The sequence below is a fragment of the Peromyscus eremicus genome, chromosome 8b (genome assembly GCF_949786415.1).
Source record: "Peromyscus eremicus chromosome 8b, PerEre_H2_v1, whole genome shotgun sequence".
Taxonomy (NCBI): domain Eukaryota; kingdom Metazoa; phylum Chordata; class Mammalia; order Rodentia; family Cricetidae; genus Peromyscus; species Peromyscus eremicus.
In genome coordinates this window covers 61045858-61334215 of record NC_081424.1, presented here as the reverse complement: position 1 = coordinate 61334215, position 288358 = coordinate 61045858, and the positions used below count along the sequence as shown (strand labels likewise).

General features: G+C 43.8%; 5 protein-coding genes, 2 long non-coding RNA genes and 1 pseudogene across 10 annotated transcripts; 5 read left to right on the top strand and 3 right to left on the bottom strand.

Moving 5' to 3' along the window:
* Positions 1–83775: 83775 nt before the first annotated feature.
* On the bottom strand, positions 83776–105516 carry Ermard (ER membrane associated RNA degradation). Its single transcript, XM_059272918.1, has 18 exons — positions 105331–105516; positions 104744–104912; positions 104016–104155; positions 102757–102858; positions 102096–102185; positions 100357–100454; positions 99457–99593; positions 98735–98849; positions 97692–97794; positions 97312–97341; positions 96418–96486; positions 95192–95365; positions 91822–91905; positions 89839–89915; positions 89249–89374; positions 88725–88943; positions 87503–87616; positions 83776–85235 (listed from the first exon to the last, which is right to left on the bottom strand). The coding sequence occupies exons 1-18, from the start codon at positions 105511–105513 to the stop codon at positions 85049–85051; spliced, it is 2217 nt and encodes a 738-aa protein (XP_059128901.1). The 5' UTR covers positions 105514–105516; the 3' UTR covers positions 83776–85048.
* A 69-nt stretch (positions 105517–105585) lies between these two features.
* On the top strand, positions 105586–117844 carry Dynlt2 (dynein light chain Tctex-type 2). Of its 2 annotated transcripts, XM_059272915.1 has the most exons (4): positions 105586–105811; positions 112413–112619; positions 115772–115930; positions 117677–117844. In XM_059272915.1, the coding sequence occupies exons 1-4, from the start codon at positions 105704–105706 to the stop codon at positions 117785–117787; spliced, it is 585 nt and encodes a 194-aa protein (XP_059128898.1). In that variant the 5' UTR covers positions 105586–105703; the 3' UTR covers positions 117788–117844. The 2 variants fall into 2 exon arrangements, with proteins under 2 accessions (XP_059128898.1, XP_059128899.1); XM_059272916.1 differs by lacking the exon at positions 115772–115930.
* A 5392-nt stretch (positions 117845–123236) lies between these two features.
* Phf10 (PHD finger protein 10) lies at positions 123237–139805 on the top strand. 3 transcript variants are annotated; one of them, XM_059272910.1, is made up of 12 exons: positions 123237–123358; positions 125046–125152; positions 127559–127689; positions 128291–128368; positions 129188–129321; positions 129417–129566; positions 130221–130330; positions 131636–131789; positions 133950–134105; positions 138054–138162; positions 138430–138618; positions 139622–139805. In XM_059272910.1, the coding sequence occupies exons 1-12, from the start codon at positions 123275–123277 to the stop codon at positions 139705–139707; spliced, it is 1488 nt and encodes a 495-aa protein (XP_059128893.1). In that variant the 5' UTR covers positions 123237–123274; the 3' UTR covers positions 139708–139805. The 3 variants fall into 3 exon arrangements, with proteins under 3 accessions (XP_059128893.1, XP_059128892.1, XP_059128895.1); XM_059272909.1 differs by having other exon boundaries at positions 128285–128368; XM_059272912.1 differs by lacking the exon at positions 138430–138618 and having other exon boundaries at positions 128285–128368.
* Positions 138890–141859, bottom strand: C8BH6orf120 (chromosome 8b C6orf120 homolog). Its single transcript, XM_059272913.1, has 2 exons — positions 141409–141859; positions 138890–141229 (listed from the first exon to the last, which is right to left on the bottom strand). The coding sequence occupies exons 1-2, from the start codon at positions 141442–141444 to the stop codon at positions 140570–140572; spliced, it is 696 nt and encodes a 231-aa protein (XP_059128896.1). The 5' UTR covers positions 141445–141859; the 3' UTR covers positions 138890–140569.
* Positions 141568–210738, top strand: Wdr27 (WD repeat domain 27). The gene is made up of 24 exons (XM_059272914.1): positions 141568–141682; positions 151854–152046; positions 154929–155070; positions 161306–161430; positions 165370–165483; positions 166847–166898; positions 168600–168670; positions 169414–169534; positions 170544–170661; positions 176130–176233; positions 176935–177002; positions 177252–177373; positions 177790–177872; positions 179391–179469; positions 181461–181538; positions 183526–183623; positions 185106–185195; positions 191063–191184; positions 192557–192690; positions 195837–195934; positions 196816–196937; positions 206125–206222; positions 207517–207619; positions 210634–210738. The coding sequence occupies exons 2-24, from the start codon at positions 151861–151863 to the stop codon at positions 210736–210738; spliced, it is 2433 nt and encodes an 810-aa protein (XP_059128897.1). The 5' UTR covers positions 141568–141682; positions 151854–151860.
* Positions 155173–159878, bottom strand: LOC131918689 (uncharacterized). Its single transcript, XR_009381056.1, has 3 exons — positions 159766–159878; positions 155815–155987; positions 155173–155340 (listed from the first exon to the last, which is right to left on the bottom strand). It is a non-coding gene; the product is annotated as an uncharacterized LOC131918689 (long non-coding RNA).
* LOC131918687 (complex I assembly factor TMEM126B, mitochondrial-like) lies at positions 207630–210627 on the top strand (annotated as a pseudogene).
* A 10815-nt stretch (positions 210739–221553) lies between the features above and the next one.
* Positions 221554–241599, top strand: LOC131918690 (uncharacterized). The gene is made up of 2 exons (XR_009381057.1): positions 221554–222760; positions 241323–241599. It is a non-coding gene; the product is annotated as an uncharacterized LOC131918690 (long non-coding RNA).
* Positions 241600–288358: the final 46759 nt, after the last annotated feature.

Here is a 288358-nt window from a genome sequence, read left to right as displayed (position 1 = left end):
GACTAGGAGTCACAGAGGCCATCTCAGTGCTTGGAATGGCTAAACAGCCCATGTATGTATGCTCATGATTAACTAGGCTTTCACTCTGGAGTTTACTGGCTGAGAGACTAGATAGACATTGTCTCAGGCTGTGGTTACAGAATCTTCCAGAATCTTCTGGTCAGCCTGGTCAGGTTAATGTCACCTTGCAAAAGAGAGCTAAGTCTCTGTAACACATCAGATCACCCATCTCAGATCCCTTTAAAAGCCCATGTGTCTCCCTATGGTCCTCAGGGTCACATTAGTAGTCCAGCCCCCTGCTTGGCTAAGCTACCTCCCCATGTTGTTAAGCAGAGGAAGGCAAAGTCTTTCATAAAAGGCAAACCAGAACTCAATTCTGCAGATTAGTTTTTATTATCAGACACAGAACATTTATTTCCATTACCTCTGATAATTCAGGCTTTTATTTATATACTACACTGTCATGATGCCAAGCCCAGACTGAGCACAGACTGGCAATGTGAATCCCACGATTCACCAGGTAGTGCAAAGTTGGAGGGGTGGTTGAAGGGACATGGACACTGCAGGTATTCACAGCCCACACGTGGTGAATACTGTTAGCCAGGCCTGTCAGTCAGGGTGACAATGCCATTTTCTCCAGGAGAGAACCGGATACAGTCTGCCTTCAGGAAAATACATACACATGAGCGTGCTCAGGCATGTTCATGTAGCCTGTCTCTCAGAATACACACAGGCACCCTCATACTTGTGCACATACGCATGCTTCCATGCACACTGTACTGACACATAGATATCTCCATTGTTTCTTCCCTGTATTGACTTTTGCCTCTTTCCTCTCTAATTTCACCTTAATGGTACCCTCAATGTTTTATTTCTGATTGTGACCTGGCCTTTCTCAATGGATTTTATAGCGACATGTTATAGTTTTCTAAGACTGGGGGTATGCCATGGAGACATTGGCCACCCTGGGAGGACAGGTACCTCTCACTTCATTCTCTGCATATTCCGGTCTCAGAAGGAATATTGGACTCTGCTTGTAATGAGTGTTTTGAATATTTCTTTCCTCTTCATTTTAAAGAGTAGGTAAGAAGGAGGTGGTTTTCTTGACTGAAAACTGGTTCACATTACAATTCCAAATAGTTCACCCTGAGCTTCAAAGAGCAATAGTGAGCAATGAAGGCCGTTGCCCAAACTGGGGATCCTTCTGGCCTTCTGGGGCCCAGTACCAGATGGATTTTTAGCTCTGCATGGTTCTGTAGACTTTATCTGGAGCTCACAGACTGACCTGGGCTAATCCTCATGGAATATACTACTAAATTCTGAGAGTGGACATGAATATGCACAAATAAAGCAAGGAAGGAAAGCGTGGCCGTGCCAGAGCCAAGAGGTACTCTATGACGCGAGCCACGCAGAGACACCACACTCTCAGCCAGGGCTGTGAGACACTGTGTGCATGAGCCCATGTGGAGATTCTGACTGTGACAGACTTCAGGTGAGAGCTGGTGTGGAAACAGGGCCAGGTTGATCAGAAACTCAGAGGGGCAAGACACACCTAATTGCTGCACTTTCTGCTGTGGTTTCTTTCTAGATCTTGCTCACAAGACAGGCTGTTTCTTCTTGTTATTGGTTGGTTTGTTGTTGTTGTTGGTTTTTTTTGTTTGTTTTTTTTTGCTGACATTTGAGAACTGAACAGGGCTGGAAGTGAGGCCTTCTGAATTACATACACCCACTCTCCTTAAAGTCTACCGTATACAGACTAAGATAAGCGTGAGTCAAAGCCTGTTGTTAGTTGCATTAAACACAGTATCCTATGGAGGGAACATGGGTTCTTCCCTAGAACAGCTGTGTGAGTCCAGATCTAGTCCTTAGGCATCTTCAGAGTGTATTTAATGTCTCAGAACTGCTTGCTTGGGTGTCAGTGGAATCTAGATGTATTTCAACTGTTTAGTCAGTAGTTTTGTTGAGGACACCAAATGCGATCTTGCACAAAGCTGGGGCAAATGTGTTTACGTGGAAAATTGCCTGGAAGATGATCCTGCACACGACTCATCACAGCAGCATTGACAGCCTCTCTGGTTTTGTATTTCTACAAAGTAACAACATCTCAAAATGACTAATTATTTTTCCTTATTCCATTGAGTCCATTGATGATGAAATAAATAAACTAGCATCTTCTTTGGTCAACTACATTAAAAGATCCTTAAGTTTTTTTAAGTTCTCACTGGTTGCCTTCAACACTAAAAAGGTCATCATCTAAAGAAAATGAGATTTAAGAAAAAATTGGAATACCTCGAGAGCCTCAGCGATGCAGCAGCAGCTTCACCTTGTGAGAGCTACATACAACAGCTAATCTCTGGAGAGGCTGGGGTGTACAGCCCTAGCCCATGGCTAAATGGAGCCTGGAGCCATTTTCCTAGAAGAGTGATTTGTCTTTATTTTTTCAGAAGAGCTTTGTCCCTCTTTCTAAGCCAGAAACTATGGAACAGAGGTGACATTCTGAAAGAAGTGACCACTTAATGAAAGCCACACAACCCCAGACTCACCTAGTTACCCTCGTTCCTAAATGATTGGAAACAGAGCTGGGAAGGGTTTTGGTTCAGTCCTGGTAACTGCATGCACGCTGTACATATTTGCCCCAGCATTCTGAACATTCCTGAGTCCTGCCCAAAGGTGCTGAGCCTGCCAGCCTGGCCACCTCATCAGCATCCTACCTGCCCATTATTCCCATCAAAGATGTAGGACATGCTGGGCCAAGCACCTCATGAACTCCCCCTGCATGTGTTTATTTTTCCTAATAAGTAATTATGAAAAATTCTTTTCATGTAAGAATAAAAGCCATGTTTTAACATTGGGAAGTCAGGCTGGGGCTGGGACTTAGTGGTTGAGTGTTTGTGTTTCATGCTTAGTGTCCTTGATTCAATCCCAGTCCTGCCGTCCCACCCCCACCCCCCGCCCAAAAAAGAAAGAAAATCCACAGGCACTGCAGCCCTGCAGGACCCACAGCTGATGTGCTGGTGACTATCGTCATATCCATCTGTGTACACAGACTGTTTACACAGACAGAGCATCAAACTTCAGTATCTGGGCAATACAGTCTTTTTCTAAAAGGGCTTTTGCCTTTGGGGGGAGGCTTCTATCTGTCCCCCCCCCCCCGACCTCCCTGCTCCCACCTCACTTCATCAATATACTCTACGCGGCACAGTTTTTCAAGCTCTTCCCTATTTCAACAAACTCACAGATGCTTGTGTGTATGCACGTATAGGAAAACCATATAACTGTGAGAGACTCCACTACCACGCCTCTGTTAACTCTAATCTTTTCCACTTCCTTTCATTACCTCTCAGTGAAGAAGGTGTCCATGTCAACTGCCTTGGATCACACTATGTTTGTGATGCCTACAAAACAGCCAAGTGTGAACCATGACCCACCCACCCTTCTCTAGGGTTCTGGTAGGTGTTCCAGAGCACTGTGAACATCCAGACTTGTCTCTCTGTAAGTCTGCTGGTGCCTGTGCATACTTACTGTTCAAGTACCCATACATGCCCCCAGGGCATCGCACATAAGTTCCTGGGGGAGCTGCTGAGGCAAAGGTAGCACATTTTACACTTCAGTAGCCAGTGACCACTTTTCTCCCAAATGTTATGACTACTCACATGGCACCAAGGTGACAACCTCTTTAGAGACTTTACAGCACAGTGACCCCCCACTTAGACTACAGCATAGGGCTGGAAACACATGGAAAAAAACACCTCACGTGATGTAGACATAAAATGTTCCCCACCCAGTTCCCAGTCAGTGACTCTAGGGGGTAGATCTAAGAGGGCTACATAATTGAACTGACACAGCGTCAGGTATCTATGTTCATATCCACAAAGGCTACTACTCTCAGCTTTACACACGGAGGCCTCTCCTTACAGTGAACAGAGATAAAGGCAAAGACCCATGGCTGCCCAAGAAGCTAGAATAAAGGACTGCTGAGGGCACCACCATCGTGTGTGTCTTTGGAAACACTGGGGAAGAGGGGGTGAAAAGAATGTAAGAGCTGCAGGACACAGGAAAGACACTGTGAAATACCATCTTCCAAGCAGGAGATGGATATGCCTTGGGTCCCATAAATGCAAAGCAGCTGTGCATACTAGAAATGGGTCTGCAGAATCCAGGCTCTTCTAATAGTCAAATATGAAGGTGTAAGGAGACATGGGCTCCCTACCATACACTGATGATCTTTGGACAACCAACAGATTTGAGGAGAGGGAGAGGCATGGTATCCGACTGTGTAGACCCTGCTGAGCTCACCAGGCTCTCTGATGGTCAGTTCAGACTCAACACCATCACCACGTAGGTGGCTCAGATAAAACTCCATTGGACACTAAATTAAAGCCAAAACTTATAAATGGGAGAAAGAGATCTGGAGGTAAGAGGTACTCTTGGGGGAGGAGGGAAATGGGTGAGGTTAGATGGGATGACAGACCAAAATACACAATATACATGTATGAAAGTGGGAAGAAATAAAATTTATTAATAAATAAATAAATTTTTCATGAAGGCAGCCTGACTCAGAAGATTCCTGCTACTTCCTGCAAGTCCTTTTAAAAGACACTAATCCAGCCGGGCGGTGGTGGCGCACGCCTTTAATCCCAGCACTCGGGAGGCAGAGCCAGGCGGATCTCTGTGAGTTCAAGGCCAGCCTGGGCTACCAAGTGAGTCCCAGGAGAGGCGCAAAGCTACACAGAGAAACCCTGTCTCGAAAAACCAAAAAAAAAAAAAAAAAAAAAAAAAAAGACACTAATCCTAGCTAGGCAGTGGTGGCACACACCTTTAATTCCAGCACTCGGGAGGCAGAGCCAGGCGGATCTCTGTGAGTTCGAGGCCAGCCTGGGCTACCAAGTGAGTCCCAGGAGAGGCGCAAAGCTACACAGAGAAACCCTGTCTTGAAAAACCAAAAAAAAAAAAAAAAAAAAAAAGACACTAATCCTAGCTAGGCAGTGGTGGCACACACCTTTAATTCCAGCACTCGGGAGGCAGAGCCAGGTGGATCTCTGTGAGTTCAACGCCAGCCTGGTCTACAAAGCGAGTTCCAGGACAGGCACAAAGCTACACAGAGAAACCCTGTCTCGAAAAACAAACAAACAAACAAAAAAAAAAGAAAGAAAAAAGAAAAAGACACTAATCCTATGTGGATGAAGACACAAGAGCTAGTCTCCCCTCCAGAGTCCCACCTCTTAACGATATTGTGTTTGGGGATTGAGTTTCATATGGATTTTGAGAGGGTGCCATCATTCCAATCTCTACTTTGTATGTGCTTGAAGCTGTCCTAACTCAATGTCTAAGACACAAAGGAGGCCTGTAGGAAATGTTCTGAAGAGGTCCAGCACTTGGGAAATCCTAGGCCCCCTTTGAGAAATCTGGAATCTTCTCAAGTCAGGCCATCCTGATGTGAAATTTAAAAATATGCCATTTGGAGTCAGGTTAAAAAAATAAATAAATAAAACAATAAGCATATGATCGCTCATTGCCATCACTTTTATTAAAAATCAGTGAGAAACCCAGTCACTTTAAAATAAAATTCAAAAAGATAAGTATAGAAAGTTGGCTGTCATATGTGGAGCCTTGCTTTTAATGTTTACATATGTGTATATATGTGGGTGTGGGGTGGTGTATAGGCTATGAAACTAGAAAGGTAACCATGGGAAGGGGAAAAGAGGTGTTGAGGAAGGGGATGGGTACCATAACACATGACTTGAAAGCAGGAAGGAGGCTGCTGAGGTGGAGGGGCAGGGGGATGGGGAGAGGAGGGGAGGAGTTCCTGAAATGAATTGCATTTCAAAATGCCATAATGAAGCCTGGTGTTCTTTATGCTAATTTTTCAAAAGAAGAGAAAAATCTATTATTTGTAGATAATCCTGCATAGGAACAAAAACTGTGGGGAAGTTGTTAGAAATGTCTCTGGCCTAGTCAGTTGTTCACTGCAAGACTGATATAGAAAAGCAAACTTTCCGTCTAAGGGGTGGCCATGGTTAGAAATTCAACTTTTAAAAGACCTCATCTGCGAACTGGGTCTGGAAGCTGTAACCCCAGCTACTTGGGAGGCTGAGGTGGAAAGATTCACATTTGAGGCCTATGTGGAAAATTAGTGAGAGGTATTGTCTCAAAAATGACAAAAAGACAAAAGGGGGTGGAGTAGGAATACAGGTCAGTGGTTCAGTTCTTGGCTGGCTTGGCATGTGTGAGGCCCTAAGTTCAATTCCTAGTACTAGGGGGAATCATACTATTGACTATGTATCTAAAAGAAAAAAAAAACCTAGAATACACATAATTCTGTGTATATATATAGTTTAAGTGAAATTTTCTCATCTGGGCTGATAATGCTCCCTTCAAGAGCCAAAGACCATCTAACAAAAAAACCCCAAACCAAGCATGAGAAGCCCTTTTTTGAGTTGTTGGTCATAGTTGTCCAACAGACTCCAAAAACATCACAGGCTGTTGGTACTGCCCCTGGTTGCTCCCCACAGAGGTGGACAGTTAAGTCCCTATTGCTGAAGAAACCACACATTTCAGACACGAGGCCCAGAAACTTCTAGGCTGGAACTGATCTGAAAGCCTCCTCCCTGAGGACTGGTTCTCATGGAACCAGAAGCACTGTGCAAGCTTCCAAAGGAGGGAGCCAACCAACAGTCCTACCCAGCTACAATGCCTATGGACCACAGCAACGACAGGCATGGCATGATAACCACAAGGATGTAGTAGTGGTACACACACCTTGGTGATAACCAACGGCTCTCTAATGGGACTTAAGACCCACTCAGCCAGAGGTCAATCAAGCCTAGTACTGGAAACCTAGCCAGCATCACTACCCATGAATTCATGGATCTTGAAGGAGAACCTACAATCACCAATTTACTAAACCAGCATAATCTCTAACTACATTCTAAATGCTTGTCTTTATACCAACAGGTAAGTGTAGTGGTCCTCACCCCTCTTCAAAGAAATTTCTCTTTACAACAGATAGAGACCACTACAGAAAACCACAACCAATCAAAATGCAGAGTTGCTGAGCCCAGTCCCAATGGCTACATCCACGAGACACTCACCCAACTAAGGCTCAGGGGATGTTGCAGAAGAGGGAGTGGGAATACTGTAAGAGCCAGAGGATCTGGGAGTCTTCTGTGAGATTACGTCCCCTGATAACATCAGAAGCTATACCCACAAAGTCTCACCAACATGACCACCAAAATGTGAGCTGAGCAAGGACAACAACAGATATACCAAAGTGGATGGGGAAGACCCGGGAAGCCTCGGCCCTGCACAAAGAACTAGATAACTAAGGTTTTAATATATGATGCTGAGAGTGGGATAAACAGTCTTTCCCAGGGAAGAACACACTGATTGGTTACCCAATACCAAACAGTCAGCCCTGAAAACACACATACAAGTAACCTGATACAGACGGACTGAGCAGGTTACACTTAGAAATATTATGTATATACATATATGTGACAATTCATGAAAAAGAGGGCATGAATTTGAATGAGAGCGAGGGGGAGTATTTGGAGTGGGTATAAAGGCAAGGGAGAAATGATGCAATTGTATCATAATCTCAAAAGTAAAAGAAAAAAACAAAAAAGAAAAGATATATTTTTAATAGTGACAAGAACTATGTAACACAGAAGGGGGGCAGAATCTGAAAATGGCTGAGGTTCAGATTCAGGAATTGTAAAGTTCTGTTAAACTACGCAGAAGGACCCAAACAAACTGGGGGTTGGGGTGGTGGTGGGGGTAGTACTGGTATTTATAAAAGCAAACCTCAGTATTACAACAGCTCCCTTAAATCGGTCTATGGGTTACGAAGTTCTGAGAAAAGTTCCAGTGGGCTTTCTCATGGAAATCAGATACAGAGTCCTCCAGCTTGTGTGGAGGAGTGAAACGAGAGACATTTTTAAGGTTTCTGAAGGAAGACTGGCTGCATGGAGGCCCCACCACAGCAGAGGGACAGGGACAGATGCAGCCAGCGCTCAAGAGCTTGGCAGCTCGGCAGCTCCTCGGCGAGCCTCTACCTGTCATCACCTGTCCTAGTGTGCTGGCCACAGAGAGGTCCATTCTCTGAGTAAGGAAAAGTCGCAGAACGGAGGGCACAAGACAAATTCTGAATTCCACACACATTTTCATGAGCCCGTGGCTCAAGTGGCGAGAAGCCGCTCTGACCTGAGAGGGATGTTGAAGGAATTTGAGGACTGGGCTCCTATAGTCGGGTGGCTGTAACTATGGGTCCAAATGCCCACTGCTCAGAGAAGAAAACCGTCTGGGTGGGAAATGGTCACCCAATCTTCGCTGTTGAGAAAGGACCATTCGAGCCACAGTCCCGGGGGGCCCCAGCTCTGCAGCAGCCCCCTCACAATTCCCACCTGACAAGTGTCCACCACTCTCTCTTCTCAGTGTAGCACTGCAGGTGCAGCCAGCTTATGCACCCCAATGCCAGCCAGGAGCCTCCAGGCCTGCCCTCCTCCCTTCCCGGTCCTGGTACAGCTCACCTCCCTGCTGTTTCCTGCCTCACTCCTGTTAGGAATCCAGTCTCACCCAAAGGCAATGACCTCACTCTGTCCGGGCACCACCATCACCTTGGCAAAGCACCCTCTTCTTTGGCCTTGTCTTTATCACAGTAGTCAGGGGGGAGGGACCCTCAACTTCCCTTCCTTTCCCACCCCCACCCTGTCCTCCCAGCCACCTGCCAGCATGTAGATGGCAGCAGTAGCTCTGACTCACTCTCTAGGTCCCACCCTCCAGCCTCTTCTACCCTCACACCAGGCCCAGTGACCCCAGCACCTCTTACTCAGCTTCCATTTTTTTTTTAAAGTCATATCCCTTAGTCACCTCCAATCCTGATACAAGTAATCTGTCTGCCCTACATTTCACTACAACCTTGTTGCCCATACCCTATGCCCCACCCCACCCCGCACTCCACAGTTTATGGCCTCCACACAGATTCATTCAGCAGAGCATCTAAACATGTGAGTATCACAGAGGTCGCAGAGGAAGAACACGGAAAACAATGTCTCCTTTACTTTGAGTGTGTGTGATGTGCACCTTCATATGTGAATACGGGTATGTAAAGTGTGTATGTGTGTTTGTGTAGTTTGTCTGTGTGAGTTATTTGCATAAGTTTTCACATATGCCTGTGTGTGCAGGTATATACTCTGTACCTGCGTCTCTGTGTGTATGTAAGCCTGTATGTGCAAGTGATACACTTCTAAGCACCGAGCAGTGGCCATTTTCTCCCTCTTGGCAGTAGAAAGACTCACAGACCACCCACCAGTCCCTGAGGACTCCTTGGAAAGGCAGACATGCTCCAAGGAAAAATCATGCCTAAGGAAAGTTGCAAGCTGCCTGGATGAGCTGGGCTGTGAGCAGTATATTCTATTCTTAGACTTATCTTGGGCAAAGGCTGGGTCACTGCTGCATGTGATGAAAGACTTGGCAGCCATCTAAGCCACCAATGACAAGAGTATGTGTCTCTAGGGCCAGACTTCATTTCTAAGAGCCGAAAGAGAGAGCGCAAAGGAAGCTAAGTCCAGAGCTTGGCACATGATCAGAATTTAAAGTGGCAAAACCAAGTGTCCCAGCTTAGACTCCCCTGGCAATGCACATAATCCCATGAATGTGGGAGCATGGGGGTCCCCTCTCAGGCCAACTGGATCCCAAACTTAAGCTGGGCCCAGGAGGCTGCATCTGCCACATGTCTCTGGAGGCTTTCACAAGAGCTGACATTTGCAAACACAGCAACAAGGAAAACAAGCACACGTGACTCTGGTTACTGAAGCCTGAGGACCCACGGGACCCCAGAGGGGGAAATTCTGCCTTTGACTAGAACAAGCTTCCAGTGCCATTGGGGCATATCAGAGGCAGACCAGGCTCCGTGCCCACTGATCACTTTCTGTGATAGTATCCCGCCCCTTCACCTGGCTTGAGGTCTACACAGTACTGGCCAACTGAAGCTGTTGCTACAGCGGTGGTGAGGGCAGTCAGGGATCCCTGCATGAGCATGTCTGGGGACTTTGAGGACAGCCTGGCATTTTGTTTTCTTCAAGATGTCAATCAAGATACATCTACCATCTAGAAAAACAGCATTGCCTCTTTGGAATTAAGGATGCCCGTGGCTAAGAAAACCCTGTCCACTTACGAGAACTAACAGGGCACCTTTGTGGGCCCTAGGACTCTCTCCTCTGTCAGTTTCCTGTCTCTGCAGGACAGCTCATTGTCTCCAGCCTGGACCTGAGGAGCTTTTCTAAGCCTTTCTTCCTAACCCTAGATCTGCAGCAGGAAGATGCCTTGGAGCCAGAGACTAGCAGCTCTGCATCTTCCCAGGATGGCTTGTCAACAGACCTTCCCTGTAGGCATCTTTCATAAGGCCACCTTCCTTCAGACTGAAGGAACACTGAGGACCCAATGGATGGTGTGGAGGCCCACAAAGGTTTCCTAGTGAGATCTGAGCTTGCTTTACCCAGCAGGGCTGCATTAGGGGATTGCTTGACCAATAGAGGATTATGTGGTTACCAGGTGACTGGAAGGGTCTGCACTTGGCTGTGCTGGGGGAGATCTTTTGCTCCAGCCCTTGGCATTCTTATAAAAGGCCCTCTAGAAGAGACAAGAGGGGCTGGTGGATATTGATTCAGGCCCTCCCAAGGCTATCCTGTGTTTCTGTTTCTCTCCCCTTTATCTTTCTACCTAATATCTCTTATCCCTCTCTCCTCAAGCATACCCTGGGGGAAAAGTCGGGGTGGGTTCCTCTACAGGATGGGCCCTATCTTCTGGTCCAGAGAACCATCTTTCCAGAGATGCTGACTCTCAGTTTTGGCCTCATCAGCTCTGCAGTTTCTACCCAGAAACACTCTCAACACTCAGGCCAAGTCTAATCCTCACCTGCCTTCTTTGTGGGCCAGTGTATTGGCCATACAGAAGTGGCTGGGCATGACCCACACTTAGTCGCGTAGGATTAAAAGACACTAGATGCAAAATTTGCTGACCCATGGATGTCCTCACTCAGAGCTGAGGTGGGATACTTTCAAGTTCCCACATGTCCACATAGCAGACATGGATTCTGAGGGATGCTCCACCCGATCCTCACTGTTCAGTCACAAACACAGTTTTCCACGTAGAGCCTCTTACCTGCTCTTTAAAACACTAGCAACTAGTTAGTATTTGACCTTGCAGAGACTTTGCTTTGTAAAGCATATGCCTGCTGCACTGACTCCACCTAAGCCAGCAGCAGAGGTCCCATCCCAGCTAAAGATACAGAGCAAGTTCTTGGTGTTTACTTTGTTTCTTTATGAGACAGGGTTTTACTATGTTCCCCAAGCTAGTGTCAAACTCTTGAGTTCAAGCCATCCTCCTGCCCCAGCTTCTGGAGTAGCTGAGGCCATGGTCATCTGACACTTGGTCTAACACTTGCTTTTCTGTAGTCAGACTTTTTTATTTTTTCTGAACGAGGCAAATGGAAAACATTAATGTCTTATATATTCACTGCTATAACAAGCCCAACTGAATGTTTCCGGCCCCCTTAGGTTCCATGATCCCATATGCACTGGTTTCTTGTCCTCCTCTACTTACTCCTGGATACTACCTTAGGAAAGAGGTTGTCCCTGACTACACTTGTTCAATACCCAGGAAAGTGTCCAGCACATAGAAAGGGCCCAAAGGTGAGTCAGGAGTAGCTTAGTGTGCACCCAGGGTCCTGCCCTTCCTGCTTAGGCATTTTGCTCCATGGGTTGGGGAAACAACCACGTTTTTACCAAAATTTCCAGCAGGCACCGAGATGGTACCTGTTTCATGAAGCAACCCTTTTGTAGCATAAGGCCAGAGGGGAAGGGATTCTCATGCACATCACTAAAAAGGTTCTTCTGAAAGCTTCTGGGGATTAATACCGGGTCCCCAGATCCCAAGCACCAAGTAATCACTTGGTGACTTAGTCTCCAGACCAAAAGTAACATCCTCCTTGAGACGTGAGGCCAGAGCCCAGCCCAGTCCCATAAGGCTACAGGTCTGACATGTGAGACTGGAAGGTGGGCCAGGAGTGAGGCTGGTGCCCCTCAGGAATCTTCTGCCCTTACACTGGAAGGTGAATCAGGTGTGGCTGGGGAGCATCTTGTCACAAGTTGCTTAAACTTGAACCTTAAGTGTCTAAGCTGCAGATGCCAAAGGAGTGCTTAGTATTTCGCACTGGAAAAGCCACACACTCACCTTACCACAGGCATCCATGGGGAAAGGGGGAAGGAACCACAGACACCTGCAGTGCCAGATGCCCAGGCCACGGCTGCCGCTCCCACTGCTGCATGTACTATACTTTGCCACTGGACACTTACTGAGGTCTCTCCCTGCCCAACACAAGAAGGCCCGAGTCAGAGGCAGATCACATCAAAGAGTATTTGTCTTGGTTTGTGGCCTGTTTGGGTCAACACCAAGATAAACTGCTCTTTGGACTGAGCTGCTAACAAACAACCACTTCTTCGTCACTTCTGCTGAGGGATGCACAGTGTGTTCAGAACTGGGCTTGTCTGCCTTCCCTTTGTCAGTACCTCTTGGCTGGGGCCTTGATCCCACAGTAACTGTGCGATTGGAGCGTGTGGATAGGTGGTTCTCTTGTCATGTGCTCAGCACGGGCTAGGATTGGTTGTTTTTTTCTTTATAAGGTTTCTGCCTCCAATACAGTGTGTCAGGCCCTATGACTGTGACCCCATTATGCAGATGAGAACAATGAGGTACTAAGCGTTCATGTTGCATTCTCATGTCTGAGGCTGGTAAGTGGCAGAGCTTGGAACTCAAACAAGAGTCTAACCCCTCAGCTAGCCTGTCACAGTGTGGTCTGTGACAAGGATGGCTCCATGTCCACCAAATCCATACTCTGCCCTCACTGACAGGTGCCACCCAGCACTTATCACCCTCCTGCGGCATGGCTGACTTCAGTCTGGATCAGGGCCAGCCTCTCTGGCCCTCTGCAGCAAGCAGACGTCCCAAGGAACAAAGTGAAGCTTCCCCCCACAGAGGGAAAGTGTTCTGGGGAAAACAGCATTGGCAGAATGTGACTAGGGGAAGAGCGTCACTCTGCCCATTGAAAGAAATGAAAGGTAAACCTGCCAGCTGCTGAGGCAAGGCCACTGGCCAAAGCCACCTCAGTGTAACCTCTGACACAGGAAGCCAGACTCAGAACAGAGTGACCTGGAGTTCATGTGAAGGAAACTGATATAATGGATTCACATTGACATTACCAAGAGGCTGGCTTTTTCTCCTTTCACGCATGAACCAGCCTGGCCTGGAAGGGGAGAGGTCATAAGAACCCTTGTGCTCACACCTGAGGCTTGAGACAGTGTGTCCATCTGTTCCTCACCATCTTTGGTGTAGCACTCACAGTTTGTTTCAGTTTCCTGTTGCTGCATGTTTTGCCACAGGTGCCTCAGGAGCGCATGAAAGCTGCATGTTTTCATTGCCTGTATGCCTTCTGTTGGTGTTACAGTTTCCTCCCAGATTAGAACATTCCATCCTGCAAGAAGCTCCTTTAAGCAAGAAGGTGAACAACTCAGAATATCTTCAGGAAGTCCCTGAAACGGAACAGACTCACAAGGCTCCTCCCTGCCAGAGTAAGTAATAGAAGTTGACAGTCCCTCTCAGACAGAGGGAGACAAACTGCTGTGAAGACTCTCAGACCTGGACAGTTGCCTGGAAGAAGCAGGAACCAGCAGATCATCCTGGAAGAGATTTAGACCAACTGAGGCACATGGAAAGGACGCTCTCCAACCTGCTGGGCTGCCTGCAGGCTGTGCAGCATACCCTAGGTTCCCAGCTTTGGGGTGGGCTTTGGTGATGCAGCTGTCTTGGAGTCGTTCTGGAAGTAACCCCGTCACCCATATTCCTGTAAGTAACCCAATAAAGCTCACTGGGCCACAAAGTTGAACAAAGTTTGGTGGCATCTGTGCTTTGGTCTGTGGTAGGTTCTCTATCAGTGAGTAGATGGTTAGAATCAGGGTCAGTGGTCCTCAGGCTGCAGGCCTCTCTAACGCCACATTTACTAGCAGGACTGGAGGTCTGACTTCATTTCCTGCTCTCAGCCTCCAGAGGATTCCCACCCATCCATCTGTCTATATGAAGACTGCCTTCTTCACCAGTGGCCTCCCTTCAGCAGCCAGCTCAGAGAACTGCATCAGGAGCCCCAAAATATGTCTGTTCCCTGGCATGTCTCCCTATGGCAGGGTCACACTGTGGTAACCATTTTCATTTCTATTACATGGGAACCTCTTCCTACTTGCCCAAGAACAGTTGGAGGAAGTATTGTGCTGCCCAGGGTCCTGCAGTGGTAGCTGGCTCAGGTTTTCATCTTCTACTTTATTCCAGAAATGCCTTCACCTGCTAATGTAGCTGGATAGCTCCCACGTAATTTTCTGAGGTGCACTTGGGAGGCAGAGGTAGGTGGATCTCAGTGATTTTGAGGCCAGCCTGGGCTACAAAGAGAGTTCCAGGACAGCCAGGGCTGTTACATAGAGAAACCCTGCCTCAAAAAACCAAAAAAAAAAAGAAAGAAAAAAAAGAAAAAAAAAAGAAAAGAGAGAGAGAGAGAGAGAGAGAGAGAGAGAGAGAGAGAGAGAGAGAGAGAGAGAGGGAAACTAAGATGCAGAAAGCAGGAGTGATGGGGTCTTACATGCAGCCAAAGGAAGGTCTGCACAGCTCCGTGCCTCTGGATGCTATCGCGTTCAGCTCAGGATGTGTGTCCCTTCATGTATTCACCAGCTTACTCATTCGGTGATTATGTACTGAGCTCAGTACATGGCAGAGGCAGCTCTTGGCATAAGGAGAACTGGTTTAAGAATGGATGGGAATCCTCACCCTCATGGGGCTTTCTTCCTTGTGCAGATATATATCGTTGCACAAACAGAAGTATGCAAGATGAAGGTGTCCGAGCTCAGAAAGTCAAGAGAAAGGACGCTCACGCAGCTAGCCATGTGGACTGGGGCAGGTGGTTCTTGCTCTCCTGTGCTCAGGCATCTAGGCTGACGCTTACATTAGGGTCTTCCTGTGTGCTAGCGCTTGACACATTATTCTTTCGTCACTGTGGTGGGGTTCCGGTCCACTGAACCTGTTCTGATCAGAGGTCACGCAGCCCACTACGCCTGAGCCTTCCCTTCTACTACATGCCCGGGCACTCTGACACCACTGTCACTCTTTGTTTGCCCTGAGGGAGGGCTGGCCCGAAGCACAGGGCCAGCTCCTCAGCTGCTTTCCACCTTCATTTGCACCTTCCTCTCGTCCTTTCCCAGTCTCCTCCCACTCATCACTCTTGTTGCCTCCCACAGAGGACACTTATGGCCACAGACCAGCACAGCTGCACATCCACCTGGTGTGGGGGAGTGGAATTCAGAGCACCTGTGACCCTGGGTTGAGAGAGATGCAACCACCAAGCTAGATGGCTCTGAGAGCAGACCCAGACTGGAGAAAGCACTCAGAAAGGCAGGCAAGTGAAGTGAACTGAGCAGAGGACATGCCTGGCTCTGGGAATGATCAGGGACAGAGCCAGAGGTCTGCATCTGTTGGTTGCCAAGTTCCCCAGGCTATTTGCATATCAGCCAGGGCTTTAGGAGGCTGGCCAGACAGGAGAACAAAAGGTAAGATCTTCCTAGAACCCAAGAAACCATGCTCTCTACCCCCAATTTGGAGCTGAGTCTCCTGCCCACAGTGCTAGGCCTCTCAGCCATGGGAGGAGCCCCCACATGAAGCAATCTCATCACAGGCTTTCCTCCAAAGGTTCCAGGTCCTCTGAGCTGGGCCAGGGGCGGAGGCCAGATCCAAGTGTGTCCAGAAGAGCCAGCGTCCCCAGTCCTGCCTGGGTAGCAGCTTCCAGGGAGTTATTATTTTAGTGATAAGTAGGAAAGAAATCAGGTCAGTAGCGCTTCCCCCCATTGTTAGTGCATTTTATCAGAGCCTGGAAAACCACAGCAGTCCTCAAGGGCCTGGGGCAGAGTAGGGCTCAGGACAGGAAACACAGGAATGGTCTCAGCAGGTGAGAGAGCCCCACGTGTTGGGACCTGGAGCAGTGTGGACTTGACAATCACAGCATTGTCCTGACTTTTTGAAGTTCTCTTTCCTGAGAAGCTCAGAGCAATTCACAGGCAAAGCATTTCTCCCCTGCCCCCAGGGAGGGAGGCGTAAAAAAAAAGTTGCAAGAACTTCTACAAGTGCGGGGACAATGGCTTGGGGAGGCAGGATACCTCGCTAGGCACCCCAGCTTCAGGCACCACCATCAGGGCATCTCTTTACCACCTACAGCTTTTCTGTGCTCTGATCACCTTGTCTGAAAATTAAAACAACACCCCATTTCACTCTGGGGCCTGCTGGAAGCTTGGAAGTCCCTGTAGTTGGCCATCTGCAGACAGCACAGAAGAATGTCCTTCCTCTACATGACAACACTTTTGATATCAGAAACCAGTTGTCTGTTGATTGAGCACCAAGATGGACAGGCAGCTGAATCTCTGGTTGAAGAATGAACAGACTCGTCCCTCTGTCTCCAGGATGCCGGGGAAAGTGAGAACTTAGGTTTTCCAAGGGTGGCTGTGGTTGGATGCATGATGGATTCTCATAGATGTGTAATAATGATGGGTATAGAGACGATTGTGTTTAGATACATCGTATTGGCAATAGATAAGTGTTAGGTATGCAATAGATACAGGGATTCGGGTACATACATTAGTAATTGACATACATGATAATGATAAAGAATATGTAGATAAATTATAGGTACAAAGTTATATAACTAATGATAGATAAAATTAATGAGTACAAACACATAAATGATAGATAATAGATGATAGCTAGATAGATTATCTATAATAGATTGATACATAGGTAGATACATAGAAAGATAAATATTTTTGTTTCAACATTAAGCTAGTAGTATAGGGTATCCAGTGTAGTTGTGGAATGCAAAGGCCAATGAAGAATACTCTGAGCAGTGCATAACCTGCTCCTCTCAGAACCAAACCTGTTTTTTTCCCTTTAATATAGATTAAATTCCTTACCACCTGTCCTCTTATTCATTCATTTATTAGCTTAAATTCAAAATACTGATCACTTGGTGTATGCAACCCTCCAGGCACAGTTGCTGGGATACAAGAGCTGAGGAGACAGACCTACACACTGCCTAGAACCCTGCTGTCTGCAGAGTACAGACTACGCTATGGTTAGCATGACACCAGAGAACAATCCTCCGGTAGCAATCACCGTCAAGGGTCCTATGATTCCCACAACCCAAACTGGGAGCCACTAATGGTTCTGAGGAGGAAGTGGTTTCCAGAAAGAGACACAGATAAAGAATGACCGCCATGAACACCCAAGTCCTGGCAGTGGGGAGCAGTGTCAGAGGAGTGGGCAAGGAAGGAGGCTGAGAAGGACTGGGTATAGTTGCCAACCAAGGGTGAGTCGACATGGAGCAGAGACCACACCACACAGGGTCAGGAATTACGTTAGATTGTTTTGTGTTGCTATAGCAGGATCCCATAACACTGCTTTGTCTGTACAGAAAGGATTATTTCTCAATTGTGAAAGCTACAGCATCTAGGAGAAGAGGCTAGCATTAGTAAATTAGTAATAGCAAATACCTTATTGCTGCATTGTCCCACAGTTAGAGGACAGTAAGTAAGCCAAGGTCTTAGCACCACCTCCACGCGGCTAACCCGCCTTATAAAACAGAGTCCATTCATGAGAGTTGGACCTTCGTGGAATAGCCCCATTATTGAACTCTCTACCCCCAAACCACTGTTGCATTGAGGTTAAGTTTCCAGCATAAACTTTAAGGGACAGATTCAAACCATAGCAGAGATGTGATCAGATTTCTGGGGAATCAAGAAAGGAGGTCACTCTGAGATGAGAGACCTTGAACTGAGGTACAGGGTGCAGAGACCCGAAAAGTCTAGTAGCCTGGGATTTGTGGCCAACAAATACAGAGTCACCAAGAAGGTAGGTGGGAAGAAGTCCAGGCCTGAGACACACATTGGGGCATCTATCTGTTTTCACTCAGGACTATTTAGAAAAAAAATTGTTTATGTCTCGATGAAAACTCACAGTGACCAGTTCTCTCTGTGTAAGCACCATGGAGGAGGACATGGAGAAGGGCTTCCATGTTCTAGAAATGTCATATCAGCTGTCTCTGGTGATACCTAGCCCTTGTCTTCTTGGGACCCTTCATCTTCATGGTGTGCCTCCTCCAGGTCTGTACAGCCATTTGACCCGAGGCAAGTCAGGAGCTGCCACTCCTTAGACTTCTACCTGCTTTTCCTGTTCACCTTTCAGGACAACCACACTCAACCTCAGCCTCCAAAGCTGCTCTCAGCCCCTCTCAGGGGCACTGACTTCTGCCTCTTGTGCCCCTCCTTATGGAGATGTGCTGTGATTCACAGCCTCTGAAACCATGACTGCTGGCTCACTCTCTTAACCAGGCAATTCCCCTTCCAGTGGAGACTTGTTTTGCCCATCTCCAGGGCCAGCATACAGATGACCAGAAGTCCTGGTCTACCCTGGCTTTCTTCCTTCCTAGACATACTGTCCTTCCCTCTCCTCTTTCACGAGGAGTCCATCCACACATGGCCTAATACATCCCTACCACAGCAAGACCCAAGGGGCACGTCAGTGGGGTAGATTCCCAGGCAGCTGCCTGTGGGGGGTTGGTAAGCTTGTGAGAGGCAGAGAAGAGGGACATAGTCTTTTGTTCCCAGATTCACAAAGATCTTGCCTGCCTGCCTGCCTCCACGATGATAAACATCTGGTGGATGTAGACTATTGGGTGGTTACCAGATGTCTCTACATTTGCAGCTGTGTGTTGTCCTAAAGACCAAGTATCCAGCTGTTTGGCCCGTGCAGTCCTTTAAACATCCGGCATGTGATGAGCCTTGTACATAAAGAAAAGGTCTCTTACAAGCTTCTGTAGACATTTTCAGTGGCATCTCAGTCACTAACCCAACCTTAAAGTCTCTTGTTTGAAAATTTGGGAAGTTGTACATTTTCCCCCTCATTTTCCTGACACCAATTTGTGAGAATGTGTCCTATGAGGACAGGGATCCTTGTCCATCTGCAATATGAGTTTAGGGTAGAGGGTAAAAGGGGGGTATCTACAGACTTAAGAGAGGACCACAGGGAATGTCTGGGCCTCCATTCTGAAAACTGTAGCTGTGAATGAACCTTTGAGATGGAGCTTAAAGTCCCATTTACAGGGTATCAGAGGTAGGCCAAGACAGTTACTGGGATCTCCCACATGAGAAAAGGAACCTCACCAACTAGGTGTTCATCTCACTCTGCTTCTGTCTCTCCTGCTCCATTACATGGACATGTAAATGAAACTGTCAGAATTAGCATTTAATCATCAATGGCTTTAGAAATCTACCCAGGAACACTGCATGACCATGTCACTGTGCAGCTAAAGGCAAGAATGAAGGGTCTCTGAGTCCTGATACTGATTTTTTTTCCAGCACCACAGGCTAGAAAAACACTGGAGACATCTTCCCCTACTTCCCAGGTCAGTGAGGGGCAGATTCCAGCCAGCATGGGTATAGTGGTGATGCAGCTAATGTATAGAAGAGGACAAAAAGTTGTGGATGACACATACAGGAAAAATGGCAAAGCATCTAATGCAAGAGGCCTTTGAGTGTTCAAGCGAATAGTGGTCACCTCCAAGGATTTGACTTCAGACCACTACCCAAATCTGTCACCCCATCACTATACCTCCACTTTTGTGGGCACTGATGAGCATACATAAATACACATGGGCATTAATAAATAAATATTTCAAACATATTGAGAGGAAGAAGCAAAAACAAGGATGGTCCTCACAAAGACAAATTTGTAAACCTGTGCTTACACACCAAGACACCTGCATGAACCTTTACAAGTCTGTTGCATGTCCTCATCTAAATACCTCCTTCTCTCCTTCATGGTCCCACTCCTTCTCTAAATCTTCCTTCATGTCCCTCTTCCACATTTCATCCATGTCCCTTCCCTGAGTCTTCTGCTTCCTGTGTCATGCCCTTCCTCTAATTCTCCTATTTGTTCCTCGTACTTAGCCCTGCATGCCCTTCATATGGCTGGATCTCTCTTGTGAATCTGGTGCATTCCCTCTTCTGAATTTTGACTCAAGTTAAACTCTACATTAGATTTTCCATCTGTGCCCCAGATTCACCTCCAATCCTATCTTGTGTTTATGAATTTGTTTGTAGAAGGTTTAAGAAAAATAGAAAGGCTATAAGACACAAATTTCTCCTCTGATGAAGGCCTGTACCAAAATCTTGGAATTCTTACTTAGCCTCAAAGCAGAGACTGTCATTTTCTTATAGTTCTAAGAAATTGTCCCCCAACCACATGAAGGTGAACCAATTTGTTTATCATGTGTATCCCAATACTCTGGAAGGTAAAATTTCTAAACTGAGACACTGGGTAAAGAAGGAAACATAACGTATCTGCCACACAACAGAGACATAGACACTTAGTGATGAGCCTTATCCATGGTCCCAATGAAAACTGGCCATGGGAAGAGAAAAAGAACACTTTCAAAGAAGATCCTAGAAAGGAAAGTAGAATTTAAATAGGCAAGCAGGACTCAGATGAAACAGTTGATCAACAGATAGGCCAGTAAAGTTATCAACTAGGATAGCAGGACATCGGATAAGCAAGCAGGACAGCAGGTGGGAGAGCAAGACATTAGATATGCCATAATCAGACCAGGAGGACATCAGTTGGGCCAACAGTATATCTGATGTGTGAAAAAGTCATCAGATGGGGTCCGTAGGCTAGTCAGTGGGCCAATAATACAGCCAATGAGGAAGACTCACATGGGCCAAGAGGACATTAGATGGGCAGGTAAGATCTTGTGAACTCTGATTCTGAAGATGAAAGGGACAATTACTGACTGGTCATCAGGAACCTGCTTCTTCCATGTCCCCTTTGCCCATCTATTAGTCCCTCTTGCCCTGGTCATGATGATCCATCCCAGCTATGGTAGCCATGTGGGTCTGCTTGCCGGCCTTCCTGATAGATGTTTTAATCTATGCTTTGAAGAGTAGCTTCTGTGTACACTTTCTAGGCATCTGCTTCTGTTTGGAAACATGGAGGCCTTGCTTGTGGCTGCCACCCCCTCAGTAAGAAATGTGTGAAGGGTGTGTATCAACCTCTCCAGTGGAAGGGTTTACTACAGGCAGGCAGGCTTCTAAGCTCAGCATGTAAACACTTCGGCTTCCTGAATACTCATTTTGAAAGGAAGTATTTACTTTATGGACCATCAAAATCATCCAGGCAGCATGTTTCTAGGGACTACTCCATAACGCCATTCTTATCTTTACTCCATGTCTCCTAGGCTTCTCTCAGTCCACTGCCTCTTTCTGGTGTCAACTGTCTACTGTGCTTTAAACAACACATGAAACTCCACACAAGGAAGCCACATCGGGTGTTGGGAGACAGAATGGAGGGAAAGACTGTGAAGAACCCAAGCCAAAGCAGGAGCATCCAGGGCACAGGGAGAACTTACCTAGGACAAAGTGGTACTCTTTGCACTTCGAGTTTGAAGCAGGGCATTCATCCCTCATAGCATCTCAGAACTGCCTTGTTCATTGGATTCAGGCATTTGCTCAAATAAGCACAGGTTTGTCTTTGTTTCCTCAGCGTGGCACATACTGGCCGCATGATAAATGGCTTGTTGATGTGGTGAATGGAGACTTACTACATTCATCTCAACACGGGAAAACCAGGAGATACTGGAAGTTTATAGTAATCACTGGTAACAAGGATAGGGCTCTTTTCTCAGGTGTCAATAAACCAAACTAGAGGAAAAGGAAAAGCAGATTCCACCCTTGAAGCAAGCACTATTCAGGTGTCTGCCTATGGCCTCAAAGAAACGGACAGCCTCTGGTGTGTCACGGTCCTGTTCAGCACACATTTTCTCCCAGGCCTCTCTGCGGTAAGATGGTGTCTACTTCATGGGGAAAAAACAAAAAGGATCCAAAGAACCAAGTCTCTAGCTCAGAAAGCAACCAGTAGCAGTTAGTAGGTACTGAGGTCAAAGCCAGCTGACTGTAGCCATTACACCCTGACGTGTCTCTACAGATCTGCCTCTAATCTGCTCTGCAACCCTGGGACAAGCAAGAAATATGAGAAGGAAAGAAAGCTTATTCAATTTTCATAAAATACTTTCTCAAGACTGCATGCCTTCCTTTTCTACATCTTTCTTCATGCCCTTCTCCACATCATCCATGTCCTTCCATGATTTCCTTCATTTCCTCCTATATGTTCCCCTTCATGTCCTCATTCATGTGTTCTCCTCCATATTCCCCGCCATGTCCTCCTCTACATCCTCCATGTCCACCCCCCCGCCACCATCTTCTTCCCCATGCCCTGCCTCTGTCTTTCCTCTCCCATGTTCCTCCTCCATGTACTAGCCTTTTGGAAGGTGATGGACTCTAACAGACCGAAGTCTATTTACTTCTAGCAGGACATATTAGATTAGAACATGTAGTTGAAATTTGAGTCTCTATGGCAAGGTAGTTTGGGGATTTGTCTTCCTAGCCTTTCCATAATTAATAGGTAATGTATTTTAATCTTATAAGCTCCATTTTTCTTCTAGAATATACAAACAAATTCAGAAGTAAGGATAGAGACACATCTGTTTATTATTCTGTATTTGGCTGGTGACAGCATACTCTGGGATCCTTGGCCACACTCAAATCTAGCAGCTGGAGTCGAAAGGGGTCCAGGAGCCCTAATGTATCCAGAGCCCTGAGAGCAGCGAGGGACCAAGGGGAAGTCCCCAGCTACAGTCTCTAGTGGCTTCAGATGGAGAAAATTAGATGGAGAGCCCTGCCTTCTGGAATACAGCCCTCTTCCTTCAGTCTCTTTTTTAATTGAAAATTCTGATAATAATTAATTATAGTTTACTACAATCTACACCTTCTACTTTTCAATAGAGAGTGTGCTTAGCGGTACTTTAATGCTATGTTTTCTAGTGTTGGATGGAGTGAGCACTAAGTAAGTTTTGGAGACATCCTTGACAAGTCTTACCAGAGTCTAGTCAGACATTTTTCGTCCCCTGGAATCATTTATCCTAAGAGCCAAGCAGAAGAGCTTTCTTACTCTCCTAGCTAAGTCTATCATCTGTTAGCTGGGGAAGAAAGGGTTCCTTGGGCGATTGCCACCAAGAAGGACCAAATTAGGGAGAAGGAGTGTATCCTAAAGGAGAGGCAGCTGGTGGCCAGCAAGAGCTCCAGCAGAGGGAGTGAAGGCTCTGCCAAGGAGACATGGAAGACTCAGGAAATGACAGGCATGGTCATACAGGCCTCTCTCCTGCTTACCACTCTCAGAGCAGATAACCATCATCTTCCCAGAGCTCTTCAGACACAGGTGCTTCCTCCAGCCCCGGTTACTAAAAAGGACATTATCACTGCCATTTCTTTTTCTTTAGAAAGATCTCCTGTGGAGCAGATCTGCCTGGGCCTGGCTTTGAAACTAACAAGACAGTACAAAAGCCCTGTCACCTGAACTCCCAATGCCTGGAAACAGTAGGTGCTGGGGGGTGGGCAACTGTGAGGTATGAAGGTTAGGATGGGCAGGTCTACATGTTCCTCTGTTGTCTGAGTCCCAGACACAGCTCAAACCAAAAAGATGTGTTCCAGTTGGAAAGATGCTGAGGATACAATGGTTTCTGTGGGATGACACTAACTCTCCTCTCTCTTCCCTCTGGACAAAAAGCCTTGGAGATGGGAGTGATACAGAGAGACTAGCCTCCCTGAGGTTGGGACTGGAGCAGAGAAGGGACAGAACATGAGCCCTCTTGTGAGAACTGAAGGAGATACAGGGAGACATCATATCTCTGAAATGGCTTATACTCAGCTTATAGGCCAGCCTAGCTGTCACCCTCTTTACAGAGGCCTTGGTTCCCAAAGCCCACCCATTGGAGCCCCCAGATGAAGGGCACAACATTCACTAGTCTTTGCTGTTGTGGAAGCCAAGACCACAGCATGTTGTATATAAAAGCCTGATCTTTCGATCTTTGCCTTCAGATTTTAATCTACTATAATCAATAATTTGTTATACATAACGAAGACAAATGCTACATAATGGGCCTGTGTTTATTAAGTCAATATATGACTCCTAGGGAATTCCTTGGCATTGTTTGTATGCGGTATAAATATTTTAAGATTCTGCCGGTAACAGGAGTTTCTGTGTATATTATACAGAGTTCTCTTTTATCCAGTTTGAAGTAGCTTGAAGGAACGGATGCAAATTGTCCAAACAAATACTTGTTTCTCCCTCCAGCTGGGCAGATTGTCATTACTGCCTTCCGGGAGCCCTGGTGGTCCCAGCATTTACACATAGGTAGGTATCCCTGGTTTGAAGCCTAGTTGCAGAGAGTGGGAAACATTGTAAGTGATGTGTGATAGTATGGTATGGTATTTTGTGGTGGTGTTTGTGTGGTGTGGGATAGTATACTATGGCATATTTTGTCATGTTTTGTGATATGGTGTGTGGTATGATCTGTGCTGTGGTGTTTTATGAACTAGTGGGTATGGTGTGGTATTCTGACATTGTATTGTGTTATATAATGAGCTGTAACACATGTTATGTGGTTTGTCATTGTCTACTGCAGGTGGTGTTACTTGATAGTGTGTTTAAAGGTGTGGTATTTTGTGATGTGGCATGATATGTTATGTGGCATGATATGCTGTATTATAGGGTGTATTGTTTGGTGTTGTGGCATAGTATGTTTGTGGTCTGACGTAGGAGTATACTGTTGTGGTGATGTACTATGTGGTATGGTTTTTCACAGTGGTGTGTGGTATTGTGCTATTTGGTAGTGTATTATATAGTGTGTTGTATAATATGTGGTTGGGAATTTGGTATTCTTTTATATAGATTGGTACAGTGTTGTGTAGTGTATGATGTTATATGCTGTTTTGAAATATTGTGTGAGATAGTGTTTTGTGGTGTGGTGTATTGTGATGTTATATGGTATTTCAGTGTTGTATGATGTGTGTACTATAGTGATAGGTGGTAATATGTCATGTAGTATGGCATTGTATTGTGTAGTATGGTGTTATGTGATATCTTGTGAAGTGTTGCTATATAGTGTTGTATGGTATGGGGACATATGTTATACATGGTGTTATGTGGTGTAGTGATGTGGCATTGTGTTGTGTAGTATGATAGTATCTGATATGGTGGTGTACTCCACTGTCCCTGTCATTAGGTAACTGAAGGAATATAAATGACAGGTTGACATGGAAAAATCTAGAAAATAAAGTCACATGGTCACAAAGACTGGGAGGAGTAGAGAGGATGCAGGCATCACTGCATGCTGGTACTAGTGGCCAGTGTCCCCTCAGGCCCAAGAAACCTGATCTACAGTGCTGAGAACAAGCCTTCATCCATGGAAAAACTGGTCCTGTCTTTCTCCCCTTTGTGTCCCAATGACACAGAGGGTAACTCCTTCTCACCTTCTCAGTTCATGGTGTCGACTATCAATGGAGGGGAGGTGACAAGGAACGACAGTTGAGGCCCTGAGCTGTGGTGTCTTGTCAGATAGACCCCAGCATGACCCACATTTGGAAATGTTTTCTTCCCCATGGCTACTGATTGGATACACAACAAATTGAGTCTCCCTTTCCTCTTTACCCCTCAACAGACCCGTGCCAAGCATCTGCTTGATGCCAGGTTTCAGGATTTGACTAGAATATGAGACATGCTTAGTGAGGTCTAGAGCAGTGTCCTTGTCTAGGACAGACAGAGGACCGAGGAAAGAAGTACAGAATGGTGGAAGCATGAGAATGGACCGCAGAGCTGAAATGAACAGGCATCTGATACTTGGTTCTTAGGGCAGTGCCTATGTCTACAAAACACACAGCTCTGGTCAACATAGATTCACAGCCGTGGCCAACATCCATTATATCAAGGAGACGAGGAGACTGTCCATCGACCACATCCTTGCATGTGAGAGACGTTGAGATACTGAGTCTGCAGTGCAGCTCTGGGCCTTCCCTGGGTCACTGACATGTCAGTGGGTCAGAAGCCTGGGAGAGGAAGCACAGCCTGAGTCCTCTTGGCCTGGTAGGGTCTTCACAGGCCAGCAGTAGGGAAGGCCTGGAAGATGTGACCCTTTGAGCATTTTGCTAGTCTTGTATTTTGTTACTGTGTTAGTTGGCCTCTTGTTTGGTAAATAAAAGTAAAGGAGAAGCAGGAAATGCATTGTGGTCACCCCTGACTGAAAGATGGCACACATGCTGAGGTGCACTTTGTCAGCCATGCCAGGGCTTCATACAAGCACGGAATACTTCCACAAAGCTGGATGGCACAGTCTGCCACAAAGTCGGCTGGAGTGTAGTCCCCTGCTCCTGCTGTCATCCCACACAACCTGCCACACTAGACACCGTGGACAGCTATCACACAATGACATGTTTGAACGTCTACAGAAATCACAGTAAGAACACACAGTAAGAACACATTCTCAGGGACCACTGTCACATGTGCGCTCTGTGACTGATGGAAACACCATTATTCACCACACAGATAGATGCATTTACCAGTTTCTGGGACCTGATCTCAGATTTGCACAACTCCTACCCACCAGGTGAGTTAGATAAAGACTTGGAAGCCAGGATGGGTGACTGGCTCCCAGTAGCCTGATATCTTCACTCAGGCCTCATAGCCCTAGTCCTGGGGAGCCTTGAGGACTATAGCTTGGCCGAGCAGAGTTCCCACGACTACTTATAGCGAGTCTTCCCTGAACCTAAAGCCTTACTGGAAGCTAAGCTTGGACTAAAATTGTTTTTCTCTCTCAGAGCTGATCCCTGCATGCACAGCCTTGGCAAAGCATCCCGGGCTGTCCTTAGCCATAGAGGTACCCAGTCCAAGGTAATATGCTCTATGGATGCTCTGGTCCTGCCCTACGCACAGCAGCTAGAACCTCCATCCTCATGAGTTTAAATCTGAATAGATCCCAGCAACCATCTGCTAGGCTCCATCCTCACTCATTCTCTGCTTACACATCAGTATATCACTCGTTCATTAAGCATTGCCTCCTATGAACAGTTCTCAGGTTCTAAAAGTTAAACGGCTTTAAAAGTTTCTGTTTTACCACTAGAGAATTCTTTTCATTCTACCAAGAAAATATATCGTGTGGAATGGTCACCAGCACACTGATGGGCTTCTGTTCGGAAGACGTGCATAGGAGGGCGCAGGATGTGCAGGTTGGAGGACAGCGAGTCCACTACCATGTGGCATCTGGGTGGTGGCCCGGAAAGGTCCCCCTGTGCTTTGTTTCTCCATCTGTGAAATGGGAAGCAAAGCCACCTACTTGGTAGGGTTATGGCAAAGATTAACTGAATTAAAGCACACCATTTGGGAGCCTTTCTGAATGCACAGTGCAAGGGCCAGCTACTGTCTTAGCTCACATTAAGCAGCAAACCTGAATAACAGTCCCATGGCCTCACAGAACAGGTAGGTGATTATGACTAGGGTTTCAATTGACAATGATAATCATTGACCTTCTCCTTTAACACGAGGCTCTCGGCAGCTCATGTGCTGATGAAGGTGCGCGGCACCCCGTCTTGCAGAGCACCACTTCATTAGCTAAGAGGGGAGCCTGAGATTAAAGCTAAGCCCTCCAAACACAAAGACAGAGGATTTATTTTCCAAAGGAAAATTAAAAGGAAAGGTGATCTGTCCCTGGCAACAATATACTATTGTTCCCCATGCCCAGTCCCGGCCTCAGGCTGAGTTCCTCCAGGACTGCAAACCAGCCAGGCCTCACTGGCATGTCCAGCTGCTTGGGACCAGCCTCTGCTGCTGCTGGCCTCTCCAAGAAGTACCTGGAAAAGGCAGGACCATAAAGCAGAATGAAGCAGAATGCATTTGCCAAGAAACCCTAAGGCAGATACACATAGGTAGGGGAATAAAATATGACGCCCTTTGGGCAAATGTTAGTGACCTGCTTCTCGGGCCCTGGGGGGCTGCTACAGGGACCCCTGGTCAGGGCAAGGTCCCAAGGATGCAGGTTTGAAATCTTGACATGTTTGTTTTGGGTACTGTAATTTAATTGCAACATCTCTTCCATCCCTTGCCTCCCTTCAAGCACTCATACGTACTCTTTTTCATTAATTGTTACTGCTTGTGTATATGTATTTGCATATACATGTATATTCCTAAACATATATAACCTGTTGAGTCCATATAATGTTACCTGAATTTAGGTTTTCAGGGTTGACCATTTGATACTGGACAACCAGTTGGTATGCTCTTCCCTGAGGAGGACCACTTCTTTCATTCCCAACTTTACTCAGTTGTGTGTAGGTCTTTGTGTAGGGTTGAGGCCTTGTGGGCTTTCCCCCATCCACTTGGGCAAGTTTGTTGATACCATCCTGCCCAGCTCACAGTTGAACAGTCATGTTGAATCTCGAGATATTTATCTGCACAGAAATGATTCCTAGGGCTGGAACTAAGGAAACAGGAGGTGAGAGGGAATGGCCAGTCATCAGTCATCAGGAGTGAGTGGCTTGCAGGTAGAACTAGAGCTCAGAGATGAAAGATCATAGAGAGAAAAAAGCAACTACACATAGCCTACCAGAGTTCACAGAATTGATGGGCTCCTCCTTGCAGCCATGGAAGCCTTTGCCAGAGCTGGATGGCATTGTGCTCTTTAGACTTCCACCCTCTAGAACTGTGAGCTAAATCATCTTTTCTTTATAAAGTACCTGGGCTTATCTCACATTATAACAATAGGAACCTGACTAATGCTAGATGAAGACAGTCTATTTGGAGATGGCTCTAGAGGAACCTGGTGACCAAAGAGAGAACCACCAGGTATAGGTAAGTGTTGCTTGTAAAGGGGCCCTGGGTGCCACATCCAACTTCCACAAATGCATTCAGTTCTACATGAATGAATGCCCTACTTCCATCACTATTTGAGAAATGCTATGTGGTTTTGGAGGCACTGTCTTAAATCCACCAGTCTCACCTCTGGTCTCCACGATTTGGGATTAAGCCTAGAAAACAGCACACGATGATGCTAAGCAATAGCATTTGATGTTGGGAATGAACAAGGACTATAAAAGAAGCAATGGAACCCAGCATTGCCCACTGTGCATATACACCCATGGTAGATGTGGCTAATCAATGCCCAGCCCAGGTAGGGTTGACAGTTTGCAGAAGCTGGAATAGACAGGGTGTATTGATGCCTCTGAGGAAGAACTTAGAATACCCACATAAGTGAGACAGAGGAGATGGGCTGACAAAACATGCTTTGTACTCAGAGTTTCATTTATCCAAAAAAACTTAGCCCTCACAGATGATACAAACAAGACAAAAGGATTGTGCTTTCTATAGAATGAGGACTAGCACACCATGGTTAGAGGTACACCAACTGCTCCATCTCTAGCCAGACAGCTCCTCAGTGGACACAAGGTCATGGCTAGTTCATGGCAGCAGGACTGAGTGGTTGAATTAGTGATTTAGTGATTTAGTGACTTGGCTCACTCAAGTCCTAAAAAATTTCATACCTGCCTCTTTACAGAAAAATGTGTAAAATTTTATAGGCCATTTAGGAAAAGTCCCAACCTGCAATATCACCCTTAGGTCTTCATATGGGAATGACAGTTGTGAACACAAACATAATTCACTCCCAAATCGCTGATAGGTGAAATCAGAAGGCATCCCCCCAAAAAGGCAAAGTGGACGTTATCTGAGCCTCTGAGCTGACAGACATCTACAAGAACAGGGACATTGCAGGGTTCTACAAGTGACTTCAGTCGGCGGAAGATAGGTATAGCACTTACTTTCTGTGTGCATTGGTGTGAGGGTGTCAAGGGTGTTAGGGCCCCTGGAACTAGAATTATAGTTTTCAAGCTGCTTGTAGGTGCTAGGAATTGAACCCTGGTCCTCTGGAAGAGCAGCCCATGCTCTTAACTGCTGAACCATCTCTTCAGCCCTGACACTTACTTTCTAAAAGTCATTTAAAAGATTGAAAGTCTTCTTTAGGATAAGAGTCTAGCTTAACATAATGGGACTGAAATGATCTCCCAGCTCAAGCTCCAACCTCAATTCTTGCACATGCTAACCGTACGCATTACCATGTAACCAACCATCTTGGGGAACTTGCCATGTGCCAGGTTCCACCACCCTAAGCTCTTTGCAAGAAGTCTTTGGGCCTATGATGCAGGATCTGTAAAAAAAAAAAAAAATACAGATCCCAAGACCAGGTGCGGAGTAGGAATAGTGCCAGGCCCAAGTCTGAAGTTGGCTGTGGTATGCTGAGAATCCCAGGATGCCTTGTGAAAAGAGGTGATGTCACTGAGATAAAGGCCATAACCAAACTAACTGCAAAGCGAACATGAGTCCTAGAGGCTCACAGACTTAATGTAGGGGACTAGACATCACTTTCAGTCTCTGCCTTCATTGTTTCTGAACACGTCTTCTCATTAGCAGGTGTCTTTTCCACATGCTAATACTTTCTCCAGGAACCTCTTCCTCTGGCTCTGCTGTAGGCACAACATGTACCATTTCTATCCAGTGGCAAATCCCAACTGCATGCTCAAAGACCCTGCCCAGCTGAGGCAGTCAGAAGCCCCATGTTGGGGTGTCCAGATAGAGAAGTGCATAGTGAGTCTACACAGGGTCCTAAAGCTGTGCCCTGGGCTGGCAATGGAAAGGTGTAAGGAGCACCTGGCTTTTATGCACATTCTACCTTCACAATGGGGAACCCAGTGAGCACAGACATGGCTGGAACAGCAGTTGCCTGCATCCTACTCCATGATAAACACAAGCTGTGCTGTTCTCGTCTCTCTCCGATGATAGGCCTGTAGACCAGTCATTCCCACTTACAAGTACTTGGCTTGGGTCACTTTTCCAGTACTATCATTCTCAGAAGAGGCCAGATCAGATTTCAGAATTGAGTGGCTTGCTCAAGGCATAGGACTAGGACCCTGGAACCTATCAATTCAGGTTCTTCTGTCTAAGGTGCTTGTCCTGGGCTACCTACCTCCTGTCATCCTGCCACCACTGGAAGCTCTGTTGAGCTGGGACAGTGGCCCTATCCCTTCCATTACAAGTCCTCTTGCTAGCTACAGCCCCAACATGGATGCTTGCAAAATGTTCCTTTATGGAGTCCTTACAAGGCTGTATACATCAAATATCTATGAATGGTGGGAACAGCCAGCCGCTGCCTCTGTGAGTGTGTACATATACACAGTTTAATATGGAGTTTATGTGTATGAGTGTTTATATAGATTTGTGTGTGCATTATATAAACCTTTTATGAATGAGTTTGTAAATGAACATCATGTTCATGTGTGAATGTATGCATATGTACATGCATACCTGCATGTATGTGGTATGTGCAGGTGTGAATGAATAAAGTATGTGTGTGCATGTGTGGTCAGTGTGAGCATGTTCATGCATGAATGAGGGAGTGTACATGGGTGCTGCTGGTAGTGTTTTGGTAACACGGTCCACCCTGATGCAAACCACAGTGCTGTCCTAGAACCAGTATTAAGAAAAGGGAGTGAGGCCAGGTGAGGCTATTGTAGCCTACTGAGCAGCTAATAAAAGACCTGGTAACTAAAGTGACCTTAGACCCTTGCTCCAGGGTCTGGAGCAAGGGAAAGGGAAAAGGGAAAGGGAAAGCTTATACCACTACCACCCTCCAAATGGGCAGCCTACCCGCAGAAAAGCAGCCTGCTTGAGAGCAGGAATTTGAAAGTGGGAAGGGGAGGGAAGGAGCCCTCAGCTGGAAGCTGAGCAAGACCCAGGTTAGCCAAGTCAAATGCAAGTTTGTGCCTGGCTGTAAGAGGGGTTGCAGGAATGGGGGCACCAGACAGCTATGCCTGCAGCCCAAACCCTGACCAGCTCAACTCCCTCACACCCTACCCACCCCATCTTCAGCTACTCAGGCCCAAGTGCTAGGAACGCTGCTTACCAGAGCACACAGCCTGTGAGTACAGGTGCCTGCCTGCTTCAACTCATACTCCTCACACTCAGACACCTCGGACTCACACCCCATACTCACTCTAACACTCAAAGCCATGCTCTCCCCCAGACTTTTCTCAGATTTGTTCACTCATACCTACACTTGTTCCTCTCACACTTACGGGGCAAGCTCACACTCTTAGAACTCACTAACAGATTTATTTAGACTCACTCTGACAGTTCTGATACACTCAGATTCACACTCACTCTGATTTACTCATTCATACTAATAACCTGATACATAATCACACTTAGATGCCCACACTGACACATTCACATTTAGATCCTCATTCATCGTTAGACACATACTCTCCTACCCACACTCACTGATGCACTCACAAGCAGATTTGCATTCTGATGTTCTGACACACTTCTAAACTCACACCTCTCAGACCAAACAAAGACCAAGCACACAGGCTAAGACAGTATATGATTCTATTGATTCTTTGTTGGCGGTCATATCCATCCAGAGACAGGAATGTGGCCACTTCAGGTCTGTGCACTACTGGTAACAAATCTACTCTACAAAGACAGAGTCAACAGATACAGACACCCAAGTCATGGGTCTCTCATCCTTCGGGGGCTGCATTCTAGAACTCCCCACGGGGCTCACCCTTTCAGGCTGGCCAGATTGGCCTCTAGTTTGGAGACAGCTGAGTGAATAGCTTTCCTTCTGGGATGAGAGAATGCAGCCCTCAATAGACAGGCACACAGCATCTCCATGATGATGCCTTACCCAGGAAGTCACAGACAGGAAGGGCTCACAGCTCTGTGTGCTGTTGCTAAAAATAAAGCAGCTAAACATAAAGAGGCAACATCACTTCCTCGGGCCAACATGTCTAGATCTTAAGCTGCTTTTCCCATAACACTGTATTCTCTTTGTTAAATATTTAAAGCATAGACATGAGACAAATGCTGCTGAGTGTCCATGTGTCCATGAAGATGTGTGTGTATGTGTGAAGTGGCACAGCCATATATTAATGTGTGTAACGACAGTGGATTAATATTTATCCAAAGATAAACAGAACAGCTTACAGAAGCACCAACAGTCCATTCCCAATCATACCACGTGCTATGACAAGATCATCCCAATCATACAACATGCCATGGCAAGACCAAAAGAGCCCCAGTCTAGAAAAATGAGTTTCTGCAGGAAAAAAAAAATGTAAAGTGGCCTTCCTGGGCAACTGTAGACTGTATTTGTGAAGTTCTCCACACCCCACTGACTGGGCTCCCCAAGACAGAGAGCTATGCCCATTAGTTGGTTCATGAATCCATGCCCCGTCCAGAATCTGACATCTCATGTAGCCAGTCAACGTTGGTCACACTGGAGGTAAATGAACTACTTGATTGCTGGCTAGGCATGTGAATTTCCTATTCTGTTCTACTCAAGAGGCTTGGTTTCCGGGAAACCTTTGAATTCTGAGTATGCAGCACTGCAAGAAGGTCTGCTTGGGGTGCCTCAGTGTGACACTCTGCCTCCTTGTGCTGACCCAGCTGGGGCTAGAGGGTGGATTAACTGTCAAGAGTCCTCTACCCCTTTTTCCTCTATTGAGGATCTGAGATTCCTAACACTCAGAAGCCACCTGGCCTCTTGCACGGATAATGCAGAGCCCCAAGGCTACTCTGCAATGATAGAGCAGATCCTTCACTTCTCTAGAGACTCAGGAGCCAGCATACTTCCAGGGAAAGTGGTTGGCCAGGGGTCAAGCTGAAGACACTTCAGCCATCATCACCGATGCAGAGCCAGCACTCAGCTCTGCAGGGACCCTGGAGTCTGTGCTTTGAGAACCCTTGAAATCCTGCACAGTAAAGTGTGGTGACTACCAGGCTAGAGAGTACTATCAGCCAAAGAAGCAACGAGTGTGACAAGAGTTCAATGTCACAATGTCCTTTCAAGACAGCCACAAAAGCCACAGACTCTTTCCCCAGATCTTTATCCTGGAGCTCAGACTCTAATTGATACTTTAAAATATATCATCCACCATTAATTTTTTTGATTATATCTGTGTGTATATACCAGTGCAAGCTCATGCATGTACTCATATGTGTGTGTGTGTGTGTGTGTGTGCCTGTGTAGATGACAGAGGTCAATGTTCAATGTCTTCCTCTAGTTCTCTCCCCTAGTAAACATTTAATTACAGTTAATTTATTTATTTGTGGGCAGGAGGTGTGTGTGGAGGACAGAGGACAACTTTCAGGGGTTGGCTCTCTTCTCTCACCACATGGATCGGGAAACCAAACTCAAGTTATCACCTCTACCCAATGAGCCGTCTTACCAGCTCTCCATCTTCCTCTGAGACAGCCTCTTCCTGAACCTGGAGCTCACCGTTTTGTTTCAGCTAGACTGGCTGGCCATCAAGGCCCCAGGATCTACTTGTCCCTGCCCCCCAGTGCTGGGGTTACAAATGTACACGGCTACACAGATGCTGGAGATGCAAATTCGGGACCTCATGATTGTACGACCAATATTTTATCTACTGAGCTTTCTCAATGTAATTATATTTTGATATGTACAATATGAAATTTGACCTGAAAATTTTAGTGTCCCATAGAATTCAGAACCAGAGCCTGGTCTAAGAGAGGCAGCTTCCAGAGGATAAGGCTCTGAACCCTGAACTTGGGATAGTCTTCTTTCATATAGAAAACACTGGTGGCTTGTGATTCTAGCTGCTCTTTGTGGGCAAAAAGAGAAGGGACTGGCACTTTGGAGTCTGCTGCCAGCCACAGACAGGTGCTCTGGGAAGAGAGGGTGCTGGAATATGTCCCTCTGCCTTCCTGTGTGCTGAGATTCCATGTGTTCCGAGGCTTCGCACACAGGTAAGCAACTGGTAATTCCTACTTAGCTCACCTGTTTTGGCTGTTGCACAGTTGGGGTGATGGAAGTGTCAGTGACAGAACCTTTCCTCAGGTCTCTGCAGAGGAGTGACTCTCAACCTTCCTAATGCTGTGACCCTTTAATACAGCTCCTCATGTTGTGGTGACACCCCCCCCCAACCATAAAATTATTTTTATTGAACCTTCATAACTGTACTTTTGCTATTGTTATGAATTGTAATATAAATATCAGATAATCAGGATATCTGAGACGTGACCCCCAAAGGGGACTCGACGCACAGGTTGAGAACCATGGCTGTAGATGGTCCTGCTACCATGCAAGAGATTGCATTTTAGAAGTCTAGAAGGCTCTCCAAAGGCTGTGGCTCAGGCCTGAGCTTCTCCATGCCACAGCTCCCTGCTATGGTCAGAGAGCTGCAAGGTCAGGGAGAGGGAAGCGCATAGAACAGGCAGAGAGTGCTAGCCTCTTCATCTCTGGTCACAGCATTTGCTGCTTTTCCTGCTAGGGCAACTGAAATGCTACCGGCACTTTTCTACACGACAGGGGGACTTCCCTGTCATGTCCACATTCACTACCCTGACCTGTTCATATGGCCACACATGGCAGTGTGTGACAGGGGACCTGACTTAGGAACATTGCTTCTGTCCACAGGGATGAGGATACAGAGGCTCAGGTGTGCAGGGACTAGACTCAAGTGTCAGAACTTGCATTTGAGACTTCAAAGAATAACTCTTCACAGACCCCGAATACAAGGACATCCAGGAGGCCAAGGGATGTCTCAGACTAAAGAGGGGCCTGAACAAAACATGAGCTGTAAAGATGGTCAAGTGGCTAGAAGAGAAGGGGACTGGCAAAGGATGAGGAGGAAGCCTGTCTGGAGGCCCTGGCCAGGCAGACATGCAGGATGGTGGTAAGTATGCACAGACCAGGATGGCAGGAAAGCCAGAGCTTGTGGCTGGCCGGGAACTCTCTACACAGCCATCCCAAACTGGCTCGCTAGATCTGGCCTGCACTCTGTGTACTCTGAGGGCTCATAAAATAATAAAACTCTCGAAGTCCCTCAGTCGAAAAGCTGGGTAAATGCAAGCATTATGATCTTCCCGCAACAGATGGGAGCTGTTTGGGATCCTTTATTCCTTTTCCTCTCCCTCGCCCCCACCCCCTCCCCTCCAGCAGCTATGGGGAGAAGAATGCAGGCTGCAGCATCAGACGATCCATCAGCCTGGAGCGTGGCTGTGGGAGGAGGGTGGCTGCTCCCAGAAAGACCCCCACCCCAGACAGCAGCAAACAGCCCACCGAGGAAGCCGGGGGTCATGGGAAAGGTCCCCTCAGATGGGGAGAGGCACACACTAAACAAACGCAGCCACACGATGCACACATTCAAACGCCACCCCAGGGAATATGTGCACATATGTTCTGTGCGGGTGAGGAGGAGGCTCCCAGCCTCCAGAAAGCAACGCTTTAAAAAATTCCATCAATCAGACTGCGGTCTTGTGAAGTATGAAGATGAAAACCACAGAGGAGACACGTGCTCTGTTCTGTCACCAGCTGCCTGTCTGAGACGGCTTGGTCACTTCGCCTGGAGACACACTGCTGTCCTGTCTGGGCTGAGAGGAACTGGGAGAAACGTGAGGGTAAGAAGCAGTGAACACCCTTGCTCCTGCTCACACACCCTCTGAAGGTCCAGCATGGCCTCATGGCTTGCCTTCCTCTCTACAGTCCTGGACCCAGAAAGACACATGAATTCATACCCTGAAACTACTGGTGTGAGGAACTTGATGTGGGGCTCTATCATGGCAGTACTTCCTTCATGTATGTGGAAGCCACTGCACACCCAGTTCCCAAGTTCCTACCTGCACATGAACCAGCACCATCGGTCCACTGCTCTATATACACTAACTCCAGGAGTCTGCTGTTCTGTTCTGTTTTGTTTTGGTTTGGTTTGGTTTTGAGAGAGGATTTCAATATGTAACAGCCCTGGCTGTCCTAGAACTCACTTTGTAGACCAGGCTGACCTTGAACTCATAGAGATTCACCTGCTTCTGCCTGCTGAGTGCTGGATTAAAGGTGAACCACCACCTCCCCGCCAGGAATCTGATTTTGTGTTTGGATAAGGACATCTTGCTGATGAGACACTGGCCTGAGAAGCCTGGCCCTAACCCCCAGTGCCCGAGACACAGGCACATAGAAGAGGAGTTCAAACTTCTCAGTCCCTTGCAGTAGATCTCAGATGACATCCCCTAGTCCCAACCATCCCACTGCAGTAAGCTGATTGTTACCCATATCAACATCACTGGATGCCTGTGGGCAGGTGGGCACAGTGCAGCACAGCACACACAGGTGTACAGCTGTACCGTCAGCTAAGTCTATAGGAAAGGAAAAGCAGATCTCATCAGGACAGGAAAGCTGCATGGCTGCCAGCCTCTGTCTTCAGCACTACTAAATGGGGTGCATGGTCCATTGGCAGACACAACCCAGTGTCTGCTGTGACATGCCTGTGTGTGTTTTAAGAGTGAACTCCATGAGGCCACAACCAGGGTGCAGGGGAAGGTGAGCCCAGGGGCACAACCTGGAAGTGATGGATGAGCAAGCCAAGCTGAGCTGCCTCGGTGACACCGCCATACTCAGGTCACCAACAGCTACGTAAAGTCCAAACCCAGTCCTTGGCCAGCATCTTACACCGAAACCTGAAGCGTTTCCCAACCACCACGGCATTAGCCCACACCCCACCTAGATGCAGGGCTACTGTGGAGGGGATTTCCGACCCTGAAGATAAGGTCTGTGGAGACACAGGCTGGGCTGCATTTGTTTTCACTTACACAGCAAAACCACATGGAAGATGAGATAAGTGTTTGTGACCCCTCTGAAGCTCACTTCGCAGCCCAGGCTGGCCCCTGGGGTGTCCCTCCCTCCTGCAGCTCGCACCAACTGTCAGCCTCCCACCACAGCCACCCTGTGGTCACTCCTCAGATTTTGTCTCCTCTCCTGTAAAGTGCCAACCACCACCTCGGAACCAGGGCCCTGGCCTCTGTTTCCTAAAGCCAGACCACCTCCAATCTCTAGCCTAGCTGCCCACCCCCTAACCCTGTAACCACTGGGTATGGTGTCTCACATCTGTAATCCTAGGACTCAGGAGGAAGAATTGAGAGGATACCTGAAAGTTCCAGGCCAGCCTGGGCTACATAGCGAAACTTTGTCTCAAAAAGCTAAAGGAAACCAAAAAGCAAAACACACGCACACAAAAAACAAAACAAAACAAAAAACACTGGGTAGCACTATAGTTAGTGTGGTGGCAGGGACATTCCCTCTCCCAGCGTGCATGGCTCACAGACATACACTGAGGTGCAAAGCCCACCTGTCCTGAGACCTCTATGACTCTGAGAGAAAGAATTCTCAGTCTTGAAACTTTACAGTGCAGTTGGAATCTTGAGGAAGCATTGAATACAAAATACTAGGTACATCATCCGGCCCAGTAGCCATCAGTGGATAAAAGCTAGATGTCAAATATCTGCCTTTAATACACCATCATTTGGACAAAGAGCTGCCTACAGAATGGGAAAATAGTTTTACTAACTACACATCCAATAGAGTGCTAATATCCAAATATATATATTTAAAAAAAAAACTCAAAAAACTGGATATCAAGAAAACAAATAACCCAATTGAAAAACAGGTACAGATATAAATAATTATCAAAAGACAAAACTCAAATGCTGAGAAAGAAATGTTCAACATCCTTAGTCATCAGAGAAATGCAAATCAAAACTACTTGGAGATGCCATCTTACACTCTTCAGAACAGCTACTATCAATAAAACAAACAACAGCCCATTCTGGAGAGGATGTGGAGTAAAGAAACATTCATGCGTTGCTGGTAGGAGTGCAAACTTGTTCAGCCACTATGGAAATCAGTGTGGTAGGTCCTCAGGAAGCCGGTAATAGATCTTTTTCAAGATGCCACTATACTACTTTTGGGCATGTATACCCAAAGGATGCTCTATCCTACTACAGAGACACTTGTTCAGCCATCTTTATGGTTGCTGCTGTATTTGTAATAGCCAGAAATTGGAGACAACCTAGATGTGCCTCAACAGACTAATGGTTAAAGAAAATGTGGTACATTTACACAATGGAATATTATTCAGCATTTAAAAAAATTAAATCATGAAATTTGCAGACAAATGGATAGAATTAGAAAAAATATTATCCTGAGTAACCTCTGGGATACCCTAGACCAAGAAAGACAAATATGGTACGTATTTGCTAATATGTGAGTATTAACTGTTAAATCAACGATAACCAAACTACAACCTGTAGAACTGCAGAGGTTAGGTATTGAGTAAGGGAATGGGGTGGGGATGGATCTCCCTAGGAAAGGGAAATAGAAGAGATAGTTATGGATGAATGGGAGGATCAGGTGGAGAGGGTAAGTGAAGAAGGGGATGAGGTAGGGAATACGAGGAGAGGTGGTTAAAATTAAGGGCCATTTGAGGGGTAGCATGGAAACCTAATACAGTAGAAGCTTCCAAAAATATATACAGATATGAAGGTGATCTAAATGAAATTGCCAAGTAATGGGAGAGACAGAGTCCCAACTGGACATCTCTTGTCACCAAATGAAGCTTCCAGTACTGGGAATGGGTTATATTTAGTCGAACTGTTGGCCTAAGAGTTCTCATGGGAACCCCCAAACAACTCAGGCTGTTGCCAAGACTATACGTTGCTCTCCACAAACTGACAGCAAGGCCCTATTGCTAAAGACAACCCTACATAACTCATTGAACACGGAAGTTGAGCTGGGTCCTACATAGAACCTTTTTCTCTATGGCTAGAATCTTCGGTACAGGAAGGCATGCTATCAAAGGAGAAACATAAACACAAAGCCAACTGCAAACCCTTAGATCAACCATGGTGTCCTGCCTGCAAAATATGCTAGTACAATAGTGGTACAAAGTTTGTGGGAATAACCAACCAATATCTGATTTGACTTAAGGCACACACATTCCACAAGATGAAACTTACACCTGACGCTGCTTGGGTGACCAAGAACCTGAAACAAGATAGGCCAGGAACCTAGGGTAAAACCAAATACTACTTACTGTTCTATTAAAAGAACATAACAATAAAGTGACTCCTAATGACATTCTGCTATACTCATAGATCAGTGCCTTGTTTGGCCATCATCAGAGGAGCCTCCTCCTGCAGCAGATGGAAACAAATACAGAGACCACAGCCAAACAAGATGTAGAGAGTGAGAGACCCAAGAACACTCAGCCCTAAAGAAGATGCCTTCATCAAACCCCTCCCCTCAGGTTCAGGAAACCCTGTAGAAGAGGAAGTGGAAAGAATGTAAGAGTTGGAGGGGATGGAGGACACCAAGCAAACAGGGCCCTCTAAATCAACAGGACCTATGACACATGAACTCACAGAGACTGAGGCAGCATTCACAGGCCCTGGGCAGGTCTGTACCAGATGGGTCCTAGAGCTAAAAGGAGAGCGGACACAAGCCCCCATCCCTAATCTAGAAGCTATCTCCTGTGGATAACTATTTGCAAATGAAAATTTAGTTTTCTTTAAGGGAATCTCACAGAGGAAACACACTACTCTTGGGATAAGCCACATACACAGCAAACAGAAATCAAACTCAACGACATCCTTGGAGGTTCTTTGTCTCATAATATCATGTCAGGGCTTTTTAATTGTTTTATCTTTATTTTTACCCCCATTTTATTTATATATCCTCTCCCACCACATACACACACACACATACACACACACACACACACACACACACACACACACACACAGGTCCTTTCCATATATATATTATAGCTTCCAGTGTTGTGTTTTTTTGGGTTCCTGAGTATGTAACTGAGTGGGTCTCTGTTTCTTGTGCCTTTTCTTTGGCTCTTTTCCTTCTGTTCATTTGCATTGTCCTATTCCAATGTGTTAGTTCTTGATTTATCTTATTATATTTTATTTTACTATTATCCCTTAGAAATCTGTTTGTTTTCTAATGAGAGATAGAACGGGGGTGGATCTGGATGGGAGAGGAGTTGGGAAGAATTGGAAAGAGTAGAGGGAGAGGGAAACCATAATCAGAATATAGTATATAAGGAGGAAAAACTCACTTTTTTTCAATTAAGGGAAAAATGTCTGCATTTAAAATTGGAATCAAAATGAGATTTTTTTCAGTATCTTTTTTCTTTTTATTTATTCATCTCTCATATGACACATCCTGACAATAGTTTCCCCTCCCTCCACGCCTCCACCCTCGCCTCTCTCTCAGATCCAGTGCTTCTCCATTTCCCTTTGGAAAAGAGCAGGCCTCCCAGGGATACCAACCAAACATGGCATAACAAGATGCAATGAGACTAGGCACAAACCCTCATATCAAGGCAAGACAAGGCAATCCAGTAGGAAGGAAAGGTTCCCAAGAGCAGGCAAAAGAGTCAGAGACAGCCTCCACTCCCATTGTTAGGAGTCCAATAAAAACCCCAAGTTAACAACCACAGAATAGATGCTGAGGGCCTAGCACAGACCCATGCAGGCTCTGTGGTTGCCACTTCAGTCTCTGTGAGCACCTATGAACCCTGCTTAGTTGATTCTGTGGGCCGTGTTCTCCTGGTGTCCTCGAACCCTCTGGCTCCTACAATCCTTCCTCCTCCTCTTCCATGGGGTTCCCTAAGCTCCCCCCCTCCCCGGCCGATCAGCTGCTGGCAGAAGCCTCTCTAATCATGACTGAGCTAAGCACCACTATATGAGTATAGCAGAATATTATCAGGAATCATTTCATTGACTCTTTTTTATTTTTATTTTTTGGCCAGTCATGTTTGATTCTACCTGAGGTCTTTGGACAATCCAGCTTCTGGTTCTTGGCTGTCCAGACAGTGTCAGACATGGGAATTTTCTACTATCTTATAAAAGAGGTATCACTTCTAGGGTCTGTGAGTCATAAGAGATTGATTGCTTCTGTATAAGCAAATTTTAAAATAGCTAAGACTTAGCGAATTTACCCAAGAGGCATTACGTACACATACACATTTACTTACATACATATGCCTATACTTGCGCTCTCTCTCTCTCTCTCTCTCTCTATATATATATATATATGTGTGTGTGTGTGTGTGTGTGTGTGTGTGTGTGTGTGTGTGTGTGTGAGCCACATACATACGGACATACGGCTATACGGACTGCACAAACTATTCCCAATCATCTAAGCCAAACAGCCTCCTGTGATTTCCTACCAGGCAGCCTCTCACCTGTCACTGTGAAGGGGACTTCAGAGCCAGAGATAATTAGGAGGCTCCAAGCCTCTGTGGGCCCAGGAAAGAGTATCAGGGCCTGTGGGATCAGGGTCCCCAGGTGGTGATTTGGCTCTGAGAGTTGGAGGCCAGTGGCCCAGGAACTGCTGACAAAGCTGCTGCCGTCTTGCCTTCAGCTCTCTTGGTTGCACTGAGTAACAGATCTGGAAACTAAGAAGGAATAAGAGCAGGAATGGGGGTGGGGATCTGGGACCTTCAGAGTAGAAAGGAGACCCCTGGAGAAAGAAGCAGGGCTGTCCCCAACATCCTTACTGTGCAGAGACAACGGAGAGAGAGCCCACTTCCTGTGGGACTAGCAGAAAGAGGAGGAGCCCCAAAAGGCCCCCACAGCCCTCTTGTCCAGGGGCACTAAGCACGAATATAAAGTATATATAGTACTGAGTCATAGTAGCTTATCTTGGGCCCTGGGTCAGGTAAAGACCAGTTACCAGATAAGGTCACGGGACTTTTATGCAATCTAGCCCTTGAAAGACAAGATCAGGAATACAAGGTCATTCTCAACTATACAGCAAGTTGGAGACCAGCCTAAGTTCTGTGAGACCCTGCCTCAAAACAAAAAACAAAAATGAACAAAAAAACAACAAAATGTATCATTTTACTTGGTTTGACAATTGCAGTGTGCTGAAAAGTCAGCAAGCTCCTCCCTCCCCCATACAGCCACACTCTGACGCCTCAAACATTTGACTCGGCAAACTTACCTTGTACATGAGATTTTACAAATGAAGAGGTTGGGATCTGGGATCATGCTGGACTCTTCTGGGCCTGGTGTTAATGACAGGGACCAGGTAAGAGCTCAAGCGCAGTGGCCCAAAGAGCAAGCTGGTGACAGGTCAGCTGAGGCTGAAGTGGGGTGGCACTGGGGGAAGGAGGGGCCTTAGTCTGGGCTGTCAGGCACCTCAGGAGCTGGAGGCAGACAGGATTCTCACTGGAGCCCTCACGGAGATCCCAACCTACCGATGACTTGACTGCAGTTCTGTGGGACCCTTGTTGAACTTGCCCCCCCCCCTGCCCCTGCACCCCTCCCCAGAGCAGTCAGCCTCTGAAGCTGTGGTAATTTATTTCAGCATCCTCAGAAAACAAAGAGATACTTTATTCCTTATTATACTAAATGTATTTTATAATCTCAGATGTCTTCAGTTCCTATTCAGCCCCAGAACCATAACATGGCTTCTCCTGAAAGATTTATCCTTTCGTGGATGTTCTCAGTCCCTTACACATTCTTACAATAGTGTTCTTCCTCAAGAGAAAGATTACCATTTCCATTTATCCTCATTCTTTATCATAGAAAGGGGGAAAATATGGTTTAAAAAAAAAGCAAACTTTCATTGTGATATCATTCCAGGTCTCTTGAGAGACAGTGGCAAAGAGACTCCACTTGATACTGCCCACAGCAAACCCAGTCCAGGGACTATAGGACATCAGATGTTTCCCATCTTCACTCAGTGCTTTGGGAAGAACCCAGCTCAGCGAATGCTGTTCTTTCCAACATGCACTTATTCATATTGTTCTCGAGGGCTGTGAGGGAAGCTGGAGCATTCACACCCACACGTATCTCACCACTATCTTACCTCCCACCCAATGCTTGACTCGTGTCCAGCCACCCCTTCTCAAGCCTGTCCCTGCTGAGTTCCTACAGCCTCTATCCTAGAGGAGAAGCCCCTAGGTCAGGCTTCCTCAGTGTCTATGGGTACGTCTTTCTAGGCATTGAAAAGCTAGTTTTATCTCAAACACAGGAGGACCTAGGATACAGAGAAGGGGCAGGTTGCAAGGGAAGATACTCAGAGTTTTACCTAATATGCTTGAGATACTGTGAGTTATCCAAGTGGAAATGTCTAGTCTTCTCACATCTATCTTCTCTAAGGAAGAAGTGGAGTCATAAGAGAAGACAATCAAGGATGGATCTTGAGGGCTACTATCACCAAGACTCATGACATAGTGTTGCAAAAGCAATAAAGGAGTCTCAGAGCTGATAGCTGAGAGGACCCTGTTGGCTGTGATAAGAAGGTTGTTCTGGTTGCCAAGGAAAAGCAGAACTATGAGCAGCTAAACAGGGAAAGGTAAAAAAAAAACAAACAAACAAACAAAAAAAACAGAATGAGCAAGCCAAGAGAAGTGATCACACATCTCTACCAGAGGAGCCTGTAACCAGAGAGGGTCATCCTGCTAGAGAACACAGGCTGGGGGACTTTACATTGGTTAAGTTGGAGGAACATATTCAATGTACTTCCTGCTCAGAAAAGCATCCTTTTGTGGCATAGCTCTGTGGGTGCTCAGCCTCAGTCAGAAACTATTTAGACACCCCTGAGCTAAGTGTCCTCAGAAACTGAGTGCTGAGTCTTCAGCCTGGTTTCCTGTGCCTCTTACCCTGACTCCAGAGTAAGCAGGGAGCCTACCTCTTGGGGAGGGGGTGCATTTAAGAGGAGGCAAGAAGCAGAGCTCCCTATACTTGGCTTAGACACTGATTTGTGGGAAACACACACACACACACACACACACACACACACACACACACACACACGAGGAAAATCCCATGAGGATCTAACCAGCAGCATCCATAATATGAGACTTCCACAGGAAAAAGACTCTGCTTCTGCAGTAAAGATATGTTTTATAGGGTCAGGACTGCAGAGCATGTCATCAAAATCAGTCTGGTTGTACAGAATCTAATCACACACAACCATGTGGAAAGGCCTGTGTAGACAGACAGGGGAAGAAGCACTAAGAGGGAAGACACCACAGAACATCAAGGACTAGCAGCTGTGACGTTGTGGTAGTATAAAAAGGAGATCCAACCTGCTAGGGATAGGAAAGAAATGGTATATGTTTATCTGAGATTGGTTGTGAAGTGTGTAGAGAGACAGAGCAATCGTAAAGATGCTGAGAGTTCCTTGAGCCTTGGTGAGGGAAATCACTGACACGTCCCTCTTTACTTCTGGGAATGTTTAAAAAATGTTTTTATGAAACGTTTTAGTTGTACGAAATAACGGTTTCATAGGACATTTTCATACACCTATCCTTGCACCTTGGTCATATTCTCACCAGCCAATTACCTGCCACCATCTCTCCTGCCCCCTTCTCACTGGTCCACTTCCTCATTTAAAGTAGTCCCCCTCTTCTTCATACCTCTCATACACAAACAGAAGGATGCACACACACACACACAATATGTATATATATATATATATATATATATATACATATATATATCCTCATATATGTGGATATATATGAGGAAATATATAAAAATTTGCCCCCTTCCCCATCATCCTCCCTTGTTTGCCTCCTCCCATTCCTGGGTATGTCTAAACACAGATAAAGTTTGAATTATTGTTGAAGCTGTAACTGTATATGGTGCAGTTCCCACATTCTCTATTCCTCCTGTACCTCGCACAGCCTTCTCCCAGATGATGCTCCAGACAGTGCCTCTCTAGGGCCATACAAACAGCACCTGCAAGTATCTTCCCATCGCAGCCCTTCTACCAAGTCCTGATATCCACAAAATGACATCGGGGCTGCAGATCTAGAGGAGCATCCAGGCAACACGGAGAGAGAGAGATAGCCTGGACAGAAAGCCACTGCCATCTTTATAACTCAAAGGAGACAGGGTAACATTCTTCCAAAAGTTTGCAAATGAAATAGAGTAAGAAGGAATGTGGGAGAGGAGAAGAGGAAGAATGAACCCAGATCATAAAGGCTGAGAGAGAAAACAGCTCTGCCCAGGTAGCATGAAGGAGCTTAGCTGTGTCATGTGACAGTGCAGTCAGCAGGCAGCCATCAAGCAGCCTGTGAGGAGCAAAGGTAACAGCTGTCGAATGGGAGTCCCAAACAAGCTCAGGACTTTTGGCAAGTGGCTGGCTGCTGCTTGAGAGGTTTGTTACACGTGACAAAGTGACATCCAAGACTCTTAAAGGCAACAGTGTGCTCAACTTGGCACAGAACTGGGGCAGTCCCGGTCCTGATGCCAGGAGAAGTCATTAAATGGCAGCCATGGATACAGCCCTGTGGAGGAGCCAGTGCCCAGCTCTCAGTGCCCTCAGAGGTAGCCAAGGAAGGGGCTGCAGAGGCAGGAAGCCAGTGTATCAGTTCTAAAAACCCCAGGCCACGGTTCCATTTCCCAAGAAAAACTCCCTGAGAAATGTGAGGCAACTCAACTCCATCCATACATCTGCTCTGTATGAACCTCATTGGCCATTTTCAATGTGGCCCAGCCACAAGAACAGGCCTCCGTCTCTGAGGAGACAGGAAGAGGTGAGACCTGACATTTCTGGGATCTCCTGAGTTCAGTACAGTTCCAGAGGGATCAACAGGGTCAAGTCAACATGGCCTGTCTGCTGCAGAGCAAGTGTCAAGAGGGAATAGCTCAGGGAGACTTGGGATGCAGTTATTTTAGATATTCACTGGCCATCCTTATTCTACATGACGGGATACCCATACAATCTACACAATCCAGTATGTAGGGTATCAGTGGAGGCTGTGACCTACCTGGGCCAGTGACTTTGAGATGTCATTCAATTTTAATTGATACAAATTGAATCAGTCTCACGTGGTTCAGTATACCACATCAGATAACACTACCAGGCTCTGAAGTCATCATTTTACAGATTTTCAGGTCAACATGTGTATTTGTGGAACCTAAAGAAGGGAAATGGCTCTGTCATGTCAAGATGGCTTGAATGTCAGGAAGTGCTAACAAAAATGGAAGATCACGCACGCTACGAGTATGGACCACATTCAATTCGTTTTGCAACTCTCCTGACATCAGAGGATATACTTCTTGAGAATTTTGTCTATCCACTGATTGGCCGGAATTCAGAAACTTGAGAATTTCTGAGGTGTGCTAGTGTTGTCATTGTGGTAAGAGGTCTCTTGATGACCTGAGCTTACTGTCTGCTTCCTTCTTTCATAGCACCTCTTAGGTGATGGGAAGAGGGTCTTCTTCCAAGGTCAAACAAATGGCTCTGCATCCCAGGACACCAGGATCAGTGAGCTGAAGGGATGCAGCAAGTTTATCATTACATTATCATCAAAGTCTTCTGCTTTGAGCTAACGAAGGCTGAATGTTAGTCATATACTGCTCTGTAACGAACTTGCTAGATTTTAATAGTTTGGACAACAAATATTGACCATATCATGCAATTTCTGGAAGCCAAGAATCTTGGAGTAACTTTGCCAGATAGGTTCTGGTCCAAAGAGTTTCATGGGGCTGTAGAATCGAAGGCTTGCCAGGGGTAGGAGGAACCACTGCCAGATGGGCTCACTGCCATGCTGTCAGAAGGCTTTTCCCTAGGGATGAGAGAGCATCATCCAGACATGGAACTTGGCAAGAGACCCAAGTGTCAGAGAAAAGAGAAGCCATAATGTATCTGTAGCCTAACCTGGCAACTCCATAAACCCCTTCTGCCACGTTCAATGGCCACACAGACCAACCTTAACAGACTCTGATGGGAGGCAAACACTAGGTAGCAGGACCACCTGGGGTCACCTTGGGGATAAGGCTTTTCTCGTAAATCCATTCTGGTTGCTGAGCTTAACCTTTCTCCATTTCAAACGCAGTCCAAGTTTGGTATCACATCTCATTGGAACACGTGAATTCATGCCCGCAAGGGGAAATCCCTACCAGCCCGCTCTCTGGCCACTTCCTGGAACTGTGACTCTCTTGCTCAGCTTCTGCCCAAATTCAGTACCTGCCCGGCTGCTACATCTGGCAATTCCCCCTTTCAAGGTCTTGCTATGGGCGTTTGAAAACGGTGACCAAGAGTGAAGAACACTCTATTTACTGGTTCCTTGTCCCACAAGACAGGTGGCAGATGCTGTGAGATGATGTGTGCCACAAGGCACCAAGAGAACCAAGCCAGAGGATCCCATGTATGAGGCTTGTTCTTGTTGTCTAATTTGCCCCTGCAGGAAGGTCTCGTGGAATTATCCAACAAGCCCTAACTGAGCCCTCTCACATTCCAAACACTGCAGGAGGCCAGCAAGAGCAGCTCCCAAAGAGTCATGGTTCTACCTCCAGTTTTAATGAAGTTGAATTGTATTAAGGTAAAGGAGGCTGTCTCCCTTTTAAGTGACATTCCTGAAACCGGTGTCCTCTCACAGCCTTCTCATGCTTGGAAACATGAGTCAGCACTTTACCCCCGTTTGGGTCATTCACCCCAATAGTTCTTCAATAGACAGAAAAAAAGTGGACATTGAAGGGGCCAATGGTGGAAATATGAGTTTCCAGCATTAGCTGAAACTAAAATCAGAATTTCTCCTTGTTAATTCTCAGCCAGTATCACAAAGTCAAGGATTTGAGTTTTCCACTGCTCTGCAAATGTCTCCAATGTCCTCAAGAGCCCCAACGAGTTTAGGTTCTAGGTTTACAAATAAGTCTTGGTAAGGAGGTGTTTTTATAAATAAAGAATTAACATATAATGTGGTCAACTATTCTTATATACGATTTGGTGTCACTGAGGGAAAGTGGGTATTTGGAATAAGGTCGGTAGCTGGTGGGGCTAGGGTGCCACAGTCATGTGAAACAAAGAAGACTTGACTTTAGTCTGAAAACTCTGGGGATCCGACAGTAGCTTCATATGTGGCCTAGTGATCTGGATTATACAGGAAGCCCCACGGCACACTGCAAAGCAGGCTTGCAACTGGCTAGCATCATGCTGTCCACAGGCACAGAGCATTCGGAATGGCCCTTCGGCCCCTCAGGTTTGTAGATAGAATATGGTATCAAGTAGGAACAGCCAGCTTCCCACACACTGGAATCCATGAGAGACGTCACCAGAAACCCACAGAGCTATCTCCATTGCACTTCACAGGTTCACCACACAGCCAAGAGAGGAGCTCTCTTAGGGGATCAGGGCCTTTGCCTTCTCCTTCCCTCTTACCCTGTGGCACTTAGCAGTCCCCATGGAATTCACCAGGCAGCCTTGCCTGCCTGTTGGGTGTGGTCTCGCTGAAATGTATCTTCCCTCTGTGCTCCTTCAGTGAGGCACCCACATGGGCATGCTGCTGCCAGCTTCACACGATGGCACAGACAATGCGACAGATGCAGACACAGCAGATGAGACACATCAGAAGGCAGCCCTTCCCAAGCCCATAGCAGCAGGGACAATCCCCCCTCCTCCACAGCAAAGACAGCATTTGCCATAGAATGTCAAGTGATTGCCCAACACCACCCCCATGGGGCACCCCAGGACCAACAGCAGGTTTCCTGGCTGAGAATGACATCCACCAATACCATGTATCCAAGTCGAAGTGGATATGGTCTCTGTGGAGCATGGCCAAGAGCCCAGTGCTAACCCACCAGATGCACTGGAATGGAAGCGATATCATTCTGCCACAGGTTCTGGTGTCCTGGAATTCCAAGAAAATGCACACAGTTCTCCAGTTACAAAGCCCTACGTTGCATGTGCAGGTGAATTACTGCAGATGAAGCAGAGCAGGGAAGACTGGACCATTGGAAATGCTCAAAGAAAAGCGAATGTCTACATGGAAATGATAGACTAGAGAACTGAATGCTGTACTCCTGGACTGGCTGGTCCCAGGTGACACATGAACACTGACCTCAGAGGATGACACTTTCTAGCACACCACTAATGAAATGTGGGCTCCTGGTATTAAAATCTAGAGATTAAAAATAGAAGCCGGGCGGTGGTGGCGCACGCCTTTAATCCCAGCACTCGGGAGGCAGAGGCAGGCGGATCTCTGTGAGTTCAAGGCCAGCCTGGGCTACCAAGGGAGCTCCAGGAAAGGCGCAAAGCAACACAGAGAAACCCTGTCTCAAAAAACCAAAAAAAAAAAAAAAATAGAGCTAGCCAGCCAGTACTCTCTGGATACATACTTAAGGGAGATGAAGTCAGTCTGTGGGAGGGACACCTGCATTCCCATGTACAATGTGGCACTGCATAAGAGCCAAGATATGCAGTCAGCCTGAATGCCCTCCCTCCAATGGGTGAGCCAATAAAGACAAAGTAATGCATTTATACCATGTAGCATTATTGAGCCATAAAAAAGCAATCATGTCATCTGTAGTAGTATAGACAGAACTGGAGTTCATTTTAGTAAGTGAAATAGGGCAGGCATGGGAAAATCAGTGCTTCAAGTCTCACTCACTTGTGGAACATGGACACACACACACACACACACACACACACACAGAGAGAGAGAGAGAGAGAGAGAGAGAGAGAGAGAGAGAGAGAGAGAGAGAGAGAGAGAGAGAGAGACTATAACAGTGGTTACTGGGGGAATCACACAGCAGGGCCCCACAAGCGCTGGCAGCCATTATGTACATGGCAGTCTGCTTTCTCCCATCACCAGTTAACTGCCCATATGCATCCCATAATTCCATGCCATAAGCCTCAGTTGCATGAGATCAACCCCTTGTTTAAAGAGCAAGAATGAGTGCATTCTTGAGCACAAAGAGCTGTGGAAGAGGCCATGAAGATACACAGCATGCCAGGAAACCACAGAGCTCTTTGCAAGGGTGACCTTCACTGGAGGGAAGGCTGGCTGTGCCCTCCTACCTGACAAGAAAGCTACCTCAAAAGGAAAAAGGTTGTGCCAGCTCTGGAAGTTGCTGGAGCCTCCCTTCCTGTATCCCGTTACCTCATGGCCTCTTATCTCATACCCATTATGAAAGATTCCACAGCTCGTGCCAAACGAAGCACTGGCCAAGATGTGCACCCCTTCTGATGCAAGGATCCTCCTTGAAAGACCTGAACACCTCTTGGGGACTTTCCTGCTTGCCTCATGCCTTCCTGCTGCCTCCACATGCTTCTCAGATCTGTTTTCTGATCTCCTCGAGTTCACCGGTATAATGGTCACATGTCACAGGTCTGCAGATTACCTGAAGATGGGTATGTTTTCAACCATTCTAGAAATATCCTTAGTACCTAACATTGTGATAGTTACATTTTCTCAGCTTTATAGCTCACATACAGGCTTCTTGGTGTGGTGGGCATTTTGCTCAGTTTTGTTTCTTCTCAAAGATCCTACCTCACCAACTCCCTTTCTACAAAGAAAGACACCCAGAGCACAGACAGCGCCATGATGTCAAAGGGTCCATGCATATCCCACAAATTATGACTCTTCCTTTTGTCTGTCTTGCAGATTTTGTTTAATCCTGCTTGTATGGCTACGATTGCTTTTGGTGGAAAACATCAACCCAAATTAAAAACCAAAGCACAAAAAAGATTTTTCTTTTGACACTTTTAGGTTTTCTTACCACAGCTACAGAGAAGCCATCACCCAAGGGAAGCCAGCCTTATGTGAGGAAGGAAGGAAGGGACAGGAACTAGTGAACCTCACTCCCACCAGCCTGGACCCACCACAAAGTTTCTCTTGCCTGCACAGATTCTTCCGCACAGGTTCACTAGCAAAGCATGCCTTTTCTACACCATGGTGCCTGGACTGTTCATTACATTAACGTTGCTTCCTTTAGCTGTGCGGCTCTCCATTGAGTTGTTCATTACAAAAAAAAAAAAAAAGTTTTATAAGCCCTGCTGCATGCAGACATGACGCTAGATACCTTGATAGTACAGCCATAGAGAGACTGGCTGTGGCATTGTAGGGCCCTGCTGCTCACAGCACGCTGTACTTCATCTGCGGACTTCCATAAATCAGTCTTGGGCTTCCCCCTCGTCTCACGGAGCCAATCTTCACTTTAACAGGACACCAGGGAACTAGTTGCCATTAAAGTTTGAGAAAAGCTGCCTGAGGGAGGAGACCACAGATGCACACACATAAACAGATAATTTGCTGTAGATGCCACCGACAGAATTGCAATGAGTACAGCAGATGGCATTTACTAGACGCTCACTGTGCACTGACCTTCACCTCAGGCAGCCAGAAGTTTCATTATTCCCATTTCCAGGTGAGGAAAACTGAGACTCCAACAGCCCATGCGGTTGAAGGAAGAAGTGCAGGCTCAAGTAGGATTTGTTTGAAGCCGCTAAGCCGAAGCCTAGTGGGGTGTCACGGTCAACGCTGCCACAATCTGTGGGAAGGTCCGCCAGCCAAAGCCCCCACACCCTGACTTGGGGACCAACTATCTCTACGGCATTTTGCCAGTGTGGGTCCTGATCAATAGGGCAGCTCTCTACTCCCCCCACCATAGCCACCCTGATCACTTGGGTCCCCCAAGAACGCTGATCAAGCATGTCCACAGGAAAGCTACATGGGGGCCAAAGAGCCAGAGATATAGAAAAAACAAACCGAAGAACATACCCTAAAGAGACAGCTGTCAGTCTCGCCCTGCAATAGGAACTCTGTATTTTAACCTTACTGGTTCCTCTCAAACTTCTGTTTAGCAGGGTGAACAATTTTCAGCACAGTACTTACCATGCAAAGAAATGAACAGTTAGCCAATGAGGTGAGACCCCTGAAGATACAAAACTCCTTGGTAGAGAGAGGGGTGGAAGAGAGAGAAGGGCCTAGCAACAAGGCCTATCTCTAAAGAGAGCACCTGGGTACTGAGCCCCAGCAGAGCAGGTGTTCCCATGTGATGAGCAGGTGCAGCCAGATGGCCTAGGCCTGGCCAAGCCTCCAGCCAGATGGAGTGCTTGTTCAGGGGAAGGAGAGGGAGTGCCGAGCCCTCAGGGGATCCCTGCTGACCAGCCAGCCCCTCTTGCAGGCTCACATCTGCATGGGCTTTAATGACTTGTGAAAAGGAGGAGCGGCTCAGAGACCTAACTCTTGGCAAGCATGTCTGTGGGTACCACCAGCTCTGTAATTCAGCTGTTCAGCCGCGAGAAACTGTTAATCCAAGTGGCTTTGCAGGTACAAGCAAGTTCATTAGTTCACGTTTGCAATTACTGCACCCTGAACCGATGGGGTCTTATCACAAATGCAAATATTTTCCATGAAAGAAGTTTCTATTTACTATTAAACATTTATGTTTACACTCTGTTGATGAGAAATTCTAAAATATACGTTTTCACAATACACCATTCTGTGGTATTTTCTACATAGCTGGGGTACAGTAGCACCCACCTCGTTTGTACCATGGAGCACATGACACCATACACCTTTGTCTTTTTGTTTTTTAAAGATTTACTTACTCTTATTTTGTGTTTGGGTGTTTTGCCTGTGTATGTCTGTGAACCATGTGCGTGCCTGGTGTGAAACTGAGGGTGTTGCATCCCTTGGAACTAGAATTACAGAGGGCTATTAGCTGCTGTGTGGGTGCTGGGACTCGAACCTGGGTCCTCTGGAGAGCAGCCAGTGCTCTTAACCATTGAGCCATCTCTCCAGCCTTTCTTCCATTGCCCTTGTTGTTCATGTTTTGTTTTTTAGTAAATACAGATTTTGTTTAATCCTGCTTGTATGGCTATGATTGCTTTTGGTGGAAAACATCAACCCAAATTAAAAACCAAAGCACAAAAGATTTTTCTTTTGACACCTTTAGGTTTTCTTACCACAGCTACAGAGAAGCCATCACCCAAGGGAAGCCAGCCTTATGCGAGGAAGGAAGGAAGGGACAGGAACTAGTGAACCTCACTCCCCACCAGCCTGGACCCACCACAAAGTTTCTCTATGAAAACTCTCCCAAAAGTAAGATTTCCCCAGGCATTAACTACTTCACTTACACCAACATAGTTTTACTCTACTTCCTATGAACTGTACTTCTACCAATGAAATGGGGGACATAAAAAATAGAGAGTATCTGTGGCTCTTCTCGGAGAAACAGCATCCTACACATGATCCTTATCCTACCACATAGTCTAGTTCTATGAGAACATGCAAGTTGACACTAACATTAAAGACCATTTCTATAGCCAACTGTGATAACATGTGCCTTTAGTCCTAGCACTCAGGAGTCAGAGGCAAGCAGATCTCTGAGTTCAAGGCCAGCATAGTCTACATATCAAGTTCAGGCCAGCCAGGACTAAATAGTGAGACCCTCTCTCAAAACAAAACAAATAATCAAAAAGAGCATTGATGTAGTCTTATAATTTCTAAGCAGGAACTGAACCAGTCACTAAGTAAGGCCAGTTCTCTGTTCAGAAATAAGGTTATACACAGTAAGCCTTTATGTCATCGTATCTGTTTCCATAGTGACTGCTACATGTTAAGGTAGTTCACTGGACTACAAGTCTGATTTCTTTTACATCTAGACTTCCTTAGACTTGGAGAAAGGTCTTCAAAAGTGAGAAGCTAACTAGTCACTACTGTTAATTTACAGCTACTGAAATAGTCATTTGGTGAGTATGAATTATAGAAAGAGCCCAATTGTACATCCCATTTGACCTGAATGGAAATAGCCCACAAGTGTGACCCTCTATCCCATAAACAGGCAATCAATCACAGGTAACCCTAATCCAAAGGCAACCCAGCTGGGACCCTCAAGGTCTTTGTTTGCTGGAAGTGACATGAAGAAGCCCCAAAACACCTAGTAGTAACTTCTAAATAACCTGAGACTGGCTTGTGAGAAGAAGGTTAGGAAGAGACCTCAAAGATTCCCGGTACTCTGTGCTCTTTCCCTTCATGAGAAGGTACTCTAGTGTAGAAGAAAATACCCTGGGGACAAAGTGCTTCCTTGTGGAACCCAAGCACAATTGTAGCCTAACCAATACTGCCCTTAGGAAATGAGATAACTGGTCTACCCTTGGCTGAACCTAGACATGGACCTTGAGAATAGAAGAGAATACCTGAGTGTTGAATCATTAAAATAACCTCAATGTTAATTCCTTGATTAATTTACAAATGTTTATTGAGATTCTTGTGTTAGAAAAATTGACAAATTATCCATCTAAGTATAAGATTCAGTCTCTGTTCTCTGTAAGTGTTCTGTAAGTTCTTGAATGTAAGAGGGAGCTGTAAATATACAAATTCATTTTACACCTTACAGTAACATTCAAGTTACAAATGAGTGGGTTAAACCAGCCTGCAGAAACTGTTCAAAAGAGAAAAATCAACTGGGATCTCAGGTCAGCAATAGCTCTACAAGGACAACAAGGACAGTGAGTACAAGGGGTCTCAGGAGGAAGGAAAAGGGGCTGCCAAGATAGCTTCGTCAGCAAAGTATTTCCTTGCAGGCGTGAGGACTTGAGTTCAATCCCCAGAACCTAGGTAAAATTCTGACATGGTATCTTAGAGTTTCTATTACTCTGAAGAGACACCATAACCACAGCAACTCTTATAAAGGAACACATTTAATTGGGTGGCTTATAGTTCAAAGGTTCAGTCCATTATCATCATAGTGGGACATTCAGGAAGACACAGTGCTGGAGAAGAAGCTGAGAGTCCTCCACCTTGTTCCTTAGGTAACAAGAAGTGGTCTTATGTGCTGGGTGTGGCTTTAGTATATATGAGATCTCAAAGCCTGCCCCCACAGTGACACTTCCTCCCACAAGGCCACACCTACTCCAACAAAGCAACACCTCCTAATAGTGCCACTCCCTATGAACTTATAGGAGTCAATTACATTTGAACTACCCCACATGGTCACATACTTGTAATCTCAGCATGAGGGAGGCAAAGACAACACAGATCCCTGTGGGTCTTACTGGACAGCCAGCCTAACATAATCACAAAATCCCAAGCCAATAAAAGACCATGTCTCAAAAACAAGATGGGCAGCACCTGAGGAATGACACCTGAGGCTGGCCACACACACACACACAGAGAGAGAGAGAGAGAGAGAGAGAGAGAGAGAGAGAGAGAGAGAGGAAAAAAGAAGAGGGAGGGGGTAAATATGAGAGTAGAGCTCATTTCTCATGATTGTGGTCTCATCTGTCAAGAGTCCAGATTGGAAAAAAAAAGCTGGGCAGTGGTGGCGCATGCCTTTAATCCCAGCACTGGGGAGGCAGAGGCAAGAGGATCTCTGTGAGTTCGAGGCCAGCTTGGGCTACAGAGTGAATTCCAGGAAAGGTTTTAAAGCTACACAGAGAAACCCTGTCTCAAAAAACAAAAACAAACAAACAAACAAACAAACAAAAAAAGAGAGTCCAGAAGACAAAGGATTCACCCTTAGGTTTTACTTCAGGGCAATGTACATCTATTAATCATCACTTCCCAACCAGCCTCAAGAGACTCAATAGTCTACAATGAAATGAAATGAAGGATTGAACCTGTCCAGGTGTCCTGAGCCCCAAACTGTCACTCCTCCTCAATGCTGTCAGGAAGATAACAGGATAGAGAATAAACACCTTGGCTAAGCCTGATGCCCAGGCCTTTCTCTGGGTCCACTGACCACCCTGGTGGTATAGGGCCTCACAGACAGTAACCTGCTATTTATTTTGAAGATCCAGTGAACTTGAGTGATGAACTGATGCCACTCACAGCAGTTCATCATACATACAGGAGTATGTTTTGTAGACCCAGGAAGATACAGGTTCTTTTTATTAGCATGTACCAATAAAAACCCTTCAAGTTGAAATTTAAAAAATGGCTTATGGGGCATCTGAAGTAAAGAGACTGGCTGATGAGAGTGAAGAACCTGTTAGAGATCTAAGTCTGGGATTCAGGTAGAACCAGGGCCCAGGAGCTCCTCATGGTTTTCTTGGGGACTGAACTCACTGGATCCTATTACCATCAGCCTTTTATGAAGCTTCTGGCATCTTTGTCCTGGGGCAAATCATGTTCCTGACCCTAAGGCTTCACAAGCAGGAACTTCATTGTCAAGTTCCGGTTTGCAGCTTCAAGTCCCTTTAGAAAAGACAGCACCTTACGTTTAGAATCTGAGAGTAATACATGGCTCCCAGCACTTTTAAAACATTTCATTAATAAAATACATACTATAGTTAGGTAAGGATATTATTGTTTGCAATATTGTCATGTGATCAATCTGGAAAACTCTAGAGGAGTCACTAAAAACTGCTCCAATTTGGAGAACGCAGAAAAGGAGTGCCATGCCTGCCTTAAAGAGAACTAACACATGACAATAAGCAAGTGCTTGGCTCCTAATCTTGGGATAGTCAAGAGATAAAAGGAGCATAGGGAGCCAACAAGCAAAGAGCAGGCAGGCAGGGTGTGGGCTGAGAGGGATATAGGGCAGTCTGGAGCGCAAGCGTGCTCAGACCAATGGGGTCGCAAGGGATAGTCTCAGACAGGAACAGCATGGCCTGCCATGTTATCTCAAGATCTTGTGGGTCCTGAGGAGAAATGGGGTGAGTGGGGCAGAAGGGGTGGGTAAAGGCCACCTGCCTTACTGCTGCCCACTGAGAACTCTGGTGGAAACTCAGAGGGGACTTTTGAGTTAGAAGGAGCTGATAGGCTTCTGATGTACGGGAGATGGGGACCCGATGTGGTGGACCAGTCATGAAAGAAAGAGAGGCACGAATTCTGGGGAGATTTTATCAATGGGATCCGATAGATAAATTTAACACTCAGCAGTTTTGGAATAGGCAGAATCAGCATGGGTATCTGGGGTCATTTGGTGGTCTCCCTCTGGCCTAAGGTATGCTCACATGAAATCCCTTTTGTAAGGAGCTACACAACAGTGATTGGAGATTTTTAAATGTCCTCTGCCTTGTACCCACACAACTTCTCTCATGGTACAAAGCTTATTGGGACAACAGAGGGAGGGACCTCAGCAGACCTGGTCACAGCGGCTCTTCTCTTCGCATCGGCTCCTTCACCTCTCTCTGCCCCTCCCCCTCACTGGCTCCTCCCTTCATCCCGATCCTTCAGCAACTCTCCCTGGCCCACTGTCCTTCAGCTGGACTCTCCCTTGCTGGCTCTTCCAGGAGGCCACTTCCTCCCTGGTTTCTGCCTTACGCTCCTGCCTACTGTAGCCATGGCCCAGTGTCTGCAGATGCCTTGAGCCTTATGAATGCCTGTGAGTGTCTATCCTCTTTGTTTCAACAACCTCAGACATGAAATTGCCCACCTCGTCCGTCCTTCCTCTGCCTTCCAGTGACCTTTTATGGGGAAAGGCCCCACAGATTCCAGCATTTCCTGCTCCTGTTTGGAGCGGCCTGCATGGCAGCGACCCATGGGGCCATTCTGTCAGCCCAGGCGTTTAATTAACTAATTACAACCTGCTGACTTGCATGCCCAGATCGCTGTGCTCAGAGGGCAGCTTCTTCCAAATCATTATTACAAGCCCACATACATCTGATAGGTCTTCCCTGAGGGGATGGGGTGGTAATTGGTGCTTCCAACAGGAGGTTCTTGCAGATCATCAGAGCTGAGACCAAGTGTCACCATCTGCCAGTGTTTGTTTCTGGCCCCACCCCACATCTCACAGTGAGACAAGGCTACAGCTGTAGTGCAGGGGACTGAAGGACACGGAAGAGCTGCCCTGCCAGACCTGCCTGGAGTATAATTCTCTCCCGCTGTGCTCCACAACCAGGGCTGGGAAAACGAGCTGATGAGAATCAAAATAACCTCCCAAGGATGACCTGGCCAGAAGAAGGCTGGATTTCTAATTAGGGCGTAAGACAAAAACCTGCCCAGGTCACGGCTCTCTGTTCCCTGAGAGGCACAAGACTGGAAAACCCCTGGGCCTCACCCAGATGTGGGGCCCAGACATGCAGGTTTGCCATGGTGGTGCCTGCTAGGGAGTGATGGGGACAGGCTCTTCACACAGTAAGTCCCCAAGAAGTGCATGGGTCAGCCTCTGTCATCTGCACTGAGGGACACCAGCACAAACTGAAAGGCCTCCAAGGTATTCAGGAGGGCACCTGCCACAGCAAACTGATGCTTTCCATGCTCTGCAGCCTCAAAGTCCAAAAAGGTCTCCTGGGCTACAATTCAGGTGTCAACAGAGCTATGGGAAGAAGCAGCACTTTGGCTTTTGTTTGCCAGCTTCCAGAGGTTACCAGCACCACTGAGCCTGCTAGTAACCCTGTTCCTCTATTTCCTGAGCTATCAAAGGTTATCTAGTCTCTGTCATCCCCACTCCCCAATACTAAGGACAGAATCTAGGGCCTGGTAAATGCCAGGCAAGCTCTCTATACTGAGCTACAGGCTAGTCCAAGACCAAGTCTTCCTGACATGGAATCTCACTTAGTTAGGTATTTTTAAACCCCATGGTGAAGACGGGCTTGCCTCAGCAGGTCCTGAAACTAAGGACAGTTGATTGACCATATCAGTCCCATATGCTTGTGTCTCCTTTTTCAGATAAACTAACATACGCAAGATCTGACTGAAATGTGAATGTCTGGTGGACTGCTGTTCTTCCTAACACACACACACACACACACACACACACACACACACATACACACACACACACACACACACACACACACACACACACAGAGTCTTTCCTGTGGCTGGCCTAGGAACACAGGCAGTGCAGTGCCCAGGGATACCGATGCCAGGGATACTGACAGATTTTCTAACAGTTAATACAAGGAGGTGTGCATTTCTTAGGCTAACATATTGAGTGATAAGTCAAAACATATATTTTAGCTTTAAAGAGAAAGTTGTTGTTCTTTCTCAATTTGATTCTTGCTAATTTACAAACAGTGAAAGAAAATTTATTTTGGCGCAGTTTTATGAGTCCTAATGCGTGTCTGGACTCATGTAACCGCACCAGCCTCGCAGGAGAGTCTGAAGCACGCCCGCATTACCATGTGAATTACCTGCTGACTTACCAACCCACTGCCATTCTCCTTCTTAATAAACTGTCTCTAGTTCTAACCATGTGCCCCTGGTCCAGTTCATGAAGTATCTGAGGACTTGGATAAGCTCCCGGGACATCCCAGTAGGTTTCTTCTAGACTCAAATCTTGTGTGTGGATTTTAGTTGTGGCAAAGTCCAATTCACCAAACTCTTTATGGCTTGTGCTTCTCATGCTGAACCCTGATATTCTGCCCACCCCATGCACTCCCTGGTTCCCTTTATGCCCCATGTGCTGCATTCTGTCTGCAATGTACAGAGTGTCACACACTTTGCTCTCATGCATCCTGCACATTTTTAAAGAAATTAAAAGAAAGCAGCTTCTTTTGCTTACCATAATGTCACCATTCCCTTTGCTTTTCTGTCAGTCCTTCTGAAGAATTTCCACACTTCATAAAACACAAATCTACTGGAGATAAATTGCCTTTGCTTCTCTTAATCTGGGAACATATTTTGTCTTCCTTGGTAATGGATAGATACTTTTGCTGGACACAAAATGTAAGGCTGCCAGTGTGTGCCCCCCTCCTGTCGGAGAACTCCAATCCTGCTGCAGCACCTCCCAGGGAACCCTGACCCTGCTGCAGCACTTTCCAGGGAACCCCGACCCTGCTGCAGCACCTCCCAGGGAACCCCGACCCTGTGCAGCACCTCCCAGGGAACCCCGACCCTGCTGCAGCACCTCCCAGGGAACCCCGACCCTGTGCAGCACCTCCCAGGGAACCCCGACCCTGTGCAGCACCTCCCAGGGAACCCCGACCCTGTGCAGCACCTCCCAGGGAACCCCGACACTGTGCAGCACTTCCCAGGGAACCCCGACCCTGTGCAGCACCTCCCAGGGAACCCTGACCCTGTGCAGCACTTCCCAGGAAACCCTGGCCCTGTGCAGCACCTCCCAGGGAACCCCGACCTGTGCAGCACCTCCCAGAGAACTCTAAACCATGCTGCAACATAACTTAAAGTTTATCTTGTTTCAGAAAGAATGAGAAATGGGGGAGGAGGGAGGAAGAAAGGAAAGAAGGAAGGGAGGTTGGGAGGGAGGGAAGAAGGGAGAAAGGGAGGAAGGGAGGAAAGGAAAGATAGGTGGAGGGCAGAAGAGAAGCTGGAAAGGAGGGAGAGAAGAGGAAGCTGGAAGGAAGGAAGGAAGGAAAGGAGGAAGGAAGAAGTATATATAAGAAAGAGAGAGAAGGGAAGGGAGGAAGGAAAGAAAGAAGGAAAGATGGCTATGTATAAAATGCTTATGGAAAAGAGCCCTAGGGTCTAGGCACTGGGCTTGGCTCCTGAAAGTTTCCTTCTGATTAGTCAGGAGCCAGGGTCAGCGGGACCTTCTTCCCTGGAAAGTTGCTTAAGATGATCAGCGTTTGTTTCCTGAGTAGTTTCTCCCGGGGTTTCCAACATTCTGCTTGCCTTCAAGAATATCTACTTGTCCACCTGTCCTGGGAGATTTTGTCTAGCTCCATGAAAGGATGTTGCCCACAAGTGAGGCTCACAGACTGACCAGCCCTGGGGTCTCTCCTGCACCTCTGCTTCTGTACCCACTTGGATATGAGTGGACACTGTAGTAAGAGTAGCCACATGCCCTTTACTTTGCTTATAAAGAGCTCGAATGTCTGCACAATTTTCCAGGCCAAACCACCGAGTCACCCCTGAGGCTGCTTTTGCCTTACCTTTACCGTAACTTCTACCTCTGGTCCATCATCTTTAGTCCTAAAATACATCCTCAAAGTCCCTTCTCGGTTCATAGTCACTTCTGTCCTGCCTAGTCGTCCTCATCTGTGCCATCATCACCTTTGGTTGCAGTGGGCCATTAAAATATAAAGAGGTTGGATTGGCTTTGCATGTGTCAAGCCTGGGTCAATCCCCAGCACTGCCGAAACAAACAAAGAGCATATAGTTGCAGATAAATCTTCCATTCCTGGGCTTCCCTGGCTTCCCGGTTCCATGGAATAGCCATACCTGTCCAGCTAGAGCAACCCTTCCCTGTCACCTCCTACCTTGGAGGCTGAAACCCCCCATCCCTCAGGCTTATCCACTAAGAATGCCTGGAGCAACCTAGTGTCTGGTCCTCAGCCTCAGCCTGATGCTGGCACAGTTAGTGCTAAGTAAACAAATGAGAATGGGGGGTGATTGAAGGGAAGGGGGAAGTTGCAAGCTTGTGGCCAATGATGCTGATTGGCCTGCAGGCATTTTGCCACCCCTACACACACACACACACATCGTGCCACAATTTACATTCTCAGCCCTTGTCAGCACTTGGTTGGAAACACTTCTGTCCCTGCCTGGCATCTAAACATGGGTTCAGCTTATGTGGGATGTGAGCACACTGTGAAAGCCTGGGCAGGTCTCCTTCCTTGGGCTACAGCATCCGAGGAAGCAAGGAAGTGTGTTCATGAGCCTGTGGTTGCTGTGAAAGGATGTGGTTGCTGGGAAAGACATTAGTTAAGGAGGAACCCAGATCATGCCAGCTGTGGTGGTTTGAATAAAAGTGGCCTGCATAGGCTCATGTACTTGAATGCTTAGTCACCAGGAGTGACACTATTTGAAAGGATTAGAAGGTGTGGACTGGTTGGAGTAAATGTGTCACTGGGGCCCATGCCAGCCCCAGGCTCTATCTCTTAACCTACAGAAAAGGGTGTAGTTCTCAGCTATGGCTCCTAGGCTTGCCTGCATTCTGCCATGCTCCCTGTCAGGATGATAATAAGCTGCACCTCTGAAACTGTAAGTAAGACCCCAATCAAATGCTTCCTTTCATAACAGTTGCCTCAGCCTTGGTGTCTCTTCACATCAATAGCACAGTGGCTAAGACACTAGCCATCCATAAAGGCTCAGGATTCCTGCTACAGATGACTAGAATGTATGTGGCCCCTAGTAGTGGGACATCTCTCCCTCTAAGCCAGGACTGGGGCCAGATCCCTGGGCCCCAGGAAGCCCTGCAGGGCCAGGTGGTGACTAGGGAAAGCCAGAGTGCCTAGGATAGCCACTCATCCGCTATCCCAAAAGCTAAAACCCACAAGCTTCAATCTCTACTTTCATCAAGTCCTAACTCTGGCTTTATATTTGTCACTGGTATTTTTTAAGAACGTTATGTGTGGGGCTTGAGATAATCAAGAGAGACAAAGGGAAACATTGTGATTAGGCAAAACTGAGAAAAGCCACTGACTGGGAGATGTAGAATGAAGAGACTGAGACCTTAGTGTATCAACAGTTCACTGTGCTCTCCATACAACTACCTGATGTTCTGTTTCAGGAAGAAACCATAACTCTCGCCTTTAGAATAGGGAACAGTCCAGGTATGTACTCTGGGCATCCTGCACCTGCTTGGGCCCTTTGACACAAGGGAGAGCTCTCTCAGGGACTGTTTGAGAGGGCACCCATATGGACTGCCTTCTCTGTGGGAGTCTGTAGGAGTCCAGCTCTGACCTGTTCCCACCTTTTGCAGAGGAGAGTGGGATTAAGAAATGATAGATAGAAAGAGAGACCTAGCTGACAAGAAGAAAGACAGAAACACAGGATAGTTTCTAAAGGGTCTGGATCAATAACCAACAGCCTCATCCTTTATTGAAAAGGGCTTTTTATACCATGCCAAGGGGAGGAGCGAATGACCTCCCCCTTGCAAGATCAAAGCACACCATACAGCCAAGTATAGACCCTTCCAAACACCTGGTAACCACACCCATGGTCAAGTTATCCCATTATGCAGCCCTGCTGGGTAAAGCAAGCTCATATTCTCTGATCCTGAGTAATTTCTCACTAAGAAGCCTCTGTAGGCTCCCACAGGTCCCCCTTCTTAATAATATAAATCTCAAATGAGGGTACAGAACTTAACTCCATGCAGCTCTGAATCACCACAGCACCACTTCTGCTCCCTGTGACTGCCACACCTCCCTATAAAGGAGTAGAGGATGATAAAGATAGAATGGCCTTTTTGAATGTATCTAAGATGACTACAGCAGCCTTAGCTGCACCAAGCCCTTTTTTAAATCAATAAACTCCTGATGCAACTGCATCAAATCTAAGGACTCCTTAGCATCACCATACCATTATTCATTAACATTAACAAGTTAACATCATAATTCTAGCATGAATATTACTATACATAATTACAATTCTTACAAACTTACATTCAAAAGCAAACACTTAATAGAATTATTTACACTTTACAAACTTTAGCAAACGTCCAAAAGCAACCTCTTAATAGAACTATTTATATTTCCTAAACGTCAACAAACATTCAAAAGCAATCTCTTAATAGAAGTATACAAAACATAGGGTACATTAGCACAAGTTAATATTAATCCACTCATAGGACAAGAAATTTTTTAAAAAATTAAAGAGACTGAGGAATATTACCCCCCTTTCTTTATAATTCTTTAAGCTGAATGTTGAGCCTATGTAGAAAAATAAATTTCAACATTTTTACACAAAAAAGTTACATTTTTTTCACAAAATCAGTTCGTGAATCACTACAGTTAATAAAGCATGTATGCATATACAAAACAGTTCCATTACAATTAAACCATTCCTGTCCATCCCATTTCTTAAGTCTGAAATGTTCAAAAAGTCAGTTCTGATACCAGTCTTAATGTTCCACTGAAAGCTTTCTGATACCAGTCTTAAAGTTCCACTGAATGCAACAATTCAGTTCAAACCAGCTCTCTGAAGCCTCACTCTCAACTACAGGGGCACTTTCAGTTATCCTTCCCCTAGGCAATTTTGCTCCAGGGCAAAAGCTGTTAGCTCGCTGAGGACAACCTCTTTGTATAGCTAGTATGAACCACCGGCAAACAAACTGTACAGCTTTTGCTGCTGGCTCCATTCAGCTTCCACAGCTCCTACACTTCTCAAGATGGATACCTGTTAATATTCAGACCAGATCAGGAAGGCAATGGCTGATACACCACACCAGCTTCTCCATTCCTTCCTAGGGAGTATGTCTTCAGGGTGGTTTCATGGTGAAAAACTATGCTTTCTCCACACTGATATTCTGTTCTCCTCTAGGAAGCATCAGCTCAACAAGTATCACAATAAAGGAGACACTAGGTGGTTGACATTGTCTCTAGCTAATAGAGCCATCTGACTAACTGCAGGAGGTCATGACTATCTCAGCCCACAGAACCTTTCTATCAATACCAGCTACAAACCAGAAGTCTTTTTCCTAGCATTTCATTTCTTCTTACTCAAGTCTGAAAGTTTGTTTTCCTATTTTCAAGGTGGAACCAAAGGGATTCAATCTGGGTCAGTGTAGTGAGGGTACAGTAGAAGTTTGTTGGATACAAGGGCCTAGAACCTCCATGCTTTCTCCCAGCAGAAGCAGCTCACTTGAACCTCAGCCTAGGTGGGCTTGGGACTGGGATGGCACAACTTGGTCGTTCAGGACTCAGGCTCCCTAAGCTAGTAGAATACTCCCCGATTCCTTACCTGCATAACCAGGGGGCAAGGACCCTGAAAGGAAGGATGACCCTAGAACCTGCTACTGTTGGCTCAAGTGAAGAGTTTGTCTATCTGTGCAACAAAGAAAGGGAAGTGGAGTTTGGCCACACAATTACCTTTGACACACACAGTGGGAAGCCACTGTGGACAATGGGGAGCCCTATCCCCATAGTCCTGGCCTCTTTTCTTCTAGTATCAATCACAGCCCTTATCAACCACTTACACCTGTGACCATGCTGCAGCCTGCTCAGCCACTACCAGGTCCCACCATGCTGGAGGGAATTCTGGCAGACAGTGGGGAGCGTGTTCCCTGAACAGCTATGAAATGGAAATGGAGACTTGCCAAAAAACAAGGAGCAAACATCCTGGCAAGTTCTCAGGGACCCAGACTATCTCAGCCAAGCCAGTCCCTTCCTTCTCACATCCTTCCTTTCTCCACTGTTCATAGTTACCAGGTACTTGGTTGATGTGGAGAAGGAAGTCAGGGATGAAAGGCAAGGTCTATCAGCAAAAGCACTTGGGGAAGTCAGAGCTGCCAATCTCGACCAGGATTAGCATCCATGGCTTAAATGGTGCTGCATGGAAAATGAGACAAACACTAGCCAGATACACTTTTTTCTCTTCCCATGTTAAGGTCATTAATGAATCAACAATCTCCAAGTAAAATCAATTTCAGAAATTCAGTATCCATTGAATGTACACCATTCACTTGCTGTCATTAGGCCACATTTAGACTAAAAAGAGGAAAAAGTCAACAGAGAAGGAAGTGTCATACCTAGGGACCACGGAGAAAGATTGGGAAGTAATTTGTCCATGAAATATAGAGACACAGGGTCCAAAGATACACTATCCAATGTCATATCAGGGTGAGAAGGGGAGGGATGGGAACAGGAAGCAAGGGTGTACCTGTGAGGTTGGTTCAGGCTCCAGAAGAAAGTATCTCCCCATGCAAAGATGGGCTTGTTTGGCTGTGTGGTACAGGGGGGGACTGAGACTGAGAATGGAAGAAGTAAAAGGTGCCCTGGTAGCAGCTAACGTACCCCCAGATGTCAAAAGTGTCTGGAATATAAGAGCATTTGGACACTATGGAAGTGAGGTAGATGAATGAAGAGAACATCTGGCAGTGACAAGTGGGGAATGGAAGTGAGGCCCTTCTCATAGGCCAGAAGAGTCAGCCCTGGGCTGATCGGCAATGGCTTCAGCTATCCATAGTGAAGGATATCTCTTTATTCATTCAGTTGTCATCACCTGACTGTTCCCACCCAGGGCATTGCAATGACACAGCCACTGTACAGTCTCTTCCAGACCAGTGATGCAGGGACAGAAATGCCTGTCAAGACCACCATGCAAGGCACATTCCTATAGGGCAACTGCATCTGTCTTCACAGCCAGTGTGGGGACAGGCCCTGTAGAGAAGAGGGTCCCAGCAGTGTGACTTGTCCCCTGTCACCTTAATATTGAGAGGCAGTGATGATATTAGTAATGTCGAGGTCAGACTGTCCTCTGCTCTAAGGTACTCTATTGTGTTGTATAAAAACAGTGATTTTTCTGACTGTGCCTTGTTGTGGATGACTACATTTTAAGTGTAGGATGATTCTGCACCTTGGTGGACATGTAAAGAATGTAATCTCTCCTGTACCACCCACAAGGCAGAGACTGATGAATAACTTATTCCTAAAAGTAAAAGGGTACCACTCTATAAATTTATCAAAGTAGACTGGGGCCATATGAGTACATGAGCATATTAAAATCCTGTCAGAGAAACCAGGCCCAAGGACTTACTGAATATAACAGACTGAGGAAGGGTGTAATGCCTCACCTGGTCCCCATACAGAGGAGAAAATGGTGACAGCCCGGCAACCTGTCATCTGATTACCAGTGTGTGTCCAGTCACCCATAGGTAGAGAACCCCTAAAGGTCCCAAGAGCTTCCACATGGCTTGGCTCCCACTGTTGGGGTGGCCTACTCATGCTGCCAATGGTTTGTGAGAACCCAGTCCTGCATTCACCTTTACAGCCTCCACAGTCTTGCATCTCACTTTAAAATCTTGACTAAATCTTGAGGCTCAAACTTGTGACCCAGAGTCTCCAGCAGCATTCATTACCCAACCCAACATGAGCCTTCTGCCTCCACCTCCAAGAAAGCCCCTTTGAATTCCTTGAATTACGCTGTAGCCTTTCTAACCCTTTGTAGCCATTCTGTAACCCACAGATACATAGATATAGATGTAATTACTGTTTGTTATGTAACAACAAACATTCTGAAAGTTAGGAGTTAAGACCAGACAGAAAGAACCTGCGCTTGCTTGGACCAACTACCAAGGAATCAGAACTACTTGACAAATTTCAGCTGTAATCAACCTGGCAGGAACAAAGACATTCTAAGAAGAGAAACTTCTCTAGTGGAACAGAATTCATAGAATGAAATATATTTAAAGGGCATTTAGTAGACTGGCTTACACCATTCAGTCTGGGTAGTTCAAAAATAGCTGTTCACAATAAAGAGGCTAAGGGCCTAGTCTCTGCTCACTCAACAAGGCTTAATATCTCATCAGTTCCTGTCTGACACTGAAGGACTGAAGGGTTCCTGGAGAAGCATTGGTCTTCAATCCACACTAAAAGACTAAGGAATCTAGACTTTGATATTAGTGAAAGATGGCATCAATGGACCCAACAATTCCAACAATGTAGCCAAAGAAACCAACCCAGCTTGTGAACGTATTGTTATTCAATAAATTTGAACATTTTGAAAAACCACTAATATGTCTGTATTTCTATGCTGGGGCCTTGAAGCCTCTGGTCACCCCTGTGTCTGTGGTGAGACAGCTACCACAGGCTGTTGTCTACACACAAACAGAAACTATTCCTGACACTAGGTAGGGACAGCAATCAGAGAAGGCAATTCCCAGTCAACTTCAGTTGTTCTTGGGTGGTTCTGACTTTGAAGGGAAAGAGATTTCAGGTAGCATTTCCATGTCCAGTCTTCTCAGACCTAGGCTTGTGCCCAGCTGCCATTGTTTTCCACATAAATACCAGAGGCAGGGTGTCCACCCTTCCCTGCCTGAGCCCAAGATTTCATTTATTTGGCTCTTGACAAATCCCATTGTCTGAGGGTGGACGCCAACTCAGCTGGCAGAGCTTTGTGAGAACACCCCTAAAGCCCGTCAAAGGCTCTGAGGCACAAAGCCCACCCTCATCCCCCGCCCACCTCTAATAGTACCGCATGCCAGGGACAGCCCTGGACAATGCTGCCTAGTCCAGTGAGTCCCAAACCCTAACTACAGGCCTCGTGCTATTAAGATTAAGACGCTAATCCATGCTTCATCTCCGGTGCTTTGAGGCTACTTTTAAAGGTAATTCAGTGTGCCCATTTGAGGACTCAAGACACAAAACCTCGAGCAAGAGTGACCTTTGATTCCAGTGGAAGCCCTAACTAATGCTTCAACAGGTGAAGCCTTTAAAGTTAGCCTTTTTATTCCGTCCTGACAACACTGATTGATAACACGGAGCTAATCTCCTGCTTTTGTTCCCTGGGGGCAAAGGTTCCCGCAGCCCCTTTAGAATGTGGATCTTTTAACTATGAGGTGTGTAAATCATAAGCAGACTCAGCTTGGGATTAATTCCCCCCCCCCCCCCCCGCCAGGAAATGTTCCCCTAGGACCCCTAGTTACTGAGGCCCTCCCGGATTGCACACACTGTTCCTGTAACTTGGAAACTAAGATTCCTGTCTGGTTTGAAAGATTAGTATGGACAGTTTAATTATCTGCAAAATTTACATGAGTTGCTCTAAACAGAAGTCACTGGGAAGTCAGAGTATATGCACCAAGTGTTTAACTGTGTTTTTCAATGTGTTCTTTGGCAAATTCCCCCACCGGCCTAGTGGCCCTTAAGTCCCTGCAGATGGCATCACTCTGGGGCAGGTGGGCCAGGGAAAACTCCTCCACACAACAGGGGGTTAATAACTTCAGGCCCCACTTGGACCTTATATCTAGGTGTATTTTCTTAAGATAGTCTAGGCCCAACTCCCTGAAGCTCTACTCAGATGATGTATAAAAAGCCATAATGAAAAAATAAAAAGAAACAAGGAAATTAATTTTAATAATGTAAGTCAGTTAACTAATATCTGAGGTGTTTTGATATGAGCATGCACAATATGCTCTGAAACTGATCGAGCGGCGGAGGGAAAAGCAGAGAGAACGGGAGATAGCAAAACAAACAAACAAGAAAATGGCATGCACAAGTCAAAACTCTGATAGTGAGGGAGGTGGCCATGGGAATGAGGGAGGGGACACCAAAGCACAGACCACAAAGGAAACACCAGGTCATCCTTGTCAAGATTCCCCAAAAACCACCATCTCTACAAATCTAAAGACAATCTATAACAGATCACCAGGCGAGGAACGTGTTGATGCCACCTGAAGACTAAGATGAAGGAACGGGAAGGGAGCACACATACACCAACCAAATAAATCCAGCCACGACTTCCAAAATACCCCAGCGCCATCAAGCCACTGGGCTCTGTGGAGCAGAACAGATCCTGCTATAAACTGACTGGAGCTTACATTTCCAATTTTTCCCCAACATTTCTCACTCAGACTTCAACTTTACAGTTTTAAGATTAAGCCAGGGCATAAAATATTAAGTCTTTATTGGAAAAAAAACCCAAAAAACAAAACAGGGTGTGTTTGTGCTTCAGGGTGTATAGCATATTGATGTTTACAAGGGTTACATATTCACATTTGACATATTCAGAAAGCGAACCTCTGGGAACAGGACTCAAACTATACCTGGGATGCTTGTTTACTGAAGACAAGGCAACTGTGGCCAAATATGATTACTCAGGGCTCTTTGTTTTATGGCCCATACTTTTATGAGTCCTATATAAAGAAAAAAAAATCCAATTTTCTTAAATGGGTATCCACTCTTGGTCTTGAAGCATTGGTTTAGAGACATTAACCACACTGACCTTTGAAGACACAGAATTATTTTTCTAAAACAATAACAACAAAAGTACTTAATCTGGACATCAAAACCATTCTTCAATCATTTCATTGAATTAGATTATATTAAACAATTTTTTAAATAATGCAGATTAACTTTAAACCTTTGTAAAAAAACAAACTGGACTTAAAATTTAAACAGTTGATATTTTAATTCATGTTTGCTTCCATCAACACAACTATTGATCCAGAAACATTTTTAACTATTGCCTCTATGTTAAAACCTGCCTATGTCATACTCATACACTGTCTTGCTGCTCTCTTGCCAGAGAGCCCTTCTCCTGACACCCTATGGCTCTGTGTGAGATTGTGTCTAGCCGTGTCAAGAGCTTGAAGCCAGGTCCATGTGGGCTTTGAATATGGGCTTCCCTTTGGACCTGGCTCTTGGGGTTGCAGAATGGGCACCCAGAGCCACTAGTTTAACATCAAGGTAGGTAGCATGAGAAATCAGCATACCCAGAATTCGAGGAGGGTGTGCACTGGAACCAGTGCTCTCTAAAGCCTGCTGTATTTTCATGAGGACAACAGGGCAGGATGGAAGTTGTGCCATCTTTACATCCTAGAGCTAAGGGCTTAGGGCTCAGTGACTGGTAGACTCATGAAGGGATTCCAAGGGCTATTCCACCCTCCTCCTGATGCCACATTAAGTTGCTCCAAGTGGAAAAAATTTGGATCCTCTTAGAAATGGCCTGCAGAGGGCCCCAGCATTCATATTCCAGCCAGGAGCTTCTTAGCATTAGAGAGACATGCTGTGGTTGCCCAGGTCATACCCCTCATTAGTGGGAACAGCAGGACTTTGGCTCAGTCTGGGGAAAGTGTCGCAGCTTTGAGGTTAGATGGACCTCAAAGGTTCAAATTGTGATCCACCTAGCAGATGGGAGGACCTGAGAAACTGCTGGCTCATTTCCTCTACAATAAAATAAACAACATACAGTAGGAATGATTGGCTGCCCACCACAGACACACACTGCTCCCACCAGCCAGATGGCCTACCAGTCAAGGATGGCAGGCCCTCAAGCAGATTACAACTGTAACCCTAGGCAGCTTCAGCTAACATTTTTCCAGAACCAGACACACCCACCTGTTGGCACAGCCTCTAACTATGGTCTGATGGGCAGATGGAGCAGAGCCCACAGGCTCACAGAACTAAACTCCTTATTATCTGGCTGTTTGCTAACCCTGCACATGAGAGAGGGCAAAGGCTGCAGACAGGAGAACCTTCATTGTGATAACAGCAAAACTTAGGACAATTTTTTTTAAGTGAGTAAATGGCTTTACAGCAGGATGTCTGCTGCAAGGCTGCAACAGGATGCTGTCAGTGCTCATAGCCTATTAAAACATGTGATGTGGTTCATTCCTGGCCCTGAGCTACTCACTAGCTCCATGGAGAGGACAACAGACCTCAAAATAATCCCCTTATAGGGAAGGAGTCACTGTCAGGTGACCAGGGGAGCATTTGCTGTTGGGTAACCAGTGAGGGGAGGCATGACTCAGTAACTTCACAGAGGAATATATAACAGGAGTGATGGACCCACCTCACATGGGGCAGAGCATCAGAAAGGTCTGGGAGAAGATCACACAGAGGTTGTAAGCTGTAAGCATCCTGTGATGAGAGGCAGGGAGGCAGGGGGATATTTCGGGTATAGCAATATGGATAATAGCAGCCACCAGAAGGACACAGACCTTGGGGACTGCTGCTGGCAGGTTCAGACCCTGACCATTCCCCTAGAAGGCACTGCTGGGATTTCAGGAGACTAGATGGGGTGTGGCAGTGTTTAGATCTGCAGTGGCTGGAGTTCTGCCAACAGCAAGCCCAACCTTAAAGCCCATCTTTAGTCCCCTGCAGCCACACAGGTTTCTTGAGGACCAATGGGCCCATTGTCACCAGCATAGGATCCACACTCCGGGTCATAGAGCAATGGTTCCCATCCGGCTGAGTAGCCAGCTCAGAGGCTAGACAGTGAGAGAAGAAACAGGAAGAAGCTGAGTTGCTGGGATGCCAATTTCAAGGACAGGCTCTAGTGGCCCTGGGAGCTCCGCCCAGTCTTTAAGGATGAAAATCTGTTTAGAAGTCAACCACGGAGAAGCAGAGCAGGTGGGTCAGTGGCTAGCCTGCCATCCACAACCCAGACAGGCTTATGTGTGTATACAGCTGTGGTTCGGGGCTCACTTGGTATGAAGACAATATATTGAGCAAAGAACATGATCTTGTCCAGGACAACAACTATGCCCATTGTTCCAGCCACCCAGAGCACCCTTGGCTCTCTTTCTCTGGTGTCTGCCACAAAGAACAAGCTGAGCTATGCCTCCTATTCATTTGTCCCTTGGCTCTGTGTGTACACCATGCTTCATGTAGCTATGGAAGAAAAGCACCCTGACCTCCAGCCTTCGAGACTTGTCTGCTTTCTCTGGGGGCAGGAACAAAGAGCTAGGGAACTATTAGGAGGAGCAACAGAAAAGCTACCTCCCCACCCTAAGGCACCTACAGAACACCCTGTTGGCTGATTCCCTGGGGACAACTCTCAGTCAAGTCTGAGATAAGAGATGAATGAATATATGGAAAATGACATGGGAAGCACCGAAGGGTTCTAAGGCTGTGTCCATGGCCTGAGCAGTCATCAGGAAGGGGATAAAGCCCAGGAGGAGTCTGGGAAGGGAAAGTGGTACTGGGTGCACCATTCAGGATGCACACCTGCAGACCTCAGACTTCGTGGAAACACAGGTATCCAGGGGCCATTAGAGGTGGGACAGTTTGGTAAGGGAGGGGTAGGAGAGCTGGGATTCAAGTACAGACTAATGGTGTGTAATGACCGAGGCCACTCTTGCAGACAGCAGGTGAAAAGCCAAGCAGGCAGCCGCACAGAGCAGGGGCCCAGAGAGAAACATTAACCAAGTGGCAAGGTTGAGATGCTTGTCTGATTGTTGCTTTGGGGAAAGTTGATCTTACAAACAGGCCCACCTGCTCTCCTTGTAAAACTTTATTTGGGTTGTTGGGGGGAGTGTTATCAGTGCTTGTCTAAACATTCCACTAAAGATCAGGGTGGGGAGGGGAGGGGAGGCACCGAGGCACAGATCTCCAGTTCTCACATTTGGAAGTTTGTTTCCTTTTCTTGAGAGGGAGTTGAGCCGTGCTGCACCTATAAGGCCAGGAGAGGGCTTTTATCTAGATTCACAGTGACTTCGGGTCAGGTCAGGCCACAGTGGTCACATTTGTGGGCATGTGATTTAGTTACTTTTCTCACTGATGTGAGGAAGTCAGTTTGAGGGTGTAGTCCGTCACGGTAGGACGGTCACTGGCAGGAGGAGCCAGTTTCACTATATCTTCAGTCAGGAATGGAGAGGGATGAATGCTAATGCACAGCTTGCTTCTCTTCCTCCATTAAGTTGGGGGGGGGGGCAGTCCATGAAATGGTGCCATCCATGTTTTGGGTGGGTCTTCCCATTTCAACCCAATCTAGAAACTCCCATACAGGGAAGTCCAGAGATTTTCCTCCTAGGGAATTCTAGATCCCATCAGATTCACAATCTCTATTAACCAACATAGCACATATCTATCAAGAAAGTTATTTCAATTTGCCACAAATGTGTCCAAACTCCTTTCATGTGTGTGTGTGTGTGTGTGTGTGTGTGTGTGTGTGTATGTGTGTGTGTGTGTATTACCACCTCACCTCTGTTTTTGCCAGACTGGGTGACAAGTATGACTAAGAGGAGTGTTCTGTTTCCTGGGGACAATGAATGGAAACCATGTTCTTTACAGTCTCAGCTCAAACCAAAGCTTCTTCCTGCTGGGACAGCATCTGATATGCTGGACTTCTGGCCCAGCATGCATGTGATCTACTGTGGATTGCCTTGAAGAATCTCAGGGTGAAGGCAAAGCAGATTTTGAACAAGAATTCTACATCACAGTAGGTGTCTTTTTTACCAGTCTGCAAAATACACGGTAGTCTGGATCGCTGAATAGTGTTCTGCTTATCCAGTCCTTCCCAGTGCCCATAAGGACATCAGGAATCACCCTTGCAGAGGACACAGTGAGTTACTCACCTTAACCAGGCTTCTCAATAGATGTGTCTAGTATCCTGATGGATGGAGGCTGTGTGTGGCTCAGAGAAGCATTCCTTTCCCACTGCTTTCTATAGCCAAGCTTCACACAGTAGGGAGGCAGTAAAGAACTTGTTCACCACTAGATGAACAGACCCTCCTCTCTGAAAACATTTCTCTATTAAGCATTTTTTTTTTGAGACAGGGTCATACTATGTTGCTCTGGCAAGCCTTTAAAAGTGTGCAATTCTTTACAAAGCAGCTATTCTCATCTGCCTTCCACCTAGACTTGTCCACTATGACTTCCTGACCATGTGTTGCCCTCCCCACTGATATCTATACCTGGTCCTCTGTTTTTTCTGCTTATTCTGATGATTGCCTTTATGCATAAGATGAAAACTCATTCAGGGAAACCAAACAATGATAATGAGAGTCAGATGTGCACAGAATTACAAACAGGGAAATCATGGATGGCTGAGAAGCAGGCTCAGTCCCAATGATGCTGTACTAATGAATTTTAAGTACTAGTGGTGATTTTGTTGTTGTTATTGCTTGTTTGTTTTCAAGACAGGGTTTCTCTGTGAAGCCTTGGCTGCTCTAGAACTTGCTCTGTAGACCAGGCTTGCTTTGAACTCAGAGATCTGACTGCCCATGCCTCCTGAGTTCTGGGATTAAAGGCGTGCGGCATCACTGCCTGGCTAGTAATGGCGATTCTTAAAAGATGTGAATGTTGAAGCTTTACGAAGTCATGGATTGGTACCAAAAAAATTATTCTTACACCACAGTATAGGTGCTGAGCTCTGCACCCTTTTGCTCTTGTGAAGTCTGCCCCTGTCCACTTGTTTCATGGATGTTGATTCAGAACAGGAGTGTGCCATCAATTTGATAATCTTCAACCTGACAGTCTTTCCCTCCCCAGCCTTCTGGGAGATTCACTTATTTCTGGTGTATCGAAGGGGAAACTACTCAGCCAGACATCTATGTCTTTGGACTGTTGAGGCAGGCACCTTTATGACATACAGACACAAAAGCATCATAAGCCAGACGTTGCAGGTGATGTTAGGATCTACATAACAATATCATGACTGTTCCCCTCTACTACTCCCTAGGAGACAAATACATAATGAAAATCTAAATGATTCCTTTCAGTGATAAGAGCTTGTTCTGTGTCTTGAAGGCATCACAAATCACAATGCAATTCCACAGAGCAAATGAACTGAGGACAGGACATGGTGCTATGTCAGGACAGGGATGACTTATGGTGGCATCACCTTGGACTGTTCCTCCTGCACTCTATGGTTTCCATGGAGACCAGCATCAGGGGTCTACCTCACAGGAGCATATTTGTGCATCAGATCTCCTGTGCATTTTCCACTTGTTATTTAAGAAAGGGTTTAGAAAGTGTGTGCTTTTGTTAATTTAAATGTACCAACGATGTTTATCTGATTCATGTCTATTAACTTATTTACCATTCTCAACTCACTGGTCCATACCTGCCTGTTGTGCTCAAGAGGGAACTTAACATGAGCATAATGCAAATTAATTGCCATCATTAAAGCAAGCATTCATTCTCTTTTCAAACTCAGGGAAGAATGTAAGCTTTGTAATCATAGCAAAATCATACTTCAAGTTTTCTTCTGCTTAATTTTTTTTTCAAATGAAATCAGGGTGCTGTTTGAGTTCCAAATGCTTAAGAAAAATAATATATTCTTATTGGGGTTTGAATGATACATGTAATGAGACTAGCTAAAGATGTCAAAATCAAATTCAAGAACTTTAAAAAATGATTTCAAAAGTTGGCTATAGGTAATTCTATCTTTAACAGGTCAAAAGTAAATTAGTATTAGACTCATAGAATCTTAAAAAGCAGTGAAATTCAGCAATAAAAAATACATAGGATTCATATGATAGCAATTATATCTATCTTGGCCTCACTCCACCTCCTACAAAACAGAATCAGGGGTTGAGGATTTAGCTCAGTGGTAGAGAGCTTGCATAGCAAGCACAAGGCCCTGGGTTCGGTCCTCAGCTCTGGGAAAAAAAAAAAAAAGCAAAAACAGAATCAAGTGAAAAACCTACAAATTAGAAAAATCTATTAATTGACATATAGAGTATAAAATGAACATATAGAAACAACAGCTTTGAAGATGTAAAGAAGGAATTCTCTCACATAGTTAGCTATAAAGGATGGACAGAGTTTCTAGTAATAAGTTTAACAAGAAAGTGAAGTCCTGTATGAAAATGTGTTTAAATACCCTAAATTTTTCATATATGAATGTTTAAGTCAGCATAAGAACAATGACAGCTTTGGACAAGTGGACTGGACATTGAAAGATGCCATTCTCCCTGGCATGTTTTATAGATCAGTGCACCTGACAAAAGTGAGTTGAGGGGCTTATGATCTTTATGTTTGTCCATATGCTTTGACTGCTGGGAAAGAACTGGGAAACTTACTCCAAACTAGTAAAGAATCCTGAAACAAAGAGCCCAGAGAGGCGTGGCTGAGGCTCTGTCAATTCTGAAGTTAAAATAGTTTAAATGACAAAGGCATGTACTGTCTGACCCAGCATTATCAGTCTAGGATGACTGTCAAGACTGGCACATCACAACATGGACACAATACTTAACTTGGTTTATCGTAACAAAAAATAATGAAATAACTTGGTGTCCATTAATATGCAAACATTCATAGTGTAATGTTAAAGTTCTATGCAGCTTCAGGGCACTATTATGCCTTTAACCACAGCACTCTGGAGGCAGAGGCAGGTGGATCTCTGTGAGTTCACACCAGCCTGGTCTACATAGGGAGTCTCAGGTCATCCAGAGCTACAGAGTGAGACGCTGTCTCAAAGTGAAAACAAAAACAAAACAAAGCTCCCTAATTTTATGCAGCTGTTAAAAAAAATTGAGATGCTCTTTGTGTACTAATATGGGAGACTCTCCAATATACACTGTTCATCAAAACATTGTGGTGCGGTTATTTGTACAATGTGCTACTATTTGTGTAAGAAATAGGATAAATGTGAGTAGAAATAATCTGCTTACATGTGCATTGGAAAATTAATCACAATTCACATCTTTATTATATAAAGGTCCTAGAAATCAATAAGAAATAATTTCTAACCTTGAGGGCTGTGCAGAGTATGAATGGAAAGCAAACTGTCTATTACATGGTCTGGTGTTTTTTATTTCTGATCTATGTGAACTATACTTCCATTCAACACTGTAGATTTAAATTCTAATTTTGGAGTATAAAATGATCTTTTTAAACTTTGAATGCTTTCTGTGAAACGTGAAGCCTCAAATAATAAGTATTATTTTCCAGATGGACAAACTCAACTCCCTTTGACTTCACAGACCAATCATTTTGGTGCTATGAACAATAACCTCAATTTTATGTAGTATTTGTAGGAGTGACCTTCAAATGCTACGGAGTGACTTTCCACTTCCTCCTTTACTGTCTCTACCTTGCCCCTCATGATGATGAAAGCCACTTCCTAAGTAATTGCTAGAATCCCTGGCTTGAGCAGCTTCCTGCAGCAACTCCTCAAGCTGGCTTCCTTACCAACAGTCCCCAAGACACCAGGAAGTCGGAGGTTGCTTTCGGATGCCGCCTGCACTTAGCACACCCAGGCAACATTCCATGGTTTGCAGAGTGTCAGGCGTGTGGAAATGCTGTGGCTGAGCTCAGCCTGCCTGCTCTGGAAGCAAGCCTAGTCAGGGCAGGTGGAATTTGCAGCTTTTTGCAGGATGGCAAAGCAGATATCTGTGTGTGTTGTGTGTCCCATGTCTCCCCCCACCCCACCCCACCCCCGATACTCCCACCTCCCCCCCCAACACCACCACCCCCCCCACCCCCCCCACCCCCCACCCCCCCCGGCGGTCTCTGTTGCATCCTCCCCCTGGAGAGCTGTTTCAACCCAGACATTTGCAACCTGCCCAGAGATTTCCTGGAACCAGCTAGGAGCCAGACAGGAAAAGATGAGTGCTGACAAATCAAACCCTGTGGATTATGGAAACTTGCAATAATGCCTGGTGGAAGATGGGGTTTCTGTGCTGACTGGTGATCTATCTGATAATGTCCCTTGGTGTGACCCATGTCCTTACCCTGTTGACCACAGACTGATTCCACCACCTGTTCCTCTGTCCTTCACCTCTCCAGTGGCAGTGAGGACCAAGGCTGATAATATGTCAGAGTCAGTAACATGCGGAGGGAAGTGACATGAGTAGGTCACAGTGGTGACTCACAGGTAACCCTGCTCCTGTCACCCCGTCACAGTGATACTGCTGCTGCCCGTGTCCCTCCTGTGGCCCCTGCAGCTGATTGCCCTTACAGCTTCACTCTGGGGTCAGACTTCACCCTCCTCTGGGCTGGAAGCACCCTGGATTTGGAAGCCTAGCAACCCTCCAGGGTCCCATTTAACAGGTCCTGCACCCTACTCACTCTTGCCAGCTCCCTGCCAGCTCTTGCCTCGTCTCTTGGCCACCTATCCCTGCTGGGCCCTCATGGTCTCACTGTGGTCGACTGAATGGAGTTGAAACCTATGTCTGGGAGTTGCTGGGACCAAGCGTCCCGCCCTCCTTTGCTTCTACTGGCATCTTGAGCACAGACATCAACTTCTCAACTGGACTTACAGAGTTTGACTGAACTGTGACCTTCTGTGAGCTAGATGGTGACTCATCTGAGGTCAGTTTGCTCAGCCAGCAGCTGACTATGGTAACTTGAGTCAAATGGATATGGAAATGGTTCCTTCCTCTACGTCCTTAAGGGACCAGAGCATATTATCCCGCATGTTCCAAAACGGAGTAGCGGAAGCAGTGGAGGCAGAGATAAAAGCACAGACACTGTAGCTGCAGACTCAGCAAGTCTAGCCTGCACAGTCCGGGCATGGGAGACGGCCCCGGGCCTGTGGGTAGGTAGCCATGAGCCCTGCTCTTCCTGGCAACTATTTCAAACCTGGGGGTCCTTTGCCAAAACAAACAAACAAACAAAAAACATGAAGTTGGGTGTGATGGCACAGGACTGGGGTGGACTAGCTATTTCAGAGTGACGTGTGGAATATAAGAGACATAATAAGAACTGATTTCTGAATGGTCTTGAAATGTCAGGTCCTGAGTCTTAGAGAAATTTCACATGGAAAACACTGGGGGCCTCAGGCACAGGACTTAAAGGGGTGGGGTAGAAGAGCCGGGTGGAGGGATGTGGGGTGCAGCAGCGGATATTTAGCACCATCTGGACATGACCAGCACTTCAGGAAAGCAATATTCCCACCATTTGTCAGCCTGTGAGTATCACACCTCATGGAGGACCCCTAAGGTGTGGCTTCACACCTCCTGTTCCCACCTCCAGATAGACACAGCCTACAGCAGCTGAAGATCAATATATAAATACAAAGCAATGTTTTCATTGATTCACTAGACCCCTTAGCCATTAACTTAGGTCCACACCTCATCCTGGACATGGACAGGATGGGTCCAACTGAAGAAGAGTTACCATTAGCTTTTCTACCATTCACAGGTAATAGAGAAAAACAACAACAGAACCTAAAACAACAAACAAACAAGCCAGAAGTGTAGATCGCCCAGGTCCAGATGGATAATCAGGATTCTGACCAGGAAGACCGGCAATTAACATAGAGGCCCCAGAAAAAGGGTTGGCAAGCGACTGTGTAAAATAACGTTTTAAGTGGGAAGTGAGAGGCAACAGCTTGGGGAAGAGGCTCATCTCTACGGAAATTCAGTTACAACCCACAAGTACTATGAGAATTTACATGTTGAGACATGAGCACAGGCTTCCTAACTGAAACTGAAACTGACCAGGAGGCTTCTGTACCACTGCCCCTGTGTCCCCTGCAGGCCCCACCCTTGGCTCTGACTGGGGCCTCTTGGACCCCATAGCCTAAAGACTGGCTTTAGCACAGCAGCCCGGCACTCTGAGCCTGCGGACCACGCCACTTTCTTGCTGACCCTGTATGTTGCTTCTAGGAGATGGGCTGATTCTGCCTCCCCGCCAAGCTGCTAGGAAGGTTGATTTTGAGATAACAAATGTCACTTCTGGGATTCAGAGGGACTATCAGTGAACCAGGCAGAGAGTGATCACTAAGAGGAGGGGGAGGGAGCACTGCAGGGCCCTGCAGATCTCCACAAAGACGAGGTCTGCCAGCCAAAGAGGACACTACCGCTCCCCATGTCTTCCTCACAGGACAGTGAGTTCCAGGTTTTCCGGGCTACGTTTTCACCCTCTTAAACAGAGTTAATCACATTGTCTTGGGGGTATTCAAAGTCCTGAGCAATTAAGGAGTGCAAAGCGCTTTGAAAATATGTAAGCTTTATGTAAAGGTGGTATTTAATATTTATAATGGCAAGTCTATGCTTATAGGCTCCATTAACTATAACTGCCAGCACAGGACTTAGTTTTATGACTGGCTTTTTTGAACTTAGCATATTTCATTTTCAATTAATTAATTGATATGTCAAGGGGACTTCCTGTATCTATCCAGGGTCTTATTTGGAGAACTTAAGATGTTATCTTACGCAGGCCCAATTAATTCACACGGACACTCTACAATCCAGACAACAGCCCAAAGGAAAACTGGTTCCTGGCCCTCTAAAGCCCAGGCTCCTGGGTAGCACAGTGACTTGGTTTCATTAAAATTACTTAGTAGGGCTATAACCCAAACCACAGACACTCCCTTTTGCCCACTGTAAAGAATTTCCTTTGTCAGCCCCTAAAGCCGATCCCAAACGGGCCCCACGGGCCCCACGCCTGGGTAGCAGAGTCGGCAGATTGACTGTGATGTCAAGGTGTGAATCCAGGCTGCAGCTGGGGAGGGCGAGTGGTTAGAAGCCAGTTCCCACTGCAAGTCTGAGCCCCCTCCTTCTCTGCAAAGCTCAATCCAGTTCCCTTAGACAAAGGGTTCCCCTCCCCCAACAGCAGGATGGTGATTGGTGGTTGGTTAATGGTGACCTTGGTACCTCCCTCATTCTCCTGTCACCACCACTGGCCACAATGATGTCTTCCCCAAGGGATTAATTCACACAATACAACCCCAATCTTCCCACATGGAGATGGAAAAGGTTTTATACTGACTGTTCATATCTTCCATCAATACAGAATTAAATGAATAGAAGGTCGAGCCTTCAGGTGTTCGTAATGCTCCACAGTCCCAGTGGCCCGGGGGCAGCGGTCACTTCCCCCTCCTGTCACCTTAGATCTACCTCACTGCAGCCAGAGGAAAAGGAAAGAATTCATTTTCCTGGAGTCAGAAGAGTTCACAGAAGACATCTCCCCTCACAGCTGCCAAATTACTTAATGAAGAGTGCCACCCTGTGTCTGATTAGGGAAAACACAATCAAGAACTGGACCTCAGAGGTTCTGTAATGGAATCCAGTGCCACTGTGCTCTAAGGGTGCTTCTCCTTAAGATGGGTTCTTCCCCAGATCCTTCAAAAAGCAAAGCTGGAATGAGGCCCCACCAGCATCCTAGTTGGAAACACAGCCTGCAGTGGGATTGCATGCTTCCACTGACAATCCTGTTGGACGCATACCCATGCCAGGGTTCAGAGCCACAGGTAAAGGACACTTCTTGTAGAACCAAGTTACTTTCAGCTGGGACTTCAGGTGAGGAACTGAAATTGGTTACTGTTTTCCCACCCATTCATTTATGTAAGGCTGTGGATAGCTGGAATTTCAGACTCATACTGTAAAGACAAACACACCTACCACACCCCACATACCAACACACATATCACACACACACAGCCTAATGTGACAGAATCCAAATCACTTCCCATCATCATCCTTGAGGAACAATATAAGACAGTATCTGTTGATATTGCCAGGACAGAGCAAAGCATCTCCAGCATTGCTTCCCTTTTTCTGGTGTCAGTCAAATGATGTACACAACGGCAATGAGTACATTGCTCAGATGAAGACACAGAAGTTAAGGTGTTCACTCATGAGCCTGGTAAAATAGAGCCAGGATCTTGATCTGAGCACACTCACTTCTCCAGCCCGGGGTCTGCACTGCCAGCCTCTCCTCTGCTGACTTCTGTGCTTCTGCTTTCCTTTCTAGGGTGGTTTCTCAAATGACTGGTGTCTTCTAGAGGTCACTGGCAGAGATCCACCCACAGGAGAGTTGAGGAGTCACTTGACCCAGGATCTAGCCAGGCCTTAGGCAGGGCAGAGTCTGCTCTTGACTCAGCACACCTCCATGGGATCTTTTCCTAACATTTCCCACCAGTCTCCACAGCATGGCCCCCAGCTCTGGTTCTTTTTGCTCTCAGAACCCCAACCTAGAACTTACAGCTCATCTCTTCCAGTGCTGCTTCTGGCTTCTGGTCAACCTAGAGAAAGGATCTGGAGTGGTGTCCACCTAGACAGGCTTGTCCTGCCGAAGTTATGAGGGGCAGTGCCCAGGACTATATGCTGAAAAACAATCATTTTACTCCCATAATTATCTTCTAGAACCTAAAACTGTATGTGTTTCTCCTATTGGTCTTGTTTGCTATTTTCTTTTTAGAGCTGGTCAGCCCTGAGCAGCCCTGCATAGGCAGGGCAGGGTGGGCCTCCTTTGTGGTACTCTTGGCAATTGGCTTGGGTCAGATAGGTAGCACCTTCAACCAACATTTGTTCAGATACTTGAATTTGTACACGTATCATCCAATTGCTGCTTCTTCTGATAACATGTAGGAGAAAGCAAGTCTCTAAACTGCTATCACCTGGCCTCACTCTCATGTAGAAATACTTAGTTGGCAATTCTGACAGAAAGTACACACACACACACACACACACACACACACACACACACACACACTTTTATTTTATCTTGTTTTTTAAGATGGGGGGTCTCCTTACATAGACCAGGCTGGTCAATCTTGTGATCCTCATGCCTCTGGCTCCCAAGTACTGGAATTACAGGAATATATCACCACACCTAAGTGATACCTTTCTTTAGGAAAATGAAAACCAACATGGAGCTCATGGTAAAAATTTAAAAAAAAAACAAAACATCATTTAATTAACAAAGTGGGTCGAGAAGCAAAAACATCAGTATCTGCTAAAGTCTGGAGAGGGTCCATGGAAAAAAAGATATTTGTAAGGTTTGGATATCAAATCACTTTTTAGTTAATTTCAAAAGGCAGAGATACCATGCAGTAAAGAATTCTGGCCTGGCCCTTTTGGAATGGCTATCAACTTCCAAACCACAGTAATAGAACAAACAAAACACCTCTTGCTGCTATGCAAGATATGATGACACATAAAAAGGTAGAAGTATCCTTGGAGTAATGGGCCAAGGAAAGGCATGTACATGAATTACGTGTCTCTGATGTGATGCAGGACACATCTTCATGTATATGGATTCCATTTCTTTGAAATGATGCAATGAAAAACACAAGATCATGTGCCCCTGATGAGACACACAAGGACAAGTCATTATGCATGAAAACAAGATGCCCCTGAAGAGATGCAGAATACATCTTCCTGTCCGTAGATCATGTGTCCTTTATGTGACTCACTGAAGATATGGCACCATGTAGGCATTGTTCCAAGAGAATGATCAAATCCCAATTGATGAACAGCAACTTGGTATATTTACTCTTTCATCCAGAAGCTGACTTGTGTGCAGGGGTTAAAATTACAAAGGAACAAGCAGAATGTGCAGCTGCCACAAAGTACCCCCAAAGTCTCCTCTATAGCTCAGTTAAAGTGGCACAGAAAAGTCTTCCTTGGCTAGCTGCAGGACATTTGCAGCCAAGGTGTGGAAGGTGGCTATGAGAAGCCATGACCCACTAAGGCTGGTATGGCTAAGTGTATTATTACACATGCAAGCAATGCATTATCCCCAGATTTTGCCACCACCAACTGAGGTGGAAGACTGTCTTCGCAGATCCCCAAACAACCAAGTAGCTTTTCAGGGAACTCTTAGGATTCAATGTCCTCTTCCCCTCTAACAGAACCTCCTACACTCAACCTTCTCATCTAGAAATGTGTCCTCTGACAAATGCTCACTGGGGACCTGTGGTTCATCACCCAGCTTTGTGGCCTCCACCTTCACAAGCTGCTACTGCTTATTACTTACCCATGAAATGCACACTGATGAACACAATCCTGCCTCCAGGGATAACTGTAACTCGCCCACACATCAAACTGAGACTATCTGTCACACCCCCACAGTTTGTATGGCTAGACCCTAGCTACAAGGATAGCTTCTAAGAATGAACATGTGACTAACAAGACATGTGAAGCCATGTGTTTCTGGGTAACAACTAGGGGCAAAGCAACGACCACATCCTCCAATGTCACCACGAGGACAGGAAAATTCAAACCTGCTGCAGGCATCAAGACTAGCCCAGGGGTCACAATGAAACCAAATCAGGAAGCTTCAGAAGTACAGCTTGAGCCTGGAGGCAGAATTAGAGGGGCAGAGATAGACAGAGAAAGCAAAAGCAGCTTGTTCTTGTTCCCAGAAGACACTGTGAGAAGAGCAGGCAGAGGCCAGACTCTTAAAAGAACCAATAAGGGAAAGGGGACCCTGGGGGCCCTATTAAAATACCCACTGCAGGAGAGTCTGCTTAGCAGACTCCAAGCTCTGGGTCCCCTCATATCTCTTCCTTCAATAAAGCTGTTGTTTTCCCTCTCTCCATGTCTTGGTCTTCTGTCTTTCCCAAATGTTTAATTATTTGTTCATCCCATGGAATGACTGTTATCCCCTAGAACCACCAGAATCCCTGGTACATGACCAGAATCCATCTCACCTTTGGATGCTACCCAACTTACTTGCTGTTGAATCTATTTGAGTTTTCTCTCACAACCAAGAGTAGCCTGACTTGTGTTTTCTTTGTCAACTTGTATCAACTTGATTTGTGGATTGTTTGGCTAACTGCATTAACATTTGTTTCTTCTCACTGAAAGTCCAAATTCTCAGCAAAACTGCATGTGTAAGAGTGATAGCTTCATTCCATTTGTTCTTCTCTTGGTTAGTATAGGCCACCAGGTTCTCAGTGTACTGTAGGATCAATTTTAAGAACCTGTTAAAAAGATAGTGAGGAATTTTAGTTTCTTTGTCTGTCCTATTATAGAATGTAGCAGCATACATGTCTTGTCTTCTCTTGGAAATATTCCTAAAAATTACTTAATTGTGTGTGGATTCAAGAAGAAATGCATGCAAAATGAAAATAAGAGAAACTGTTATAGAAAAAATAAAAATGCTGAGGCCAAGGCTGTCAACACTGGGATGAGTTTTTATAAGACTAAAGATTCTTTTCACACTCTCGATCTTGACACCATGTTTCTATGTGATGGAACAGAATTCCAGAGACTTTAGGGCCATCTGGCTCAGACTGAGACATGACAGACTCACAGAGAGATAAGGTCCTGCCCACAGTCTCTCTGGGTGCCAATGTGGCATCACTTGGCTTTCTTCCCTCTGTGCTGCATGTCTCTGAAGAGAAACACCATTCCTACGGACAATGGCCACCAAACAGTCTTCCTTAGATCGTCCATAGAAGGGCAGCAATTCCAACTAATCAGGATAAACATCATTTTTATATTTTCATATTTCCCCTCAGTTTCCTAAGTAGTGTAGAGTTTCCCATAATTATCTATATTTATAACATTTTCATAAACATATGCTAAATGAATAGTACAATGAAACCCACAGAGCCTTGGTCTAGGGAGTGGCTCTTCTCTGAGGACACTTGGTGATGTCACTAGGGGAGTGCTACTAGCATGTGGCCAGATGCCATGGATGACACCCAGTACCACATAGTACCCAGAGACGCTTCAGGCCATGCACTAGTGGTGTTAAGGCTGAGTACCCAATCCAGCCCTGCACACTGTGAACAAGGCCATCTGCACTTGCCTCAGCTCTAGTCAGCCATCCATGTCCTGGTGATATTTCTGTTGCTGTGATAAAATAACCTTACAAAAATCAGTTTAGGGGAAGATGGGCTCATTTGGCTTAGAATTCCAGGCTACAGTCCACCACTGCAGGGAATCTCAGCGGCAGGAGCCTGAGACAGCTGGTCACACCAAAGTCAACAGCAAAGAGAAACAAATGCACCCACACTGCCTGCTTGGGACTCAGCTGTCCGTCTGTCTCTCTTCTTATACAGTCCTGGGTCCAAAACCAGGGAATGGTGCCATCCACAGTGGGCTGTGCCCTCCTATATCAATTAACAATCAATCAAGGCAATCCCTACAAACACGCCCACAGGCCAACCTGATCTAAAACTTTCTTCAACTGAAACTTGCAACTCCAAGTTGTGTCAAGCTGGCAATTAAAACTAATCAGTATAGGGCAGGCAGATGGCTCAGCAGGCACAGCACTTCCCAAGCAAGCCTAGTGACCCGAACTCAATCCTGGAACTCATGTAAAGGTGGAAGGAGAGACTGGACTGAACAAGTTGTCCTCTGACTTTCACAACGCCCCCTCTCTCAGTCCCCCTCCCCTAGAGTAATTTAAAAATACTTTAAAAAAGTATCGAAAAAGCTAGAAATTGTGGCTGGCACATGCCTTTCATACCAACACTTGGAAAGCAGAGGCAAGCTGACCTCTGTGAGTTCAAGGCCAGCCTGACTTCATAGTGAGTTCTAGGCCAGTTAAGATTACACAGTGAAACCCTGTCTAAAACACACACACACACACACACACACACACACACACACACACACCACTGTAATCCATAAGATGCTTCAATATGCAAGGACTCCTACCCCTTGCCAAGTACTACATAAAGCCAGCTAAGATATGAAACACTTGTGGGCATGGATGGAGGCTACATCACAACAGCTATGGCCAACTGACCACACGATACATTTGTATAGCTCTGTCCAAAGAGTCTCGTGAGCTCTGGGATCTCTGCATGTGGAGTGGTCTACACAAAAGTTTATCTTAGTTTCAGACTCCCTAGATCTGGATGCTGTTGAAAGGTAGAATTCTTAAGTCTGAAACTGTTAGCTATACTCAACTAAAGTGACTGTGGGTCACTTGGATGTGGTGGGGTCTGTCTCAGGGCTTGGACTTCAGGCCACTGAATGGTCCAAACCACACCTCAGGATCCTCCTCCAAGACCATCCTCACAGTCTGTAGACTGTCAAGTTCTGGGTGGATTCTCAAGTAAATTAGATTCAGTTTTGTGAAATGTGCCTATAAGGAAGCAGTTTCAAATGCCTACAAACTTAGTATCACATTGTATAGAGAAGATGAGCAGGAGAAACTGTGGGGTTAAACCATCACCAAAGGAACAGCCAAGAGAAGTCAAAATTTCTCAAGCTCGCCTAAGCACCATCTTACCTCAGATACTGCTGACGGTCCTGAGCACTTTTACCGTGGACAGTATGAACACTGACCAATTCCAGTGCAAGGAGCAACAAAATCAGGTAAAGTGCAGGAGACAGAAGTCTAACACTGAAAAACGATGAACAGAGCTAAGATTCTGACAGTCCTTTCCATTTTCATAAGGAAAAACAACACTTCACCTAATTATCACCTTTTTTAAAATTAAAAATTTTTATACAATTATTTTGATCATGCTTTTCCACCTTTTCCAATTCTCCCCAGATCCTCCCCACCTTCCTACACACACAACTTCACGTTTGTAAGTGTGCTTGCTCACTCTCTCTCTCAAAAAAAAACCCCCGCAATACATACACAAAACAAAATGAAAACCAAAATAAACAACAAAAATAAACAGTAAAATAAAAATAAAAAAAAAAAATAAATGACAAAGGAAAAAAAGCCAGAAACAAAACAAAAAGCATGCAGTTTGTCTTGCCAACACCTTTTTACAGTATCCCTAGTCCAACTACCTGGGAAGATGGTTCTCCTGTCCTTTATGCTCACCCGCCCTGCTCTGCCCTGCCCCAGTCTCTGCCTTCCAAGGCCACAGGGGTGCAGCCCAGCCCTCCTTGTTCTTCCCTTCTGTGGCAGCAGCAACGGCTTTGATCTGGCTCAGCCCCAGCTGCCCCCAAGAATACTTACTTTCCAGGTCAGCCCCAGAGACTGCTGCTAGGTCTCATGCTCTGTGCCCACTAGCACCAAGAGGATAAGGTGTCTTAACTTTGCTAGATTCCAAGAAATTCCTATTAAAGCCCAACCTTATTTTGCCCATGAGACCAGCAGAGATGCTTAAAAACACTTCACTCCATTTTAGAGGGAAGTGATGTAATAGCACTCCTGTATAAACTAACTGAGGGCTCACTGAGAAACTTCTGGAAGGCAATGACCAAGCAAGAGCTCTGATAGGTCTACAAAACACCGCACCATTCAACCCAAAGTTCTAGAAATGTGTCCAAAACAGCTATTTTTTTAAGGAAACGTGAAGAATCAGTGCTGGCAAATTCAAGGGAACATGCTCTAGGGCTTAAATCCAGACAGTCATTTTGAGTGGTGGGACCCACTCCCACAGGCTAAATTTAAAATTCCTCTACAACAGCAGACACTGGAATTATTCACTGGAAAGATCAGCACCCACCCAAACTTGAGAAAGAGGCTGCCAAGGAGGGGAACCGCCTACCTGTTGAGCATGCGCAGATAGTTCTGACGCTGCCTGGAGCGCAGCGTGTGCTCCACCCACTGCCTGTGTCTCAGTTCCAAGGAGGCAAGGACCTGGTCAGACACACGCTGGCACTGGGAGCTGATGCCTCGGAGCACAACCAGAACTTCTAGAACGAGTCTGGGGCAGAACAGGGTAGGAATGCGTGTGCTGCAGAGTTCCTTGAGCAGCTGGGGCCACCTGCAAGGGAGAGTGTAACAATAGGGACACACAACACCAGGGAAGGCCACTGTCGTCTCTTCTTCTGGTTTGAATTGGTTTGGAATCTGCTGGTACAAGTGGGACCTCAGCAAGTGACAGGTAAATGCAACCGCAGTAAACAGGGTATACATGGGAAACTTAACTAGACACACGGTACTTGCACAGAGATCACCTAAGTTCACCTGATGACCTCTTTTGGAACACAATACCAAACTGCTAAAATTTAGAGTGGAAACATTAAGTCTGATAACATAAATTACCAGTTATGTTTCTTCAGTACTCACTTCTCTGGGGGAAGACCATCCAAGCCATTTACAGCACAAGTACTCCCGGGAATATGGTGGCAGAGCTCACACAAAATCTTGCTAATTAAAGAGTTGCAGGCATATGCTTCAGAATTACCTTCCAATCTGAAGAACACACAATATTTAAAGGTATACTACAATAATTAAAACTCCCACATTATTGATAATATAAAATGATGTTTAATGCACAGTGAACTTGATCTGAAATTTAGTTTCCCCAACGTAAGTGAAAACAGGCATCATGACAGGATGAAATGAATGACAGGAGAAGTTGAACACAAGGCACTATGCAGAACGAAGGTAGCTCTGCTACTCATGTATCTGCTTTACAGTCCCCAGATCTGTGTCCCTCCTCTTCATGTCTGCCCAGCCCTTACTGAAGGGTGCCTTATCTTCCCCACAGACACCTCCAGTCTATGCTCAACTGCCAACAAACTGGGCCCAGCAGTTCCTTTCCAGAGGCCTGTTAACAAGAACCCATGTCTACACAACCCAGCCATGGTCTACACGACCCAAGTGACACATGAAACAACTTAGGTGGCATACTCCCCAGTCCAGGTGACACACACCTGGCTGCTTCCTGACCAGGCTCTTCCGGCACAGGCAGCACAGGCCACATCCCGAGGCTTTTCTCACAGTTCAGCACCTGGGAGGAAATATTTGACTGCTCTAAGGTTTTACAATATCCTAGAAAGTGTGTTTTCAACTGTCACGAATACTGAATCACTTTCTAGAAAATATTTGTAAAACTGTTACAGATTGCATATTTGAAAAGCATATGGTGAGCTCAAGTACTTCACATGTTCATCTGATGGACTGTTAAGACTACTGCTTGTTCTTACTGTTGGGGTGATGATGAGCATGTTCACAAATATAATACCCTCGGTTGAGAGGGACCTACCGCCCCTCCTCTGAACTGTGACTAGCTTTGGCAATCGTTCTGTGAGTGAGAGCACACAGCACAGACGAGGGAGGCATGTCAACACTATCAATCACTTGTCAGCATCCAGGTGAAGCCATACAACAGATCCTTCAGCAGGTCCTGCCCCACGATAATATGAGAAAATTAAGTGGCAGCTGTGTGTACATCAATGAATGTGAACAATCTTCTGCAGCAGCAATGACCTTATAAAGCACAGGATGTCACCAAGTAGTAGATAGATTAACAGATGAGGGTCCAAAATAGCCAGGGTGCTTCCTGGGGCCATAGAAGAGGACAGCAAAGGGCACAGGCTGGGGACTCAGCAATCGGGTCACCGGGTAGTCTACCTTCCAGAACCTTCCCTCCTGTCCTCCTTGTCTCTTTAAAATGCTGGTCCCTGTAGATAAGTTCTGATATTTCTACCTTTCTAATGGTATCTTGGAAAGAAGACTTGGGATGGAGGCTAATTTGCTGACATGCCCCTTCTTACCCATACTGCTTTAGTTATTTCCTCCTAACTCAAACATCCCTCCTGGAGGAAGTGTCTTAAGAAGCTTATAAGATTCAAGAGCCCCTCCCCATGGTTATAAGTAGAAGCCAACTGCTGGGAAGAGGACACTCTTGGCTTAGCTGACCACAGCTGTATAGAAAACTCTAGGGTGTAGCCTTTGTGAGTCATCACCATTGCTGGGATGGACATCACCAGACGCAGCTGCCTGAGTCATCTAGGCACCCTGTAAGCAACTCCCCCAAACTCACTGGGTGGAATGGTTTCTCCGATTTGTTTGTTGGTGCTCTATCTGGGGAGAACAGATGTTTGTGCACCTCTCCACGGGAAAAGTCTCACAATGGATGTATTTGTCAAACACAACACTGGTCAAGCCTTGGTCCCTGACACTGCCTCTCTAGGTCTTTCCCAACATGCACACACCAGTTTACAGCAGCCCTGTGAGGGTATGCTCTCTTGCCAAGTCTGTGCAAGAGCCATTCTGAGTGTGACATTCATGGGGGTTCTTCTTGTCCTGTCTCCTGCCATATACAGAATAAAACACCTGAGGGCTGGGGAGATGGCTTAGTAGTAAACAGCTCATACTACTCTTGCAGAGGGCCTGTGGTGTGGCTTACAATTGCCTATAACTCCAGTTCTAGTGGATCAGAAACCTCTGGCCTCCAAGGCCACCTGCACTCATATATACATACTGCAGGCCCCTACATAAAATCTTTTTTCAAGAAAAGTATGAAGCATTTGAAATAATCCCCAAATTGGAACTATCTGGTGGAAATGCTTGGAAGTTTGTTTTTAAAATTGTAAGTTAACAGAAAGTTGTCTTATATGGTAGAAGAAAAAAATGACATTCTCACGTGATAAAACTTGCTTCTCTCTCTGGGCAATGACCAGTGACAGCAGCCATCTAGGTTCCATGCTAAACACTCCACCTGTCATCCTTGAGACAGAACCACCTTTAACTCTGAGACACAGAAGACTGAGTCACTTGACCAAAGCCATACGGTAAGGGACCAACTGGTCAGGAAGTCTGACAGGGCAAAGCCGTGGGGCCCTTCTGATGTTTCTGAAGGGAGATCAGTATCACACATGTCCCCTCTCCCAAACACTCTGCATGTGGCATACCTGTTTTTGAAGCTGGAAGGCTGGGTGGCAGCGAGATCTGTAGCCTTCTGCAAGACTGACCAGCAACTGTATTGCTGGTTCCTCCTAGTTTAGAAAATTGATGTTAGTCACTACAGTTCTACAGTTGGGCTTTGTCTTCTTCTGAATCACAGTCATTTAGAGTCCTAATCTTTCACTTCATTTAAAGCATGGTAAAACTCTTCACTAAAGCAAGATGGACCTGGTAGTCAACCAACTGACTAAGATGGAGCTAACTAGCCACAATAATTTACAAAGATCACATCCACCCTGTCCATAGCATAGCAAAACTACAAATATATAAGGAGAAAAAGATCCAAAAACAAAAGGAAAAAATTTTAAGGACTGAACATCAATACAATTAGAGGAGAATTACGTGACCATAAAGTTATATATGATTGCCAAACATATAAATATTAAAAACAAAGATAATGTAGTATATTCCAACAGCTGTTATAAATGTATAACTGAAAACCTGTATCAGCAACTGGAAACTACAAAAGCATAAAGTCAGGGAGCCAGAAGTTGGCAGAAGTCAGAAGCAGAAACCGTCACAGCACAGAACAATGATTGAAATGACCAAGATCAAAGTGCTGAGGACATGTGCCAACTTCTCATTCACTGACAACTGCCAGCCTGAGCCACAGCCATATCGTAGGCAGCATCCACATGGCTGCAGTCCCAGCAGGGCAGAGACTTGTGTGAAGACTGGGGATGAGTGCTGGAATAGGCACCAGGGGACAGTGTATGCCTTTAGGCCAGGAGAGAGCATCCCCTTCTGCTCTAAGATATGAAACCACAGACAGGCTCTACACAGAGGGACATAATGTTTCAAGAAGCATCTGGCTGCTGTGTTGAGAAAAGGGAAGAAGGAAGGTTGTCAGAGCAAGTGTCCCTCCAGGAAGTGAAGGTGATTTGGCCAAGTGGTGTAATGGAATAACACTGAGTAATAAACTCAAGATGTATTTTAAGACAAAACTGAGTATAGAAACTGAAAACAGAAAAGAGAGGTTTGGGGGTCTGTAAGCCTCAGAAGCTACCTTTTGGAGATGTGTTACTTAGTTGGGAGGGTGGGGTCCACATTCATCATAGGCCTGAAGTCAGGACATACTTGTTATTGGTAAATTTTTTTCTTTGACACAGGGTCTTGTACATCCAAGATTGGTCTCAAATCCATGTAGCTGATCCAGTTTGTGATCCTTCTGGGCTGGTGGATGTCTTTCTATATGCTGTGAATATATGTTGTTCCCATTGGTTAATAAATAAGCTGCTTTGGCCTACAGCAAGGCAGCTTAGGGGCAGGTGGGAAATCCAAGGAAAGAGACAGAAAAAGGAAAGACAGAGGAGAGAGATGCCAACCGCTGCCAGAAGAAGCAAGATATGAAAGAACCAGTACAGCCATGGAACACATGGCAAAATATAGATTAATAGAAATGGGTTAATTTAAGATATAAGAGCAAAAGGCCAGCCATAGACCATCCATACAGTTTGTAATATAAGACTCTGCATGTTCACTTGGGTCAGAGCAGCTGCGGGACCATGGGTGAGAGAGATTTGTCTGGACCGTGGGGCTAGGCAAGACCACAGGAAAACTTCTGACTACATTTGGCGCCCAACGTGGAGCACAAACCCATGGCTCTGAGATTAAGAGTCTCATGCTGTACCGAAAGAGCTGGATTTCCCACCTGCCTCTAAGCTGCCTGGCCATAGGCCAAAGCAGCTTATTTATTAACCAATGGGAGCAACACTTCTGCCTTTATCTTCTGAGTGAGGGCTGGGATTCCAGGTGTGTGCCCCACACCTGGTTTATGCAGTGCTGGGGATCAAACCCAGGTCTTCATGTGTGCTAGGCAAGCACTCTACCAACTGAGCCCCATCCTCAGTTTCTGAATAGTGTGCAATATAGTAAAAGATGTCAGCTTCCCTATGTGATTCTACTAGAGTATTCTTTTCAGTTTGTTTTCTGGGTCTGTTTACTTTAGTGACACAGCTCACAGGGAATATAAACAGTGAGAACAGACAAGACAATTCTGAGGCGACAGGAATTCAAATTGTCTTTAGTGTCTGGAAAGCACTAAACAGTGTCATGAAGAATCAGCAGAGAGCAGAGCTTCCAGCAAGAGAGTCCAGGGCTGGAGCCTGATGTATACTGAATAAAGATGTTAATTCTCCACATGGCATTCAGAAAAGTTGCTAGCAATTTCAACAAGAAACACAGAAAGCTAGATTCTCTACCTCACTCCCAAGAGGAACTAAATTCTACTTGGAGCAAAAGACAAAAACACTAGGAAAATTATGGTTATGTTTATAATTTTTGGAACGCAAAGTAGCTTTCAAGAATGACATCAAAGGCAGAAGCCAGAGGGGGAAAAAAACCCAGAGCTAAAATCAAGTACATCATCAAAAACAGCAGCAAGGCTCCTAAAGTGGTGGGAAAACACAAGTGAGAAAGTACAAGGCAGGGACAGCAGCATCAGTGAAGAGAAAAACCAGGCCTTACTGCTATCAGCCACAGGCCTTACTTTTGCACACTCACTAGCATAGGTGTCCAAATGAACACAGTCCTCCACCATTACAATCAGAGAGTTTCCTCAGTCAAAGGGACAGCTCACACACCCAAATGGAGACCATTTAGATAAATGATGGTCTACTGATGCAACAGAATGACAGACAGCTAACAAAAAGAGCAGGCACAGCAAAGACCCCAAATACAGCTAATGAAAAACACTGCTTAACGGACAAAGCATTTCTTCCTATGAGCCTATCTGGGGATACCCGTGGAAAGAACAGAGAAGCAAGGACACCCAACTTTTAACAGCTTTCATCTCTGGCAAAGGGGATTGATGATGGCCTTTACATACTATAATAATTTTTCAATCTTGCTTAGACTTTTAAACAACTTAAAAAATAATTGCCATATATATAATCTAAAAACAAAAATACCACCTGCAATATTATAACTAAAATTATTTACTTTAAGATAATAAAATCATTAGTTTCAGAAATGCAAATACCCTGTTCCATCAATTTGATATATACTTGTAGGAATTTCCTGTATTTGGCTAATCATGTTTTATAACCTGTTCTTTGGTTTTTAATACCAACACTGCTATTAAAAAGAAAGGCAAAGATGTGTTTACGAGAGGACAAATTATTTCAGATTCAAAACTCTGATTTTCAGAGAATGCATGCATGTATGTTGTTAATTTACAGATATTCTGATGGAATAATACTGTAACTCAAATTAAAATGAAAAAATGATCAATAACTAATCATATTTGAAAAATAAGACATGTTCTTCCATTGCTAGTGATGGTAAATTCTGACAGCCACCCTCTTTCCTCTGTGGTACCTTCAGCTCTGACAATGTGTCTTCCTCAGTGAATCTGAGCAGAAGCACCAGGGAGAATGTGAGCAGCTGGCTTGCTGCTTCTCTCGGAAATTCACGTAAGTTGATCTCCCCATGGCTTAAACGATCCCGGATACGAGGACCCTCCTGATAGTTCAGGAAATCCCACAAGAATTCCTTTTAGAAAATTAACAGAGAAGCATTCTGTTAATGTTGTGAACATAGGCAAAAGCAAAAGGCAGGGTTCCAGGCAGTTCCTGGCTTGTTTACAAATTGATGGGAAATGTGAGTCTCAAAGAGGGCATTCACCCCATCCTGCAGCTGGAACTGTAGCAGGGCGCTCTTGCTCGCACAGCCTGCCTGCAGGAGCTGACGACCAACCATTGGGGCAGCTGCCTGGAAGGAGTTGCTGCTTAAGGCACTCATCTCTGTTATTCTTACCCTCCTATGTGGAAGGGAAATGAACATTGCTCCTGCTAGAATGAGCATAACCAAGCAGGTGTCCTTGGCCCATTCCTTCCCCTACATTCACCCATGGACCACTCCTGCATCTCACATCAACAAAGAGAGCTGCTCCCTCCTCAGTACATGCCCAAAGTCTCTCTCTGCCAGACTATGGAGAAAAAGGTCAGAAAACCACTAATGTGGGCAGACTGCCAACAGAGGAAGAGTCCAGGGAATTCAAGACAAAAAGAATACCAGATAAATTAGTCATCTTGCTGTCTGTGGGTAGGAAGGGATGCCAAAATCACATGGGAAATGGGAAGCAGAATCCAGCTCTTCTCTCAGTGAGGTGGAACAGACAAAAAGTATCTACTACAGTCTAGAGCAGCCACTGTAGTGTTCTGATAAAATATAAAGTGCTGGTTGAAAAATGGGTCAAAACATTAACCTGTTTCATCCAACACTTAATCTTAGAGACATTTGACGTTGCTAAATTTTACAAAACAAATAGTTCTTTCTTTACCAAAAATACATAGAACCAATAAATAAAAACATGTTTAGAAAGAGAGCAGCCAAGTCATCAGGCATTCAAAGGGCATGGCACTAACCAGAATAAGCAAAGCCCAGAGCCTACAGGCAGTCACTCCTGATAAGTGTCCGTGACAGGACAGGACGACAGCACAGCAGCAGCTCAGGTCCTGAGCACACCACAAGTCACACTGACTCTAGACACCAGCATGTTCATAAACAGAGAGACCTAAGGCTGGAGACACCCAAATCTTTACCATGGCAGGCTCTCCGAGGAAATGAGGAAGCTGGTTGATATTACCATCACTCAAGTGTTTTGCCAGTATCTAAAACACCAAAAATAGATTGATCAACAGGCTGTTAAACTGACACACACATGCATAATTCATAACCAGACTCATGTACCTACACACACGGACATTGATCTGTACACACACAATTAGAATATTCATGTTTCTAAAGTTGTTACACTGGTTGAGGACAGTTGTTCTCAACAGTGGTCACAGCCAATCGTGTCAATCTGTTTGCATTTTCCCACTTTGTGTTTTGTACAACTACAGAAATGAGATTAATAATACTAGGCCTCAAAATTAATCCGAATGCTTTATTTAAATGTGTTTATTTGAAACAGATTTTCAAGTACTACAGGTTGCCTTCAAATCCTGCCTCTACTTCACAAGTGATGGGATTACAGGTATATGCTGCCATAGTGGGTATATTCAGTGCTGGGGACTAAACCCACAGCATCATGAACGTCAGTCAATCATTCAATCAACTCAAGTACAGCCCCAGAGCTACATTTAAATCTAGCATAAGCTTCTTCTTCTCGTTTATCAACATTTTCCTGTAAACATGCTATTTATAGTTAATCTTGGTGGTTTTTATTAGTAGTATTAAATTATTTTAAATTTACTTATTTTAGGTGCATGAGTACCTTGCCTGCATATGTGTATGTGCAGCACCATGTGCGTGCCTATGCATGGTTGTGAGCCACCACCATATGGGTGCTTAGAACTAAACCAGGTCCTCTGCAAAAACAGCAAGTGCTCCTAACCACTGAGCAATCCCTCCAGCCCTCATCCTTGTGTTTTGATTTGTATTTAAAAGGAGATGATTTTTTTTCAAAGTTTCTTGCAAGTTTGACTACTTACTTCATCAAACGTGGTATATAGAATTGTTGACTGCAGAAAGGGGAAAAGATAAAAGAGAAATAATTAAAACAAAAGAGTAATATCATTCAAAGTCAAAAATAATTCTAGCTCTCAGAAGGTGCTACTGCTTTCATAACATCATGAAGTTTAAAGGGCCGTTTGGAAACAGAACTAACTATCTTACATAATCACAATTAAAATAAATGTGTGCTTTAACAGCAAATAATGTGGGGTGCGTGCGTGCGTGTGTGTGTATGTGTGTGTGTGTGTGTGTGTGTGTGTGTGTGTGCTGTAAGGGATTAGACCCAGGGTTTTGCATAGTCACACAAAACTGTCAATACAGTACCCACAGTCCCAGTGAGTAACAGAAACACGTGTACCTCGGCCGTGAGAAGTCTATCAGGACATTTGTTAACTGCAGCAAACACTCTCCTGAGTCCAGCTTCTAGCTGTGACAGCAACAGCATGGTGCAGTCAGCAAACCTGTGGAACCCAAGGGAATCAGCAAGTGCCACAGTGACCGCACTGCAGCCTAGGCACGCCAGTGTGGCGCTGAAAGCAGGTACAGAGCTTACTAACGTGAGAGACAAAGTGAGGGACTCCAACTCTAATCAGACTAGGGACTCTAAGACCATGTTTTGGTATTTTAATGCTTGATGAAATATTTTTAGTAGTTTCAGTGGAACAAAATGTCATCAAAGATCTACATACACTGCGTGTCACTTCTGAAGATCTCCAGAATAGCACAGCTCCAGAGGGCAGCTCAAGTACAAAGTGAATCCAGGAGTGAGGTTCTCTGAGGACCAGCAATGACCAACTGACTGCCTCTCCAATCTCTACCCCTCTGAAAACATGCTGTGCCTGGCTTCCACACGGGGTTGGCCTTTACCGGAATCTAACAGCCAAACAGACCTGTCCTTTTTTTTTTTTTTTTTTTTTTTTTTCCTCTTCTAGGTTCTCTACTGCTAGGTTCAATGTTTTTCTTACAGTAAGAACGCAAGAAATATACTAAGAAGTTTATTCTTGAAAAACAGAAGGTATATAGCCAGGTAGTGGTGGCACACACCTTTAATCCCAGCACTTAGGAGACTGAAGCAGGTGGATCTCAGTGAGTTCGAGGCCAGCCTGGTCTACAAAGCAAGTTCCAGGATAGCCAGGGCTGTTATACAGAGAAACTTTGTCTCAAAAAAGCAAAACAAAAACAAAAACAAAAAAAGTTCTATCAATTGCACCAAGAGGATGACAGGGAACACTTGAATAGTTACAGCTCGTCTAAGTTATCAAAGGAAGATACTCTGTACTGAGCCTAATCTGAGTCGGTCTCTCCTCTGCTCACTCTGTCAGGACAGTAACTGGGCTCTAGACAGTGAAGGGCATGGAACAGGCCTGGCATCTAAGCACCAACACCACCCACCCTTGTTACCTGTGCACCTTGAACTTGCTCACTGCCGTTTCCCAGTATGGTAACATGGTTTTTAATGAGAAGGCAGATTTCATCATCACGTTCTCTAATGCTGAGAGTACCTCATCAGTAACACCTGGGAAAGAGCAAATACCCTTACAAACACAACCACAGTAGCCAACTGAAAGAAGTTAGGGACACATGTAAACAAATAAAACTGTGGCCTGAGGCAGAGCACCCCTAAAAAGGAAGAGTACCTGACCCACAGCCTCAGGAAGCTTGCCAAGAGGAAAGATGGACAAATGAATCTTGTCAGGAACTTGGGCAGCAACTGAGGGTAGGGCTCAGGGTACCCTAGTTTAGTGCACTGACCAAGAGGAGCAGGATGTGTTCTCAGAGGACACAGCAACCCTTTCTGTTGCTGGCACAGCTGATACAATGGCCATGCGCACAGATGCAGACAGGTGAGAGGAGAGAAAAACAAACACCATGAATGGCCCCAAGATGTTCTGAAGGATAGCACATCTGAGGAAGAGGTCAGTTCTAACAGTGACTCTGGGTCCCCAACAGCACCAGAACAGTGCGAAGGGGTGAAGTTTAAAAGGTTCTTCAAGTAACTTACAAAGCCAACTTGGCAATGATAAGTAAGTTCTTCACCAAGAATTCAAGTCTGATGCTGCTTACAAACTGTGCAAATACCTCCATGAAGACACAGTAAGGGGGCGGTGTGAGACAGAACTTGCCAGGGAAAACGATCACATCCTCTAGGTTTGTAAGAGTTACAAAAGGTCGATGTGCCAGTGTGACTTTTGCTTGGTGAAGGTAGCTCTTCAGTAACTGACCCAGTCCTGCTGTCAACAACAACATGGCTGAACAGTACCTAGGGAAGACCAGAAACCAGAAAATGAACTTAGTTATTCATATAAAGAACTTTTCTTAGAAAAAAAAATGTTAAAATTATGCAAGAAGGAGGACTGAGATGCTTCAGCAGCTAAAGGAGACTGCAGCCAAGCGTCCTCAGTTTAATCCCTAGAAACACATCTGGAAGGAGAGAACCACTCCCCACAATTGTTCTTTGGCTTCCAAAAGAAACACAAATGTGGCATATGTACCCATGTATAAATGAATATAAAAATTAAAAGAATTAAGAAAGAGCTGGGTGGTGGTGGCACACGCCTTTAATCCCAGCACTTGGAAGGCAGAGGCAGGCGGATCTTTGTGAGTTCGAGGCCAGCCTGGTCTACAGAGCGAGATCCAGGAAAGGCGCAAAGCTACACAGAGAAACCCTGTCTTGAAAAACCAAAAAAAAAAAAAAAAGAAAAAAAGAAAAAGAATTAAGAAAGAAAACCAACAAATTCCAGAACTCTCCAAAGATGGTTAGGTTGTGCAATAGCTAGGAAGACCATCAGATTTCAAAGTGCCTGGGCTTTCTGCCAATCCAGGCTTCTCTGCTCTTCTCAGGGTGCCAGGCATCGGAACACACACTCTCACCACTCCAGTTACTGCACTGTTAACATACGACCTGACCATTCATGTCTCAAATCCTCCCATCTTTCACAATTAACCCTTTCCTCTTGGGAAATTCAAGGTATAGCAAATTCTTAAGCAGATTAAGGAAGAAAGTTACTTAGCCAACAACTTACTTTGGAGGAATGTCTTGAGGGGAAGCAAAGCCATGCCACAAGATGTTTCTCAGGTTGAGTCCACAGGGAGACCCGATGAAGACTTTCAGTACGTCCATCTAATCCATTAAGGCAGCAGATTACTGACTAGTGGAGTAAATAAATTCAGTCCTACAATGTTTGCTTCTCCCTTAGAACCACGAAAGCCAACAGTTTCTGCCAGCATAAAGTAGTAACAATAATGAAACTAACATCAAAATTCTATACATTTTCATTTAATGTGTGCCAGTATGTAGAGGTCAGAGGACAACTTATGAGAGCGATTCTTTCCTTCTACCATGTGGGTGCTGGAGATTGAACTATAGTCATCAGCCTTGGTGGCAGGTACCTTCACCCAATAAGCCATTTCACTGGGCTGAAACCAACACTTATTGAGTATTTAGCACATGCTACACATATTTTTGAATGATCCCCAGAACCACCTCTGAGCAAGGCACTATCATTTCCCACTGTGCACAGAAAGAAACACAAGTGAAGAAGGTAAAGCCGAGGTTTCAGAGACCAGACCATCAAGGCAGTCCTAGGATGAGGAGCTGACTCAGAATACATGGCTTTAACACTACACATCAGAGGTGCCCAGGATCTGAACACATCAGAAAATGGATACAAACTCCAGACCAGGTAGTGTGGGCCTATGTGGTAAAAAGGATGAGAAAAGCATCCAAGTCCCACCTCCTCAGACAAACTCATGAGAGAGGACAGTCAGCCCTCAGGAAAGAAATGAAAGCAATCTTGCTTTACATTGGGCTGCTGCAGAGCAGAGGAGAGAGGTGCTTTCTGAGCCTCTGAAGCAGAACCAGTAGGTGGAGGGGTTCAACCCAACACCAGTGTTCAACAGCCATACCTTTGAAGGAACCTCAGAAGCCCCTGCTCCCTTCCCCCAGTTTATATACCAAATGCCATCTATCTATCAGCGGCTACAAGAAATCATCTGGAGGCTAAAAGTGGCCATTCAGAGTTAGATGGTGAATGGCCAGCAGGCAGGCAGGCAGGAACAAAATGTGTTTAATGATTCAGCATAACAATGAGAGGCCATACTCCAGCCTTATCCCAGGCCCTCTACCAGAAAATTATTTTCAAGCTGGCAAGGGAAATGATCCCAGTGAGCAGTAGGAGGGTTCACTGAAGATGGTCTCTTAGCCCCAAATAGTGAATTTGGTGGACTTCTGGTCCAACTAAGATGGCTGTTTTGGTCTTCTGCCTCACTGAGCTCCCTACATGTCACCATCTAGTCTGAAGTCTCTTGATTACAGTCCCTCTAGAATATTCTGAAAAGTATAAAGGCCTCTATAATTTTTCACCAAGTTCTATTTTCTTTTCGCCACTATAAGTCTGAATGACCGTAAAAGGTATAAATTCCTACCTGTTAAAAACACAGGTATTTTAGGACAAAAATGTAATATTATCATTCCAAAGTGCTAAATGTAGTCTGTAGTGACTTAGTACTACCATTATGAATGCTCAACTGAACAAAGCGTTATGCTTCTAACTGCCTCTCTGGTTTGACCTATATGGTTATTTGAGCACCATCAAATCTGGGGAGAGAGACCCTGTGGACTATGTGGAAGTGGGCCAGCTCCAGAAGGAAGGGAGGATACACTTAAATAGTTAGTGTTTCCCCAGAGTTCTGTAGTTGTGGAAAATCGAAAGCACAGCTCATGCCAGCCACGCTATGCTTTAAGTGTTATTGACACACTTACCACAGCGTGTCCAAAGACTTGTGCAAGCTCTGCAGATGCAAGAAGATCTCTTAGAAGAAAGGGGCACTCCTTCCCAATCAGTAAAAATACCTAAAATTCAAACAGAAATCATACAGTAATTAATTATAATGAGGCAAAATTTAAAATAGAGTGAGATTTACGATACATAGTACAGATGAACAAAGAGAAGTGCTTAGACATAGATTTCCTTTCCTGTGTATGTGTGTGTGTGTGTGCGCGCGCGCACGTGAGCACACTGGCCAGAGGAGGTCATCAGGTGTTTTACTCTATCACTCTCTCTCTACCTTATTCCCTTGAGATGGGGTCTTTTACTGAAACTGGAGCTAGAATAGAGGCCAGAGAGCCCCAGTGAGCCTCCTGCCTCCACCCCTCCCCCACCCCCAGTGTGGGGTTACAGAGGTGTAGAAGCAACCATACATGGCTTTTCATGTTTTGAGATGGGCGCCATAATCTAAATTCAGGTACTCATGCTTACACAGCAAGTCCTTTGATCTACTGAGACATCTCCCAGGCTCACAGGTACTGGAATTTCTTAATTATGTAAAAAGAAAATCACTGTATTTTACAAGAAAGCAATATATTAATTAATATATTTTGTGTTCATCCAGGTAATCTAGCAAGCAGGGATTCTCATACTCACATCACCTAAGGCTCGTTCCAGACAGGAAGCCAATTTCATCACGCTGAGGGAGATGGCAGGAGGGTACAGGCTTTTCAAGGCATCAAATATTTCAAGAAACAGCTATTTAGAGTAAAACACATAGTAGAGCTCAGATTCAATGAAAAATAATTCTCAAAACGAAATTTTTATTGCATTACTATTACTGAATTTAAACCTCTTAATATTTCAACTACTACATTTAAATTTTTGACATAAGCAAATCGTTTCCATTGAAATAATATAATAAAATTATTTAATACCTAAGGAGTTCTTTGAAAGTTCTTTAAATGTTTGTTCGAAGTATAAATTTGGCATAATAATGAATTGAAACCAAGCATTTTGACCTACTTCTTATTTCCCGTAATGATTTAGTTTAGTTCCTGTGTAAGGCAGCTTACCTTCCCAGCTCTGTTTTAGAATCAGACATGTTACAGGTATTGTTTTATTACAGTCCTTTAACATGTCAAATCAAACACAGGAAAAGAAAAAAAGCAAACCACACAAGATTTGCATTAGGACCCAAATGACTATCTTTTTTTCAATTCCCTGTAAAGACACCAAGCACCTACTATCTGATCTAACCTTGTCATTTCCCTGGGAGTTCTGTCCTGATGCTAAAGTGGACTTTATCTTCTAATGCTGTGGTGGTGTGAATAGGAATGGCCCCAATAGACTCATGTGTTTGAAGGCTTGGCCCACAGAGAATGGCACTATTAGGAGGTATGACCTTGCTGGAATAGGTGTGGCTTGTTAGAGGAGGTATGTCACTGGAGGTGGGCTTTGAGGTCTCAAAAGCTCAAGTCAGTTCATTTCCTATTGCCTGTGGATCAAAATGTAGAACTCTTAGCTACCTCTCCAGTACCATGTCTGCCTACATGCTGCCTTGCTTCCTGCCATGACAATAATGAATTAAACCTCTGAAACTATAAGCCAGCCCCAGTTAAATGTTTTCCTATATAAGAGTTGCTGTGGTCATGGTGTGGCCATCTCTTCATAGCAATAGAAACCTAACTAAGACAAATGCCTGCCTAATTGAGCCCAAAAGTTGTTCAAAGTGGTATGTTCTTCAACTCAGGCTTCAGAGCCTACATAAAAGCTACTTAGATTTCTCTTGCAGTCCCCAAGACCTATTCAAAGTTGGAAGGCCAAAGATGGAAAAGGGCACCCTTAACTTGGCAAGTAATGAGGATTTCCAATTTGCAAAGTCTTTTATTTATAAAGATATGCAAATGTCAAACCTCTGGATAGGCTGTCCACTGGAACCATGGTGAATACTTAATTTCAAACTGTGCCCTGGTCAGAGATGAGATATGCAGATGGATGGCCTCACAGACGGGACCCAACAGCCGCACGCTTCTCCTGTAATCCACACTCGGCCCTTATAGGTGGAGAAAATAAGTTTTAGTTCCATAGCTCTATGCCACAGGATGAAAAAAAAGTCAAAATCAAATAAAAGCTTTAATTACAAAATGCTCACAAAATCAAGCAGCTTATAATTGGACGTACAATAAGTGTACTTGCAACTCAGTAGAAATGAATTGTAAAAGGCTTTACCACCAGCAGAGAATGTGTAGCTGTAGTTTTAGTTACTCGTGATCAAGCATAAAAATATCGAATTCCAGAAATAATTCATATTGTCAATTAGGTGCTATTCTGAGTAGCACAATGAGAGGCCCTACCCCACTCTGTCTTGTCCTTTATCCAGAGTATCCATGCTGTATATACACCTAGTGACTACTGGACCCAGGCCCTGAGATTGGTTCCAGCATCCTGGCCGGCCTCCTGCTCACAATTTTCTTAGCTAAGCATCTCTTGACTTTTCTATCTTTTTCAGGATTCTTTTTCTCCTCTGACAACTACATTATAACATCCTCCAAGAAAAAAGAACCACGGCAGGTTTTACAGGCCCAGACATTTTCAGTGTAACGGTACTAAGTGAAGGTTGGTGTACAAAGACAAGACAAACCTGATTCTGCATAGCTCACACGGTCTGTAATTGCTTTCCAGCATACTTCACCATTTTGAGTTACAATGCTGTTGATATCACAGTTTTCTCTGAGTTCAAAACCAAGGTTACAAATCAAGTCATGCACTAAAGGAGAAAGGCATGTAGTAATGGAATCTCCTGTTAAAATCTGAAATATAAAATATAAAGGGCATTATTACATTCAAGTCAAAAGAAAATCCTATCTTACGTACAGACAGAACTAAGGTAAGGGAAGCTGTTAATATGCTTTCTGGATACCATAAAAGCTGTATATGTCAAGCAGTGCTTAGACACTAAGTATATTTTATGCGTCTGTTTCAAAGTGCGTGTTGAAACACTAGAATCGTTTCTTTAATCACCCTTGCTGACACTGGAGTTGAGGGGCTCAGTGGGTTTTCTGAACAGCGCATCATTCCTTGCAAAACTCCTTCATTATACTGCAGTTATCAAAACCAGCGATTCTTCGCAGGAAATGTGAGAACAGAACATTTCTGTCCTTGGTATGAAACACAACGTCAGGACCATAGGTGTGTGGAATGATGGATTCCCGACTTGAGGCGACTGACCCTTTGCGGTTTCCACCACGCTTCCTCCCGCTCATCAAACACGGTGTTCTGTAAACTGGCTTTCCCCTGCAGCTTAGCATCCCGCTCTGGACCTGTCACCCCGCAGGGGTCCCAGGACGGAGCCTGGCTCTGGACGCAGGCCGCGCGGGAACCCCCGGCAGGCGGCCGCCCCCTTACCTCCATCGCTTCCGGCTTGGGCCGTGGCGCTCTCTGATGACTCACGCCTTTCCTCCCGGATTTCCGGGGCGCGGCGGCGTGCGGCGGTGGCTGGCGCGAGACGAGTCGGTCCCTCCGGCGTCGCGACCGGCCCGGGGCGTTGAGCGGGTGGACCGCGGCGGGAGGCGCGGCGGCGTCTTGGGCGAAACGCATCAAAATGGATCGGCGAAGCCGAGTAACGAAGGCGTCCTCCGGCCAAGCGCCGCACCACTCCCCGGTGGCGCCTAGGAGGGAAAGGAGGCCTAGCATGTTCGAGAAGGAGGCAGTGAGTGCAGACCGCTAGGCCCGAGGCAGCTTGCCCGCCCTTTAGACCTGCCAGCGCCCGGAGGCGCAGGAAGGATGGCCGCCCTTTTCCTTCTTCCGATGTTCTGACCCCTGCGGAGCTGAGTTTAGGTGGAACAAGGTGGTTCAGACGTGGAAGGCCGAGGGGTTTTAGTTGTTAAATTCAGAGAGCCGTGTGTTAACCAATAGAACGCTTTTACACGATCGGTCTCAGTTCTTTACAGACTTACCTCGCAAATGTCCAGAGTTATCCAATAGTTGTATTGCGCTTTCTAGATACAATTTTAGTATATACATAGTTTACCAACCCCAAATGAGTTTATACCATATATATGCACAACACACACACACACACACACACACACACACACCCCTAGGGGGGTAAAAACTGATATGTACAGACCAATAAAGTCTTGTTATTTGAAGAATATTTCTAAGAGGAAAAATTGAAAATATCTAGTTATTTCTCTGATATCATTAGAAAAAGTCATCGTCCCATTTTATTGGCATTAGAACACTGGCATTTCTATATGATTGTCCTTTGAAAACCATTAATGTAATCAGAACTCCATCTTCTATTGAGGCAATAATGGAAAACATTTTGCCCAAGGATGCAGAACTAACTGAGCTTAGAACATGTGTCCTAGGACACTTGGTATTTTTATATCTACCTCACATGGCTCATGATTGATTGGTAGGAAAAAGCTAGACATAACAGCAAAGACATAAATTTTTGAAAACTGAACTATTTGAAGATCAAATAGTTGTCAAGAGTTATGACAACATTTTAGGTTTTAATGTCTCTTTGTGTCAGTTTACAGAGAAAAGAACAAATAGGAAAAAAGTAAGAATGCCAAGTTCACACACCCAGGAAAAAGCAGAACACTGTACTATGTTAAAGTTTGGGTTACCAATAGTAAATAAAGATTTCTATACTTTGAGACAGACAAGAATAACTTCTATTGCCTATCTTGAAAGTTGAATGAGCCTGGATTCAACATGAAAATACATATTTAGCAAAATCTAGAAGCATGGGTACATGGACCAAGGCAGCTATTTTATATATATATACATATATATGTGTATGTCTATATAATTTTTTATATGTATATATGTTCTTTTGTATATATGTATGTAAATTTTTTTTTTTTTTTTTTTTTTTTTTGGTTTTCGAGACAGGGTTTCTCTGTGTAGCTTTGCGCCTTTCCTGGAACTCACTTGGTAGTCCAGGCTGGCCTCGAACTCACAGAGATCCGCCTGGCTCTGCCTCCCGAGTGCTGGGATTAAAGGCGTGCGCCACCACCGCCCAGCTGTATGTAAATTCTTAAAGTCTAGTTTTCTGAAGGTAAAAACTTTGAACAGGGCAGTGTAGATGTAATTCTAAACAATCTTATTAAATAAGAAACACAGAGCCAAATAAAGAGTTAAAAGGCAGCGGTCAGAGCACTAGCGAATAGCCTTTAGCTTACCAGTTGCTGCTGTCCTTCCCCTCAGAAAGAGACCTACTTCCTGTGTGTCTGTATTTTATTGACTTTCTGTTCTGCCTTCTCATTGGTTCTAAACCCAACCACATGACCTCTTCATCACTGCCTGTCTGAACAGACATCCAGGTCTGTATGGTTGGTACTTGGATTAAAGGCGTGTGTCTCCATGCTGGCTGTGTCTTTGAAAATGCAGAGACTGCCTGACATGTGATTGGATTAAGGGCGTGTGCTACCACTGCCAGACTTCTGCTAAATGGCTTGCTATTGGCTCTGACCCCCAGGCAACTGTATTTATTAACATACAAATAAATGAATAATTTATTTGTAATAAATAATGAACCAAGAAAAGGCTTGAGGTTTATTATAATGGCAGATGCAAACTGGAGTGTCCTTCATGTATTTGTCTGAGTCTAGTTCTTTAGGTTTTTCTTCCTGTCTGTGAATTACTCCCATCTTTCCAGTACATTGCATTTTTGCTTAGCAAGAGTTAGGTCTTTGCAGTCAAAGATTACAAAAACTTAGGCAGATTACTAGAAATTGACAACTTTATCAATCTCACTTAAGCACATGTATTTGAAAACCATAAATATTAGCAAATAAATAGCACTTTTGCTAAATAATTAAATATCTCATTGAAATAATGACACGAGGAAGCTCAGTTTATTCTAGGTCCATGTAGATAAATGCCAGCCAGTAGCTTGTATTGATAACAAATTTGGTGGCATTTAAAAAGATGATAAAGGTTTCATCTCAGCTGAAAGAATAAAGTACTTTTAATAAGAGTATGCTGTAGCATGAATCTTAAAAGTTCTTATTAATAAAAACAAACCTGAGCCAGGTATTGGGGTAAACGCTGGAAGATCAGAGAAGCAGAACAAGCCACAGCTACCTCACCTCGCCAGTTCCTCAGCTGATCCTGTTTGCTCAGACTGGAAGCCTCTGAGTCCTCATCCAGAATGAATCTCAGCTGAACTGCTTCTTGAAAGCCTGAATGCTTAACCAGCCAAAAGCTTCTAGTTTCTGGTCTTCACACCTTATATACCTTTCTGCTTTCTGCCATCACTCCCTGGGATTAAAGGCCCACTTTCTGGGATTAAAGGCATGAGTCACCATCCTTGGCTGTATTCTTGAACAAATGGATTTCTGCCTCTGGAATGCTAGGATTAAAGGTGTGTGATACCACTGCCTATCCTCTATGTTTAATATTGTGGCTGTTCTGTCTCTGACCCCAGATAAGTTTATTAGGGTGCACAATATTTTGGGGAACACAATACCATCACACCTGAGACCTAATCAGAAGATCTAGACTACAGGTAGATGGTGGTGGTGCATGCCTTTAATCCCAGCACTGGGAAGGCAGAGGCCGGCAGATCTCTGAGTTCGAGGAGGCCAGCCTGGTTTATAAAGTGAGTTCCAGGACAGCCAGGACTGTTACACAGAGAAACCTTGTGTTGAAAAACTTTAAAAAAAATTATCTAAACTACATCTTTTTCTCACATGCATTACAACCACATTACTGAAGGCCTTTTACAGAAGTTCTGACACTATGAGTTGGTCTGGCTATCAAGAAAAAATTACAAGGCATACTGAATGGTAAACACCCCAAAGAGAGCAAGCAAGAACCATACATTACAGGAATAAAAGTATCAATAGAACTGTCCAAAACAAATGAAAAAAGAACACAGATTGAAAAAGAAGAGGAGAATGTTTGGAAACGTTGAGGCAGTTATAGAAGTTGTAAATTATTCATAATGGAAATCCCAGATAGAGAATAATTATAAGAAATATTATAAGACCTATGAATTAGAGGCTATTCCACAATGCCAGGAAGGTCAGAGAACACAGCAGAAAACAAGCCAAAACAAAATTTATATGTAGGCATATAGTCTCAAACTACAGAAATGAAAGATGAAGAAAATCCAAAAAGAAGCCAGAAGACAAAAACATACTACCTATAAGAGAAAATTACATTCATATTCTCAAAAATAATGAAGAATAGAGTGAAGTAAAAGTATTCAGAGAAGAAAAGTGACAACTTAGGGTATATATTTATTTTGTATGCATTGGCATTTTGCCTGCATATGTATCTGTGTGAGGGTGTCCGGTCCCCTGGAACTGGAGTTACAGACAGTTTTGAACAGCCATGTGGGTGCTGTGAATTGAATCCAGGTCTTCTGGAAGAGCTACCAGTGCTCTTAGCCACTGAGCCATATCTTCAGCCCCAACATCTTGGGATTTTATACCCTCCAAAACTACTCTCAAATGAGGAAAAAATATTTTTAGACAAAATAATGGAAGATTTGTATCTTCAATAAATCTGCCTTACACAAAATGTTAACAATTTTTTTAATAAAAAGGTGACAAATTTGAATCTACATAAAAGAGCATCAAAGAAAGACTAAATAAAGGTTAATTTAAAAACCTTTAATGTTCCTCTTTTTATTCTAACAGATAATGATTTGTTAAAAATAACAGGAAAGAAATAAAATTATTTTTGCATATGAATGCATGTTAAGTGTGTGTGTTAATGTGTATGTGTTATAGGTAAGATGAATGGCAGCATGACAAAAAGAACGGGAGGGAAGAACTTGAGTTATTTCATTGTTTTAATTGATGCTATCCATGAAGTGTGACAGTGTTAGTTGAAAATGGGTTGGATTAGCTGCATATGCTTATTTCCAAACTTTAGGGTTAAGAGAGGAAGTAGAGGAGGTGGAGGAAAAATAAGTAACACACTAAGAAATTAGAGAAGAGGAATCATATGAAATGCTCAGTTTAAATTACAGTAGAAAAGAATGGAAGGCAAGAAAACAAAGAACAAGGGCATCGAATAGAAAAGAGTAACAAATATGATAGATATTAATCCAGTCATACCAAAAATCACTCTGAATGTCGTTAAAAACAGCAGTTGTTAGAGTGGATTAAACTAAGACTCACTTGTGTTAGTCTTAGTTTAAACCTTACAACAAGGTCACTTAAAATACACATACATAAAAGGAGATGGGTGGAGAAAGACACACTAATATCAAAATTAAGTAGGAGTAGCAATAGACTTCAGACAGAGCAAAAATCAAAGCAAGTAAAGTCATCAGTAATGAAGTAAGGCATTGCATAATGAGGATGGAGCCAGTTGTCTGGGAAAACATCAGTTCTTGCAAATATACAACTAGTGATACGGCATCAAAATATGTGAGAGGAAAATGTATAGGTTTAAAGGATCAATATACTAACATTATGATGGGAAATTTCAGTAATATGGCTGTCAAAAAAATGGACACTGCTGGATCTGGCTCTTGAAGAACATCTTCCTACCATGCATGAGGCCCTAGGTATAATCTCCAACCCTAGAATTTTTTTTTAACTTTCAGCAAATTTTATTATAACAACTTGCAAATAAAAAATATCATGCACTGAAATTAACCAGTTCCAAAGTCTATATACCTCAGTGAACTTCTATGAAGTTAGAATAGTATACAAATATATGTATGCAAGTTTATGTGTGTCTTAGTTACTTTTCCATGTATCTACCAGAGTATACACTACCACCTGATGGTAAATAAATTAATAAATGTAATTAAACTAAAAAAGAAAACTAATAGCCCTTATGAATATTAATGCAAAAAAACAAACACCCTAGAAAAAGCACTAGCATCAGTATTCAATTCAAAGAATTATACACTGTGACCAAGTTTTTCTGAATGCAAAGATAGGTCATCATATAAAAGTCTACCAATGTAGTAGTACATACAACGAAGTAGTATCCATTGATAAGAAAAATAATTTTTGTCAAAATTTACCCTTTCATGATAAAAATACTGAATAAAACAATAACTGGAATTATTAGAACATTAAAAATCATTGTATTAAAAGCCCATAGCCAACATCATATTCAGTGGTAGAAGACTAAAAATTTGTCCTCTAATAGGACTAAGGCAAACATGTCTATTCATCACTTCTAGTCAACATGAAACTGCAAATTCTAGCCAAGCAACAAAAAAGACATTCCTGATTATTAAGAAAATGAAGTTTGCCACTTTAAATTAAGGGACTAGAAAATTACTCCAGGAACTACTGTAGTGTTGTCCAATGTTTTAAAACTGCTGTATGACATTGTCACCTACAGATATGCTGCATTATTTTCACAGTGTTCATAGCCTGGGGTACATGCAGTCCACCAGTCAGTCACAGGTTGGACACACCTATAGGGTACTAAATAAATATTTTATTAGTACAAATTGGATACTTCTGAAGGGAGCATCATGTCAAAAAATCACATGTCAAAAATCATGGACTGATAGATATTACATGTCAAAAATGGACTGATACATATATAATATGTTTACACACAAATATTTATATGCTTTTGTTATCTTTTCAAGTTAAGATTTATAAATGTGTTACCTAAATCTATCACTTATGTAAAGATAACTAAAAGTATGGGTAATAGTTCCATAATTGCAGGTAGGAGGGAAGCATGAAAAGTTGTTTTATCTTTATCCCTCAGCCACTCTCTGGAGGCTACTCTTGTTTCTGGTCCTTTCGAATATTTTGTAGGTATTCTGAATATGTGTACACAAGTTTGTATATTTCTGTATGTCTTGGTTACTTTTCCTGTTGCTGTGATAAATAACCTGACAAAAGTGGCTTAACAGAGAAAGAGTTTGTGCTTGCCTCATGGTCCCAGGGTACAGTCCACCAAGACAGGTGAGTCACAGCAGCAGGGGTCTGAGGTGGCTGATCACATTAAATCCACACTCAGGAGGCAGAGAGTAGTGATTACTTGTGCTCAGCACACTGTCTCCTTTTTATGCAGTTCAGGATCCCTTCTTAGGGAATGGTGCCTCCCATAGTGGATAGGTCTTCTCATTTTAGTTAATCAAATCAAAATAATCCTCTATAGGCAAGCCCAAAAGCTCATCTCTCAGGTGGTTATTTAGTCTCAAATTGATGATAGAAACTGTTAATAATTTGCAGTTAATAGTCAAAGATTTAGTGACTGCATAGAAGTCTGCCTAGATTATTTCAGGTTTGTTAGCTCTGCCTCCACTGTATGCAGATTCTTAAAATCTGAAATGTAATCTTTCTCCCTTTCTCTTTCAGTATGCACAAATCTTAAGAGAAAGATTGAGAGAATCTTTTCATGATGTTCAGTATGTGGAACCCCCATTTGACGATTCAATTGCTGATATAGGCAAAGAATGGAAGAGTGCCCTGGCAAAATTAAAGTTTGCTAATTCATATAGAATGGAGCCATTGAGGAAATTCCAAGCACATCCAGTAGAAACTAAAATCCAGCAGATATTAAAGGTAATCAGGGACCAAGGATATAGCTCAGTGATAGACACTTGTCTGGCACATATGAGACCATTGAGACTATTCTAAGCCAAAATAAGTCATATGATCATATCTATTAGGAAGTCATGTGTGTGTGTGTGTGTGTGTGTGTGTGTGTGTGTGTGTGTGTATTCACTATAGGGACTGACCTTAAAAATATAGAGGCTAAATGATCCTACAATTCTGAGTGGTCGTTGAATTCAGTGTGAACCTAAAGGGAAAGAAAACCAAGTTCCCTGTAAACTAAATTCTGACATGCGGCTGTGTTGCTAGATCCTAACTGCTCCCTCGGGGGAGGAGGTGAGAAGGTGTGGCATCGCCAGATACCAGGAGTCAGTTGAAGGCAGACAGCAAACTTGTTTATTATAAACGGGGAAGGACTTATATATCCTCCTTCCAGCACCCAGTCTGTGTTGCAATCTGGTGGCATCGCGTGGTCATCCCTCATTGGCTGGGCATAATCAGGAACTCCAGCATCACCTGTTGCTAGGCCCTCAGGCAGACTCCAGGTTGGCTCATAAGGAAGTACATTATGTGCATGCCTTGGCAACTGGTCTGAGCCAATTTCCTCGACCCTGTGGGCCTCTCCTACTACAGGGCTGGATAGCTGGTACACCTCAGATAGGACAAGAAAGGTGCATTTCTGGCTTTGCTACCTGAAAGCAAACTGGTTTTAGTGACTCTTATGGATAGGTATGGAGAAAAAGGCATTTTTTCCATGTCAGTAACTACATAGGTGGTACCAAAAGGTTTTGCTCAAGCAGTGAAACCATGTCCCATACAGCAGCTGCAGTTGTAGATCCTGCCTGGCCAAGTTTACAGAACAGCCAAACAGATGGAATGAAAGAGGCCGTGGTAACAATCACAATGGCAGTGCTTTATACAGCCCCTTCATGATACCATATATTTTTGAGTAAGGTAGATATAATTCTAAATATTTCCATTATAAGTTTTCTTCAATAAAAGCTCTTACTTCACAGGTAAAGGACTCAATGTGGATATTCTGCCAGCTGCTAAGTATGTCTATTCTAATCATGCTAGTTCCATAACTGGCTCAGGATGGGTTGGAGAACCTGATGTTTGCTATGTGAAATGGACTTGAGTTGACACTCCATCAACCAACTTATGGGTCCCATTCTCAACCTGTATGACCAGGAGCTCAGTTTGCATCTGCATGCTGAGTGTCAACATTTGTTTTCCAGCAGCTGCAGTTCCTTAGCTACAGGAGATATCTCTCTCTCTCTGTAGGTTTCCACCTCACCTAAAATTAAACTGCTATAAGGCAAATGGAGAGAAAAGCAAACTTTTGAAATTTGAAAGTATGATTAAAGGTGTTTGGGCTGAGGCAGGTAACCCCAGGAAGGTGCCTAGTAAAGTAAGGCTAGTTGAAGAAGTGGTGTGCCTGTTTCCTCTTCCGTCTCTGGTACTGGAGAGGACCCTTTTCACAAGAGCTTTATCTCCTACTTTCAGGAAGAAAAAGGAAGAGCAAGCTACTGCATCCACAATTTTTTCAAGTACTTTTGGGTCAAAATTATGAGAAAGCAGCATATTTTAACATGGCATATTCTGAACCTTCCATCTCTCCATTGTTAACTATGTATTTCAAATTAATTGATGTTTGGCAAAGATATTATAGCTTATGGTTTGGGAAAAGAATTCTGATCAACACTAATAGTATGTGTGATATAAGAGGGTATATTTTTGGTCTGTCACTTGACCCTACCACATAAATAAAATTAAACACAATTGAATAAATGGGCTAGGGATGAACCTCATTTTCAGAAGCCACCCCTGGGTCCTGAGGCCAGAGTTACAGTCAGAATATGGTGTTGGAGAGACTCCTAGACAGACAAGCAGTGGGTTGGGTTCTCTCTGAGAGAAGACTGACCTTGAATTTGAGTTAGATTCAGAAGAAAGCAGCTGATACTCAGTATTGGGACAATAGATAGAAGACCAGATGCAGGCCTTAAACCAGCTGTATAAATGGAAGGAACCTATCAGGGAGCCAATAGGAGAAGTCAGGAGGGAGAAGAGAGGAAAGAGGGTAGAACTAGCAGGGTGCAGGAGCATTGAGGGAGGACATCTACTTGACTTTTTGTTCCTATGAAGTTGATTGATAGTAGTCCATTTGTTGTCACTGGAACTTAGTGCGCAGTCTTGGGTGTACTCCCAGGAAACCAGTTAATCAAACACTTTGTGATCCCCTCCTTCATAGGTTTAGCTTTGCTCACAGTTTGTAAGAAAGGCTCCTGAGATGAAGACATGGCTCAGTGGTTAAAAGCACTGGCTGCTTTTCCAGAGGATCCACATGGTGCCTCACAACTATTTAAAACTCCAATTCCAGGAGATCCAACACCCTCTTCTGGCTTCTTTTGGCACCAGGCACACATGTGGTGCACAGACATATATGAAGGCAAAACATTCATACATTTAAAATAAATCTGATTTGTTTTTAAAGAAAGGCTCCTGCTCCATGGTCTGAGCCATGTCTCTTTTCCTCACATGTGTTAGTTTATTAGTAAAGATGCTAAGTTGTTGATGCCATAAGGAGTGAGAGACCCAGAGAAGACAGTGACATTGTGACAAGCAACAGCCACCTTGGTCCAGATCACAGGTACATTGGAACATGCAATCATAAGCACACAAGGTTTCCTTTCTTTACTATCAATTTCCAGAAAGCTTTTGAAATTCTTTTTTCTCTCTAGTGAGAAATGGAAACTGGGTTATTTACAGTAAGTTGACAGAGTAGCCTCATAAGCAGAAACTTACAGCCCAAGTGTTGATCATGAACGGCATTTGAATATAATTTTTTTAAGGCAGAGTTTCACTATCGTAGCTTTGGTTGGCCTGGAACTTACTGTATAGGCCAGGCTGGCCTAGAACTATAGAGAGCCGTGTGCCCTGGCCTCCTGTGCCCTGGAATTAAAGGCATGTGCCACCAAATCTGACTTTTGACAATTGGACATAATTTTGAAAACAATTAAATTGGTAAGTATAATATATGGTAATTTTCAGGAATACATGTATTTTAAAACAGCTGTATGTATTATTTAGATACATGTTTTCTACTTATATAAAAACATTTTGTTTAATAATTGAAACTTTTTTCTTAACTTTTTTTAAAGGACAGTCTTAAAGATCTCAAATATGATGAAAAAGCCTTCTCTCATATATCACTTGACTTGGCAGATCGAGTATTGGCAGCAGTCAAAGAATTGGGGTACTACCGTTATAAATTCATTATAAAAGTATTATTTATTCAAAAGACTGGTCAAGCAATAAATGTAAGTGCCCTGATGACCTAACATCCATTCATTTGAGATTTGAGGTGTCCCCAGGGATGTAGAGATCCTGAAGGGCCACTTGAATACAAAGATCATTTTGTTAAAAAAACAAACAAACTGTTTTTCATTGCAAATTATTAGAAAAGTACTAGCCTAGAAATACAATTTCGCTATCAATAATTTACTAGATTACATAGCCTATTTCTTGGTCATAGAAATTTTGATCATTTTTAAAATTTTTTATTTTATGTGCATTGGTGTTTTGCCATGGGTGTCAGGTCCCTTGGAAAAGAAATTACAGACAGTTGTGAGTTGCCATGTGGGTGCTGGGTATTGAACCCAGGTCCTCTGGAAAAGTAGTCCCTGCTCTTAACTGCTGAGCCATCTCTCCAGCCCTGAAATTTTGATAATTTAAATGTCATTTAAATTAATTAACCAGTAAGCCAGGTGTAATGGTACACACTTTAAATCCCATCACTCAGGAGGCAGAGGCAGACGGTTCCCTGTGAGTTCAAGGCCAGCCTGGTCTACATAGTGAGTTCCAAGACAGCCAGGGTTACATAGAGACACCTTGTCTCAAAAACATCAAAATAAATATTAATTAACCAGTAAGTTTCATTTAGGCATGTTAGGTAATGAAGAATGTTATATTTATATTATGATGTTGTTATTAATGTATGATTTTTTAGGGATGAACAAGAAAGGAAAGGGTATAGCTTAACAGTGATATGTTTATGTGTCATGTTGAAAAGACTCAATTGTGCTTTCTAGTTTTATGTCAACTTGGCACAAGCTAAAGTCATCAGAGAGGAAGGAATCTCAGTTGAAAAAATGCCTCCATAAGTTCTGAAGCCTGTAGGACATTTTCTTAATTAGTGATTGATGTGGGAGACTCCAGCCCATTGTGAGTGGTGCCACCCCTGGACCAGTAGTCCTGAGTGCTGTAAGAAAGCAGGCTGAGAAAGCCAGTAAGCCACTTCTCCATGGCCTCTGAATCAGCTCCTGCCTCCAGTTCCTGTCACAAAGAATGTGTGGCCATTTTGGATCCATCACAGACAGTAAACCTTGTCCTTGGAGGCATCACAAAGGAGTCATGGCCTCAACAGCACCACACTCAGCACCATTGCTGCCAGACAAGACCCTAACAAGCTTTTGGCTGAAGATTTTTAAATGTGGGTCTATAGTCAGTGGTACTAGGCTCCATGACAGAGCCCTTGGTTCCTGCCTAGGATTTACTGTAAGGCAACTACCAGCCTCCAGCAAAGGAGGAAGCCAAGCAGTATTACTCTTGAATCTCTCTATGAAAGGGAAATTGGGCATACCCTTAAAAAATACTTTTTAATCACGTGTGTGCTTGGGGGATGGGGGTGTGCTCATGAGTGAAGGTCCATGAGGAGGCCAGAGGTGACAGATTTCTCTAGAGGTAAGAGTTACAAGGTAAGGTGGTTGTAAGCCATCTGATGTGGGTGCTGGGAATTGAACTTGGCTCTTCTGGAAACAATACATGCTCTTAGCTGCTGTGCCATCGCTCCAACCTCTTGATTTTCCTCATAGTGCTAGGATGGAACCGAGGGCTTTGAGCACACTGGGCAGGTGTGTATAATTTGAGCTACCCCACCCAGCCTAACAAATTATTTCTTAAATACAACTTTCTGAGACATTGGCACAATATTTAAAAAATCTAACTATGTAATTTAAAAGTTACCTAACATATCCCATCTGAATCTTTTAAATTTTCTCTCACAGATTGCCAGCAGATGGATCTGGGATGTGGCATGGGACAGCTGGGTACAAGCTAAACATGAAACAGAGACCTACGTGGCATTGGTTTTGGTATTTGCTCTCTATTGTGAATAGCTCAGGACTAAAACAGTTTCACACACACCCCTTTTCAAAATAAATCACATGTACAGATTTGTTAGCCTCATGTGTTATCTTACAAACAATTAAAAGCCAGTTATATTTATTTATTAACAGTGTATTACCCCCAAATAGTAGGAAAGGTAGGTATGGATTTTTATAGATTCCAATACAGAGGGATATTTATTCTTTTTAGATTTAAGAAAATTAGGTAGCCAGGCATGGTGGCATGAGCCTTTAATCTCAGCACTTGGGAGGCACAGGGAGGTGGATCTCTGTGAGTTCCAGGCCATCCTGGTCTACATGTTGAGTTCTGGGCCAGCTTGGTCTACATAGTGAGTTCCAGGACAGCCAAGGGCTACATGAGAGCCTGTCTCAGAAAATAAAATAAAATTAGGGCTTGCCATAGGAAATTAACCTGAATTCCCAAGTAATGTAAATGCAAGATACATTTTGGAAAACTTACAAGGACAGATGCATTTTGAGTGGTATTTTAATATTTCATATTTGTTCTTTTGAAAGGAATCCCTAAGCTTAAAGGAAAGATGTTTAAGTATTAGTGCTTTCTTATCTAAATTCCTCCTTCTCCATTCAAAATACAAATGAGTGGCTTTTCCACTGAGTGGTCTGCTAGGCTCATTTAGATACAAGAACTGAAAAACCCCAAATAATTATTTAAAGAAAAATGCATTTCCCAGGAATGTGATAAGAATCCAGGCTTTCTGTCATCTGACTCTGGTTTAACTTGGTGGAATTTAATCACATTTCCACGACTGGGCTGGAATCTACGGTGACTTACAAGAGAATGGAAAGAGTGGGTCTGATGTCCACACTGGGATATCTACCAAGGGTCGTGTAGGCTTGAGGGAGTAGCTAATAGTGTGGTTTAGCAGTAGAGTGTTTGCCTGGAATGCTGAGGCCCTGGGTTTCATCCCCAGCAACCCCTTCCAACAATAGAGTTCAGTACTGCAGCATGAAAACTTGGGACGCAAGCAGTCACTCCAGGGCAGTGCTGCCAAGTGGAGAGGGCAGAGGTGGTGCACAGCTCAGCAGCGGGCTTGGTACTGACTTCTGTGTAGCTCCTGGAGAAGAGGACACTGGGGAGTTCTTAGTGATGGGATGGTAATGGTTGGATGTACACAAGATGCTGGGAGTGTTAGAGAGAGCAGACACTTTACTGCAAGACTGACTTGGTACCCTTCCCCCAAAGTCACCAGACCACTGTGACTTCTGTAGCAATGCAACCATTGTCCTTAAGGAACTGTAAAGGTCAAATACCTTGAATGTTACATAAATGTTTACATTGGTTATTATAAGAAATCTGAACATCTCCTGGGCGGACTGCCTGCTTCTCCAGGTTTTATGGTGAGAGAAAGGGAAAGGGAGGAAGGAGATAAGGAAGAGAGAGAAGGGAGAAGAGGAGCAGGAAGGGGTGTATCTTTTGTGTCTTCTGACTTTCATAAGGATGTTGATCCCGTTGTGGAAGCCCCGCCCTCGTGTCCTCATCTGAGGACCCTGAGTCCTCCCAAAGGCCTTACTTCCAAGCAGTATCATGTTGAGGTTTAAGGCTTCAGCATACGAATTTTGAAGGGAAACAACAACAATAATAACTCTACATAGTAAGCATACTGGTTCTTTGAAAGCCTGTCAATAACTGGTCAGTGCCCAGTGGGGATTCTGTTTCCTAGTTTGTAGACTGACAGCAAATGCAGCTCTGTTTTTTCCTACTTCTGCACTGAGAAAACAAGAACAACAACATGATGTTGTATAAATGTGGATCATCTTTTAATACCAAAAGCAAGGGGCTGGAGCGGTAGCTCAGCAATTAAGAACACACACTGCTCTTGTAGAGGACCCAAGTTAGGTGTTTATCACTCAAGTTGGGTGGCTCATAACATCTGTTACTAAGCTCTCTGGCCTCTGTAGGCACCTGCACTCACATGCATACACACTTTCCCCTTACACACAATTAAAAACAGTAAAAATAAGCTTTAAAACGAAACAAGATCTCTTATTGGCCCAAGACTTGATGGTTAGCCTGGCTGGATCCACTTTTCCACCTCACCAGCACTGGATTACAAGTGTGCCACCATCATGCCTAATTTTTTTTTAATGTTCTTCTGGGAATTGGACACAGGTCCTTGTGTTTACAAGGTAAACACTTTACTGTCTCTCCAGCCTTTAAATTCTTGATTTTGAACAAGTTATTCTCATGCAGTCCTTTTCTGTTGTAGCTACTCCAGTTTAATTATCCAACTTATTGGTCCTTTTTATTGCTTATAGCTTTCTCATCTTCATTGATCAAATTATATTTCATGGCCCACCGGTGTAGTCAATTCTCTAGAAACATTCTAAATTTGTTCTGCTTCCTTGTTTGGGAAAACAACTTCCTGAATGAAGTGGTTACTCAGTTTTGTCCATATGTAAATCTAAGTAGCGACTGTGGCGAAGAACACCATAAAGTCAGACAGTTTCCTTCAGTCCCAAGTGGGACATCCTCACTTGGCTTGGTAGAAGTTTTCTTTCCTACTCTCTGGCACTCACTCCTTTCTTAAACTTACTATGGATAGGCCTTTTCCTTTGCTTTCAGCTGCTGATCTTAAAGAGGCAACACAAGGCTTCTGAGGAGAAACTTTGGGCTTGCCCCCATGTCTGGTCATACCTGCTGCTCACTGTCTCCTGTAATGGCGATTGTTCCAAGGCCCCATCCTTTTACCTCCTTACAGGTTGCCTTCCAACAGCATCACTTTCTCTGTTGCCATGGCTTCCCCCTTTCTAAGGTGCATTTTCATACAAACGTGTGTCTCTGCCCCCCAAACTACCACCTCTGCACTTACTTCTGTACTAGAACTCCTCGGGGTTGTCTTCCCCCACTCCCTCCAATCCCTAGCCCTCCTGTAACTTTCTTTCATTCTCTTCCACCTAGTTTCTGGAACCACCACTCTACTAGAACTTCTTCAAAAATTCAAGTTAGCCAGTCATTCCCCAACTTCTAAATTGACCACTCTTTCTGAAATGCTTTTCAAGGTTTCCAATACTTGAATTTTTTTTTTTCTTCATCTTACTGCCAAAAGTCAGGTGCCTCTAGATTGGGGCTTTTTTCTAACCTATAGCTACATACTTTACTGGGCCTCATAAGGCTTATAACCCCCAACTTTCCCCCATGTGCCAGTGTCTGCGAGCTGAGTATAGTGACCAGCAAGGCAGCTTTATTTGGTGAATAAATGAATGATTCCGTAGATTCCCATCACTTGACACAGTTCTTGGTTCGCGGTATGCAGGCAGTTGGGCACCGTTATTCTTCACTTCCAAGTGGGGAAATGGAGGGCCAGAGAGATTAAATTTACCTCTAATCCTTGTCTTCTCCATGTGCCGTTGTCTCTCTGTCTTTCACTCCTAACTCTTGTGTCATTTGCACTGTTCTCAAGCCAAATTAGAATAAAGGATGGACCTTAACATACTTCCTGTTTTCCAAATTGTTATCCCGTTTCCATCTTGAAACATGTGGTACTTAATCTCAATTGTATACTTGATGAGACTCTAGGATCATCTAGAAGATTGGACTTTTGAACACCTGTGAGGGATTATCTAGATCAGTCTCTGGACACGCTTGTGGGGAGAATAGCTTAATTAGATTGAGTTGGGAAGACAGGGTCACTGTGGGTAGCACCATACCCTGGGATAGGATCCTGGACCACACAGGAAGCAAAGAGTGAGCTGAGTGCATTCATTCATCACTCTCTGCACTCTGATTGTACATGATGTGCCTACTGGACTGAGCCAGAGAAACCCCTTTTCCCATAATTGCTTTGTCAGAGTATTTTTTATCACAACAGGAAAAGAAACAGAGACAAATCCCAATTTCCATGTTACATCTCCCTGTATTTGTCCTTGTTTCTTAACTTTCAAGTTTTATAACATTAAAATCTTTTGTTTCGTTTTTATTTGCAAGTAAGCGCTCTCCCATCTAAGCTGCCCTTAAGTTCAGTTACATATTTGTGTATTGCTTTAGCTTGAAGTTGCTGATCTATAGGGCAAACACCCTCATCTACGGCACTCCCTTCACCTCTGCTTTGTGCAAGTGAAGGCCGAGTCTGTATTTGTTGACTTCATCTTTCGCCTGCACGCACTATGTGTAATTCAGATGGGGAGTTAGAAGTCATCCATGAGGTCTCTCAGACTCTTGCATGCTGTGAACCACCCTGGTGATGAAAGGGAACTAGAATTCTAAAATCCAGGAGACTTCTGCTAGATCACCACCACCTTCCAGGTTATCTACCTGGTCCTGTACTTCCTCGGAGACGAGGTGGGGAGTGGTGGTGGGGGGGCGGCTCTCTGCTCCTCCTTTGTTCTCTGGACCTTCCATGCTCCTCTGTACTTCTTTCAAAGGCCGGGAGGAACTTTCAAATGCCGTGGGGAAATCCAACAGGTAAATTAGAAACCCTATCCAAACACCATGGTCCCATTTCCAGGACCTCCCAATCTCGTGTCCTTCAGGTGCTTATGGGCTCAGCCAGTCTCATCATGTGGTCTTGGGGACCGCCACCTATGTTCTCCACGACTGTCTGGGTTAGCCCAGCTAGAGAGCCGCTCTGACTTTTCACGTGGCCATTAGGACCACTGTCCCAAGGTCGCAGCAGAAGCAGATGTGAAAACAAAGGAGCCAAGGGCGCCTTGGGGATCCTGGGATGTGCAGAGTGAAGATGGAGAGGTGGGGTGGAGAAGGGGAAAGGGTAGAGGGTGGAGGAAGAGGACCGCAGGGAGCGGGGATCTCACAGGGGGAGGAGGCGGGGCCCCTGAAACGGACGACCCTCAGGGCCGGGGAGGGATGAGGTAGCGGAGCGGGGAGACCCACCCTTCATTCTCAGGAGGGAGCGCGGACCCCGGTGGAGAAGGACGGCCCGCGGGTATGGGGCCCGGTGAGGGGAGGAGCGGGGACCGGGTGGGGTAGGGAGGGCCCCGCGGGCTGGGGACCCCCGGCTGACGGCGCGGCGGCGGAGGAGGGGAGGGGGCGGGACCGCGGCGGGGCGGGGCGGCGGAGCTGCGGCTGACGCGGAGGGCCGGGCCGGGGGCGCAGGGCAGGGGCGGCGGCGAGCTCGCCAGGCGGCCGGGAACCCGGGCGGGGCTGGGGCCGAGGCGTGCGTCGGCCGGCCGGCGGGGCTCGGGCCGGACGCGGCGCGCCGGGCTCAGGCGGCAAGGCGGCGGGCCCCGGCGGAGGCCGGTGGAGGCGCGCGGCTGCGGCCGGCTGACGTGAGCGGCGTGCGGGTCTGGGCCGGCGGCGCGCTGGCGGCCATGGCGGTGGCGCTGGCGGGCCGCGGGGCGCGCGGCGGCAGGGGCCGGCCCCCGGGCGGGCGGGCGGAGGGGGCGGGGCCGGGGCGCCGGGCGGCCCGCGCGACGGCGGCGGCGGCGGCGGCGGCGGCAGCGGCGGCGGCCGGGACCAGGCGACGGCGGCGGCGACGACGGCGGCGCGGGGCGCTGGGGCTCATGGCAGCGGCCGGGCCCGGGGCGGCGCTGTCCCCGCGGCGGTGCGACAGCGACCCGGCCTCCCCCGGAGCGCAGTCCCCGAAGGTGAGCCGACCGCGCTGCCCAACGGCGGCGGTGGGCCGGGCCGGGCCCGGGGCGGGGAGCGGAGGGACCGCGGGGACCGGCGGCGGGTCAGGGAGCAACAAGTGCGGCCGACGGTGGGCGCAGACCCGGGGCCGACCTGCACGGCGGTGTGGGAAGTTGTCCGGGGTAGTGGGGACCGGAAAAGACAGGAGGTGTGGCTGGGACGAAGCGCCGGGGCGCACGGGCGGGTCGCCCGCAGCCCGGGAAACTCGGAAAAGTTGCGGCCTTGGGGATCGGAGTCGGGAAGACGCCGAGCGGGACCTCAGCCGAGGGGCCCGGGCCACGTGCCCCGTCCCTCCCCGCGGACCTCCCCGGAGCCCGAGGGCTGGCGGGCCAGGGTGGCCTGAGGACCTTGCCGCTGAGAGGGCCTGTGACGAAGGCAGACCTCGGGATGCCCACCTCTTGCTTCTAAACTTCTCAGTGTCAACTTCCGTTTTTTCTTTTCAAGTGAATCATTGTTTTCAACTAAAGGACATTGTTGACATAAAAAACAAAAACGAAAACCCTTAACATGTTCACACATAAAATAGGTACTTCAGTGCTTAAAGTGAACTGTCCAATGTATGAGTACTATAAAAGAGAGAAATTTTAAGAAAAAATATTCTTTTTCTACTTCTACTTGACTGTTAGTCGTAAAGAGAAATTCAGTCTGTTTAACTGACTTCATTTTTGATGAGTGAAGAGGAGAATTATTTCAATGTTTTTCTATTTGGAAAACAATTTTAGTAAGTTCCTAGGTGCTAGAGACAAAATGTGAAACCGTACCACTAATAACGTTAACATATCAGACAGTTATGTGCTAGCCCTGGCGCTTAGTGCTCTCCACGTATTGCTTACTTAATCCTTGCATCCGCCACCCAACTTTTAGGACAAGGAGAAGCTTGAAGTAAGCATTACCACACAGCTGGTGGAGGGCAGTTCCCAGTATGGTGACCTGTGCTGCCTCTTTATTCTTTTTCGAAGTTTTTAATTTTAATATATAGTGAGAGTAGTAGTGTTAGGAGCTATATTAACCTTGATTAAAAATATGACTTTTTATTATTAAAAAATTAAAAAAATAAGCCTCGAGTAGTATGTAAATTGTTTTAAAACCATTCAGTTACTCATTTCCTTTATGGAATGGCTGAACAACATATATCCTGGATGAGCTTATCACAATGTGCTTAATTTCTGCAGTGTAAGAAAGAGAATGTAGTTAGACTTGGTAACCTGTGTTCGATCCTGTGTCTCCAAAGTAGCTAATTAGAATACATTCCTGTGAGCCAGGTGTAAGTTGGAGGGTGCTGTAAAATTTGTTGATGCTTATTTTTTCCCCAGCTCAAATAGGAAGACTTGCTTTAATTTTTGAGTGGTATACACCCACCCAGTTGGTAAGAAAGTGAAAGTAGAATATATTGTTAAAATTGTAGTTAAAATTTTTATTTTGTTTGAATTGAAGGTCAGTTTTTAGTTTTATTCCACTTCTTGCTTATAACAAATACTTTGTCCTTTTAATTATTGTATGAAATTAAGTTTTCTAAAGACACTAGTTAGAAATACGCTTTCTCTTGTTGAGTCCTAGGCAAACTGGAAAGATACATAATCATTCTTTGTTTTTTTAATTGGTTCTTTTATTTTCTGTTTTTTTTCTAATTGTTTAAATGTACAGGATGATAATGAAGAGAACTCAAATGATGGGACCCATCCATCTAAACGAAGGCGAATGGGCTCAGGAGACAGCTCCAGAAGTTGTGAGACTTCCAGTCAAGATCTCAGGTACTGCTACTTTAAGGTTCAGGAGTAGCTTTTGTAGATTGTTTTGCCCTCTTCTTCCCTTGCCCACACCAGGCAGCAGAAACAGTTATTAAAAATTATATTTATGGGCTGGAGAGATGGTTCAACAGTTAAGAGTGCTTGATGCTCTTTCAGAGGACTGGAGTTTGGTTGCTGGTGTCCACATGACTGCTCACAATGGCCTGTGAGCTGCAGAGGATCTGGTGTCTCACTCTGGCCTCCGTAGATGCGTGTGCACACACGTACACACAAAGCAAAAAATTAAAAAAACAAATCTTAAGAAAAAAAAAAAAAAGGTCATATAATACAACACCAAAGTAGGTCTTGTTCCTGAGAACTATTAAAGAATTATGGTAAATTAGGTACATAAAACTCAGCATTGACACACTGTTTAGTGTGTTGTTCAGTGGTATAAATCACATCCCAGTGTTGTGCGACCGTTACTGTCATCCTGTTCCAAAACTCAGTAACTCAAATGGCTAACCCTCCAGTGCCGCCTGTTCTCCTTGCCTCTGGCTGCCCTCTACTGCAGCTCTACTTTCTGCCCCTGAGTGTGAATCATACAGCACTTGCCCTGTGGCATCTGGCTTATCCATTAGCAGAATGTCTTTAAGGTTCATCTGTGTTGGAGTTCATGTCAGAATTTCCTGAAGCCTGAACAATAGGATATTCCAATGTATGTATCACTACATTTTGTTTATTCACCTATAGGCTGGGGTAGTTAATGTGAACATTGGCATTCAGAATCCCTGTTTTTAATACCTTGGCATATAACTAGAAGTAGAAAGTTGTATCATACGGTAATTTTATATTTAGCTCTTGGAGGACCTACACATAGCAGTTGTACCATTCTGTGTTCCCATCAACAACACACAGACTTCTAATTCTTTACAACCCTGCAGCATTATTTTTGGTTCTTCTTGTTTGATGATAGCCATACTGAAAGAGATGAAGTCATCCCTCCCTGTGATTTGGTTTTGTATACCATGGCTAGTGATGTTTGTTGTATATCTTCTTAGGTGGTTTTTGTCTATTTGATTTGTATTTTTGGAGAAACATCTGTTTTACTTCTCTGTCCATTTCTTTTTTTTTTTTTCTTTTTTTTTTTTTTTTTTTTTTTTTTTTGAGACAGGGTCTTACTATGTAGCTTTGAATGTCCTGGAACTCACTATGTAGATGAGGTTGGCCTCAAACTCAGAATGCTGGGATTAAAGGCATGCGCCATGAAACACTGTTCCCAAACCTGGTGCTAGGAAGTAATATAAACATAAAAAGTATGGAAAGGAACCTCATCTCCTGTCATATTATATGCAAAAAGTAGCTCAGAAGGAATCCAAATCCTAAATATAAAAACTGCCTAGAAAACCCTGAGTTAGCAACAGATTATTAGATATAACACCAAAACAAAAGTTATAAAACTTAGACAACATCAAAATTATATAAACGGGGAAAAATGTGACACTGTCAACTGTTGGGTAAAAAGAGCCATAGAATGCTAGAAAATACTTACAAACCGTATATCTGATAAAGGAATTAATTTGCAGAATATGTAGAGAAGTCCCATAACTCAACAGTAAAAAGGAAATGGAAAGTTTTTTTTTTTTTTAAATGAATAAATGTAATAGAGTACTGTTACACTCTTGCCTCTACTATAGAGTTAGACGGTCCAGATTGAGGCAGTCATAATACTCTGAGATTCAGGATTATAGTTGTGTGCAGTACACCTGAACTTCCAAAACAGGTCTGTTCTTTGCTTCTGGGTTTGTAGAGCATAAGAAATAAATTATAGCTTACTGTCTAGTTCACTGAGAAAGAGGTCCTGGGGTTCTGTTTTTCTTGGTGTTTGTGACTTACTGAGAAATACACAAGGATCAGAAGTTGCTTAAGTTGTATCTGGTATGCATGAAGTAATTGTAGTGAATATTAAAAAGACTCGAGAGTTGTTGCTGCCTTGCTTTGGTCTCTTAGGCCTAGAAGTTAGGAATCTTGTTTTTTTTTTTTTTTTTAAATTTTTATTTATATGTCTTTATGTATGTATGCACATGTGGGTGTGGTACCTGCAGAGACCAGATCATACTAGATCTCCTGGAGTTGGAGTCATAGGTGGTTGTGAGCTGCTTGATGTGATACTGGGAACTGAACTTCTGGTCTTTTCCAAGAGCCACAAGTGCCCTTAACTACTGAGCCTTCTGTCCAGCCACTTTCAGTGAATTTTTTTATGTGAGGTTTTAGATAATTATTTTTATTCTTTTGTAATTTGTCTTGATAAATATAGCAATAATAAAAATGAATTTCAGTACTTCAAATTATTTTAAAATAATTTGAAATATAAATGATTAAAATGTAATAAATGCCACATGTAAGGCATAATATGTGTTTATGTCTCAGCTTTAGTTACTACCCAGCAGAAAACTTAATAGAGTACAAATGGCCACCTGATGAAACAGGAGAGTACTATATGCTTCAGGAACAAGTCAGTGAATATCTGGGTGTGACTTCCTTCAAGCGGAAATATCCAGGTACTTAAGGCTTAGTGTATAATGGATGACATCTGACCCCTAACAATTCCAGGTCTTGGTTATGAATGATTTCTATTTTACATACTTACAAAGCAAGTACACTTGCTGAATGTAGTTTACATTATCACTCAGTACCTCAGACTCTATAGTTAGTATGTTTTTAGGTACCACCAAGTTATTTAAGGGCAGAGTAAGTACTGAAATTACAGGTGTGTGTCACCATACCTAACTGCTTGAGGCTATTTTGAAAAAAAAATAAAATCACTTTATAGCCTAGGTTTTTGATTTTCCTGTTGTTCTGACTTCAAGCATAGAGTTAGCTCTAAGCCATGCCTGGATTGTAGAGAACCATTCCTGATGAACTGCCCTAATATAGTTGCATGCTTTACTTTGGATTATTCTAGTTTTAGTTTTCTACTGTCTATTTCTCTAATTTGTAAGGTTTTTTTTTTGTGTGTGTTTGTGTAGTTACCTCAGTATTAATGATACTTAGAATATGCAGTAAGAGATGTGTTTAAAATAGTTTTTAAAATTTTTTAAAGTCTTCAAATGTATAGTTTTAGTTTTTAATACTCCTTTTGTTCTGCTTTTGGAGATTTAGAGCGACGAGATTTATCTCACAAGGAGAAACTCTACCTGAGAGAATTAAACGTCATTACAGAAACACAGTGCACACTAGGTAATCAGCACCTAGTGTGTCTTTTATGCTGAACACTGTAGGTGATACCGGATAAATGTCACATGTCCTAAAGTGTTTACAAAGTTAATAAAATAGATTACTTAAATGCTGAGTTGACTTCATTTTAAAATGTAAAGGACATGAATAAAATGTATATTTGTATCTAAGTATAGACTTTTATCTCTCTGTAGTGCTGGGGATTGAACCCATAGATCCTTATCTTTTAAAAGGCAAATCTTGTTAAATTGTTAGTTCATCTTAGCATATACTTTATATATCCTTTTTCTTTGGTGAGTGTGTTAATGCTAAAGGTACTTTTCAGTGTGAAATTCATCACAGCACTGGGCAAAATCTACATGGCGTATGTAGACTGGTGAATGTGAAATGTGAATTGTGTGAATGTGAAATGTGTATTTCTGATATAGAGATTTGGAGAGTAGGAAATATATATTGAGAAATAATTTTTTATATATCCTGTATTATTAGTGGCTTATATCATTATTTTATATATAGTTATATCATTATTTCACAATTATTTCTAAGTATATTCTTATACTTTACGTAAAATCTAAAACTCATTTGGTTGAAAAATTGATTTCTTTGTCCTTACTAGATAACCTTTAGTTTTGATTGCTTGACTTTATTATGAAGGGTAACTTACTATTTTAAAATGTAGTAATTTTGCTTTGATTGTTGTGGGTTTTTTTGTTTGTTTTTTTAATGTAGAATAGTTTGAAAAAGAAACTAGTTTTGAAAAAGTACCTGTGTTCACTTGGCCTTAAAAGATTTTCTTTACTTTTTGGGGGTGTTCTAAAATAGGTTTAACAGCATTGCGCAGCGATGAAGTGATTGATTTAATGATAAAAGAATATCCAGCTAAACATGCTGAATATTCTGTTATTCTACAAGAAAAGGAACGTCAGAGAATTACAGATCATTATAAAGAGTATTCTGTAAGTGATTTGAAGTGACTGACATCTGTTTTAGGGGGTGGAGAAACTATTTTTATAAAATTATTTATGATTTCTAACTAACATTTTTCTTTCAGCAAATGCAACAACAGAATACTCAGAAAGTTGAAGCCAGCAAAGTACCTGAGTACATTAAGAAAGCTGCTAAGAAGGCAGCTGAGTTCAACAGCAACTTAAACCGGGAGCGCATGGAAGAAAGAAGAGCGTACTTTGACCTACAGACACATGTAGGGGGACTTAGTTCAGTAGTATCTGGGTCTTTGTTTTTATTGCAGAATGGTCATCACTCCCTTTATATTATTATTATTATCATTATTATTTACTATTATTATGGTGCTAGCTGTATTTCTTTTCTCACAGAAGTTAAGATACCATTTTTAATGATGTATTGAATAATGCATTTCCCTGCCCTCTTCCCCTCTCTTTTTCCTGAAATCTCTCTTCTTTTTGATTGTGAGTTTACTGAGCAAGACTAACAGTAGCTGTGTATCATAATCCCTGTGTCCCAAGAGTGGTAAGAGCAGCATACTGTGCTTGTCTCTGGTTTTGATGGGAGCCTCATGAGGTTAGACCAGTGTCCCCACATTTCATAGAAGGAGCAGCTGAGTTCCAGAGAGGTTTTCAACCTTGTGAAAGACGGTGGTGAGCCAGAGACATCCCTCCTTTCTTCAGTCTGTGCACCTGGTGAATAACAGGCACAGAACTCAAGCATGCAGCCAGAAAGCGCTAACCATCCCTTTGATTGTTGCTACAGCATCACTTAAACTGCTAGCTTTTCTATGGAGTGGGGACATAGATGGAGTGTACACATGGGAATTCTTTTCTTGAAGCCTAGACTCCCAGGTTGGGGTCAGTTTTCACATTTCTTGATGTTAACACAGGTTATCCAAGTGCCTCAAGGAAAGTACAAAGTGTTGCCAACAGACCGAACAAAGGTCAGTTCTTACCCAGTGGCTCTCATCCCCGGACAGTTCCAGGAGTATTATAAGAGGTATTCAGTGTTTTTAGTTATCTTTGGTTTTAGAGCCTCCTAAACACTTAGGTTTATCAGTGACACCAAAACACAAATAGGATTTGTGTCTGCATTTTTCTTCTTGGGTTCTGTGTAAAGTATGCCATTCTGTCTGAATGTGCAGGCCTCCTGATGAAGTCTGGAGTGCTCATGACTCTGCCTGCCCTGTCTGGATCTGTCACAGACAAGTCCCTGAGATCTGTAGCTCTTTGGTACTCACACTATGGCACACAGCCCAGTAGTTTGGTACTACTGGGAAGCTTTTCTGAAATCAGAGCCTCTGGTAGGTTTAGCTTCAGATTCCTCTCCAGTGCCTTCTTAAGTGGTGCTCACAAATGCAGTGCAGAGTGGAGCGTGTGACTAAAAGAAGGGACAGAGTGAGTACCAGGGCAAGCATGGACACACCTTCCTGTAATTGTACTTATTTCCGGTTTCCATCCTAAATATAACCAAAACCTTTCAAACCAGGTCTAATGGGTTCCTCTTGTTTCAAAACCGTAGCTTTTCTTCCAGCAGATGACCTCATTCTAGAAACCTGTTCTCAGAATAGATGGTCTTCAGAAAACATGATTTACCACAGTGCATAGAACTACATTTGCTGTTTGATAGTCTAATTGTGCAAAATTTTAACTTAAATTTTTTTAATCTGGAAGTTGTTAAAAATCTGGTGGTGTTCTGCCAGTCCCTTTGTTCTGCTGTGATGTCTTGAGGCCAGGAGGGCTGTGTGCCACCAGACTAGGAGATGTGTAAATGTTGGTGTAAATGCATGCTTCACAAAATGTTTTAAAGTAACTGCTGTTAAAAGCTTTCCTAATTGTTCAGTGTACTTCATGAAATTGCTTAGTTGTCTTGTCAATTTCAAGAGGTAGACTCTCTGCTGAGCCTATTGAGTGTAAGGATGCAGCTCAGAAGTTGCCACAACTCAGTATATGTAGCTGAACATGAACATGAGATGGCCTGGGTCCAGGGGTTCATGTGTTGCCCTGGACTGCTTGGGTTTCACTCTTGTCTGTTGACACATTATTCATTATTTTTTCTTGCTTTGAGGGTAAAGGGAAAGACATTACATTTAGGTAGGATCAACTGCATGATCACTTGGGAAAAAATGTTCAGATTTCTAAAATTTATTACTTATTCCCACCTGATGATCAAAATTAAAAAAAATCTCCTGCCCTATTTTTGTGAAGTATTTGTGAGAAGCTTAAGGCTAATTTCACAGCTTAAAAGGTAGCTTTTACCTATTTAATATTCAAGTAAGAATGAAAGCAACCTTTCTGAATTTAGGTACTCACCAGATGAGCTTCGGTACTTGCCATTAAACACAGCCCTGTATGAACCGCCCCTGGACCCAGAGCTCCCGGCACTAGATAGTGATGGTGATTCAGATGATGGCGAAGATGGTCGAGGGGATGAGAAACGGAAAAATAAAGGCACTTCGGTAGGCCTTTACCTTAACAGGAGGCATCCTTTGATGACTTGATGATTGCTTTCCTAGAATGTTAAGTTGAACTTTATTACCATACTGTTTGAACAGGACAATTGCATATATTTCTAGAAAATTTTCACCATGAATATTTATTGTGTGCTGATGTAAGCAGGTTGTTCATTGCTTTTTTAGGCATGTTTTATATTGACATCTTCTATTTTGAGCAAGATAGGCAATTGTATAGAACATTAATAATTCTTGTATCCAACTTCTGCTTATGCTGATGACAGTACTGAACAAAGCAGACTGAGCTTTGCTGTCGAGAAATGTGTTTTCTTGGGCCAGGGCAGCACATTACCTTGTGCTCCTTTTGCTTAACCTGAGGCTTCCTGTAGGAAAACATTAGCTTACTAACATGCTGGACTGTGTATTTAGTTTCTCTGGGTGCCGTTTTTTATACAAAAAAATTAAGCTGCTAAAAAGAAGTTTGCCTTTGGGGCATGAAGGACAGTGGTGGTTTAGGGTTGTGACTTTCTTCAGAAGTACACTTTAAGCCCCAGCCATCTTATACCTTACATTGTAGCCAACTCAAATATGTGCTGTCATTGAGTAGCATTATATTTCCCTGTCTGCAACAGCTTCTAACACATATTTATGTGTGACATGAAACAAGGTCTTAAACAAGTGATGATGCCTCCTGTCAGTTACTGGAAAGGAGCTATGGAAGTTAGGAATGATGAACTCAATTTTATTACACTGTTCTGAGGAATATAAATTAATCTAATATCTGAGGGAAGCATTTTGACAGCATACCCAGCATTTTTTCACAGATTTTGACCTGGAAAATTTGATAACAATTAATTCTAAGGACTTAATTAGATGTTAGCAAAGTTTAAATAGAAAAAAAAAGTTGATTTTAGTGGATTTTAGAAATAAATCTTTATCCACAGTGGTGATACATTTACACAAAAGAAATGCAGTTCAAAGAATATGAGAAAATGTTTATAGTACTTTACCAACATGATTGTGTACACACATTGATCATGTGAAAATTGATGCATATACAGTGTGATCACATGTGCACACACATGCAGTATTATACTGCCAGAATGAAACCACATTATAAGGCTATAGGTATGTATGAGAGAGCCTGGGCTTCTGTACAATATAAATACACTGAGAAAACAGAAAGAGACAGACGTGTTCATGTGCTCAGTCACTGCAGGGTGTTTAATTCTTTTCCTTCAGTGTTCATAATTTATGTGAATATAAAGTTGTTATAAAACTTTAAATTATAAAATGAATTCAATGGTCAGATACTGAGGTCTTGTCCTTTGAACAAATAAAATGTCATACTATTGTAGGTAGGGGTATGGCCTTGCATCTTTTACAGTTTGAAAATGATTATATATTTAAAGGACTTTCATAATGACTTCTATCACTCAGGAAAAATAAGTATTTTTATAAATATAAAAGAATATGCATCCCCGTGGCATGAAAAGTTTTGAAGGTGTGTAATATAATAGTTGAAGTTGGTAATTCCATTTTTGTTGACTTAAATCAGAAAACATAGTTGACTAGGATACTTGCTAATAGAGTTATTAGAAGGGCAAATAACTTTTAACATGGCCTTTTTTTTTTTTTACTCTATTAGAATAAATTTCTTAGAATCATCTTTGTACTTTTCATTGGATAAAATTTCAAAAAGTGTCGGGCGTTGGTGGCGCATGCCTTTAATCCCAGCACTCGGGAGGCAGAGCCAGGCGGATCTCTGTGAGTTCGAGGCCAGCCTGGGCTACCAAGTGAGTTCCAGGAAAAGGCGCAAAGCTACACAGAGAAACCCTGTCTCGAAAAACAAAAAAACAAAAAACAAAAAACAAAAACAAAAACAAAAACAAAAAATTTCAAAAAGTTTTGTGTCATTTAAAAAATTGAGACTTGCCAGGTGGTGGTGGTGCACACCTTTAATTCCAGCACACAGGAGTAGAGGCAGGCAGATCTTTGAGCTCGAGGCAAGCCTGGTCTACAGAGTAAGGATAGCCAATGCTACACAGAGAAACCCTATCTTAAAAAAGCAAACAAAATAAAATAAACCAACAAAAAAAATAAAACCCTGAGACTCAACTTGGTCTTAATTCCAAGGAACCTTTGTTTTTACTTCTTTTGCTACAGGACAGCTCCTCAGGCAATGTGTCTGAAGGAGACAGCCCCCCTGACAGCCAGGAGGACACCTTCCAGGGAAGACAGAAATCAAAAGACAAAGTGGCCACTCCAAGAAAAGATGGCTCCAAACGTTCTGTACTGTCCAAGTCAGTTCCTGGGTACAAGGTAGAAGAAAAAAGCCCCTGACTCAGCCTCTTCCCTGAGCAGCCTCTCCCTGAGACCGTTATCTCTGAGCTGAGGAGCTGGGCTTGCTGGGCTCGCTCCGGCCCTGTGCTGTGCACCTGCCCACTGCTTTCCTTCCCTGGTGGCTTTCTTGTCACTTCTGGTCATGGTATAGCTTCTGTTTCCTGTATATAAACAAATTATGGGTCTTCATACCCTTTCAAGTAATAGCCATGCAAATATGAGTTTTTAACATACTGTTTCAAGGCAGAACTTGATTTTTTTTTTTTTTTTTTAGTACAGGGCATAATTGTCTAGCATTTTGAATATCTAAACAGTTGGTGAAGCTAAACTTAGTGAGCTGTGAAGTAGGAATGGACTTACACCCTCATGAGGTGGGGTTTGTGTAGTGCCTTTCATTGAGAAGATCTGGGCTTATTCTAAGGATTGTTGGATCCAGTTGCCAAATTCTGCCAAGTTTGGGATAGAAAACAGTGAAGCCTGTTACTTATATCATGCTGTGACAAGGACTAAAGCCTAGTTTATGGATCTGATTATTCTCAGAGTAAGGTCATAGATGATCAGAAACTCTTTTCTGTCTACCTCTCTCCTTCAGAAGGCTGGATGAGGGTGAGCAGCTGTTGTGCAAAAGGATGTAGGAGTGTTGTAGAGGGGGTGGAGTTAGTGTCCCGCTTTAGGACATGGATGGCGATGGCACAGCATACAGTCGTTCTGGTGTTGGTTGTATTAGACTCTACATATGTAGCATAAAAATGACATGTAGCACAGAAAACAAGCAGAAGTGAGCTGTGAGTCATTTTCCCTCAGCCTCACTGAAACACTTTCTGACAGTGCATTAGTAAGTTATAATGTTCCATAAGTTATTAGAAATGCCTATGTATGATCCACTTAAAACACAAGCTTTTGTGCATGGCCAGCAGATTGTTGGTTTATTTAGCAAGGAATCCTTCCAAGGACAGCCTCAGTAAGCTGCTGCTGTGTGATTTTGTACTTCTTCTTCTTTTTTTTTTTTCTTTAACATGTATAGCTTATCTATGCTTTGTAAACTAAAGATTTGAGTTACTGCTTAATAATTGAAACCAAACAAACTCCAAAGATTACATTTCAGAAACAGCCTACAGGAGCCGGTGTGTGTCACTGTCTTGGAGGTGCCAGTGGCAGTGGCAGCTGTCCAGGGCTGAGGAAGCTTTTCAACAAGGAGCCTGTTCACCCTGCATTGTAAAATAGAGAATATTGAAACAGACATATAACACAGGCTAGAAATGGAGAACTATCCATATCATCACTGATCTAGTGAATGAATCATATAGATTAATCTTAGTTAATAGCACTCAAGGGAGCCGCATATGCAAAATAAACATTTTATAATCTGTAAACATTTTTAGTAACTAAAAATGTTTCAGGTATTTCAAAGATAGGAACAGTCAATATATAGATATTATATATTAATGTGAACATGATTATTAAAAGTTAACCTCTTTATGAAAAGTATTAATGAGCCAAGATGTGCCTAAATATTAGGGTACTTCAATCTGACACTCAGACATAGACACACACACACACACACACACACACACACGCACACACGCACACATTTTAAAATAAGGGAGTTAAGAAACATGATAATGTATGTGATTTAATAAGATGGACTAGTGCTTGCCCTTAACTTGTAGGACAGTATTGCTTAGGTTACATTAACCTGAAATTAAAGTCTAATTGTTAGGCTTCAGGCCTACACATATATAATTAAAATCCATACTATGTTAATGCTACCATGAAAGTTTCAACTTATTTTGCTATTTTTCAACAAGAGAAGTAAGTATACATGAGCCTTTTATTTGAGATACTGAGGGCTGTTGGCTGAAGAAAACTAAACGATTGTTGCAATTGTTTGAAAGAGATCAGGGTCTCAAAGAGGCACAGGGCCTTCCCCCATGATCTTCAAGGGACTTTTGCACCTTCTCTCTCTCTCTCAGTGCTGGTGTTTAGTTTGTCGTGAGGCCCTGGGTGCAGGCTCTGTGGCCTGTTAAGACTGGGTGTTGACAGGACAGTGTGCTTTTGTATGTGGAACTGCAGCACCCTGTAGGAAATGCTGCAGTGCCATCTCTCTCCCTCGTCTACTGCTGACTCTTCTCTCCTCCTTCCTCACCCTTCCCCTTTGCCATTCTTTCTGTCTTTCCCCATATTTTTCTTTTCAACAAGATGAATGAAGATTATTGGGTAAGAAAACATTTTAAATGGTTTAACAAAACATTATGTATAATTTTAAAGGTAAACCCTGAATTTTCTTAGTGTCTCCTTTTATTATAGGCATTATGTGTATTTTAGTGATTGTAGAACTTGAATTGCTCTAGAATGTGAATAACTAGATTTATGTTTTATTCCTTTTGAGTTGCTTTGTAAAGAGTCTCCTATGAGAAATTCTCTTTTCAAAATTTAATATTGTTTAGTTTCTTCCCTGACTTTAGTAAAAAATATTAGTGTACTTATGCCAGTGTCTAACTAAACTCTAAGTATTAAATAAGTTTATCTTTTACATTTAGTACAGGTTATTCAAAGTTCTGCTGCATATTATGGCAGTTAAGATTCAATCTTAGAAGTGAACTTCTATTTTTTACTGAGGTCCAGGACACAGTGAAAACATGTGCTTAGGATGCAGCAAGAATAGCAGAGTAACTAACTGCTGTCAGATGCTGGAAGAGCAGGGTATAAAAAATAGAAGAGATGGAGAGTAGTCAATGGGGACATTTTATATGTTTGTTTAACTCCATGGTATTTATTATTTTGTAGAGACATTTGTGATTGTCTAGATATTGTTTTTATCATATTTATGTATAAGGTTGACTTTTTAAAAAATAAATAAGCCAAAAATTGTTTTTGAATGCCTCTGTCATCTTTTGCAAAGAAATTAAAAAAAAGTAAAAACAAGTTATTTAGGTCTGATAAGGTATACAAGTGGCAGTGAAACATTTAAAGTGATACTGCTTTATAAAAGTATGAGTTTAGATCTCTGTGGTACAGTAATTTAGAAAAGAGATATAATGTATTTGACTGTGTTAGACTATTACCCTGTTATCATTTGTCCCCTCTTTTTTTTTTTTTAACCATTTATTGTTGCACACCTATCTATAGTACATGTGAGCACTATTTGTGAAGGTCAAGGTTATGATGCTCAGAAATCCTTTCCTTGCCCTGGCATTTTAGGTGTAAGAAACCCCTTATACTTTATCCTAAACCATGTTTAAAGCCCTAATACTATGTATGTTTTTAATCTGAAAGATAATACTTAATATGCTTTGTGTATTTCCTCCTTGACTACAATTTTTCCTTGTCTGAAAACACTATGTTTTACATGTCAGTGAATGCTTTTCTCCTTTATCATAGTTCTAACTTTTTAGACATGGAACAAGAATATGCATACAACTCAGATTTCTAGTCATTTATGCATGACTGTATGAACGAGACATCTTTCAATTAAAATACTGTTTTTTCTTTAACTTAGATTTTATAGGATCAGCTTTATTTCTCTGGAAAAATAAGTTTTTGAAATAAAGTAAATATAAAGTTGCTTAACACTTAGGTTTAGCTTTTATGTGTGGTCATTTGGTACATGGAGTTTCTTTTCCAATTATTAGTGGCATTTGACATCCTATTTCATTTTTCCTTCCTGGTCTTTATATAGATGATGCTGTGTGTGTAGGGAGTACAGAGTGCTACATTCAGGCAACACAAGTTCATGCAGTTTATGGAATGCAGTCTAGGCTTTCATCAGTAGGGGGTTTTATGTTCTGATCCATCTTATGTCCATTTATGTCTTACAAAAAAGTCCTCATTATCAAATTACCAAAAATAAAGGTAGTAACAGAATCCCTTTTGAACCCATAGTGAGTTCTTCTGGCATAAATTTATAGCCCTCTTCTACCCTTCCAGCCAAAGGTCATTCCAAATGCTCTATGTGGAATTTGTCTGAAGGGTAAGGAGTCCAACAAGAAAGGAAAGGCTGAATCACTTATACACTGCTCCCAGTGTGATAACAGTGGTAAGTAAAGATGTCTCCTTAAGATTTTAACCTCACCCTGCGTGTTGCCTCAAAAGCTAGGGTTTATAGTTGTCAGCTAGGTGTCCACCAAAAAATCAACAAATGGATAGTGGTTAGATGTAGTTAAAACCCATGTATCCTCTACCTTGTATTTTGATGTGTCTGTGGTGATATTAATCATGGCAGCCATTTTTGGGAACTAATATTTTATATGCTTTAAGTTAAAAGTTCTATTGTGAAATGCTATTAATGTTGGTTTTGATTTAGGCCACCCTTCTTGCTTGGATATGACCATGGAGCTTGTTTCTATGATTAAGACCTACCCATGGCAGTGTATGGAATGTAAGACATGCATTGTATGTGGACAGCCCCACCATGAAGAAGAAATGATGTTCTGTGATGTGTGTGACAGAGGGTATCATACTTTTTGTGTGGGCCTTGGTGCTATTCCATCAGGTAAAGATGAAGAAAAAAAAAAAAGCCCATTATCTTGTGTGATGAAGATCTCCCAGCGTTTTTTTTTTTTTTAAGGTTGCATAAGTGGCATGAACATATTCCAAGTATGATCAAGCTGTTATTGTCTATGTCACAGCTACCTGATTTTCACCCATAGTGCAACCAAAGGAGAAGTGAGATAGCAGAATGCTTAGGTTAGGTTTGGAAGCACTGTCTGAGGGATAGAATAAGCTGGTGTTTTCTACTAAAACTGCTCAAGTAACACCACCAGTTTGTTTCAATGCTTTCATTTTATTTTTAAAGGTTGTCTATTTAGAAACTTAACAAAGTGACTGCTATGCTTTTATATATACTAAGACATCTTTCTATAAAGTGAGGCAGCATGACAATTCCAGATAACTTTAGGATGGACACAGAATCAAATAGTAAATCACAGTAATTCTATTGAAACATTATACAGGTAATTGTGCAATTTTAAGAACTTAGTTGCATAGTTAACACTGTATAGTACTCTATAAAACTAAGTTTCTTGGAATTCCTTTAGAAGTAAGCAACTTGAATAATCACTTAAGGTTTTGTAGTAGTTCAGCTCAGGTATGTGGTATAGGTGCTAGTTAAGTGCCATGGAGAGTGCTGTTAGAATAGTGGAGAAAGGCCATCATAGAAAGCCAGATTAATTAACAAGTTCTACATTAGGAATTGTGTTGTTGAGGTTTTAAAAGCATGATGGTATTTGAATTTTAGGAAGGATCTAAAGGTACAAATGATTGTTTTGTGCCCTTTCCCCATCTTGTCCCTGCACTAAATTCCACACTGCATTGTTTACACTGATTAAAGGTTGTTTACATTTTCTTCCTTAGCTTAAGGAGCTTAGTACTCCCCTCCCCACTGAAAAATCCCAGAGTTATCACTATGGACAGCTCAGGAATGAGTTTAGGTGGTTTGTACTCAGTCCTATAAAAATAAAGTTCCACTCCATATTAACTAACAATTTTTCTCCTAGGTCGCTGGATTTGTGACTGTTGTCAGCGAGCTCCCCCAACACCCAGGAAAGTGGGCAGAAGGGGAAAAAACAGCAAAGAGGGATAAAATAGGTTTTTGACCCTCATGTTTGGGATATTTGGTGCCAATTTATTTACACTTTCATTTTTATGCCAATAAAGAACTTTTTTTGAAATTAACTGTAACCGTAAACATCTTCACGTTGATTTATTTCATTATTAGCAATTCCTACCCTTGAAAGGAAGTCAGAGAAATGGCTCATTTCCCCAGATTTTAATCTCTTAGTGCTGTCTTTCCAGAGATCAGCAGAAAGAGGTAGCAACTTAATTTGAAATACTTCTTGAGTCTGAAAAGTTAGCATCTGTCATGACTATCTTGACCTGCTTAGGTAGTATTACAGTTACTTAATAACCATAGCACTCCAGTCAGCCCAAGCAGAGGAAAGGGCAGATTGCCCAAGATCTGGTACAACTGGATATGGAATAGTCATCAACTGGCACAGCAACAGTTTGTAAATATGTGCCTGCCAGGAAAGCTTGCTTGGGTATCGGGTACCATGTACCATTTCTGACCTGGCTTAGTACCTCTTTAAAACTTGAAATGCTGTACTTCATTTAGAATGTCTAGAATAAATTCTAAAGTTGTCAGCCTTTTGATTTAATCTGCACTAGCACAAAGACAATCTGATTTATACAGCCTGTTACTGCAATAATCTTTTTACTCACCTGACTAACCAAAATGTATTTAAACATTTTATTGAGCAGACTCCTTTTTATAGGGATTTTAATCTCTAAAATATTGTGCTTGCTGCTTTTCCTGTTGGGGAGTAAATTGAGGTAACAAAACTGTATGGCTTTATTTTTCCATCCTAGTCTAGAAAAGAACCAGAATTTCACCAGGTCAAGTAGCAAGGTCCACAGCAAACTAACTGCTCCGTGCAGATAAGGGTTCAGAAGAGAATTTCGAGCACCAATTTCAAAATGCTAATCAATATCGTCCAGAGGACCGACTCCTCTTCTTGGGCTGACTCCTCTGGAGCATAAGCTTGGTTCTGACTGGCTCCTGTAGGGTCAGCAGAATAGGCAGCCTCTCCAAATGGGTACTGATCCACAGTTCTGTCAGAGTATACCCTCATCTCAAAGTCGCTTTCATGGTGTGATGGGTGTCCATAAATTCCTATCCCCACCGGGCGCTGAAAGTGCGCCGGTATAGAGACCACATCCTGGCCACAAGTGACCGATTGCAGCTCATACTCGTCGAAGCTTGGGTGCAGAGTGCTGTCGGACACGTACAGGTCCGCATCCCCCCGGAGGCTCTGCATCCTGAGAATAATTTTACCCTCGTGGTTCAACCGCAAGTAGCTGTAATTCCCAGCTCCTATCTGGCCCTGGACCACGTGCAGAAGAAGCCACTCCTCCGGGACGTCGTCTTCTTCCAAGCATTTTACCAGGGTCACCACCTGGGACAACAGGATCATCAACAGGGCGCACCTCCAGGGAGTAGCCATCGCTGGGACACTCAACTCGGGAACTCCCTCATCTGCAGTCGCTGTGTTGGGAAGACAGGCTTGACCGAAGGTGCTCGTCCAGGCAGACCAAGATGTGTGCAACTGGGTCCCGGGAACCGACAGTGGGGAAGGGGATGGAGAGAAGGGGTAAAGAGTAGGGAACAGCAGAGAGGGGAGGAGGAGGCGGGGTGGGGAGAGGGAGGCGGTAAGGCGGACGGTAGGACAGGCCCCTAGGGGCCCAGGTGTCTGGAGAATAACGAGGTTGCTGACCCCGGACTCACCGCCACGCCCCGCAAGCCACGCAGCACCCGCAGCATCCGGGCTCAACATGGAACTCGGCCCGGCAGGCGGAAGAGAAGCAGTGCCCGGAAGTGTGGTAGTCCAGAAGCGAGGGCTTTCGGGAACGGACTCCGGCCTACGGACCGGAAGTGAAGCAACGCCAGAGTCTCGCGAGAATAGAGAAGGGGCGCGTAGCGTTAAAGGTTAGCTTTCTCGTAACCATAGTGACGTGAAGGCGTCCGCGGCCAGTTCCGGAGAATGCGCGCCGGACAGCAGGTGAGTGCGCCAGGGACCGCGGCTTGGCGTTAGCGCCTGCGTCCGGGACGTCTTCCGGCGACAAGCTCCTGGGAGGAGACGGCCAGGGAGCCTACTCCGATACGACGGAGGACTGCAGCGCGCCCGCGAGCGGTGCGGCCCCCGGTGGTGCCCCCAAGCTTCTCTCCCACCGGCCGCGTTGCGGTGAGGGTGCGCGTCCGGCGGGGCTGCGCACGCGCCAAGGCGTCGGCCGGGCTGCGTGGCCGCCAGAGGGCGCCCGCTGAGCCCAGGCCCCCAGACCCTGCAGCCTGAGCCCCTTACCGACGAGTTGGGCTGGGGGTCGTGAGTGCAGGCTGTATCGGCAGAGAATACTTTCGGAATTATCTTAAACCATGACAGAAGGAAAAGTTTAAACTTCCGCATGGGAACTATTAGTAAGAAATGATTTTTTCTGAGTACGTTCCAGTTTATATAACACACCACAGACTTAATAGAGTGTCAGAAACAATCGTTTGTCTCCCCTCCCCGCTTCTTAAGGCCATATTGGATGTTTGGAAATCCTTCCTAGTTTATAAGTGGGTGGCCTCAGTGCTGGAAAAGCTCAAGGGCACCAAATCTCATCAAGGAGGCTCCGCCCTCACCGCCGGATCACCTCTTATATCGTCCCTCTGCGCCTTCAGACCATCACCTTGGAGGAGAGGGTTCAACATAGAAATTTTGTGGGGGACACATTCAAACGAGCATTATGTAATATTCTACGGTGGCACAAAAGTGGCCTGAAAATGGTAGTCTGTAAAGTAGGCCAACAAAAGCAGGGTACTAGGTATTTTTTAGATTTAAAAAACAAAACACCTTAAGTTAGGACCTTTGGGTACATTTAATAATTTAGGAAAGAACTGAAGCCTTAGTAATATCCGGGTGTCGTTTTGCTGCGTTCTTGTACCCCTGTTAACTATAGCTAATGGTGTTATTCTCAAGATTTACGTCTGCAGAGTATCTGAGTTGGAAACCAGCTCTTCTAGCTAATGTGGAGAATTTAATCTTCTGCTGTACGTAAAGCTTCAGGTGTATTTTATGATGCTGCCATGTTCTGTGGGAACCATCTGCTATTGAACTGCTTGATGGTATTTTCCAAACTCAAGGATGAAGTGGCATGAGTCTACCTCTGTAGCTACTGAGAAACATTTTTAATATTGTATAATCAAGAGGAAACAGGTTTTTTGTTTTCTTAAGAATACACACATAGAATGAACTAGTTTTAGCAGTGATGCTCCTTGGGTAATAGAGGACAGTCACATGTTTTTAGTTCTGTATTATGTGCAGCTCCTAGTATATCTGAGATCACTGCTTTTGTTTAGTGACTTAGCTTTAAAACCAAATTGTCTTTATCTGTCACATGTCACTGCATCTCTTGAATTGTGCCCCTAGTCTTACACTGTAATCTCGCTAGAAAAATAAACGTAGTCTTTCTTTGTCTGATGTGCGTGTGTGCAGGGTGTCTGTGGGATGTGCGTGTGTGCAGGGTGTCTGGGATGTGTGTGTGTGCAGGGTGTCTGTGGGATGTGCGTGTGTGCGGGGTGTCTGTGGGGTGTGCATGTGTGCAGGGTGTCTGTGGGATGTGCGTGTGTGCGGGGTGTCTGTGGGATATGCGTGTGTGCGGGGTGTCTGTGGGGTGTGCATGTGTGCAGGGTGTCTGGGATGTGCAGGGTGTCTGTGGGATGTGCGTGTGTGCGGGGTGTCTGTGGGATGTGCATGTGTGCAGGATGTCTGTGGGATGTGCTTTTCCCTCCTATATACACTTTCCATTTGACCACCGTTGGAGAGTCATACAGGTGAGGCTTTCAAGAGTCAAGCTTACAAAGTGAAATATGTTACTCATGCCTGCATGCTTGTCCCTGCTGCCCTGGCTAGAACCCAGCCATGTGGTTGTACCTGACAACAGGGGACCTGAGCAATGATAGTTAGTTTTGTGTCTAGAGTAGTGGTTCTCAAACTTCCTAATGCTGTGACCCTTTAATACAGTCCCTCCTGTTGTGGTGACCCCCAACCATACATTGCTACTTCATAGCTGTTTTTTGCTACTGTTATGAATCATAATGTAAATATCAGATATGCAGGGTATCTGATATGCCACCCTCAAAGGGGTTGAGACCCACAGGTTGAGAACCACTGGTCTGGGACAGAGCAATAGTTTGGTAAAAAATAAGCAGTTTCTCCTTTGGTAACAAACATCTGTTTCTCTGTAGATTCCACTTAGAAAACAGTCGCTCCGTCTCAGAGGGACTTGTTTGGTCAAGGCACCTAGCATGGTGGGACGTATCTACCCTCCTCACACAGTTCTCTTTGTGGGGCCTGAGTAAGGCTTCTCAGGTCCAGAGACCTCTGAGCTAAGAGGATGGACTGTTGGCTCCCCACTGGAGTATAGTGCTTGAGTGTGCTCAGGTGCTGTGATGGAGACTGCAGAAACTGCTCATGCCAGTTCTCAGGTCCTGCTGGTTGGAGTTGGGAATGTTTCTCTGATTTCACCCTGATTCTGCTCTTTGTATTTTAAGGCCCTACATTCTGCCCTGTTTTTCCACTATGGCCATATGTGACATGGCTACTGAGGATATGACCCTGTGTGTGTGTGTGTGTGTGTGTGTGTGTGTGTGTGTGTGTGTGTGTGTGTGTTTCAAGACAGGGTTAAAATCCATGTAGCCCTGGCTGTCCCGGAACTCACTCTAGACCAGCCTCCAACTCAGAGATCCTCCCAAGTGTTGGGATTAAAGGTGTGTGCCACCACTGCCCAGCCAGCTGTTGATTTTTTTTTTTTTTTTATTCTTGTTTGGATACTCTTTTTTGATCTCATGGTTCCCTGGAAAACAGTGGGCTCTGGCCAGTGTGAGCCCCCTTTGCTCCAGGTGCGGCCACCTCTACATCATCCTTCTTGGTCTTCTCATTAAGTCTGCTTTCTTTTTATGTAGTTGCTCTCCTTGTGGCTCATACCCCGAGGTTACATGGACGAAAAGTAACCACACTTGCATTGCTTTTGGCTAAAAGGTCAAGTCTTGTCCACTCTTTGTGCCTGATTTTGGCACCTTGAGGTGCTTGAGCCCAGCCTGGAAGCTTCCATGTTTCTGCACATTTTCTACTTCTGCTTGTTCTCACATTGCCTCATCAAGTTTATGTGTGGGCTGCGAACTCTGTGATAATTTCCTGTAGGGCCCGATGATCAGTACATGTATGTTTAGGCTTCCAGGCTATTAGAAAGTCTTGGCATGCATTTTGTTAGTATGACATGAACGTTGGGCTTCTCTGGGTCTTGACGGGCTTTCTTTGCCTTCCACTTGGGTAGGTCACCGAGCAGTGTCCCACAGTGTCACTGGTTATGTGTTAGTATGGAAAGGTGTGGGAAGTAATCTCAGAATGTCAGCTTAACACAACAAAGTCTGCTTTTCACACACAGACCAGGCCGTGTTGCCTTCCTGATGAGGGCAGGCACCTGCTCTGGGTCCTCAACCACCTTCTTCCATTAGGGAGAAAATAGAGGGCCATCGCAGACCATGCCTGTGCACCAGTGGGATAATTGTTCTGGAGCCATACTTGCTAGAGCTCTGTGGCACAGCTACTCCTGACTTCTGGAGAGCTGGAAGTGTAGGTCTTGCTACATTCCCGTGGCTCCAGGGAGAAAGCTGAAAGTATTGGATAAAAAACGGCTAGGTGACTGCTGTGTCAACTGCCAGGCTATCCATTAGAAAAACAAATGTGTTCACAGATGAAATTAACTTTATGATGACAATCAGTTTTAGGGGCCGTCTGACCTCTGGTCACAGGGGACAGACTGTCAGTTAGCTAATCCAGGGCACTGAAACTGGAAATGTGTGTCTCAGTCTTCCTGTGGAATGCCTTAGTTTTCCAGGTTCCCCCACGCTCTGACTGCTGCACAGTGCTGCCCCAAGGAGAGGCAGGCGCTATGGCTGGGAATGTCAGGTGCTACGGCTGAGATGTCAGGCGCTACAGCTGGGAATGTCAGGTGCTACAGCTGGGAATGTCAGGTGCTACAGCTAGAATGTCAGGCGCTACAACTGGAATGTCAGGTGCTACAGCTGGAATGTCAGGCGCTACAGCTGGGAATGTCAGGTGTTAAAGCTGGGAATGTCATGTGCTACAGCTGGAATGTCAGGCGCTACAGCTGGAATGTCAGGTGTTACAGCTGGGAATGTCAAGTGCTACAGCTGGAATGTCAGGCGCTACAGCTGGGAATGTCAGGTGTTAAAGCTGGGAATGTCATGTGCTACAGCTGGAATGTCAGGCGCTACAGCTGGAATGTCAGGTGCTACAGCTGGAATGTCAGGTGCTACAGCTGGGAATGTCAGGCGCCAGCAGCGGAGAGAGGCTGCAGCAGCAATCTGAGGCTCAGAGCTCCTGAAGATGGCCATGTCTCTGCACGGTCAGGCTTTCCTCCCCTTGATGTTCAAGGCAGTCTCCTGTGACTGTTTCTCACTGGAGAGCCACTTCGAGTCCATTCCTTTATCTCTTGTGAACATCTCAGCGAACTAAGGCTTGTTTATACTTTCTCCATTTGGAAACAGTTCCAGGAATGTTAAGTGCTGAGTGCCAGGAGCCATTTTGCTTTCTGTTTTTACCTTTAAGATTTGTGTCAGTACAAGACTTCTACAAGACCAAGCCAGTCAAAATTCCATCAGGAGACCCCACCCCTACTTGAAGAACTAATGACAACTGATAGCTTCTAGGGGAGAGAGAGTCAATTTTCGTTGGTGGTGTGGCCACTGGTATGTTGATCATGCTCTGCTGAATAGGACCAGACCCATGCATGTGGGTTATTTTAAAAAACAAAAAAGAAGAGGACAGGAAGATGGGAGGGGGATGTACTGGTGGAAAACTCCAGGAGAAGTTGAAGGAGGGGGAGAAAGGAATGGATATGATCAAAATACATTATGTAACTGTATGTAATTCTCAAGGAATAAATTAAAAATACTATATTAAAAAAGATGTGGCACTGTCTGTGACATTTATTCTTGCTTGTCAACTTGACCACATCTGGACTTTACTAAAACCCAAGTGGCTGGGCATACCTGTGAGAGATTTTTTTTTTTCTTAATCATCTGAAGTGGGAAGACGCACTTATAACCTGGCCCACACCTTCTTGTGGCAGCCTATATAAAGGACATGGAAGAAAGAAGTTCTTTGGTCTTCTGCTTGCGCTCACTCTGACTGCGACTTCATTCCATCATGGGCATAGAGTGCTTACTTCTTTGGGATTCCGGCATATAATGAAGACCATCTGAACACTACTGGATTTTTGGAATTCCAGTGTTGGATTAGTTAGACTACAGCCTGTAAGCCACTTTAATAAATCTCTTTCTATATAAATTTGTTCTCTGAGTTCTGTTCCCATAGAGAATTCTACTCACATAGTGTCTTTGAATTGTCACCATATTCTTTCTCTACCAGTCCTATTTGCATCAAATTATATGTATATGAGTATGTGCTCAAGCATCGTTGAGTATGAATTGGTATGTATGTATGTGCCCATGATCATATGTGAAGGTTCGTGCATATGTGTGGTCTTATTTGTTTGGTCTCTTACTGTAGAATTACCTACGCTTAACATCTTTCTCAGATGCTTGCCTGTGGTTGACATATTGTGCACCCCAATAAACTTATCTGGGGGTCAGAGAACAGAAGAGCCACTATATTAAACATAAGAGGTTAGGCAGTGGTAGCACACAGCTTTAATTCTAGCATTCTGGAGGAAGAGATCCATCCGGATCTCTGTGAGTTCAAGGCCACACTAGAAACAGCCAGGCGTGATGACACACACCTTTAATCCCAGCACTTGAGATCTCATGTCTTGCTTGGCAAAGACACATGCCTTTAATTCCAGGAAGTGATGACAGGAAGCAGAAAGGTATATAAGGTGTGAGGACCAGGAACTAGAAGCTTTTTAAACTTTTAGGCTTTTTAGCAGCAGTTCAGCTTAGATCTATTCAGGTGAGGACTCAGAAGCTTTCAGTCTGAGGATTCGTGGAAAAGGATCAGATGAGGAGTTGTTGAGGTGAGGTTAGCTGTGGCTTGATCTGCTTCTCTGATCTTTCAGAATTCACCCCTATACCTGGCTCCGAGTTTTTTTTATTAATAAGACCATTTAAGATTTGTGCCACACTTGCCTTTACTGCTTCACCTGAGATGTCGTATCTTGTCAAGTGTTACTGTCATGCCTTCTTTCATACTCCTGTGTCCTGTTAGCCCCTGGATGGTAAGAACAACATGAGGCACTCAGATTGCTACCCTCCAAATTTACATGATGAGTAGGAAAGTGGGTCCTGTTTCTTCCCATGTAATTGCTAGAAAGTTGGATTCGGAGCCTAGAGACTGTCACAATGGAAGCTTTGCATCTAATCATCACATTCACAAGCTAATTTATGATACTCCATACTGTTTTGTCTCAGAAATAGCAGCCCTAGTTGCTTAGGCCAACAACCTAGGAAGCATGTTTGACTCCTCCAGTTAGCCCCTAGCACCCACAGGTTCATCCATGTTGCAGGGCATTGTTGCCATCTCACCTGCTGTGGTCCTACGCTGGAACATGCCAGGAGCTGTCTCTACCAGAGCCACAGCAGGGCCCCATAGTGTTGCTGAGATAAAGCCCTAGGAGTCTGTTTACTGTGAGAAACTCTAGGATCTGTGGATCCATCTTTCAATGTCTCTAAGCAAATATCTGTTTCCATAGCCAGTGATTCCTGCCCTCACTGCTGCTGATCTACCCTTCCACTCAGAAAAGTTGCCCATGGAAGACACCAGCACCAGAGCAAGAAACAAAAGCACCAGCTCTATAGAACATTCCAAGCCATAGTGCTTGGGGTGTGAGGAGATTGGAGAATTTATATTCTAATTTAGTTCACACCGTTAATTCATAAAGCAACAGTTTGAGCTGGAGAAAGAGGCAGGTGACCTGAAGATGAGGGATAGTACAGGGCCTTTGGTGCGTGGTGGCCATGCAGGTCCCTCACAGACATGGACAAGTGCCTGCCATGTGTCGTCTGTCCTGTGTTGGTCCCTCGTGCGTGTGCATGGGTGCCTGCTGCATGCCAGGTCTGGTCTGTGCAGTTTCATAGGCCTGTGTTCTTCAGTAGGCCAGTGGTAGTTTGAGCTGTAAGACTGAGGTCTTTGAAACTGTGAAAGGAAAAAGTGTAGCATAAACTTCACTTAGGGGCCGAGGGAAGACTCTGACAGCGCAATGGGTGAAAATCTTTGCCATCTCTATGTTTGACAGGATTATTGTGTGGAATATACAAAGAACTCCCTCCACCCCAAACTAAACAAACTACTCAATTAAAAATGGCCTACGTAGTTGAACAGAGTTCACAGAAGAAGCTCACCTGTTTACACATGTCTAGTAAACATTAAAAAAGTGTTGACCTCCTTAGCTACCCAGGAGGTGCAGATGAAAACTACTTTGAGACTCTACCACATCCCAGTCATAGTGGCCACCATCAAGAATACAAATGACAACCAGTGCTGCTGTGGATGGGGAAATGGAGAATGCTTAACCACTGATGGTGGGTGTGCAAACTTGTGCAGCTGTTATGGAAATCAGTCTGGCAGTTTCTCAAACAATTAAAAACGAGACTGCATATGACTCTACCATACCTGGATACACATCTAAAGGACTCTACATCCTACTGCAGAGATACTGGTACATCTATGTTCATTACTGTTCTGTTCACAATAGCTAGTAAATGGAATCCCCCTAGATGTCCATTTACCAATGGATGGATAATAAAAATGTGGTGCATATGCACAACAGGATTTTATTCAGCTGTAAAGAAAAATGAAATCATGAATTTTGCAGAGCAGTGGATGGAACTGGAAAATACATGACGATAACTGAGGCCCTGGAGGCCACACACTGCGTGTCCTCTGATATGGATTACAGCTTTGATTTGTTAGATTTGTTTGTTTAATCTGGAGTGTCTGTAGAGACCTGGAAACTAGAAATGAGTTATGAGGATGGGCGAAGAGGCACCAAGGGAGGTGGGGGATGGTAGAACATGTGTGGTATGAAAATGGAGGGATACTGGGGATGGTAGGAATGTGAGGTGCCTGGTCACATTGCCTTCATGGGAAGCTAATAGATTACTGATGCTCAGCCCCCCCCCCCATTTAAAATGTTTTTATTTGCATGTCTTAATTAGTGATGATTTTCGTTACGACATTTTACACATGGGTATAATACGTTTTGATCATATTTACGTCTCCCACCCTGACTAATCCCAATCCTCTTCCCAAGTAGTTCTCCTATTTTTCATATATATATTTTTCTTTTTTTTTGTGACCCAGTGAGTGTTTACAGGAGCATGGGTGAAGGGCTATTTGTGGTAACATGAACACCTTACCAGTGATGAAAATGAAGAAAATGTCTCTCTCTTTCCCTAGCAATCATTAGCTATAAATTACCTATAAATTCCGAGGGACAAGTGGGGACTCATGACCACCCCCACCATGACAGAATCTTGACAGGCTCAGTTTTATGTAGGTAATCACAGACGCTGTGGATTCAAGAGGGCATTGGCCGTGTCCTGCACAGCAGACAGTTCCATAACATTCCACCCCTTCCTCTGGCTCTTACCTTCTTTCCTCTCCTTCAGTGATGTTTACCAAGTCCTGGAGGGAGTAATACAGATGTCTCATTAATAACTGGTCATTCAATAGTCACTTATAGTCTCTGCAGTGACTGCTGCCCACTGCAAAAGGAAGCTTCTGTGACCAAAGCTGAGAGCAGCACTAATCTATGAGCATAAAAAAATACTTAAAAGGCAGTTTGACAGGCATAACATGTTTATAAAAGAAAACAGCAACATTAGTTCCTATAGGCTTGGGCTGCAATATGTTAGTTACATTTTACAATACATGAGAGTATAAATGAGAATCACCTGTAACAGACACTGCAGGAATCAAACACAGCCACTCAGCCAGCACACTTGACAGAGCCTCTAGGGCCCAGTTTTACAAGTTTCACTGGCTCAGAAGTCAGTTACTCTGTATTTTATTTAAATCTCACTGTTTGTAGTTCTCGGTAAGAAGGTTTGTGCTTGGAGACAATTTTCCTTCTGATGACAAAGTTTTAAAGGATGGACTAGGACATGATCAGCTCTGTGTATAGAGAGGTGTGGGCATCGTGATGATCAGAGACCACCTGCCTAAAACTCTGTTGGTTGTGCCTTCAAGTATGTCTGTGCTCACAGTGGGATGTGGGGATGAGTGGCATCAGGGATTCCTCTAGCCTACTGCTACATGGGTCTAAGGTGGTCATGCTCACTAAACGGTTCAGCAAAGTAAATAAAATATCTGAAACATTGTTTAAGATGTTTGGTGAGCCTAACCACGAGTCACAGTTGATGTAATCTGTAATAACCTGACTTCTATCACAGACACTGAGATATTTTAATGCATCCCTGGGCTGCTCTAGGGGTTCCTGGTTCTTATTGTAATTTATCACCAACTCTATTTATCTTAGTTAGGGTTTCTATTGCTGTGAAGAAACACTATGACCATGGCAATTCTTATATAATCACCAACTCTATTTATCTTAGTTAGGGTTTCTATTGCTGTGAAGAAACACTATGACCATGGCAATTCTTATATAAAGGAAAAATATTTACTTGGGGTGGCTTATGTTTTCAGAGGTTTAGTCCATTATCATCATGGTTCGACATGGTGACATGCAGGCAGTGATGTGCAGGAGGACACGGTGCTGGAGAAGGAGCTTGAGAGTTCCTGCATCTTGACTGGTAAGCATCAGGAAGTGGTCTAAGACACTGGACATGGCTTGAGAATATATGAGACCTCAAAGCCTGCCTTCACAGTAACACACTTCCTCCAACAAGGCCACACCTACTCCAACAGAGCCACACTCAATAGTGCCACTCCCTATGAGCTTATAGGGGCCAATTACATTTGAACTACCACACCACTTATGCAGAGACTCGGAAGGTGGAGGAAGGCCTGTGAAGTGGAGACCATGCAAAAGGAGTAGAGGTCGTTCTGTGTTCACTGATACCTTTCCTTTTTTGAGGGGAGGAAGGGGTGAGTGGGTAAGTGTGATATGTGTTCTCATGCTAATAGTGATGAATCAACTAGACTTTGATGTTGTACCTGCCCTCATCTTACATATGCTTTGTATTTTCAGACTGATAATGGACATGCATCCAGAGATACCCTCCACTGATGGCCGCACAAGTGATGTAGTTGCAGAGAGATACCTGGTTGAATCCAAGAAGTCTACAGCTCATGCTCCACTTGCTTGTGGCTCCCAGCACTGTGCCTTTCCTTTAGATGGGAACCATCTCTGTGTGTGGAGCCCCAGGGGCACTTCTCACCAGGCAGGTCACAAACCAAGGATGTTCTTGTTAGATCCAGGGTCACAGAGACCCTGTTTCTTTATTTCTCCCATATTCTGGAAACATTAGCTTCCATGGAGTCACCCATGAGCTATGACAGAGCAATGTTGTTAAGCAAAATCTGCTTGTTAAGCTCTTATTTTATAATACAAATAGTCTAGAATTAACTTTCTCTTTAAAAAGGTTTTAAAGGACATGAGGAAAAGAAAGGCTCATCCTAACTCAAGGAAGCCTCCTCCATTCACACTTGAGCTTTCTTGCTTTGCAGTGAAGAATAAAATGTTTAGGAGGAAAATAGTACAATTTGCAGAAAATTCAGATGCTCATAACTTGCTAACAACTGGTTTGGGCTTGGGCTTGCTATATATATATATATATATATATATATATATATATATATATATATATATATATATTTTGAGTTCATCATTTTTTTTATTTTGCAATACAATTCAGTTCTACATATCAGCCACGGATTCCCTTGTTCTCCCCCCTCCTACTATTTTCCATACATATGTCTTATTTGTCAAAATATGTACGACCTTATACAAAAGTACACAAGGAGAGAAAATATGTCAGAAAACTACTCTTTATTAATAATAAAATTATATTACACCAAAAAAAATGTTTAGGAGGAAAGTGTCACATGTAACAGTGCACACCTGGGAAGCTGTGGCCAGGCCAGGTCTCCTCTCTTGGCCAAATGCAATGCCATCTTGACTTCTGGCACCAGAGACACATTTCCCTGATGCTTTAACTTGATGTGAATGGAATTTCACATTGTGCATTCTTCTATATCACTTTCTCCCATTGGTGTGTATTTAGGGAGTTCACTTGATGTGAATGGAATTTCACATTGTGCATTCTTTAGTAGCAGTTTCTTTCATTTGTGTGTATTTAGGAGAGTCCTGTCCTTCTTCTTTTTCATGGCTTCACAGTACACAGAATAGACTGCCTTTTACCCATTGTACTGTTGGTGAAAGTTTGCTTTATTTTATCTATCTATCTATCTATCTATCTATCTATTTATTTATTTATTTTTGCTGTTTTCTGGTGCACACATGGAAAGGGCTGAGTTACAAGAGACACACAGACTTAATTTATAATGCCCGGGAGGTTCTCAAGTGTCTGTGCAAAGCTGTGTCTTTGCTGATGGTTAGAGCTACAGTTGATCACACCATGACTGTACTTGATCCTTTCAGGTTAGCCCTGATGGGTGTAGCAGTCTCCTGTTACACAGTTCTTTCATGTGTACTTTATGATGACTTGGAGTCAGGGTCTTATTGCATGATGATTGGCCACTTAGATACTCACTTTGCAGGTGTCCAAGGCCCACCCCTTTTGTTTGCAGTGCTGGGATCTCTTGAATTTTTATTTGTTTGTTTCTTTTTCTGTTAGATTATCTGTGTTTTTCATGTTGGTGTGAAGAAGGTCTTTATAGATTACTCAGGATGAACTTTCTTTTTCCAGATAGAATTTATGCTTGCTTCTGGTAGCTTGCCATGATAAGGGCAGGTGTTTCTTTGCTTTTTGGGTCTGGTCTTTTTTGGATTCCTATTCTAATGCTGGGAGTTGGCAGCATGATGCCCCCGTCTCAGTAGGTTGAATTCTAGCAGAAATGTGTTCATCCATCCATACTTTTTCCCCCATCTCCCACATTGAGGCACTTAGCTTGGTTTCAGGATGGCTATACAAGGCCAACATGACAGATGAACTGTCTGTCCTCCTCCTATGTGGTATTTCTGATATGTTCTTGAAAAGGATGCATTTGATTGTATTGTGTCTCTGTTCTTAGGTCTTTTAATGTCTTAGCTTCTCAGCAGCGTTTTATAGAATGTCTGACCATCACTTTTTAGGGAGATTTTCTTTCTTTCTGGGAGCACTAGGAATTAGACCCAGGACCTTACAGGTGGTAGGCAAATGCTCTACCTGGGCTATAGCCCCAGCCCTTGTGGATGATGTCATTATGAGACAATAATTTTCTTCTCTTGATATCATTGTTCTTCAGTGTTCTGATGCTTTCAAGAAAAGCCATCAAGTCTTACATGTCTTCCATTTTTCTTGTCTTTCTCACCTAGAATCATATGCAGACAGACAAGCCTGTGTTACCAGGAGTAGAGTATTTCTTGTCTTGTCCATTAATACCCCTTATCCTAAACTGCTTATTGTCAACTTCTATGCATTTGAACTTCAAAAGGACCAAAGGACCCCTGACCTCTTGGCACCTCACCCCATCTTCCATTTGCATGCTTTTCCTTTTTAGTTTGACCGTGGGAAGTTTATTTTTTCCCTCTCCCCTTCTACATCAGGATTGTTATTTCTCTAGCCCACAAGTTCTCATTGCCAGTCTCTCCTCTACACTCACACACAAATACATCCCAGCATCCTGCCGCTTGTACTTGAGTACTGGTTTCCAGTTTCCTGGCATGTTTGCTATCAGTCTCTTTGTATAGTGTCAGCAGCAGTCTCAAGCCACACACCCTACAGTTTTACTTATTGCTGGAGCCAGGAGGGCCTCCAAATCCCCTGCTGTCTAATGGCCCAAATGTGTTTATCCTCTGCCAGCTCCTCTCTTCTTAGCTGCCAGCATAACCAGCACCTCTTCTGCATCCATTGAGTACTCAGTACACGTTTATTAACACCTGGTAAGGAAGAGAAGCATGAGTACCCCACCTCACTATAACAATGTATGATAACAACCAGTAGTGATGTGGTCATTTGACAGAAGAATCAGCATTACATGCAGAAATTTCAATGAATTAAAAGTCAACATGTGTAATAAATATATTTAAAAACCTAGGTTCGAAATTATATTGTTTTTCTCTATATTTCTTATGTTGTAAGTAACCTATTTGTTTTTTAAGCTTCTCACCTTAGAAGGACACCATCAGCTGATTACTGCTGTGGTTTTTGGAAATCAAGTAGATCCACTTCAGCTCTGCTCTGCGTCACAGGATTGTATTATAATGTGGAATGTGGACGACTGTAGAGAGAAGACACTTAAAGGTAAACAAAGATGTAGAGCACCGTTCAACAACATAAACGGAGAGGTGCTGGGGATGTATCTGAGTGGTAGGTAGAGTGTGTACCTGCTGTCCTAGTTAGTTTATTTTCATCTTGACACAGTCCAGATTCATCTAAGAAAAGGGATCCTTAATGGAGAGAAAGCTTCCATGAGATTGGCCTCTAGGCAGACATGTAGGGCATTTTCTTGATGGATGATTGGTACAGAAGGGCCCAGCCCATGGTTGGTGTTGTGGTCCCAGGCAGGTGATCCTGGGGTATATAAGAAAGCAAACTGATCAAGCCATGAGAAGCAAGTCAGTAATCAGTGTTTCTTTATGGATTCTGCATTAGTTCCTACCGAGTTCCTGCCCTGACTTTCCTGGACAATGAACTACAAACTGTCAGATAAAATAAACCTTTCATCCCCATGCTTTCAGCCATCATATTTTTTCATGGCAACAGAAGCCCTAATTAAGACACCTACCATGGAGGAGACCGTGTGTTTAATCCTAGCACCACCCAGGAGTGGACCGTCTCTATAAGGACATTTGTAATGTCAGGAGTCGGACCTCTTTAAGTCCCTTCAGTGTCTAAGTGTTCCTTGTCATTACCTCTGCTGACCTTTGCTGTGTGACATGCTGGTGCAGAGGCTTGCTGGTGTTCTTCTTCTTCTTCTTCCTTTTCTTATTTTAAATATCGATGTTTAGACCTCCAGGGGTCTGTGGTCAGTTTGGAGCGTCTCACCTCATGGATCAGTGACCCAGGTGCTTACTGCGTTTCATGTTGCAAACGGAGAGGTGAAGGAGTGAGGCTTGCTCTCTGCAGGGAACTTTCCCACTTAGATGGCAGCCTGTTTGCACACAGGTGACTTCTGCAGACATGTGACTGGAGCTGAAGATGGGAGACCCAGCTGGAGCCTGGGATAGAGACAAAAGGATGTGGCTGCAGAGACTCTGGGTGTGAAGGGCCTGGTGGGCAGAGACTGAGGAAGTATGTGTTGTGAGAGCTTTCCCAGCTGAGGCTCATGGCTTAGGTGGGAACACGTCCCAGATATGTGTTTATAGTATTATGCTTAGTGATGCCAGGTAACCACAGAATTGTATAACAGTTTGTACCTCAGTGGTGTGAGTGAAGTATGCCAGAAACATAGCCAGACAGATTTGTGTCTTTTCACAATTTAACATTTTTTTGAATAATATGAATTTACAAGGTGTGTCAATTTCATTGGTGGCAATTTCCAGACAATTCCTTCTACCTTGTAATCTAGTTGAGGTAATGCATGTTCTTTTATTCCAATCTTAACAACTAGTATTAACTTTCATATCACACAGTAGAGAGTAAGTTCATCCATCCATCCATCCATCCATCCATCCATCCATCCATCTGTCCGTCCGTCCATCCGTCCATCTGTCTGTCCATCCGTCCTCCTGTCCACCCATCCATCCATCCATCCATCTATCCATCCATCCACCCATCAAGTTACAGAATGAATACAAGTTAAAGAGGCTGTAACAGAGTTCAAGAGGTTTTAGAAGTGGGCTGACAGAAATGTAAGCAGAGCATGTATTGCTAAGATAACCTAAACCAGCCCCAGGGAAGAAGCTGTTGCTGAGGCTGCTGGGCTAAGGGGGAAGATGTAGAGTTGTGCTTAGCTGCAAGGGGAAAGGGCAGAACAGGGTTGGAGCAGGAACAAAAGGTACCGATGGGTGAGTAAGTGGACAGGAAGATGGTGGTTAAGCTGTGCCAACATCGGGGCCAAGCAGATATGAAGCCCCAGGAACAGTTAGGAGTTCTGTATTTGCTCTGACAGGTACACCAGTTATCAGAAGACAGGTTGGTATGCGATCTTTGCCATTTACACATTAAAAAGAGCTGTATCCCTGAGGCTGTGTTAGAGGGCCTGTACTCTCAGGCTGTGGATAGACAGTCCTCTGTGTTAGAGGGGCTGTACTCTCAGGCTGTGGATAGACAGTCCTCTGCGTTAGAGGAGCTGTACTTTTCAGGCTGTTAGGTGGTACCCTGTGTAAGAAGGGGCTGTACTCCTAGGGTGTAGGTAGATACTTCTGTGTTAGAAGGACCTATGCTATGGTGGTTTAAATGAAAATGGTCAACATGGGCCTATATGTTGGTCCCCATGTAGTAGAACTGTTTGGGAAGGATTAGGAGGTGTGGCCTTATTGAGGGCGGTATATCACTGGGGATGGGCTTTGAGGTTTCAAAAGAACCATTTTGAGTGTATTCTCTCTGTTTCCTGTTTGTGGATTGGGATATAAGCTCTCAGTTGCTCCACTGTTATTTCTGTCTGCCTACTGCTATGTCCCCTACCATGATGGTTCTGGGCTTCTATCCCTCTGGAACTATAAGCCCCAAATAAACCCTTTTTTTTGTTTTTCGAGACAGGGTTTCTCTGTGTAGCTTTGCGCCTTTCCTGGAACTCACTTTGTAGACCAGGCTGGCCTCAAACTCACAGAGATCCACCTGCCTCTGCCTCCCGAGTGCTGGGATTAAAGGCGTGTGCCACCACTGGCATAAAACCTTCTTTAAGTTGTCTTGATCATGGTGTTTTATCACAGAAATAGGGAAGTAACTAATACATATACACTTAAAGTTATAGGTAGGCCCTCTGTGTTAGAAGCAGTTATACCCCCAAGGCTGTTACAGACAGTCCAGTGTTAGAAGGGGCTATATTCCTGAGGCTGTAGGCAGAAAGCACCCTGTGTTAGAGAGAATGGCTCTCCTGAGGCTGTAGATCTGCAGCCCTCTGTGTTAGAAGAGGCTGTATGGAGCCAGTCCTGTGTTGGAAAGAGCTGTCCTTGGAGGCTGTAGGTAGATGGCCCTCTGTGTTAGAAGGAGCTGTACTCCCGAGGCCGTGGATACATAATCCTCTGTTTTAGAAGTGGCTGTACTTCTGAGGCTGTAGATCCACAGCTGTCTGTGTGGTAAAGTGTTCTCTGAGGTTTTTGTTTTCCCATGTTCATGGTGACTATGCTTTAGGTTCCTCACATGGATGTTGGTGCATGAATGGTCTGTTCTTGGGTAGAAACTTGTTTCTGAATCATAGCACCAGTGCTCACTTGCCATCTGTCACAGTATAGAACAGATTGTTCCATGTACAATTTACTATGCTGAAGCTCGTGGAGATGAGTGAACTTTCATTATGGGTTTGAGGGGAGAGGAGCTCCTGGAAGCTGTATGCTGTCAGTGTGGCTCTTTTGTCTGTACAGAGTTGGAGCCTACTTGTGTTTGGTTCCTGGGCACATTGGGGGTAGCTGTGTTCACAACACTTCTGGGTCTGCTGCTTGGATTGTGTTTGGAGGGGAGAAGGATGTGGTTGGTTGCCTATACACTGGTGAGTGTGGTCAGTCTTACCCTCAGAGCCTGTTGGCTGCTTGGCTCCCTCTTCTCACTTGCAACTCCTCACCGAAATACAGCTTGTTCTTTTCTCCCATCAAAACTCTCGTGTGCTGATGGCTTACCCTTTTATTTCTGTCCAGAGCTTCTCCTAATTTAGTCTCCAGATACTTCCTGCTAAAAGTTCCTTGTCATTGTGGGGCGGTGGTGGTGCACACCTTTAATCCCAGCACTCAGGAGGCAGAGCCAGGCGGATCTCTGTGAGTTCAAAGCCAGCCTGGTCTACAGAGTGAGATCTAGGACAGGCACCAAAACTACACAGAGAAATCCTGTCTTGAAAAACCAAAAACATAAAAAATAAAAAGTTCCTTGTCATGTCTAAGAGCATTGTCGATGGCTGGTACTGCCACTGCTGCTCTACAGATCCCCCTTCACCCTTTTTCTGTCTGAATTCACCAGAGCTCTATTCTGCAGTTGCTCAGGTTAGGACCTCAGCTCACTCCAGATCCAATCATTGTGGAGTTCCATCTGTTTTACCTTTAAACACATTTGGACATCTATCACACATCCATAGGTGCTAAAGGCACAAGTACCAAATCCTTCCTCTGGATTCTGACATTAACGTCTAACCATCTTCCTTTGCCTTGATCTCTCCGTGTCTGCATTTAATCCTCAACTCTCAAAGTTAGTCAGCTTCTGCCCACTGTTTACTCAAAGCAACTCCCCACCATGCAGAGAAAGTGCCACACACACAGACTCCACCCTCACCCTGGTGGAGCAGAGACTCAGCCTTCCAGGGCTTTACTTTAGTTCTGTTTTAGTCACTGCCAGTGCCACTGAGTCCCTAGGTCTGGACACAGGTGTTTTGCTGAGGCCCCTTCTGGCCACTGTGTAGCACTTATCCTCCTTGACACTTGGGCTCCTCGCCCTCTTGTATACAGCACGCCTTTTCAGTGGGCGGCCATCACTAGTCCTCCATGTACTCATTGATCTGTTTTGCTTCCTGGAGTTGACTGTGCTATGTCTTCGCCCTCTGCATGTTAATTTTCCACCAAGGCAGAGGCCTGTCCCGTTGGGTCTGAGGTGCCTGCAGGTGCTGAGAAGAGGCCGACATAACACACACAACACAGGTGCTTGTGAAAGAGCAGGCCAAGCCCACGAGTGAATGGTGGTGTTTGTGACACACATACATCCCTTCCATAGTGCTTTAGCCATGGGTCTCTAAAGGATCAGAGCTGAGAGAATGAAATGTAGATAGCTGGTACAGTGAAATTGTGTGTGTGTGTGTGTGTGTGTGTGTGTGTGTGTGTGTGTGTGTGTGTAAAAAGGGGAGTATTAGAGCACCTTATAGACTGTGGTCCCAGTAGATCAATAATGGCTGTCTCTTAAAAGGCCAAGAGTCTGGTAGTTCAATCCATGCAGCTGCATGTCTCACCAGTCCCAGTTTGGTGTTGGAGTCCCACGGAATTCCTAGAGACCTACTGTTCTTCATCTTAGAATCCCCCCACAAAGTAGGTTCTAATGACAAAGGAATGCCCCAGCAACAAGGTAGATGAATTTGACTGCAGAAGTGAGGGCAAGCAGGCAAAAAGTGAAAGCTACCTTCCATGTCCTTTGTGTGAGCTGCTACTGAAAGTGTATTCTAGATTTAGGATAATGTGGGAGTCTGCCGGAGTCCAGCTCTGACCTGTGGAAGGGTTCTGTGGGGAGGAGAGAGGAATGAGGAAATGATAGATAGAAAGATAGAGATGATAAGAAAGACAGAGACACAGGATAGCTTCAGGAGGGCCCTGGGTCAATACCCAGTCGCTTCAAGAGTTATTCCAAAAGGCTTTTTATACAATGCCAAGGGGAGAGGCAAAAGACCTCCTTGTTCCAAGATTAAAGCACAACTTACAGCTAAGTGTAGTCTCTTCAAAACACCTGGTAACCATGCTTTTGGCCAAATCATCCCATTATGCAGCCCTGCTGGGTAAAGCAAGCTCAGATTCTCTGACCTTGAGTAAGTTCTTACTAGGAAGCCTCTGTGGACCTCCACAGGGTAAGTCCTTCAACATCACATGATCAGATTTAGGGTGGGTTTTCCCACCTCAAACGGTCTAGTCAAAAAAGTCCTTCACAGGTGTGCACAGCTGCTTGGTTTTAGTTGATTCCAGATGTAGTCAGGTTGACAACTAAGCTTAGCCACCACATACAGGGTCTTTTGTTTGGCTGGTGGCACATATGTGCTCATTAACAGGCTTCTGAGGCTCAGGGCAGATGGCAGGCACTGTATTCCCTGGTGTGGCTCCTCTTGAACCTTTTCTGCACACATTTTGCATTGTTACCCAGGGCCCTGCAGGCTGCCATGGAGATGTCATCTTGGTGGTAAGAGCCTCAGAGGCCAGAGTTCTCATGGCACACTGTCCCCAACACTGGTCAGAGTGTGCCACTGCCAGAGCCTGGATGGCAATGGACACAGGGAGAAGTGCTGGGTAAAGAGCTTGGTCTGTGCAGCTCTTCTGGGTGCCCACGACCCTCCGGAGACTGGTTTCTTTATGACCTTGGTTCTGTACTGAACTGCCTCAGAAAAAAGACTGTGTTCCACCATCACTCTCCAGCCTGTTGTTCCTCTGCCTGTGACTCTGGAGCAGAGAACTACACAGGACCCATTCTCTGACATCTGATGAGCTGATGCAGAGAACTACACAGGACCCATTCTCTGCCATCTAATGAGCTGATGCAGAGAACTATACAGGACCCATTCTCTGACATCTGATGAGCTGATGCAGAGAACTATACAGGACCCATTCTCTGCCATCTGATGAGCTGATGCAGAGAACTACACAGGACCCATTCTTCTGACATCTGGTGAACCGATGCTAATATCTGGAACTTGCTCTAGGGCTGACTCCTCGAGGGACTATCCTGGACTCCCTTTTACAAACAGTGCACTGTTTGAGATTTAGTCTGGATGATCGTGCTGTTGCCGTGTGTGCTGGAAACAAAATATCTGTGATGGATGTGGAGGTAAGAAGGACACCCTGTGGAGGTCCCAAGCACACAGTGGGCGGTACCTTCCAGGCTGGGTTCCTGTTGGTGAGTATTTCATTCCTGCTTTTTAAATGGCAATTTGGTTCAATGTATTTTGTAAAGATTTTGGGGGCGGGAATCCAAGGAAAACATCTTGGTCTTGTAATTGATAAGCCACTGGAATTGGTGTTAACGTGGATTTGTGCAGGGATACTTTTCAGCAGACACATTTACAAAAACGGTTCTTTCTTGAGCACCCTCCTACCTTAGGAGTCCCCATAATCTGTGTAGCACAGTGCTTCAGCTGCCTGCTTGTCAAAAATCCATTTTCCACTGTGACTCAGACTTCTCACTTGTTTCTTAGTTGAGACAGTTCATGTAAAAGTGAATGCCTCCTAGGCTGGGGATTTCTAACCTGGGGTTTGTTGAACACTGGTGTTTGAACTGTGGTAAAGCAGTGCCAGGTGTTAAAAGATCTCCCTGGAGAGAGAGAAGGAGCCTCTGCATCCTGAGTTCATGGCAGAGTGCCTGGTGCCTGGGGTAGCTGTCTTACCCAGTGTTCAGGTTAGTACAGCTAATGAAGCGCTTTGCCTTCTCTGGCTTTCCTTGTTGTCTACTTTAAAACTCTTAGGTGAGGAAAGATGTTAGCCGAGAATCATGAGGTGGTTATTCTAGGCCCTAGGATACATGAGACATTTGGGGATACGAAATGTCCTAGTCACTGTTGTACTGCTGTGAAGAGACACCATGGCCAAGGCAACTCCTACAAAAGAAAACATTTGACTAGGAACTTGTTCTTACAGTTTCAGAGGCTTAGTCCATTGTCATCATGGCAGGGAGCATGGCAGCAGGCATGACATTGGAGCAGTAGCTGGGAGCTACATCCGGGTCCTGAGAGAGAGAGAGAGAGAGAGAGAGAGAGAGAGAGAGAGAGAGAGGGAGAGGGAGAGGGAGAGGAGAGGGGAGAGGGGAGAGGGGAGAGGGGAGAGGGGAGAGGGGAGAGGGGAGAGGGGAGAGAGGGGAGAGGGGAGAGGGGAGAGGGGAGAGGGGAGAGGGGAGAGGGGAGAGGGGAGAGGGGAGAGGGGAGAGGGGAGAGGGGAGAGGGGAGAGGGGAGAGGGGAGAGGGGAGAGGGGAGAGGGGAGAGGGGAGAGGGGAGAGGGGAGAGGGGAGAGGGGAGAGGGGAGAGGGGAGAGGGGGGGGGAGAGGAGAGAGGAGAGAGGAGAGAGGAGAGAGGAGAGAGGAGAGAGGAGAGAGGAGAGAGGGAGGGAGAGAGTCCACTTGGCATGGACTTTTGAAACCTCAAAGCCCACCCCCAGTGACACATTTCCTAAAATGGCCAGACCTTCTAATCCTTTCAAAGAGTGCCACTCCCTGGTGACCATGCATTCAGTCTATGAGCCTATGGGGGCCATTCTTATTCAGACCACCACAGAACTCATCATTAATTGATGCATGAGGCTGAGGTAGCAGCAGGAAGGCAGGTGGTGGATACTGGAGCCATTCTTACACAAAACCCCACACAAAGGGGACACAGTTTTATGTTCAGACAATTTTTGGGCTAACTGTGAATGAAATTGAGGTTCACATTGAAAGAAATAACACCTTCCCTCACTTAAGTCATAGTTTGGAGACTGGGGATGAGGTATCTGTGTTATTGTTGCTGAGCAGTTCTAGGTCAGGTGTATGGGAGCCTTCTGGATAAGCTGATCTTCAGCTCTAAGTATTAAAGATGTATGAAAACACCCTTTGGTAGTTGAACAGATTGGCACCAGGCCACTCTACTGCATCACAAAACTAACCACCAAAATGGAAAACTAACATTAATTAGGGTGAGGGAGACCAGATGAATTAGGACGATAGTTAGGTTGTTGGTGTTCGAAGTCGGGGAAGTGTTCAGAGAGCAAAAGTGATCGACACAGTGTTATGTACCTGGAAATCAAAAGTCAGACAGTAGAAATTTGCTCAGGTGTAACCTGTGTGAGCAGCAGGTGTGCAGAGTATGAGAAGGCTTCCAAGGGAGAATAATGTGGTGGACAGGCTGCCAAGGAACAGGACAAGTCAGTCCACAGATGGCTTACACTTCCAGAGAAATGTTCAACAGGTCACAAAATTTTCTCTGAAAGCATTCAAGTGAATACTGGGCACTTTTTAATCACCATGAAATATAAACCATTAGAAGGAAACAAAGTATCTGGCAGGTGATAATATAGTCATATGTAAGTGAGTGGTTTTACTTTAGAGAAATGGAAATTGGGGAGCTTTAAAGCTCCAGAAGGGAACAGAATGCATATTCTATAACCTCATTTCCTCTCTACCTCTGTCCCAACATGCATTATGATCTTCTGTCTCTAGTTGTTTGATGCTTATTGATATAACATACCCCATGCAACTCTAAACCCTGTTCATCAGGGTTGTTCTTTAGAGTGTTAAAGAGAGCTTTTAGAGTTCAGTGTGTACTTAAAAGTTGTGTCATCTGTCAGACTAGTATCTATTATTTATCTTCTATATATCTACCTATCATCTTTCATCTATATATTGAGCATTTGTCACCTATCTATCATCTATATCTGTCTGTCTGTTGATCATCTGCAGACCTATCATCTATGTCTGAGGTGTCCTTCCAGTCTGCATAAAGTATCATAACATTCAAGCATCTCCTTGCCACTGGACAGGGAACCCACTGGGACGGGAGGTGGGAGGTAGCTGTTACTCTCAGGAGGTCCTGTTGTTCTCACAGCCATGTTGCTTAGGGCATGTTAGAATGGGAGCTGGTCCATTGACTTCTAGTCCAAGCCTGGGCTGTGTGAAGCTAAGAGTTGAAGGAAGGGATAACTCACTCCGTAGTAGGTGCACCATGTTGTCTTGCTCTATTTTAGTTACTCCCTACTTTAGTTACTGGAGGATAGCTTCAAAGGGCGGTAGAAGATAGGACAGGTACATTCAGAAAGGGCGAGGGAGGCAGACAGTGGTAGAGAACAGATGAAAGACAGACATAAAGGGACAGATAGTAAGAGACTGAGCATCTTACCTTCACCCTGAACCCATGGGCTGCTGGGAAGAGGCTGTCAGGAGAAAGCCACAGACAGCAGGGAACCCAGGAGATGCTGGCCCCCTGTGCACCAGGTCAGATTTAGCTGGTTCTTATCTTTTCCTTCCTGATGATGTACCTCCCTCAGAGCTCCGGCATCAGACTTTTTTACTTCTGAGGTGATATGGATAGGGTAGGCCCAAATTTGGAAAGAGGGATGTGTAAAATAAAATTTATTCTTTAAATTAAAAAACATTCTGTGTGTGTGTGTGTGTGTGTGTGTGTGTGTGTGTGTGTGTGTGTGCAGGCACACATGCCACAGCACATGTGTGGAGGTCAGAGGACAGCTGTAGAATTGGTTCTCTACTTCCACCATTGTGGGGGACCAGCCCCCACTTTTATGACCAGGGTTCTCTTGAGTATGGAAAAGTGGGAAATATTTAGATAGAAGGAGATACCCAGACAACGAGAGGAAAGACAGAAACACAAGATAGCCTTGGGAGGATCTGGGTCTCAACCCACCAGCCCAGAACTTTATTCAAAAGGGCTTTTTATAACAATGCCAATGGATGAGGCAAAAAGACCTCCCCCCTGCTAGATACAACCACATGTAGACCCTTCCAAACACCTGATACTCAGGCCTGTAGCCCAATCGTCCTCTTATGCAGTCCTGCTGGGTAAAGCCACTAGGAAACCTTGGTGGACTCCAATAGACCATGTGAGTTCCAGGGACTGAACTTAAGTCTTCAGACTTGGTGGCAAGTGCCTTTACCTACTGAGCCCTTTGCCTGGCCTTGTAGAATTTATTTTAGCAAGCTCTCTTTTCTGTAGTGGACTGTGATTTCTTGATGTTGATCATTCTAGAAAATTCCATGAATAACCTTTTACAAATCCTCTTTCCTTCTAGAAGCAGTCTGTGCTGGTGGAGCTGCAGGGCCATCAAGGCTCAGTGACAGCAGTAGAATTCTGTCCCTGGCAAGCAAACATCCTCGTCTCCGTGTCTGAAGACAGAAGCTTTAAGGTGGGCAGCAGTGGCTTGGGATGTTAGGGATGCTGTGGACATAGGGATGCCATGGGACATATCTGCCTGCTGCTGTTGGATTGCTACTGCTGTGCAAGTTTTTTTTCTTGTAATACAAATATGATGGAGCTGGAGAAAAGATGGCCTGGTGGTTAAGAACACCACTGTTCCTGCAGAGGGTCAGGACTTTGTTCCCAGCACCCACACAGTGGCTCACAACTGTCTGGAATTCTAGTTCCAGGGTATCCAATGCCTTATTCTGGCCTCCATGAACACTGCATATATGTGGTACGCATTCATGCATGCAAGCAAAGCACTCACACACATAAATAAAAATGAATACAATTTAAAGCACATACCCGAGGAGACTGTTTTCTCACCCATGCAGAAGTGGAGTTTTGATGTTCTGGTAGGTCTGGGGTACTCCTTGGTGCATTTCTTGGGTCTCCAGCATTTGAACTGTCCCCAATTTTTCTTACATCTAAATCTAGAGGGGGCAATGTATATCTGCAATGTTTCCTAATGACCAACAGCTGAGGATCCAGTGTTCCCAATAAGAGGATTCAATCACAACTAAACTGAGCTTCAGAAAAAATAAAGCAAAATGCAGGTTCACTTCTGAGCAGCCCCAAGTTAGCTCGTGTTGCTATGATTTTACTGACAAAGGGTAGACATTTATCATTGTCCTAAAAGAAAAGCTGAAAGTCAAACGTGTGCATCAGATCACAGAAGCTGTGAGAATCTATACCACGGTCATTTTAAAATACCCATCTCATGAGACCCAGTGGGTCTGACTTCCTCTGGGAGTCAGCAGCTGTTGGGACAGAAATCCAAGTTGCCATACTTGGATAACTATGTTGCACTTCAATTTTATATTTCAAATAGACCAAGTGGGGCCTCTTGTCTCATTGGTGGTCATGAGAATGAAGAGAGTTGGTATTTTGGAATGTCCCTGGAGGTGTGCCCACCATAGAAGGGATAGTGGGTATAGCAAACACAAGCGAGCATCATGGTTAGACTGCAGTCCTTCGGGTCAGCTCCTCCACAACTGGGCCGTAGACCCAGGGACATGCTGACAGTCTTCACTGAGCTACTAACTGGAGTATTGTATATGTGCAGGAATTGCTGTCTCTTAGGTATGTCTTCATCCTCCCAAATCTGTAGGTGGTCATCTTTGGAAGACTCAGGATGTTTTCATTATTCTGAAGTCTTGGGTTTTAGCAATGCAGTGATTCACTAAGTGAATTTTCATTCTTTAATTATTATTTATACAGATTAATTTTTAATTGCTTAAAATTTAGTTCATGGTTTAGCAACATAGCATCATTTTATGTCTCTTAAAGAAATGTCTTTTCATTTAAAGGTCTGGGACTATTGTGTGGGATCCTTGATATATAGCTCATCCATTTTAACAGGTAAATCAAAGACTCTTTTACATTCTAGCTGGGTAGGCTGTGTAAACAAACTCTCCTAGTGTGGCTATCACCCTAGAGATAGAGGTGTGACAGTTGGAATCACCAGCCTCATCTGTATGTAGCTGTCAATTCTCATTCATTCTGTATACCGAGTGGGTGAGCTTCACAGTTACTGTCTCTGAGGATTTTACCTTGCACACACACACACACACACACACACACACACACACACACACACACACATTTGGCTTCTGAGTATCTGTCTCAGGTAAGTGTGTGGAATAGTTTGGCTCTCAGATAAAGTGCCTGAGACAGGGCCCCTGCTGTCCTGTGTAGAGGCCCAGAGCTGGAAAAGTTTGGAGGGACACCAGAACTGGACAGCATGTAAGCCATTGGTGAGGCTGGAAACTTCTGTCCATCCTATGAATTCTAGGATAATTGTTGCTTTCATCAAATTGTCTCTTTGGTGGGCAATGGGACCAACACTTGATTATACAGAGGAGTGACCAATTCCTATGGCCTGGCTCTCCTGGAGCCTGGGGTGTTGTGTGTGAGCCAGGGGAGCATTTCTCCTGGGGCCTTGTGTTTCCACCTTGCATCTCATGGGTTGCTTCTGGAGTTCTTCCCATGTCCTGCCATGAATGCACAGTGTTCTGAGAGAGCAGGATGGCCGATATTAGGGGTCTTTCCTTTCCTTTGGGATACCTTGTGAAAATGCTACTCAAGGAAAACACAGATTCTTTGGTGTTCTGCTAGAGTTACAACTGTATTTTTCCAAGACTGAACATTTTTTAGGTCAGTTACCCACATGTAGAATATTCTGTTCTGACAGCCTGAAGTTTTTCACCAAGCTTGGGCATGAAGCACATTTTCTGGAAGTTTGTGGATTTTCCTGAAGCAATCTTGTGAAACAATTTGATTGAGGAACACAATTGCAGACTGTGCTATAGATTCACCGTGAATGTCATTTATAGCTTAATTAGGACGTACAGTGTTTCCCAACCTCTGTTTATCTAGTTCTTCCAAATTCTTGATACTTTAGACTATATTTTAAGTAAAATTAAAATTTAGGGAGTTCTTTTATTTTTTTGTAGACACCCACTTAACTGCTGTTTTTATCACTAAATCTATGATTTCATTGTTTTTGGCCTACAGGAACTGCTCTGCCCTGTTTAAAATGCTAGCTGAACTATGCTTCCTTCCTCCAGGCAGTTGTTCTGGACCTGCTCAGTGTTGGCAAATGGGATGGGACTAACCAGGATTCACCACCCACCATTCTTTTTTGTTTGTTTGTTTGTTTGGTTGGTTTTTCGAGACAGGGTTTCTCTGTGTAGCTTTGCACCTTTCCTGGGACTCACTTTGTAGCCCAGGCTGGCCTCAAACTCACAGAGATCTGCCTGCCTCTGCCTCCCGAGTGCTGGGATTAAAGGCGTGTGCCACCCCCCTCCCCTGGCTTGTTTGTTTGTTTTTAATAACTCTATTTATTTATGTATTTATTTATCTGTTTATTTTATGTCCTGGCTACAATGTACCCACCATTCTTATTTGGGACAGCATTCATTTTTTCTCTTTTGCTCATGAATGCTTCCAAATTTATATTCACTTATAATTTTTGCCTCCTGGTATGAAGACGATTCAGAATAGCGCTAAGTCAACTAGAAGAAGCACTGTCCGTACTGAATGTCCTATGTCCCCTCTCAGGTTACCCTCTCCTGAGTTTGCTTATCGATGAAGAAAACCGACAGCTGGTCACTGGCAGTGCTGATGGCCAGGTGAGAGCCCTTGGCAGTTCTAGCTGAGTCTCAAACATGTGGAACGTGAACATGTGCAAGGTCTCTTTTCTGTCGTCACCTGTGGTGTTCTAGACTTTGTCCATTGTGCATCTCAGCACCGTGGTGGGGTTGGGAGGGCTTTGTTCTGCAGAGTGACCTTGACGTGCATGTTTTAACAATGCTATACGATATTTGAATGTAGCAAAAGTTAGAACCACTTCTTCAGCCACTAGCATCAGATGATTTTAAAACTGAAGATACTTACTAAAAATTTAATGTAAACACTTTAGGTTTATTTTATAAAGGCACTGTTGATATACATATGATGAAGTTGTACACTGGGAAGCTAAGATAGTTTATTTTCTTTTTCTTAACTCAACTGCCATTATCCTGTGTGTTAGGGCCCGTAACATGGTAGAAATACTCATGGCTCAAAGTCTGTAGCATGTGCTCTGTAGGTGCTTGTGATCTTGGGACCCCATAGGTGGCTCTGTATGACAGTGAATCACAGCCATGTCTGACCTAAGATTCTGGACAAACTACCCCCTGTAAGTACCTCCTTGGAAGCTGTGCAGCTTTCAAGGAGGGGCTAAAAGCAACATTCAGGATAGTCCAGGTGTCTAGGAGAACCCAGGAGCATATCTGATGCGGCTTGTCTGCTCTGCCCCCCCCCCCCATTCCTTTGGATTTTACAAGTATCACTTCTTGAAAGAGATCGGTGTCTACATATTTTGCTTTTGTAGCTGTGGATCTTTAGTTTGATGGAGAGACATCACTACCACTGTGTGGCACATGTGGACCTAAGGAAGAAAAGCGAGACTTTCTCCACCCGAAGAATGATGGCTGGGCAGTACAGTCGGCCAGGTGTGCTTCTTGTGCTCTCCAGGCCTCCTGAATGCACACAGCACTCAAGGGCACACGTCAGGATCTCCGTTGGATAGGGTGGGAAGGAAAACAAGGGAAGTCTCTGATTTGGGAAAGGCTGAGGGGTCCTGACTTCTGATGCCACCGTGCCCCATAGGTTCTGTTCCGCAGGCTGGAGGCTGGCTCACAGTGTGCTGTGTGGAGTACAGGGTCTCAGGGAATGGGAGAACACAAACCCTTGGGTTTTCATCAAAGCAGGAGCTCAAGAGGGCAGGCCCTGCAGCTGTCTGAACAGTGCATCTGAGCAAACTAGTGCACTGTCCCCAGGGTGCTGCCTCACTGTTTCCATTGCAAATGCTGACCCATCTACTCCTTCAGGTCTCAGATCCTGCCTTCCTTACTGACTCCCCTAAGCCTTTTTCCAGCTCTGCTGTCCAAAATTGCACCCACTTGTCCATATCTCCTCTTCCATACCTCTACTCACCTGCTCTGGGTCCCTGAAGGAGCTGGCACTTACTTGAGGAGTGCTGGCGTCTTCCTTCAGTGAGGCTGAGAGCTATTGTGGGTGTGTGTGTGAGTTTCCTTGACACTTTCCTGCCCTATATATTTGTTCTTATGGGTATTCCTTCCTTCCTTAGTTTGTAGTTTTTGTATGGCTTTAAATGATTTTTTTTTAATTAGGTCAGAAATTACTGTCCTACCAGTATATCTCTTTTTTTTCCCAAATATATTAAGCCATGATTTTTGTTATTTTTTTTTATAAGCAGTTGCTCATTCTTTACTACAGTTTAGATCTATTTTAGGAATGGTGACGCTAACCTCTTTGCATTGACAGTCTCTTTTCCCAATTCCCCATCCCTTATAGATTCAGTCTAGGGTTCCTTTTTGATTTTTAGCTTTATTTTTCTTCGTCTTCAAAGTCTAAATGCTTTTCTGATTTATGGTTCATTCTGTTAACTGATCGCTAAGCAACTTTGCTTCTTAGGTAATCAATAACTCTGTTCCCTAGAAGACAGACAGTGCCACTCCAGACCTGAGGTGGATAAAAGGGAAGAGGCTGAAGCAACATTCCCTGTCCTGAGCCTGGCACACTGTGACCTCTGCCTGCAGGATTCCCAGTGTGGAGTGTACGTATGATGAGCAGGGCCCGGCTGTAGTCACTAACTTTCTTAAGTGAGCCCGGAGTTCTGTTTTATGAATGGTTGAAGTGAATGCCAAGTTTTGTGTCTCTCATTATTACTGACTGTAAGTGTTCCTAAAATTGCATATTTTAAGTCTTAGATTTAGTAAATTTTGCCAGTTTCATTCAAGCCTTGTTAGCAAAAGGAATTAGATAACTTTTCTAACCACGTGTAGAACCTCTGTAGTAGACCTTTCCTTGGATTGTGACATGACAGTCTTAGCTCACACTCTTTCCTCCCAGGTATTCCACGTTAAAACTGATCCCTAGTGAATTTTACTCGTTTATTTCTGAATATTATAAATTCTTGGGAATACAAGGAAGGAGCTTGCCTTCCCCCCGAGACAGCTCAGCCCCTTTAGCATCTGTGAATTCAGCTCTAGATGGGGGAGGTTGCTTGCAAATGAAGAGAGCTCATTACACTGCCTAGGCCTTGGGAATAGAGCACTCCCCTCTAGTCCAAGTCACACTGGTGAAATAGAGGCAGGAGGAGGGCTGGTTCCTGCACTGGAGTCACAGGACTTCCTGTGTCCTACCTCAGAGTACTGGAGTTCCTGCAGGCAAAGCCAGGGTCACACTACTGAATCCTGTTTACCATGATTTGTCAGGTGATGTGGGAAGTGCTGGGTTGTGTGGTGTGGACCTAAGGAGGGGTGCCTGCTGACTGCTGTAGTGAGAGAGCCTACAAATGTTCCCCTGTTCGGGATAAAGTGAAGGAACAGGAAGTTCAACCAATACAAACAGACTCATGTTTACTTTCTGATGAGCTCTGCCACTGTGGACCAGATAGCTGCTCTCTGAGCTTACTTTTATTTTCATGAAAGTAACTGGCAGCATCTTCAGGTACAAGGACCATGGTGACATTGTGCTGCTGAAGGGCCAGCTTTCAGCAGGTCAAAGGAACTGCAAAGGAGTGAGGTGTCGGTGGAGCTGCACACACAGGAGACTTTCTGAGGGCCAAAGCTTAACTCTTCATTTTATTTTTATTTCTGCTGCTTGCTCCTACTCTGTTCTTTTTTCTGTTCTGTTCTTCTACCCTGATGTTCTCCTCCTCCATCTTCCCTGATGTCCTCCTCCTCCATCTTCCCTGATGTCCTCCTCCTCCATCCTCCCTGATGTCCTCCTCCTCCTCCATCTTCCCTGATGTCCTCCTCCTCCATCCTCCCCGATGTCCTCCTCCTCCATCTTCCCTGATGTCCTCCTCCTCCATCCTCCCTGATGTCCTCCTCCTCCTCCATCCTCCCCGATGTCCTCCTTCATCTTCCCTGATGTCCTCCTCCTCCATCTTCCCTGATGTCCTCCTCCTCCATCCTCCCTGATGTCCTCCTCCTCCTCCATCCTCCCTGATGTCCTCCTCCTCCTCCATCTTCCCTGATGTCCTCCTCCTCCTCCATCTTCCCCGATGTCCTCCTCCTCCATCTTCCCTGATGTCCTCCTCCTCCATCTTCCCTGATGTTCTCCTCCTCCTCCATCTTCCCCATGTCCTCCTCCTCCTCCATCTTCCCCATGTCCTCCTCCTCCATCTTCCCCATGTCCTCCTCCTCCATCTTCCCTGATGTCCTCCTCCTCCATCTTCCCTGATGTCCTCCTCCTCCATCTTCCCCATGTCCTCCTCCTCCATCTTCCCTGATGTCCTCCTCCTCCATCTTCCCTGATGTCCTCCTCCTCCATCTTCCCCATGTCCTCCTCCTCCATCTTCCCTGATGTTCTCCTCCATCTTCCCTGATGTCCTCCTCCTCCATCCTCCCTGATGTCCTCCTCCTCCATCTTCCCTGATGTCCTCCTCCTCCATCCTCCCTGATGTCCTCCTCCTCCTCCATCCTCCCCGATGTCCTCCTCCTTCATCTTCCCTGATGTCCTCCTCCTCCATCTTCCCTGATGTCCTCCTCCTCCATCCTCCCTGATGTCCTCCTCCTCCTCCATCCTCCCTGATGTCCTCCTCCTCCTCCATCTTCCCTGATGTTCTCCTCCTCCATCTTCCCTGATGTCCTCCTCCTCCATCCTCCCTGATGTCCTCCTCCTCCTCCATCCTCCCCGATGTCCTCCTCCTTCATCTTCCTGATGTTCTCCTCCTCCATCTTCCCTGATGTCCTCCTCCTCCTCCATCTTCCCCATGTCCTCCTCCTCCATCTTCCCCATGTCCTCCTCCTCCATCTTCCCTGATGTCCTCCTCCTCCTCCATCTTCCCCAATGTCCTCCTCCTCCATCTTCCCCATGTCCTCCTCCTCCATCTTCCCTGATGTCCTCCTCCTCCATCTTCTCTGATGTCCTCCTCCTCCTCCATCTTCCCTGATGTTCTTCCCCCATCTTCCCTGATGTCCTCCTCCTCCTCCTCCATCCTCCCTGATGTCCTCCTCCTCCATCTTCCCCATGTCCTCCTCCTCCATCTTCCCTGATGTTCTCCTCCATCTTCCCTGATGTCCTCCTCCTCCATCTTCCCTGATGTCCTCCTCCTCCATCCTCCCTGATGTCCTCCTCCTCCTCCATCCTCCCTGATGTCCTCCTCCTCCTCCATCCTCCCTGATGTCCTCCTCCTCCTCCATCTTCCCTGATGTTCTCCTCCTCCATCTTCCCTGATGTCCTCCTCCTCCATCCTCCCTGATGTCCTCCTCCTCCTCCATCCTCCCCGATGTCCTCCTCCTTCATCTTCCTGATGTTCTCCTCCTCCATCTTCCCCGATGTCCTCCTCCTCCATCTTCCCTGATGTCCTCCTCCTCCATCTTCCCTGATGTTCTCCTCCTCCTCCATCTTCCCCATGTCCTCCTCCTCCTCCATCTTCCCCATGTCCTCCTCCTCCATCTTCCCCATGTCCTCCTCCTCCATCTTCCCTGATGTTCTCCTCCATCTTCCCTGATGTCCTCCTCCTCCATCTTCCCCATGTCCTCCTCCTCCATCTTCCCTGATGTTCTCCTCCATCCTCCCTGATGTCCTCCTCCTCCTCCATCTTCCCTGATGTCCTCCTCCTCCATCCTCCCTGATGTCCTCCTCCTCCTCCATCCTCCCCGATGTCCTCCTCCTTCATCTTCCCTGATGTCCTCCTCCTCCATCTTCCCTGATGTCCTCCTCCTCCATCCTCCCTGATGTCCTCCTCCTCCTCCATCCTCCCTGATGTCCTCCTCCTCCTCCATCTTCCCTGATGTTCTCCTCCTCCATCTTCCCTGATGTCCTCCTCCTCCAGCCTCCCTGATGTCCTCCTCCTCCTCCATCCTCCCCGATGTCCTCCTCCTTCATCTTCCTGATGTTCTCCTCCTCCATCTTCCCTGATGTCCTCCTCCTCCTCCATCTTCCCCGATGTCCTCCTCCTCCATCTTCCCTGATGTCCTCCTCCTCCATCTTCCCTGATGTCCTCCTCCTCCTCCATCTTCCCTGATGTCCTCCTCCTCCATCTTCCCTGATGTTCTCCTCCTCCTCCATCTTCCCTGATGTCCTCCTCCTCCATCTTTTCTGATGTTCTCCTCCTCCTCCATCTTCCCTGATGTCCTCCTCCTCCTCCATCTTCCCTGATGTCCTCCTCCTCCATCTTTTCTGATGTTCTTCTCCTCCATCTTCCCTGATGTTTTCCTTCTACTTCTTCCCTGATATTCCATTCTACATCTTCTACCTTTCTTATTTTTTCTTATCCCTTTTATACTTCCTAACAAAAATTTCTAGGCAAGAAAAGATTACCTCACGACCACAAAGTTGCATATTTTCCAAAAATAAATAAAAATCTTTGCACAGGAAGAAATTACATGATGATCACAAGTCACATGTTTTTCTCAGAAGCCGACAAGTAGTTAAACATTTTTCTTTGTATTAATTTCCCACTATAACATCTTCACCCCACATCAATGATTCTTTTAAAATTGATTAGCAAAGTTTTAAGCAAGCCAAATGTTGCAAGCCAAGTATTGCTGGGTCCTAACAGCTCCCTTGTGGGAGGGGGTGAGAAAGCTTGGTGTCAATGACACAGACACCGGGAGTCAGGTGAAAGGCCAGCAGCAGACTCCTTTATTCAGTAATGGGGAAGGCCTTATACACCCTCCTCCCAGCACCCAGGCTGTGTCCCGATCCAGTGACATTGAGTGGTCGCCCCTCATTGGTTGGGCATGATCAGGACCTCTGACAGTGTCTGTTGCTAGGCCCTCAGGCAGACTCCAGGTTGGCTCATAAGGAGTACATTATGTACATGCCTTGGCAACTGGTTTGAGCCTTATTTCCTGCAGCCAAGTCTATTTCAGCCAGTTCCTTTTGTACCGGCATGTAGCTGTTTGCCATTTCAGTGTAGCCGATTTCTATTTTATTTCTACTCTAGAGAAACTTTAAACGAGTGGTCAGCTAACCATCTTTTTTTCTGTACACACAGTAGGGTCATTTAATTTCCTTTCACAACTTTGTTTTTTCAAGGTACATACCAGGGTCTGTGATTAGTTCTGTAAGTTACATGACCAAGGAACTCAGACCTAACCTTGAGTGTAGGGACATAATTGATTTCTTTGATCATCAGCCTGTTTTTCCATGGGCAGAATTCATGGGTCTATAATATATGAATCTTCCTTGTTCTTATTTTCAACTTCTGCAAATCTCACATCTAACAAAGGGGAAGGTAACTTCTGACCTATTTTTGCCTTTTTTTGTATCTCTTATTGGAACAATTGGGAGAATTGTTCCAATAAACCATTTCCCTAATCATCTTTACTGCTCTAACCACCTGTATCTTTTAGGCTAACTTCAGAAAGTCCAATTAAATCATCAGTCTAACTAATCATCATTGTTCTTGTAAAAATCATCTTCATTGTGATCTATGAGTAAATTGCCCAGCAAGGAGTGGGATTTTCCCATGAAACAATCACACTATACTAGATACAGTGGGATCTTTTCACATAGAAATCACACCGTGCCACATACAGCAGGAACAGGGCAGCAGCAAGCAGGAGGAAGCTCAGCAGAAGCAAGGGGCATTCTGGGAACAATCCTCCCAGGGCCCTGCCTCTCCAGGATGGACCCAGAGTAGCTTTGCTCTCCACTGGGCTGTATTCTGTAAGCTCCATTGCTGCCTGCAGCTCCTCTGACATGGCCACTGGCAACAGTGGTCAGAGCACATGCCTAGACCCTCCACATGATTGGTAGGCTTCTGGATGACTTAGCCATCAACTGCTTTTGTAAACGCAGGAGAAAATACAAACCACAGTGGTAAGAATTGAGCTTGTCCATGCTCTGACTCTTGGGGATACTTGTTTCAAATAGACAAGAGCGGCTGCTTTGAAACTCAGTACCCGATTCCCAAGTATAATTAAGGGATAAGTGACTAGCTGAAGTGTTGGTGTGTGTCCAACACAGATGGGTGTCCATCCCCACCAAATGGAGGGACAGGAATGCTCAGGGATGTTGTGGCACTAACCTGAAGGAAGACTGTTTGTTTCTTCCTAAGGTTAGATTTTCTTCTGAGTGCACCAAATGCCTGTGGATTGGAAGCTCAACGGCTTTATTCATATTTAACCTGGCAAGTGTTGAATTGGAAGCTGCTTTACATTTCAAGGGTGAGATTTTGAATTCAGTGATCTTTGATGTTAGTCTCTTGTAACTTGGTTTTCTTGAAAGAGATAGATGAGGAGTAAAAGTTTGGGGTAGAAAGCCTGACCATTTGAATTTGAGGATAAGTTTATCAGTAACCACACCTGCTCAGATCGTCAGTTACCTCCGGGCTGCAGAATCTGAAGGACATAGCTTTAGTTCTGCTCTTAGGAACATTCAGCACCTCCATCTCTGAGGCTTCTGTGGAGCCTTACCCCTCTCCTTGTATGTCAGGACTCTGAAAAACCCTCCTTCATCCAACTGTGTCAGGCTCCTGTGAATCTCTCCCTCCATCTTTGTGTTGGGGGGCCTATGAGGCTCTCCTTGCCCTCCATGTGTCAGGCACCTAGACAGCTGTGTGTATTAGGTGTGTCCCACAGGCTCCCTCCCACAGGCTCTTTTCCTCACATGTGCATCTGTCAGTCCTGCTGGCAATTCACTCTAAATACTTGGCATTGGTCTAGACCACCTTCAGGAGGAGCTGTGGATTCCTGACCAGCTGACTGTGTGAAAAAGAACCTATCTCTTTCCACATTGTATCCCCAACTGTGTACATCTTACAGTCCAAGAGCGCTAATTGTAGGACTTATAACTAGCCTGAACAAATGAGTCAGCTACTTATTTCCATTTGTCAACCTCTCAAATATTTATTTTCATGAAAATCAAGAATTTCAGAGCCTGAGTGTCCAAATTGCTGGGTCCTGTGCTGTGATGAGTGAGGCCATGAGCCCTAAGGTGAGTGGTGAAACATGTGCCGTGGGCAAATCTGTCACGCGTATTTCTCTGTGCTCTGATGTGTACCTCTTCACTATAATAACAGTCTTGGTGATATCTCTTATGTGAAATTATGACCCATTGCACATGGGTCTCCCCTGTGTGTACATGTGAAACAGATCTGTCAAAGCTGTGTTTGTGACTGGCGGGATGGGACATACCCACAGGCCCCCAGTCCAGCCATGGGCTAACCTTTTAAGTGTCCCATAGGCATTTTGCATACTTTCATCTATGTTTGGAAATAAGATTGCCATGTTGGAAATCAGCCTGGCTGCTTTGCTGAGCTTTCAGAAGTGCCCTGGTGCTGGAAAGATGCTTTCTGTGCTGGCAAGGTACAGTCTTTTTGCGTATCGCATTGTATGTGGGTGCTTACCTGTTGGTTGCATTTTAGATCTTTTTCATGTGAAGAAGTATAAGTAAACCTTGGAAACTCTCAACCATACTAATGATCTATGAAAGAACTAATTTTTCATGCCGTGATTTTATTTTACTCAAACCTAAATGGTTCATAGTTTAACATAAAATGCTAGTTTATTTCAAGTAGAATGTAAATTATAAAATAGCACTTTCATTAAAATATGTCAATATTTTTCTCATAAAGATAAGGACCTTGGTAGTTTTAATTTCCAAATATTATAAATCTATATTTGCATGAGTTAATCTTACATTGTCCTTAAAATGTATGTTGCCTTGAAACAGGTCCATCATGTCATTGTTTGCTCTCACAATGTGATTGTTTTTATTTTAGCTCCTGTGTCCTGCCAACTTCTCCACTGTATTTTGGAATTATTAAGGAAAACTTTGCTAAGCCTGCTAATACCAAAAAACATGGTTAGTGTAACACACTCTGAAACACACACACAGATATAGCCATCTCGCCTCACAGTCAGAATTGCTGACTCACTTTGTGAATATAACACACTCTGAAACACACACACAGATGTAGCCATCTCCCCTCACAGTCAGAACTGCCAAATCACTTTGTGAATTTACATTTGTCAAAAGAGAAATTCAGTGCTGCTTCTTCTGTCTTTCAGATTTATTACACATTATCTTGGGTTGGGAATGTGGACCACACTTCTCCCCCTGAATTTGGTGTAGTTCACAGGAACTCAAGGGCATGTCTCAATACTGATGTGATTTTTGGGGGGACTTGGAGTGGTACCTGTGATAGACCCGGGTAGTTGCACAATATGTTATTGCATCAATTATGCTTCAGTGTGTGTTTCTGAAACAGCTAGCCAAAATCACATCCTGTCACAACTAGAAATAACTTCTTGTATTAGCAAGGCCATAACAATATTATTGACTATCTAAAAAATAGATTTTGATTAGTTTGTTGTAAACTGTAGCCAAACAGTCCTCTCATATTGATTCTTTCAAAATATATTTTAAAGTTAACTTCCATGCTAAGATGGCAGAATTCATGGTGCCCTAGTTGTTTATATTGTAGGAATCATGACTGATTGATGCTCCTTTGTTCCCCTTCATTGACCAATGTAAACTCAGTCTCATAAAGTCTCTTGACTGACTTAGCTAAGAAGATTAAGCACTCCCCCAGTCAGAGCCACTGATACATTCTGTATATATATACCACATCTACACGTTTCCTTGCCTTTTACCCTTGGACAACTGGCTCAGCCTCTTCCAGATCGCAGGGCCTGGTTTAGATGAGGCGCTAAACCTCCCTTGTGTTTCTAGGGCCATCGTCTGGAGCATCCATTCTGAGGAGTAAGTCGTTAAACCCTTGAATTTGTGAGGCAGGTAGCCTGCCCCTGTGTGCATCATTTTTCTTCTTGGTTGTCCCATCAGTGGAATTCCTGTTAGGTTGAGTCTGTGTGCTGTGGTCCATTCCTGTGTGTTCTTCCAACAGGGACCCTGTACTGTACTGTAGTCCAAATGCATTACTGTTAGCTGGGCATAGTGCCACATGCCTTTACTCCCAGCACTTGGAAGGTAGAGGCTTTTGAATCTCTGTGAGTTCAAGGCCAGCTTGCTGTACAAAGCAAGTTCCAGGACAGCCAGAACTCTTACACAGAGAAATCCTATCTCAAAAACAAAACAAAACAAACAAACAAACAAATAAAAAAGAAACAAAAGAAATACACAGTATTACACAAAGTATGGTTTAGTATAGTTTGCATTATTTTCTTGTACCTTTCATCTCCTTGATGAACTTTTGGCTGTTTTTCCTTGGCTTGACCTCTATATAGAGCCTTTTCATTTCATTAGGTCAGAAGGTCATTTTGTTAGAATTTTCCTGGTTAGGGAGACTGGGTTCTTTTTTTATGGGACAGTGGAATCGTCATGTTAAATGTTTGCTGCTTCTTTTTACCCCATGTCATAAAGCTGTGAGGAGTGCCGTAGAGGACCGGCCCTTGGTTTTCCACACTAAAATCCGGTCATCTGGCTATACATCGGCACCACAGTAAGTTACCAGCCATCGTGTCTCTTATGTCAGTGGCAGAATTGATCTGCAAGAATACCACTGAGATGGGCTTTAGTGTGAGCACTAATGTGCCTTGGAGGTTTCCACCGTGAGCAGGGCGGGCAGGGACCTAACTAGGATTATAATGTGAGCTAGACCCCGGAGTACCACAATCACCATAAGGGTAGCAGCTGTGCAGTTACTGGTTGTTAAATGCCTATTGGTTGTTGATCTCTGCTCAGCTCCTTGTGTTATTGTCAAACCATAAGGATTATGGTGAGGGAGAAACTGGTGGGGTGGAAAAGTGGAGAAAGGTGGTACGTGAAAGTGAGGTAGCTCACCACGGCCTCACTAAATACCTTCAAATGTTTTTGAGCCCATTTCCTCTGAAATTGGTGGTCTCTCTCTCTCTCCCTCCCTCCCTCCCTCCCTCTCCTTCTCCCTCCCTCCCTCCCCCTCCCCCTCCCTCCCTCTCCTTCTCCCCTCCCCCTTCCCCTCCCCCTCTCTCTCTCCTTCTCCCTCTCTCTCCCCCCTCCCCCTCCTCTCTCCCTCTCCCTCTCTCCCTCATAAATACAGCTTACTGAGCTCATACGTATGTTTTTAGGGCTGGCTATTGGGATTGTGTAACCCATCAGTGAGTTCATCTTGGACCATAGACCCTTGATTAGAACAAATTTGTTGCCATGCCATGGTGTTAAACCTCAGGCTATTTAAAATCTGAAGCAGCAGGTCTAATGGTGAGGTTACTTATAGACCAGAAAACACAAAGTATCATGGAAGAAACCACTACAAAGCTTTGAGGTTTCCAGTCCTTCAGGAGTTTCAAATTTCTTAAAGGCAAACTTACTTTTCTGTACAATGTGTAGTCACACTACCCTCTTATCTCAAAGCTAGACCTCGTGTAGTCACACTACCCTCTTATCTCAAAGCTAGACCTCGCGTGTATCTTTATCACAGTAGTCAAATTTGCCCCAGGGTCAGGAGCCCCATGGGCTCCCTGCACTTAGGGCATGTGACAAGGTGTGGGGGGATCTCTACCATTCCCCCGTTGGTGCTCTCACCTCACCTTCACTCTTGCCCACTAACTCTCACCTTCGTCTTGAGAACCTGCTCAGGCCTTTTCAAGGCCTCTGGCCTAGGCCGTCCTGTATGTGGAGCTCTGCGTGCCCTCTCATCCCTTTCCTATCTCATGCTTTTTCTTTCTCCAATGGCAACAACTGTGGATGCTGTTTTACTTGTTGTCTGTTCTGTGCTTGGGGCAGCATTTGACTCCTTAAACTCTCAAATAAGACACTCATGAACAGATGGTAGGTAGATAAAAGGAGGGATAGATGATGGGTAGAGAGATGGGTGCAAGGAGGAAGACATCACCAGAGGGAAAGAAAGATGAATAGATAGAAGGATAAGTTAGTCACAGGTGTATCCCAACTGTGGCCCACTGGCCACGTTAGCTCCAGGATAGCTATGAGTACAGCCAACACAAAACCATAAATCTACTTAAAACAATAAGGGATTTTTGTGTGTTGAGTTTATAATTTGATTGCATAGTGTAGTTTTGAGTGTGAACTTCATAGATGACAATGTGGCCCAGAGAAGGTACCCCTGAATGAATGATGGCAAATGGATGGATTGGGTGGATTGGAAATTCATGCATTGAAGAACAATGCAGCATTTTAATCTGTGAGGTTAAGTATGGATTCTGAGGATCCACATTGGATGATGTGGGGGGCTGGTGGTCCTGATACTGCCCTGGGACTTTGAGCTGAGAAGCATTAGGTAGGCTCACCAAAGAGGAGGTGTGTAGCATTGTGACATCTCTGAGTCAGGGTGAGTGACTGTTTTTGGACTCAAGAAGAACAAAAGGCAGCTGAAAAAATTATGTAGGTTTGTATATGTTTAATTTTCCCCTGTAAAATGTAAATATCTTAAGAAACTTAGAATCCTAAGTGTTGAGAGTGAGATACACCTCTATGTGTATGTTTTCCTTCTAGTGTAACTATGTTTTCACCAAAGGCTAACATCAAGCGTAATAGCAAAAGAACTTCAAAATTCAAGAACAATTACAAATGGTATGTAATTGAATGTCTGTATTAAGTAAATTTGAAGCAACTTAGAAACACTTTTAAAATGCTTTCTTGATTTTAAACAGATATATGACTATATATGCATAAATATGAATATAAATATGTCATTGATATGCATCCTTCAAATCAAATTTGGTTGTCTCATTTTAGTAAACCTTTGAATATTCTGCTATTTTTATTATGTTGCTAGTTTTGAAACAGTGAGTTTTTGCTGGAAGAAAAATGCAGTTGTAGGAAAGTATTTTGTGTGTTGGCTGACCACCCCAAGAAGCATTTCAGTTCTTGGTGGTGACAGAGGAGCAGTTGCAGAGCCAATGTTGCTTCTTAGTGGCCGTTACTGGTCCGTTGACCTGGACAGGTTGCAAACTTAGCCTGAATGTCCAAAGCGTTTGGGGCCTTGGGCTTGCCTCAGGCTGAACTTTGTATGATACATGATGAACATATATGATGAAAAAAGAGATTATGGGCTGCCTAACTTAACTAACTCATCTTTACGTACCCCACACCTACATTTGAACAGTGACTATTTTTACAGAAATGCTTACTGGAACATCGAGTGTTTGTGATTGACCTTGATCAGTTGCACCTATTACTGAGGGTTAGTGTGATGCCTTAACACTGTGTACAGTGCTCCTTGATGAGACGGGACGGCTTTTATCTACTACTCTCAATCTCTAGAGTCATCACTATTCTATGTCCAGGTCAACTTAATTTTTTTTTTTTTTTTTTTTTTTTTTTAGTGCTTATACATATGAGCGAGAGCATATGGTATTTGAGGCTCTGCAGCTGGAGTATTTTACTTAACATCTTACAGTTCCCATGTAGTTTGTTTCAAATGGCAGAATGTTACTACTTTATGGCTGGATTTCCTTTTTGAATTTATTTTATTTTTACTGATGTGTCTGTGAGTGCTTGTGGGTGTCCACCGAGGCCAGCAGAGAGCGTCAGACCCATGCCATTGAAGTTACGGGCCAATGTGCGCTGTTTAATGTGGGCATCAGAGATGGAGACTGGGTCCTGGAAGAACATCAGATGTTCTTAACTGCTGAGCTATCTTTCTAGCCCATGTCTGAGTACTTTTTCCATGGTGTATATAGACCACGTTTGCTTCCAGTCAAATATTGATGGGCACCTAGGTTGATTCTGTATCTTAGCTGTAGTGAACAGTGCCCCAGTGAACATTGACAAGCAGGTATCTCTTTGGCAATGATTTTATTTCCTTTGAGTCTATACTCAGGAGTAAGACTGATCATATGGTAGTTTTCATTTTAGTTTTTTGAGGGGTCATCATACTCTGTTCCATGGTAGCTGTTCTAATTCAGATATCCTCTAACAATGGATTAAGGGTTTCTTTATCTTCACATCCTTAGCAGCATTTATTTATCTTATGTTTTTTGGGCAGTAGTCTTGGGGTGGAGTGACATTGTAACTCACTACCAAGTTGTATTTACCTGTGTCAGGACACTGAGTTTTTATGTCCTTATTGGTCAGTTGCATTCTGTTGGGAAGAGTATGTTCAGAGCATTTCCTATGGGTTTTTGATATTCTGGGTATGATTTTAACCATGCATATTGACATATTTCTTAAAAATTATTATTGATTTTTCTTTTAGTTTTCCTGTCAATTTCCACTAGTCTCCATATCAGAAGGTGAACATACACCTATAGCATGAGGTGTCTGACCCAATAGAGTATTTGGTGTTCCCAGTGATACTGGGCCTCAAGGGTGACCTGAACCTTAGTGCTCTTCATACTACACACAAACCCACAAAGATACATGTTCTGAAAATACAGAATATAGATCTGTTTAAAGAGTGTGATTCATGATTGTGAGTGTAAAAGTTTTATATGGATTTTCAGCTTTAATCATATAAAAGGATATATCTAAGTAGAGGGGAATATACTTAATTTCTAGTTTATTTCTAATCTCCCTTGAACTTCTCTCTTGGTTTTCACTGTGACCTTCCTTAAAGTAAGGAGTACTCTTTGGAGAATTTCCTACCCAGAAGTCTCAGCAGGCAGGTTGCCGTGGCCCAGGAGCCTGTTGCTGTATGCTGTCTGCAGTACTCAGGTAAGCCTGCACCTGCAGCTGGGTTCTGCCCACCGTCCTGGGGTGAGTTTGTTTTTGAAGATACTGGCTGTATTGGTCAGGGCTCTCTAGAGGAACAGACCTGATAGAATGAAAATATGTATGGGATCTGAGTCTCTTACAGACTGTAGTCCAGCTAGTCAGTGTCTATTTCCTGATGGAAAGGCCAGGAATCCAGGAGTTGTTCAGTCCATGAATCGGGATGTCTCAGCTGGTCTTTAGGCTGCGTTGGAATCCAGAAGAAGTAGGTTCTAATACCAGTAAAGGAATGCCTCAGCAGCAGGATAGATGAACTTGCCAGCAACAGTGAAGGGCAAGCAGGCAAAAAGCAAGAGCTTCCTTCTTCGTATTGTTTTATGCAGGTTGCCACCAGGTGTGACCTAGATTTAGGGTGGATCTTCTGACCTCAACTGATCCAGATTTGTAGTGGGTCTTCCTATCTCAATGATGCAATCAAGAAAACCCTCCCAGGGTGGTGTCCAGCTGCTTGGGTTTTATTTGATTCCAGGTGTAGTCAAGTTGACAATCAAGATAAGTCATCACATGGGTACTGATGCTTCTAAGCATGGTTTGGGTCTAGAGTGAAGTGAGGCTTCAGTTGCACTTGATGAGGGCCATCACAGGGCCTCTGTCCTTCAGTACTGCCAGGATGGCACACACATATTTTCCATGATGACCCCTTCACACAGGAGCCTGGTAAGATGGCTTTTCATAGACAGAAGCTAGAGATGTGACCACAGGGGCATCACAAGGTGGTCTTGACAGTCCTGTGAGTTGTGTCTCTTCCTCAGGTGGACCATGTCTCACAAGAAAGAGCAGCGCTTGCTCTCCCCAGGTGCTGCCATGTTCTCAAGTGTGTCTTAGCTGCCTTCCTACCAGAGCTCTTTTATGGGCTCTCACATTTTTCTTGATAGTGTTTGAAGGGAGTGAAGTGATGCTTGTGGCAGCTTGGTGAAGGTGCCCGTAACTCCTTCAGAATGGTTTTGTTGGGTCATCTAAAAGTTATCACAGTTATCACTCTGGATAAAGGAACTCTACTTTTCAGATAGTTCTAGACAAACATCTTTTGACAACTGAATGTGCAGTGCTGTCAGTGGGCATCTTTTGATGTTTGCTGGGCTTACTTTTATGAAGTTGCACATTTGGCGAAGGTCCCCAACTTTGACTATTGTGAAAGTGCTCTTGAGTAGCCCTGCAGCCTGGGGCTCAGCCCTGACCCTTTTGCTTATCTTCTGTGAGTGGAAGGCTACAATGGCCCCATACACAGCTACTCTCTGGGCTTCTGATGAGGGGTTGGTTCAAGGCCTGACAAACCCTTGGGAAGACTTGTTATATGTTGTTTCAGATTCTTCACTACCTGATAAATAACTATGTATCTTGATGTTCTTCATGTTAACTGTCAGTTGATCAGTGAGATTCCCATGTTATTATTTTATTGAGCTGTTGATTTCTTTTTTTAAACAGGGGATGGACAGCGGTTGGCCTGTGGCTTAGCTAACCACCTTTCCCTGGTCTTTGATGCTAGCCTTTTTGGAACACCTGCTGCTTTTTCAGGTATCCTTAATCTTGAGGGATGGGACATGAGGGAGGCTGAATCTTGTGGGCTGTGCTTGTCAGCAGCAGACTAAGCTCCAGTTTTCTATACACAGCGGCTCATAGGTGGACTTGGGCTTTTGAAACAGGTTACTGCAAGCTACTAAACCAGGTGGAGCCTGTGTCCTTCCCAATGCATGTGTTCTGTAAGACAAAGCAGCAAGCTATGGCCAGGACCTTCATGGGCAAAAGCCATAGCCTTTGAATGGTTTTGGGCAGTGAAGGAAGTTCACTCTTACAGAGATGAAATATGATTAATTTAATAAAACATTTTCATTGAAGTGTATTTTGAAATTTAGTAGGATTTGTAATGAATGTTTTAATACATTAAACAGTTCAATACCATTTAAAAATGAGAGTTAATGTGTTAAATTACTAACTGATATATAATTTTCCGAGTTTTACAGCCAAGAATTCTTAGCTCTTTACTAGGATCCTAGAGCTGCTTGTTTAGAAACTTACACTTGCTAGGTATTTTTACTGAATACAAATGTACACAAAGTATCTTTTGCCTTATATTCATATGCCTTACATACTCACTTGGATAGCAGTGGACACTCTTGAGGTGTGAGATGGTGGTGTGGCAAGAACCATGTAAAGCCATGCTACATCAGAGATACACTGTGGCCCATGTATGTTAGGCCCTGACTTAGCTTGAACTGTCTAGTCTGCACTAGGGTCCTTGCAGCATCTAGGGTGGTTTGAAAGAGAAGGGGATATGCCCTCAGTAGGTCCATAGGCATCCATGCTGGTCTTGTCCCGGGAGTGGGAATACCAGTCCCTAGCCTTCTGTGATGTGTTGAAGGACCAGGCTGTAGTTCTCTATATAGAGTATCTCTATATAATCCTGCTTTGTTCATTGCTTATGCTGGCTTTCAGATTCAAATTGGTGCACTCTAGGTAGACAGCTGTGATGAGAGGAAGATGGAGGATGAGAGTATTCTAGTGTTGAGTGTGTCGTCAACTTCTTGAGAGACCCGAACTCTGGTGAAATTGTCCCACCTGCTCCTCCTTTGTGTGATCCCATGCAGCCTCTGCACCTGTGGGTAGGGGTCGAGGTGGATCAAAATATCCTTGTTTTCATCTGAGGAGTGTGAGGGCGTTACTATATAGAGGTCAGGAGGTAGAATGTGCAGGGCAGGTATCAAACAAGTATATTGTCAAGTCAGGGTGCTCAGACGTGCCCTGCCTCCAGGGCAGATGTGAGCCAGTGCCATTTTTTTTTAATTTATTTTTTTTTTATTTTGCAATACAATTCAGTTCTACGTATCAGCCACAGATTCCCTTGTTCTCCCCCCTCCCGCCCCCTCACCTTCCCCCCAACCCGCTCCCCATTCCAATCTCCTCCAGGGCAAAGCCTTCCCCACAGACTGAGATCAACCTGGTGGACTCAGTCCAGGTAGGTCCAGTCCCCTCCTCCCAGGCCGAGCCAAGGGACCCTGCATAGGCCCCAGGTTTCAAACAGCCGACTCATGCAATGAGCACAGGACCCGGTCCCACTGCCTGGATGCCTCCCAAACAGATCAGGCCAATCAACTGTCTCACCCACTCAGAGGGCCTGATCCAGTTGGTGACCCCTCAGCCATTGGTTCATATTTCATGTGTTTCCGTTCGTTTGGCTATTTGTCTCTGTGCTTTACCCAACCTTGGTCTCAACAATTCTCGCTCATATAAACCCTCCTCATTCTCGCTAATTGGACTCCCAGAGATCCACCTGGGGCCTAGTCATGGATCTCTGCATCCAGATCCCTCAGTAGTTGGATGAGGTTTCTAGCACGACAATTAGGGTGTTTGGCCATCCCATCACCAGAGTAGGTCAGTTCGGACTGTCTCTCGACCATTGCCAGCAGTCTGTTGTTGGGGTATCTTTGTGGATTTCTGTGGGCCTCTCTAGCACTTTGTTTCTTCCTATTCTCATGTGGTCTTCATTTACCATGGTCTCCTATTCCTTGTTCTCCCTCTCTGTTGTTGATCCAGCTGGGATCTCCCACTCACCCAAGCTCTCTTTCCCTCCACCCTCGCCCTTCACTACCCCCACTCATGTCCAGGCTGTTCATGTAGATCTCATTCCATTTCTCTGTCATTGGGTGATCCCTGTGTCTTTCTTGGGGTCCTGTTTTCCAGGTAGCCTCCCTGGTGATGTGAGTAGCAGTCCAGTCATCCTTGTTCCACATCTAGTATCTTGCTATGAGTGAGTACATACCATGTTTGTCTTTCTGAGTCTGGGATACCTCACTCAGGATGATTTTTTCTAGATCCATCCATTTGTCTGCAAACCTCATGATGTCATTGTTTTTCTCTGCTGAGTAGTATTCCATTGTGTATATGTACCGCATTTTGTTTATCCATTCTTCAGTTGAAGGGCATCTAGGTTGTTTCCATGTTCTGGCTATTACAAACAATGCTGATATGAACATAGCTGAACAAGTGCTTAACATCCCTAATCATCAGGGAAATGCAAATCAAAACAACTCTGAGATACCACCTTATGCCTGTCAGAATGGCTAAGATCAAAAACACTGAAGACACCTTATGCTGGAGAGGATGTGGAGCTAGGGGAACTCTCCTCCACTGCTGGTGGGAATGCAAGCTTGTACAACCACTTTGGAAATCAATATGGTGCTTTCTTAGAAAATTGGGAATCCATCTCCCCCAAGATCCAGCTATACCACTCTTGGGCATATACCCAAGGAATGCTCAACCACACCACAAGAGCCAGTGCCATTTTTGAGGCACTATGGCTCTCAGATGCGATTTCTACTCAGTGACAATATCACAGCATCATTTCCCTGTTGCTTTTGATTGTTAGCAGGCCTAGTGAATGCTTGCAACTTTTGTTATTGTTGTTAGTTTTTGAATTAATTCTTTAAGAATTTTGTAAAACATATTGATCATCTTCACCACCACCACCCCCAACTCTTCCCAGACCCACCCCTTCCTTACTCACCAAACTTTGTGTCCTTTTTTTTTAATCCATCAATTCCAATTTGTGTTGTGCCTAAACTTTTGTACGTCTGGCCTTCCACTGGAGTTTGGATGACCGCACCCTTAAAGAAAACCGACTCTCCCTCTCCCAGCAGCTATCAATTCCTAATAGCTCTTCATGCCTACCTATCCTCTCCATATTGAGATTTTGTCTGGCTTTAGCTTGCACAGGTCTTATGCATGCTGCCACATCTACCATGAGTTCATAGGTCAAGTGCCCTGCTATGTCTGGAAAACACTTTTCCTTGTATCATCTACCAACTCTGGCTCTACAGCTTTTCTGTTCCTTCTGAAATGACTCCTGAGCCTTGGAAGGAGGGGTGTGAAACAAATGTCCCATTCAGAGTTGATCATTTCATGGTCTTTGCACATTTACCAGTTATAGGTCTCTGTGTCAATCATCACCCCTTGAAGGAAGAAGTGAATGTGATGACGGTTGAGAGGTGCACTAATCTAAGGATAGGTCATTAGGAGTCAGTTTAACCCCATGGCCATTTATCACAACAATGATACTATGTTCTCCCCCAGAACCTATGACCTGTGTAGCCACAGATTGTTAGGCCTTATATTGGTGCCAGGTATGGGTTTCGATTTATGACTGGGCCTTAAATTCAATCAGGAAGTAGTTAGTTTACCCCCGTGATATCCATGCCGCTGCTGCGCCAGTGGGCATGTCCTGTCAGGCCCATCATCATTGTAACTTTCCAAATTTATAGCTAGATAAGATTTATGATCACTTCTTCCTTGGTAGCATACATAGCGCCTCCCAGTACTATGAGAGCTAGCCAGCATGGAAGAAACTTCCAGGTGTATACCCAATTGATTTCTTTATATTCTATGGCTCAAGTATGTGGTATCTTTATCAGTAGGGTCTTATCATCAATTTCTGAATGGTAAACAAGAACATTGGCAATGGCCTGGAATGTTTGGGGGTCTGTGGGACCCCAGTGGCCAACAACTCCCAAAATGGTAGCCATTCTGGACATTGGGCCTTTTGTTTGTCTATGGTGTCTAGTATGGGCTTGTCACTTCCTTATAGAGCAATTCCATTTAAATTCTTCTTCTATGTGATGTATACATTTTAAGAAGCTGCTACAATAGTAGGCTTCCATGTGTTTTTTCAAAGCTCTATAGTATCATTTATTCCTTGTATTCATTCCCTCCTCTACTCTTCTTTCCCGACCCCACACCCCATTTAACCTTCCCTTTCCATTACTGTCCTTTATATCTTTACCTCTCTATATCACTTCATTCTATCTCTGCTCCCTTGAAAGCTCCACACCATGGTCCCTTACCAATTTCATGACCTCCATTGATATTCCAGATGAAACAATATATCTAAAGAGTCAGAGATAGTATCTACAAATTAGAGAAAATGTGGAACATTTGTCTTTCTGGGTCTGGGTTACCTCACTCAGGATGGTTGTTTCCATCCCCATCTTTTACCTGTGGATTTCATAATCTTGTTTTTCTTAACAGATGAATAATATTCTATTGTATAGACATACTAAATTGTCATTATACATACGTCAGTTGATGGACACATAGGCTGTTATGAATAGAGCAATGTTGAACATGGGTGAGCAGGTGTATATATAGTAGGATATAGAGTCCTTTTGGTACAGAATGCTATTGTGGTAGATTCATTTCTAGCTTTTTGAGCAACTTCCACACAGATTTTCATGGTGCCCCACTTTGCACTCTGATAAGTGTTCTTTGGGCATTGGACAGATCTTTTGCACTTTTGTGAAAAATGCTCGAATGCGACACAAGAGGGCAGCAAAGTCATTTGACATAATTTTTCTGCTTGATGACTTTTTGCTCTTTTGGGGTCCAATTTCAGAGTGACATTCTACCTACAATTCTCTTCTGGCTTTCCGTTTTTATTCTGGTGGTTTTCTGGCCATATGCTCTGGTGATACTGATTCACTGACTTTCAATTGCAGCGTGCAGTTCCTGTGCTGAGACCAGCCTGGGTGGGAGGTTCCTGTTAGCTAGATTCTTGTCAAAGTTGTGGCTCCTTACTCTGCAGTCCTCACCACACAGCACTCTGGGGTGAAATGTGATGGTTCAGCAAGTCTTGGGTCACTGATACCCCGGTGCACGCCTGACACTGTGCAGTCTCCAGCTCCCCGTCTGCCGATTTCCACTCGTTCTCCCAGAGAAGAGCTGGCGATGATTTCTCTAAGCCTCTGCTTCTGTGAATCCTCAGGCTTTTGGGTTTCTCAGAATACTAGTAGCTATGGTTTCGAGTTTGCCCTGTAGAGATTGTAAGGGAAAGATGGGGTTAGGAGACAGCGTGCTCCGTGTTAGAAAGAGACTGGGGTAGGGACTGCAGAACCGAAAGCGTGAGTGGGCACTGAATGGCAGTCTCATCCACCTGTGGGGTCCCTAGCCGGTGCTGTCCACAGGTGTGCTGGCATCTGTGTAGACCAGCAGCCACTGGCCAGAGCAAGTCATGAGAGTATTTCCAAGCATCTTCAGTGAAGTCTTCTGTTTCTTCTCTTTAAAACCAAAGAAAAGGCTCTTTTAAATACTAGTAGAGCACCGTAGGGTCCACAGATCTCTGTACTCTCCTTTAGAACACTGCTTCTTACACTGTTGTGTTAGAACTCCCCCCAGCCTGGACACACAAAATCAGAACTTCATCTTTAAGAAACAAGAGATTTTAGAAAGGCCTCCTCTACAAGCCTCATTAATAGGCCTTTAGTGCAAGGCCATTTGACACTGGGCATGGTCCATCTGCCTCACAGCAAGAAACTGCCTCCCTTATTCCTTGAGAAGAGGCAGTTCTGGTACAGGCAAACATTCTCCTTGGTTCTCCCTTTATCCTGAATACTTAGGTCATGATGGAGCTGTGAACACTGTCTGCTGGAGCCATGACAAGAAATGGCTGCTGTCTACGGGCCGGGACCAGACACTGAGGGTGTGGTCAGTTCACAGGACAGAACTCATGCTGCTTTTGGTAATGTGTACATGAGCACATATGTCATGGTGGGTAGTGATGGCAGATAAACTGCTTAGTTGAACTGTGGACAGTCACAGCTGTCTGCGTCTGTGTAGGGGAGCCCAGCAATAGACAGAATGAGGAGCTGTTTCACCACAATTGAAACATCATGGTGGAACAGTTTCTTACATTCATTCACCCATGAAATGCATGCATATATAACACATGGTCACACACTCTTGGTGTGTGGTATGTACATGGACAAACACATTTAATATATATTTACATTTGTTATGGTATGAAAATGGCAAAAATACCCATAGTAAAATATGGATAACTTTACATGTTAGTTTATCATTATATCATAGAGGTCATAATGATGGACAAGAGGACGTTATGTGAAGGAGTAAAATGACTTGCTTAAGGAAATATATGTAAGGTTATTTGGAAATAGAATGAGAAAAGAGAGACAGAACACAAAAAAATCTCACTACTAAGATGGAAAGAAGAAGGGCGCTAAGAAACCCTACTTCTAATCATGAATTATGACCTAACCCAGCAGTGGTGAGCATTTAGAAAAGTCAGAGAGAGGCTGATTTTGGACATTTAGACTATAATATTTAAACTTAACAGCATGTGAAAGTTTGACCTTTTCCTGGGCTAGTGACCCAAGGATGCAATGCTCTCTGGTAATGCTGGGATGCACATGCTCAGTTCATCTTATGGCCCACATTCTACAGTGTCTGGATACTCAGTTGTGCCTCCATGAGTGGCTAGGCATTGAGTGCATTGTCAGCTGCCACAGTCAGATGTGCCACCTCACAACGCATCTCTGGAGAGGTCAGAAGGGCAGATGGGCTGGTTAGAGTCAGCACCCTGTAGGAAGTTCTCAGCAGCCCCAGAGCTATCAGTGCTGGTCTCTGGGCTGGGCCTGATTGGCCATGAGATACAAAGTCAGTAGTAGACACCTAGAGCTGTGTTCCAAATCATGTTCTCAATTTCAATACCAGTAATATTCTTGATATTCAGTGTTTCATTTGCCCTCATTTTCCAGTTTTCTGAGCCAGCTGTGTGACAGAAGCCTGTTATCTCGGATTAAGGAGGCCTAGGCAGGATGATCCTACAAATGAGTTTGAGGCCAGTTTGGGTTACATAGTAAGATCCTGTCTCAAAATTCCCTTATCCCCAAATTTTCAAATTTTTTCTTCTTAGAGTTTGTAAACAGGCAGAATTGAAAAGGCTCACTACAGTAAGTTTTGATGGTGGTCAGCAAGCAAAATCAGCACTATGAGTTGACTGTGACCAGGATGAGGACAGGAATGTGAGGAGGGGTGTTGGGAGAGACTGCGTGATAGTGTGTGGCAGTGCTCACAGCTGGTCTGCTTCACAGGGTCCAGAGTCCTTTCCCAAGCCAATAACATCTGCACAGTTCTACTACATGGATACTTTCATACTGTTGTCTTCTGGCTCTGAATTTTGGCTGCTAAAGTACCACATTGACCTCTGTAGGGATGACATACGAAGGTAGGTGGTCTCCCTCATGCTTCTAGCCCTCTTGATCCTGCCCCAAAGTGCCAGCCCCCTTTCTCACTCTGCTCCGCCTCTTCATTCTTAGAGACAGGCACTTTAAAAATTTAAATGATAAAAAATGGAAGATTCAGTTATTAGCATCTCAGTTCTCCTGCCTTTGTTTTTGAGATTTAACATCAAATCCCTCTTTGCTCTTACCCTTTTGTCCATTCACTTTTGCTCCTAACCATCTCTACAAGAGCAGGAGTTGGGGTAGTCTTAAAGTGAAGTTCTGAGGGCATGTCTGCCTCTACCTCTGTATCCCCCTTTTCTCTAATTATTTTAAGAGAATAACCATGGACAAATGGAAAGACGAATGTAAGGAGTGAGTGCTAAGTAGCTTCCATAATGTAGAAACATTGGGAAACTTAGTGCATAAACTTAGTGATATTCACATTCTGTAATTCAGTGCAACATTGATATGTTACTTAGAGGAATATCTAATAATAATGAGAGGTTTTTCATATTTAAAGTAAAAATTATTGTAGAATAAATATGGTTCATACTAAAATGTCTGGCAGAATATTCATCACAGTGCTCACTTATGCAAAAGGAGACTTTTTGTCTTCCTTCTGTATTTACCACCTTATATAATACAACATATTTTACTTTGTTATCAGTGGTAAGTTGTTAAACGCAGAGGTAAAAATGCATCCTGATGAGTGATTTATAGGTGCCTGTTGGAATTCATCAAATTTCTTGGATGTCAGCAACCATAATTTTGCTTAACTTATTTGTCATTATAGGCAGGGCACATCATCTCATCATAGCAGAGTAAAATGACCCAGAGTTAGAATGAGGAGCTACTAATTGCCTGCTGTATACCTTGAACTCATATGGGAGGCTGCACTGCAATGCCGGAACTATCTTGCATTTTTCGGGTCCAGTGTGGAATCTAACCCAATACATTTCTTTCACCCCACTCACCCCAACCCACCCAACACATCCCACTTTATCCTATCCTATCCTTCCCATCCCATCCCACCCATCCCACCCATTCTACCCATCCCATCCCATCGCATCCCACCCCACCCCACCCCATCCCACCCCATCCCATCCCATCCCATCCCATCCCATCCCATCCCATCCCACCCCACCCCATCCCACCCCATCCCATCCCATCCCACCCCATCCCATCCCATCCCACCCCATCCCATCCCATCCCATCCCACCCCATCCTACCCATCCAATCGTATCCTGCCCCATTCCATCCCATCCCATCCCACCCATCCTACCCATCCCACCCCATCCTACCCATCCCATCCTACCCATCCCATCCCATCCCATCCCACCCCATCCCACCCCATCCCATCCCATCCCATCCCATCCCATCCCATCCCATCCCACCCCATCCTACCCATCCAATCGTATCCTGCCCCATTCCATCCCATCCCATCCCACCCATCCTACCCATCCCACCCCATCCTACCCATCCCATCCTACCCATCCCATCCCATCCCACCCCATCCCACCCCACCCCATCCCATCCCATCCCATCCCATCCCATCCCATCCCATCCCATCCCACCCCATCCTACCCATCCAATCGTATCCTGCCCCATTCCATTCCATCCCATCCCACCCATCCTACCCATCCCACCCCATCCTACCCATCCCATCCTACCCATCCCATCCCATCCTACCCCATCTCATTCCATCCCACCCCATCCCACCATTTCTACCCCAACTCATCCCATCTCTAAACAGAAAGCACTGCCTGCTGTGATTAGCAGCCCCTGTCAGGAACACCAGAAGTTAAAGTAGGGTGAAGTGGGTTCCAACAAGGACTTCCAGTCATTGGTGAACTGCTCTGTGCCAGGCACCTTTGTCTCTAAGGTCACCAGTACTTATTTTTTCTGTGATCACCACTGTGGGCTCTAGTCTAGCCAGAATTTTACAAATGGTGTGAATTGACTTTTTCTTTTTCTTTATTTTTGCTCGCCAGTATTTACCTGGTTGGGCAGATGCAGGTTTAGAATAAATAATCGAAGCTACAGCTGAAGTGGTGGTAGTGAAAAGTGGGGGACGGGCTTCTAACGGGTATGCTTTTAATTCTGAAAGACGGTTGAGGGCGATGTCTGTGTTTATGCCTGCTCAATTATCTGTGTGGCCTTCTTTCAGATTCTTTTTTCTTCTACACACCTTTGCCTGGCCACCTTTCTAGAAAGTCTTCCCTCATCCTATTATTTTTTTAGTTTTAACACATTTTTCCAGATAAAGTGACTTAGTTCTCAGCCATCCTTCTGTGTAACTTAAGCATCATGGCCATCTGTGTGACTACCTACTGTCCTGTCTTTAAACATTTATTCTCAAGCCTCTCTCGAGACTTGACTACACTCTGTTTCTGTCTCTGTATGGTCACATCCCTTATGTCTCTTCAGGCTTGGGGCCTGCCCCTGTTGCTCTGAGACCTGTTCCAGAGTTTCTCAGCCTCGGATACAGTGCTCTTCCAGGCAACGCCCTCCACCACCTATTAGAGAACACAAGTGTCCTTATCCTGGACAGTGCAGCATCTGCCCTGGGCCAGGCCTACCTCTTCTATGCCACCAGTCAGACTCTTTTGACATTCTCTTTGCCTTGTCCTGGCCAAGCTGTGCTTGGACTGGGCTGAGATTACTTGCCGGGCTGGCCTACCAGTTATTTTCCCTTAGGAAATTATTTCCATGGTTAAGATCATGCATTTATTAAAGCAACACCCAACGATCATGTTACCCTTCTGAAAGTAATAAGGACTAATATTTAGGATGAGATATCAACATTGTGTAACTGGTTGAGTACCTATTAGGGAATATATAATTATTTTAGAATTAAGAGACAAACTTGCTTTCCCATAGTTAGGAATGAGTTATTTTGGGCTAGATAATATATACTGTTATTTCCATGAGGCATTCCTAGAGAAAAACACAACCCAGAATTTCTGATAGAAAGTTGAATTAATTTCCCAAAGGAAGATTAAGGTGGCTTATTCACACATTCCCTTAGTATTAAAACATATGCCTAAGCACTAAGAACCCTTTGTTTTCACTTTTATGTTTTAAATGTAGAATGTTTAATTGTAGTCAGAAGTAAAAACACTGGTCATCTCCCCCTTCTTTCTTCCAGGTATAAGCCAAAAAGCAGGCATAAGCCTATTTTCAGGCTCCCGTTGACCAGTGGGGCAGAAGTGACCACCCTGTCTGCAGTGAATGACTTTTATTCCCGTATCCTTCCTTCCAGTCTGTGGATGTGCCTTGCACTGAGCATTGCTTTCTGGTAAAGCCCTTTCTGGGCATTTGAGAAGCCCTAGGCGTCCTGCTGGGCACAAAGGACAGACAAATGGTTCTCCTTGTGGAATGTGGGATCTTTTGTAGTAATTGAAAGTAGAGTAATCTTATCTTAATAGTAAGAAGCACCTCTAAGGAAGAACAGTCTGGGTTCTGACATAGCAGGGCAAGTTCACAGGACTTGTCTATGTTTACTGAGTAATGCATAGTCATCTGGTGCATTTTCTTAATAAACCATCACACCTGCTGTAGGCATCCTTGGAAACTGTCACACCTGCTGTGGGCATCCTTGGAAACTGTCACACCTGCTGTGGGCATCCTTGGAAACTGTCACACCTGCTGTGGGCATCCTTGGAAACTGTCACACCTGCTGTGGGCATCCTTGGAAACTGTCACACCTGCTGTGGGCATCCTTGGATTACATGCACTGGGCTGGCAGAACTCAGCAGTTGCCATATGACAGAACATGATGTGGGTCCCCAACTTGTTCTGATGACCGGCCACACAGAGGGCTGTGCTCTGTCTTTTCGTCTTTATCTCACACTGTGTATTCCGGTTGCTGGTGGACGTCTCCACTGTGTCTTGTGCCATGCGCTGTTCCCCTCACTGCTGCCTCTTCTGCCCCTTCCCTGGCTAGGAGCCCTAGCTGGTGGAGTTGCCCTGAGTATTTTCTCTGGAACTCCAGAAATTCTTTACTAATTATGCATTTCTGAGTCGTGTGAGGTCCCCTTTTTTTTGGGGGGGGGGTTAATAAAGTGGTAGAACTGTGTGCCCATAGGTGAGACTGCTGAGAAGGTCCCTTGACTGACCTCCTGCAGACATCGTACTCACCGCTGGCCGGGACCGGACTGTGGAAGTTTTTGACCTCAATGTTGGCCACAGTGCTGCAGTGATAGCTGAAGTCCATTCACGGCCTGCCCATCAGATTTGTCAAAATAAAGTACGTTTGTAGATAGCAGAAATATTATTTAAAGATTCTGAGCTAAATGTATTTAACAGTTACAAATATATTACGATGCAAATTTTTAACTACTGTCAGATCCAATATTAGCTTTTTCTGATCATCAAACTATGTTAAACTTTCTTCTTTTGCTACAGACATCTTAAATTTATTTATTTATTTATTTATTTATTTATTTATTAGTATTTTAAAATTGTGTGTGTGTTTGTGTTTGTGTGTGTGTGTGTGTGTGTGTGTGTGTGTGTGTGTGTGTGCGTGTGCCAGTGTTCTTGGATGCCAGAGATGTTGGATTGTCCTGGATCTGGAGATAAAGGGGCTTATAGGCTGCCCAGTATGGGTGATTGGAACCAAACTTAGGTTCTCTAGAAGAGCAGTGTGTGGGCCATATCTCTCACCCCTGAAGATAAGATTGCATGGGACTTTTTGTTCTCTGTCTTTCATTAGTTGCAGATCCATGTAAATGTCTGTAACTAGCAATGCATTCTCACTTAAGCTGGGGTAGGTCTGGATGTATATGTGATGGTGGGAATGAATGGCAGTCATGTCCACTGCAGGCTGTGACAGTCTCTGATTCCCAGATTCCCCTTGCACTATTGGATACAATTATCCTCTTTGACACACTGTGGATTTTAGAGATGTTCTCAGATGTATTGAAAGGTAGAGCTAATAGTTTGATGGACCCATCCTCTCTTAGATAGGTTTCTATTACTGTTATAAAATATCTTGATCAAAAGCAGCTTGGAGAGAAAAGCATTTACTTCAGCTTACAGTTTACAGTCACATCATGGAGGGAAGCCAGGGCAGGAGCTCAAGAGAGGAACTTGAAGGCGGATACTGATACAGAGCTGCTTACTGGTCTGCTCTCCCTTGCTCAGCCTACTTTCTTATGCAACATAGACAATCCCTGTCTAGGGGTGGCACCACCCACCGTGGCTGGGCCTTCCCACATTAATCATTAATCAAGAAAATGCCCTACAGACTTGCCTACAGGCCATCGGATGCAGGCATTTTTTAACTGAGGTCCCTCTTTCCAGATAACTCTAGTTTGTGGCAAGTTGATAAAACAACAAAACAACCAACTAGGACAGCACCAAAGTGACTCATTACCTAAAGCCATCTAAGACTTATGGAAAAAGCTGACTTTAAAAAGATCTGTGTATGTGTGTGTTATACATGTCCATGTTTGTGTGTGAGTGTGTACATGACCATGACACACATGTGGAGAGAATGAAAACTTTGAGTGGCAGTCCTTGCCTTCCACCTCACTTGGGGCAGGGTCTCTCAGGTGGTGAAGCTTGCAGGGCAGGCGGTTTTACCCACTGACCCATCTCCCCGGCTCCTGTGCGAGTTGGTTTGCTTTTTTAAAAAAAACTAAAGATGTGATTTTATTTTTGAGGCAGTCTCTCACTAAGTAGCTCAAGCTTGCCTGGAACTTGCAGTCTTTCAGTGCTAGGGTTGGGATACATCCCCGTGAGTTACTGTCAAAAGGCCTCAGCCTCTGAATGGGTGAGACAGTTGATTGGCCTGATCTGTTTGGGAGGCATCCAGGCAGTGGGACCGGGTCCTGTGCTCATTGCATGAGTTGGCTGTTTGAAACCTGGGGCCTATGCAGGATCACTTGGCTCAGCCTGGGAGGAAGGGACTGGACCTACCTGGACTGAGTCTACCAGGTTGATCTCAGTCCTCGGGGAAGGCTTTGCCCTGGAGGAGATGGGAATGGGGGGCAGGCTGGGGGGAAGATGAGGGGGGTGGGAAGGGGGAGAACAAGGGAATCCGTGGCTGATATGTAGAACTGAATTGTATTGCAAAATAAAAATAAAAAGAGAGAGAGAAAAAAAAAAAAGGCTTCAGAGGCCCCCATCACCCAGGCTGTTGCCATTGTTTTTGGCTTTCCACCATAGCTAGATGGTGACTCACTGCTGCAGACACTACACACTGTGGTTGTAGGACATTGATAAATCAAGCTAGAACTATATTGAAAGCTAACTTCCTGCTGGCTATCAATTGTAGTAAGGTGCTCTGCAGGCCACCTATCCAGTAGTGGAGCCTGCATGTTATAATGCTAATTTACTGGGTAAGAGTGTAAACATGTATTCATGCATGTTTGTGAATACGTGCATGTTTTTACACTGCTTATTAATTTAAAATATCTGTAAGTAGGTACTCTGATTGCTATTTTCAATGTATATCTAGGTACAAAGCAAGGTCCTTGTGCCTGAGTAAGTCCTACTCTCACCACAAGAATGTGTAACCACAGACTCAATCTCCATCTGATTGTACATGTGGACAAAGGGTAGAGAAAGTAGGGTGGTACCAGGAGCATGTTCATGGGAACAGAGAGCAGGAAGTGGAGATTGGTTGCTGTGGTAGTTTGAATGTAATTGGCCCCCCCCCTAAGCTCATAGGGAATGGTGCTATTAGGAGGTGTGGCCTTGTTGGAGGAACTGTGTTAGTGAGGGAGTGGGCTCTGAGGTCTCCTTTGTTCAAGCTTCACTCAGTGTGACACTCAGACCACTTTCTGTAGCCTGTGGGTCAAGATGTAGGACTCTCAGCTCCTTCTCTAGCACCATGTCTGCCTGCATGCCACCATGTCCTGCCATGGCAATAATGGACTAAACATCTGAAAACGTAAGCCACCCCAGTTAAATGTTTTTCCTTCATAAGAGTTACCATGGTCATGGTGTCTCTTCACAGCAATAGAAACCCTAACTAAGACAGAAGTTGGTACCAGGGACTAGGGGATTGCTGTCATAGGCCTGACTATGCTTTTGTTTGAAGCCCATGAGACTATGGATTAGAAAATCAGTTGAATGCTCTAAGTGTGCTGCTTAATGGGCCAGACTAATAGGAGAATGGAAGACAGTGGTACTAAGTGTGATTTGATGAACTACGAGGGCCTGGCTCAAGAGATTTCAGAGGAGAAGAATATTAATATGTGGCCCAGAGGTCATTGTGATATTTTGGTGAAAATGTGGCTGCTTTTGGCCCTTGACCAAAGAATCTGCCTGTAACCATAAGTTTTCTCAGGTCCCGCCCAGCCCTGTGGTCTCTCAGCCACTTATAAAATAATCATTCAGAGGCTTAATATTAATTATCAACTGTATGGCCTATGGCAGGCTTCTTGCTAGCTAGCTCTTATAACTTAACCCATTTCTATTAATCTATAAGTTGCTACTTGGCCATGGCATTACCAATCTTGCTGCTCCTTTGGTGACAGCTAGCGGCTCTCTTACCTCTCCTTTCTTCCTATCTGCTTGGATTTCCTGCCTGCCTCTAAGCTGCCTTGCCATAGGCCAAGGCAGCTTATTTATCAACCAATCAGAGCAACACATATTTACAGCACACAGAAAGACATCCCACAGCATCTGCCTGAGACGAAAGTGAAGAGATTTGGATTATTTCTAATTCCATTGGCAGAGGAAATCTCAAAACAGCCTAGAATAGGCTCTGTCATGTGGTTACTAGTGCTCATACTTATAAAGAGTTATAATGAAAAGGAGGAAGCTGAACAAGGAAAAATATAAAATATACATTTTGAGGAGGAGAACCAGGAAGTAGAGTGGAGCTAAGTCCTGTGTTCAAGGAAGTAAACAGATTAAGAAATGGAATAAAGGGGGTGGTGACCTCAGGGCAAGATATTACCCAGCTAAGTTTCCAACTTGTGAAAAGGAATGAAAGAAAAGCTTAGAGCCTGGTGTGGTGGGACACACCTTTAACCTCAGTCCTGGGAAAGCAGAGGCTGGAAGATCTCCTGAGTTTGAGGCCAGCCTTGTCTACAGATCTAGTTTCAGGACAGCCAAGCTTAGGCAGTGAAGGAAACCATCAAAAGCAGAAATTTGGTGAAGATGTAATTGAAGGAGGAGGCTGTGTTCTAGCCCCAGTAAGCAGCAGAACTTGGCAGCTTTGACCATGTGGTTTTGGAGTTAAGGATACAAGTAAGGGGTTATGGAATTTGCCTTCATTTCTAAGGAAAGCTGCTAAGGTCCGGCATGTGTCAGGATTGTCCCTGAATGGAGGCCTGGAGAGGCCATTGCCGGAAGTTGTGAAGTTGAAGCCTGGAATGCCTTGGAGAACTCAAGATGTTAGAGATGCTAGAGTTGTGGGATACTTGCTGAGGAAAGCAGCTAATAGGGAGTGGAACCAGCCCAAGAGAGAGAAGTGTGTTGCAGTCAACAAAGCTGAACAGAGTTGGAGATCTGAAGAGCTCTTTGACATCAGACATGGAGATGCATAGTTTGAAGTTTGCCCAGCTGATTTTCAGTCTTGCTTTGGTCCAGCATTTCCTCACTATGCTCCTTTCCTTATGTTTTGGAATGGTAATGTATAGCTTGGGCCATTATGTGTTGGAAGTATGTGATCTGCTTTTTTATTTTGATTTTGTAGGGGATTACAGTTAAGAGATTGCATGAATCTCAGGAGACTTTGAACTTGGGCTTTAAAACATTGTTGAGACTGTGATAGACTATGGGGACTTTTGAAGTTGGACTAAATGCATTTTGCATTATGATATTGTTACAAGCTTGTAGAGGTCAGGGAATGGAATGTGGTAGTTTGAATGTAATTGGTCACCATAAGTTCACAGGGAGTGGCACTTTTAGGAGGTGTGGCCATGTGGAGTAGGTATGGCCTTGTTGGAGGAAGTGTGTCACTGTGGGGGTGGGCTTTGAGGTCTCCTTTGCTCAAGTATCAAGTCAACATTCAATGTAACACTCAGGCCACCTCCTGTTGCATGTGGGTCAAGATGTAGGACTCTTAGCTCCTTCCCCAGCACCATGTCTGCCTGCACACCATCATGTCCTGCCATGGTGATAATGGACTAAACATCTGAAAATGTAAGCCACCCCAATTAAATGTTTTTCCTTTACGTAGAAAAATAGAAATGGATTAATTTAAGGTGAAAGAGCTAGCTAGTAAGAAGCCTGCCATAGGCCATACAGTTTGTAATTGATATTAAACCTCTGAATGATGATTTTATAAGCACTGAAGGACTGCAGGTGAGAGAGATTTGTCCTGACCACAGGCCAGGCAGGACACAGGAAATCTTACGGCTATGTACTATGGTCACGGTGTCTCTTCACAGCAATAGAAACCCCAACTAAGACGGTTGTCATGCTCTGTGATACTGTGGCAAAGCCAATGAAGGAATGGATAGTAGATACTGACTGGGACAGAAACGTCCCCTGGGTTGGTGGGTCCTGATCGCAGAGTTGGAGTATGAGCAAGGTATGCTTCAGGCATTGTGTGAACATGTGGTTTGCACCAGTTGTGGATTTCAGGACCATCTGTCAGAGCTCAGTGCAGGCATTAGACACTAGTGGGAAGGACATTAGAGGTGCTAACTAAGGGGCTGAGCACAGCGACTGAACTTTGTATCTCTCTCTCTCTCTGGGGTGCAGTCTGGGCTTGCTGTTTGCATAGGGAGCTGTCCCTTGGCGTAGAGCAGACCTGTCATTGCTGAGTAGGAAGGTGTGTGGGATTACTGGGCCTCACTCAGGGGCCTGTACCTACTGTTAGGTGGTTGTCTCCTGGCCACTGCTTGCTCTCTGCTCTCTGCTCTTTGTGTCAGGAAGGAAGAGAGGCGGAGGGGTGCTTGTACATGCCGTGATGCAAGTGGTCTTGCCAATGGCTTGCGTGCTGTGCTGTGCTGTGAACAATCCTGCTCCTAACTTTCCTGCTGCCCACAGTGACTAGTGCTTTTCACCCTGGCAGAAGCAGCTCATTCCTCCACCAACAGTGGAACCTAGTGTTTCATTTCCCACACATAGAATTAGGATCATTTTGATCTCCTGCTGTGCCAACTGGCCTGGTTCTCTTCCCTTGGTAGTGCCATAGGCCCACCCTCCCCACCACGGCCCCCAAGCCTGCTTCCTCCAAGCTAAGAGGGTCCAGCAGAAGCTGAGTAGGCCCTTCCTCAAGTCCTGCAGGCCACACCCAGTCTGGGTGTACCTAGCTGCCTGGTGCTTACCCTTCCTTTAGCAGCTAAGTACTTTGTGTAGCCCCTCCTCAGAAGACACAGCCTCTTCTCACAAGTCTGCCATGGTTCTTGTGATGGGGCTGAGATAGGGACAGCAGACTATGGCTGGTGCATAGGTTAGGGACAACTGTCAGCTGACTCCTGTGCCCTACAGGCAAAGCCAGTGCTGGCCCAGGCAGGCAGTAGACTCCCGATGCAGTGACATGTCTGTGGAGGGTTGTCTTGATTGTTAATTGGTATGGGAGGGCCCAGCTTGCTGTGGGCAGTACCCTTCACCGGGCATGTGGTCCTGGGCTGTATAAGCAAGCTGGCTAAGCATGAGACTGCCTGCAGTCCATCAAGAAACACTGTCATGTTTCTACTGACTTTCTTGGCTGAGTGAGTGAGTTCCCTGGTCAAAGGTAAGGCTGTGTGTAATAACAATCAGGCCTGCCTTCAGGTTCACATGTGAGTCCCTCCCCTGACTTCTTTCAGCAATGGACTGTGATCTGGAAATGTAAGCCAAATAAATCTTTCCTTCCCCTAAGTTGCTGTTGTCAGTGTTTTATCCATAGCAACATTAAGGAAACTAGAACACCTGTTTAGTTTTTTAAATAAAGAAGAAAGATCTGGTATGATTATTTTCAATCTAAAAATAAATCATTTAATGATTTAATAATATTTAATAACTGTTTAACATTTAACCATTTAATGATACATAGCAGTAGAAAAGTCTGGCCATCAACCCAGTTCAGAGTCGTTCTTGTTAATACTGAAGAACAGTGAATTAAACCCTGCCTGTCCTGTCCAGCTTAACCACTGGACGCCATTCTCACAGCTCTGCTCTAGGTGGTGCATAGGAACACTCAAAGCTTTGCTGGCACTGACTGGAGTGGCCACATTGGGTCCTAAGCTTCACAGGGTGAGAAATGGCCTACTTTATTCTTACTGAACTGTGATGTTTGGGTCAAGTATGACCTAAATGCTTCTGTGCTTGAACTGGAAGGAGAGCACAGACCACAGCACCCACATGGTTGTGGTGAGCCTGACTGCTCGGATGTGTCCTGTGTCAGTATACAAAAATGTAAGAGGCTTCTTCAGAAAACAAGCCACCAAACATGGTGCAGGCCTCTGTGACCTCATGCTTGGCCTCACATTCCATCACATCCCCCTCATATGCTTATTTTCGGGAAGTTAAACTAGGTACTTCCCCATTTAAAACAAAAAACAAAAAGCAGAACTATTTTTCCTAACGTAACACAATGGCTAAGCACAGCACAATGGCTCTCAAAGAATTGTCAGTCCACAAGGTCACATGCGTAGGTACCTGAGCACACTGCAGACGCTGCATAGAGGCAGTAACACTTCAAGCCTCAGGCAGATGCGTTTGATGGGAAGACTCCTAAGAGAAAGGAATGCCTTGAATCATCACCCAGGAAGGGAACAAGCCAGGCCTGCTTCCTCACACCTTCATGGGCTTGCAGACCTGCCCTGTATACCAGAGCAGAGTTACTTTGATGCTGATGCAGACACAACTTTAGAGAGCCGCTGCTGTCTCAGTGTGCTCGGGAGGGAGCGTCATCTCCAGGTCCTATCTATTGTCTAACGACACCCTGAATCAGGAGTCTACTGCCTGCCTGGCCCAGCACTGGCTTTACCTGTGAATCAGCAACAGTCTGTTGACAGGTTTTGCCAACGTGTGCACCATCCATAGTCTGCTGTCTCTGTTCTGGGCAATTCTCCAGATAACTCAGGGTTGACCTGACTTGAGCTTCTCGGCTATGAGGCAGAGAACAGATCACCATGTATCAGATTTCCTGACTATAAATGGGGACTGAACAGTTTGTTTGCTAAAAGGATGAAGAGCTAAGGAAGTAAGTGTGTAGCATGCTGTCTGGCACAGTTAATCCTTAGAGTGTGGCTTGTTATCTCTGAACATAATGTGATCCTTTATTTCCTGCTTGTAAACGAAGAATGACTTCTAGGTCCATCTTATATCGAGTTTGTCGTAATATTTCAAGTAATCTTGACATAGCAAGAGAATGGAATTCTTACGAATTATAGTGCATTTAAGGAATATTTTGAGCCAAATAGCTCCTCTGATGGTGTCCAGTTGTTTTACACAGCCATTTTTCTTCTGGGGGATCATCAGAGTCATCAAGATGTCAAGGCCTGGACTTGCAGAGCCCTTACTCCCAGTGACATGTGGGGTCCTGAGGTACATAGGATCTCATGTGTTTCATCACCAAGGCACCCATTCAGTGCATCTTAGAGTTCCATAACTGGCAAATAACTCTAAGTGCTCATTAGGAAGTGCATTTTATTCCAGATAATTTGTTGAATAAAGATTATGATCAATACTGAAAAAGAAATGCTGATGTGTAATCATCTTAGTCTTTTTTGTCTGTTGCTGTTTTCTAGTTCTGTGGCTCTCAATGGCATTGAGTGTGGAGTAAACAGACATTAATTATTAAGATTAGAGTGTATTTGGCTAGTTATCATGCCAACTGATGTTGCGCAACCTGAGGTTGTGTTCTGAGAATTGCATGATTAGTCACAGAGTGCACTTACGTAGGCTAAGATGCTCCAACATCACTAGGCCGAAGTCTTCAGAGGCCCTGTGCAGTCTCTTATCTATATAGGTTGCTGTGCTATTTATGGCTGCATGGAGGTTTAGAATCCCACTCTAAAGCTATAAATTTAAGAGATATTATGTTGACTTCTGTCTTTAGGTTCCAGTATTATTAGGTGTTATTAGCCTTTACAAGTTCATCTTGGGGTCTATTAGATGGCTAAGCAGGTAAAGGCACTTGAGGTTAAGCCTGAGGATGATGTGAGTTTGATCCCCATACCCCACATGGTGAAAAGAGAGAACACTCCTGCAGATTGTCAGAGGTCTGTCTATACATGCACTGTGGCATGCTTCCTCTCCCAAATTAAATAAGTAAAATGTTTTTAAAAGCTCTTATTGAGCCGGGCGGTGGTGGCGCACGCCTTTAATCCCAGCACTCGGGAGGCAGAGCCAGGCGGATCTCTGTGAGTTCGAGGCCAGCCTGGGCTACCAAGTGAGTTCCAGGAAAGGCGCAAAGCTACACAGAGAAACCCTGTCTCGAAAAACCAAAAAAAAAAAAAAAAAAAAAAAAAAAAAAAAAAAAAAAAAAAAAAAAAAAAAAAAGCTCTTATTGATTTTTTATTTTCCACATCTGATGACAGGGATCATCATTTACGACCCAACAGTCTCTGGCGTACAATCTTTTCCTGACCACAGCTGTTGGTGATGGGGTTCGACTGTGGGACCTGAGGACTCTGAGGTAAGGCCAGCCTGCATCAAAGCACTGCCCCAAGGGGAATTGGAGCTGAGCTGGGAATACAACCTGATCCTGGTTGCAAATAATACAAGGCTATGACTAGTCTAGGTATGCTCTGGAGAAGACTAACTTGTACACAGAATCGATGCAGTCACTTGGAGATGGTAAAACCATAGGTGCTACTCTGTTCTCCAAGGGCCAGTCACACATGGCTCTCAGAGATGTGAGAAATGGCGTGTGCACTATAGCACAGCTACCTCAGATACGTTTTTTTTCTTTTCCTGTCACATCTGTCTTACTTACACTGGACAGTAGCACTGAGCTCACACAGCTCCCTTGGAGTAGCACTGATAGAACTTTACGTTAGGCTGCTCGACCTCCCTCTAAAGGAAGGTGTTTCTATTTAAGCGCTAACCTTTATCTTCTGATAATCACAATACTATAAGCCATCACCGTACAGTGTATATATAATGTCATAAAATTGAAAAATGTTAACATGTTTGTAGCACACAGATGTTCACAAGGAAACCACTAGCAGTGTGCTTGATTTGTTCTTTGTCAGTAGAAGAAATATAAAAGCCTCACCCTACAACATATGGTTTAAGTGAGATCTTGCATACTATTCAGGGACTCTGCTCAGTCTTGACATGCCCCAGGGCACCCACTAGGTGTTAGCCATGCTTGTCGATGCCTTTCTAAGGGAGAACCTGGCTGTTTCTCAAAGGTATTGAAGGTTTCCTCTTAATAAAATTGCATTGACTTTTCCCCTGATGGGCAAGTTTTATATAGCACTTGATAAGGGGTTGTGAAACTCAACCCTCTTACTAGAATGCTGCGCCTCCCCACAAGCCATGAGTTGTTTCTTTTTATAATTTATGATATTAGAAGATTTGATTGAAAAATTTATAATTATCAGTAGAAATTGCTTATTTAATATTTCTCATATATAAAGGTTCATCTGCTCTTAGTTTTGTTATCTTTGGGAATTTATGATTTTGAAAAGGGTTTAAATTATTTTAAAGGTCTACTTAATTACCTACCATTTAATAATTCTCAATATGAAGTTTTTTTCAAGGATGTAGTTCATTGGTAAAGTGTTTGACTAGCATGTCAAAAAAGCCATGGGTTTAATTCTCAACACCACACACAGACGTCAAAGAAAGTTGTTTTTTTTTTTTTTTTTTTTTTTTTAGCTATTAACTTGTTCATCTTGTGGAGATAACATGGTGATGTCTTCTAATTTGTCTCAGGATGTAGCAGCCATTTTCTGCCCAGCCATTTCTTTCTACCCTTGCAGGTGTGTGCGCCGCTTCGAAGGGCATCCCAGCCGCTGTTACCCTTGCCGAGTTGCCTTTAGTCCTTGTGGAAGACTCATGGGCTGTGGTGCAGAGGACAGACACGTATGTATGTGTGCTTTCTCTAAGGGTAGGGTTTCTAGGTGGTGTGATCAAACAGACCTTCAGCGCCATTGAGCATTGGGGTAAAAATCCATTTCAAGCCTGACAGTATTTTAAGAGACTTACCCAGCATGCGAACTCCACAGCAGTGAGCTGTGACCATGAGAAGCTCATTTTTACTTAATCACAATACACACTTATCTTCATCACTCATTTCTTCATTTATTAGTTATCAGGGACACTAGATACAAGCTCCATGAACGACTGTGATGTGTGGTACAGGAGTGACAAGCTGATGACATCAGCCCGGATCATGCAGCTCATGTGTAATTAGGTGTCCCTTATCTCCATGGGATTTCTTAGAGAACTACATGCTTCTCCCAGTGCAGTCACCACCCTGCGGTTGCTTAGAGAACTGCATGCTTCCTCCATGTAGTTGCTACCTGTGCTCCACACCTGTTTCCTCCATGCCAGATCCGCACCCCCGCAGATGTGGAACACAGAGGTCTTAAAGTGTCCCAGGGCTGTGTAACACACTACCACATAGCCAGAGGCTAAGCCCACAGAGGAGGCCAGCTCCCTGGAGAGGTCTTGGTGCTCCTTGGCTATAAACTGTGCTGGCCCCTTCTTCCTCCACAGTGTGCCTCAAGTCCCTGTCATCTGAAAAGTCGTTTAATGAATTGCATGCTTGTCTCCTATAAAGTGTCCTCATAAAAATCCATTTTGGGAGTCACATGAGACATAAAAATGGTGGTGCCCAAACAAGAGCCTGGGTCTGAGTGAGGGATGCTTATGTGGCGCTGGTGGGGGATAGACAAGTGCCCCGGCACTCCTTGTTCCACCTCAGACCCACAACATAATCTCTAAAAGGAGCACAGGCTTCCATGGGAGAAGACAAGACCCCATGATTAATGAGCAAGGTGTCAAGATGGCAAGATGCATGCACATTCAGCGATTCCTTCTCCAGGAGGTGCAAAATTAAGAAGACCGATGGTCAACAAAATCCTAGGAAAAAGTTGAATAGCTTCAAAAAGACAAGACCTTTAATATGCGTGACACTTTATTCATTGGGACAACTGCTGGCTTCTCTGGAATACTGTGGAACTTTATTTTCAGAAACAATTGCAAGGTTTAATACGAAGCTTTGAAGACTTATATACATCATTGACCACACTTCTGATTTTGTCTACCATTATTTCTTGCATGCTATTTGTAACTGACACTTTGCATTCAGGTAACATAAGCAAAGAACAGTGTGTTCTGAGAAGTTCACTGGTTGGCTTCATATGTGGTATTATATATCACAGTGCTTTGACCTTTTACAGAAATGGGTGTTTGGCATTTAAAGTATCTACTGCTGCAGTGCCACCAAAAGGAGGAGGTACGGTGCTTTGGTTGTTCCTTCGTCAAACCGGAATGAAAACAGTAGCCATTGTCTACTTTTTCAGCCCTTTGGGTCATGAGCCCTTTGGGGGTCTGTAAGACGAATTGCTAAACAGTTTTATTAATAAAGAACCCAGAGCCAGATATTGGGGTGAAAACAGAGAGATCAGAGAAACAAGACAAGCCACAGTCAACCTCACCTCACCAACTCCTCAGCTTCCAAAGAGACCTACTTCCTGTATACCCATGCCTATATGCCTTTCTGTTCTGCATCCCATTTCCTCTCTCTGCCCAGCTACATCACTTCCTGTCTGTCTGTACAGACCTCCAGACCTCTATGGTTAACTAGTGCTGGAGTAAAGGCGTGTACTACTGGGCCTGGCTCTGTTCCCAGTGTGGCCTTGAACTCATAGAGATCCAGATGGATCTCTGCTTCCCAATGCTAGGATTAAAGGCATGTGCTACCATTGCCTGACTTCTATGTTTAATATAGTGGCTGGCTTTTTCATCTGATCCTCAGATAAGCTTTATTAGGGTGCACAATATATTGGGGGACACAGTATATCACCATACTTCCCCTTTTTTTGCCTAAAATAAAAAATAAAAAATTATAACTAATATAAGAAAAACTATATACAATAAGTATGATAACTATATACAATATATATAAGCAATAAATACATCAACAATGTCTGGTCTATTTGCATTTGACAAATTCAGAGAAAATATTCCATTATCCTACTTTTGTGAATCCAAAGGATTGTATCTAATTTACCTTCTATCCTAATTTGCATAACCAAAACTGTCTTTTGATGTTTTTCAAACTTATACACTTTATGCCTCTTTAGTGAGTTTCTTTTCTGAATTTGTTAACAAGGAAAATTACAACTATCTAATCTTCAACTCCCTCAGAGACCCAAGAAGGAAGTAATATTTACTAAGAAAACAGCAAGTGCAAACAAGTGACTTTCAAAAAATGTGAGAAATGACAGAAACAGCTGGCTGCCTGGACAGTCACCTGAGGTTTCTCTGCAATGTTGGGGGCATCCTCTTCGGCCTACCGGCTTAGCTTATCTGACAGACTCATTTGTGAAGCAGGATTTTCTAAAGAGCCTTCCATTATGGACTGTAACCATAAGCTGAAATAAACTTTCTCCCCTTAAGTTGCTTTTGGTTATGGTATTTTATCACACCAGCAGAGAAGTGACTAATAACGTAGGAAATGCAATAATTCTGGTAGAGATACTTTCCAGTCAATGGCAGAAAACCACAAATTATTCATTTCCTGAGTTGAATGTACGCAGTTTTCTCAGGCTCGTGGAAGGGGCAGTGTGACATCTTCTCCTTTAACATGGGACTTTAAAGTAGAGTTGGTAAGCACAGGCTGTGTACCTTCCAACGTATCAGTCATCAGATATGAATCCTTGCTTCAGACTGCTGAGCAGGAGTCATGGAGGTGAGTACCCTTCGAGGTAAGATGTACTTTGTGGCCCAGTTCTGTGGCTTGGTTGGCATTGTGTTGGCTTGTCAGCTGTCACCGTGTCCTGGGTCAGCCACAGACCACACTTGAGCCAGAGTTTGGAGATGGTCACCAGTCCTGTCAGCCTGGAACATCTGCTTATCTTGTCTCCTAGGCATACGTGTATGAAATGGGCTCAAGCAGCTTCCTGTATCGTCTTGCAGGGCATACAGATACGGTTACTGAAGTGGCTTTCAACCCAGCAGCTCCTCAGGTATAGTTTCCCAGTGTGAGCAGGGCCTCTCCTGTTCATACCGTCTGACATCACACTTAGAAGGTGGTCAGATTTTATTTTGTTGAAGTCTTATGATTTTTAAGAGTGCATGCAGCTGGGCCCAGTACCTGTAATCCCAACACTCCAGAGATGGATGCAAGAGGACTATCCTGAGCTACAAAGCCATTTCAAGGTCAGCCTAGGCTATATGAGACCCTGTCTCAAAAAAAAAAAAAAATCAAAATGAGAAAAAGATTATATGATAGTTTTGAGTACCAGGAGAGGAAATTAGGTAGTAAACTTGTTGAAAGAAAGAGAAATCTAGAATTTTAAAATTATTTATCATTTAGTATATTTGCTCTTACTACAACATAGAGAGCCACGTGTACCCATAGAAAGATACAGTTCTGTGTAAGCCAACTGCAAACACCATAGACAAGACTCAGAATGCAAGCAGGAGACAGGTTTGAAAAGAATTTGAATGCAGGAAGAGTACCATAGAGTGTAAAGACACTGTCTTAATGAGAGAAGGTCAGAAGGAAGAGTTGCAAACAAGCTGTGTAGAAAAACGAATGTTATAGAAAATGTAGAAGACTTAAAAGTATTCAGTATCTGCTAAATCTGAGTCCTCAGGAAGTTTAGTTTCATCCTGTCTTTTCATGAGCAAAGCTTTGGTTCAGAGAAGGAATCACGTGACTGTGTGATCATGTGTTTCAGCCTTGCCTGGGTGTAACAGCATTTTGTTAACCTGCTCGTCACTGACACTGATTTGCTGTGGTCCAGGGCCAGCTGTGGTGCCTAGCACATGGTTGGCTTTGACTCCAGACAAATGTCACATGATACAACTCAGTGAAGCTTACGGTGTGGTTGCCAGAACTCTGCGACACTAACCCGTTGGTGCTGTGGCCCGGTTACAGCCGGTTCTTTTCTAGGCCCTGACTGATTTTGTGAACTGGAGTTGGGTTTGGGTTGGGCAAGTCCTTTGCTGTCTGCTGCCACACCCCCTTGACCAGTTGTCACTTGTTGATGTGTGCGAAGGTATATGTCCCTCTTTTCCCTTTTTTCCCTGTGATTCTGCTAGTTTCTTGGGTTTAGAAGCTACACTACTCTATTTGATTTAGAGTTACTATGTCCTCTTAATGAGTTGAGGCTTTGTTATTAAGAAGTACTTTTTTTTGCCGTGATTTACATTCACAAGGCAGCCATACTGACTTCTGTTAGTGTTAGGGTGGTCTTCCCATTTTTTTTGCCTTTTCATACACTATATTTTGATCATTTTCTCTCTCCTCTGCCAACTCTTCCCAGCTCCTCCAAACCTCCCTACCCTCCTAGTATCATGTACTTTCTCTCTCTAAGGAAAATACCTCCAAAACCGAAACAAACATATCCAAATTAAAAAAATTATCAAAAACAAAATAAGCACACACACATATCAAACAAACAGACAGACAGACATGGAGTCTGTTCTGTGTTGGCCAGCTAACTACTCCTGAGCCTGCCCTAAAGTGTGGTTAATATGCCCACTGGCACACCACTGGAGAGAATGGATTTTCCCTTTCCCAGCAGTTATCAATTATAGATAGCTTCTTGGTTAGGCCTGGGACTTCGTGCCCATTTCTGCTCTGTGTGGGATTTTGGCTGGTTTGAGATTATGTGGGTCCTGTGCATGCTGTCACCACTTCTGTGAGTTTGTATGCATATCATCCCTGTTGTGTCCGGAGGATGCTGCTTCCTTGAAGTCACCCACCACCTCTGCCTGTTCGACTCTTTCTGCCTCCCCTTCTAAATAGATCCCATGTAGGGCTGCATGCTCCAGAGTCTCAATTCTTCACATTGTCCAGTTGTGGGTCTCTGTTCACGACCACTGATTGTAAGAAGCAGCAGCTTCTCCGCTAAGTGTTGAGTGTTGCACACGGGCTGGGCTCTGCACCTGGGAACCCAAGTGGAGCCCTAAGCTCCTCAGCTCTGCAGCTAGAGAGCCACATGAGAGCAGCAGCAGTACCATCCCAGCATCGTGGAGAACCATCCCCCTGCTTTTATGGTGTGCAGGCCTTACTTCCCTGTTTGACCCTAGAAATTCCAGATCGTGTGGGAGACATGGTGACATGAGTCACTCAATATTCTTGAAGTTTTTAGCATCCATTCTCCGTTTTTGGTGATAACACAGAAGGCCACTATGAGCATTCTTGTGCCACCATTGGTGTGAATGTGTGCCTTCTCTTCATTGCCTGAATGTGGATGCTTGTTCAGTCTCAGTGTTGTGTAGCCAACTTCAAGGAAATGGCTATACAAGGTGACACCCATCAGTTCTGAGTGAGATTCCAATCTTCACACTCTTGGCTGTATTTAATTTTGTTAGTCTTTTAAACTTTAGCCAATGAAGTAGATGTATTGCATTGTTTTAATTTGCATTTATTTTATAGTGATACTAAACACTTTTCATATATTCAAAGACCCACTTTTAATTTTTTGTTATTGAGTTGTGGAACTTTGAAAAATGTCTTCTATGTCCTGGCCATGCGCTCTGTGTGTGTGTGTGTGTGTACATATACATATGTAAATTGCAAATATTTTCACCAATCTGTGGCTTGCTTTTTGGGATTATAATGATATCCTTTAGTGAGCAGAAGTTTTTAATTTTTAGGAAAATTAACTTTTACATTCATCGTTAGTATTTCCTACAGATTGTCTAAGAAGTCTTTGCTGACCCAAAGGCTGCAAAGATCATCTCCTATTTTCTTCCAGGAAATTTAGATTTTTAACTTATATTTTGATTTGTGATATAATCAAGTGTATTGGTATCTCTTCCTGTATAATGACATTATAGAAACCTAATTGCTTATGACAACCAACACCCATCTCTGCTATTCTTCTGTCATGGGTCAGATGTCTGGGTAAGGATCAGCTGGTTCCTCAACTTTGGACTCGCTAGCCGTGAGCTCGATATCAGCAGGCCTGTGGGCTCCTTTAAGCTTTCCTGGATTCTGTCTTCCTCCATGCTCACCCAAGCTGTTAGTATGTTTTAATTATTTGTGAATATGGGATTGAAGGCCTCAGCTGCTTACTGGCTACCGGCAGAAGGCCACTGAAATTCTTACTACACAAGGAGACTCTAGCAAAGTGCTTCTTCCCTGGATACTGTGTACTGTCCAGTCTGTACGCCTTTGTTTTCTTTTTCATAGTATTACCTGGTACATCCAGTTTCATGCAGCAAAGAATGGCAAGAAGGGATGCCTTGCTCTCTCTTGATCTTCATGGGAAAGGTCCAAGTTTGAGTGTAGGCTTTTATAGATGCTATTTATGAAATTAAGGAAGGTTTCCTTTATTCCTGTTTGCTGAGGGTTTTTTGTTTGTTTGTTTGTTTTTTAAGTGAGTGGGTGTTAGATTTCTGAAAATGATTTTTTTTCAGTCACTGATGTGATCTTACAATTTTTCTTTTCACTTTTAAAGTCATTGGCATGATGGATTATGTTGTTTTTCAAATGTTAAACTAGCTGCACAACTACAAAATTCCTACTTGGTTATAATGTACCATCCTTTTTGTACAATGTTATATTGGATTTACTGTTTGCTGAGGACTTTTGTATCCATGTTCATGACAGATATTGGTCTGTATTCTCTTTTCTTGTGATGTCTCTGCCTCTGCTGGCCTTTGGCTTTGTGAATACTGGCCTCATAGAATGAATTACTGTGCATTCTCTTTGTTGCTAGTCCAGCAAAGAAATTATAGAGAATTAAATAAGTTTTATCCTTGGCTGTTTGCTAGAACTTTCTAGTGTCCATATGAATCTGATGCTTTATGTTTTAGATTATTAATTATTCAATTTTTAAAAATATATATAAAGCCCAGTTCCATTTCCTACTTCTTTCTGTGTAACTTTTAGCAAGGATTGTAGAACTATTGATCGTAAAGTTGTTTGTAGCATTTTTTTCATTATTCTCTTAATATCTGCAGGCTCTGTAGTGCTGATGCCTCCTGATTTCTTATATTAATCACATATTCTCTCCTTTTGTGTTTATTTTTCTTGGCTTGGTCATGGCTTGTCAGTTTTATTCATCACTTCAAATTGGTTCCATTGCTTTTTTTCATTGACTTTCTGCCTTTGAGTTTGTTGATTTCTGTTGTGGTTTTGTTTCTTTTTGTCTACTCTTTTTATTTTTCAGGTTTCTAAGGTGGATTGACTAGGTCTTTATTCTTTTGTAATATTTGCATCCAATACTAATTTCCCTCTGTGAATTGCTTTCATAGCATTCTATAACTTTTAATAAATTGCGTTTTAATTTTCATGTAATTAAAGATATTTTAAGATTTCTTAGGAGTTTTTTCCTCCCATAAAGTGTGTTATTTATTCTGTGTTATATTTCTGTTATTGATTTCTAGTTTAATCCCATTGTGGTATATGAGTAGGCATTGTATGATTTTTATTCTTTTAAGCTGGTTAAGGAATGTTTTATAGTTCTGAATGTTGTCTGTCTTGGTCAGTGTCCCATGCAAGTTTGAGAAGAACGTGTGTTATTCTGTGGTTGCATAAAGCAGTCTATAAAGGTCAATTATTTCCAGTTGATTAATGGTATTATTGAGTTCAACCAAGTCCATATTGATGTTCTGATAGTGTCATGTGGAAGAGTCCAGCTATAATGGCAGTTTATCTGTTTTCTCTGCAGCACCATCCATTTTGTTGTTTCATACAGTTTGAGGCTCGATGAGACACATGCACATTTAAAGTTATTTAGAAAATCAACTTAACACCCTTATCATCTCTGATAACTTCCCTTGCTTTGAAATTTGCTGTGTCTAAAGTGCACGCAGCTGCCCCTGCTTTGCTGTGGTTGGTGCCAGCTTCACTCTTCACATGTATGTGTGAGTGTTTTAAATGTGGTTTCCAGTGAAGAGTATGCATTTAGCTTTTTGTTGTGACTTGTTATTTGTTCCAGTTTTTGTTTTTGTACTTTTTCTGACTTTTGTGGCTTTAATTGAGCATGATTCAAGTTCTCTTATTAGTGTATCTGCTTTAACTTGTAATTTTTTAATTTTCACTCCTTTTGGCCTTTTGATGCTTATCCTAAGGTCTTCATTATACATCTATTAACTAATTTTACATAATGGCAAACTATAGGGCCCTAGTGCCGTTTTGGGTAACTGTTGCCTTGCTTGCTGACCTTGACCTTGATATCCTCCCTATGCTAATTTCCTGCCGGGTTCCACCCTCCTGAATGCTTAAGGGAAGATCCTTGTCTGTGTATGCTGCATAATGGGCGTTAACAGCTTAGATGCAAGATTGTAAACATCAGTAGCGAACTTCTGCCCTCCGGTGTTCTCCCATTGTGCTGTAAGCCTGTATTTAAGACCTCCTCCCTCCTTCAATAAACGGCATTCGGCATTTAAAAAATATTACATAATGACAAACTAACTTATGGAGACTGTGAGTACACAATAACAAACCCCCATCCTTCCTCCATCCCTTCCTTTTCAGTCAGTTCACAGACACTTACATTTATACAGATGTGTTCAAATGCTTCATTGCTCTTCTTTTAAATAAAGCTGGGTTTCTGTTCTTCATTTGTGGGGAACAGGGTTAGGTCCGTCAATTATTGGAGCTTTTATTTTGCCTCCAGTTTCTTCTCTTTGATGCTCATCTTTATATGGATCTGAATTTCAAAGCCATTTTTTTCCTGCTGAAAGAACTTTCAGGAAAGGAATTTAGAGAGAAAGGGTTTGTTGGAAACAAAATCCTCCTCTTCATTCCTCTCTCTCTCTCTCTCTCTCTCTCTCTCTCTCTCTCTCTCTCTCTCTCTCTCTCTCTCGTCTGAGAATGTTTTACTTTTTCTTAGAGAGTTTCACAAGGTACTGAGTGGTAGTCATCCCCCTCCCCCTTTTAATACCTGAAATGTTCCACTCCACTGTCTCCTTGCTTGTTTGCATAGTTTTGGAGAATTGACTCCAATTCCTATCTTTTTTTTTTTTTTCTTTGCAGGTAAAGTACATTTTCTTTCTGGTTTCTTTGGGGAATTTTTCTTTTGCTAACTTTTTTTCATTTTGTAAATGCTGTTCCTAGCTGCAGTTTTTTTGGTGTTTATCCTGCATGAGTTCTGTGAGCTTCCTGACATTGCTTTAGTGAAATTTTCAGTCATCTTGTTCAAATTACACCTTTTACTCCATTCTCTTTTGTTTCTAGGTATTCCCATGACACATTTGAATTCACACAGTTTATGTCTTCCCACACTTCTTCGATCTTCTGTTCTGAGTATCTTGATTTCCAGCTTTTATTTCCTGATATTCCTTAACTCTATTGCCCTACTTGAGCTGCACATCTGTTCTTGTATGCTGACAATATTCCTCATTGGAGCTCTTAGCATGTTAATCTTAGTTTTTTTAAGTTCAATTTATTTTAATTCCAATATCCCTACCATGTGGAATCTGTGCTTCTGGTGTTGCTAAATTTGTTGAAATTGCTTTTGGAGTTTTATATGCCTTATGATTTTTGTATGTGTTTTAAAATTTAGATATATAATGTTGAAGGATCCGTTGAAGGATCCGTAGTGAAAGTCCTCTTGTGATGCACTGAGCCCCTTCTAGTCCTGTGATCAGGTTTCCATTCATGAGCCCGGGCTCTGGGATCAGCCTTCTCATACTCTACATCTAGATGGGACAGGCTAGCCAGAGGGCAGAAGTCAAAGCAGTTTCCCTTTCCTGGTCAGTTAAGCTCTAACACACCTCCAGCAGGTGGGGCTGTGGCTGGTTAGCTCCCTGGCCACAGGCCTGCTGAGGACAGGAGCCCTTAGGTGTCTTAAGAACAAAGAACTTTTCCTTCCCAGTGTTTATCCTGGAGACAGAGGTCAATCTCACAGCACTGTGGGGCTTGTCCCTGCAAGGTACTGAGTGCTCTGGGCAGCCGGGTTCCCTGCTTCCCTCCCTTTCTCCATCCAGGGTCAGTGCTTTGCCCTGGGTCTTCTCTCATGGAGCAGGAAGAGGCACCAGGTTTGAGTCTGTACAGCTGTTTATTAGAACTTACACATTCTACTTATGGACCCAGAGCTTGGGGGTTCCCAGAAGCCACAAGTCTCAGGTGTATTACTACAGAGATACGTCTGTGTTCAGAAAGCTACTAACCTGGTTAAAAACCATTCCTTCCCTGGTTTTAGAAAATGCTCCTATTGTTCCCGATCCAATTTTTGCTAAAATTTAGAGGTTCACCCTAGTAAGAAGGGAAGCAAAACTTCTGTCTTAAAATGTAGGCTTGGACATGTTTTCAAGATTGTCAGTATAGATAACATGGATTCCACACAGACTCATGGAGAGTGTCAAGAGTTCCCATGCAGCAAGTTGGTTGTCCAGGCTTTGATACTGGGCCTAAAATATGCTCTGAGGAAACCATTAGGGCAGGGATTGAGCAGAAGAGACCTCAAGCTCAAAATAGGCCTTTCCTATTTTCATAGGTTGTGTTTGAACTCAGGGATCAAGAAGCATATCATAAAGTTCCTCCCAAAAGATGTTGAATAGTAGGATCTGCTTTCTTGGGAAGCTAGACAAGGTCCTTGCTCTTTAAGAGAAATCAAAAAACTTTGTAAAATATGGCTGTGAGGTTCATGACAGAGTATCATATGGAGAACTGCATGGTAAAGAAAATACTAGAGAGCTGCTCTTCCCCTGCCTGTCAACTCCATGATGTCTCAGACTAAGCTTTGTGCAGTAGCTGACACTGTTTCCATCCTCTTCTCTCTCCCAGAGCCCTCTTGGTTCCTTGGCACTACTGTTCTGTGTTCCCGGCACATTACCCTTCCTCACGGGCAGTCCTCAAACACCCATCTCACCATTGTTCTGCTCCACATCCACTCTCCCTTGTCAGACACGAGCTCAGTCGCTTCAGGTTCTGTGGCACATGCAATAGCGTACCAAGCCTCTTCCCCCTCCCCGTCCATGCCCACCATTTCCAGCAAGTCCCCATGCCCACAAGTTCACCATCTATTATTTTCTTTTTTCAAGTCTGTATCTTTTCTTCATATTCTTTGTTAGCCATTAATATTGTAGCACCTCAGAGAGGAGAGTGCAAGGTAGTCTGTTATCCAAGAAACAAATACTGAAACTTTGGCTTTGTTTTGATTTATTGGCTGATGAAGACAGCTTTTTTTGCATTTAATCTTCAGCTTGACACCAGAGTCCCTGCTGTGTCTAAGAACTTGGGTGTCTCATCACGTGGCGTATGCAGGCTTCAGAAATGCCCTGAGCCCAGCGAGCCAGGAGGCAGGCTCTCATGTGCTGTAATATTTAGCATTTACCACAGAGTACAACTCACACATACTCTCTGCTATGTATATCATATGTTACTCTGTTTTGATAAGTTAATTATCACAAAATGAACACAGTAGTTCCCGTATGCCCATAGATTTGCTATCTATAGCTTCAATTACCCATTGGTGATCCAAAAATATTAGATAAAAAATTTCAAGAATAAATAATTATGTTTTAAATCTTTCGCCATTTTGAGTATCTATCTGTCTTACTCTGTTTTACCCAGGACATTAACCAGCCCTTTGTCCAGTGACCCATGCTGTGTTTACCACCCACTCCCTGGATACTTAACCTCTATAGTTTGTCAGCCATGTGGAGATTCCACAGTGCTTGTTTTCAGGTGACCCTTGTTTTATTTCATAATGGCCCCAAAGTACAAGAGTCGTGATGATAGGAACTCAGCTGCACCATTGAGAAGACGTTCCTTTAAGTGAAAAGGTAGTATATGTTCTTGACTTAGGGGACAAAAGGCGAAGCTTATGCTGACATTGCTAAGATCTATAAAAGAACAGTTTTTCTATCCATCAGATTGTGAAGAAGGAAAAAGAAATTTGTACTGGTTTTGTTGTTATACCTCAGACTGGAGAATTTGTGGCCAAATGCTTAGTTAAGATGGAAAATGCACCGAATTATAGGGCTTCGTGCTATCTGTGGCTTTCGGCAGCCCGTAGAGGTCTTGGAACAGAGTCTGTGTGGATAGGGGGCTCTGGTGCATGGTTTCCAGAGACCTTGGCCAGCAGCAGCTCTGTGGAGTTAATATTAGTAAGGAAAACAGGCTGGGGACAGATGGCATGGAGCCAGCCCCCCAGCTGCTGTTTTTATAGTGCCTGGAAGGAAATGACATGTTAATTTCTTTTTTTCTTTTTTTTTTGGTTTTTTGAGGCAGGGTTTCTCTGTGTAGCTTTGCGCCTTTCCTGGAACTCGCTTTGGAGACCAGGCTGGTGTCGAACTCACAGAGATCCGCCTGCCTCTGCCTCCCGAGTGCTGGGATTAAAGACGTGCGCCACCATGTAGGCACTTCTGATGCCCTGAATGCTTTGGGAGTTTGGAGCAACTACCTGTTCACTTTTTTTTTTCTTTTTGGTAATTTAGCTTTTATTTCCCAATTGACATTTAACTTTGTTGACTTGGAGTGGGGTCCTGGAAGTATGCAATAAGTGAGGACGTGAGGGACAGTGTGCTGCACACACCCTCAGTGAGGGCTACTTTCTCCAACTCCAGGAAAATTATGTACACTACAGGAAAGGATTTTCTGTCTTCTGTTCTTGGAACCCATTGTTTCCGTGGATCACAGGCCCTGCGATTGCCATCCAGCCAACACCTCTAGGCATGCACCACATATTAGGACTCTGTGGGTATCTGGTATTTGCCAAGTGCCCTGTACCTTGAGAAGGTCCCTATGTATATGGTTGCCTTGGTATTGTACCCAGCATGTAATCAGGAATAACTTCCACCCAGACCTTTATCCCAGGGAAAACATGGTCTCTGTGCACTGCTGTAGCTTACTATCAGTGCAGAATCCAAATACAAACCAGTGCAGTGGCTGAGGAGGCCACCGTGGACTAAGGCTTAGGTCAGTGCTATTATCCTAGGAACTTGACTGCTTTCAGGTTCAGCCATGCAAAGTGTTTGCTTTGAGGGAACCAGTTAATTCTTTTACAACGTCAGAAGACCCAGGGGCCTGTTTAGCAAAGCACATATTTTGCCTGGTGGACTGGAGTGTAGCAGTTTTTATTGGGCATGCAGCAAGAGAGAGGGAGAGTTTACCGGAGTTTCTTTTCTTAGATTCCTGTTGGATACATGGTAAGCTTTGCTTCTGTTATGGAACCTTCACAGTAAGGTCAAGGGTCTGAGTGCAGGGAAATCGATGCCCTACTTTCCATGCTTGGCGTGAAACTCTCATTTAGATGAGTCTAGATCAGCAGTTCTCAATCTGTGGGTTGAAACCTCTTTTGGGGTCGCATATCAGATATCTTGCATATCAGATATTTACATTATGATTCATAACAGTAGCAAAATTACAATTATGAAGTAACAACAAAATAATTGTATGATTGAGGGTCACCATAACACAAGGAACTGTATTAAAGGGTCATGGCATCAGGAAGATTGAGAACCACTGGTCTAGGTGAAGGGTAGCTACTTCAGCCCTCTTCCTCAGTGATCTGAGAATTCAGGAAGAATCCCGAGGGAGGCAGAGAGATAGTTGCCAGGGGAGCCATCTGCTTTTATGGTTTGAAAAGTTATAGCAGAGTCTATCCTGTTCTCAAAAGTGACCACAGAGTCGTTGTCAGTGCTGGGAAATGAGATTGACTCTTCTGTGATGGTGTTATGTCTTCAGACTTTGGTGACTTACTAGCTTTATAAGCTTTGTCCCCCTTCCTGCCTTACTTCCTTGGGACTTCTTGGGGATTCCTGTGTAATCATTTACATGTAGGTCTGGTATCTTTCCTCTCTAATTTGTTTCATTTCTTACGTTTGTCTATTTCTCTCTAGAATTTACACCATCCAGCATGATACTATATGTGAGTATTAAAGTTGAGGTAACTTGATTCTTCTGAAATTACTGAAACTGTTCATCTCAAATACTCCTTGGCATTTGCTAAATACTCTTTCTGCATCAATTGGTAGCTGTAATTTTTTTCTGTTGATGTTACTGGCTGTGGTATTTTGACATTTAATAAGGTAGTGTGATATTATAAAATGTATAACTCAGTGAGCTCCTTAAAATATATACATTATGAAAGAATTCTAAATGGAGTCACCAAATAATGGGGGAGACAGTGCCCCAAATGGATGTCTTTCACCACCAAGTGAAATGTCCAGTGCCAGGAATAGATTACATCTATTTGAGTCATTAGCCAAAGGGGACCCATGGAAACTCCAGACATCCCAGGCTACTGGTTGTTGGTTGTTCTCCACAAACTGATGGTCAGGCCCTGTTGCTGAAGGCAACACTTACATATCTCATTGAACACAGGAGAAATGGAGCTGGTGCCTGACTGAAGCCTTCACCCCTACTGACTATGAGCTGCTGGGAAGAAGGTATGTTCTTTTGTGTTTGGTTGTTCTGAAATATATGTTAGGTCCATTTGATTTATGGCATTATTTAACTCCAGTATTTATCTGTTTAATTTTTGGCTGTATGATGTGTCTATTGACAACAGTTGGGTATTGAAGTCATCTACTAATTACTGTGAGATGTGATTTTATTGGAATAGTGTTTCTTTCATAAACATGGGTGCCCTTTTGTTTGGAGCATAGATGTTAAGAATTGCAATATCATCTTGGTGGATTTTTCCTTTGATTAGTATGTGATGTCCTTCCTTATATCTTCTGATTAGTTTTGTTTGAAATCTATTTTGTCAGATATTAAAATAGCTATACCAGCTTGCTTCTTGAATCCATTTTCTTGGAATACCCTTTTCCATCTATTTCTCTGAGGTAATTTCTATCCTTGATGGTAAGATATGTTTCTTGGATGAAGCAGAAAGATGAATCCTGTTTTCTAGTCCAGTCTGTTAGTTTGTCTTTTTATTGGGTAACTGTGATCATTAATATCAAGTGTTATCAATAAGCAGTGTTTATTGATTCCTGTTGTTTTGTTGGGAAAGTGTGAGTCCCCCTCCCACTTTTGATTTACTATTCTTAGATTATTTATTTCTTGTGTCTTTTTGGGTGTGTTTAACCTCTTCAGACTGAAGTTTTCCTTCTGGTGCTTTCTACAGAGTTGGATTGGTAAGTAAATATTGCTTAAGTCCAGTTTTATCATGGAATCTTTTTCTTTCTCCATCTATTGTGTTGATAGTTTTGCTGGGTATAATAGTCTAGCCTGGCATCTGTGGTCTCTAAGAGTTTGTAGAACATCCATCCAGGCCCTTCTGGCTTTTGGAGTCATCATTGAGAAATCAGCTATTATTCTAAATGACCTGCCCTTAATGTGTTTCTTGGTCTTTTTCTTTTGCAGCATTTAATATTCTTTCTTTCTTTGTACTTTTAGAGTTTTGGTTATTATGTGTTGTGGGAAATTTCTCTTTTTTTTCTTTTTAAAGATTTATTTATTTATTATATATACAGTGTTCTGCCTGCATGTGTCCCTGCAGGCTAGAAGAGGGCACCAGATCTCATTACAGATGGTTGTGAGCCACTATATGGTTCCTGGGAATTGAACTCAGGAAGCAGTCAGTGCTCTTAACCACTGAGCCATTTCTCCAGCCTGGAAATTTCTTTTCTGGTCTTGTCTATTTGGTGTTCTGTTTGCTTTTTATACCTTGATAGACTCCTCCTTTCTTTAGGCTGGGGAAATTTTCTTACATAATTTTGTTAAAAATATTTTCTGTGCCTTTGACTTGGGTTTCTTCTCTTTCCTCTATTTCTGTTACTCATAGATTTAGTGTTTTCCTAGTGTCACAGATTTCTTGGATGTTTTGTGCCTGGATTTTTTTTTTTGATTTAACATTTTCTGTAGCATGAATTGTTAGAAGGTCTTATTAATGAAAACAAACCTGGAGACAGATATTGGGGTGAATGCTGGAAGATCAGAGAAGCAGAACAAGCCAGTTCCTCAGCTGATCCTGTTTCTTCAGACTGGAAGCCTCTGTGTCCTCATCTAAATGGGTCTCAGCTGGACTGCTGCTAAAAGCCTAAAAGCTTAACCAGGCTCGTTCCTGGTTTTCACGCCTTATATATATTTCTGCTTTCTGCCCTCACTTCCTGGGATTAAAGGTGTGAGTCACCATGCCTGGCTGTTTCCAGTGTGGCTTTGAACTCACAGAGATCTGGCTCTTAAGTGATAGGATTAAAGGTGTGAGTGCCACCATTTTCTGGCCTCTATATCTAGTGGCTGTTCTGTTCTCTGACCCCAAATAAGTTTATTAGGGTACACAATATTTTGGGGAACACAATACCACCACAATTTTCTTTGACTGAGGTATCCATTTCTTCTACGTTGTCTTTAATACCTGAGATTATTTCTTTCATGTCTAGTAATCTGTTGGTGAGGCTTACCTCTAATGTTTTTGCTTGACTTCTTAAAATTTTCCTTTCCATTTTTTTCTCAGTTTGGTTTACCTTTAGTGATTCTATTGCTACTTTCATATATTAAACTGTTTTCATTATTTATTCCACTGTTTGTTTGTTTGTTTGTGTTGACACAGACCTCACTAAGTGGTTTATTCATATCCTCTTTAAGGTCCTTGAACATATTAATAATTGCTATTTTTGAAGTCCTTGTCTTTTTTTTTCCTTTTTGATTTTCCAAGATAGAGTTTCTCTGTGTAGCCTTGGCTGTCCTGGAACTTACTCTGTAAACCAGGCTGGCCTTGACTCAGAGAGCCACCTGCCTCTGCCTCCAGAGTGCTGAGATTAAAGGCATGGGTCACAAAATGAAACAAAATAGACAAGAATATGTGAGAGAGATTTGTAGGAAAGGGGTGAGCGTAGGTAGGGATGGGGAAGAGTTAAGAGAGGGTAAGGGAGAGCAATATGCATCTTATACAAGTCTGAAATTGTCAAAGAACAAATTTATTAATAAAAAAGGAAAAGAAAAAGTAGTAGACAAAAAAACCCACAAATAAATGCATGATCCTCCTGTGAAATAAGTGAACACGATTCCAAGCTTGGAGAACCTGAGTGGTACGGTGAAGAGAGAATGGGGCCGAGCTTGACAATGAACAAGTTGTGCTTCTATGCTCTACGCAGTCTCTTCTGGGACTGTAGCTCAGGGAAGGAGGGTGAGGGGAAGGCTTTCTACTGATGGAAGTGGATTGAGGAAAGTGAAATCTGTTGCTAGAAATTTCTCCTTTTGTGTGATCACTGAACAGTTACTGGGAGACATTGTGAGCATGAATCTGATGGTTTGACATGGAGGTCTCTGAGCATCCTGAGACTAGACCTGCCTTCAACTGTGTTAATTCATACCTTGTTTTATGTTTATCTTCTTCTATCGGAAACACCTACAAACCCTATATATATTTTTTAAAGAAAATATAATTCTGTTTATAAATAATTCATCAATATTGACAACTGACAGAAAATGAGGACCCATTTTAAAATAACTTTACTAAGAAACAGTTTATATACTCCTGGCCATAGTGTTAGTACATAATCCAGATTCTTCTTTTAGTCTTCCTGATACTTTTTCTAGGTCACCATTACCCAACTTGGCCATTCTCTGGGCTACTTGGCATGCTTCTGCCTGCTCTCCCTGTTGTTTTTCTTCCTCTTTTTTTTCTATCTAGCAGCTGGAGTTTGCTGTGACTAGAATCCTTGTCTGTATGATAGGTTTAGCATCATGTCTCTAGACTAGGATTGCATGGTGAATACGTTTATATTTTATGGATCTACAAGTCATAAGCATATAGAAATCATTGTTGTATGTTCATATAATATATTCACTGGGGGATATTCCATGACCTAAGGTACCTAGCATGTAGACTAAGCCATGTACTCTGCCTAATTTATCCAGAGATATCAAAGGAAATGAAGGATCTGTACTGCTACATCATTGATCCTCAGTGGGACTTCAGATTGTGTTTGATTTGACTGAGACCACTCTTTGTGGCCCAACTACAAAATCCCCAGAGCTTGGAATATTGCTTGCCTTAAAAAGAATCCAATGTATACTTTTTGTGTGAATGTGCTTGATCTTCCTGGGAGGGTGGTGAGGTCCATGTTTTCTAGCATATTCATGTTTTAAGTAGTTGTTTCAGAACAAGACCAGTTTCATTATTAGTTTCTCAATTAGCTGGAAGACCTCAGATATCTACAAATAGCCAAATTTATTGTGGCCACAGTTGGAATCAAGGTTCATAAAAACAGTTGACGTAGTTTGGAAAATATATTCTTGCAAATATTTAATGACTGATGCTTTCCAGCCCTTAGAGTGAAAACGGAAATCTGGACCAACAGGGACTTAAATGGCTTAGAAAAATGATATTCTAAATGCAGTGGTGTGCAGTTTGCATGGTAGATATTGGCCCTGGTATAATACTACAGTTGCCTTCCTAAAACAACCCCCCTTTCTCAAAGAAGCAAGTTTTATAGTTAGAAACCACAAAAGGTTTCCCTTTATGTGAGCGATTATCCCAGAACTTCAAGTTTTACCCTTTTTGAGGATTGTTTTCTTATTGGCACAGAGCAGAACTTAATATTTTCCAGGGCTGAAATTGGACAAGCATGCTGCAGCTTCTGGGCATGCTTCTGTAAAGTGATCCCTTAGTCGTGTGTGCAGTTACTGTCTTAATTCCTCTAAATTAGAGAGTGTGGGAAGGGCTTGCTTGGGCTTGGTGGGGACAAAATCTGGGGCAGTGGCTCAGTACTGGTATTTCCTACTGCAGTGCACCAGATACTTGCTTTCATTCTTTACCAACAACCCACCTAAGTCTGTATACTAGCAAAAATCCCTTCAAAGTTACCGTTGTCCTCCTCTGTGGCCCTTTTCTAACCTTCTAGGCTTTGCAGGATGCTCACTTCAGAGAATGCTAGACAGTTCTCAAGTGTGGGTGGTCATGAGCACAGCAAACAGCGCATGACTTAGTCATTGAAGTGAGCTTTAAAGTTGAGCTACAGTTGGGTTGAGCCCTATTAAGTCCATCTGGGCCAGAGTGCAGCCTCATTTCCTTGGATAAGGTAAACTACTGGACATTCTTTATTGCTTTTTCATTTTGTCTTTGGTTTTCTATGATTTATAATAGATCATAAAAAAAAAGGAGGAGGAGAATTTATAGTAGATGAGCCTATTCCCCCTCCCCCCCCCCCCCCCCCCATTGCTGAACTTAAGGATTTGAAACACTTCTTGGTATTCTTATATGGACCCAATGCTTTTTAATTGTTAGGCCAAAGAAATGTAGGAATAAACCTTTGAGTTTTACAGAAAATTGTGACAAGGGAAGGTGAGCTCTAAAATGGACGGTACTACTTTCCACTTGAACACTTGAATGCCTGGAGGTCATATGACATCTTTTAATCATCTCATTGCATTTGGAGATTGTTCTTCTCAGGGCTGAGGCCACAGAGGCCCCACAAGCCTGAGCTAACATTGCTACTGCTGTATCATAGCAACCTATAGCTCAGCTTATTGTTTTACCCGCAAAAATTTCTTTACTTCCGGATAAACCATTTATTTAAAAATTTATACTTTAAGTAGTTCAGATGAGAGGTGAAGAGATATTTAGGCTAAAATGTCATTATAATATAAATAATTCATATTTTACGTGCCTGACAAATTTGTATATACAGCTGTTAGTGGCTATGAAATTCTCAAAGTAGAAAATTAAAAGATAAAATAGAGTGCCCTCAATAAAAGAGAGAGAAGACTTAAAATTAACAAGGTTACAAATGAAGAGGTGGCATCACTACCAACCCTACAGAAATAAGGAAATTATAGGTGAACATATGTGCCATGTGTGACAGTAAATTAAATAACTTAGATAAATGGACTCATTCTTAGAAAGACTCAAGTCACCAAGATCAACTCAAGAATAAATAGAAATTTTAATAGATTTCCAGTAAGTAAAGAGATTGTATTAGTAATTTAGAATCTTCTGTCAAGAAACATTTAGCTAGAGTAACTTCTCTGCTTGTCATAATACACAGCTCTGGAGACAAACACTGGTTTTTCCCACATTTTCCCAGCCTACCAAAGAGGAGGAGCATGTTGCATCATTCTGTGAGACTGGGATTACTCCGCTCCCAAACCAAAGAACACCCAAAGAACAGAAAACTAAGACCAATATCTTTTATGACTATGGGTGCAAAACTCCTCAAGCAATTATAATAAATCAGATTCAGCAATATACGTAAAGGATTATTGCTATGTATTACTATGAGCTAGTTGATTTATTACAGGAATTCAGGACTGATTTAACAAGGAAAATTAATACATATAATATATTGTATCAGCCAAGTAAAACAAAAAAAATTATTGTCTCAATAGACAGAGAGAAGTTATTTGGTAAAATTTTAAAACTTGCCCCTGATACCTTCAACAGCATCAACAAACTGGAACAGACCTTAAGCCCATTAAAGTGATGTGTGCAAAACTCACAGCTAACATCATAGTTGGCAGTGAGAGGCAGATGAAAACAAAGACAAGGATGTCCACTCTTTCCTGTTCTCCTCCTGCAGCCAGTGTGCTAGAGTATGCAATCAGGACAGTTAGGCAACACACACACGCACACACACATACATACATATGCTAGGCAACACACACACTCATACACACATACTCTAGGCAACACACACACACATACACACATACTCCAGGCAACACACACACTCAGCAACACACACAGACACACATGCATGCACACACACACACACGTGCACACATACACACTCATACACACTTTTGCCTTTGAGAACTATTACCAGAAGGAGATTTGTGGTTCTTTGGGGGTCATCGTTGTCTCTGTGATTTGGGGTAAACACATTATCTATTGCTGCAGTGAAATGTCATGACCAAAAAGCAAGTTGGGGAGGAAAGGGTTTATTTGGCTAACACTTCCAGATCTTAGTTCATCATTGAAGTAAGTCAGGACAGGAACTCAAGCAGGGCAGAAACCTGGAGGCAGGAGCTGATGCAGAGGCCATGGAGGGAGCTGCTTACTGGCTTGCTCCCCATGGTTTGCTCAGCCTGCTTTCTTAGAGAACCCAGGACCACCAGCCCAGGGATGACACCATCTACTCTGGCCTGGGCTCTCCTCCATCAATCACTAATTATAAATGCCTTATATCCAGATCTTATGGCAGGTCATCTGCACTGCTGTGCCTGTGTTCCATAACTTCCTCCTCTTGCTGTAGTCTCCCAGCTCATGCTGACACCCTGAGTCTTCAGTACCCATGTCCATGCTCATCCTCTAGGAAGGATCTACTTTGACAGTGTTGTAGTGGGTCTGGCCCAGCTTCTTCATATACTTGTTTTTGTCCTGTTTCCTTCAGACTTCCCAGGTCCTAGGTGTCATGTGATATAGACCTTAGCTGAGTTCTGTCAGAATGCTGCACCTCTCCTATGCAGATCCCTCTACAGCTCTGTGGTGTGTCCATCTGCCCTTGGTGGCCTGGTCTGAGGTATTGTCAGAGTAAGGGCTGAAATTCTCACACCAACTAACACGTTATGAAAGAAGACACTTAACCGTGATCCCATTAAATACACCTGTATCATATCAAGATAGAAAAAAACACACCCTGAGCTTTATCTGACGTGAGAAAATGGATCCAAATGGTTTGACCATCATGTGTGGGGTGTGCGGATAGGCCGACTCTTCAGCAAGTCTCCTCTAAAGAGCTGCGAATGGAGCAGGCCTCTTCCTCTATTTACAGCCGCGAGAACACTTCCTGTGCAACACGAAACTTAGCAATGAGGCCACATGGTGGCCCTGGTGAAGCCACGTGGTCCACGTGGTCTTGGGATAGGTGTACTGTGCTGGTTCCTGTGTCGGTTTGTGTCCTGTGGGAGTCCACTTCACCCACTCTTGGTGTTTTTTTTCTCCCTTCAGGTTTCATCTTATCTTAATTCTCTGTTTCCCAAATCACTAATAAATCAAGGATAATTATATAAAACAGAAAAATACAGAAAACATTTTTATCAAAACAAATTTTCAAGAGGCAAACATTATTTAAAAATGAAGTTCATATGATTTAAACAGTTATTTAGAAGTTTTCACTTTCATTAAAATTAAAAGTGTATAATTCCTATTTGATTCATTGTGTTCTAACTTTAAATAAAGATGGCATGGTTTAGTTTTCTTAAGACTAAAGAAATATTATTAAATATTTTCATAGGAAAGAAAAACAGTTTGCAATCCAGTGTCCAGGATCTGCATACCAATGTTAAGATCAGTCATTACAGGTCATGTGTGCTCTGTCTAGACACACAGCTGCACAGAGAGGGACATAATTGTCAGTTATTTGCAAAACAGTCCCTGATGTCACATGGGCCTGTTGTGATTTTCCATCAACTCATTTGATGTCAACTCTAGACCACAGCAGAAGAGCAAAACCCAGGGTGTGAGCATTGTTTTACAGTGCATGAGTTCCCGCCCTCTGGAAGGAAGTGCTAGATAACTTGAAAAGTCCTTCTCCTATCCACAGTGCTTGCTGGTCACTGTGGGCAGCAGCCCCTGTTGCCCATCAGGTGCATACCACAGGGGCCTTTTCTTCAAAATAAAGCTTAGAGAAAGAACCATCATGGGTGGACTCCCGTAGGAAAAAGATGGAGCTTGAGTATTGTTCTTGATTCCACAAAATTATATTGCTTCCCAGCTTTTACCATGCATGTGTAAGTGGAGTCTGCGTGTGGGAGGAAGCCAAGAAAGCAGAAAGTCAACAACAATACAGGAGATGGAAGGTCATAAATGAGAAAGTCACTTAAGGTACAAAATGGAGATATCTCATTTAACTATGCTGAAAATCAGAGCTAACAAGACGTGGGATCTGATCTTCCATGGAGCTTAGTGTGGAACAAACCATGAACATGTGAGCAGAGAAAGTAAGGACCGGCCTGTTGAGTGCTGTGGCCAAGGTGACAGCTGTGTGGGGAGGCAGGAGATCAAAGCTGGGGCAGACTGTGGGTCCAAAAACACTGCCGACCTCAGCAATGAGGGGTGTGTGTGTGTGTGTGTGTGTGTGTGTGTGTGTGTGTGTGTGTGGTGTGGTGTGGTCATGTGCTCCTTAAAGAAACCTGTAATATTGTTTAGAGATGTAATTTTTAAATCACAGAACTTAACTTCTCTGACATGGAAAATTTGGTGACAGAAGCGTTTCTTTTCTTGAATTTGCTGCACAGAGTAGAGAGATGGAATGCCTTGGGAGAGAGAAAGGGAAGGAAGGAGGGAGGGAGCAAAAACTGTCCCTGGGACTCTGTCTGATCTCCCATCTTAGAACAGTCCTGGTGGACAAGCAGCAAAGCCTAGCAGTTTTGCACACAATGGAGCCAACTATGCAGTGTGAGTAATCCAGGGATCCGTGAGTCAGATCTGTGCACAACTGAACTCCTACACAGTCCTCTGAAAACCCACACTGTGTGACATGTGTAGGTGCAGAGCAGTAGGGGACCCTGGAGAGGCTCTTCCTGAGCAAACAGCTTTGCAAGTTATGTGGGAAAGAGGGATAAATGCCAGGCAGGTCTCCACTGTCGGTCGCTCAGCTCTGCTGCTGTCCTCTGCATGGCCCTTGGGTTTCTCCCAGGGGTCTCTAGGGGTTTGTGCAGCACGTGGACACTCAGCGGCAGGGCGACTGTTTGGATTTCAGCTCTTGAGCCTTGGCCATGGAAGATGGTTCAGATTATGTTTAATGGTTGTTGATCTAATATCTGGCTGGCGAGGATATTTGTCCCTGATGGTCTGGCAAAGTTTTCAGGTCTGCAAACACTCATTGCTGTGGCCTCCGGCCCTGAGCACACTGTGGTCACACTGTAGGAATGTGACAGTTGGACCATAATTTTAGTTCTGCTCAATTTCTTTGTAAGTGATTTATAAACCCAACTTGAAAATTTATCTCAAATAAGTTGCAGCATTTTTGTTCTTCTCAGCACATAGGATTCCAATTACACATCTAGTTCTATTATTGAACTTTGCTAATGAAGTTTGTGAATTATAAGAATGGCAAGAATGCTTTACTCAAGGACAAGCAGATTAAAGGGAGCAGCAGAAGTAGATGGGATAAGATCCAATAACAATGTCCCACAGATAAACCACTCATGGTACAGACTTGTGCCAGTGCTGGTACCTTTGTGTTAACTGTGATCAGGAACAGGTTAAGAAGAGGATCAGAGCTGGGACTTCTGTGATACAGTTTGGCTATGATAAAACAGTCTGTGTTTCATAGGAATTACACAATATGCAGTAATTTATGGAAATATAACCTGCAAACACAAAAGAATTAATGGAGTTACTGTTTTATAACTCTAGAGACATTTATCTCTTACTGGATGCTTTTCATTTTTTCCAGCTTTTAAAAAGAAATAATACATATTATTTTGGGAAATAGAGTAAACACGCCAGGTGTGGCCATGAGGTCTGTAATTCCAGCTGCTCAGTGTCTAAGGCAGGAATTGAAGCCAGCCCCAGTTAGCAAATTTCAAAAACTGAGGGCTTGTAGCTCAGAGGCAGAAAGGGTCTGGGTTCGACCCACATCACAACTAAATAGATACATGTAGGGGGGGTGGGCACAGAGAGACAGACAGACAGATGGGAGAAAAAGGGAGGGGGAGAGGGGGTGAGCAAACACAAAGAAAAATCATGATAGTTCTGAGGCACTGAGCCTTCTCCCAGTGGCCATTATGGAAGTTCTCGGGTATTTCTTCCAGAGTATGTATAGGTGTGTATGTGTTACATACTTACGCACATCCACAGGAGAGAAAAATAAGATTCAGATACAAATACCATTCATCACTCTTGTTTTCTACCTAACATCTTTAAATTTAATTGTAGAATGATCATGGGCTATAATCATATAGAAATGAAGTTAATTTTTATATATTGATCTTTGTGATCAGACTGGACTTGTTTATTATGTATAATAGTTTTTGACTGTTTACTTTATGTACATATCATCTGAAAAATAAGTTCCAAGTTTCCCACTCTAGATGAGTTGTATTTCTCTTTATTAATTTCCCTAATTAGCAGCCATCTCTGTTGTGTTACTGATTTTAGTGGACATTTCCAGGACTTTGCCGTCAAGTTGTGGGTATTGCATTCCGGGCCTGGTAGCGCACAGGGATGCCCCCTTTACTGCTAGTCTGTTTGGTGCTTCTGTAATCATGAGAAAGTTTAAATTCTGTGTAATATTTTGTCTTGTTGAGATGATCATGTGGTCTGTGCTTTACTTGGTGTTATAGTACATTGATGAACGTTTTTCTTTCTTTTCTTTTTAAAATTTGTGGTGGTTTGAGAACAACCCCTGTGTATGATTGAATGCTTTGTCTCCAGATGGTGGAACTGTTTGGGAACGGTTGGGAAGCCTTGTTAGAGGAGGTGTGTCACTGGCAGGCTTTGGTGTTCCATTCCCATCATGCTTTTCTCTGCCTCCTGCTTTGAGGTCTGAGAAATGAGTTCTCAGCTATCCTTTGCTCTGGAATCACAGACTTCAACCCTCTGAAAATTGAGCACTAATTAAATGTTTTCTCTGTAAGTTGCCTTGGCCATGGTGTTTTATTACAGCAATAGAAAAATAACTAATACAACGACCCACCAACTTCACATTCCTGGTGAGCACTGCTTGGTCAGTGTGCACACTCCCTTCAAGGATGTCCGACTTTTCGACATTGTGTCATGATGTCATCTTCATGTGTTGGGCTGTGTTTATCTCTCTCCCTAGACACTTACGTGCCTGGCATTGAGTTCCATAGCTACTTGTATTCTGAATCCACTTGTTTATTTCATGTTCACTAAGTGAAAAGCACAGATGCGGCGCGGGACAATCCTGGTGACTGGTACACATTTTGTCTGTTCCTAGTTCTTCATGTCCGCACTGCTCCCTGCGGAGTTGGCCCTGCTGTTCTTTTATTTCTTTTTAGCCGGCAGTCACTACAGCCTCACACTCACCAACACTCTCACACTCTCTTCTAGTCCTATGATGTTGCTGTGGGAAAGGGACAATAGCCAGGGCTGAACGGAGCCGGGGATTCAGAAAGTGGGGAAGCTTGCCCAAGATGCCTGTGGAGCGATGACTCAAAGGTAGTTTTATTGTTGACTTTCAATTCCAAGGAACATATTACCAACACCATGGTCACTGTGCGCTCTAACCTAGCATGGTTGATGATGGATGAGTAGTGCTAATGAAGACTCAGATCGGCCACTTATGTGGAAACCAATCCTTCCCCAGGTCTGAAGTTAGGTGGCTAGGGACCTAGCAGAGCTGATGGCCTTTCTTTTACTTGGATTCCTTTCTCCCCTTCTCTTCCCTCTGCATTTAATTCGTTCTTTGAGAATCTTGTATAATGTGCTTTGATTATATTTAATCTTCTTTCCCGACTCTTTTCAGATGTACTTCTGTTTCTATGCTCACCCAATTTTTTAAAAAACAAAAAACAAAAACAAACCCCCCCCCCCCAGTTCAACCTGTCCTGCCCACATACTCTTGGATGTGTGGCCATCCACCAAAGCATGGTTGGCCTATCAGTTGCTACCACCATAAAGAAAACTGACTCTCCACCTCCCAGGAGCTATCACTTGCCAACAGCTCCTCGTTAGGGGTGGTGTTTGATGCCCACCTCCCCTCTCCATGCTGGACTTTTGTCTAGTTTGAGCTTGTACGGTCTTTGTGCATGCTGTCATACTGCCGTGAGTTCACACCTGCTTAAGTTTTAGTTTTTCACATTCTCTATTGTCAACTGGAAGATAAAATAGCTCTTTTTTGCTTTAACTGATATATATATATATATATATATATATATATATATATATATATATATATATATATATATATTGAGACAGGGTTTCTCTGTGTAGCTTTGCATCTTTCCTGGAACTCACTCTGTAGCCTAGGCTGGCCTCAAACTCACAGAGATCTGCCTCCCTCTGCCTCCCTAGTGCTGGGATTAAAGGCGTGTGCCACCACCACCTGGCAATTATCCTTATCTTTTAATTTATTGAAAATTAAATTTAAATGGAATTTAATAATTTATTACTTAACTGAAAAAGCCCAAAGTTGTGATAAATGTCTGTTTCTTCCTGGACAAGTAAAAGCTCCTAACAATTGTGTGTTACAGAGTGTTGTTGTGCATGCTCTTATAGGTTTGCTATAGGTGTGCTCTCCACAGGTTTGCTATAGGTGTGCTCTCCACAGGTTTGCTATAGGTGTGCTCTCCACAGGTTTGCTATAGGTGTGCTCTCCACAGGTTTGCTATAGGTGTGCTCTCTATAGGTTTGCTATAGGTGTGCTCTCCACAGGTTTGCTATAGGTGTGCTCTCCACAGGTTTGCTATAGGTGTGCTCTCTACAGGTTTGCTGTAGGTGTGCTCTCTATAGGTTTGCTGTTACTGGGAAGAGGCTTAACTCCCACCGGTTTCTGTGGTTACTGCTTTTCTATCTCACCTTTTCCTTCTCTTGTACTACGTCATTTCATTTTCCAGTGATATTTTGAAGTTACATGTTATATCTTATAATGTCTGTTTTTTCTTTCCATGTGAATGGAAGTTTGGTTTGTTGTAAATTTTCCATTGCTATAAACTTACTAACAACTCATTAAAAATCTCCTTTGATTTTGGCATCTAAGCTGGGTAATTTGCTGTTCTTTAAAAATTGCCTCTTGCTGGGCAGTGGTGGCACACGCCTTTAATCCTAGCACACGGGAGGCAGAGCCAGGTGGATCTCTGTGAGTTCGAGGCCAGCTTGGTCTACAGAGTGAGATCCAGGAAAGGCACCAAAACTACACAGAGAAACCCTGTCTTGAAAAACCAAAAAAAAAAAAAAAAAAAAGCCTCTTAAGCATTGCCTTTATTTTTATCTTCTGAATTCTATTGGATATAGTTTTGAATATATCAAATTTGGACATCCTTCTATTTTAAAATCAGTTATCTTTCTCAGCTGAGCCTGCAGGTAGATAATCCTAACAGCATGTGTTTACCACACTTCTCTACTTCTCATTAATAAGTGTACAAAGTTCCTGCCACTGCTAATTCTGTGTGTTTCCCTTTGATTCTCTTGGACAGTTGTGGAGGGTAGCCAGGCTTGCTAAATTTCACTGTTATCAGTTATTCACTTAAGAAAGCAAAGGTTTATTAACATCAGTCTGAAAGATTGTCAATCCAGAAAGCTACTGATAGACTGATAATGAAGATTGGTATAACTCTCCACCCAGCCAGATCTCTCTCCCACATCCTTCTCCAGGGTCTAGTCCCATGAGTCTTCCTGACTCTCCCCATCTATTCCTTTTCCCCAGCTTGCCATAACTAGCTCAGATCCCAAATCCAGTGCACTAGCTTTGTCTGGCCACCCTTGCCTGAACCACAACCAACCTCTAGTTTTTGCCCAGGACCCACCCTATCTACCTCCAATCTACAGGTTTCTCATAGGCCACATGCAACCTTCCCATCCAGCCAGATCTATCCTCATACTACAGGCTTTGAGCAGGAAGCATATTCTGCTCCCCAGCCCAGTGTCCTCTGTTCACCTGACTTGATTCTACCCAAGCCATTTTAACCTCCAGGCCCAACCTGCCCACACATCATCTTTTCTGCCACAGTCTGCTCTATCCATATGACTTAGAACTGACAAAGCAAGTCCACATGCCCAGATCTCATCACAAAATTACAAGTAGTGTGAAAGATCAAGCCAGTATTTAACTTCCAAATCTACCAATCCTGTAGAAATATTTGCCACTAAGAATTACATAGATGAGCTGGGTGGTGGTGGTACAAGCCTTTAATCCCAGCACTCAGGAGGCAGAGGTAGGTGGATCTCTGTGAGTTCAAGGCCAGCCTGGTATATAGAGCGAGTTCCAGGGCAGCCGGAGCTACACAGAGAGACCCTATCAAGACTTGAAGATAAAATAAAGGATCCAAACCAAATAAGCAAGGAATATGAACAATTTTAAAAACACAGGGAAGGAATATGAGAAATGTGGGACACTGGAAAAAACCCAAAACTTTGAAATATAGGTATAGAGGAGGGAGAAGAAACCTAAATCAATGACATAGACAAAAATCTTCAACAAGATCATAGAAGAAAATTCCCCTCAATAAGGAAAGACACATCCATACAGATACAAGAAGCATATGGAACACCAAATAGACAAGACCAGAAAAGAAAATCCATTCCATAGCTAAAACACTAAGTATACATAGCAAAGAGTTTTGAAAGTCACAAGAGAAAAACCAAAGTCACAAATAAAGGAAAACACATCAGAGTAATGGCTGATTTCCCAATGACAACTTTGAACAATAGAGCAAGCAATGCATTCCAAGTCCTGAAAGACTAGTACAGCCAACCTGAAATAGTATACCCAGCAAAACTATCTGCCATTATTGAAGGAGAAAATTTTTATGACATAAACAACCTAAAAAATGTATATCCAACATACCAAACCAAAGGAAAATACAGGAACATTATTTCAGGCTGTGAAGAGAGGAAGGAACATATCAGAGAGACTATGAAAAGAAATATGATGCCATAATTCTTAAAACACAAAGTACGCTGAGAATACAAACAGTTATTCAAAAAATTAACAACATAGTGGCCACAATTAACAAACATATTTCATTAATAACTTTAAATTTCAATGGCTTCAATTATCCAATCAAAAGATACAGGCTGACTAAGTGGAATATGTCTATCTGTTGTCTATAAGAAGCACATCTTATCTTTCAAGATAGACACTGGTTTAGAGTAAAAGGATGGACAAAAATACCATGGGACCAGGAAGCAAGTTATATGGGACCAGGAAGCAAGCAGTTGTCACTGTTCTAATATCTGACGAAATAGACTTCAAACTAAAACTAATCAGAAGATAAAAAGGACACTCCATTTTTCTCAAGAGAGCAGTCAGTTAAGAAGATATTACCATCCTAAACATACTTGCACCAAAGTCTGAGCACCCAATTTCATAAAAAATATATACTACTGGAATTAAAGATACAGACTAACAATCCATTAATGGTATGTTATTTCATTACTCCACTTCCTTTAGTAAACAGACCATCTGAATAAAAACAGAGAAATATCAGAATTAATTGATATCACACATTAAATTGACAGTTATCTACAGAAATTCCAGCTAAACAACAAAGAATACACATTATACACATCAGCACATGGAAGCTCTTCTAAAATAGACCACATACTGGGACAAAGACCAAATCTTTACAAATTCAAAAAATATTTAAATAACTCCTTGTATCCTATCTGACCACAATGCAATAAAAACATAAAATCGACAGCAAACAAGTCTCTAGTAAATACAAAAACTCATGGAGATTAAACAACTCATTACCAAATGGTGATGAGTCAGAGATGAAATCAAGAAAGAAATAAAAAAAAAATTCCTAGAACTAAATGGAAAAGAAACCATAATACAACAAAACCTCTGGGATCGATAGAAAGCAGTCCTATGGGGGAAATTTATAGCTCTAAATCAGAAAGAGCACAAATAAATGACTTAATGATGCAACTCAAAAAGTTGAAAAAATAAGAACAAACCCAGTCAACAGCAAGAAATAATACAAATCAGAGCAGAAATCAATGAATTAGAAACAAAGAAAACAATACAAAGAACCAACGAGCCTAGAGCTAGCTCTTTGGGAAGATAAACAAGATGAACAGACTCTTTGTCCAACTATCCAAAAGAAAGAAAAGGACCCAAATGAACAGACTTAGAAATTTGCAGGGAAACCACAACAGACACTAAAGAAATTCAGAATATAATAAGGTAATATTTTAAAAACCTGTCCTCCATTAAGCTGGAAAACCAAAAAGAAATGGATGAATTTCTAGATTCAGCCAGACCACCAAAATTAAAGCACGGAGAAATAAAAAAGCTAAAGAGACCCATAACAAATGAGGAGATTGAAACAGTAATAAAAAACTTGGCAGCTGAAAAAAAAGGAGGTAGGGTGAGAGGATTCACAGCAGAATTTTATTAGATATTAAAAAATCTACAGCCAGTCATTTTTAATTCATTAAAAAAAATAGAAACAGAAGGACCACTCCCAAACTCCTTTTACATAGCCAGTATCACTGTAATACCCAAGTCAGGTAAAGACACAACAATGAAAAAGAATACTACAGAACAATATTCCCGATGAACATAGACTCAAACATGCTCAATAAAATATTTGCAAACAGAACATAGACATGTATCAAAAAGATTATACACCATGAACAGGTTGGCTATATATTTAAATGCAGGGATGATTCAGCATACACAAGTCAATAAATGGTAATATGTCACATAAATGGACTTAAAGATAAAAATCACATGATCATCTCAGTAGACAGAGAAAAAAATCTTTGACAAAATCCAACATGCCTTATAATAAAAGTTCTAGATAGAGTAGGGCTAGAGGGAACATACCTCAACATAATAAAAAGCTATATACAAGAAACCCACAGCCACCATCATCCTAAAAAAAGCTTGTAGCAATCCCATTGAAGTCAGGAATAAGACAAGGATGTCCAGTACCCCCACTCCTTTTCAATGCTGTACTTAAGTACTAGTTGGAACAATAAGACAAAAAAATTCAAAGGAAAAAAATTCAAATAGGGAAAGAAGTCAAACTATCCCTATTTTCAGATGACATGATACTAGACGTTAGAGTTCCTAAAAATTTTATCAGAAAACTTCTAGAAACAATAAACAAATTCAGCAGTGTGGCAGGATACAAATAAACTTGTACAGATCAATAGCTTTTCCATACACCAACAGCAAACATATGGAGAAAATGATGATGGATGGATGGATGGATGGATGGAGCCAAAAGAGTTTGAGAGGTAATTCAGACCCAGTCTGGTCTTCCATTCACTTGTGGTTGTGATTTGTATGGAATATCTTCTTTCCATTTCAATTTATTCATGGTTTTGTATCTAAAATGAGTTTCTTGTAGACAGCATATAGGTGGATCACTTGTTCTAATCCATTGTTCCAATCTCTACCTTTTTTTGTTGTTGCAGAATTCAATCTACTTGCATTTAAGGTAATTATAGATAAGGAGGGAGGTTATTTCTGTACTTTCTTCACATAATTTTCAGCTTTCCCCCTTTCCTTTCTCGCATATGTTCTTCCTTTGTCAATTCTTGTAATAAAATGGTTCAGAGTATTTCCTTTTGTGTATATATTATAGATACTGTATTTGTAGAGATTACATTTAACCTCTTAAAGTTGAAACTTTTGAATTTTATTTATACTAGATTAACTTCAATAGCATACAAAACTATGCTTTTTCTATCACTTCTACTCCTGCCTTTTTCAACTTGTTTAAACTTTTTTTATTTTGGAGAATATATCCATGCCATAATGAACATGTGGAGGTCAGAGAACAGCTTTGTGGAGTCTGTTCTCTCCTTCCACCTTTATGTGGGTTCCTGAGATTGAGCTCAGGTTGTCAAGCTTGAGTATCTCACTGACCTTCTTTCAGTTATTAAAATTAAAAGTGACAATGTTATGTATATAGTGTGTCCATCAAAATATAAGCCAATAATAATTTTAAAATTCACTTGCTTCTTAAATTATATATGAAAATGTGGAGTTGCAAATTCAAGTTACAATATTAATTTTTTGACACTAATAATTTCTTAATAATGTGTTTGTCCCTTAAAAATAGTTACTAAGGGCCTGGAGAAAATGGCTCAGGGGTTAAGAATTCTGATTGCTCTTCCAGAGGACTTGGATTCAGTTCCCAGCACCTATACAATGGGGCACAACCACCTGTAACTCCAGTCCCCGGGAATCTGACACCCTCTTCTGGCCTCCATGACACTGCATTCATGTGGTGCACAGACATACATGCAGGCAAAACACCCATACACATAGAAATAGTCTCCAAAATTATAGAGTTCTGTTACTGTAAACTTAATTTAATAGTTGCTCATATATTTACCTTTATTGTGACCTTTATCCTCACATGGCTTTGAGTCCATGTTTAAAGTCTTTTTACTTTACCTGTAAGTGGGTTCCCTCCAGCATTTCTACAGGACGGGTCTAGTGGTAATGAACTCCCTTGGTCTTTCCTTATCTGGGAAGTCTCAATTTCCCCATCACGACTCCATTGTGTTTACTAGATACAGGACTCCCGCTTGACAGGGGCCTTTTCTTTTAATCTCTTTAGTCTGTCACCCACTGAGAGCGCCCTGTCTGTCTGTCTCTGGGATTCAGCCTGGTTTGGGCTTTTGAGATTGACTACATCATGGATGAGTGAGAATCTCTTCCAGTTCATCATGGGAGCTTGTTGAGCACAGATGTTTATATATCTTTTATTAATCTTGGAATATTTTTGTGCCATTATTTCTTTGAATATTCTTCTTGATTCCTTTTTTCTTGTCCTAAAAGTCCTGCAGGTACATGGTGGTCTGCTTGACAATGTCCCACGGGTCCTGTGATCTCCATTTCTTTTTCTTTTTATGGAGATAAAATCTTGTCACCCAGGCAAGATCAAAGCATTTTGGATTCTAAAGCATCAGTGGAATGTATCTGGGACTAATGAAGTATATGTATCACACTATTGCAATAGATCTTACTAATTTAATGAATTTTCTCTTTGATTTGAAACATTACAAATAATGTGTAAAGTTTGTGGCCACTTTTCTCGTTGGTTACTTGTAAATGAAAAATGGTTAGTCATAATATGGTACTCTACTTTGTATTACAGCTTACCACTGCCACCTTGGATGGGAAACTTCAGCTGTTTGTGGTTGAGTGACTGCTGACCTGCTGATAAGAATACAGGAAGAAACGAGAAAGAATTCATGGTTTAGCCATTGAGGCAGATGGGACAGTTTTTACAGGAGGCTTGTGTTAGATTCCCCTTCTGTAGGACTCACCCTCATCTGAGCTTCCCTCCTCTTAAGAAAACCCTCTTAGAAACAATGGAAACAATAGCCCATCTGTGCTGGTATTCTTCAATAAAGATGAGCCCGTGTCTGTTTCATGGTTGTAGCTGGAGAGGAGGTAGAGAGGGATAAAGAAAAAAAGGTGGGGGCATGGAGCAGCACCTGACACTACAGAAGCCAGCTCATCTTATTCTGCACTCTGTAGATTTTTGCTTCATGCCTGCCACTGTGGCAGCTGCACTTGAGGGTGCAAGGTGGCAAGGACGCCATGGCCCTATGCTGTCCACCTTGATCTCTTCAGGATGAACAAGGCCCAGGGGACAGAAGATGGATGGACAGCCATACTCATTCTGGTCTTCTCAGTCTCTGATGAGAGGTTCTTATGATTCCTTTCATATTTGAAAGATAAAATGATTCATATTCTGGGGAATATGTCATGGGTTTGCTCAACATTGGCACATCCATGTGTTTGAAGACATCAAAGCAAGAATGTGGTCGTGGTCCCAAGTCTGGCCACAGAGGGATTTGGCCCAGACCTTCTGGAATAAGCAATTTTTGTTCGTTTTTCCCATTCCCTTGAAAGGCTTTCTTTGCAGATGTGGGCCTCATTCTTTTCACCCAGTTTAAAGAGACTACTCTGCATTCCAGGCCTGTTTGGGGAGGGAGCTGGCCTTTCCTGTATAGCATGGCCATTTTCTGTGCTGTGCATGTAATAGGTGGCTAGTGGAGAAAAACCAAAGTGTACATACAGGCTCAGGTGTTATGGGTCTCAGGGACACATAGGCCACAAGGGACAGGCCCTCCAGAAGTACATTCTCCGTATTATGATGAAACTGAACTATTGGCATGTTGGTTCTTGACCACATTTTGTACTACAGAAATCTCTCATTTGAGCATGTTCTTAAAAACAAAAACAAAAACAAAAACAAAGAATGACCCTAAAACCCTGCCTTCACTGCCCCTATTCTTTTCTCTTTCATGTCTTTTATTCCCTTTTTCATTACTGACCAAAGTTTACTCATATTCTAACTAGGATCAACTTACTTTGGTTTGTTTCCTCTGTGTAAGTTCCCCTGTTATTCCTGACTTTGCTGTGGCATTGGCTTCACCGTGCCCTGAGCCCTGAGCTCATGGCAGCTGCCAGCACCAGAGAGGTGGAGAAAGCTCCACATACCATAGGGGGGTTTCTTTTTGGTAGAATTTTTTTGAGTAGGTGACAGTTTGTGGTAGCTGTTGAGACTCTTGGTCCCTTGGTGTGTGAGACCTCAGGTTATCTCCCACTTACTGATGCCCAAGTCTTACTAATCTACTTACTGCATGCCCTTAAGTTTGTAAACAGCATGTTTAAAAAACTGATAGTTCAGTGCCCCCTTTTTCTTGTTCATGATGACATCATAGATTCCAGAAAGACAAGAGCTGAATGGAAACAGCACAGGTAGCTCAGAAGACAAAGGGATAAACTTGGCCAACTGTGGAAGGGGTGTCTGCTGTTTTTGAAGTTTATTAGAAAATTGAATATGGGTGGAAAAGATGGTCACTCATGGGGGAACAACCAAAGCAAGAAGGCAGTGAAACTAATGATGAAGACAAGATGGCTGTACCTGGGCCTTGACCAGGGAGTCTTGCACTGATTATTTTATGACCCTTGACATTGATTCTTAAAAAGTTACATTCATAGAAGGTTATATTCTCCCTTCTTGGAAAAGAGGATCAACTCAGCTCTTTCTAAACATGAACTGAGGGGACCTGGCCTTCACTGTACTGGAACTATGCAGCCTCTTCACCAAGGTAGGCACCAGTTGGTCCACAGTATTTAGAGGGCTGGGCAGAAAACATCTTTCTGATGAGGACAAGCAACTCCTCTGTCCTTTACCTGGTATGTTGGGTGGACCAGAGATGACAAGCCACAACCCAGAAGTCTCCATATAGATTGTAGTGTCCCATAGGGGACAGCCACGATGCCTACAGAGCCTGGACCTTTGAGGTCACCAGGCCTGTTGCCCTTTGAATTATGACAGAAGCTGTTCACAAGAGGAACTTCAAGTTGAGTTGCTGTGTGCTAGCACTGTAGCAACTGGGACTCCTCTCCTCCAGGAGAGCAGTGTGCTTAGACTCTGCCCCTCCTCAGCCTTTGTGAGGACTTGATTTCCTGGAGGAGCTATCACTTCAGACTGGTGTCAAGGACCACTGCTCAGATTTTTCTCTAAGTATAAAAAAGAAGAGATGCCGATGAGTGTAAATTCTGGAAAAAAAGGTGTTAAGGGAAAATAAAATGTATTGATGCAAATGCAAGTTTAAATTACTGAGTTAGTACTACCTAAACACTCAAACACCATTTTGTAGCTAGAGTTTTCCTGCCTGGCCCACAGTCAGGACAAATCTTTGTCACCCACCAGTCCCACAGCCGCTCAGACCCAACCAAGTAAACACAGAGACTTATATTGGTTACAAACTGTATGGCCATGGCAGGCTTCTTGCTAACTGTTCTTATATCTTAAATTCATCTATTTCTATAAATCTATACCTTGCCATGTAGCTCATGGCTTACCGGCATCTTCACATGCTGCTTGTCCTGGCGGCAGCTGGCAGTGACTCCTTCTGCCTTCCTGTTCTTTCTTTTCTCCTCTCTGTTAGTCCCGCCTATACTTCCTGCCTAGCCACTGGCCAATCAGTGTTTTATTTATTGACCAATCAGAGCAACATATTTGACATACAGAACATCCCACAGCACCATTTCAACTTTGAATTAGGTAGTGGCTGTCTATTTCTCATTCTATTTGTTCAAATACCATTGCAGTTTTATGTAGGTAATCTTGTGGTTTGAATCTGAACTATCTCCACAAGATAATGTTTTGAATATTTGTTTCTAGGTGTAAGCACTATTTGGGAGGAATGTGGAACCTTTAGGAGATAGGGCTTAGCTCTTTGGTTACTAGGGTCAGTGTGATGGCTAGTTTTATGTCAACTTGACACAAGCTAGAGTTACCTGAAAGGAGGGAACCTCAAGTGACAAGATGCCTTCATGTGATCTGGTTGTGAGGCATTTTCTTAAATTTTTCTTTTGCCTCAACAATTTCAAATGTGAGCTTTCTCGGGAAGTCCCTGGAGTGTGTCCAGATCCTTTGTATGCATTATCCTTTGTGTTAGGCAACAAATATGACTGGAAACAGGAGAGAAAACAAGTGGCCTTTATAGAAAGGATGCGTGAACTTCAGACTGTAGTAAACTGCAGACGCCGGTTACTATCTGTCTGGTTTGTGCAGGATGTGTCTTCTGTATCCGTGGCGCTATACAGCAGTTCCCAGTGCCAGACACTCAGCACAAACTGCCAGGAAACCAACTATCTTACAAGCTAAAGCCTTGGAAACAATACAGGTTGTAGGCAAACTAGTCTACTAATTGACCAGAAGTCTGTCACCTATGCCTTCACTCCTGTCATCTGGGCTTAGGGGTGATCTTTGGTGTGGAAATCACATGAAAATAGGAAAAGTAGATGTTTGGGGAGATGGATTTTTTATTGTGCCATGGCCACTGAAGGAAGATGCCATACTCAGGACTACTCTAAACTCTGCCATGGATTGCTTCTGGGGCAGTCTTCCACGTCTAGTTATGCTCTGGCTTCTCTGCCTACTGTAAACCGTGAGTCCAGCTGAGCTGCTAGGCCAGGGTTGGCCCAGTCTTATGCTGGTCTCTCCCCAGTGGCTGCAGTAGAATTGGTGGGGCTGCTTATAACAGGCACCCAGGGATGCCCTCAAGGACACTGCACCAGTAAGGTCAAAATCAGTGCTCATCTCCTTTTTCCTTGCTACTCATTAGTGTCCCAGTGCTGGATTCTTGTGATAGTTCAGGTGAACACTCTAAGCTAGGCCCATCACCTGTCCCCTCTAGCAAGCTCCGTTATCCACTCATAAACAAGCTGTGCCTCAGGCCTCCAGGGTACTTGGCCCTGAGCTGTTCCTCTCTGCCTTCCTGAGGACCAGCCCCAGTTTTAGTCTGTGTCACCCTCTACAGGACTTCCACTCCATCGCACAAACCATTTCATGTGGATTGGCTCACATGTTAAGAGCATGGGTCCTATACTGCCACATGTCAGCTTTGACATGATGAAGTACCCAGCTTCTGCTGTGCGCTAGTGACCCAGGAGGCTGCGGTGTGCTGTGAGGTTCTAATGCCTGCCAACGTTTATAATAACACTTTTCCCTTTGAAAACCACTCCAAATTTTTCATGTTATAATTAACATTGATACCATCTGAATGGTGCTGTCCGTACATGACCCGGACACCAGAATTACTTGGTTTGTTACCATCAAACTGTACCTCGGACACCCCTGCTTCTTCGCACTGTGCTGTCTGGCAGGTAAAAGCTTCAGCCATGATTTTATATTCAGAAAATTTTGTTTAGTGTGACTATATAAAAGTAACTAATATTTGAATTAATGTTATCTTGTCATTTTTACTATGATACATAGTAGCAAAACCTTTATTTACTATTACCATTTCTTGCATCAGATGCTCTGAAGTAGAGTTTCCCTCTGGTATTTCCATCTACCCTTCTCCACTTCCTTTTCATGGCCTTTGAGACTTTAATTAGCCACTTGTCTAATTTAGTGGAACTTTATATTGAACTATTGTCTTCGAAGATATTTAAAGCAATATTTATATCTGAGGACAAAAAGATAAAAGTATTTTATTAAAAAAGTATTGTATCTTATATAATCAAAATTGGTTTATCAGAATTTGTTTATGTCTGTACCAGTGTGTTTCTATATGTGCATTCATGTGTGTGAACCTAGGTGCGTTGGTGCCACAATGAGTGTGGAAGTCAGATGAAAACCTTGAGTGTTAGTCCTTGCCTTATAATTTGTTCAAAATAGGATCTCTGTGTTGTTTTTCCACTGCATATACCACACTAATTGCCCAGGAGATTACAGAATTATCAAATGAATTTAAGAGGTCAGTCGTGAGGTGACACATTTCATAGCCAAAGCTGAGGCCTCGCACATTGTGGGGTGACTTCCATGTCTGCAGGTAAGGTGGAGGGGGATGTAGAACATGCCCTTTGTGTGATACTGTTAAAGATGCACAGACAGGACAAGACACATCCAGCCATGCAGACTGTCCAGTCCATGACAGAGGCCACCTCCAGTCCAGCAAACTGAACAGTGAATGCGCTCCAGCGAGAAATACTATTTCACTGGCACATTTAAGGACTGTGCGTGCTAGTTTTTGTCAACTTGACGCCAGTCTGGAAAGAGGGAACCTCAGCTGAGGAATCGCCTCCATCCACTTGTCATATGGGCATGTCTGTGGAACGTTTTCATGAGTAATGATTGGTGTGGGAGGGCCCAGCCCACTATGACCAGAGCTACTCCTGGGCAGGTGGGCCTGGGTTTTAGGAAAGAAAGCTGAGCAAGCCTTGAGCAGCAAGGCAGTTATCAGTAGTTCCTCCATGGTTTCTACACTGACTTCCCTAAATGATGGACTGTGTCAGAACATAGAAACCAAATAAGCCCTTTCCTCTCTGTTGCTTTTGGTCAGTATTTTATCACAGCAACAGAGAGGCAAACTATGACAAGGACCAAGTTGCACATGATTCAAACAAGTTATAAAGACAAAATGTATAAATTTGAAGCAAAAATTCCAACTCTAGAAAAATTCGTTTTGTTTCCTGTGCATGTAGATTGTGGTCCTGAAGAAAAAGAGAGTAAAGGAACACCTGAGTGTTCTTCTCTGTTTTGAAATACAGATTTTTCATAGTTCAATTCCAATTTGAGGTTTCAAAAGCTCACACCAGACCCAGTGTGTCTGTCTGTCTATGTCCCCAGCTCCCTGCTGGGCTGGAGCATGCCAGCTGGAGCTCATGCAGAGCTTCCTTCCCACAGTGCCTCTTCATGCACAGGGAAGGGCCAGAGCTCTTGTCTGTTTCATCCTGTTAGTAATAGAGCCAGTTCCCTAAGCAGTCACTTCCCACTGTGAAGCTGGGTTACTGCCCACCTGCTCAGCACTTGCTTGCTTCCACCCAAAGGAAGAGGGTCTGGGCTCTAGCCATCAAGTCAGCTGCCAGGTTCTACAGGACCACCTGCAGCTGCAGCTGCCAGAGTCCTGCAGTGGGGGGACACCCAGAAAAGGGCAGGTGCTCCCACTGACATAAAGCCTCTCCATACATTCCACAATTCTGTGTCACCCTGCACCAAGGCTGTGTAAGGTGTTCCATCATAGGCACTGGGCTCCAAAAAGCCCACTCATGCACCAAGGATGGATCCTGATCCCACTGCCAGGGGGCCCCTTTAACAGTTCAAACTAAACAACTGTCTCGCCTATGCAGATGACCTAGTTCAAACAGGTGTATTCTTAAAGAAGTTTGTGTTAGTCACTGTTCTGTTGCTGGGAAGAGACACTATGATCAAGCCAACTCTTATAAAAGAAAGCGTTTAACTGGGGGGCTTGCTTACAGTTTCAAAGGTAGTCGATTATCATTATGACAGGGAACAAGCATAGCAGCATACAGGCAGGTGCTGGAGCAGTAGCTAAGTATGTTAATTCCTAATACACACACACACACACACACACACACACAGATAGACAGATAGACAGACATTGGGTCTGGTGTGAGCTTTTGAAACCTCAAAGCTTACTCCCAGTGACACACCTCCTCCAACAAGGCCATACCTCCTAATCCTTCTAATCCTTTTAAATACTGCCATTCCTTGGCAACTAAGCATTCAAATCTATGAGCCTATCAGGGCCATTCTTATTCAAACCCCCACAGAACTCATCCTTAATTGATGCACAAGGCTGAGGTGACAGCAGTAAGGCAGCCTATGAGGTTTGTTGTACAGTTTGACATTTGTTCAACACATTCATTTCATTGTGAGCCTCATTTATTGAAGCTCCAACTCCAGCAGAAACTAGGGTCAATGGTTGAGCAGTGAATGCATACATTGCCATGTACCTGTCTGGGTGTGGCCATGGCAAGAATCCCCATTCCATACAATCACCAACCCTTACTGGTAATGAAGTTGGGCCTCAAGAGTTCTGTATAACCCCACATGTGACATTACAAGGCCAGAAGACCCTGAGGCTATCTGCCCTCTGTACCTCCAAGGACAAATTCTGGGCCACCATGGAGGCTTCTGTGGGAGGCAGCTGCCTGTCTGCTGTGGAGCATTGAGGCTACAGGGAGCTGCCTTTTAGTGTGTGTCCTTGGGATGTTTGGCTATGTTCTGATTCTAACAGCTGTGGACACTGATACAGTGATGAGATTTTAATGGGTGTACTTCAACATTTCTAGGAGACACAATCTCACAGCAAACTCCCCAATCCTCTGGCTTTTACAGTCTTACCAGCACCACCACCAGCACCACCACCACCCTCTAGCAGTGATCCCTGAGCCTTAGGTGCATTTGGACTGGTTATAGTTTTCTGTATTGTTTCTGTTGCAGAGGAAAGTTTCCTTTATGAGGGGTGAGGACTATACATATCTGTAGATATAAGAATGGATATTTAGAATGTAGTGAGGGATTATCCTAGGTTAGTAAAATGACAGTCATAGGCTCTCCTCCAAGATCCATGACTTCACCCGTCCCAGGTAGCTGGCTAGGTTTCCAGTACCAGGCATGTTTTTTCTCATGTTGATCAGGTTGTATGTTGAATTAAAGAGCTGTTGGTCACTGTCTTAGTTAGGGTTCCTATGGTTGTTTTTTTTTTTTCTCTTTGGGGCCCAGCACCTAGCTCCCAAATAAATACATGGAGACTTATTCTTACTTATGAATTCCTGGCCTTAGCTTGGCTTGTTCCTAGCCAGTTTTTCTAACTTAACCCATTTCTCTTCTTTTATGTTTTGCCTCTGAGCTTTTTACCTTTCTTTATAATATATATCTTTCTTTACTTCTTACTCCATGGATGGCTGTGTGGCTGGGTGGCTGTCCCTTGGCACCCTCCTCTCCTCCTTTTCTTGACCCCCTTCTCTTCTTTTTACTGTTCTCTCGAACCTAGATTTCTCCTCCTATTCATTCTCTCTGCCTGACAGCCCCACCTATTTCTCTCTCCTGCATAGCCATTGGCCATTTAGCTCTTTATTAGACATATTGGGTATTTTAGACAGGCAAAGTAACACAACTTTACAGAGTTAAACAAATGCAAAATAAAAGAATGCAAGAAATCTTTGCATCATTAAATAAATATTCCACAGCATAAATGAAAGTAACATATCTTAAACTAATATTCCACAGCAGGTTTCTATTGCTGTGAAGAGACACCATGACCACGACAACTCTTATAAAGGAAGACGTTTAATTGAGGTGGTGGCTCACAGTTTCAGAAGTTCTGTCTTTATCATTATGGCAGAGGGTGGCAGCATATAGACAGACATGGTACTGGAGAAGTAGCTGAAAGTCTTACATCTTGTAGGTAGCGAGAAATGGACTCTGTCACACTGAGCATAGCTTAAGCAAAAGAGACCTCAAAGCCTGTCCCCCCCCCATAGTGACACACTTCCTTCAACAAAGTCACACCTACTTCAGCAAGGCCACACCTCCCAATAGTGCCATTCCCTATGGGCTCATGGGGGCCAATTACATTCAAACTACCAGAGTTTGGTAAGCATGGCACTATTTCACTCTTTGGGTTATTGTGCCATGCTGGTCGTTGTTATGGTTCATAATCATCGTACCTATGAAGAAAACATAGGCAGTATCCTACATAATAGAGGTGTAGGAAAGAACTTTCTGAATAGGACTCCATTTACCCAAGGATTAAGGCCAACAGTTGACAAGTGGAACTGCATAAAGCTAAAAAGAAATTCTGCATAGCTAAAGAAACAATCAACCTGAAGAGGAAGCCTACAGAATGGGTCGAATCTTTGCTAGCTCTACAACTGACAGAGCATTAATATTATCCACAATATATAAAGGACTCAGAAAAATTTTAAAAATTAATGATCCACTAAAAAATGGGTATGGGACTATAACAGTGAGTTCTCAAAAGAAGAAAAAAAATGGCTAAGAAATATCCAAATGTTCATCATCCCTAGCAATTAAAGAAATGCAAATTTTAAAAACCTCAGGTTTCATCTTACCCCAGTCAAAATGGCAGAGATCAACAAAACAGCCTGCACTGAATACTGGACAGAATATAGGGAAAGGGGAAGGAACTCTCATTCACTGAGCCCTCATTCACTCTTGGTAGAATTACAAACTGATCTAGCTGTGCTTGATGGTGTGACATGCCTGTGGTCTCTGATCATCGTGTTCTCACAGGCCCAGAACCCAGAACACATGCTTCCAAAGCATGTTCAACTTCCTGTTAAAGACTTGGCTGACAATAACACTTCCCTTGATTTGTTCGGTTTTCAGTTTGTATTTCCTGAGAGCTGACATTTGGTCTCCTCCTCAGAAACTATTCACAGGACATTTTATGTATGATGATGTGAATGCCTTCGTCAGGCAACACTCCTCCATTCCAAGCAGAGGTCTCTGCTGTGATGACGAAACAGCATTTTGTCCATCGTAATCCAGGGTATAATATCAAGAAGCATGCCTTGTAATCGACTTTCCCAACTACTCTGTGTGTTTTACAGATGATGGTGAAATAATGTGCTAGCGATTTAGAGCTGCAAGCTGGGAGAGTTTATTAGAGTTGGCAACCGAGGGAACAAAACAATTATTGTATAAACACGGTGCCACTCACCCCACCTGTTCTTCCTGTTCATCTCTGTCAGCCTCACGTCTACACATTTTAGCTATTCTTTCCTTGTGATTCAGGTCCCTTTCCCAGCTCTTGACAGAGGTGCCTCTGTGGCTAATAGTGTGTGAGTGTGTGCGTGCGTGTATGTGTGTGTGTGTGTGTGTGTGTGTGTGTGTACGAGAGAGTATGTGGCTATGAGAGCTCAGGCCTGTGCTCGCCTGCCCTTCCAAAGCCAGCACTGGGATAGAAGCAGGATGGCCGTGTTATGGAGCCATCATAGGCTGCCAAAACTAGGGAACAGCACTGTCCAGCTGAGGGGGGTGGGGGTGGTGCAAGCAACACAGGACTAAGATGATCCCTCTGTCATCAAGAGGAGCAGGGTAGAGGGTCAGGGAGCCATGACCTGCACCCTGCACATGACTCTGCCACTGTTATGTGAGGGTCAGGGTGCCCTGGCATGTTTACCATCCTTGGGACCTCTGTCTAGCCCTCTTTCGAATGACTCAAAGCACGTGTGGGTGAAAGAATGTGGATTCCACATGTCAGTGTGTCTGCCAGGCATTTAAATACTAAAACTCATGAAATCAGAAATTCAGAGCGGGGACAAGGCTGGTTAATTCCACGTGTTCCTTTTGTGTGGTGTTTGTAAATATTTCATAGACATGCCACATTGTTAAGTGCTGCTTTTCTAGACATTTATCGCTTACGACCCAGGTCTGGGTCAAGAGGTATTCCAGACAGAAACTTCCACTTGTTGGGGAAGTGTATGTGCCAGATGTGAGAGAGAGAGAGAGAGTGGAATTTGTCCATGAATACAAGGGCCACAGGTTCCTGCCTCTGATGGACAGGTGAGGAAGAAGTTCTTCCTCTCCTGAACTGTTTCACAGTGACACTACCATTCACCATTCACCATCCCGCGCATGTCAGTAACCATCCCTGCCCAGCGTTTGTAAGGAGTGGGCACATCTGTGTCCCTATCACACCTCATTCTCCTTTGACTCACTGTTTCTCAACTTCCACACACAGCTCCGAGATGCCTTCTTGGTATCGGTGAACATAGGGAGGACAGGGGGTCTCAGTAAAAGCTGTGGAGAGGGCTGTGTGTTAACTAACCAGAGACCTGAGTGTGGTTATTAAAGTGAATGACGCTGAGCCAATACTTCCTGTCGAGACAGAAGAAGCTCAAAGGCCTGCTGAAGAAACTTCCATGGTGGTAAGGGGCAAGTCAGGATCCCAGAGCCCACATTTTACTTTCCTTTCCAAAAAGAGTTTGTAAGTTAAGACTGAAGAAAAAACCCTAGCACAGTTTATATGGATATACTATGTTGGTAAAGCTAAGGGAATATATATATAGACCCTAGGGTCTTTTAAAATAATTGATAAAAAGGCCTCATTTACCTAAATGTAAATCTGAGCTTCCTCCTGCAACATTGGTAAACAGTTGAAAGTTCTCTGCAGCCTGTAGTCAGTCATTAAAGTCAGCTCTTAAATGTTTGGGGGTTTGTTTATATTATATTCCTAAAGTAAGCAGCTGGGGTACAAGAGTAGCTAGTGGCCCTGGGTTTTTTTGCTGGAGTCAGAAAAGTCACTTGTTGAGGTGATGATGCCCTCCAGGAAGGCAAGATGTTTCCTTCTTTTCAAATAGGTTATGGCAGGAAAATGGTTCAAAAACCAGGATATGCCATGATAAGTCCTTTAAATAGATCACATTTTAAAAATAAGCTAGCCTAGCACACAATTCCTTGAGAGACAGAGAGCCTGTTCACTCCTGAGAAGAGCAGGGGTTTCCACTTGCCTTTCTCTTCTTCTGAGCACATGGCCAGCAGGCAGCACACCTGTGTGTTTCTCCTCAGCATGGACAACCAATAAGATGTGACCAGTTTTTCAATAACTGAGGTTTCAGACAAACTGATACACAGTAAACTGTACCCATAATGATAAATATATGAAAAAGTGGGGAATCAGGTGTGGTTTCAGCCTATTCCCTGAGATTCATTAGTACTGAGAGACTCTACCTCTGAATGTCCCCAGAGCAGCTTCGTCTCACAGAAGAAGGTACAAGGTGGGTGCCAGGAGCCAGGGATGAAGAGGAACGAGAGTGAGTGGTTAGGGAGGGAACTGAGGCGTAATGGCATTAGCTGCACGTTGTACAGATGTACTTAAAAACCACTAAACTGTGCACTTAAAAATTATATTTTATTTGTATTTTAATCATAATAAAAAAATTGAAAAAATTACAGGAATGCCACAACATTGAAGAGCCTCAGCAAGATTATAAAGAAGCCAGATACCACACACACACACACACACACACACACACAGACACACAGACACACACACATACACAGACACACACACACACACACACACACACACACATACACACACACACACACACACGGCCTCATTTTATTTGTAGGGAATGTCTAGAAGAGGCAGATCTAGGGACAGGGGGTTTCATGTTGCTAAAGATATAGGACATGGGGTTGCCTTTGTAGGTGTGAAAAAAGCCCCTGCCTGTAGATGTAACCAACCTTCTTATTAAATAAGAAACACAGAACCAATGCAAAGAAGAAAGCCAAGAGGTCAGAGCTTAGAGCTAAAACCTTACCCTTCCTCCTGCAGTGGTCCTACCTCTCCGAACCAGATCTACCCCTGTGTTAAAGTCTTTATATAGAGTTCCTGTTCTGCCTTCTCATTGGTTGTAAACCCAACCACATGACTGCCTCGTCATGGCCTGTCTGTATAGGCCTCCAGGTTTTCCATGATTGGTATTGAGATTAAAGGCATGTGTATCCAATAATGGCTGTATCCCTGAACACACAGAGACTTACCCAGCTCTGCCTACCAAGTGCTGGGATTACAAGTGTACGCCACCACTGCCCTGCTTTCCTATGGCTTGCTAATAGCTCTGACCCTCGGGTAACTTTATTTATTAACATACAAATAAAATTTTAATACAAATAAAATATCACCATATTTTATCGAAGCCCCTGCGCTCGACAGCATCATACATTCTGCATCATGAACTCCACTTTATAGTGGACTTTGATGAACTGATTGATGTATGTATACATGGAAGAATTGAGACAGAATGCTGCTCTGTAGCCCCTGTGACCTTGAGTTTGGAGTGATCTTTGTGCATCAGCCTTCCCAGGGCTAGTATTACAGGCATGAGTGTCATGATAGGCTTAAGGTTGTACTTTAAATGGTTTAATTAAGAACTTTATGTGATACATGTATTTCACTTTAACTTTCAGAATTAAAGTAATTTAAAAAATAAAAACGTAAAAATCTTCTCTGGATCTTACTCAGTAACAAATTATTGAAAGTCCATTTCCCATCTCTTAGCCAAATGAAATCCCAGCTTATTGCAGAGGCCAAAGGCACTAATGGCCTAGTTAGCCAGTGTGGGAAATGGAGGTTAAGTTGGCAAGTTCAGGCCCAGGCACTCAGTTTTAGGGCTGCGTTGTTCACAGTGTCATCTGCTCACCTCTCATAAAAAGGTAATTATTTTTAATTCTGCTGGTTATACAGACCTGGATACAAATGTTCTTACCAGAAGGTATTTTGAGAAATAATCCTTATGAAAAATGTCATTAAGTTGGGTGGATGGAAATATAAGTTTCTAAGTTCTTTGCTACTCATTATTCAACCTAGCTCAAAAGCTTTTCAGAGAATAAATTCTACGTCTGAGGCTTGTCTCCTGGAAGGTTGTATTTTGTAGAGTTTCTCTTCTTACCTTCATCTAGTCCAGCTCTGGGCAGACTGCTGTCATCTGGCAAAATACTTGTGGAGAACCATTTCTCAAGTCAGGTCTTCTGAAAAATTAGTGCTCTACTCAAAGTTGACTAGTCCCAATAAAAGTAAATCAAAGCCCAAATTAATATAGCGTGTTCTCATTCTGTTTAGCATCTGGATATATCACTGCGTTCTTTCATGTCAGATGGGCTTAGCCAGTGTGTAAGTAGCTCCTGGGAAAATAGGTTATACTTTTAATATATACTTTTAATAGCTAAAAGGAAGATTAAAGGAAACAACATCTACAATGCTAAAATGAAGTCTTTAAAGACAGTGGTAGTAGTTCTACTAAGTTATATTAGTTGGAAAGTTATTTAAAATGATGAGAATCCCATTTCAATCTTAAGCTTTTTAATAGGTCATTAGCCAGGAGTATGTAACCCAATATCTTATTAAGAAGTTTTGAATGTGTTTTTTAACTTCTTGTGATAACAATTGAAACATCAGTGATGAAAGGGCATGGCTGCTAAGGTTCGGTTTTGTTGTGGGCTGTGATCAAGTATTCCAAGTATGCTCAGGCTGCACCCAAGAACTGCAAGTGGCAGCTGCCCTTGTCTTAGCTCCCTGACTCTTTGATTATTCTATTTCTCAATATGGATAAACATCAGTTTAAAAGTGGCAGCAGCTACCCGTTGTCTTAGCTTCCAAACTCTTCAGTCCTTCTATTTCTCAGTAGAGATAACCGTTAATTTACTTCTTCTACTGCAAAGAAATGGATGTAATTTCCAGAAGATGAAGAAAGAGATGCTATTCAAAGTATCACAAAAACACGAAGAGATTCTGCTTACAATGTTAGCACATACACATTTCTAGTTTTGCAAGGTTCAGTTGCAAATCTGAAACCCTTTCAGTTCACTCGGACTTAAGAGATTACCAGATGTGGAAAAACGAATGTACAGCCCAAACACAAGACAGAGTCTTCCATTTTCTGCAGTTTGTATAGTCCAAGGAAGCAAAATATTTTCCACTTTGTAAAATATTTAAGGCCGCTAGGGGAGAAGTGCTGGCTCCTCTGCTGGAACAGAGAGGCTCTGCTCGCCACATGGAAAATGCATCCGGAGACCAGATTTTTCCAGAAGCAACTCAGCGGCCGCTGGGCTCTGGACTCTGGCTGCTAACATCAGCAGCCTCAGGAGTGACTGGCCATCTTACAGCCTGCCAAGCCCCTGAAACTGCATGAGGATGAGGGAATAGGCCTTCTCTCTACACAGAGACCCGTTTACAGGAGTGGCGTGCCTTCTCCGTTCCCTCCTTAAGCTGGCACTTGAACGTTTTGGATTGGTGAGAAAAATAAGACAAAGCAGCTTTCTCTTCAGGCCACATTCATGCAGATCAGAATCTTGGGAAGGGAAGGGGTGATTCACTTATTGGTTCCAGTTTTGATTAGAAAATCTGGTTCATGTGTTTATTCAAATATTTGTGGATTTGTTGGCCAAGCCACAATGCTGACCCTGACACATACGTCACAGTGACTTAGGAGCATAGGTTTCCGAGGATTTTCCTGGTTCTGATCTGAGCTCCACAGGTTCCTAGCTGGGTCATCTCTAGACAACTTCTCAACTTCTCTCTGCCTCCACCTGTTCTGAACATCATGGGACCATGCCAAGGTCTTCTCCTGCACTGTTAGGGGAACTCCTGGAGCACCAACTCAACATTTACAGCATGGTTGTCGCTATGTCTGGCTCTGATAGGCTGTGTCAAAGGCTCTTGTTACTTGGGGTCATTACTAATTCGAACAGGTGGTTTACTCTATTCTATAATAGTAATATATATATATATATATATATATATATATATATATATATATATATATATATATACACACATTCCTGTCTACTATAGCATTTATTCTGGCTAAGGAAAAAAAATAAACATACTTGTCTTGTATTTTAAACATAACAAATGTTTGAGAGTACATAAGTAACCGTATTTGACCTCAGAGTAAAATAAAATAGATATCCATAACATTTGGGATTTTTCCACATTTGAGATTCTACAGGGAGAAGTGAATGAAAACTTGGCCTTTAATATTATGTTGTTCAGCATCTTAGTTTCTATTGCTGGGATAAAACACCATGACCAAAAGAAACCTGGGGAAGGAAGGGTTTATTTCTTCCTACAACTCTCAGGTCACAGTCCATCACGGAGGGAAGCCAGGGCAGGAGCTCAAGGGAGGAATCTGGAGGCGGGAACTGAAGCAGAGACTGTGGAGGGACACTGCTTACTGGCTTGCTCAGTTTGCTTGACACACCCCAGGCCACCTTCCTAGGGATGGCACCTTGCACAGTGCACCAAGCCCTTCCACATCAATCACTAATCAGAAGAATGCCCTACAGAGTTGCCTTTAGAAAATTTGGATGGAGGCATTTTCCTCTTCACAGATAACTCTAACTTGTGTCAAGTTAGACAAAACCCCATCCAGGACTGTCAGCATCTCTGGTGGATATCAGTCAGCACCTACTGTGAGTACAAGGCCAGTTCCACTATGTGGGCTATGTGGGCGGAGCTCTATGGAAGTCAGTCTTCATTATGTGTCTGCCAGTCAGCACTGGTAGGTAGGTACAAGGCAGTGCCACAGTGTGGGTAGCAGTCAGCATTGCTCTGTGCACACAAGTGGACATCACTCTGTGGGTACCAGTCACCAGAGGTGTCAGCTCACCCCAGAACAAGCATGGCAGGTTTATACATGCAATTCCAATTCCAGTTTCTCTGTAGAAAGATTGCTTAGTTCAAGAGAAAAATCCTTAAAATAATATCTGGCTAGCAAGTTTCAATACCACTGCCACAGATGACACCTTACCAAATGCAGATGGGGCCAGAGAAATTCCCAACATTAGAAAATCAGAATAGCAGACACTCTAATAACCAAAGCTTTCAGGTATAGACTGGTCATGAAGAAAAATAAAGCCAGGCTCTGGCTTTAAGCATGCAAGGCCCAGGTTTCTTGCTTGAGTCTGAAGTGAACAACCAGTAGATTGTTATTTACTCTATACGTCTGAGACTTCATGCGGAAGACTTCTACCTTTGGGTTTTCCTTGCTCTTTCTTGCTCTCCAGACTTTCAAGGTTATAGAAGCAAATTATGATGTTGTGATCATGGTGTTAATTAATTCTGATTCTCAATGACTTAAATACCTGACAGAGCCAATGTAAGGAAAGAATTACTTATTTAGTCTCACAAATGTACCACATGCTTAAGTAAAGCGTCATGGAGGTGGGAGCTTGTGGCTAAGAACAGTAATTCATACCATGGTGGACCAGGAACCAGAGAGTGACAGGAAATGGTCAGGGATAATATATTCCTAAGGACCTAACCAGCTAGGTCTTATTTACCAAAGTTTCTAGAACCTCCCCACATAGTGCCCATACCTAGAAATCAAGTATTCAAAACATGAACTTGTGAGGGACATTTGATATTCAAGCTGTAATTTCATCCCTGGTTGCCCAAAGTGGTTAACCTTCTCACAATGCAAAGTTCATTTAGCCCAGTTTTCAGACTACATAATAATAACAGTTCCAACATTACTCATAAGTCTAAACCCAGGGTTTAGATTTCTACTGAAGATCAAGATGATCTAGTTGTCAGCACTTATAAAATCAAAAGGGAAGTTAATACTTCCAATATAAAATGTCATAGATTAAATATTTCCATTCCAAATGGAAAAAATTAGAATGATATTAAGGAAAGAGTCAACAAAGGTGAGACCCAAACCGAGCAGGCCAAACAGTACATCCCATAACTCCATGTCTGCCACCTGGGGAGTGTGTGGAGCCAATGTGAGTTCCAACATGTTTGGCAACCCTGTCACCATGTCTTTGCTATGTGACTCTCATATTGTCCCTCTGCTGGGCTGGCTCCACTCAGTGCCTACAGCTTTCCTTGAAAGATATTTCATGTTTCTGGTGTTTACAACATGCTAGGGCCTCCACTATAGCTTAAGGCTCACTCACACAGCTTCATACATCACCTTTTCAGGGACTCCCCATGGGGAATCTGAACCTGCTGTAAAAATAGCCATCCTCACAGACCTTCCTTTAGAGTTTGGTGGAAGCTTGCATGATGGCTGAAGTTCTTGCATTCTGCATGCCTTTAGACCCAATGCCACATGGGTGACACCAAGCTCTGCCAGCCCAAGCAGTGTTGGGTCTTCATGTATGGCAACGATGGCTTCTTAGGACCTCAGTGTTGAACTTGTGATGACCCCCTTAAACAACACCACATGAGCTCCTCACTTATTAAAGGGAGATTTGTTGCATGAGTTTTCAGTTTTATGCAATGGAGACTGTGATGCGTGGAGTCTCACCAATTCCTAAAATACCCTCCAGGTGTCTCTCTAATTGTTCCAGTGCAATGCGCTCCTCTCTCTCTCTCTCTCTCTCTCTCTCTCTCTCTCTCTCTCTCTCTCTCTCTCTCTCTCTCTCTCTCTCTCTCTCTCCTCTCTCTGTGTGTGTGTATGTGTCTTAAATGAGTTTAAGATTATACTTTCATTTTTGTTTGGGGAGATGCCAATGAGACGGCAGTTTGCAGGTGTCAACTCTCTTGTTTCATGTTCCGTAGATCAAACTTGGGGTGCTAGGCACTAATCTCTTTAATAACTCTTTGTTCACGGCTTTTAAAGTGCTCGTGTTCCCTTTTTTTTTTGTCCTAACTGCTTACTTTTCAGATTTTGCTCCTCTGCTCTTTGCTCCTGATTCTCACTGTCAACTTCCCTTAAAGCAACCAGTCATAACCATGTCACAGCCTGAATGCTAAACGCTGTTGTGAGATTTCCACAGTATCAAATTGATTCACCTATTACTTTTGAATTTGGCCTCACAAAAATTTTGTCTGCAAATAAAATGTAGACAAGTTCTTTGCCAGGATGTGATGTGATCAGTCTCTAGTACAGTTCCCAACACAATCCTTGTTTCTGTTGGAAGCTTCATAAGCTTAGTTATTTATTGTCCACCTTTGTATCCACACCCTGGTGGTCTGAGCTCCAAAAGAGCCACATATTAAGCTATCCCTGTGATACTTCAGGATGTCTCTAGTTCACATCCCCACACTCCTCCAACTTCCTTTTACAAACAGTCTGTAGGCATAAGAACCAGATGCATTTAGACACAGCAGTTTCTCCACTGTTGACACTATTAGTTACTTGTGCATTGCTAAGACCAAAATACTTGACAGAACCAAGTTAAGGGAAGAATTCTTTGTTCAGGATCACATGTTCACAGGGTTCAGTCCACACCTGCCTGGCCCCATGCTCTTGAGCAGAGCATCATGGCAGCAGTGGTATGTGGCAAAAGGCAGCTGTTCATATCACGATAGCCAGGAAACAGAGAGCAGTGGAAAGGACCCAGGGATTTTTAGTTACCCACAGGAAACCACACACAGCGAACTAACTATGCTAGCTAGATCCCACCTCCTAAAGTTTCCAGAACTTCTAAGAATAGTGCCTCCAGTTGAGGCAAACATCTGAAACATGAGTTTGTCAGTAGATATATCAGATTCAGGTCATAATAGCACTGCTGAGGGGAGAGCCATACAGCACAGATGTGACTAAAGCCCCCACTCCAATAGCCCACATAGGAATCAGGCCCTCACCCTAACAAACCATAGGGAATTGAAGACCTTGCTCCAGCAGCCATAGGGGTCTAAAGACCTCACCTCAACACTCAGTGGACTGAGTCACTCTGCCAATAAACCATAGGGAATTGAAGACCTTAGTCCAGTAGTTTTTTGGATTGGAAGCCCTTGCTCTAGCAGCCATAGAGTACTGAACAGCTCATTTCCAAAGCCCATAAGAAAAGGAAGCTTTCATCCCAATAGCTGTGGGTGACTGAAGCCCTCAGTCCAAAGCCACTAAAGTGAACTTACAGTACATCCCTTTTTGGTTCAACTTCAAAAGAGGCCACAACCAAAGCATTAAGCTCAACACCTGAGCCACAGGCCTAGCAGATAACACTCATGCTTTCTTTGCCGTAGATCTTGTGAGACAGTCAACATTTCTGGTTTTAAACTGAGTTTAATTACACAACAGTCAGTAGTCATGCACATGTTGAGTTTCTCTGACATGTTGAGTTTCTCTGACACTGCAGTGAAGGAGAATTCTGAAGGCTGGATGACATTCCCCCTTTTCTTCAATGATACATCACTATAAGTACTAGGGAATAAGTTGACATTGATTGTAGGAAAGCCAATGGTGACCCAGTGTATTCTGGGAAATGAAGTTCTAGGAGCTGAGTGGCTGGGAGACTTCTGGCCCCATCGTGAGTCATGTTCAGATTATGGGTCTCAGTTTTCTCCTGTTGTGATCAAGAGATGTTCTAACTACCACACTAACGGAGATAGGGTGCTTCTAAGAGAAAATCCCATAGTCTTACAGTGACAACATGACTTCTACCAAAGTTATCTTTTGTATAAATGTGTGAAGATGGATAGAATGTAGCTCCATTGCTTACCTAGAATGCACCATACCCTGGGTTTGATCCCCAGGACCACATAAACTGGGTGTGATGGCACATGCCTATAACCCTAGCAGACAGGAGGTGGAGGCAGGAGGATCAATGTTGCTTCAGCAAGTTTGAAGCCATCCCGGGATGCATAAGACCTCATATCTCAGCATAAATAAATAATAATAAAAAAACCACCACCACAAAAACCAGAACATCAATGTAATAAATGTGCAAAAAGGAAAAGTAGTATTGTTTAAAGTCTATTATAAAAAGTTTAAATTAAAATGTAAAACACAACTGAAATATGTGAGGTGTAGAGGGAGAAGATGGGGGCTATCCAATGTGCAGAAAAATATTTCCAGAAGTGATTTCACATTACTAAGTGTGAAATGATATATCAACAAAGAAACATCCTGAACTAAAAAAGGAGGTAAACGATAAAAGGAAGGATTAGAATAAAACATATTGGCTGTGACAATTGCAATACACCTCAGACTGAGCATGCTGGCTGGTAACATGGAGGGCACATGCAAATGGATCTCTATAGTCAGAAGGGCAAACACTGAGGCTTTGACAGGCAGGAGGGAAATAGGGCGGATGGCGGCTGTTGAGCCAACCCACAGTGCTACAAAGGAAGACCTGGTGTATGTGAGTTGTGTGTGTGTGTGTGTGTGTGTGTGTGTGTGTGTGTGTGTGTGTATTCACAGGCATATGTATTTGAGGTCCTAAATGGAGAGGGAACTTCATGGATAAAAATTACTAAGAAAACACTTAGAGAAAAATATATTCTACCAAAAATTATAAAAAAGGAAGAAAATATTTTCAGCATTCTGATCAAAAACAACATAATTAAAAACAGATCAACTATAAAATTCCCTCTGTCCTCTCAGTGCTACAATAAATCCTAAAGCTAAAGGAGCAGCATGGCCAGACCTTGAGAAGAACAGTCTAATACTAGAGCTGCCCCCAATTGCCCAGCTGGGATGCTCAGCTGCCCCCAGTTGCCTAGCCTGGATGCTCAGCTGCCCCCAGAAGCTCAGCTGCCTCCACTGCCTAGCCTGGATGCTCAGCTGCCCGCACTGCCCAGCCTGGATGCTCAGCTGCCCGCACTGCCCAGCCTGGATGCTCAGCTGCCCCCATTGCCAAGCCAGGATACTCAGCTGCTCTCCCCAAAGCTCAGCTGCCCTCACTGCCAAGTTGGGATGCTTAGCTGTCCTCATTTGCCCAGCCTGGATGCTCAGCTGCCCCACTATCCAGCTGCGATGCCCAGGTGTAAAGGCTTGGGAAGGCTGCATGAGCCCTGCTGACACAGGATGCGAAGTGTCAATCCATTGCTGAATGAGAGTGTCTCAGATAAATGGCTTCAATCAGATGTCTGAGCTGGCAGATGGTTCTGGAGAACTGTCAGTCTCCTGATACAGAGTAGAAGGGATCCCTTTTGGATGAACAGTCACTCCCAATACTCAATATAAACCATCTAGTTGACCAGCAAAAAGTATAATGCATATGAGGTTTTGGTTTTGTCCATATTAGAAAGTACCAGTTTTGCTTTTTTCATTTTTAAATAACTACAAAACAAGACAAATATGAATTATTAACATGGACTAGCAAAATTCACTATCAGTAAAAATATCATGAAATACTTGAGTTTGCAAAAAAAAAGCAATAAAAACTACAACTGTAGTAATAAAACTTCCCACAAAATGACACTAGACTCAGATGGCTCCCTGGGTCTAGACTATAATGGTTTTTAAAATAGAAAATAGTTATAAATTCATACATATCTGGAGCCTCAGGAATGTGGGAGAACACAGTGACCAGCTCTATGACGCAGGTGTGAGTCACTTAAATTCTGGTAAGAGCAAACTTCAGCAAAGACTAGAAAACAGCTCTCTGAAATGGATGGCAGTGCATCACCTCACCATGGGTAAAGGTATTCAGTGTTCCCAAGTTCAGGACAATAGTTTATTATAACCCGCGGTCGCCTTGATAGTGCCCGAGGAAGTGTTAACAAATAATGTCTCCAATCTTAGCCCATCAGAGTGGAGGGAGATTTCTGTCTTGGCAGGGAATATTCCTGTGACTCCAGTTGAGGGTTACTCCTGAGAATCTGGAGACACTGATGCTGAGCTGGAGCAAGGCCACTCAAGCTCATGGCTGAGGGGAATAAGGAAACTGAAGCATTCAGCATTTTAAAAAGACACACCTTGGGAAACCAACTGCTTACTGGAACCTTTGCATGCAGCCAGTAAGATTTTCCCATACTTGTAACAGCACATCACACCACAGACACTCCTACAGTCATGATCATATCCCAAATCCCCTACAGATAACTGCAACAGGAAGATAAAGGTCTGTTGTGCATAAAATGTCCTACACATTGCATTGAGACATTTTGGGTGATAAGAGACAGCACTCTACTGCCAGGATGTCCTGCTTTTCCGAGGAACCACAAGCTTTCTCATATGCTTCAAGTAAAGGTCCGGGTGGATTCCTAGGAGTTGGGGGGGGGGGTGTCTGTGTGATAATAAAACTCACATTGAAAACCTACCCGAAGTAGAGAAATGAAGGCCTGTCAAGTCACCAAACATAACAAGGGACCTACTTCAACAGCCATACAGAGAGAAGGAAGGAATGGAAGAGAAGTCTAGAAACACTCTGAGGAACTGACAGGAACTGACTGGGGAATCTGGACGATCCCAGGTCAATGGAGGAGAGGTGAGGTGGACCATGCTGCTAGTAAGCTGGGCTATTCACCATCAGCTAGGAAATCCTTCCCAGTCATACGTGAATATTTGCCTGCCCTCCCAGCACTGGTGCTGTTCTAACCTCTACATTAGGTTTTAGAGTGTGTGAGAAAATGGATGCTAAGTGCTGTCCTGGTTTGTCCTTGCTGTTATAACAAGTTGTTTCATGTACAGTGGCTTAAACCTCAGGCATCCTTGATCCAGCAGTGCTAGATGCCTGGGAACCTTTAGAACTAACCCAGGCTGAGAGATGCTGCCACCTTCCTTCCTTGAGCTCCAGGGAGATTCATTTGGGCTCTTACATGAGGTATAGAACAAGAGGTACTGATGCTTCCGATTGGCTGTAAGCTAAGAGCCAGTCCAGCACTGATAACTGGTCCTGCCTTCTAGTTGCACAGCTAGCAAGATGGCCAGTCCTCCTGTCTCTGTCCTTCTCAGGTCATATGATCTGCTGGATCCACCTGGCTCTTCCAGGGCAACCACTCATCTCACTCAATTGATTAATACCTGTCTTAGGGTTTCTATTGCTGTGAAGAAACACCCATGGCAACTCTTATAAAGGAAAACATTTAATTGGGGTGGTTTACATTTTCAGATGTTTAGTCCATTATCATCATGGCAGGACACAGTGGCATGCAGGCAGACATGCTGCTGGAGAAGGAGTTGAGAGTTCTACATCTTAATCTGCAGACAACAGGAGGTGAACTGTTTCACTGGGCATAGCTTGAGCATAGGAGACCTTAAAGCCCACCCCTACAGTGACACACTTCCTCCAACAAAGCCATACCTCCTGATAGTGCCATTCCCTATGGGGGCTGTTTTCTTTTAAACCAACACATTCTATTCCATGGCCCCTATAAGCTAATAGCCATATTATAATGCAAAAATGCATTTAATCCAACTTCAAAAGTCACTATAGTTTATAACAATTTCAAACTTACTTAAAGTTATAAAGTTCAAAGTCTCTTCTGAGATTCATGCAGTCTCTTAACTGTAATCCCCTGTAAAATAAAAATAAAAAAAAAAGATCATAAACCTCAACATATAATGGCACAGGATACACATGACCATTTCAAAATGTAGGGAAGGCAGCATAGTGAGGAGATATTGGACCAAAGCAAGACTGAAAACCAGCTGTGCAAACTCTAAACTCTGCATCTCGGTGTCTGATATCAAAATTCTCTTCAGATCTCTGACTCCTTTCAGCTTTGTTGACTCCAACACACTTCTTTCTCTTGATCTAATTCCATTCGTGGTTAGCAGCTCTCCTCTGCAGGTTCTAACCAAGATCTGTTTCTGAGCTGCCCCCAAGCAGCCACAGACAGCTGGATGAAGTGTCTGGCTCCCTGTTGTACAAGGCAATGACCTCACAGTTGGTTGGGTATTTTATCAATGGCTGACAGAATCAAGAGGCTCTGATGTATCACTGCACAGAAGGTGACTATGGACACCTGCACATCGTCTAAGATAGTAAATGCTGTGTTTCAGAAGTTCACTGTTTAAAATCAAATACCACCAATTCAAGGAGTTCCTGGCCACTCTGGCCTGTGTCAAATCACCTGACCTTACTGTATCCTTGCTTCTGTACACATGTACATGTTGCTCAGCACAAACCTCACTCAGCAAACACTGCTCAGCTTCGAGACTGTTCTGTGTTATGAAATGCAGTGCTTTCCCCTTTATATAAACTTCTGCTTGTACAGAAACATGATGGTTTAATTGTGGAAAACAATAACTTTTTACTGTTTTGCTATCATCATTTCTCGGCATGTAAGTATTAAGTCAGTGTATCCATAGAAATTTTTTTTTTTTTTTTGTGTGTGTGTGTGTGTGTGTGTGTGTGTGTGTGTTGGGATGTTTAACTTTGAAAGTCACTGAGTTGATGACTTGGTTTTCAGAGGAAATCATTCAATGAATTTTAACTTGGGGTTAGGATAGCATTTCCAACAATTTCTGGAATGGCCCTCAGCTAATGTCTTCCACTTTGTACTACATATTTATGCAAAACAGCATTCTCGGCACTGAGAATTGTAAAATCAGAATCTAGATCAGCTCTGAAAAACGAAGATGTCCTGTGTCCTGTAGTGTTAACTGTTCAGCCAAAATTTAGTTCTTTGTGTAAAAATAACAAGTAAAACTTACTAGTTTGCAAATTTGCTCGTGTCATTAATAAATGGCAAAACTATAAATACAAGTAATTGTTTTAAAATAAATTTATGTATTATTTATTACCAGTAGACATTTGTTTTTTATGCCTTTTAAAAATTTATCTATGGACTCTAGGCCTTGTGAAATTTTCTTGGGAAAAGTGGGGTGTAAGTGGCAATGTCCCAGAAGCCCTTTCCTAGAGTCAGCAGGACATGAGGGTGATGCATTTCTTCCTGGCACAGAGGGACCCTTAGTCTTTGTAGGTGGCACGTTAGTGGCGTGGTGGTCTCCAACTCCCCAGAGCACGTGGGTAGAAGGCTACTGTGCAATCCAGCCTGCTAAGAAGACAGATGGGACCTGGAAAAGGGAACAGGGAAAGGGTAACAGAGAAGCAGCAGTGTGGAAGGCATGGTGAGGACTGTGGCTCGAGAATCAGCATTGCTGGTGTCCCTGGGTGTCCGACACACCTCTCTGAGTTTCCTGTGGCAGGGCCCGTCTCTGCTATTCACATCTGCCCATGGTTTGTAAAGTCGAATCCTACAGCGAAGAGAAGATAAGGAAGTACTGATTGCTTCCCTGACAACAGATGAGTGACAGCCTGGGGATCTAGCCATCCGCTCCTTGTACTTACTGAATGGACTATTCTCCAGAGTCCTCAACTACAGTCCAAAAACTGGTTTCTAATTTTCCTTTTCCTTTGGTGCATGTACCAAAGTGAACATGATGATACAATTAAGCAGAATAAATTGCTCCAGAGGGCCACACTTCCCGTCTGACAGCATGAAGCTGGGTCTGACTTGAGCAAAGCATGATAGGTAAGAAGTTATGAGTTCAAATTTCCAGCCAGCCACACACCAGGCTGTATGCTAAGGAAAACATGAAAACAGCTGGGCCCTGCTACCAAGGACTTTATTGGCCAGTGGGGACATGGAGATATGGTTGCCAATAATAGAGAAGGAAACGGAACCACCAATGACCACAAGGAAAACTGGGTCCCTCGGCATCTCTGATGGGGACAGCTCCATGCCCCAGTTTGAGGATGGCCTGAGATGGCTGCCTGGTATATTAGGAAATTCGCCTCAGCCCCAGGTCAGTCTTCTGAGCAGGTGAGAATGTCAGAACGGAGACCTGTGCTGTCCTGGAGTCCATCTAAGGGCTCTCAGCACCTGGCAGATCTGGACCATTTCATCCATGGGAACTGGTCTTTTCCATAGTGGGCCTTCCTTTATGACTTAACTCTACAGGGACCCAATATCTTCTCTGCCTGTCCCGTGCTTCCATGTGACTCCCCATACTTGTACTGGCCACACTGAGCTTCAGGACTCCAGCTGTGGCCTGAAATCTGTTATGTAAGGGCTCTGCCGTAGTTCCTGAGTCTATGTAAAAAGCTCCCGGGTCCTCCTCCACCTTACAGGCCATTGGCTCTGCTTTGCTCAGTTTTGGATCTCAGATGTCAGTGAAACCCATCATGTGTTTGGGATCCAGACATAGCCACTGTGCTGGGCTGCAAAGATGGCTGGACACCGAGATGGAGGACAATTGTCCTTGTAGAACACAGCTCTCTCCTCAGAGGGAGGAGGACAAGAGTTTATTCTGAGTCAACTATCTGTAACTATGGCTGGAAATGAGTTCAGTTTGTTCCTTGTTCCACTGTGGAGGCTACACTATGAACTTTTACAGCCACAGAATGAAAGACAGTCTCAAGGCATTTTTCAAATACATTGGTGTGAACATCGAGTAGATGGGCTAGAGAAAGCAGCAGAAGTATCTGCTAGTTCTCAGATGTTATCTGATGGCATTTGTATCTCTTTGGTTGGTGGAATTCAGTGGTGTGCTAATTTAATATATTCCAAAGATTTAATAATTGAAAAGATGTTAGACACAGAGGCTGGCAATGGATTCTAAGATCAATACAATTTGGCTCTGCATCTGTTGACATTCCAACTTTCTCCAATCTTAAAGTCCTAATCAGCCTTGTAGAATCTACACAGGTGTAGTTCCCCTCCCCCCAGCTTCAGTTTGCAGGCCCCTGCCTTCTTCTGGCCACCCCTCACCATCATTCTCTTTCAGGCTACTCATCACCAACAGGACACCCTTTGCTCAGGAGCTTGGCATGGAATTGCTCCATACAGGCTGAGCCTAAAAGCAAGAATGGAAAACACATTTTAACAGCAGATAACATGTTATGAAGTGGCTTCTTTAAGCATTTTGGGTGACAATTTGCATGCAGGACTATTTTTAGACTGTTGTTTTTCCTAGTTATCATCTCATATCCTGGAAGAAAGAAAAAAATACTAAGGAAAGGGTGACAAGAGCAGAGTCATTCCCAAGTCCCCCAGTTACCACTGTTGCCTCTCCCTCAGTGTAATGGCCACCACCAGCTGGCTCCTGGCTCTCATGTCTGAGATGACCCCTTATAACACAGGGGAGGTCCTCACCAGCACAGCCTAGTGTGCCTCCTCACTTGGCATGGCGGCTGGTCTTATGTCAACTTGACACAAGCAAGAGTCTTCTGAAAGGAGGAAACCTCGATTGAGGAAATGCTGCCATAAGACGCAGCTGTAAGGCGTTTTCTTAATTAGTGATTGATGGGGGAGGGCGCAGCCCATTGTGTGTGGGGCCATCTGGGATGGTGGTCTTGGGTTCTATAAGAAAATAGGATAAGCAAGCATGAGTACCAAGCCAGTAAGCAGCACCCCTCCATGAGATCTTCATCAGGTCCTATCTCCTGCCTGTTAGAGTTCCTGTCCTGACTTCCTTTAGTGATGAACAGCAATATGGAAGTGTAAGCCAAATAAACCCTTTCTTGCCTAAGTTGCATTTTGGTCACGGTGTTTCGTCACAGCAATAGAAACCCTAACAAATACATGTAGGCTGAGCAAAAGAGGCATGGATGTCTGACCATGAGAAATCCTCTGAGGGTCTGGAACCAAGGTTCATAGCTAACAGGTGACCTTGGCGGTGATGAGTTAGTTGTAGTCCACTGCACAGACCAGAGAACGAGAATGCAGCCCGGCTGGTCTTCAGAGGGGGATGGGCTGGCCATGTGTGCAGGGTGATACCTCAGGGACAGAGGCTTCGAGGGGAGGAGGAAGTAACTGTCCTACTTCGCCACAGTGCACAGCCCTGCTGTGTTCCTGTCAGTGGACCAATCAGTAGTCAGTCAGTCTTAGAACTGAAAAAGTTCTAAGATAGTCAGAGGTTGACCATCACAGATGCATTCTGTAAATGGGTTTGGCTCTCATTTTAAAACTCCAGCGCCCTGCTGAGCTGTTCCGCTTTGCTCTGCTCTGTGAAGTGGGGGGTGGGTGCTGCTGGAGGAGATTTGCTGTGCGTTTCCTGGCCTCGTGTGTCAGTATTGGTGGCTGAGACTTCTTAAATTCCATATTTTGGGGTGGAGTCAGGGTGGTCCTCTCACCTCTCCCTGTCTTTCTCAAAAGTTAAGAAAGTACAAATAGAAAGCAACACGTTATGTTGTGTTTCGGAGGATCCCGGGGTTGAAGAAGAGATAGACTATGCAAGGGAGCCCAGGTTCTCTTCATCCTCATTGTTGTCCTCTGTTCCCATCTGTTGTGGTGGGGATGCTTCAGAGCCTGAGCCTCCTTGTCAGCCGTGGAATGCTGCCTCTGTAAATGGGGATTTGAGGCCCGGGACCCATGGGACACTGGGACTACATCCTTTTTAATGTGGAGGTTTCAGATCAGGGAGGCATGGGACATTTGGATTGTATACACTGGTATCTGCATATCCCAGGGAGATCCAAGGCTGTACAAGGATCAACAGATCCCCAAACTTACAGAACTAATTAGGAGCAGATTCTGGGACTGAAACCCAGCTTGTCTGATGTCCAGTCCCAACGATCCATGGCTTTGACTTCAGAGGACGAATGACTGAAAGAATGGTATTTGAGAACGTTCTGTTCGGATGCAGTTGGAAAAATCATCTCTCCAGTGTGCCAAAGTCATTTCCAGATGTACTGAGAGTTGTATGCAAAGTTGTACTTGGAAGAAAACTTGCAGCACCTGGATTCAAGGAGAGTGATAAGCTCGAAGACACTTCGCCTCCCACCAGGATGACCAGGGCAGGTGAGGCGAAGCAACACGGGATAACTGGAGACCAGCTCAAGCTGCACTCATTCCCCTGGTCTGTCAGCAGCACCAACCATCGATTGACTTTGGAGCTAGGTAGAAGGAATTGGGGACTGTCCTCGGGCTGTCTGACTCCTCCCTCTATCCCTTGCTTCCTGTCAGAAGCTGTGTCCTTCTTTAGCAGCAGCCTGTTTGGTGTGAGTGATCTCAGCTTTGCTTGGTCCGGATAATTTTCAGCTGCTAATCTTTGCATGTGAAGGATATGGGATGCAGCCTGTTGTTCTGCCCCATAGCTGTGTCCAGTGGGATTAATGCACCCAGCCTATGGAGGAGGGGCTGAACAGACAGCTTGCTCCCCACAGGTGAACTGAGCCCCACCTTCCAGTCAATTTCAGACCCCCCAAGGACTGCATCTTCTAACATCAGGGATGGGGCCTTGGATTTAAGTATGACTGGATAATCAGGGTGCAATGAGCAGCCAAGAGGAGCCTTCCAGTGGAAAACAAAACCCCATAGCGAAGGAAACAGAATAGAAAGTCCAAAGATATGTTGGTAGAAGAACCACTGCTATATCCTTGGATATTTAAGAAGATCTTGCATTCATGAGCCAATAACAGGGCACCAGAGAAAAGAAGTAGTCACAGGAAAGAACTCCGAAAATACTGGAGGCCCTCAAAGAGAGGCACTGTGGTCCCGGTGTTCACAGCCTGATTGTGCCACACATGCAGAGCCTTGTAGGTACCTCAGGCTTTGCACATGATATGTGTATGCTGTAGGCACACACACGAGAGTGTAAAGACATGTGCACATACTTGGTAAGTCTAGAGGAAGAGTATCACCACAGTCAAGTTTAAAAGGTGAGCATGAAGTGAGACACTGGTTCATTCACTGTAATCTGATGGTTCTTGAATTCAAAAATCCAAATATATTTTTTGGAAAGAAGTGGCTTGCTGAAGTACAGCATGCCAACTGCTGAAACCACTGGGTTCTTCTGTTCTGAGGTGAGAGTTCTGCATTATGGTTAAAGTTTTAAAATGGCATGAGAGACACTAGCTCTAGAATCAATAGCTAAAGAAATTTGAGAGAAAGGGCACAGTAGAGAAGCTGTGGTCTGAGCTAACGTTTGAGTCCAGGTCTGTGGAGTCTTGGGAACATGGGGGCCGCACCACACTTGCTACTGGGTTCCTATGCCAGTAACTTTTATTGCTTTGGTTGAGATGGGTGGGTCCTGTGGATTTTCGGGGTTTCTGAAAATATTTATAATTAAAAACAAACCATCTGAAAAAAATAGTCTTAATAGTACTTCCAGGCATTTTTCCTGCTTGGTTTTCAAAGCATGGAAATGTTAAGGAAAATGTGATCCATATGTTTGGTTAACATAAGTGTGAAGCATCGGATGAGTATTTTAAAAATTATTTACTGAGAAGAGCCCATTGGTCATCTGCATGCCATCCCTTTGGGACTCACTTTGAGTGTTTGTGATTCCCATGGGTCCCTGTCACTGTGTCTGAGGAAGTTTCTTCCACAGGAGGACTTGGTTTGAGACATCCCCACAGTAGGGCTTCAAGGGATATTGGGCAATGACTGTCAGACCCATTCAGTTTTACTCCCTTTCTCATCCATCCACCGCGTCTTGGGAGGGCCCCAGGGCTCTGAAGCCACTGTTGGTCAACAAAACTGACACCTTTTCCTCTTCCTTGGCCAGGCATGACCAAGGCTCCTTTCTTTCAAACTCTGCAGAAAGGATGTTTCCAGATGAGTACATCTGCAGGGTTCTAGACAAAAGGCAGTGGCAGATACACCTCCCTTGATGACATAGCAGGCATGAGGGGGATGTTCTTCTTGACAGGAGTGATGAGCAGAAATCCCCAGCCAGAGGACTGGCACGCTTCTATTCATAAATAACATTAAGATTGGTCTGTTGGGACAACCTACTAGCTACTTGCCATGGAAGCAACACATTTCTGGCCTAGAACTTGTCTCGCTTTGAAAGGTTCTGACACTGCATGATGGATAAGGGGAGGACATTTACACACACACACAGGAGGTTTTATAATATAGAATATAATTAATAGGGTCTGTAAGTTGCATGGCAACTTCACAAGTTAAACAATGAGGCTGAATATGAGACAGCAGGACTGAGTATGTTAGAAGGTATTTATGGGCTGCCTCAGTGTGTTGGCCTGCATTGAGCAGGAATATCCTTCCTTTTCATGGACCCCAGGGTTTATTTACCACGGGCTCAGGTGGGCTGTGCAACACCATTCTGCTGTCCTATTTCCCCTTTCTGGTCATTTCCAACAACTTTAAGAAGTTCAAAAAGACCCAGGACCTTGCCCAGGTCAACAACTTCTGAGGAAAGGGCAACGAAACACCACAACCCAAAAGCAAGTTGGGGACAAAAAGGTTTATTCAGCTTACACTTCCATATTGCTGTTCATCACCAAAGAAGTCAGGACAGGAACTCAAGCAGAGCAGGAACATGGAGGCAGGAGCTGATGAAGCTATGAAGGGGTGCTGCTTACTAGCTTGCTTCATATGGCTTGCTCAGAACCCCGAAGGAGTGCTGCTTACTAGCTTGCTTCATATGGCTTGCTCAGAACCCTGGACCACCAGCCCAGGGATGGCACCACCCACTGTGGGCTGGTCCCTCCCCTACTGATCACTAATTAAGAAAATGCTTTAGAGTTGGATCTTATGGAGGCATTTCCTCAGCTGAGACTCTTTCCTCTCTGATGACTGTAACTTGTGTCAAGTTGACGCAAAACCAGCCAGTACAGCACTACATGTCTGTCTCATATCTCTGATATGAAGAGCTCTAGCGCACACACACACATTATTTTCTTCCTCACCCCCCCCCACACACACGGGGGTGGGGGAGAGAGAGAGTGTGGGGCATTTACCCACCAACCCCACAGCTCTCCAGAGTTTTCTTGAGTGTGAACAGCAGGAAATATTAGAAGAAGGATTTATTGTGGAGAATCTTGCAGAGATAAATAGATAGAAAATAAAGGATAGCCTCAAGAGAGCCTGGAACCTTTTCCAATGGGCCCCAACTGTCTCTGTCCCAGGGTTTTTATAGAGATGCCAAGGGGTGGAGCAAAAGACCTCCTCCCCCAGCACAGCCAAGTGCAGACCATCTCAGACACCTGAACTCAGGCCCACGGTCCTAATCATCCTCTATGCGGACCTGCTGGGTAAAGCCACGAGGAACCTGAGAACGGGCGAGAGAGAGAGAGAGAGAGAGAGAGAGAGAGAGAGAGAGAGAGAGAGAGAGAGAGAGAGAGAGAGAGAGAGAATGAGAATACATTAGTTTCAGGTCCTGAAGTATGAGTAACCAAAGTCTGTGGGCTATTACTGAGCATGAATCCACATCAGGCTGTGGGGTCTCTTCTCTGTCCTGACTACTGACTTCCTTTAATCTACTCTCTGGGCCACGTGGTACCACCCTCTTCCTTAACCTTGGAAGCCCTTGGTATGTTTATATTAAAGGCAAGGCTCATCATTTTTATTTTGGGGGCTCAGTCTTGCATTGTTTTATGCGGCCACCATTCTCCTGTGGTATAGGCACTGATCTCCACAGGATGGTGTTTTGCCTGAAGCCTCCTTTGTCTTAAGAAAATCAGGATAATTTTGATGCTAAGTAGAGAATGGGTGCAACATCTGTTCTCACCAGCAAGTGGATGGTGGATGAACGTACAGCATAGACAAGGACCCTGAAAACTTGAAGAGACCAGCCTTCAAGGCCATGGCTGGGTTTCAAGCCATCTAAACATCTTAATGTCTTCAAAAAGGAAAGTGAGATCTTGGGGAAAGAAGACTTGAAACTTTTGGCTGTCCAGGGAAGCATCGGGCAAACCATGCAGTGTGGGGACAAGGGGCAGGGGAAAAAGCACTGGTAAAAGCCAGGAGAGGCCAGCAGCAGGGTGTGGCTTGTGTGAAGCCTCTTTACTAAAGGTCTTGCTTTTGGATGTTTGGGTCGTGCCTGGTGTTGACAAGAACCGGTTGCTTGCAGGGGGGCAAACCATGTGTGGGTTAGAACCATGAGACAGGAGAAGGGGTAAACGGGATAGTACAAATGTCCCTGAGCCCATGATGTGTGCAACAGGGCAAAGACACAGATGGGAATTCAAAAACAATGTAGGTCTGAAGGAACACCGAGGAAAACACATAAGCATGACACAGGGTGGGTTCCCAGATGGTCACTTGACTGTGGGCACCTTCTGAGGAGACAGAAGGACCCAGAATAGACAGCAGGATGAGGCACTCTGGCTTTCTCTGTTACAGCAGAAAGCAAGAGAGGCTGCTGTCATCACAGGGCATGTGACAGAACAGGGATTGGGTCCCAGGGAAGCTGGGGGTCAGGAAGGTTGGGAGCATATTGGCATTTTGGGTCTGTTGACTACCACCTGTATGGTGCCTGTCCCAGGACTCTGAGCACTCAGGAACGCCAGGCTGGGAATAGTCAAGTCCATTTGGACTTGTTTTCTCCAAGTGAAAGAGGTAAAAAGTTAAAGACGACACACTTTAGGGTGCTGGTCAGAACAAGAGGACCATACAAATTGGGAATGAGGTGATGTATCCCATGTGGCTGCTGTGGCAAACAGCATAGGCTTTGCTATGGAAGGATGCATGAGCTAAGTATGTAAGCCAGCAGACTTACAGTAAAATAATAGATCCTCTACTGTTGTGGGGACCATCTAGTCAACTGAAGGCCTTCAGAGAAAAGGCTGAAGTTCACTGGAAAGAAAGAATTCTGGCTGAGTTTCCAGCCTTAAAACTCAACCCAGGCAGTAGCATCAGCCCTTTCTTGGGTCTCCAGCCTGACTTGCAGACCTCAGAAAGCCAGTCCCATAACCACACAAGCCAATTCTTGAAAATATTTCTCTTCTTCCCCCTCCCCTCCTTTCTTCTCATCCTCAGTTTCCTTCCTCGCCTCTTCCCTTTCCCCCTTTCCTTATTTCCCATGCAGCTGATGGATGGTGAGAAGATGGGGGAACCAATGGTTTTGGAGCCCTAGAACACACAGGCAGGAAGGAACTGGGGCTATGTCAGTCACTTCTAAGCCCTTCTTGCTCATGGTCAAGGATATGAAGCTCTGGGCTTCATCAGACCACTGTGAGCTGAGAGGACAGAGCCTGGAGTTCATTATCTATGGACACTGAAAGGAGCTGCAGAAGCCGCAGGTGAGTGGGAGACAATGGACAAGATGTCAGTGCAGAGGACGCTGTGAAGGTAACAGGAGGGTGACTGAGGGGGACAGAGTGAGGTGCTGCAGTGGGTGCCTGGGCTCCATGGTCAAGCTTGTTTTCATTGTCATTTGGTGGAAGCATGGGGTGGGGAGGCGTTTTCCACAGGCAGCAAGAGAGACTATTTTGAAAGGAGAGAACACTAGCTTCGTCATAAGGCAAGTGACTTAGTGGGTGGGTGTCATAGTCAAGGGTCAGGTGAATCAAGGAGAAACAGTCACAGATGCCTTGGGTTCACGATGTCACCAACATCCAGACAGTAATGCTGGAACACGTGCTTTGAAATGAGCTAACAGCATTGTGAGAAGGGCCCCGAATCAAAACCAGGTCCGGTCAGTGGAAAAAAGGATGAGAATAAAAATGCTAATCCTTAGAAGTGGTGATGTCATGTAGAGATGGCACGGATGTGAGAGGAGCATCTCACACTGCTGTGATCCCAGCATGCTGTGAAAATAACCTACGTGGGGCTGTGAAGCCAGCCAAGACTGGATAGGCCAAGTTTTCCATATTTAACAAGATATTTTAAAGTCATCACCACAATGCCACAATTCCTTTTCCAAACTTTTTCTTGATAAAAGCGATTAGTGAGAAAGATTTAAAACAACAAAGCAGTTCCGACTTTAAGGGCTCTCAATTCCCCAAAAGCTGATCCTGAAATACTCATTTGTTTATCTCTAGCTTTTTTAATATTGGAGTATCTGACTGCTTGGGACAATTCAACATTTGATTTAAATAGAGAGCTGTCAGCTATTCTGTTTGTCCTGGAATGTGGGCTGTGATTAGAGCAAAATCTTTCCAGTAAAATTAACTGTCTGTTCAGATTTTCATCACCAGCAATCCTTTTGCAAAAAAACAATAACAGTCGAGTGTGTTCTAGGAGACTTGGAAAGAAAAGAAGAAGAAAGTTCAGAGGCAAAGCTTGGTCTAAGTTCTGACGCTGAGGCTGCAATTGCTCCTCACAGCAGGAATGTTCTGGGCCTGGCCTGACCATGCTCTTGGCACCAGGCACCATTGTTTATGCCAGCCTGAAGAGACTCTTGAATCCGTGTCCTTTGATTGAGTGTTTTTATGATGTCTGCATAAATCACTTCCCTGAAGATGGCAGCCCTGGCATGGAGCTGGCTCGCCTTTTTATAGGCATTTGCTGTGAGCGAAGACTTCTCTCTCTTTAGATGAACCCTCCTTTCTGGTTTCCTTTGCCCTGTACCCTAGGAAAGTTCTCTGTGATCTCTCAGATGCCACCCTTTAACCCAGTTTGTGGCTGTTTATTAGACCAACTTTATCTTCTGTTATTCACCAATTGCAAGAGTAAGAAACTGGGTAATCCCATGGAAAGATCATTACTAAATTGATCTTCTAGTTCTCTCTCATGTCTTTGTCAGGTTGGATTTAACCATGTCCTTCTAGAACAGTGATTCTCAACCTTCCTAATGCTGCGACCCTTTAATACAGTTCCTCATGTTGTGTTGACCCCCAACTATAAAATTATTTCATTGATTCCTTATAACTGTAATTTTGCTACTGTTATGAATCATAATGTAAATATCTGTGTTTTCTGAAGGTCTTGGACAACCCCTGTGAAAGGGTCATTTGACCTCCAAAGGGGTCATGACCCACAGGTTGAGAAACACTGCTCTAGAAATTTGTCTTATTAACGTCTTGATGATTTTTGGGGACCAACAATATCTCAAGGCATCAAAATTACCCCAAATAGTGATTGTGGTTAAATTAGTCTTCAGCAAAATTTAGAATATGTGTTTCTCAGAGGATAACCTTATGAAAGTAAGACGTTTTCATTCATCTCCACAATACAGAAAGAACACCCACAAGTCAACCAGAGAAAGAGTCAGCCACAGTCAAAGCTAAGCAGCAAATTCCAGGAAGACTTAACAAAGCAAGTACCCCAGTGGCCAGTGGGCATTTGAGGAAGGGGCCAAGGCTTTTAGTGACTAAGACATACAAATAAAGGCACAGGGAAAGGTGCTATACTTTCACAAGGATGCCTTAGGCTACAGAGGCCTCCAGTCTAGTGACTGAGGGCACAGTGTGGAGAACCTCACCAATCATGAGGGTTATGAAATGGTCTATGATTCCGGGAACGTTTTCCAGCAATGCTGGCTAAGTTTGTACATGCCCTGCTCTCTGACCCAGCTGTTCTCCTGGGTAGGACAGGCATGAATGGTTATGTCCATGAGATACACCAAGGATGTTTACATAAATTCAACCTGATGACGGCGTGTGGTTCATGATCAAGAGCTGTACACAGGAAGCCTGCGTGACCTTGCCAGGAAAACTGGCTTATAGAATTCAGTGACCAGCAGGCACAGACATAAGAGCAAGGGCCTTGTGTGCGGATAGGAATGGGATGCAGAACTTCCATAGGTTTCATACAGAGAGATAAAATCACAAAGACTAGAAGAGCCTCTGGGCATACCTGTAAGGGATTATCTAGATTAGGTTTACTCCTGAATTTGCTGATAATCCCTAGTGTGACATAATTCTACCCTTTTGGAATGGGAATGTTTACTTTGGGCTGTTGCACATTAGAGGTATGTAGCTTAGGTTTTTTTGTTGTTGTTTTTAATTTTCTAAGGATTTCTTACATGAGTTACTATAACATCTCCACCTTTCCCTTTCCCCATTTAACTCCTCCCAAGTCTCTCCTCACTCCTCTAACACTCATGATCTCTTTTCCCTTATTATTTTTACTTGTGTATGAATGTACACACATATATGTGTGTGTGTGTCACCTAAATCCATTTAGTGTTGCTTGTATGTATATGAGACTGACTTCTTGGGTTCAGGTAACCTTTTATGGGGAATCATCTCTGGCAAAACTGGTTCTTTCTCTCTCAGCAGCCATGGTGTTGCCTGTAGCTCTTCATCTAGGAATAGAGCCTTATAAAATTTCCTCCATCCATGTTGACATGTCAACTGGTGTTCTCATTATGCAGGTCTTGCTCAGGCAACTGTGTCATTGACGTTTCACTTGTACAGCTACATGCCATGTCTAGAAAACACCATCTCAAAGCAAAAAAAAAAAAATCAGGAAAACAACTCAATTAAAAATGGGCTAGGGAGTTGAACAGAGAATTCTCAAAAGAAGAAATAAAAATTGCTAAGAAATAGCTTGAGAAGTGCTCAACATCCTTAACAATTAGGGAAGTACAAACTAAAGCAACTTTGAGATATTTTCTTACCCCAGCTCAGAGTGACTACAACTAACAAAAGAGCCAACAATAAATATGAGTTAGGATGTGGGGAAAGAGGACCTCATTCACTTTAGTGGAGCTGCAAACTGGTGTAGCCACTCAGGAAATTAGTGTGGAGAATTTTCAAAAAGCTAAAAAAGTAGATCTACCATATGATCCAGCTGTATTATTCTTTGACATTTCCAAAGAACTCAATATCCTGCTCTATCAATTCTTGCTCAACCCTGTGCATTGTTATTCTGTTCACAATAGGTAGTGTAAATGCTTTGCTTGATTGTCAACTTGATTACATTTGGAATTAACTAAAACCCAAGTGGCTGGGTGCACGTGTGAGGAATTTTTTCTTAATTAAGTCATTTGAAGTAGGAAGACCCACTTGAAATGGGAATCTTTTGAGGTGGGAAGATACACCTTTAATCTTGACCACACCTGTGGCAGCCTATATGAAGGACATGGAAGAAGGAAGCTTTTGCTCTTTGCCTGCTTGTTCTCATTGTCCTTGGCATGTCTGTTCTTTCACTGGCATTAGAGGCTACTTCTTTGGGATTCTGGTCTATACTAAAAACCAGCTGAGACACCCAGCCTCATGGACTGAATAACTACTGGAATTTCAAACCTTCTGTTGGTAGGCAACCATTGTTGGACTAGCTGGATCACGGCCTGTAAGTCATTCTAATAAATTCCCTGTATGTATATATAATATAATACAATACATAATGTAATACATATTCTATAAGTCTGTTTCTCTAGAGAACCATGACTAATACAGGTAGTATATAGAAACAACCTACATGCCCTTTAACTGATGAATGGTAATGAAAATGTCATATGCATACACAATGCAATTCTTTTCAGCGGTAAAGAAAAGAAATATGAAATCTCTAGGTAAATGTGTGGAACTGGAAACATTTTACCGAGTAAGGTAACCCAGACCCAGAAAGACAAAACACCGTATGTTGTCTTACTTGTCCTGGTTCCAAATTTTTAGACATGAGTATACCACCCGAAGCTGTGGCAGAAGCCAAGAGTGTAACTTGGTTTGTGGTGTGAGAAACGCTCACAGTTAAGAACTTCAGATGAAACTTTGGGCCTTGTGCTTTAGACGAGGCTGAAATTATTAGTAAACGCAATGGGAAAAGGGGTAGGAGGTTATGGCTTAAAAATGATGAGTCTGGGTGTTGAGTCAACAAAAAAGTGGATTTTTGATGGCGATTTGAGACAGGCCCTTAAATCACTGAGGGTACAAGCCTGTGAGGACTTACCTTGATGAGGTTAATGGAGGTGGGAGGACCCACCTTGAAGGTGGGCAGCAGCATTCCCTGGGCATAAACCCTGGACTACAGAAAGACAGAGGCTAGCCGACCACCACCAACCACTGCCCTCTTCTTTATGACTGTTGCAAGGTGACCAGCTGCCTCCATGGTCCTGTTTCCAGGACTCTCTTGCCAGGGTAGACTGTAACTACAGCAAATTGTGAATCAAAATAAACCTTCCTTCTTGAAATTCCTTTTGTTAGGACATTTTATCAGAGAAACAAGGAAAGTAACTAAGACAACCAGCCAATGGCAGTCCGACCAACGGCAATAACACACACTAATAGTTGGAAGACACCTGAGCCATCAACTAGTAAGAAGTGTGTTAGGGACTTTACAAGCACATTTCTCAGATAACACACTGCTAGTGATCATTACTAAATTCTGTTGTGGTTAGGTCATTCTATAAGAATTTACTGAGACCTATTTCTCAGTTTATTGAAAATTGTTTTATGTCTCTGCATGTGGGATATCTTGGTCAATATATTTCATATACTTTGAATGTGTACTGTGTACTGTAGGGTGATGTGTTGTACAAACATGGTCAAGTTTATTTTCACACTTGTTCAATTTCCTTTCTATGTTCCCATCTCATTTATCTTTTACTTAAGCAAATGGGGCTAGAGTTTCTATTTTTGCAAAACTGTTTAATTCTCCCTCGAAACCTATCTGTTTTGATCCATGTTTTGAGGCTTTAAATCATCTAGATGAACATGTCATTTCACCACTTAGAAATGCTCTCTTCTATTCCTTTTATTGATTGTCTGGAATCAGCCTCTCTTCACAAGCATGCATGTGCACTGAATATGAATGGCATAGATTCCATTTTTATTTTTTACTTAGCATTTTCTTTGTGTATAAAGTTCAGTTATCTTTGTTTTGAAATATATAATTGTGTTTAAAATCTGAGAATCTCTTATTGCAGTATTTATTATATTTATATTTTCATACGATTATACAATTATTGATGTCTTTACATTTGCATCTATTATATAATTTTTGTTTTATGTGTCCAATTTTTAATTAATTAATTAAATTTGTGTGTTGATGTATATGCTATATTGTGTGTGAAAGTAAGAATAAAAATTTTGGGACTCGATTCTTTCTTTCTACCATGTGGGTCCCAGGGATTGATCTCAGGTCTTCAGACTTGATGACAAGTGCCTTTACCCAGTGGATCATCTTGCTGGTCCACCAATTTGATTTTTAATATAATCATTTTTATTTGTTTTCTTCTAGCTTATTGTATATTTCAAGTTTTGCATTTGATTCTCCTTCACTGGGTTTTGAGATCTATTGGGCTCTGTTTACTGTTATAACTACTCCGCAGACTACACTGTGGATACTTAGTGTGTCACTGTATAATTACAACCATTGTTGTAATGCTTTGTACAATACATAGCAATCTTACACTAATGCAACCCCTTGACTCCCACCCTGCATGGCTAGCAATCAATCACACTCCCAGATTCTCAGTTCAAGAATTGACTACTTCCTTCTTTGGGAGATCGGAACTGTCCTAGGCTGAGTTCACATAGTATGTCAGGTTGATCAAAGTGTAGCACGTTAGGTGAAGACTAACTTAGGCCAGCCTAAGGTCTGGCGCCTCCAGACGGAAGATAGATGAAGAATTACATGACCATCGTCTTCTGTGGGTGAAGTTTGGCCATCTTCTACCTTGAGGACCACACTTCGAGACCCACTGACATTCTGTGATAGTCCAGGTGAGAGGGAGTGATATGGACCAAGCCAGCACTGCCATCTTAGCTGCTTGTTTTGTGATAAAACTTTTCCTAGGGAGCTGTTACACACATGTCTACTCACCCTAGATAGAGAACTCATGATAGACCAAAGTGCAGCTAGATACCACCAAAGTCTAATTTGGTGAACCAATGAGTTTTATTAGAATTAGTTACAGGAGTGAAGGGTTACTTACAGGAGCAGAAATGACTCAAAGACATGCATCACTGAAGCCCACCCCAGCATGGGTGACAGCTCCCCAAACTGGGAACCTGGAGCACACTGCACACTGCAGGTAGCTCAGCAGGTTGGAGAGTGTCCTTTCCAGGTGACTCAGTTGGTCTAAACCTCTTCCAGGCAGCTTGTCTGGTCTCATCTTGTGTGCAGCCTTGCTGGTCTGAATCTTCTTTGCAGCTCTGCTCAGCTTTTATAGCTTACTCTGGCAGGAAGGGACCTAGTGAATCTGGTCAGTTTCAAGAACGTCCTGAAGCTGTTTTGAGTCGTTTCCCTTCTTGCTTAAGGAGATTCTCTGAAGCATGGATGATTTTTATCTCAGAGGAAACTGTTACACAGATCATCTAGAACCAGGTAGCTGGTAACAAAAGACCACTATTATTCACAGCTGTGGGGCACAAACATTGAGTTTATGACATTCTGCCACAGTGGCAATGTGAAAATTGGAAATCTCGTTGATGGGAATTTTATGGTCCAAGTTGATGTGTTGAGTATCATAGATGATGAGACATTTGAAGACAGAAACACCATGTTGTCTTTGCTGACACAGTGCTGGTGATCTTTACCAACTCAGGTTTACTCAGAATGAAGGAAGGGAACCTGTGTCACCGTGACATACGATTTACATGTGTATCAGGCTCTGGACATTCCTTTAGCAGGAATCTTAAAAGTTCTTATTAATAAAATCAAACCTGAGGCCAGTTATTGGGGTGAATGCTGGAAGATCAGAGAAGCAGAACAAGCCACAGCTACCTCGCCTCACTAGTTCCTCAGCTGATCCTGTTTCCTCAGACTGGAAACCTTTGAGTCCTCATCCAGAATGAAACTCAGCTGAACTGCTGCTCCAAAGCCTGAAAGCTTAACCAGCCAAATGCTTCTAGTTTCTGGTCTTCATGCCTTATATACCTTTTTGTTTTCTGCCATCACTCCCTGGGATTAAAGGCTTACTTTCTGGGATTAAAGGCATGAGTCACCATGCCTGGCTGTTTCCAATGTGGCCTTGAACTCACAGAGATCCGGATGGATCTCTGCCTCTGGAATGCTAGGATTAAAGGTGTGTGTGCCACTATTTTCTAGCCTCTGTATCTAGTGGCTGTTCTGTCTCTGACCCCAGATAAGTTTATTAGCGTGCACAATATTTTGGGGAACACAATACCACCACACATTCCTTCTCTCCTTCTAGTCCTATAGTGATATTCACCCTAAGGTCGTTGAGAAAACAGGACTTTTGCCCTCCTCTGCTCTGGGCTTCCTGTAGCTACTCATCATCTCTGTATCACCTTAATATTTGTACTTGTTCATTGTTTTAAAGATTGTGTAATGACTTTAGAATAAAAATTTTATGCAAATGATTATATACAAGCTAAACGTGATTTCATAGGATTTATAGAAGTATGTAACTATTTTTATTATATGTTAAATATATGATTTCATATATAGTAGACATTTCTAATCAAATGGTATATGTGTTACATGGTTATACATTTTGCAGAAAATAAAGACCTCTGTATGGTTTATTCTCATTTTATTTATACTAAAAAATCACTAATATGTTTTAATGTTTGGTTGCATAGAAACTGACTTACCATATTGTCAGATATTTTTGTTCACATTTGATTCATTGTTCAATATAGTTAAAATAAGACATTTCTTCAGATTAATATTTACATATACCTATCTAATGTGCTTGTATTCCCTTTTCATACTTGAATGTTTATTTCAGTATTTCATCATTATGAGATGCCTGAGAGACAAAGATAGTTAATAGTAATGTAACTTAAGAAGTCTATTTGAGGTCATTTTGTCAATTCCCATTATTTTACAAATTTAAGCAGAACCTAGAACACCTAGTAGCTATCTAAAAAATTTGTTGCACAGTAGTGCCTGCCTCCCTGAAATGCCTCTCCTGATACAAGCCTCACACTGACAACCTCCAGGCCAATAGAGATTGGAGGCCAACTCTTGTGCCTGGGGAGACATGAGCTATACACCCTCTACTAAGTCCATCACACTGACACACTTCTTTGTAGTAATGGTGCTTGTCATCTGGGTAGGAGCAGTCTCCAGAGGAATCTTTGCTGTCCAGAGTATTTCCAGAAACTACTTCAAGGTGTTTTCTGGTTGTCACCAGTATTCATTGGGAAGGACTGCAGTTGGCAGAATGAAGCCCTGTGATTTCAGATATTAAAGTGTTGCATGGGCTTGAGGCTGGGATTACCATCTAGACATGACACTGAAGATCTCTCTGGGAGCCATCTCTAACTTAGAGGAGGGTACATTCATGGAAGGTAAATCACCTCTAGCTGCTCATAATTTTTTTAAGAGAGAAATTCTCATGTAGCCAAGGTTGGTCTTGAACTTCTGATTCTTCTGCCTCTATCCCCTGAGTGCTGGGATTACCATAATATGACACCACATCTATTTTATGTACTGCTGAGGATTTAACCCAGAATTTTGTGCATACTCTACCAACTGAGCCCATCCCCAGCCTCTGACATTGGGTTTTTATGAAGGGTCTGCAGCTCTCGCCCAACCATGTAAGTCATGATGTCTGGAACATAAGAGAGCTGTGTCTTCTCCTTCACCTTCTCAACTCATCTTCAACATGACAAATTGAATGTTGTTTGAGTCTGTGTCAGAATTTAAAGGCTTGGCTGTAGTTAATCTCTCTGCTACTGCAGAGGCCCTAATGACAACCAGCTGAGTGAAGAAAGAGGCTCGGACTTGGAAAAACAAATGGGTCCTCAGCCTGGAGAAGGCTCAGTGCCACAGCCCCAGTTTTGTTGGGGGCGGTATGGGGCCTTGGGTCAGAGAGGGATGTGCCTGGAAGCCTTTTGTTCTACTGTGGAGATGACCCAGCCCAGGGATGCCTGATGCACTGAGGTCGGTCTGAGATGACAAGAAGAAGGATCCAAAAAAAATTAAGTACACTTTGCACTGCTGCAGTCTCAGAGGACCAAGCTAGCAGAAGAGTAAAGTCAGTCAAAGTTTAATATTCTAAAGCCAATATATTTCTTAATAAGAATATGAGTGGAAAACAAACTGGTTGAGCCAACAATCCTTCCAGATTGCCATCATTTGACTCAGGAAAAGTCTACCTTAAAAATAATAAATCAACTCATTATAAACATGAGCCACAACTAATTCACCCACAGGTAAATATTTTAGTAAATTAACTGACTTGGATAAGGTGAGAGTTGGCAGGTTCGGGTGGAATGTGCCGGCATCTCTTGCCTTCTGATATCCATGAGGAACATAGAGCAGAGTCTGGGAAAATTATTCTGCTCCTAGATTCTTTATGCAGGTGTGACTTTATTACTTTAATAATGTACCGATGATACGTAGTGTACTGCTTTATAATGAGAGAGAATGATGGGGCCTACTCTAAGAGAAGGTGCACAAGAGACGAAGCTTAATTCACTGAATTCCTTAACTAAAAACTTTCACCTATGAACAGTAGCCCAGACAATACTGCTGACCTGTGACAACCTGGGGAGATAAGGACTGTCCCAGAAGAGCCAGTCAACAAGGCCTGCAGAGTCAGTCATACAGTATAGGCACCTGGGGCCTGGAATAATACTCTTCTCTGAAACCAGTCCTGTTTACCCTTTATCACAAGGACTGAGGCTTCTCCTGAGAGTTCTAGATGAGTCTGTGTGCTGAGTACCTACGTCTTCATATCCACAGCAACAGTGCCCCATTCCAGGCTACCAGATCCACCATGGAAGCACTGATACCTCATGCAAACAGCCTGGTATCTGCATAGAACCATAGCATTCAGTTCAGCTCTAGATTGTTTCTATTCCTGGTGCAATGTGGTGACATGTAAGTAGCTGAACTGGATGATAGAGGGAAGAATAGCAAGGAAAAAAGTGTACATGTGGAATAAAGACACAATTAATTTATTTTCCATCTAAGTTGGCTGAAGCCACAAATACTATTGTATTATTAAGTTGTGTGTAGGTCCCTTTAGGAGGTGTGTTTTTTTACAGGAGGGAGGAAGGAGCGAGTCCACAGGAGCTACAGCCCACTGGCCTTGGTATACCAGCCAGACCCTGGTTCCTTCCAATAGCTGCAGTTTAAGAATTTGTATTTCGTTTTCTGATCATTTTGTGTTGATTTTTACATGATTTGAGAGGAAGGGGTTAAATTATCTTTTCACATATGCATATCTAATTTTCCAGCATCAGTTATTAGAAAGATGGAATCAATTTTGTTAGTCAATATTGACATTAATTTTTTTTTATTTCTTCAAGATCAAAAATTCATAAGCCAGAAGAGCACAAGAATCTATTCATGTCTTCTGATCCTCTAATATTTTGCTACAATGATCTTTAATAATATTCTATATTTCTGTGTTATCAATGTTAATGGGTCCTGTTTTAGTATGTAAATTTATGTAATTGCTTCTTTCTTTTTTCTTTGTTTATCTAAAGGTTTGGTGATTTTGTGCTTTCAAACAACACATTTTTTTATTTATTATCTTTTGTCCTTTAGCCTCAGCTCTATTTAATTCTGCTCTGATCTTTATTGTTTACTAAATTTTAGGTTTTATTTATTTATTTTAGTTATTATATTATTTGAAATGTATTGTTATCCTCTTGAGATAGATGTTGGTGATGATTGCATCTGCCCCAGTGTCCTAGGCTATGAGTGTTGTTGGATGTGACCACATGTCTGGTTACTGAGATTAGTGGTTGGAGGAGCTGTTGTTTGGTGTCTATAAGCCTGGACACGGGCACACTGTGTGGTGCAGGCTGGAAGATCTGCAGCAGGCTCACTACAGGACAAAGCTGTGGCTTGCCTGCCTTCTGTTTTCTGTTATGGTCAGGTACTGAGTACTGGTGAGCTGTGTAATTGGCTCTGTGGAGGGAGGCAGAGCTGCCACCAACTGTTAGGTAGGTGCAGATGTAGGTGAGCACGTCAGGGCACTGTTGGTCACCTTCCCCTCTATTTAAGCCTGCCGGTTCCCTGGGGGACTAACTGGGTTTTCTGTCCCATTAGTCCCTGGGGCCTGGCTTTTGTAATTGGCTGGACTCTGAGCTCTGGAGTGATGGTGCTGTATCCACTCACATGGATATATTGTAAGGAGAATGGGATCTCAAGAATGGAAATACACTATGGCTGCTGACCCCAGGGTGGGATATGCTCTAACCATGAATCAGTTTGAAGGTGGCAGTTTGAGTCACATATAGGTTAGAGAGTCTATAGCATGAACCCCTTTCTGGGGAATACAGGTCCATGGACTCCAGGCAAACTTTCCAAGCTGCTTGGGTCCTGTGAGTCACCTTGGCCTCTAGCTGTAAGTACTACCAAAGTGTGCAGTGTCGATGAGGATCTTCTCCAAGGAGATGCAAATCCGGATTACAGGGTGAAGGAGGCAGATCCTGTTTGTGTCATTGCACAGGGGCCACCCCCCTGCCACTGCAGAGTGCAGGTGTCTGGTCGCTGTGGTCACTTCAGTGCATGAGGGACATGGAAGGAACGTGACAGGCAACTGTGCTCAGCTGTGTCAACCTCCGATCGGATTCTGCTTTTCGTGTTTGTTTTCCATGGGACCTGACACAGAAGTGCGGTCGTCTTCCTCACTCTGGGCCTCAAGTCAGGAAGCACAGCACTGGTTTGGTCAGAACCAGGCTTTGCTGATGGGTCAGTAAAACCTTCCTGCTTTTGTCTGCATTTCAGAAAGACCCCTAAGTTCATCACGGTTTAATTGTCCCACAGTCAGGGACACGGGCCTGACACTTCAGAGATAGTTTCTGTTTCTGTACATGGCCCTGTGGCTACTCCCCACACAGACCTGTGACAGGACCTCCTGCATTAAAGAGCCTATTCGGTTTAATTACACAATCAAAATACTTAAGAAGAGGGGTATACTTGTGGGTAAAGGCACTAAAGGGTTTGACAACTGTGCTATGTGTGAGCTCAAATACCTTCTTTTCGTTTCTGGAGAAGTCATTATGGGCGAAGTGACATGGCCCTGTGGTGGGAAGGCAAATGAGCAGCTGCCAGCTGGGTGAGCTCATGCACCCCTGGCCAGTCTGTGATAAGTACAGGGAGGAGCAAAGGGGTCATTTTCAACACATGATCTGCAGTTTATAGCTTTGCGGCAATCCATGTTTGATAATGAGACTTCCCTGAGCAGCATCGCAGCCGAGGGCCGCCTATAATCCCATGTGCTGATTTTACAATTGTAATTTCT

Coding starts and splice junctions, on each gene's coding strand:
- Ermard (XM_059272918.1), bottom strand. CDS start 105,513: ATGGAGGTAAGGGGGCGGCCGCCTGCCGGGGGTTCCCGCGCGGCCTGC. Junction 87,617..88,724: donor TATCTGCGCATGCTCAACAG/GTAGGCGGTTCC, acceptor ATCGTTTTTCAG/TGTTAGACTTCTGTCTCCTG. Junction 85,236..87,502: donor GACCGTCAGCAGTATCTGAG/GTAAGATGGTGC, acceptor TCTTTTTAACAG/GTTCTTAAAATTGATCCTAC.
- Phf10 (XM_059272909.1), top strand. CDS start 123,275: ATGGCAGCGGCCGGGCCCGGGGCGGCGCTGTCCCCGCGGCGGTGCGAC. Junction 131,790..133,949: donor GGAAAAATAAAGGCACTTCG/GTAGGCCTTTAC, acceptor CTTTTGCTACAG/GACAGCTCCTCAGGCAATGT. Junction 138,163..138,429: donor CTCCCAGTGTGATAACAGTG/GTAAGTAAAGAT, acceptor GTTTTGATTTAG/GCCACCCTTCTTGCTTGGAT.
- Dynlt2 (XM_059272915.1), top strand. CDS start 105,704: ATGGATCGGCGAAGCCGAGTAACGAAGGCGTCCTCCGGCCAAGCGCCG. Junction 112,620..115,771: donor AAATCCAGCAGATATTAAAG/GTAATCAGGGAC, acceptor CTTTTTTTAAAG/GACAGTCTTAAAGATCTCAA. Junction 115,931..117,676: donor AGACTGGTCAAGCAATAAAT/GTAAGTGCCCTG, acceptor TTTCTCTCACAG/ATTGCCAGCAGATGGATCTG.
- Wdr27 (XM_059272914.1), top strand. CDS start 151,861: ATGGACATGCATCCAGAGATACCCTCCACTGATGGCCGCACAAGTGAT. Junction 196,938..206,124: donor ATCAGATTTGTCAAAATAAA/GTACGTTTGTAG, acceptor ATCTGATGACAG/GGATCATCATTTACGACCCA. Junction 207,620..210,633: donor GTGGTGCAGAGGACAGACAC/GTATGTATGTGT, acceptor CTTGTCTCCTAG/GCATACGTGTATGAAATGGG.
- C8BH6orf120 (XM_059272913.1), bottom strand. CDS start 141,444: ATGCTGCGGGTGCTGCGTGGCTTGCGGGGCGTGGCG. Junction 141,230..141,408: donor GTGGCTTGCGGGGCGTGGCG/GTGAGTCCGGGG, acceptor CCCGGGACCCAG/TTGCACACATCTTGGTCTGC.